Source organism: Erythrolamprus reginae, chromosome 2, assembly GCF_031021105.1.
Source record: "Erythrolamprus reginae isolate rEryReg1 chromosome 2, rEryReg1.hap1, whole genome shotgun sequence".
Lineage (NCBI taxonomy): Eukaryota > Metazoa > Chordata > Lepidosauria > Squamata > Dipsadidae > Erythrolamprus > Erythrolamprus reginae.
In genome coordinates, this window is record NC_091951.1 from 315,329,302 (window position 1) to 315,617,659 (window position 288,358).

The 288,358-nt window shown below is 40.0% G+C and overlaps 7 protein-coding genes across 8 annotated transcripts; 6 read left to right on the plus strand and 1 right to left on the minus strand.

Moving 5' to 3' along the window:
- Positions 1–19,645: 19,645 nt before the first annotated feature.
- Positions 19,646–208,353, plus strand: IQGAP2 (IQ motif containing GTPase activating protein 2). Of its 2 annotated transcripts, XM_070743205.1 has the most exons (38): positions 19,646–20,268; positions 60,773–60,872; positions 124,316–124,472; positions 125,469–125,546; positions 128,385–128,461; positions 133,691–133,758; positions 134,077–134,190; positions 135,974–136,152; positions 137,927–138,014; positions 138,523–138,686; positions 139,095–139,182; positions 140,593–140,756; positions 142,479–142,639; positions 142,818–142,942; positions 143,739–143,902; positions 155,865–155,955; positions 162,151–162,312; positions 164,230–164,372; positions 165,124–165,294; positions 167,065–167,148; positions 167,762–167,833; positions 168,059–168,128; positions 171,387–171,595; positions 173,651–173,800; positions 175,938–176,101; positions 176,479–176,703; positions 179,439–179,579; positions 179,895–179,979; positions 188,945–189,177; positions 190,413–190,545; positions 193,926–194,028; positions 195,911–196,052; positions 198,413–198,500; positions 201,275–201,487; positions 202,617–202,777; positions 205,813–205,956; positions 206,110–206,218; positions 207,521–208,353. In XM_070743205.1, exons 1-38 carry the CDS (start codon positions 20,217–20,219, stop codon positions 207,632–207,634), a joined length of 4,986 nt encoding a protein of 1,661 aa, XP_070599306.1. In that variant the 5' UTR covers positions 19,646–20,216; the 3' UTR covers positions 207,635–208,353. The 2 variants fall into 2 exon arrangements, with proteins under 2 accessions (XP_070599306.1, XP_070599307.1); XM_070743206.1 differs by lacking the exons at positions 138,523–138,686; positions 139,095–139,182.
- On the minus strand, positions 145,101–150,289 carry F2RL2 (coagulation factor II thrombin receptor like 2). Its single transcript, XM_070743210.1, has 2 exons — positions 150,081–150,289; positions 145,101–147,318 (listed from the first exon to the last, which is right to left on the minus strand). Exons 1-2 carry the CDS (start codon positions 150,142–150,144, stop codon positions 146,219–146,221), a joined length of 1,164 nt encoding a protein of 387 aa, XP_070599311.1. The 5' UTR covers positions 150,145–150,289; the 3' UTR covers positions 145,101–146,218.
- Positions 208,354–214,435: 6,082 nt separating the features above from the next.
- On the plus strand, positions 214,436–221,225 carry LOC139162621 (proteinase-activated receptor 1-like). The gene is made up of 2 exons (XM_070743209.1): positions 214,436–214,957; positions 219,094–221,225. Exons 1-2 carry the CDS (start codon positions 214,882–214,884, stop codon positions 220,287–220,289), a joined length of 1,272 nt encoding a protein of 423 aa, XP_070599310.1. The 5' UTR covers positions 214,436–214,881; the 3' UTR covers positions 220,290–221,225.
- Positions 221,226–229,233: 8,008 nt separating this feature from the next.
- On the plus strand, positions 229,234–232,404 carry LOC139159599 (proteinase-activated receptor 1-like). The gene is made up of 3 exons (XM_070736901.1): positions 229,234–229,243; positions 229,906–230,034; positions 231,506–232,404. Exons 1-3 carry the CDS (start codon positions 229,234–229,236, stop codon positions 232,402–232,404), a joined length of 1,038 nt encoding a protein of 345 aa, XP_070593002.1.
- A 4,072-nt stretch (positions 232,405–236,476) lies between these two features.
- LOC139159600 (proteinase-activated receptor 1-like) lies at positions 236,477–242,054 on the plus strand. Its single transcript, XM_070736902.1, has 3 exons — positions 236,477–236,504; positions 239,516–240,537; positions 241,800–242,054. Exons 1-3 carry the CDS (start codon positions 236,477–236,479, stop codon positions 242,052–242,054), a joined length of 1,305 nt encoding a protein of 434 aa, XP_070593003.1.
- Positions 242,055–249,841: 7,787 nt separating this feature from the next.
- On the plus strand, positions 249,842–251,352 carry LOC139159601 (proteinase-activated receptor 1-like). Its single transcript, XM_070736903.1, has 2 exons — positions 249,842–249,980; positions 250,247–251,352. The coding sequence occupies exons 1-2, from the start codon at positions 249,842–249,844 to the stop codon at positions 251,350–251,352; spliced, it is 1,245 nt and encodes a 414-aa protein (XP_070593004.1).
- A 1,267-nt stretch (positions 251,353–252,619) lies between these two features.
- LOC139159603 (proteinase-activated receptor 1-like) lies at positions 252,620–256,544 on the plus strand. The gene is made up of 2 exons (XM_070736904.1): positions 252,620–252,683; positions 255,439–256,544. Exons 1-2 carry the CDS (start codon positions 252,620–252,622, stop codon positions 256,542–256,544), a joined length of 1,170 nt encoding a protein of 389 aa, XP_070593005.1.
- The last annotated feature ends 31,814 nt before the right edge of the window (positions 256,545–288,358 follow it).

Genomic DNA, 288,358 nt, shown 5'->3' on the forward strand with positions numbered 1-288,358 from the left:
GATCGTTTATGTAGAGTATAAAGAGAGTAGGTCCTAAACAGTGGGACACCACTGTTAACTGGAGCAGGATTAGATATGGCATTACCTATTTTGACTACTTGTTGTCTGTTGGACAGGAACACTGAAATCCAATCATGCAGAGGTCCAGAGATGCCGTAGGATTTTAGTTTCAGAAGAAGTTTGTCATGAACTACTGAGTCAAAGGCTTTGCAAAAGTCTATATAGATTGCATCTATTGATCTACCCTGATCAAGTTGAGTAGTCCATATGTTTTTACAGTGTAAGAGTTGCAGATTGCAGGATAATTTTTTCCTGAAACCGAATTGTTTGTTGGAAAGTAGGTTATTAGTAGGTTTCTCCCCTTGAAAGTTTCAAGTGTTGCAGCATTCACAACCTCTGCAGGCAAGCTATTCCACTAGTTATACACACACACACACACACACACACACAGACAAACACACACACACAAATCAATGACCTCTTCTTGGCATTCAAAGCTACCAGCCATATGGGATGTAATGTATATCTTGGACTGTGTTTATAATAGTTATTTTAAACTTAGAACAGGAATGAATAATATTGTTTCCCAGATGTTGGTAAAGACGCTAACCCTAATTAGCATAATCAATGTTGGTTACAACCCAACATTTGGAGGGGTCCAAATCCTGTCTCCAGGAATTTACAGAAAAAGTAAATTAGTTCAAGCTGTTCGTGGAGTATATACTTCCTTCTTTATATATATAGTTCAATCACATTTTCCAAATTTCTCTTGCAAACACTTGCTCTGAGCTTACTGAACTTATAGATAGCAAACATTTGCTTGCTTGACTGCCACATCTACAAGTCCTGCCTCTCACCCAAACATTACTGATTCCAATCATAATGTCAGATTAGCTAATTCTTGGCCTGACTTTAAATGCAAACTATTGCACAACAGATTCGGGTTTTGTACATGAACTTGACATGGGTGGGAGGGAATTTGGAATGTTAATTACGGTAGATTTCTCTGTCTGCTAGGTGACCCAGTTCAGTTTCTTTGAGAGATATTCAACTTTTAATTCTTGGAGGATAATTCTGCAGGCAATGGGCCTGGGAATAAGATCTCCTTCCCCTCCTGCCCCCAAGAACAAAACTTCCTATCAGACTGTGTAATAAAAGTGAAATTGTTTTGTCGTGGGAGCTGTGTATAAATATAAGTTAGTTAGAATATATTAGGTTCAAAGGCCGGCAGCATGTTTGAAGCCTCATAACTTATGTACATATATAAATGTCACATGGTTTTTTTTGCTGAATTTGAAAATTAAGGGAGACTAGGATAGATCTATTTCGGCCTTATTTTGGCCTCCTCAGCTAGCCATACCCTCACTGGAACTTGAACCTGCAACCTTTGCCTTGTAAGGCAGAGAATTAACCTCTAGGCTACAGTATCCAATCCCTTCAGCTCTGCACCAGGGAGGGGTTACATATTTTTGTGTCGAATCACAATATATATATATATATATATATATATATATATATATATATATATATATTGCAGTTTTCCTTACCTTACAAAAATGATGGGGGCATCCTGATTGACAGGTAAGAATGGAAGGGCAGGAAATTGCATCAGACGATGGATTCAAACAGATGAGCATTTCCCTTTCTGCTTAGTAACATTTATACTTGCTTTTAAAAAAAGGACTAAATTATACTGGTTCCTTTCCATTGCCAAGGCTGGAATTCCAATTAAAATCAAAGAATACTTGATTTTAATTGGAATTATTTTGAAGATAAATGTTTTGGATTACATTTTTTAGGGGGAAAAAATATATAGACTTGACTTTTGGACCAAGATTTGAATTCTTGATCCTGAATCCAAATATGCAATGTATCATTTTTGTGTCCAGAAAACCATACATCAAAATGGATCCCTGCTTCCTCAGTCCTTCTGCTGGAAATCATTACACACGGAAAGCTGGAGAGAGAAAATAATTAACTCAGATCCATTGTGCACTTTCTCTCCAGTGCTTCTTGCCCTCCTCCTTTCTGGTTTAAACAGTAACTGCAAAGAAAGAGGTTTTCCAAGTTGGCTCCGTAAAGCTCTTTCCCTCTATTTCCCTCTCTGCAATTATGTCATCAATGGCATTTATTAAAAGTGTGCATTGTATGCAGGAGAATTTCTATTCCTACAGCCAAGGTGAAATCATCACCAAAACAGATCTATGTCCTCAGAAAAAAATTAAGAAAATTGAAGACACAATTATACAGAAAGGCACTCCCAGGACAGTAGAAGGGAAAGGAGAGGGTGTTATTTCCATGGACAGCTGTAACTTCCTAATGGGAGTAACATAACCAAGTCTTTCCTTTCTAGTTTTAGTCAAAGGAGGGATATATCAGGAACTTGTTTTCCATTCCATATTTAATAATAACAACAACAACAACAACAATAGAGTTGGGAGGGATCTTGGAGGTCTTCTAGTCCAACCCCCTGCTTAGGCAGGAAACCCTACACTAGTTCAGACAGATGGTTATCCAACATCTGCTTAAAAACCTCCAGTGTTGGAGCATTCACAACTTCAAGTCCTTAGAGAGGGGGGACACACAAATCTAATAAATTATTATTATTATTATTATTATTATGTCAATACAACACAGCAAACGAGATCACTATGCTGGATTTCGTATTTCATCACCAGCTGGGCGCTTCCCAAGCACCTAGGACTGTGTGATGTAGCGGCAAATTACGGTATGTTTGCATTATTACTATTATTATTATTATTAGTAGTAGTAGTAGTAGTAGTAGTATTGTTATTTTATTAGTATTATTAGTATTATTAGTACTATTAGTATTATTAGTATTATTAATATTATTAGTATTATTAGTACTATTAGTATTATTAGTATTCTTGAGGCAAGCTGTTCCACTGATTAATTGTTCTAACTGTCGGGAAATTTCTCCTTAGTTCTAAGTTACTTCTCTCCTTATTTAGTTTCATTGTTTAGTTTTATGATAACATCACATAACCATTCCACCAGAGGTGGTATTCAGACCGGTTTGGGCAAACCGGTAGTAGCAATCTGTGGGTGGCTATGCCAGTGATGGCGAACCTTTTTTTCCCTTGGGTGCCAAAAGAGTGTATGTGCGCACTATCGCGCATGGGCGAGTGCCCATGCCCAAATTCAATACCTGCGGAGGACAAAAATAGTTTCCCCCACTCTCTGGAGTCTGGAAATGACCTGTTTCCCAACTTCAGAAGGCTTGTGTTTCACCCTCCCCAGTCTCCAAAGGCTTCCCTGGAGCCGGGGGGAGGGTAAAAACGTCCTCCCCCATCCCTCCCGAGGCTCTCTGGAAAACAAAAACACCCTCCCAGAGCCTCTGTGGGCGCCAAAAATCAGCTGGCCAGCACACACATGTACCTTGAAGCTGAACTAGGGCAACAGCTTGCGTGCCAACTGCTTGTGTGCCAGCTCCCCCCAGAGATTAGAATTGCCCTCACCCTCCTTGTCTTTCGTAAACTCCTTAAAACCCACCTCTGGGGGAATTGAGACATCTCCCCTGGGCCTATACAGTTTATGCATGGTATGTTTGTGTGTATGTTTTTGCTTTTTAATAAGAGGGTTTTTAGTGACTTTTAAATTATTAGATTTGTTATACATTGTTTTATTGTTGTTGTGAGCCACCCCGAGTCTACGGAGAGGCATACAAATCTAAATAATAATAATAATAATAATAATAATAATAATAATAATAATAATAATAATAATAATAATAATAATAGGGCTCTGTATGTCACCCGTGGCATCCATGCCATAGGTTCACCATCACTGCACTATGCCATCCTATTTAGGCATGTTTTTAAGCTGTGCGCATGCATGCAAGCTGCACACATGAGCAAAGCTCATGTTTGGAAGATACACATGATCAAAGCAAGAGTGCACACATGTGCCCTTGCATTTGCAAACCACTAGGGAAAGTAAGTGAATGCCACCTATGCATTTCACTATTGTGTTGCTTTTCCTGTCCCCGACTTCTTTCTCTGTCCTCCTCTGTCTCTCTCACACACATACTCACACACACTGCAGAAAACATGAAATGGTTATTTGCCCGAGGCAAGTTTATTTCTACATCTCTTCCCCTTCGTGTAGTCCCCTCCACTCCCCGTCAGCCCAATTGGCCGTCAGCCATGCAGTTCCCAAGGGCACAAGATTGAGAAGGCTGACTAATCAGCTCCGCTGCGTTGCATAATAACAGCAACTCCCCATGGAAGTAGTAATGCCAGTTTTTCACGGCAGAAGGAAGAATTGTCGTACAGCAATACCTCACTGTGGAGTATGAGAACTTGAAAGTAGGAGCAATCGAGGAAAGGTGTGAGCAGAAAAATGCATGGAGGACTGAATTGTTTCTATCCAAGACAATGCTAGTCGGTGCTTGTTCCAGAACTTCCTTAACATAAATGAAGAGGCGGAAAGTGTTCAGAAGTGTAGTCTGCAGTGTGGTCACCAGATGGAGCTTCCAAGAAACGTAGAAACATAGAAGATTGACGGCAGAAAAAGACCTCATGGCCCATCTAGTCTGCCTTTATAGTACTTCCTGTATTTTATCTTAGGATGGATATGGCATAGGACCAGATTATCTCCAACATCGCCTTCTGTCACATGAATCCCAGCGACCAGTGAGGTCCCACAGAGTTGGCCTCCTTAGGGTCCCGTCAACCAAACAATGTTGGCTGGTGGGACCTAGGGGAAGAGCCTTCTCTGTGGGAGCCCCAACCCTCTGGAATCAGCTCCCCCCAGAGATTTGCACTGCCCCCACCCTCCTTGCCTTCCGAAAGAGCTTAAAAACTCACCTTTGCCGCCAGGCTTGGGACTTTTAAATCTTCCCCTGACCAATGATTGTTTTAGGTATGAGTGCTGGATGATTGGTTTGATTGGTTTGACCTTTTAAAAAAAATAAATTTAATGGTTGTTTTAATGTAGTATCTCGGAGATAGTCTGGTCCTATGCCATGTAGTGCATAGACATAATTGAAGGAAGGAATCAGACAATTGAAGGAAGGAGAAAAGAAACCTTCCTTTTAATCATTCACCGTTCCTTCATTTTCTTTATGATTCAAATTTCATTCATTCTCTATAAAGTCTATATAACTACAGCAATCTTTGGGGACATGAAAGTTGTATGGTGTAGATCTGATCCTCATATGTGCCATATCTGCTACCACACAAACTGTTGCCCTACATCAGCTCCAACATGCATGTGTGTGCCAGCCAGCTGATTTTTGGCTCAGACAGAGGCTCCAGGAGGGTGTTTTTGGCTTCCAGAGAACCTCCAGAGGGATGGGGGAGGGCGTTTTTAATCTCCCCCGGCACCAGGGAAGCCTTTGGAGCCTGGGGAGGGAGAAACATGAGCCTACTAGGCCCACCAGAAGTTGGGAAGGAGGCTGTTTCCACCCTCCAGAGGGTCTCCGGGGGGCGGGGGAAGTTGTTTTAGCCTCCCCAGGCATTTAAGAACATAAGAGCCATGCTGAATTAGGCCAAAGCCCATTGAGTCCAGCATTCTGTGTCACACAGTGGCCCACCAATTGTCCATGGGGATCTTGAGCAGAAAGAGAAGGCAGAACCCTCCCTTTCCCTTGATCCCCAACAAATGGTACTCAAGGGAATCCAGCCTGCCTCAACCAACATAGAGGCAGCACATGGACCTCAGTTTCAATAATTATTATTTCATAATAATTATTATTTGATAATTATTATTTGATAATTATATTCATAATTATAATTATTATTATAATTATGAAATTAATTATGGGTGTGGGCACTCGCACAAGCATGATAGCACACATACACACTCTTTTGGCACCCAAGGAAAAAAAGGTTCGCCTTCACTGTCATATACTATTCATACCCTATGAACACTTCTGCATATACCTTCTCACAAATATTTTCCTTTTGCAGTTATTTTAATGCGGCAGAACCGTCGGAAGGCAAAAGCTGAGTTACTGCTACAGGCTATGTTCTTCAGGTCCTTTGTCTTCCTATGGCCCTGTTTTTCTGTAAAGGAAGTAATTCATTTTTTCAGTTACATGATGAAACTCCCTGCATATTAAGAATGGATGAAATGGAGAATACACAGTTGAAACATTTATTCAGCCAAATATATTTTTGTTTCCCTCTGAAACAAACTATAGCTTCTCGTGAAAGCATTCCGCCCTCCCCCTGGTGGGTCGCCCTCTAGGGAGGCACAGCATGCCATAGTTGCCACATCAGAATGAAATGACAGAGAGAATGTTTTCTCGATGGGAGGACGACCTTGAATGGATCCAGGTCTCTCCTATTTATTGTGTTTTCACAGTTCTGACATGTGGTACAGAATAACCAATTGCGAACGCCACATACATTAAACCATTCTCCAGCAACTATTTACTTTTGTACCTTATAAGGCAAGCTTCTCAGAAGCTACATTCCTTGCCTTTTCCCTAGATTTCGTGTTAGCAAAGGAATGTCAGTAATGCATACCTTATATGGAAGTTCTATAGGTTTAATTGCTTTGTGGTCATGGATTCTGCAGAATGCTTGCTCAGCCTGGGCTGCCTTTCCATAGAGGAAGAATTAAGATTTTATTCAGCACATAATTTAGACTTAAAACATCACTCTCCAGCAATATCTTATTTCCAAATTCCAGTGCTTAAAAACCTATGATTACAACATTCTCGCACATGGGCTGAATGAATTTTCCCTGATCATAAAGTGACTCAAAAACATCTCCAGGGCAGCCAATTCAAAAGAGGAGTGTGGGTCTATCATTTTTCCAACATGGTTTTGCTCTCAGCTTTAATTGACTCTATGCTGTGTGTTGTGGTTAGCTCTGGCCCAGCTCCTACCCCAGGGAATGTGGAGGTGGATGCAGGGGAAACTTCAACATTTCACAGGCCTGTGTTATTGCCGACAGAGTCAGTTCAGAGTTTAGTTTCCTCGGACAAAGAAGAAGGTGGGAGTGACTTGGAAGAGGGGGGCTTGGCACACAGCCCAGGCAGTCAATCTCCATTATCTTCCATTGATTCGGATGAAGACATCTTGGACCCACGCAAGCGCAGAATTATGCTTAGAAGAGACCATGTAAGGACATATTACAGGACATAAGAGAGGCCACCTGTGTTTGGGTGGGGCTCCAGTAATTAGGGCTGTTGCTATAAATAGCAGCGTGTGGGTTTGGCCATTGTGGAAGAGTACCTGATCGCTGTTCATCAGGAATCGTGTGTTGCTGTTTTCTGGACTTTGTTGATTTTTCACGTCTTTGGAAACCAAAGCAGAGCAACGTGTGTGTGTGTGTGTGTGTGTGTGTGTGTGTCTCACTTCGTTGGAAGAAGAAAGGGTGTGAAGTTTCTTCACAGCTGCTAGCTAAGTACTTAATGGCTGCTTAAGGGAAATTGTACAGACTACCCGGTTGTTTTGGGACGAGTGCTCTTGGCAATACAAAAAGAGTGCTTAGTTTATTTTGAATTTTGTGATAAAGAACATTGTTTTGAATTTTCAAACGTGTGTGTGTCTGAAATTTGTACCCTTGAATTTTAAGGAGGCTCCTACCAGAGAGCCCGGCAGAACACTGTGGCTTGACAAACAACCTTGAATGGCTCAGAAATCTGCATATTTTTACCCACACTTCCATTATTCTTTCCTTTACACCCTTTCCTTTCACTCTAGGTTTTATTGCCCCCTGCACCAAAGAACAGAAATGCATTATTTATTTATACAATACTTACATATCTTCAATGAACAAAGTCTTAATGTATTGATAATTCCTTCAAACATTAGATTAGATTAGATTAGATTTATTGGATTTATATGCCGCCCCTCTCCGCAAACTCGGGGCAGCTCACAACAATAATAAAAAACAGTACATAATAAAAATCCAATGCCCACCAATCTAATTACAATTTAAAATTAGTAATTTCCTAAAACAATCCCAATATATATAAAAAACAGGCACACAGTCAATCAACAACACAACATGGGCAAGGGGGAGATGTTTAGTCGACGGGACCCGAAGAAGGCCGACTCTGTGGGACCTAACCGGTCGCTGGGATTCGTGCGGCAGGAGGCGGTCCCAAAGATATTCTGGTCTGGTGCCATGAAGGGCTTTATAGGTCATAACCAACACTTTGAATTGTGACGGGAAACTGATCGGCAACCAATGCAGACTGCGGAGTGTTGGAGTAATATGGGCATACTTAGAGAAGCCCATAATTGCTCTCGCAGCTGCATTCTGCACGATCTGAAGTTTCCAAACACTTTTCAAAGGTAGCCCCATGTAGAGAGCGTTACAGTAGTCGAGCCTCGAGGTGATGAGGGCATGAGTGACTGTGAGCAATGACTCCTGGTCCAAATAGGGCCGCAACTGGCGCACCAGGCGAACCTGGGCAAACGCCCCCCTCGCCACAGCTGAAAGGTGTTTCTCTAATGTGAGCTGTGGATCGAGGAGGATGCCCAAGTTGCGGACCCTCTCTGAGGGGGTCAATAATTCCCCCCCCCCCCCAGGGTAATGGACGGACAGATAGAATTGTCCTTGGGAGGCAAAACCCACAGCCACTCTGTCTTGTCTGGGTTGAGTTTGAGTTTGTTGACACCCATCCAGGCCCCAACAGCCTCCAGGCACCGGCACATCACTTCCACTGCTTCGTTGACTGGACATGGGGTGGAGACAATGCTTTAAGAAAGTGATGGCGAACCTTGTTTTCTCAGGTGCTGGAAGAGCATGCACACACACTATTACGTGCGAGTGAGTGCCTACACCCATAATTCAATGCCTGGGGAGGGTGAAAACAGCTTTCCCCCAGAAGTCCTCTGGAGGCTGGAAATGGCCTGTTTCCCAACTTCTGGTGGGCCCAGTAGGCTTGTGTTTCACTTTCCCCAGGCTCCAAAGGCTTCCCTGGAACTGAGGGAGGGTAAAATGCCCTCCCCACTCCCCCCAGAGGCTCTCTGGAAGCCAAAAGCACCCCCACAGAACCTCAGTGTGAGCCAAAAATCAGGTGGCTGACACACACATGTACATTGGAGTTGAACTTAGGGTAACAGCTCATGTGCCAGCAGATATACTTGCGTGTGCCACCTGTGGCACCCATGCCATAGGATCGCCATCACTGTTTTAATACATTTGTGGCCATCCAGAAGATTGTAATCCATCTCTCTTTTTAAAAAAGTTTTATTTATGATTTTCAATTACACTTAAAAAGAAAGAAGCATCTCAATAATTATATTATATCTTACAGTGAAGTAAAGATAATTTATAAAATGTATTTAAAATGGGAAATGATCCGTAAAAGATTATTGAGATTTAATCCATATCTCAATAGCCTTACTCTTCATAGCATAATCAACTTGTATCCAATCACTTGTGTAGGTTATGCATTGTCTGATTCTATAATGAGGGTTATTTGAATTTATAAAGCATTGTGTGCCAAATCCATGATACAAGACATGAAGTAATGTGAACTGAAGCATTAAATCAAAGATTATAACAAACCATGGTTTGAAGCTACATCCCAACTTTTATTATACAATAGGTGGGAGCCAGAACTTATGAGAACTTTGGGAACTTTGATTTGATTAGTTGACACTGAGTACTTTTCCAGTATGAATTAGTGATAACCAAATACAGTGATACCTTGTCTTACGAACTTAATTGGTTCCGGGAGGAGGTTCGTAAGGCAAAAAGTTCGTAAGACGAAACAATGTTTCCCATAGGAAACAATGTAAAAGGGATTAATGCATGCAAGGAAAAAAAATCGCAAAAACGGCGTTCTCCTGGGCGCCGGCGCCCGGCTGTCACCTTTTGAAACAGCCAGGGAGATTCTTGTCGTTCTCTCGAACCCGAACCGTTCGGCAAAAGTTCAGGTTCGGGAGGCCGCTGAGAAGTGCTGCCGCCCGGCTGTCAACTTTTGAAACAGGCGGGGGGCTTCTCAGCATTCTCCTGAACGCCGAATCCGGACGTTCGGCAAAAGTTCAGGATCGGGAGGCCGCTGAGAAGTGCTGCCGCCCGGCTGTCAACTTTTGAAACAGGCGGGGGGCTTCTCAGCGTTCTCCTGAACGCCGAATCCGGACGATCGGCAAAAGTTTGGGTTCGGGTTCAGGAGGCCGCCGAGAAGTGCCGCCGCTCGGCTGTCAGCTTTGTAGAAGAGCTGCGGAGCTGTCGGCCAGTCAGGAGGCTCAAATGGAGGTGGGGAATCCAAATAGGGAATTCCATGGGTGGAGCTTTGACGTCACAAAGACGTCCTTCCTGGAGTCCACGTTTCGGATGGCCAGGAAGGACATCTCCGTGACGTCAACTTCCGGGTTCGGCGTTCGCGGCGGTGGATTCATTAGGCAAAAATAGTTCAAAAGAAGAGGCAGAAAAATCCTGAACCCCAGGTTCGTATCTCAAAAAGTTCGTGAGACGAGGGGTTTGTATCACGAGGTACTACTATACATTAATTGGGGTAGAAAAGATTTGAAGGCATTAATGGGACAAAATTAATTAGTGGAAAATATGCAGGAATCAAAGAGTTGGAGGCATATACTATTGAAGTTTGTTGCAAAAATCAAAAACAGAAACACACACAAATGACTGATTCAGCTGGATTCATAAACTTCTTTATAAACATAGTAACGGGTGAATTTACAATACCATTAGCAGAGTTCTTCTTCAAGCAATTACAGACAGCAGAGAACAGTTAGCTTCATTTCAGCAAAGAGTGCAGAGTATGGACTTGGAACCACGCCCAGCCTTAAACTGAAGTTTCAATTTCAATTCTCTGCACAGACTCAGAAGTGTTTATTTCCCATTGGCTGACTTAGTTGTTATGCCTCTTCATTGCCTAAACTTGTTAACATGGCTCTCTCGGTTCATGAATATATTAACAGATACACATTGGGCTTGTGGTGGTATTACAAAGTAATTCATTCAGTATGAAGAATAGGAGGTGAATAAAACATAATTGAATTAATGTGAAATAAATTGGGGAACATATTAGAAAAGGGTTTTAAATTTTACAGTGAATTTGAATTTTTTTTTAAAAAAACCCTGTCTGATAATCTGATAGAGCTGGAATAGCTGGAATAGTTCATTAATTTTATTTCCAGTTTTAAATATGCAAGAGATGTTTAACAGTCTTTGTTGTTTCAAAGATTCATACACTACTGACATCAATATTCAAAAACGAAAGTTTTAGTTGAAAGATCAACTGGGTTGGTGGAAGCGGAGCAGCAGTAGCTAAGTCTAATGAGGTCAGTGTGCAAAATTGTGTAATATGTTGAGTACATGCCATAGAATTCCATGCTTGATTTATAAAGCATTGTCTAAGAATATTAAGATTTTTTTCCTTTGGGTGTTTCTAAAGTCAAGCCAGATTATTTTTATTCAGAAAGTTTTGATACTATATTTTAAAGCCAAATATCCATAAGGCAGCTTCCAAAATATAAAACAGGACACATTTTGTTTATTTTCGGCTTAGTGTTATATATATACCTATAAATCCTGACTCTTACTGAATATACAGTACATACCACTAACTATAATCCATGGCTTATTGATTCTTCCTGCCTAGTGAGTTGCAGAAACAAATTAATTTCCTTCTCTATAATGCATCAAAACTATTATCTCTTGTTCTAAGTTATGCTTGAAGACACCAGATAAGTATGCAATAATTCAGAATAAAAGGTTTTGGGGAGTAAAAAGTTATTTGAATTGTACTTCAGACTATGGAAAAATGTTAACATTTTCTTTTTTTTGCCTGATATTGTTGTTTAATGTAAGAGAAAATAAAGAGAAAACTTAATTCCTAAACTTTCAGGCACTATTAATTTCCTAAAATTTAAGAGCCAGTTTAGTAGAGTCTTCCATCAGCCATGGCAGGTCACTGGGTGACTCTCTCTTAACTCAACCTGGGATAGGGATGAAGAAGAAGAAGAAGAAGAAGAAGAAGGTGGTCATGAAGCTGCCTTTAACTCCTAAATGTTGGGTATAAACAGGGGTGGACTTCAAAAATTTCAGCAACGGGTTCTCTGTCCGATTGCTGGGTGGATGTGACCATGGTGAGCATGGCCTAGTTGGTCTCCTGCACCATGATGGGGAGGCATTTTCAGCTTCCCCAGGCTCTGGAGACTTTCCTCAAGCCTCCGGGAAGGTGAAAACTGCCTCCCAGAGGCCCTCTAGAACTTCCGGGAGGCCTGTTTCCCCCCCCCCTCTGAGCCTCTGTGCAAACCCTGCACTTATCTTGCATCCAAAATGGGCCACATAGAGACTCCTGGGAGGGGTGTGGTCAGGCAAGGTGGGAGGGGCCATCCAGGGGTGGGATTTGGAGGTTCTCCGAACCGGCCATAACTTTATCTATGGGTTCTCCTGAACCTGGGCGAACCTGTAGCAGCCCACCTCTGGGTATAAATCAAATTGGTTAATTACTTATTCTAAAGATTATTTAGAATAAGAAGAGAGATAGTAGCAAGGCTTAAAACTGTTGCTCACTAACCTGCCTCCCAAGGAGATCAGGGAATAGAAGCAGACCTCTCTCCATTCTAACCCAGACAGTTGTATACACTTCAATTAGAGCAATGTAACATAACAATTTTAATGTAAGAAAATGAGTCTGATGAAATAATGCCATTTTTCAATGTGCATGTCCATTTCTTATACCCTTAAAAGCCTTTTTACTGAATATGCATCATGTAGAGACCATGCATCATGTAGAGACCATATTTGGAGATGAAATGATCAAATTCCTAAATTTGATCATCTCAGAGAAGACAACCAGGAGCAAACAAATATCAAGTAAATGTTGCAATACAACAGTTGCAATTAGGCCAACTATGGTTTTATATAAGGGTTTTAATTTGCTTTTTGTTTTATTTCATGAGTAAGGAAAAAAAAACCAGCATTATAGATATTGACTTTTAGTTATAAATATAGTGTTTTGACTAAACCACTATCTATCCTAGTAAGTATACATAACTGTGCCCTTTAGCAATAAATACATTTGAAAACACAATTTGTATAAATATTTGTGTAGCAAAACAATTCCAGTCTCCTCTTTTGAAACATAGATTTAACCAACTGCTTCAGAAAAGCACCAGAACATTCTTTTTGATATCTGAAGGTCATCATTAAGTAAATTTTCACACTGTATCATGGGATAAAAGAACTGTTTCCAAAAAATAACTGACTCCTTTGCAAACAAATGATTTTTCACTTTCAAGCCACCGCTTTATACCTACGGAAAAAAAACAAAGCAATAATTGGAAGGCATTTATTTGATGTAATTGGAAGGCATTTATTTTTAAAAGGTAAAAATTTCAAAAATGCGAATGCACCTAATTTTAGCACAATAAAACAAGTATGTTGTAATAGCAACAGTAACCTACCGATATGGCAGCGACAAACTATGCTATTAACTTTCATCATTAGTTTCATTTTTATTTAAAATACTTAAGGGTTTCAACCAGGAGTAATCTCTAAATGCAAAATCTCTGGGCCCTTAGATTTTTAAATTCTGTTTAAATAATATCTGTTTTGGGTTATATATTTTTTCAAATATACTGTATTTCAGTTCCTCTTTTGGTGTTTCATAATTGTTCTGAAAAAAACATGAGAGGAAGCATGACCATTCTACTTTGAAAATTTTCTTCAGTAGTGACATACAAATCTATGTATAAACATTTTAAAAAATACAGATGGGAGAGGGGCAGAGATTACATACAATATATGCATGATTTTAATAAAACGTGCATACAGAAAAATTCTTAGGGAAATAATCCAGTAGACTGGCAGTAGAAAGTCTATTGGATTCAAAATTACACTACCATTGGATGCTTATATTTGGAACTTATTGAGACCTTCTTCCAAATGTAGAATAGAATAGAATAGAATTTTATTGGCCAAGTGTGATTGGACACACAAGGAATTTGTCTTTTTTTACAGATTTGTTTATTTGAATCAAGAGGATTCAGAACAAATAATTAACTACATATTGATCTATCTAGAAAATTTAAATTTCCACTCAAAGAATTTTAAGGACTGCAGAGAATTCTAGAAATTACAGTGTTAACACACATGGAAGGTGTAAGACTGGCAACCCCTACCTAAAGCAATATTGAATGATCTTCATCTCTTCTGTATGGGATAGCTTCTATCGTAACAGTGAATTATACCATAAAATTGTCATGTTTATCATATATACTAATGTTATACTGTTTAGATTCAACCATTTATATATGTAGGCATGCAATTAGTTCAATCCATTGCAGGATAGACCGAAGTTCAAAAATCTTACCTATCAAAGGCCTACATGAGTGGGTATGATTAAAGATCATTTTATGATCTATGCTCTTTTGCAATAAATATTCGATATTTTGCTGAAATCCATCTGTTGCTGACCTGCAAAAGTATATAACGGTACATTGCCTCCATATGCATATTCCATTCAAAAAAAATTGGGGGTACACTAAAATATGTGGAAAAGCTATACTGAAGATCCTCTGTCCAAGCAGCAAACACCCAAACTGTGGTTTGTTTAAAATTGAGATTGTGGTTCCAGTCTATAGAAATTAGTCAAGTCTTGTTACAAATACAGTGATACCTCATCTTACAAACTTAATTGGTTCCAGGATGAGGTTCTTAAGGTGAAAAGTTTGTAAGACGAAACAATGTTTCCCATAGGAATCAATGGAAAAGCGATTAATGTGTGCAAGCCCAAAATTTACCCCTTTTGCCAGCCGAAGTGCCCGTTTTTGCACTGCTGGGATTCCCCTGTGGCTCCCCTCCATGGGAAACCCCACCTCCGGACTTCTGTGTTTTTGCAATGCTGCAGGGTAATCCCAGCATCACAAAAATGAGCGCTTCACTGGCAACGGAAGTCCGGAGGTGGGGTTTCTCAGCGAGGGGAGCCTCAGTGAAATCGCAGCATCGCAAAAACACCGAAGTCCTCAAAACCCCACCCCTGGACCTCTGTGTTTTTGCGATGCTGCGATTTCACTGAGGCTCCCCTTGCAGGGAAACCCCACCTCCAGACTTCCATTGCCAGCGAAGTGCCCATTTAAACGGGTGCTTTGCTGGCAATGGAAGTCCGGAGGCGGGGCATTCCAGTGGCGGCAGTGGGTTTGTAAGGTGAAAATAGTTTGTAAAAAGAGGCAAAAAAATCTTAAACCCCAGGTTTGTATGTCGAAAAGTTTGTATGATGAGGCGTTTGTAAGACGAGGTATCACTGTACTTTCAACTTGTGTCTTGTGTTCAGATTTTATCTAAGTTCTGAAGTCAGTGGGTATAATCACACTAAAAATAAATCTCTTTGAATGTAGAAATGATGTGAATGTCATGTCCATTTTTTCCTTCTCCTGTTTTTTTTAAAAAATTGTTTCCAAAATATATATTTCTTATCATTCTATTCTTGGATTGATGAGTCAACTCCTCCCACCCAAATATGTCTTGAGTAATCATTTTCAAAACTTATTGAAAGATTTACTTGGAGAGGGCAGATGTCAATAACTATTGACAGAGTGATAAAATATTCTATTCCGATGAGCGGCAAAGCTCATTTGTCTGGTTAACAAGAATGTGTGTTCCTTGATGTTATCTCTGTAAACGGTTATTTCTAACAAGGCAGTCTAAAGCTGCAATCCTACAACAACCATCATTACTGATTGTGCAGTATCACCAGTGTGTTCAGTATAACAACAAAGCACTATTGTATGAACTTCAGCTGCTCCCCTATGGATACAAGATAATTTCATTTTATTTTGATTATTCACTATAATTAATTAGATAGTTATTCTGCAAACTAGTACCTGTTTCTTGTTTGACTTTAAGGTTCTATGAGGGCCAAATTATGCCAATCAATAATATGATCTTTATTTTTCCTAATTTTTTAAATAGAATCAGCCAATTGTTAATAATAATAATAATAATAATAATAATAATAATAATAATAATAATAATTTATTCAATTTGTATGCCGCTCTTCTCCGAAGACTCAGGGCGGCATACAAATAGTAATAGTAAATAAATAGTAATTCAAGCTTTCAATGTAAAAGTTAAAAGAAACAGTTTTTAATCAAAAGCAAACTCACAAAATACACATTGCCTTTCTGGTTCAACACCAAAGTAACTATGCAATGTAAAAGGTTCCTTTCCTAACAATAAAAACATTCTAAACAAGTGGGCACATAATGCACCAACATCAGTGGTGGGCAGCAGCTGGTGGTGCAGTCAGGTGCTCTGTCCCAGTAGGAAATTCTGGGACACATGCACAGCTGCCTGCCTCTGATGTGCCCCCGCGTGAGATTTGGCTTCTGCGCATGCACAGCAAGCAAAATATCATGTGTGAGTGAGATTTCGGCTATTTTCACCAATTGTTTGCTTTTGTGCATGCGCAGAAGTAAAAATATTGCAGAAAATTACCAAAATCTTGCTCTTGTGCATGTCTTCACGCAAGATTTCACTTGCTGTGCATGCACAGAAGCCAAATCTCATGCTGATGGGCGCGCACACAGCCGCAAAGGCAGGGGTGGGCAGCAGGCAGGATGGGGTGGAATGCAGTTCCACTGGCGGAAATGAAGATGCGTATGCAGCTCCAGCTGATCTGCGGCTGTCACTTCCTGGATTACTGGTCTCGGCTCAAATCTCTTTTTTCCCCCTGCTGCTGCATCTGTACTCCTTGCTTTTTTCCTCTTTCCTCCTTGCCTTTCGCAAACTTCTTAAAACCCACCTCTGCCATCAGGCATGGGGGAACTGAAACATCTCCCCCTTGCCCATGTTGTTTTGGTATTAGATTGATTGTATGCGTGTTTTGTTTATTTGTTTTAATACTCTGGGGTTGTTTTTTATGAATTTTAGCTTAAAATTGTCATTGGATTGGTGGGTATTGGATTGTCATTATGTATTGTTTTTGTCTTGCTGTGAGCCGCCCTGAGTTTTCGGAGAGGGGCGGCATATAAATCCAATAAATCTAATCTAATCTTTCCTCCTTCCTGCCTCGGACGAGCTTCCCTCTCTCCTGCCCAGCTCCCCTCCAATCTCACGTGGCCACCTCCCACCTGAGGTGCCAGCAGAAGGTGTGGGTGGAAGCGGCGCTGGCAACATTTATGCTTCTGGCAGCACCCGTTCGCCTAGCTACCCAGCTTGAGGCAGGGGATGACCCAGGAAGGAGAACACGGGAAACATGAAGCAAATTGTCACCCCAGCGAGCGACACTGGTAAGGTCGAGGACTTAACAGTTCACTAGAACAATGATGATAATTCAAGCCACTCCCACCTGGTCACATGGCTGGCAAGCCACTCCTACACAGTCACATGACCACTAAACCACACCCACAAAATAAGCCACACCTATAGTGTGGCAGTTAAAAGTTTGGCTGCCCATTAGTGCGCAAAGGCCTCAGAAGCGCACCAGTAGGAGGCAAGACGAGCGACCCTTAACTAACCATCGCATGTGTGCGGTAAGAAAGAGAGGGGAAAAACAACAAAGTGAAACAGCAAACCAAACTTAAATACAGTAATCACAGGTGAGAGGGATTTTTGCTGAGACAGAACGGGAACACAAAAAAGGTAACCATTTAAACAAACCTTTTCCCAAAATCCAGACCTTACAGAGGTGACTATTTCAACACCCATTACAATTTATTTTTTAATCTATGCTTAGGAAACTAAAGATGACTAGCATGATGTCCAAGCTGGATTATAATGCCAAACAAAAGCATAATAAACAAAAAGAACAGCTAATTAATCTGATATATCATTCTAATTAATGATGAATTGTTCCGCAGGCAGGACCATGCATTCTTATGTTCTCAAAACTAAATTCACGCTTGATTTCTAAAAACAATTAATATAATTATATTACATGACAGACAGGTTGGGAAAAACATACCTTCCTATTTCTGAATAATTATATTTTTGTACACTGCAGTCTACATCAAATGTGTCTATCTGAAAAAAAAAGAAACAGTATTGTAGACTTTAGTAATCCTTACTCTGCTGTCATATCCTCCAGATGTATTGGGTTTTAATTTTCCATTATTTCTAAATACTTGGCTAATGGTCAAATTAGCCAGTAGCTATGGAAATTGGTATCACATATGGCCTGAGTGGGTGGATGAATCTATGATGCACTAGAATAGGTAATGATGTAGCTAAGGAAAGCAGAAGAAAGCGGGGGAGAAAAATCACAGATTAGGTGGTTGTTATCAAACACATCCACTGGTACATTCTTACTAAGCTGTGATTGCCATCGGAGGGGCATGTCAACATCGGTGAGCATTTGTTTTACCCAGTGAAGGGCTACTAAAATTTTCACTACCATAATGTGGGCGTGGCCTATGCAGGAAGCCCTGCGTTTTCTTTCAATATCTTTCAGTGCAAATTGGGTGCTCTGGGGGTGGAGCTCCATTTTCGCTACCCCACTGTGTCCCCCCCCATCCGGGCAGTAGTCCAGCCCTGGTTTTACCCCAAATCAATAGTGAAATGTCTTCCTCCAAGGGAGAAAAAAACCAAAAACAGTTAAGTTGCCTTTTGAAAAAATAAAAAATAAAAATAAAGCACCTTTGGGACAATGGCACCCAACGCATTTAAAGGGCGCCAGGTTAGAGCCTCACTTTTTCAGTTGCGGGATAAACTGACAAATGAAGGTTTAATCTAGGCATCTTTTAGAAACCCTTAAGGCATCCCGGAACTGAACCGTGGTGAATTTATGTCTGCCACAATGCAAATTATGTGAACACTATTGTTTTTATTCATTTTTTATTTAATTTTGTTTATTTATTTGGTCAATCAAGTATAGGGCAATAGTTTATATAAATATAACATAGAAAGTAATGATAAAAAAAGACAACAGGACAGGGATGGTAGGAACAATGGTACACTTATGCAGGCCCCTTACAGACCTCTTAGAAAAGGAGAGAGGTCAATTGTAGACAATCTAAGGTTGAAGAATTTGGAGTTGGGGGAAGAAAAACAGAGTCACGTAGTGCATTCCAGGCGTTGATCCCTCTATTGCTGAAGTCGTATTTTCCGCAGTCAAGTTTGGAGCAGTTTAAATTTAGTTTGAATCTGTTATGTGCTCTTGTGTTGTTGCAGTTGAAGGTGAAGTAGTCATTAACAGGAAGGCCAGTTTAGTATATGATTTTGTGAAAAGGTGTCCCACTGGTGAAATGGTTAGGACGAAAGGAGTCCTGTGTAAGTGAGCAACTGCCTGGGACAGAAATGGGGTGAAAAGACCCTCATGATTTGCTTTCCTTGCCTCCTTGTTGTCGCTCAGCACCTGAACCTCCAGAAGCCAGGCTGCTGAGCTGAGGGGAGGGGAGTCAGATAGTCAAGAGCTCCCCCTGACCCCCAGCAAAATCACCTATATCAGGGGTAGGCAAAGTTGGCTCTTCTGACATGTGGACTTCAACTCCCAGAATTCCTGAGCTAGCACGATTGGCTCAGGAATTCTGGGAGTTGAAGTCCACAAGTCATAGAAGAGCCAACTTTGCCTACTCCTGGCCTATATGCCTTTTAAGAAGCCGAGGAGAGAGGAAGGGGCTCGAGCCCACCCTTTCTCCTCGCCTGTTGCGGGCAGCAGGGGTCGCTGTGGAACGGCCTCAGCCGCTGCTCCCCCCCCCCTTTTTCCCCGGCGATGAAATAACGGGGCTGGGGGAGTGAAGGCGCCGAGCTGGGGGTGGAGGAAGAGTTCACTTTGTTGTGGGGGGGGGGAGAGACCTCAACAAAAGAGCTGAGCGCACGCGAGAGGCGGTTACACATACACACACAAACTCACACAAAGACACAAACGCACACCCCGGCGTTGCCTGGCCTGGGGAGGCGCAAGCTTGTAAGGAGGGACAGGTAAAAAAAAAAAAAAAAGCGGGCGGGAGCGAATCCAGAGGCCGCGGGGGAGGCTACCCTGAACTTCTTCGGCGAGAAGCTCGCGCGCCCGTGCGCGCGCGCCTCCCGTCGGCCGGGCTTGCGAGAGAGAGCGGGCTGAGGCGAAGCGAGACCGCCTCGGGGCTCGTTGCGGAAGACGCCTGGAACGGGCAACTCCCCCTCGCTGCGCCGTGTGTGTGTGTGTGTGTGGTGTGTGTGTGTGTGTTCCCGCATTTGGAAGAGCAGCGACGCGGCGACGGCTACGGGACGGTTGAAAAGATTTGCCCGGGGAAGGAGGATTTTTTACGGGGGCGGCGTTGGATTCCGCGAAGTTTGTTCCGGAGCTTCGGACAGAACTCCCAGCCGCGCCGGACAGAATGCATCATGAGCCGCCCGCTTCGCCGGCCTTGCAGAGACCCCGCTATGGCTGTGAGTAAGAACTCTGGGTTTGCGTTTGCCGCCAAAATGGAGCGCCCGACCTCGCCTCTGTTGTTTTTCTCCCTCCCTTCCTCCGGCGAGGCTTCCGAGGCGCCCAGGTGAAGGGTGCGCGCGGGCCCCTAAACCACACATACAAGGGGGACGAGGACATATATGCGCGAGGGACGGGTGGTATCCCGGCGGGGCGCTGTTCTCGGTTAGGAAGGACGGCGGAAACACCTGTCGCAGCTCCTGCTTGAGTTACCTGAGTGGGTTTGGAGGATGGGCTTTCTCCCTCAGCCCTTCCAGCTGGAAGCTGCCAGCAGCGGGCCGGCAAAGAACTTGTACAAAAGGGTCCCATTTAACTTGTTGCTTGTATAATTAAAGATTTTTATTAATAGTGATTGTTTCTTCATGGCTTATTTGACCCCCATGACAATCATTAAGTGTTGCATCTCGTGTTTCTTGACAAATGTATCTTTTTCTTTCATGAATGATTTTTAATGTTTCAAGGGTTTTTTAAAGAATTTATTTATTTATTTATTAGTTTTGTATGCCGCCTAGACTTGGGGCAGCTCACAACAATAACAAAAAACAATGTATCACAAATCTAATATTAAAAAGTCTCTAAAAACCCCTTATTTAAAAAACAAGACACACACACAAACATATCATTCAGAATGGTTTTTACATTAGTTATTTATATTCATTAGATTTCAGCTGTTTCATTGTATATTGGTTTTTGATATGTTGTGAGCCGCCCCAGTCCTCAGAGGGGAGGACAAACAAACAAACAAACAAACAAACAAACAAACAAACAAACAAACATACATACATACATGCATACTGCTCAAAAAAATAAAGGGAACACTTAAACAACAGAATATAACTCCCAAGTAAATCAAACTTCTGTGAAATCAAACTGTCCACTTAGGAGTCAACACTGATTGACAATAAATTTCACATTTTGTCAGCACATTCAACTTTGTAAAGAACAAAGTATTCAATGATAATATTTCATTCATTCAGATCTAGGATGTGTTCTTTGAGTGTTCCCTTTATTTTTGGAGCAGTGTATGTGTATACATACACCGAGAGCATATGCACCAAAGACAAATTCCTTGTGTGTCCAACCACACTTCACCAATTAAAGAATTGTATTCTATTCTATTCATTGTTACTTGGGATCCCTGCAAGAGAGACCCGGAAAGATTTTCTTCTACCTTGTTTATTTTGGAAGGAAGTTTATCCTTCGAAAGGGGATGTGAAAAAGTCACCCACAACCAGATGCCTCTAGTAGTATTGAGAAGGGGGGAGGGGGTGGCAGAGAGAGTAATAGTTCCTCTGTATGGTCTTGGGTTTCTTAGGTAGGGTTTCCCTTAGGTATTCATTCAGAGGTAAATGCCATCTACAATCAGGATCTCTGACGTAGCTTTTTGAACCTTGGAGAAGATTGACAGTTGATAGGAGGTACAACTCATTGAATTGAAGTTCAAGGACACTTGTGTCCAAGTATATTTATTTATTTAGTAAAGTTTATATGCCGCCCAATTCCAATGAACTCTGGGTGGCTCACAATAATAGGATTTTAGATCCAAGGTACTCAAGTTAGCATCCTTTAAACGGTGTTAAATAAAAAACATGTCACCAATTCAGTACAACATCCCAATTTGCGAATGCTTTGCAATAAGCATACATTTTTTTAAAAATGTAACAGTACAATATTTGAAACCATTATTCAAAAAGACACAGTCTGAGCTCAGCAATCCTTGTTCTTCCTCTCAGAATTTTGTGTCTCACTGTTTTTGAGGTGGAAACTTACAGGTTTTTTTTCTTAAAAGCTTTTATTGTCCCTTCTGACATTTTCGGCCTGAAACACCCCCATCCCCCTTTTTGGACTTGGGATAAATGAAAAATAGTTTTTTTTGAAGATTCCGAGGTTGTGTTTTAGCTGGTTTTCAGAGTAACTTAGCAGAAATGAGTCATAACTTGATTACTTTGAGGCTTTAAAGGCATGCCTATTGTTGTAGATATTTACCCAACTACACTTGTATGTGCTATTAAGTTTGTGATACAGATAAGCAAGTACTGTGTACTTTGACCACTCCCATTACTTGTACTGTACTGTTCCATATACCTCTCTGGGTAAGGTTTGAAAGGGCAGTTAAAATTCCAAGACGCCGACATTATTTTAATAGCTAGGCCTATGTAAATCCTGAGTATCCACATGAAATAGAAATTGGATGGTAGAGCCTACAAGAAGCTGGTTTGCCTTGTACACAAATTCTGAATGAACAGACCCTGTTGAAAGTGGGGTTCCTGAGTGGGAAAGAAACCTTTCTTTTGCTTCTTTGAAATGATAAGCTCTATCTCAGGGGTCCCCAAACTTTGCAACTTTAAGACTTGTGGACTTCAACTCCCAGAATTCTCCAGCCAGCCATGCTGGCTGGAGAATTCTGGGAGTTGAAGTCCACAAGTTTTAAAGTTGCCATGTTTGAAGACCTCTGCTCTATCTTGTGAACTCTGCTCTGGTGCTTTGAAGGCCTTCTGTGAACTTGCTCCTTGTTGTAAACTGGTGGAGTGTTGTTTGAGTTACTATAGAAAAATGATACATTGGTTTTGTGGCCCTTCTTCCTCCTGCAGTATACCACCATTTTCCACTGCTCTCGTGTCCCCAAAAGGTCTAAAAATTCCAACTGAAAAATGTTCTGTTTTCCCTCTGACAATCATTGCTTACACAAAGGGCAACCATGTGATTATTTCTGTAGGAGAAGTTCAGAGTCCTTCAGACTGAGCAGGAAGTGGTTTGGAAAAAGATACACCTTTCCAAGAGTGACAGTAATGCAAGGCAGAGAAAACAGTTCTTGTTTGGCAAGGCACGGATTGGGAACAGTTTCAAGAGTAGAGTGTTGAATCCTATGTAAATAGTTGGTTCCATGAGAAACGCTGTCTGAGCTGGAAACAGGAAGTCGCGCCTGATTGGCTCAGACGCTGGCTGCTCTCTTTTGGCGGGAACCGCAAATGTATAAAAGAGCGGCTTCTCTCCAGGTTAAGCCAGACGTGTTCCCGCTGATTGTCACTTCCCTTTTAAGAGCTGAATAAAGGAACCATCTTTACTTAAGCCTGTCTCTGGACTTTTCACTGGCGACGACGGACGGAAGAACCACGCGTGCAAGATGAACAACCTTCAAATCGGCCGGGCTCCTGAGTTCTTCGATCCGGAGAAATCCTCCTGGGCATGGCCAAGTTCGAGATCTTCCTCAAAGCTGCCGGAATAAGGGATGCCGACACCGAACGAAAGCGGGCAATCTTCCTGAATTACTGCGGCCCAGAAATATTCGATCTCGCCCAGACTCTCACCGATCCGTTTCCAGCCAAATCCGTCGCTTGGGACGTCCTGCAAACCAAGCTCGCGAGCCATTTCAAGCCTACGAAACCAGCCGTCGTTTTCCGGCACCAGTTTTCAAGAATGGCCCAGCTCGAATCCGAATCCATTAATCAGTTCGCTACGCGTCTTCGAACGGTGCTTTCAAAATGTAAGTTTGATAGCCCGGAAGCTCGCCTCACTGACGCCCTAATCTTCGGCATGAGAAATGCCATGGTCCGAAACAAGCTCCTCACCGAAGACGAGCCGTCTCTCCAGGCAGTAATCAAGCTGGCACAAACCGCGGAGGTCGCCGACGCTGCTGCCAAGGAGCTGAAGGAGCACAACAAGCGGGAAGTCATCGCCAAAATCGACTCCACGTTTTCCCGCGCAGAGGCCCCAGACGACCTCAGCCCACCAGCCCTCAACGAGGACAGCTGTTTTCTGCTGCAACAGGACCAGCCGAGACAACCCAGATACCCTCGCCCCGTCGCCCCCTGCGCCGGCTGCCGAGGAAACCATCCGCGCCAACGCTGCCCTTTCCGGGACGCCATTTGTCGCCGCTGCAACCGACGCGGCCATATCGCCGAAGCCTGCAGAGCACCCTTGCCTGAGGAATCTTTCTCCACTCCTCGTCCTCCTCGTTTCCAGACCCAAACACCTCAACCGCGCGAAAACAGGTTTCCCCGGTTTTCCGGCCGCAAGAACTACTCAACCGCTAACCGCGACTACTCAAGAGGTAACAATCAATTTTCTGTAAATAGCACGGCAACAAAAAATGGGGGCAAGATTGTAATCTCACTGCTCCTAAACAACAAGCCATGCTCTATGGAACTTGATACGGGGTCTATACACCATTATGCCGTGGGAAAAGCTTATAATGTACATGCCTAGCCTCTCAAAGTCTGACCTTTTACAAACCTCATTGGTAATTAGAGATTTTCAAGGGGGAATAATACCTGTTCTAGGCCAAGTGAATGTACCTATTATTTTTAAGACTGTTAAATGTACCCTTCCTATGATTGTTGTTGCAGGGGCTAGACACTCTCTTCTGGGTTTGGCTTGGATGGAACCATTGGGAATTGAAATTTCTGGTATCTGTACTATTAACTCTGATAGCATGCCTAACTTCTTACAGGAATTCCCAGAAGTGTTTAGCCCCACCTTGGGATCGTATAAAGGGCCCCCTATCTCCTTTTCTATTGACCCCAAGGTCCCTCCTGTCCGGCTCAAACCACGCAGGGTACCCCTCCCGCTCCTTCCCAAGCTTGACCTACAGCTAGATAAGCTCATAAGCCAGGGCATTTTAGTTCCTGTAGAGCAGGGGCCATGGGAAACACCCATAGTCACGCCTCTTAAACCGGATGGCTCTTTGAGGGTTTGCGCTGACTATAAGTCAACGCTCAACAAAGCCCTCCAACATCACCCTTACCCCATTCCAGTGGTACAACAGCTCCTTCACTCCCTGGGGGAAGGGAAAGTGTTCGCAAAAATCGATTTAGCCCAAGCTTACCAGCAACTCCCTGTCGATGAACTGACAGCACTCGCACAGACAATTGTCACCCACAGGGGTGCGTTTAAATGTACCAGATTACAATTTGGAGTAAGCATAGCTCCCGGGATTTTTCAAAGCATAATGGAACGTTTGTTGTCAGGAATTAAAGGGACCATTCCCTATTTTGATGACATTTTAATTTCAGGAGAAAACCAAAATCAACTCAACAAAAGAATAAGAGAAGTATTACATAGACTACAAGATAAAGGGTTAAGGATCAAACCTGACAAATGTGTGTGGGGAACCAGCAGTGTAGAATTCTTAGGATATAGAATCGATGGGGAAGGCATCCACCCCATTACTGAAACATTAAAAGCCATCAGGGAAGCCCCAGAGCCACAGAATAAAACAGAATTGCAGGCATTCTTAGGCCTTCTAAACTTTTACTCTGTCTTTTTAAAACAGAAGGCAACAGCAGCAGAGCCTCTACTGACCAATACTGAGAGAAATTACAGCCAACTAGATAAGGAGGCTCTAGCGTTAGTGGCTGGGGTGAAGAAGTTTCATAATTATCTCTTTGGCAGGAGTTTTGAATTGGTTACCGACCACAAGCCTTTACTAGGCCTCTTAGCCCCCAACAAACCAACTCCCCCATTTATGTCTCCAAGATTAATTAGGTGGGCCTTGTTTCTCTCAGGATACCAGTACGAGCTCATTCACAAAGGGGGTAAAACCATCAACCACGCAGATGGTCTTAGTAGGTGCCCAATGGCAGAGTTAGTAGAGGACCCTGCCCCATCTGCTGATGTTTTAATGATGCACATGCTGCACACGCAGCAAGACCCAATTTTGAAAAAGGTGGTAAACTGTGTACTTAAGGGGTGGCAGAATGACTCTGTAGAAACTAACTTAAGTGATTTTAAAACCAAAAGATTGGAATTGTCATATGTTAAAGGTTGCCTGTTGTGGGGTGATAGAGTAATCATTCCTGAAAGTCTAAAGACCAAAGTACTCACAATGTTACATGTGGGCCACCCTGGTATTGTCAGGATGAAGGGTCTAGCTAGGGGGCACTTATGGTGGCCAGGTCTGGATACTGATATTGAAAAGTGGGTAGCCAAGTGTGATCCATGCCAAGAGTCTCGGCCAAACCCCCCCAAAACAACTCCAGCAGAGTGGGAACAACCTGCAGGGCCTTGGTCCAGGGTCCATATTGATTTTGCAGGGCCAGTGGGGTCACAATATTTCTTAATAGTGGTAGATGCATTTTCCAAGTGGGTGGAAATCATTGCAATGAATAATATAACCACTAGTGCCACAATTAAGGTTCTGCGCCATTTGTTTGCCACCCATGGCTGTCCTGACATCTTAGTGTCAGACAACGGACCCCAATTGACAGCCAGGCAATTTGAATTATTTTTAGATAACTTGGGGGTCAGACATGCTCTCATCTCGCCTTACTCGCCCTGGGCTAACGGGTTGGCAGAACGATACGTTCGGGTTGCAAAAGAAGCATTGCGCAGGTCAGGCCCTGGAGATGTACAACAGCATCTGGACCAATTTTTATTAACACAACATATTACACCAAATTCCCACACACACATAAGCCCTGCTGAAATACTAATGGGAAGGAAACTTAGATCCCCACTGGATAGATTACACCCAAGGTATTGTACTCCTAATCCTATGTATGTAAATCCTGAAAGACAATTGTATTTGGGTCAAAGTGTCTTTGCAAAGAATTTTGATGGGGGTTTGAATTGGATGAAGGGAACAATTGTACAACAAACTGCTCCTAAAACATATATTGTAAAATTGGAAGATGGTCGAATGTGGAAGCGGCACATTGACCATGTACGAAAGCGCATTGAAACCTCCCCTGAGCAAACCGCTAAAACAGCCTCTCCCACTCTAATAGACTGTAACGCGCAACCCGCCTTAATGGACATTCAAATGGACTTATCGAGCCAGGAAGGGTCCTCCAGCGACGCCGAGCCATCTTCGTCCTCAGAGGTCGGTGTTGTGCCTGCCCAATCGACTCAGCGGGCCGGAGCCGAAACTAGGCCTCAGCCGCACTGGGGAAGTACAGGCGAACCGACCTCCACCATTGGAAGCGAGGACTCAAATGAACTGCGCAGGTCGGAGCGAGCCCTGCGTAGACCGAGCAGATTGGAGGATTTCGTCACGTGGCTTACTTGATTGATGTATTCTGACTAAGGAGGGAGGGGTGTTGAATCCTATGTAAATAGTTGGTTCCATGAGAAACGCTGTCTGAGCTGGAAACAGGAAGTCGCGCCTGATTGGCTCAGACGCTGGCTGCTCTCTTTTGGCGGGAGCCGCAAATGTATAAAAGAGCGGCTTCTCTCCAGGTTAAGCCAGACGTGTTCCCGCTGATTATCACTTCCCTTTTAAGAGCTGAATAAAGGAACCGTCTTTACTTAAGCCTGTCTCTGGACTTTTCATAGAGTGTGGCAATATTTGGTTAAATTTAGATCTTTTAGATAGCGTTAAAATGATTTTCTCATGCAAATAAAAATCCTATACAGTATTCCAGATATTAAAAATGAAGGATTTTCTTTTTAATGTTACAGGCAGTCGTTATAACAAGATATGCTCAAATAATTTCCTGTTGGGTTTATACCTTTCTGTAATTTATTATCTTCCTCCTAATTGTTTGAGAAATATGTGCTGATGCAATCAGGTTACAGACACTCAGACTGGACTCTCACACTAAGTCAAACTGTAACAAATCACTTTTTAGTTTATCTTGTGATACTAATTTAGCTGTTGTGGTTTGTAATTCAAGTAGATTGGGCTTTATTCACTAGCCCAGCGGTCCCCAAACTACGGCCCGCGGGCCGGATGCGGCCCGCTGAGGTCTTTTAACCGGCCCGCGGCAGCACACGAGATTTTACTGATCGATATAATAAGAGAGAGGGAGAAATAGAGTGGGAGAGAGAAATGAAGAGGAGAAATAGAAAGGGAGAGAGAGAAAGGGAGAAATAGAGAGAGGGGGAGAGAGAAAGTGTGAGAGATACAAAGAGGGAGAGTTAGAAAGAGAGTGAATGAGAGAAAGAAAGAAGAGAGAGATAAAGAAAGAAAGAGAGATGGACAGAGAAAAAAAGAAAGATAAAGAGGTAGAGATAGAGATAGAGAGGGAGAGAGAAAGGAAGAGGGAGAGATGGAAAGAGAGAGAGAAAGAAAGAGAAAAATGAGAAAATGATGGAGGGAAAGAACGAGGGAGAGGAAAATGAAACAAATGAGAGAAAAGGAAGAGGGAAGAGAGAAGTGGAGAGGAAGGAGGGAAGGAAGGAAGGAGAAATGGAGGGAGTTTGTTGATTTAAGTTTAAATTTACTAGTTAATAAAGAAGTATAAATTACTTTATTACTTAATTATTAATTACTTATTACTTCTTTATTTTAAATATTGTATTTGTTCCCATTTTGTTTTTTACTTTAAATAAGGTATGTGCAGTGTGCATAGGGATTTGTTCATAAGGTTTTTTTATAGTCCGGCCCTCCAACAGTCCGAGTGAACTGGCCCCTGTGTAAAAAGTTTGGGGACTCCTGCACTAGCCCAAAGTTACTTATTTTTATCTTTTTTTGAAATAAGTCAAAAAATGAATGTTTCGTTTTAGCTACATTTGTTTGACTACATTTGGATGCTGTGACCAAATTTCCCCTTAGGCGCCTCCTATTCTGCCAAATAATGGACTGATCAATTGTATCTGAAGCTGTCTACATGATACAGTTAATTTTACATTGAATTTACTTTTATTGATTTTATTTCATATCATTATTATACCTTAATTTTGTAATGTCTATAGTCATTTCATTGCCTCAGTTGTGTCATTAATATGATGCAGTGGCATACTTTTGTATTTATTGGAGGTTAGGGAATAACGGGTAATCTCCACAAGTGTTTATTGAAATGATGTTTTACTGTGTTTTTTTTCTTATATTGCATGTTCATGTTATAATACTTAAGTATTAACCTCAGGTGCAAACTCACTTATCCAAAGACTTAATAGCTCAACAGAGATCAAACAGCTGTTTCCTTAAATCTGCATTCCCTCATTAGAACAATATCAATTGAATTTTTCACATTTACCTCTAATTTATATTTTCTAAACTCAGGTTTTGCTTTTCTGTGCTACATGGCTTGAGGCAATCTTATTAGCTACCTTTGTTAATTGAAATGGAGTTAATAAATGAAAGAAGGTTATAGGATTGTTAGACTTGTTCTGCTTAACCCCTATTTAGTTCAGAGAGTATTAAGTAACAATTCCACTTAATATAATTATTCTGACATGCACTTTATATTTGTACTGCATTTTAAAAATTCTTTGAAACATGAAGTCAGATGATAAGTCAAGTCTCCTTCCAGTTGAATTCTGTTCCTGGTGACTTTGTAGACATGCAGGTAGTCCTTGCTTAACAGCCTGGTGCTTAATAACTGGTCAAAGTTTTGAAAACCTTAGAAATGGTGCTTAACAGCCTGTAAAGCAGTGTTTTTCAAATAGTGGGGCATCCCCCCACGGGGGGGGGGGCACGGAGCAATGCCAGGGGAGGCGCAAGACCCCGGGGAAAATGCTTTTTTTGCCACAGCGGTTTTTTGCGCCAGACAGTAGCACACAGCACATAGCAAGAGATATGAAGTGTATATAACAGTAATGGCAAACCTTTTTTTCCTCAGGTGCCAAAAGAGCGTGGGTGCGTGCTATCACACACGTACAAGTGCCCATACCCATAATTCAATGCTTGGGGAGGGTGAAAACAGCTTCCCTCGCCTACCAGATGCCCTCCGGAGGCCAGAAATGGCCTCTTTCCCAACTTCTGGTGGGTCCAGTAGGTTCATGTTTCTCCCTCCCCAGACTCCAAAGTCTTCCCTAGAGCTGGGGGAGGGTAAAAATGCCCTCCCCATCCCCCAGAGGCTCCCGGAAAGCCAAAAACACCCTCCCAGAGAGCCTCCGTGTGAGCCAAAAATCAGCTCGCCGGCACATACATTCATGTTGGAGCTGAGCTAGGGCAAAGGCTCGCATTCCAGCAGATATGGCTCTGCGTGCCACCTGTGGCATCTGTGCCATAGTTTCGCCATCACTTAGAGACACCTTAAGAGACACCATGGAAAAATATTTAACAGGGATGAAAAGAAAGGAGGAGAGAGACGGAGATAATGAGACAAATGTAAGTCTCCCGAAAGCTAAGACAAGGAAATATGATGAGGTGTATGTAGCGCTTGGCTTCACTGTGACTAAAGTGGGAGATGAGGAAAGACCGCTATGTTTATTGTGTCTAAAAACATTGGCAGCGGACAGCATGAAGCCAAATAAATTAAGGCATCACTCAAACACATTACACCCCAGTCACACTGATAGGTCACTTGAGGTTTTTTTCAGCGAAAATGTGCTGAATGTGCTGAATATTGCAAACAATTGTCCCGACGGAGAGTTGTGGGGGGGATGAAATATTTACTTCTTTTTTTGGGGGGGGGGTGTAACAGAAAATAATTGAGAAACACTGCTGTAAAGTATGTTTAGTCATCAGAAAATATTGTGCATGCCCCAGTCATATTCTCATATTTTGGGCACTTGGTAACTGGCTTACATTTATAACTACATGCAACATCCTATGGTCAAATGATCATGATTTGCACCTTTTTTTGTTTTCCAGCAGAAAATGGCAAAGCCGCTTCTTGGATATGCTGCACTCACTTAACAATCATGACCATGGTGACTCATAATTGTAAAATCAGATCATGGGGTGACTCACTTAATGATCATACTTACTTATAGCCATTGTCATAAATAGAGGACTATGCCTGTCTAATTTTTTTAGTAACAGTATGGAAATAGTTTGCTATTGACTTCTTCTGGAATTCTGGTCTACAGCTGTGATGAATGATCCAGGCCTGATTCTATTTGCCTCTAAGCTCAGACAATGTTGGGTAAGGGTTGCCACTTCCTGAGACTTGAAATTAAATTTATGAGAGTTAAAAAACCACTTGGGTGACTGGTCTATTTTATGAACTTTCATAAGAGCTTACTTCATCATACTGAGTTACTGCTGAAGTGTCATCTTTTCTTAGACTGCATTTTAAACGGGCATTTCAGTACACTTGGCTGTTCATAACTGGTTGCATGCATGAAGTTTTGAATCTAAAAGTTTAACATGAATTATATGTCACATGATTGAATTTCTTCTTGTAGAATGTACACACCCTTCCTGTGTAGAGCAATTGCAGAGATTATAAGTAAAATGGTTATGACTTTCCATAATGAGTAAGTTAATGTTTGTATAATTGTAATGGTCTTAACAAGGAACTGCAGTTAAATTGAAATGCCTCTTTAAAAACAAACCATGTTTGCTAGTTATGTACATTTTAGGTATATCTATAACATTATTGTGTAGTTTTAGCTACATATAAATAGTGATTGCAGTAATTTTGGTAGCTAGATTTAATACTAATATTCATCATTTTTATACATAATATATTTGCTTGATATAAAGTTCATCATCAGGATGGCCTGATTTTGTGGAGAGAAAACCACTTGGGTGTCACAGTTAACTGTAAACTTACATCAAGCAAATAAATCATATTTATTTATTTATTACATTTACAGTATATCCAGCTTTTCTCTCTGGAGCTTAGGGTGGCCATATTGATGCAAACTTTAGAAGGACCAAAGTCAGACCACCTTTTTACAGCCAAAACTTGAAAAAAATGGTGAAGGTAACAATGACACAGGACTTAATTTTCCATTTTTTCATAGTTCCTCCTTTTTTTTTTTTTCCATAGTTCCTCCTTTTTTTTAAAAAAAAAGCAAAATAAATATACTAAACCCATGGCCAGCATAATACATCTTGATTTATATTATTGTTAAAAAAACCTTTAAAAAGGCATGCTGCAGAATTTTTATGTCTAGTTGTAGAATTTTTACTGATACATTTTTACTGTTTTGTGATTGTAAAGAAAGAAAAAGAATGGGGGGATGGGAGACTATATGCAAATTTTCCCTTGCTTGAAACCAACTAGATGTTTCAGATTGGGATCAAACTCTTAATATTTTTATCTCATTGGCTTGATGAAGAACTTAACATTGCTCATTGTTTTTTTTCTTCTTTTGGTCAAATAATCACTGGAATTTCTTTTTGAGATTACATTTGTCTTTTTAGATTTAGTTACATGGAGATTAAAATTGATGAATGGTTTTTTTGATTCTAAAGTCAATATTTTTTTAATATACAGGGTGCGTTCCAAAAGTAATGCAATTATTTTTTTAAAAATAATTCATTGAGCAGATTTGCACAAACACTTAAAATTCTTCAAAGTACTGTCCTTGGGCCTCTACACTTTTTTCCAGTGACTCTGCCATGACCGGTATGCAACCTGGAAGGGGTCTTTAGGGACCTCTCACAAGGTCTTTGTCACGGCTGATTGGATCTCTTCTATGGATGAAAAATGTACCTTGCTACAATGCGCTACGAGTCCGCAAGTTCCTGGCCAAACACCAAGTGCCAACGCTGTCTCACCCCCCCCTATAGTCCTGACGTTGCTCCAGCAGACTTCTTTTTGTTCCCAGCCCTGAAAGGAGCCCGGTTTTTGTCCATAGAAGAGATCCAATCAGCTGTGACAAAGACCTTGCAAGAGGTCCCCGAAGATGTCTTCCAGGGCACATACCGGTCATGGCAGAGTCGCTGGAAAAAATGTGTAGAGGCCCAAGGACAGTACTTTGAAGAATTTTAAGTGTTTGTGCAAATCTGTTCAATAAATTTTTAAAAAATGCATTACATTTGGAACGAACCTATTCTTTAGCAAGGTAATCTACACCTTTTGGCTTTTAACACTCTTTTTATTTGGTACTCCATTTCACAGGTACAGTACTAAACTTTTGTTTACTTATGCATTTTCAATCCTGGGCCTAGAAAGTTTAGAACTAAGACGCCTTAAACAAGATCTAAGTATTGCCCACAAGATCATATGCTGCAATGTCCTGCCTGTCGGCGACTACTTCAGCTTCAACCACAACAACACAAGAGCACACAACAGATTTAAACTTAATATTAACCGCTCCAAACTTGACAGTAAAAAATATGACTTCAGTAACCGAGTTGTCGAAGCGTGGAACTCATTACCGGACTCCATAGTGTCATCCCCAAACCCCCAACACTTTACTCTTAGATTATCTACGGTTGACCTATCCAGATTCCTAAGAGGTCAGTAAGGGGCGAGTACAAGTGCACTAGAGTGCCTTCCGTCCCCTGTCCTATTGCTCTCCTATATCTCCTATATACCTTTCCTCTATTCCTATATCTCTTCTTCTATTCTTTCATTGATATATTCTATTCCTATATCTTCTTTTCTATTATTTCATAGATATATTTTACTATGAGTATCTCCTCTATTACCTTCATCATGTATTTTACTATGTGTATATTGATATACAGTATACCCACTAAAACCCTCATTGTGTATTGGACTTTTATATCCTTTCTTTATATATAATAACTCATGTCTATCCTCTTCAATATGTATTGTGCATTGGACAAAATAAATAAATAAATAAAAATAAATAAATAAATTTTACTTAGTGAAGATACTTTTTTTTAACTAGGTCTGGAGACAAATGTGAATAAATGCTGTTTTGAAATTTTCAGGATGCATAAAGCAGCATCTCTCCTTCTCTAGCAATCCTGGGTATAGGTTGAAGTCAGCATAAAATCTATGCAACCCATTCAATTAAAATTGGGCTCATTGAAATCAGTGTCTGTATTTACATTTCGTGTTGAACAAGTTTCGATGTGTGTTGTAGGAAGTTCTAGTAAGGCTGTTGTTGTCTCTGAACTGCAGATACCATGACAACCACTAAATATGTTCTACTTTTACTTCTTGTACCATATATTAGACCTGAACTGAAATCAGTGAAATGTATAGTACATATTTTATTTTCAGTTTAGAGTTACTATAGCATGGTCTAATATAGTTAATAACTATTAATTTACATCAGGCAACAAAGAGTAACAGAATATCAGTGGGTGATATCAATATAGGTAGACCACAGTTAATGTCCATCCTATTTTATCAACCATTCAAATTACAAAGACAGTGAAAAAGTAGTTTTACAACTGGTGCTCAAATTTACAAACTGTCCATGTGTTCACATGATTGCAACTTGTGACTTTTGCATCCAAATTTGATGAGTAAAGTCAATGGAGAAGCTGGGAGTAAGTTGCAAATCACAGCCACTCTTAACCATGGGCAATTCATTTAATAACCTCCAGCAGAACTGATACAGGTTTGGCATGGTCATGTGATGTTTCTGTTGGAGTTCCATCATTTAGCAAGGGAGTCACTGGGCCCAATTGTGATCAGTAAATGAGCACTACAGCAATGTAGAACTACAGTTTCTAATAACAATCTGAAGTCTGTCTTCTAGATATAAACAGCTTTATATCAGCATTTAAAATGTGTGTTGAGTGAACATGGAAAAGTAGGAATAATTGCAATGCGTAAAAACCTGCGTGGGTTTAATAGCAGATAGATAGCCTTTGAAAGTTAAAGAATTCTGAAAGCTTGATTTATCTTTTTTTAATTTCAGCAATAGACCAGCATGCCCAATATTTCTCAGTGGAATTATATAATAGAACTTGTTTCTGTAGAACATAATTCTAATTTAAACAGACATTAGTACTTCTGTAATGAATATGCTAGATGACTCTTGTATCTTTTCTGCTTAGCCAATCCAATTGTTCTCAGACATAAGGCAAAGTTGATGAATGGTAAGTTTTTACTTAACCTTAATCCTTAGAATCTAAATTAGCAATTAATTCTGATGACTGTCATTAGAAACTGTTGCAATATTGGGAGTACAGTACTCCAAAGTGGACCCAGGGCAAGTCCATTGTTGAGCTGCAGCTTTTTTTATGTGCCTCTGAGTTGATAACTGAAGAGACAAGATTACATTGTCAGAAAATCCAGATTTAACCTTAATTTTGTATTATACATTTGTGTACATAAAGTGCTGAAAAGAATTCTAAATTAAGGAAAGCCAATCAGAAATTAATTTTAAAATATGCTCTGTGCCTTGCAATAGTTTCCTCTATGTTCATAATCTCTGTGTTTCTTTGAATATAAAAGTTTTCACCATTGCTTTCTGATACAAGCTTTGATAATTTCAGGGATTTTTCACACACAGGATCAAAATAAAATGATACATTACAAAATTCTAGAAAAAATAGAACACATTAAAGTTCTGTGATAGATTAATTATCACATTTTTATGCCATAAACCTTTACAAAAAGCCTTATTATGAAAACAATATCTAGTGAAGTGGTCTCTAGCCATGAAAAAAAGTCTTGAGCAAGCCTGTACAAAGGAAAGGACCATGTTGAATTTAAATTTTTTAAAAAAAAATTAATGAAATGAAGCCCAAGGTTTCTATTTCCTCTTATCACTCCAAATGGAAAGTTGATTTTGGGCCAGTTTTTCTTTTTTCTTTTGCTGTCATCATAGGAGAGTGGACTCGGAGTAGTGATTTTGCTGTGTTTGCAAAATGCAATTGAGAAATAATGCATACTTATGAACTGAGCAAAGATCTGTTTAAGTTCTTGATTAGGTAAGTAATTTTTAGGATGTGCTAATCTTAGGATGTGCTTATTCTAGCAGCACAGTCAAGAATAGGTTGGTAAAAGGTATGCTTGTTTGTTAGGCCTTTGTTAGACCAGGAAGCTAAAATTATCAGCAAATTAAAGATCTCTGGCACATATTCTGTTAAAGGTTTCTAGTGTTTTCTGAGAACTATTTTAAATTACTTTAATGACAAGTACTGTGAATCTGATGTCATTGTAGCTTAATATAGCTTAATATAGTGTGCAATGCATAGTTTGACTGGTATTGCCTTTTTTTCTTTCTCCCGGTAGTTGAAAAAATTATAGAAATACAGAATGATATTTTAGCAGTTCCCTCCTCTGTTTTAAACACATATCACTGTTCTAAAGATGGTTTTTGATAGGATGGCCAAATTTATAGCAGTAAAAGCTAAGCACCATTAATCTGTATGCATTTACAGGTTATTGTTACTCCAAAACTTCAAGAATGCTTGCAGGCTTAGTTTACTACTATATCTAAATTCCAAAATCTGGTTGGCCATAAAATGGCAGCAAAGATCTAGGAAACTCTAATTCCCTGCTGTGGTGTAGTGGTCCTCTGGATTTTTCCAATACTAGGCTGAGTAAGCAGCAAGTGCCGATATTTATTCTGACACTGATATGCCCTTCCCTCTGCTGTCTTTTTTGCCACTGACCAGAGGGAAAGCTTCTAATTTCCCCCCAGTTTGAAGTGTACATCAAGTCTCCAAAACATCTTCCTTTAAAAAAAAATTAAATTATTATTATTATTATTCTAGGTCTTCCAAAACCTAGAACTCACCTGGTAAAATTGGAAAGTATGGCCAGTTTGTATTTGACTTGAAAAATATCCTCCACTGATACTAATAAATAATAGATTGCTTATTTTTAAGTGGTAATCTGCCTCCTATAGATCTTTTTTCAAATGAATATAATACTAACTTGGGAAGTGCTGGTGCAGACCAACTTTGAGATGGCTGTAAGAGGCAATGGTTTAATTTTGTATCTCGTTCTGCTAAGCACATCTAGTTGTTCTCAAACATAAAGCAAAGTTGAATGAATAGTAATATATTCATTGTCCTGTCACATACCTCCCGGAGACCCATTAGAACGCACAGAATCGACCTTCTCCGAGTCCCGTCGATTAAACAATGTAGGTTGGCGGGACCCTGGGGAAGGATCTTTTCTATTGCTGCCCCGGCTCTATGGAACCAACTCTCCCCCCACCCCCAATGTTCGCACTTCTCCCACTCTACTGACCTTCCAAAAAGACCTGGCTATGCCAACAGGCCTGGGGCTCATAAACCTTAACATCTGACATGCCCCAATTATGCTTGACTGGTATATATGTTGTTGTTTGATTGGATTTAGGGTTTTTTATATGGGGTTATTTTAATTGGGTTTATTATTGGGGTCTCATAAGTATTGTTATATTTGACTTCTTTTTATTATTGTACTACTGTATTGTTTCATATTGTTGTAAACCGCCCTGAGTCCTACGGGATTGGGCGGCATAGAAGTCTAATAAATTAAATTAAATTAAATTAAATTAAATTAAATTAAATTAAATTAAATTAAATTAAATTAAATTAAATTAAATTAAATTAAATTAAATTAAATTAAATTAAATTAAATTAAATTATGGTAGTGACATTGTACCTCAGGGTTATGAAAAAAATAACTGCCCTAATCCATATTGCCTATTTTTTTCCAATTCCTTAACCAAGCCTTTATTTTAAGAACTGTCTTTAACATGAAAAGCTTTTATTACTTGAGACCACCTAAACTGAACATTTTCTGAAAGCTAGCATCAGTGGGGGATGAACTTGTCCATACAGTTTTCTTTAAAGCAATATTAGAAGTGGTTGCTGATTTTTCTCAGAATATTTGTTTTACTTCCTAATCTGTTTTATCCAAGTGCTAAAAAGATTACACGCATATTTGAATCTTAAGATCCTTTTTTGTATTCTTTTGTCAAGTGTGATTACATTTGACATCTTATTGATGATTTTTTGCCATCATTTTAGGCCTTAGGCAGAAAAATCTTATGGAGTTTTCCAAGCTATTGGTAAGAGGCAGCCTGATGGATACGGAAAGACTTTTGCATTCCTCTTTTTCTGTTTTTTACTTTTAAATTTTTTATTCATTTACGACATTGTAATTATTTTCGTTGGAGGCATGGAATAGGTTTTCCAATTATAAGCCTATTTTTACTTTTGAAAGTCAAGGCATCTCAACTTGAGTTCATGTAAAAATTTTGGGAAAGCAACTGGTGGATTGATTTCTTTTTTCAAGATAAATGGGAAAACCAAAAAAGTACATAGCCTATAAAACACTGTTGGAATCATCAGAGTTCATGACTTTCTACTAAATCTGCACTTCTATTCTACTAGTTTTTCTCATCATTCCTATCACCCATTTCCTCCCATGTTGACTGTATGACTGTAACTTGTTGCGTATATCCTAAGATTTTTATTAATATTGCTTCTTCATTGCTTATTTGACCCCTATGACAATCATTAAGTGTTGTATCACATGATTCTTGACAAATGTATATTTTATTTTATGTACGTTGAGAGCATATGCACCAAGACAAATTCCTTGTGTGTCCAATCACACTTGGCCAATAAAAATTCTATTCTATTCTATTATTATTATTATTATTATTATTATTATTATTATTTATTAGACTTTTTTGCTGCCCCTCTCCGAGGACCTGGAGTGGCTCACAACATGAATTCAAACAATATGTATACAAATCTAATAGTTAAAAACAGTAAATTAAAATCTCATTACTGTATATAAAAAACAGTCAGTCTACTTAATCACATCCACACATAACATTTAACGGTCAGATAAGTAGGGGGCATAATCCAGCTGCCCCAAGTCTGGCGACATAGATAGGTTTAAGTGTCTTGTGGAAAGCAAGGAGGGTGGGGGCAGTACGAATCTCCGGAGGAGCTGATTCCACAGGGACAGAGCCGCCACAGAGAAGGCTTTTCCCCTAGGCCCCACCAAATGACATTGTCTGGTCGACGGGACCTGGAGAAGGCTTACTCTGTGGGACCTTATCGGCCGCTGGGATTTGTGCGGCAGAAGGCAGTTCTGTAAATAATCTGGTCTGATTACTTTAAATTATTTAAGTTGTTACATTAAATTATTAAGACTTCAATATTCTGGTGAAATATTTCTTATTAAAAAACCTTATTGTGAAATAGAGGAATTAAGCTTTTACACTATTTTGCTTAATTCTTAAATTCAGTAGAAGTATTTTCTACTCTTAGCTGTTCATTAGATGTATTTTTAAAAATCCATAGCCATTTTAATATTTTATGCTGTACATATTAATTTTCTTTATGTTTACAAATATATTTATATGCAATCTATACAAATCAATAATATAAGTGGAATTTTTGGTATAGAGACGCATATAGTGAAACAATTCCTTGCAAACAGAAGAGATTCATAAATTGTCATGTGTAGACTGAACAATGTTCAGTAAGAAACATTCAGGTCTTTCTGAATATTTCATTAGAGTTGTTAGTGCAGAATACTGATGTCAAGTGTTTTGCAAATTTCAGAATCAGAACAGGTGGTCCTTGCTGAAGAACTGTCCTGTTTAATAACAGTCCAACAGGGCTGAAAAAAACAGCTTTACCACTGTAGCTTGCAATCAATACTTATAGCTTCCCTGGTCACATGATAAATTCAGTGCTTTACAACCAATGGGCATCGATGGTTGCAACATTCCACAGTCACATGATTACCATTTAAATGCTTCAGAGGTGGATTCCAACTAGCAGTATCAATGGAGAAGCTGCCAGTAAAAACATATGTTGCAGTAATTGATGTATTGCTTTAATAAATAAATTGTTCAGTGATGAGTTGCCTATCCTAATTGAACTTATTAAGCAAGGATTATCTATATATAACAAAATAGTTAACGGTTGCAGAATTGTTATTTATTTAGCGACCACATTTATATAGCCCCTTATCTCATGAGAAGTGTTTCTGGGCAGTGTTCAATAATTACAATTACTTTAAATATAATTGCCTTTAAATTATACTAAAATGAGTGCTTTCCAGTCTCACTGGATTGAAATAAGGATTCAAATTATACTAATGTGATTCAGATAACAGATTATAGAAATTTGTATTTTTGTTTTTTTGGGGGAAGCAGTTATTTAGTGATTTTTATGCCTCACTTTATTCCTTGTTTTTAATCTTACCTCCTTCCTTTAAATAATTGTAAAGGTCACAAAGTAAATACCAGATTTTTGTAATTCATCAGAACTTCTAATTGTCTACTGTTGGGCATACAAACAATTCACTCTCCCTCTCATACCCAGCAATGTGGGAGGGACAGAAGAAAACACTGTTGGAAAAGCCTTTGCTGGCAGTTAATGATAGCTTTAAAATTAAATGGGTAAAATTACATAGATTTGATTAGGCTAGATGGAGCATATTTTGTTAAATAATATTGGTGTCTGCAGTAAAGGCTACAAGAATAGAAAGAATGCTTAGTTTCTATTGAAAATACAAAATGCAATAGATATTTCATTCTGTCTGTAGGTTAAATAAAAAAGAACAGAAAGCAAAATGAAGGAAAAGGTCAAGTTTTTATTGTAAAAAATGGATCAGTTTTAGAAAAAATGAATTATCTCAAAAATCAAGTATATGTGGTTATAGATATTACTGTCAAGTACAGTAGTTAATATTAATACTTTTGCAAAAGGTTTTATCAAAAGGCCAAATTTATCAAATTATTTTATCAAAGAGATTTGTTTTCCTTCCTAAGACTTTTGGATACATTGGATGGATAGATAAAAGAATATTATAGCCTACATGAAGTGGATATGAAGCTACTGCATAGCAGAGTTGGAGTTTCAAGTCTGTTCTACTCCTTTTGGCTTTGCTTGAAAGTTGATAAATACTTTGTGACTACTGAAGACTTATTGTATTTTTCACACCGGAGTATAAGATGCACCTTAGAGGAAAATAGGGAAAAGAATCTGCTTACCGGGTATTCATCTGGCTAGCATCCTTAGTCTGATCAGTTTCAGCACATTATTTTATCCCCTGGTTAGGGCTTTAAAAAAACATAATTCAGACAGAGTAACCATGAAAGAGCATGCAAGCCAGTAAGAGCTGGGAACATTATTAACACGTGGAAAGAAACATTCGGAGCAAGCAGAGAATGAAAAAACCCCTACAAAGAGAGGGTTTGGAAAACATTATTCTTTGCAGAGAGTAACAATGAAAGAGCTTGCAAGCCGGTAAAAGCTGGGAACATTGTTAGCACCTGGTTAGGGCTGGAAAGAAACTTATTCGGAGCAAGTTAGAGCAATGGAAAAAACCCTGAAAAGACTTAGGGCTTGGAAAACATTATTCGCAGAGAGAAACAAAGGAAGAATCTGCAAGGTAAGAGCTGGGAACATTGTTAGCAGCTAATTAGAGCTGGGGAAAAGAAAAAAGAAAAAGCTACATTCAGAGTATAAAACGCACATAAATTATCAGCCTCTTTTAGGGAGGAAAAAGGTGTGTCTTATACTCTGAAAAATACAGTAATCCACCTATTTCTCTCCCATAACTATGAAAACACTCTACAAATGATGTTCAGTGATTTGTTGTATTTTGATAGCTTATTCATGTGGGCCTCTGGATTGGGAAACAGAATGAAAGTTTTGGAGGGCCTAGCCACTTTAGCACCTAATCCCTGGAATTCGTACAAACGTTTTACTTTTGAGTTTGAAATTTTATGGACAATAATCATACTAATAATAGAAACTTGTTTTTATGAGATTTTGGAACCAAAAGAAAAAAAGAAGGGAAAATAGAGTGTAAGCTGTACAAATACAATTAAAACTAGGGACAGAAAATTCAGTGGGCAGATGCATGTGGTAAACCATTAAACTATGGTTGCAGTAGAGGTTTAGGACATCCTAAAAGTAATCCTTAACACATTCGTGAGAGCACAAATTTCATTGTTAAGTGACATAGTTATAAGGCAGGGGTCTCCAAACATTGCCCCTTTAAGACTGGTGGACTTCAACTCCCAGAATTCTCCAGCCAGCTATGGGAGTTGAAGTCCACTAGTCTTCAAGGGGCCAAGTTTGAAGACCTCTGTTATAAGGCATTGCATCACATGAGGTGCCAACTTACCATAGCAGTTCCAGTAGCCCAGTTGCTGTTGTTAGGTTCTGCATGGTCATATAATCCCTTGGTCATGTGATCACCATTTGTGACTTGCCCAATTTCCCCAGTGACTTTAATTGTCAGAAGGTAGCAATGAAGAGGACAAATGATGATCATATGTCTAAAGATATCACTCCCCCCTCTCTTTATCTCTCTGCCTCTGTCTCTGTACCTCTGGAGACCAGCCAGCAGCCTACCCCACATCTTCTGAGCTTATCTTCAAGCAGAACTGCACGGCTTCCTGGTTTTACAGCCGGCTGAGCAAGATCAACTCCCTCCTGCGCTCAGCGCTCCGATTCTCTCTGGCCAGGCTCCGCCCCTGTGGCTCCAGTTTCAGCCGCTGCTACTGGGACTCCCAAAATGTGCCGAGGGGATGCCCTGCCCGGTTCCCCGCAGCTCCAAGCGGGGAATCCTCCTTGCGAGGGGCTCCCGGAGGCACTGCTCCGCACCAGATTAAGCCCCAGCAGCAACCTGTGATGCACTGAGTCCACGAAAGGTGAACCACGAATTGGCGAGGGATCACTGTACTTAGATAAATTCTATTTTTGTAAAAGACATACCAAAAAAGAGTGTTTTTTATTAAATTAAAAAAACCTATTTTGGCTCATTTTTTGTTAACTACCAAAGCAATGTCTGTGAACTCCACCTTGCATCTCACCTAGCATTATGGTGTCTTCCTAAACTAAGTGTTTCAATGTGTTTTCATTCTACAGTAAAATTGAGAATAATTTTTCTCATGGTGTTTTTTGATTGGGAAAAACTTTCTCCCTTGACTTTCTTTATTAAGAAAAGGTTGTAATACACTGCTATAAAACTTAGATTTAATTTAGCCTGTCTACTTAGCTTTACTTCAGAACTTTTCATTATGAGCCAACTTCTTTATAGAAGTACGATTGGGTTTTTAATAGCTGGCTGGCCTCTCTCCAATGGCAAATAACTTTGGAACTGCATAGGCTATTAATTTCATGTGATCATAAACTAAATACAAATTAGTTGAAGGCAAGAGGTGAAAGTTCGGTTGGTTATTTTACCAAGATAATGGTATATTATCAAAAGGGGATACAGTGGTTGAAGAAATTAAGTACCATTTGTTTTAGGTCACAGTTACCCTTAGAAAATATATGACTATGGCATACAGTTGTCTTTAGAATCTGTCTGTCTGTCTGTCTATAGATTGAGTAATCTTATTTTATTTCAATCTTCAGTTTTTCACTTATATTCATGTTTTCACTTCCATAAATCACTACAGAATTATGTTAATAAGAATGACATTAAAAGCAATCCAGCTGTATGTAAACAATCCAGAATCACAGCTATTGGGGAGATGGATGATATATAAATTTAATAAATTAATCAAGAAAACACTACATGGATACATAAGTATGGTACAGTATATGCTTTTTTTCTTAAGATAAATTTGCTTTGTCAATGCTACAATTTTAGAACGTGATAGAATCTACCATCTCATTGCTTATAAATAATAATAAATTATCTGAAAACTATTAATATACAGTACATCCATGTCTCGCTAAGACATTCAAGCCAAAATGTGGGTTGGTTTATTCACTGTCTTTGTTTGTTAAAGTTCTTGTAGCCCAGTGCCTTCTGACATTTATGTAAACTCATTGGTAATGTCATTCAGAATTTTGCTGACAACAACTGTATATCTTTTCAGTTGATGCCAAAAAGGATATGGAAATCCTGAATTTTTTAAAAAAATAGATGAATTTATATTTAGGGGCTGTGATGGGAGGGGATGTGTCGGAAGGGCTGGGATGAAGAGCTAGGGTCCTTTCAATGAAGGAAAAAAGACCGTGCCTAATTGTTGGAGTCGGAAGCCTGGAGACCAAACAGGCGCGGCCAACCAGAGGAGGCGACCAGTCATAGACCATAGGCTGGGTGACTTTAGATCAATCACTTTCTCTCAGTCCAACTCACCTCATAAGTGGTGGTGGTTGTGGGAAAAATAGAAGGAAGTAGTATTAGGCGTGTTTACTGCTTTTACAGACTAACAGACTTGGAAAGGACTTTGAAGGTCTTCAACCACCAAATCAAGCAGTAAACCATGGTTGTCTCCACAACTTCTGGAGGCAAGTCGTCCCGCTAATTAATTGGCCTGTCAGGAAATTTCTCCTTAATTCTGGATTGGTTCTCTCCTTGATTTGTTTCCATCCATTGCTTCTTGTCCTGCCTTCAGGTGTTTTGGAGAATAAGTTAATTGGGACAACCTCTTAGATATTGGAACACCCAGTCCTTCTTTTAATTAAAGTAGACATACCCAATTCCTGCTGTTGCGTGGCGTCAGTATTTAACAGTTGCAACCATTCTTCATATGTTTTAGCCTCCAGTCCCCAAATCATCTTTGTTCTTCACTCTTTCTAGAGTCTCAATATCTTTTTATACGGTGACAACCAAAATTGGATGCAATATTGCAAGTGTGACCTCTTACCAAGACATTATAAAATAGTATTAACCATATGATCTTGATCCTATCCCTCTGTTAATGCAGCCTAGGACTGTGTTAGCTTTTCTTGCAGCTGCAGCAGTGATATTTATGTGATTGTCCTCTAGGACTCCAAGCTCCCTCTCACTGTTACTGCTATTGAGCCAAGTACCACCCAGTCTGTACCTATGCATTTGATTTTTCTTGCCTAAATATAGAACCTTAATTTCTCATCAATGTTGAGTTACTTATAAAAATAATAATGGCAAATAGCAAGAAAAGGTAGGCAATACTTCCATAGATGGTCATCAGACAGTGTGGTCAAGAATGCCTTGGGTCAAGGGAAGGGAGGGTCTTGCCTTCTCTTTCTGCTCAAGATCCCCATGGACAATTGGTGGGCCACTGTGTGACACAGAATGCTGGACTCGGTGGGCTTTGGCCTGATTCAGCATGGCTCTTCTTATGTTCTTATGTTCTTAATTCCCTTTAAACTGCTGGTTTTCCTGATGCCAAAATACCACCTGGCCTGCCTCTCCACTTTTCACCTGAACCTTGCCAAAAATTCTTTCATCTTCCTTCTATGCATCCTGTCTCCTAGAGATGAAACTAGTGTAATACTACACTGAATTTAGAACTGCCACTCAGATTAGATAATTTGGCTCCTTGATGTTGGCCTTTAAATTAATGCTAAAATGTTGCATCACACTCTCAGTAATTAAGACTGCTTCTTGATTAAATCTCCCACTTTGTTTCATCCTTTTTATCTGACTTTAAAAAAAAAACTTTTTGGCATTTTCTCATGGTTTTACTAAAGTTTCTTTCAGAATAATACATTGTGGAATATACAGTATTAAATAAATTGTTCAAAAATATATCATTAGAAACTGGGACAATCACAATAATGTGGTTAACCTACAACAATTTATTATGTGATAGGTTTGTTTTGACATAGTATGGTTTGTTACCTTACTAAGTTATAATTTAGCATTATCTGTGGATCAGGCAATTGTCTTTCCTTATTGGTTTGTTTGAACTTTCCTACTGCAATATAGAAGTACATTGTCAGCATTATTGCAGGCATCTGATTTTAGGGTTATACTTGTAACTGTGCTTGAGTGCAATGACTTTGTACATCATGCATAATCATAGTGTGGTTTATTTAATACTGGCATAGCATCTTCTGTGAACCAAGCTATTCTAAGTTAAACCATACTTAACAAATGAACCCACCCAGTGTTGACTATGAGGCCACCCTTTTGGTAAGGATAATGTGGGATGTGTTAATTTTCATATTTTACTGACAGCTTTGGTCCATCCCAAACTGGAAATCCTCCAGTTGTGTTTTTGTCTATGGTACTATTGGTTAAATTCACTTGGGATTATGATTATTTTAGTTCAATGGACCTTCAAAGTCCAACTGATTATGGAAAGCTGGAATAACAAATGTTTATTGAGTCAAAATCCACTTACATACTTATCTTCCTCTGGGTACTGATAGTTATATATAGGTTGGCTTTTTTTCAGCCACTTCTATAAGTCTGCTTACCTTAAACCTTGTATTCATCGGTGCCCATTCAACTAATTGATGGTTTCAGTCTTTTGTAAAATGTATAGATACATTTTGTAACATAGCAACATTTCTCATAAAGCTGCCTTTTTAATGGAATCCTAACCCTTTATTGACCTGTTCTTCAAACCGCTTTTTAAAATATGATTTTTGGTATGCCTTTATTTTTCTCCCAAGATGATTATATACCGAGAGTAGACAAGTTAAAGATTTGCCATTTTGCTGTTTTGAATGTTCTATGAGGCACAAGATTTTTTTAAACAAAAAGCTCAATTTGATGTTTAGTCCACTTGCCTACCATTTAGTCTAGTTGCCATAGCAATGTTGGGAGACTCATGTTTCTATGTTCTATTTATCTATGTAATCTGGGATTTTTTTTTCAAAAAGGAAGAGGCTTCTCTCTTTATGAAGCAATTTATAAAAGTGCCAGTAAGAGAGATAAGGCAATACTATATCTCTCTTAAGCATTAATTTGTGCAAGTGGAAATCTGAAATTGGTCCCAACAAACAGTTTATTAAATATAGTGTATCTATAACATCCCAAAGGTGCTTTTTCAACAAGCAGCCAGACTTTCTGGTTTTTCTTTGAAGACTTTTTGCTTTTCATCTAAGAAGCTTCTTTATCTCTGACTGGATGGTGGGGAAATTGAAGGATTTATTCTTCTTGCAGACAACTGGTCATTTGCATCCTTTTAGAGAGTTGTTAAGGTCACCTGGAAGTTTATCTGTGTCATCAGGATCACCTGAGTGGTGCCAGCGGGGGTGGACCCTCCTTGGAACTGTTAAAAGGGTGCATGCGCGGAAGCAAAAAAACACATTGGAACACGGGTGCACCTGCGCGTCCGCATACGATTTTGCTACCTGCCCAGGTGCAGTAGCATAATTGCGCTGGACTCCGCTGGCACTCAGAGCCACGGGGGTGAGCACATGTCACTGTTCCACCTTAGCAGCCCACTTCTGGTCATATCCCCCACCCCGCTCTGTTGAGAGAGGGCTATTCAGATTTGACATAGATGGCCTCTTTGACCACTCTTTCAAACCAGCGATCCTCTGTGTCCAAAATGTGGATTTGCTGTTTTTAAAATAGTAGCCTTTGCCTTTTAAATGCAGATGGACATCTGAATCTTGTCCCGATCAGTTTGTTCTCCTATGCACTCCAAATCGTGCAGAATGCAGCCGCGTGGGCGGTCATGGGTCTACCCAGATATACCCATTTCTCTCCAACACTCCACAGGCCGCACTGGTTGCCGATGGGTTTCCGGACACAATTCAAAGTGTTGGTGATGAGCTACAAAGCCCTACATGGCATCGGACCAGATTGCTTATGGGACTGTCTTCTTCCACATAAATCCCTGCGGCCAGTTAGGTCCCACAGAGTTGGCCTTCTCCAGGTCCCATCAACCAGACAATGTCGTTTGGCGGGGCCTAGGGGAAGAGCCTTCTCTATGGGGGTGCCGGCTCTCTGGAATCAGCTCCCCCCGGAGATTCATACAGCCCCCACCCTCTTCGCCTTCCGCAAGAGCCTTAAGACCCACCTATGTCGCCACGCTTGGGGCAATTAGACCTTGCCCTCTGACCAATAAATGTGATGTATGGTGTGATTGGACTGTATGATGGCGTATTACACTAGGGCTTTTAGTTGTATTTTTAATTATTAGATTGCTACATGCTTATGTTTGTAACTATTCTGTGAGCTGCCCCGGGTCTTCGGAGAAGGGTGGCACACAAATCTAATAAATAATAATTATTATTATTATTATTTATGAAGTGTTTGTTTTATTTCCCCAATGTACAGATCTGCACATGCATTGTACTGCATATACCATGTTGCTCAGTTCATGTCTGGGTGTTTTATCCTTGGGATGGGCAAGCTTCTGTTTTAGTGTACTGTATTCCTACAGTACGTTTAAAGGGTGCACGTATGCTGTGTTGACTGAAGATACTCCTGAGCTTTTCCGATATTTCTGCACTGTATGCTTCATTGATTGTCCTCTTCTTCATCTGTTATGGAGGAGCTCCAGTAGGGCCTTTCTTTGAGATTCTATCCATAACCTTTCCTGACTTCATTGTAGGGAGGGTATTGAGCATTGCATTTTTTCTGTTCCGTGGTGGAAAATGCATGATTATTGTAATGTAACCTCTAAAATAGATGTAATGTAGGGGGGGAAACAGTGATTTAAATCACCCTCAATGCACAGCAGCTTTACTTTCTTTACATCTCCACCCCATGCCCAGTCAACGAAGCGGCGGAAGTGATGTGCCGGTGCCTGGAGGCTGTTGGGGCCTGGATGGGTGTCAACAGACTCAGGCTCAACCCGGATAAGACGGAGTGGCTGTGGGTTTTGCCTCCCAAGGACAATCCCATCTGTCCGTCCATTACCCTGGGGGGGAATCATTGACCCCCTCAGAGAGGGTCCGCAACTTGGGCGTCCTCCTCGATCCACAGCTCACATTAGAGAACCACCTTTCAGCTGTGGCGAGGGGGGCGTTTGCCGAGGTTCGCCTGGTGCACCAGTTGCGGCCCTATCTGGACCGGGACTCATTACTCACAGTCACTCATGCCCTCATCACCTCGAGGTTCGACTACTGTAATGCTCTCTACATGGGGCTACCTTTGAAAAGTGTTCGGAAACTTCAGATCATGCAGAATGCAGCTGCGAGAGCAGTCATGGGCTTACCCAGGCATGCCCATGTTTCACCATCACTCCGCAGTCTGCATTGGCTGCCGATCAGTTTCCGGTCACAATTCAAAGTGTTGGTTATGACCTTTAAAGCCCTTCATGGCACTGGACCAGAATATCTCCGAGACCGCCTTCTGCCGCACGAATCCCAGCGACCGATTAGGTCCCACAGAGTGGGCCTCCTCCGGGTCCCGTCAACTAAACAATGCCGGTTGGCGGGCCCCAGGGGGAGAGCCTTCTCTGTGGCGGCACCGGCCCTCTGGAACCAACTCCCCCCGGAGATCAGGACTGCCCCTACTCTTCCTGCCTTCCGTAAACTCCTCAAAACCCACCTTTGCCGTCAGGCATGGGGAAACTAAACATCTCCCCCTGGGCACGTTGAAGTTGTATATGGTATGCTTGTATGTGTGTATGTTAGTATAGGGAATTTTCTTAAATTTATAATATTTTAATTAATTGGATTGTATTGGATTGTTTTTCACTTGTTGTGAGCCGCCCCGAGTCTTCGGAGAGGGGCGGCATACAAATCCAAATAATAAATAAATAAATAAAAACAGAAGTCTTCCAAGTTGGCAATTTTAAGAATTGTGGACTTCAACTCCCAGAATTCTCCATCCATCCATCCTAGCTTGGGAATTCTGGGAGTTGAAGTCCACAAGTCTTAAAGTTGCCAGGTTTGGGGGACCCCTGCTTTAGAACCTTATTTTTCAAAACTGTTTGTGGACAACCTTTGGAGGAGCTGAGGGCTGACTTAATCTTTTATTAGGAAGGAAGGGATTACAAACGTTAGGACAGAAGCTGCCAACAGAAATGGCTGAATCATGCAAGTGGTACCAGAAATTCAACACCCTCCCCCCTAAAATAGTTGGAGCTTATTTTCTCAACTTTGGCAACTTGAAGATGTGTGGGATTCAAGTCTCAGAATTCCCAGCCAACACACTGGGCTGAGGAATTCTGGGAACTGATGTTCACACTTCTTCAAATTGCCTCGATTAATAAACATTGACTTAAATTATATAGACAAGGAAGATGGTGTGAAATGTGTCAAATGTTGTCCTTCACCTTGAAGCTGTTGTGAATACAGTTCTGTGGAAACCAGCAGATGGCTATCTATATTTATATTCTGGTTGAAACTGTTGTTTTTTCTGTGGTCTGAGGTTGTTTGATCCTCACTGATACCTTTAAACTGAAGGTTTCATTATCTTTAGATTGGAAATTATATAAGCTGCAGACTCTGGGATTTTCACATGATGTGAAATTACTGATATCCTGTTGTCACCAAAATATGACATCCCCGCATAATAAGCCCAATCAGGCTTTTGAGTGCATGGCAATAAGGCCAAACACTTATTTCAGGGTTCAAAAAATATAACGACAAGTATTGGGAGGCTATAAATATGTGGTGTCAAACCTTAATTGTTATGGTTGTAGAAATTAGATTTATCATCCCTCCCTAAAGAGTTTTTTTTTTACATACTGTATTTTTTGGACTATAAGACACACACACACACAATCTCAGACATTAACACCCTTGAAAATGTCCAAGAGCCCTTCACTCCTCCACTCGAAATAGAATACCCTGCGAGACTAGACTTTCAATCCTGGGCCTAGAAAGTTTAGAACTAAGACGCCTTAAACAAGATCTAAGTATTGCCCACAAGATCATATGCTGCAACGTCCTGCCTGTCGGCGACTACTTCAGCTTCAACCACAAAAACACAAGAGCACACAACAGATTTAAACTTAATATTAACCGCTCCAAACTTGACTGTAAAAAATATGACTTCAGTAACCGAGTTGTCGAAGCGTGGAACTCATTACTGGACTCCATAGTGTCATCCCCAAACCCCCAACACTTTACCCTTAGATTATCTACAGTTGACCTATCCAGATTCCTAAGAAGTCACTAAGGGGCGAGTACAAGTGCACTAGAGTGCCTTCCGTCCTCTGTCCTATTGCTCTCCTATATCTCCTATACTTTTCTTCTATTCCTATATCTCTTCTTCTATTCTTTCATTGATATGTTCTATTACTATAACTTTGTTTTTATTCTTTCTTAGATATATTTTACTATGAGTATCTCCTCTATAACCTTCATCATGTATTTTACTATGTGTATATAGATATATACCCACTAAAAACCCTCATTGTGTATTGGACAAAATAAATAAATAAAATAAAATAAAATAAATAAAACAATAAGAGGGTGAAAATGTTGGTGTGTCTTATACACTGAATACAGCCATTTTGGACCAAAACCCCACCCCACACATCCCATTTTTGCCAAAAAAACCCAGGCCTGATGCACAGAGAGTTTGGGAAGCCTGTAGAGGATTCCTGGTGGCTGGGGAGGGCAAAAACGTGATGTGTGGAGGGCTTGGGAGATGAAAAATGGGCCTGTCTATGGAGAGGGGTGGCATACAAATCTAATAAATAAGTAAGTAAGTAAGTAAGTAAGTAAGTAAGTAAGTAAGTAAGTAAGTAAGTAAGTAAGTAAGTAAGTAAGTAAATAAATATAAAATAATAAAATAAAATAAAATAAATTGGGGGGGGGTTTCTGCCCTCCCCAGCCCCCAGGAGCACTCTGCAGGCCTCCCAAACTCTCTGCACATCCCAGTTTTGGACCCATTTTCGCTAAGAGTTTGGGAAGCCTGGAGAGTGCTCATGGGGGCTGGGTGGGGGGAGGCAAACACTTTTTTTTCTTGTTTACCTCTTTGAAATATGGCACATCTTATAGTCCGAAAATATGGTGGTTGTTCTCCTTTTTAAAGTACTGTACTTGAACGAAATATCCATCTCTAAAGTTAGGAGATCACTAACCTTAGCACTTTTAACAGCTTTCGTTCAAAGAAAATTCTACAAATATTCTAGAATTTTCTTTGAATGGAAGCTGTTGAAAGTGCATTAAAACATGCTAAGGTTAGTGATCTCCTAACTTTAGGGATGGATATTTGGTTCAAGTACTTTAAAATGATAACAACCACCATATTTTCGAACTATAAGATGCGCCATATTTCAAAGAGGTACAGTATTCTTATTCTGTAAGAACTTGTGCTGAAGTGGTGGTTGAAAATGCAATCCATGTTAGTGGTGCCCATTTTATAAAAATGTAAAGTTGGGTTTTGTATCTTCCTTGCTCTTCCGTAACTAAGTATCTAGGGTATTCATATTTATTTCATGCACAGTATTTATTAGTGATATACAATACAATTTCTTTGAAGCCTTTTTTGCCATTGTTTCTAATCATATGATTTGGTTATTGTAGTTTGTTTTTAAACATTTAATTTATAAATTTTAATTTCTGTCTATGAGAAGTGAAATTCTAATTTTTGCCCGTAATAAAGACTGATTAACTAGACCAGGGAGATGCGTGACTAGCTATGGATTATCTCTGTCTGTTTGACAGATTGCATAGAATTAGACTGAAGGGACCTTAAGAGATCATGTCCTGAATAATGAGTCAGCTCAGTGGATGATTTCCACCATAGCATTTAATTGCCTAACTCCTGTCTTTTGCAAGTGGAAAATGGATTATAAAGTGGTTCTTAAATTCTGAGATAGTAGAGAAAAATAGTTTCAGCTATAGAAACACATTTTGCCCAAATAACTGTTCTTAGTGATAGAATCTTTGCATGGAGGAAGTGATTGGTTCAGATTTAATTATTGTTAATTAAAATATTTCAGGCAGTAGAGTTAAGAAAGAGAACTGTCATCATTTAGAATAAACTAAATGGTAATTAGATAGAAGTCTGATGTCTCCCTATCACATGTATTAGGCTATAACTGACACTATTTTCAGCAAGATGTTGAAGATATTAGTGTTTAAGAATTATAGTCATTTAACACTTCAGATATCCATCAGGATGGAAATAATTAGAGGAGACAATATGAATAGATGTACTAGAACAGTGATGGTAAACTTTTTTTGGTTCATGTGCCAAAAAGGGGCGTGTGCGTGCATGCCCACACGCATAATTCCATGCCCCCTATGCATATATGCGTGATAAAACCACCACCACCCCACTCCTGGCACTCGATGGCATGCCCGGTTTTCGCTCTTCCCATGTTTCATTAATCCATTAATATTATAGAATGTAGTCATACATGCACACATATACAGTGGTACCTCTACTTAAGAACTTAGTTCGTTCCGTGACCAGGTTCTTAAGTAGAAAAGTTTGTAAGAAGAAGCAACTTTTCCCATAGCAAATAATGCATGCAAACCCAGTAGGAAAGAAATAAAAGCTAGGAATTCGGGTGGGAGGAAGAGGAGGAAGAAGAAAAGGAGGACAGTTGCTGCCAAAGGAAGAAGGTGAGGTGAGCGCCCCCTTCTGCCTTTCTGCGCCCAGACGCTCTGGCAGGCAACCTCACGCCAGGTGTATGGGAGGCAGTGCAAGGGAGTCACCACAGCGAAGTGGTTTATTCCCTCTCCAAGCATCCAGAGAAAGGAAAATGCTTTGTTTGCTCTAGACCAGGGGTCCCCAACCACCGGGCCGCGGACCAGTACCGGGCCGCGGGGCATGTTGCACCGGTCCGTGGAGTCAGCAGCTGCCGGCCCTCATGCCGCCACCCCCTCCCTCCAGCGCTTCGCCTCCCGCCGGGCAAGAGGCCTCGGGAGGCAGGTTCTGCCGGCCACAGGACGATGGACGGGACAGAGGGGCGGGAAGGACCGAGAGGCTCAAGCCTCTTTTGGCTTCTGCCGTGGGGCGCTTTTGCGTTTTTGGCTGGGGGGAGGCAGGAGGGCCAGCCTGACCCCCTGTCTCCAGCGTTTAGCCCCCGCTGGGCAAGAGGGCTTGGGAGGCAGGTTCTGCCGGCCACAGGGCGATGGCGGGAAAGAGGGGCGGGGAGGACCAGCACCCCCATGCTTAATCCCGCCCCCAACCACACCCCTTTCCGCCCCCACCGGGCCATAGAAAAATTGTCTTGCTGAAACTGGTCCCTGGTGGAAAAAACGTTGGGGACCACTGCTCTAGACTGCCAAAGCCTCCTTAAGTACCTCCGAAAGGCTCCTCTGGCAGCCCAGAAAAGCCCAAGATGGCCGGGATTAAAGGGGGAATGACAGGAAACTGGCCGGGCCTTTGTGCCGCTCTCAAATTTTCTGAGAAAATTTTCCGGGCTCAGGTTCTTAAGTAGAAAATGGTTCTTAAGTAGAGGCAAAAATCTTGAGCACCTGGTTCTTATCTAGAAGAGTTCTTAAGTAGAGGCGTTCTTAAGTAGAGGTACCACTGTATATTGAAAATGTGTAGTAATTTTGCATCAGCACAGAGTCAGCCTTTTCATGTAAATAACCTTTGTAGAGATTAGTTTGTAATCTGGGTTTGCATACAAGGCACAAGAAGCATGAAAATAATTTTATTAAAAGAACTCCAAATGATTTAAATTGTTCCAGAAGCCAATTTATTAGATAAGGGAGAGCAGTTCATTTCCAAAATGTTAAAGTAATTTTGCCAGAGATAATAATTTTGACTGAAAACATCCTTAAATCAAAATTCAAATCCTGCATTTGGAACCAATTTATTTAATTGCTGTATTGCTTAGCTTTTTCCAATTTTACATTGACCTTATTTATAAAAACATTTATTAGAGATGCCCTTCATTCTTGTAGGTTCTGGGTTGATGTGCAAATGCAATTTAAACTGGAAATAAAGATCACTTTTAAAAAATCCGAACCATTCTGGCAACAAATTTACCAAATGTGAATAAATAAAATAGGAATAGAAAGCTTCTACCTATTTTGCTTATAGTCCAGAAGAACCTTTGCATATATTCAGTGATAAATAATGCTGGAATTATTTGGAGACTCATTGCAGAAATTCACATAGTTCAGAGATTTAAAAAGCTCTGATATACAGACTATACAGTAGGTAGTCGTAGATTTACAAGCATTTGTTAAGTGAGTATACAACAGCACTGAAAAAGTTACTTAGGACCATTGTTTACACTTAATGTGGGTTGCAGCTGAAAAGAGATTCAGTTGTGAATCAGTTGTGCTGAATAGAGATTGACTAGGCTGTTACCTGATTTACATACAGATGGTCCTTAATTAACAACATTCACATATTCAATATGAATTTTTAAAGAGTGAAATTTTAAATAACTTTCTTAACTTTTTTGAAAGTAAAAAATATGCACTAACAAGCTATAACATTTGGAGATTTGGAAAATACTGTTTCAAATCTCTGTTTGATCCTGGAGCCCAGTCAATTATTTCCATTTTTCACTGTTTCTCCACACCTCTCAGATAATGTCTCTTTGAAAGAGTTTCTAGGAAAAAACCTGACTGTTTTTGTAACATTGAATAAATGAAATGATCTGATAAACTATACAGTGGTACCTCTACCTACAAACGCCTCTACTTACGAACTTTTCTAGATAAGAACCGGGTGTTCAAGATTTTTTTTGCCTCTTCTCAAGAACCATTTTCCACTTACAAACCCAAGCCTCTGAAACTGTAACCGGAAAAGGCAGGGAGAACCCTCCGTGGGGCCTCTCTAGGAATCTCCTGGAAGGAAACAGGGCTGGAAAAGGCAGGGAGAAGCCTCTGTGAGGCCTCTAGGAATGCATGTGATTGGGGAAACTACAGGGAGGGTGGAGGCCCTGTTTCCTTCCAGGAGATTCTTAGAGAGGCCCCACCAAGGCTTCTCTCCACCTTTTCTGGCCCTGTTTCCTCCTAGGAGATTCTTAGAGAGGCCCCACAGAGGCTTATCCCTGCCTTTTCTGGTTACAGTTTTGGAGGCTCGGGTTTGTAAGTGGAAACTGGTTCAGAGTGCTGCATTGATAGGAACCCATTGATGCAATGTCACACGGGTCGAGGGTGCCAGTGGTGGCCTGAGTTCTCTGCCAGAGAAAACGGACTCCTTAAGGCCTCCTGTAACTTTCCTGTGAAAACAGAGCTCGGGAGAGCTTCTGTTTTCGGCTGTGACAACCTCCTACAACTATCTGCCAGTGAAAATGGAGCTTGTGGTGCTCCAGAGCTCGGTTTCACTGGTAGAGGCACTGCGGGACGTTCTTTTGTTGTTTCCAAGGCAACCCCACGGGCCAGGTCTAACAACCCCACGGGCTGGGGCCAGCCTCTTGACCTTGAGTTTGACACTCCTCTCTTAGGAAGTTCAAATAAACTAGAATAAAGTGACATCTATCTACAGTATACTTATTTAGTATTGTTTAAAAGTTAGACACAATTATACTAACCATTCATTCATTCATTCATTCAATTTTTATGCCACCCTTCTCCTTAGACTCAGGGCAGCTTACAACATGTTAGCAATAGCACTTTTTAACAGAGCCGGCATATTGCCCCCACAATCCGGGTCCTCATACAATACTGAGGGATGGGCATCAATTAGTTTGAATCTTGTCTTACTAGCAGCATAACAGAATTTAGCTATATCTAGAGAGGTAGAAAATATCATAACAACTTAGATATTTTTCCATAGAAACAGAAATAAAATGGATTATTAAATCTGTTTAACTGCTGCATTACAGTAAAATGTGGGTAACAGATTTTATGGTGCCTGTAACACATGGTCATAATCAAGCAGCATATAGTATTGCATTTTTTTTTGTATCTGCCTTTTAAAAATGATTGTCAGTGTTAAAGCCCTTCTCATCTTGGATGTATAATAATGTTTAAGTATCTTGCCAATTTAAACATACAGTATAAGATTGGCAGCTCAGGAAAGCATTCCTTAGCGGTAGAGCTTGGTTTTGTATTGCAGAATGGCTTGTTAATGTCCCAAAGAAAGTAAAACCTCTTGTGAAAACCCATAAAATTGCAATTTAGCAAGGAGATATCACCTCCATCTAAGCACTAAAACTTGTCTTGGAATGTCAGGGAGGTCAAATCTATGGGGGGGAAATTAACTCCAGGCATTATGTGAAGAAAATGAACCGGTTTTTTGTCTCAGTCTTAATTGATCCCATTTTGTAGTAGAGCATAACATTAAAGACAGTGTGGTACTTGGAGGATATTTCTTAAGAATTTGGATTGTCCAGTTTCTAATTCTGAGTTATTGTCATAAGGGCCTAGCTGTGTCCATACAAGAACTAGGCACATACCTGGCTGTAAATAGCTGTAGGGAAAAAAAACGAGACTGACACCAAAAAAGGCACCTCTTGTTCTGTAACAAGTTTTAATTGCTGAAGCTGACCTGTTGGGTAACAAGTTATACCATCTAGATCAGTGATTTTCAACCTTTTTTTACCCACGGCACATTTTTTACATTTACAAAATCCTGGAGCACACCACCAACCAAAATGACACAAAATGACACCCTAAGACACTCTCCTCTCTTTTTCCAACCCTGTCTCCTCCCCCCTTGTGTGTGTGTATATATACACACTCTTGAACCATTTCCATAAACAGGTGAGGGCTGGGGTTTTTTTCTCTCTTATTCTTTGGGTGCTTTTTATCATATGCTTTAAATCAAGAGTCACTTCTCTCTCTCTCTCTTTTGTTTCTCTCTTTTTCCTCTCATTCTCTGTCTCAATCATTTTCTCATTTCTCTTTTTTCCTCCCTTTTGCTCATTTCTCTCTCTCTCCCTTCCTCTCCTTTTTTCTCTCTTTCTTTCTCTCTTGTTTTCTTTCTCACCCTTTCTCTGTCTCTCTTGCTTTCTTTCTCTCTCACTCTTGTTTTCTCTCTCTTTCTCTCTCTTTTCTTTCTCTTTCTTGCTTTCTCTCTCTCTCTCTCACTCTTTCTCTCTCTCTTGCTTTCTTGCTCTCTCTCTCTCTTGCTTTCTTTCTCTCTCTCTCTCTCAGCAAAAAGTTGTGAGACCGGAACCTGAGCTTCCTTTTTCACGGCACACCTGACCATGTCTCGCGGCACACTAGTGTGCCATGGCACACTGGTTGAAAAACACTGATCTAGATGCTGTTCTGACCTAAAGCCTGGAGGACGATTCCAAGACACCTAAAAACTTTATTCAATGTTGTGTCCATTTAGTTGTTACATGTGGATTCAAGGGTGCTTAGCAAATACTCATATTTTGTCTTTTCATATTTCATTATTAATTCATCATCTGCGGAATAAGTGGCAAATGATCTTAGTGCACCTTTTAAGCTAATTGGAGTCTAGAAAAAAGGACCTGCATCATCCATATAAAGTAGGATAGGGATGTATCTGTGTGCCAACTCCGGTAGAAAAAAAATCAGGAGTGTTCTGACAAATCACTAGGGAATTTAAATAAAAATTCAATAATGGTGAGTATCAAAATGCAGCCCCAACTCCTCAGTAAAGGAACTGTTTTTTTGAGATGGCCTTGTGAAGTAAACCAACTTTTGACACAATTTATATACGGGTAAGTAATAGCCATTTATAGCCCCATAGTTGACTCTAGATTTTTATTGTAGAAAACTTTAATCTCAATTTAGGTCAAGGCCTAGGACAAAAATTACAGTTCTTATTCTGGTGGAGGATATTTCTCATAACCTGGATGACAGAAGGATACTCTTCTGCTCTTGCGAATTGCTCAGCAGTATTTAGTACTATTGACCATGATATTTTTGGGACCTTCTTGTAATGTTCCGGGGGGCCACTAGGGGACCCAAAAAGGAGCAGGAACTATGGAAGCTCTGGTTGGTTTACAGTTGTACTATACGTAGTATAAAAGGAAGCTGTCAATTAGGACAGCAGAGTTCTAGTTAGTTTTGTTATGAATTGTAACTGTTATCATTAATAAAGAAGTTAGAGTGCCTCAAATTTCCTTGGTGTCTTATTTAACTACATAATACAGTGATACCTCGTCTTACAAACTTAATTGGTTCCGGGACGAGGTTCTTAAGGTGAAAAGTTTGTAAGACGAAACAATGTTTCCCATAGGAATCAATGGAAAGGCGATTAATGTGTGCAAGCCCAAAATTCACCCCTTTTGCCAGCCAAAGCGCCCATTTTTGTGCTGCTGGGATTCCCCTGAGGCTCCCCTCCATGGGAAACCGCACCTCCGGACTTCCGTTGCCAGCAAAGCGCCCGTTTTGCTCTGCTGGGATTCACCTGCTGGGATTCCCCTGCAGCATCACAAAAACACAGAAGTCTGGAGGTGGAGTTTCCCATGGAGGGTAGCCTCAGGGGAATCCCAGCAGCACAAAAACGGGTGCTTCGCTGGCAACGGAAGTCTGAAGGCAGGGCATCCAAGCGGCAGCGGTGGGTTTGTAAGGTGAAAATAGTTTGTAAGAAGAGGCAAAAAAATCTTAAACCCCGGGTTTGTATCTCGAAAAGTTTGTATGATGAGGCGTTTGTAAGACGAGGTATCACTGTACTGGCGATGAAAGGTGGGATCCTTCCCTGAAAAAATAAGAATTATTGCAAGATAGTGAGGATTGGAAACTGTGTGAGAGAATATCCTGTAAGAATTCCATGAGGCCCCAGCACACTATCGCTCTCTTCAACCCACTGGGTGAGTCCTGGGAGTGGTGCATAGCCCGTTTTGAAGTGCCTTGCTGAAATGGACCTGAGTGTGAATCCTCCACCTATCTCTCCTGCTAATGCTATTGGCCTGAAGAGTTGGTGTGTGAACTGGTGTTAGAAGAAGAGGTCTGTTGTTTGGCTGAAAGCCAGAAGGGCTCTGCTGCTAAGAGCCCTTTTGCCACCATGCTCGCCACGCTTGGGTTGTGGGGGTGATCAACTCAGAATCCAGTGCTCTTTCATAGATGCAATCTGCAGGCAATGTGATTAGTTGCGCTTCCGTAAGGGGTAGCAGCTCACTGTTTGCCCACAAACTGGGGTTCCAGAGGCTCCTTCTGCAGTGGGAATAAGAGGCTCGACTCCCGAATCAACATAGCAACCAGTAACCAAACCCTGCCCTGAGTGTTTTCTGAGTTAGAGGTGGAGGAGGCAGGGGAAACCGCTTCATCAGGGGATGGGAACATGAGCCAGGATTCTGAACGAAACGGGAATGGCTCAGTTGCAGAAAGCCATCTTTCATTATCTTTCAGTGCAAATTGGGTGCTCTGAGGTGGAGCTCCATTTTCACTACCCCTCTGCGTTCCCCCCCCCATCCGGGCAGCAGCCCACTTTTGAAGAAAAGCCACAACTGGTGCGCAACCTGAAGTTGGCCCAAGCTGCCCTTGCTGCGACAGCTACCTGCTTCTTGAATAGGAGTTGTGAATTCAGGAGGATCTCCAAGTTGCAGAACAGATCTGCCTGGGGCAGTGCTACCTATACAGAACTAAAGATGCCAAAGGCCCAGATCTTAGGACTATTATTTATGTAATACAGTGTTCCCTCAATTTTCGCGGGTTCGAACTTCGCGGAACGTCTATACCACGGTTTTTCAAAAATATTTATTAAAAAATACTTCGTGGTTTTTTCCCCTATACCACGGTTTTACCCACCCGATGACATCATATGTCATTGCTAAACTTTCATCTGCCTTTAAAAAACATTTTTAAAAAATAAACTTTAATAAATAAACATGGTGAGTAATAATCTAAACGGTTGCTAAAGGAATGGGAAATTGTAATTTAGGGGTTTCAAGTGTTAAGGGAAGGCTTGGGATACTGTTCATAGCCAAAAATAGTGTATTTACTTCCGCATCTCTACTTCGCGGAAATCCGACTTTCGCGGGCGGTCTCGGAACGCATCCCCTGCGAAAATCGAGGGAACCCTGTATTACTTATTTTATTTTAGGTGATATTTTGTATGAATATTTAGGGTTTTTTTGCCATGAATAAAACTTAAGGAAGAAAAAACTTTTCCATAGTTTGGGAAGGCTTCATCTGTGCTATCTTACTCTGTTGAGGTGTCTGGTTTTAATATCGCTTCATTGTTTTTGTTGTTGTAAACTGCTGAAATAGCTATCTTGTAGCTGTGATTAAACTAATCTGGAATAAAATAAGTCAATATTGTTCTCTTTTGCTTTATTTGTTATTTATTTATGTTCAAGTCTTCATTTCAGAATTTGTGGTCTTGTATTTTGGTAATTAACATGAATAGAAGCTTTTTGTTATTTGCATTTAACTTTTAATAGAAATGCAAAATGTTGATAAAAAATATAGAATATAAAACATGGGATCTTAAATCTATCTTTTAAATAATCAGTTCACTTCATAATGAGCAATTGCTAATTTGTAGTATTGGCTGTCCTGCTAAAATTAATGTCATAATAGTTTCTCTTTACATTTTATTTGACATGATTTTCTAATTGCAGCTATTGTGGATGATGAACGGCTTTCAGCGGAGGAGATGGATGAAAGGAGACGTCAGAATATTGCTTATGAATACTTATGCCATCTAGAAGAAGCCAAAAGGTAATCATTTAAATGATATTGAGAAAGTTCTATTGTAGAGCTTTAAGAAAATGTTGCATATTGGCAGTATGTCTCATTTTGCAGAAATGTTAAAACAGCTAATATTAAGTAAAACATTTTGACTGGGAAGCCAACATAAATAGATGCATTTCTGTGAAAATACCTAAACATGTCAGCTTTTGGTTTGGTTTATCCCAGAGGGAGGATAGATGTCACCATATAAAGAAAGGAGCAATAAAGATCTGATTACTTTGGGTAATGGGAGAATGACAGCAGCTTTAGGATAATCTAGTTTAAGATGGTCACTGTTGTTCCTCTTGTTTCCCTAAGATGCCAGAAATTAATTAGAAGCAAATGGTTTTTTCCCCACCCTCCTTCTACCGTGTTTCCCCGAAAATAAGACAGCGTCTTATATTAATTTTTGCTCCCAAAGATGTGCTATGTCTTATTTTCAGGGGATGTCTTTATTTTTCCCCAATGAATCGTATCCTACATCCTGCTGCAGCAAAAATGCATCCATGCGTGTTGGATGTGTTTTAAATCTGTTTTAGCGTTTTGGGATACACTTTATGGACAGCAGTATGTTCTGTTCTGGAATGTTGCGAAATGAAACGTCTCCTACGTCTTACTTTTGGGGGATGCCTTATATTAGGCAATTCTACAAAACCTCTCCTATGTCTTACTTTCGGGGTGACTTATTTTCGGGGAAACGGTAGATAAGGAAATCAAATTATTTTATAGGAGATTAAGATGGAAAGAAACTAAGTCTTTTAATTAAACAGTTCTTAATTTAATTTTTGAGGTATACTTCAGTGATTCTATTCCTGCCTCTTCCCCCTTTTAAAGTAGAGTATATATTTCAGAACACTATTCAAACACTAATGTGACAATCCAAAGAAAGTTCTACATCTTAACCTCATATTGTGTATTGCTTTTAATGTAATATTGTTGGTTTTCTGATTTTTTTCAATTTTGGTCAAGATTTTAATGCCCTAGTTATTTGAGATTTTGGGCTCTATCTCTGAGTTTAAATCAATTACAGTGTGCTGGTGATTTATTTACATACTTATAATACAGCTGTGGTAAATCATTCAGATGGGTGTTATTATTTGTGGTGACTCTGTAAGTGAAATGCTGTTATTTGAAACTGATTGTGTTATTCACTTGAGAGTTTGATCTGACCTTCCCAAGTTATGTGTGGGTGGGCCTTCCCAAGTTATATGTGTGTGGGCAAAGAAGTGGGCAGTGTGGGCAATGAAGACACTTTAATCAGGATTGCCACTGAATAAATGGTGCTGCTATAAATAAAACGTTCTTGTGAATTATTTTCCCTGCTTTGTTATTTGCCCATAGATCTATGGTAGGCACAAAATTTTAAATGATAATTAGGGCTGTATTCTGGCTTATAAAACCTGGACCTGTAGCATGATGTAAAAATTCAAAATTGTTTTAGATTTCCTTGAAGTGGGCTGATGTCTCTATAACTTGCTCTATTTTCAATTCAACTTTTTTTGTTAAGTTTTTCCCCTAACATGTATTTTTGGTGGATTTATGTGAGATTGTGCTCCTTTTGTGAATGATTAAGTGATTTATTTTTGATCCTCCTCCTTTTAGTTTGCTTATAAAACAATCTATGCTGCTTTTTATATTGTTCTCTTTGCAACATGCAAATATTCTAATATTTAATATTTTATAGGCAATATATTCAGTTTTAGTAATGTTTACATAGTTTCCTTTTTCAAATTTCCCTCTTCTAAATAATTTCTTGATCAATTTGTTTTGCTCAAAGTTGTAAAAATATTTGCTATCTATATTTCTGTCCTTGGCTTTATCAGAATATTTCTTTTTTTCCCCATTTCATTTTGACCTTCCTGATAAATGTGTATGTTTGATGGTGTAACCATGGTGATTAAGAATAGGAAGCCTCTGTTAGATTCCAGTTGGAAAGGATTATTGCAAGTTTGAGGCGGCTGTGAAAGTGATCTAAGCAAATTATTAGGGTCAGAACTCAGAAGACAGCCTTCCATATTTCTATATGGAATTTCGACACTCTTCCTTTCTTCATAATGCTACATCTTCCCTATACAGTGGTACCTCGAGATACGAGTTTAATTCGTTCCGGACCTGGGCTCTTAAGTCGAGCAGCTCTTATCTCGAACGACTTTTCCCCATAGGAATTAATGTAAATAATTTTAATTGGTTCCAGCCCTCAAAAAACTCACAAAGTTAGTCTAAATTATGCAGAAAGACATGTTTTTAATGAAGAAATGTACATGTACATATAAATGAATAATGAAGTTTCTTTCACTTAACTTGTAAACTTTCTTAAACTTTTAAATTTACATATGTTCAACTTCTCTGCCACCCAATCCTGTAGGACAGAGGTCCCCAACCCTTTTTGCACCAGGGACCGGCTTTAAGCGATCAAGAGAGGAATGGGTGACTGAATGGACGGAGGGTGGGAAGGAAGGAAGGAAAGAGGGAAGGGACAGGAACAGAGGAAGGAAGCAAGGAAACTTATGAAAGGGGAGAGTAAGAGAGGAATGAGGGAAGGGAGGGAGGGAGGGAAGAAGGTGGGAAGGAGAAAGAAAAGAAGAAATAGAGGAAGGGAAGGTAAAAGAGAGAAAGAAAAAGAGCAAGAAAGAAAGTGCAAGCACTCCCCCGAGCCCCCCAGGCCGGCTGCAACCTTTTAAAGCACGCGCGCCGCTTCGCAGCTGTCTCCTGAAGCCGAACGCGGAAGTTAGCGTTTGGCTTCAGGAGACAGCTCCTTGGCGCTTGTATCTCGAATTTGGGCTTGTAAGTAGAACAAAAATATCTCTCCCCTCCCAGCTCTTATCTCGAGTTGCTCTTAAGTAGAGCAGCTCTTATGTCGGGGTTCCACTGTAGTGTATTTATTCTGATTATTAAAACAAATTAAAGGTACCCTTAGGCATATTCTTCTCATGCATAGGTATTAGAACTCAGTTTTTTCTCAGTTTATGTTACAGAATTGAAAATGAGTCAGAACATGCTATCCTAAATCTGATGGGGGGACTGGATATTGCCAGAGCTATAAATTTGGTAATTATATAGGTTGGATAGTCCTTTCATACTGTAGCTTCTCTGATAATTTATCAACTATTTTTTTCAAGTTCAGGACGTTCTGTTCTTAAAAGATCCATTTATAAATGTTTTTCAAAATTTCTTTCAAATAATAATGGAGATATCATAGCTTCCCTTGGTGATTCATTCTAGGACCAAGCTGCTCTTAAACCAGAGTTCTTTATAGCTTTACCTTACCATGTGGTAGGTCATTTACCATTCCACTCAGAATTTGTTTTGAAGGCCTTTTGGAACAGAGGCAGCAGATCTCAAACCAGTATTCATCTAACATCTTATTAGAGAGATACTGCTGCAGATTGTCATACTTGTTTTTTTTAAAAGCTGACATGACTATATAATTCAAAATGCCATGGTTAATAAGTTGAAGTGGGTGTACCGTATATTGAGTGCTGTCTAAAATTACTGTTTGCATACTTCCTGAGTTGTAGGTTTAGTAAGCTAAAATATGTGCTATAAACTTGAAAGAGTTGTTTCAGTTAATTATGTTTCTGTAAACAATGGTTTCTGCTCAAAGTGATATTCATTAAAGGAATGGAACTACATTTAAGTATGGCAAGCAGTTTAGTTCCAAGTGGAAAAGTATCGGATTGTACCTTAAAACACATTTGTATTTGTTTACCTTGAAAAAATGTGGGCAGAAGGCATAACTTACATCACGAATTGGTCTTTCTATAAAAGGTAAAAGTAAAGGTTCCCATCGCATGTATGTGCTAGCCGTTTCCGACTCTAGGGGGTGGTGCTAATCTCCGTTTCAAAGCTGAAGAGACAACGCTGTCCGAAGACGTCTCTGCGGTTGTGTGGCTGACATGACTCAACAATGAAGGCGCACTGAATGTTGTTACCTTTCCACCAAAGGTGGCCCTTATTTTTCTACTTGCATTTTTATATTCTTTTGAATTGCTAGGTTGGCAGAAGCTGGGACAAGTAGTGGGAGCTCACTCCATTACGCAGCTCTAGGTATTCGAACCGCTGAACTGCTGACTTTTCTGATCCATAAGATCAGTGCCTTAGCCACTGAGTCACTGCATCCCCCTGGTCTTTCTACACTGTTCTTAATTTATTCTTGAAACTTAGTTTCAGAAGCTAGTGCATGAAAATTGTAAAGATATCTTTAAAATAATAAGAAAAATTAAATGTTCATGTATCTTTGGAGAGGGGCGGCATACAAATCTAATAAATAATAATAATAATAATAACAACAACAACAACAACAATAATAATTATTATTATTACTAAGTCAGTACAACACACCAAACGAGATCACTATGCTGGATTTCGTATTTCATCACCAGTCGGGCGCTTCCCAAGCACCTCACACTGCGTGATGTAGCGGCGAATTATGTTTGCCGATCCCAGTAAAGCAGCCTTTTGCAATTGACAGATGGAGATTTTGTCAATTCCAATGGTTTTCAAATGTCCGCTGAGATCCTTTGGTACTGCGCCCAGCGTGCCAAGTACCACTGGGACCACTTTCATTGGCTTATGCCAGAGTCATTGCAGCTCGATTTTTAGATCTTCGTATTTCTCTAGCTGCTTCTCCTCAATTCTGCTGTCTCCTGGGATTGCGATGTCGATGATCCATACTTTCTTTTTCTCCACGATCACAATGTCTGGTGTGTTATGCTTCAGAATTCGGTCAGTCTGAAGTCGGAAGTCCCACAGTAGTTTTGCTTGCTCATTTTCGACCACTTTTTCAGGCTTATGATCCCACCAATTCTTTGCCACTGCTAAATGGTAGTTCCGGCACAAGTTCCAGTGGATCATCTGTGCCACAGCATCATGTCTATGCTTGTAGTCAGTCTGTGTGATCTTTTTGCAGCAGCTGAGTATGTTGTTGTTGTTGTTGTTGTTGTTGTTGTTATTATTATTATTATTATTATTATTATTATTATTATTATGCGAACTTCTTAGAATGCAGTATTGCGGGCTGCCCACAGCCAGGAGTTCAATCCTGAGTGACTCAATGTTGATTCAACCTTCTATCCTTCCAAGGTTGTTGAGGGCAATATGCTGACATTGTAAACTCCTCAGAGAGTGCTGTAATGCGCTATGGAGTGATATATAACTCTATTCCTATCTCATTAGGTATCATTATCTAGCTTAGTTTTACAAGCATTAAAGAGTTAACATTTTCTTTAAATTTAAAAGCATGGAATAAAATGTGCAATTTATTAGTTAAGAAAGTGTATCTTGTGCTCTTGCTGTATTACAGACTTGTTTTTAATTTGCTTTAAATTAAAATTAATTGCACAGCTTGCACTATAGTTACGTTTCTACTACGTTCCATGTGGACCATTATTTTGGATGATGATATGAGATACAATGAAAACCTGCTTTTCATTAATGCAGCCCTCTTCTTCTGCTTTCTCACAGTTAATCAACTTGGAAAAAATGACTTTCAGTTTGTGATTTTTGTACAAATGTTGTCAACCAATTGATTCTCAAACTTCTTAACATTGTGATTAGTTTCAGAATGATATATTTCTATTTTGGAAGCTAAGAAGCTATAGCTAGTGAAGAGGCTTCATTTGTTTTTTAATTATATTGCCCCTTATTTATTAACTTATTGAATACAGATATTTTTAAACTGCATGTCAGTTTCACAAGAAGCTTAATGAACTGTACTGCACTTTTATATTTAAGATGGTATGTGCACACTAATAGTTCTTTAAATTGATATGTATTTGTCTTATATCTAACAACAACAACAGAGTTGGAAGGGACCTTGGAGATCTTCTAGTCCAACCCCTGCTTGGGCAGGAGACCCTACACCACTTCAGACAAATGGTTATCCAACATCTTCCTAAAAACTTCCACTGTTGGAATATTCACAACTTCTGGAAGCAAGCAGTTCCAATGATTAATTGTTCTAACTGTCAAGAAATTTCTCCTTAGTTCTAAGTTGCTTCTCTTGTTACATCATATTATGTTATGGGAGTTTTTACTTGATCAGGACAACAAGGATAAATACAAAAAATTGGGTTGGAGAATAAATCAAAGATACAAGATAGTGTAGAACCTTGTAAGCATAAAATGATTTGTGTGACTAGTTGCTGTGCGCCGCCCCGAGTCTACGGAGAGGGGCGGCATACAAATCTAATAAATAATAATAATAAATAATAGTACCTAACTTTGTGGATAAAGTGTAAGTTAGTCATATGAATTTTAATAACTTACTATGAATGATAGTCTTTCTGTAAGAACCCAATTGATATAGTGTGTCTTACAAGTCCTGCCTCAGCCATAAAAGCCAGCTGGGTGACTTTGGCCAATCTCTCAGACCCACCCACCTTATGAGGTTGTGGTGGTGGGGGGCAGAGGTGGGTTCCACTTACCTTCTCTACCGGTTCACGTCGCGATGGAAGTGTTTGTTTTGTACACTCATGCACACGCCCCTGTCATTATCGTGCAAAACACCCAGAAATAACCCTTTGCAAATGCACAGATGGGTTTTTTTTGGTAAGCTGTGGGGACCGGAGGACCGGTTCGAGAGTATGGACCGCTAGTCATTGCTTCCAGTTTGGCGAGCAGTGGTAAATTTCCACTACCAGTTCTAAAGAACCGGTCCAAACCAGCAGCAACCCACCATTGGTGTGGGGGAATAAGAGGAGGAAGATGTGCTGGATGTGTTAACTGCTTTGAGGTATTTGTAGAAATAATAATGGCAGGATACAAATAAATATATTTTAAAAATTCCCAAAGACTTCAGGTCAGGCAAGATGAACGTCATCAATGATGTCATTAATTTCATGGGTATTAATGTAAAGTATATCATCTTAGCTTGCATTGTTCTTACATAGATCGTATAAAAGCCAGTGTTCTGGTGTTCAGAAAAGGAAGTATTTTCTAAATAACATTTTATTAGATAATAGGTAGAAAATTCTGATTAAATCCAGCATTTGAGGGAGAGGTAAAATAAGGATCGGTTCTAATGTAGTGCATTTGAAAAATAAAGGTGTATAATTCTGGTTTATTTTCTGTTTATTCCTTTGTTTCCAAAAAGCAGTTATTAGTTGGTTGCTTAAGATAAGTTAAATAACTTACTGTAACTTACTTACTGATCTTGGCAACATATCATTTCTACTTCTACAGTTCAAGTTATTAAAACATGGAACATCCATCCATCCATTCAACTTGTATGCCTCCCAATTCTGTAGGGTCTCTGGGGAACTCACAACCAAAAAAATAATAAAACATACAGTGTAATTAAAACGTCTAACTAAACAATTTAAAAACAATTTAAAACCAGTAGTAGCCGCCCCGAGTCTTCGGAGAGGGGCGGCATACAAATCTAATAAACTATAAAAACCATGCATGCCATTTATGGTTGGATCCCGATGGTACACCATCAGATCAACGGCCATAGGCCTGCCAGAAAAGCCAGGTCTTTACAGCTTTCTGGAAGGCCAGTAGGGTGGGGGTAGTCCAGGTCTCAGGAGGGAGCTGGTTCCAGAGAGTCAGCTACCACAGAGAGCAGCCACAGAGAAGGCCCTCCCCCACGGACCCGCCAGCCGACACTCTAGCTGATGGGACCTGGAGAAGACCAGCTCTGTGGGCCCTTATCGATATAACTCTTAATTTAAAGATTGACTTGGTGTTAACTTAAAACCAGCTCACACTAAATGCTGATAAACAATTTTAATTTTAACAATAGAGTTCAACAATCTAAATTTTATTGCAGACTTAACATCACAAACACAAATAATTAAGAAGAGTCACCCTATGAATCAGATCAAAGAGCATATAACCTAGCACATCCTGTTTCCCACAGTGGCCAAATGTATTTTTCAGGAAGCTTAGAAGCAGAGCATGAAAGCAACTTCCAAGGTTCCCAAAGAATTAGTATTCACTTATATTCTGCTTCTGAAATAGATGTTTTGTGAAGTTGTAATGTTCAAGCCTTGATTGAAAAATAATGGGACCTTTTCAATATATAACTGAATAATTCAGCAAGCATGGGGCGTCTGTTTGTACAAATGATGTTTATGCAATATAGCTCTTATTAAGTGAATAGCAATTATGGATAAATATTCAGTGCAGAAAATCTGTAAAATTCATAAACTTCTTCATGGCTAGATTTATAATTTATCCTGAAATAACTGAAATGGATATGAGGGACATTGCTTGGGACAACTTGAAGATCTCAGGCTTTCCATGGCTAGGACTTCTGGCAATTATGTACTCAAAAATCTGATTGGGGAAAGCTTCATTGCCATGTCAGATTATACTGGGAGTGTGCTTCTGGTTTATGGATTATGGTACTTCTAACACAACATTTTACGTTGAAAGCTAGTTATAGAAGAAATAGGATAATATTATCAATGTGTTCAGTTGTCGGTAGTATACAACGCATCTTGTTTAAAATGCCAAATGAGAAAAATACCGCACTTCAAATTAACCCATAAATAGTTTATATGAACATTAACAATTACAGTGGTACCTCATCATAAGAACTTAATTGGTTCCAGGAGGAGGTTCGTAAGGTGAAAAGTTCGTAAGATGAAACAATGTTTCCCATAGGAATCAATGTAAAAGCAAATAATGCTTGCAAATCCTTCAGGAAAATCCCAAACTTTAGACGGAGGCGAACAGAGGGCAGGGAGGAGCAGCTAAAGGGGGCGGGTGGAAGAAGCAAGGCTAGGCTAAAGGGTGAGTGGGAAGGAAGAAAGGCAAGGGGGGTGCCCCTCCCTTTTCTTTCTTCAAAAGACACCGTTTCAGTGCCTCTGTAAGCAAGCTGTTCTCTGCAAAATCTTTCCTCCTCCAAGCCGCCCCTCCCTTTTCTTTCTTCAAAGGACACCGTTTCAGTGCCTTTGCAAGCACCTTGTTCTCTGCAAAATCTTTCCTCCTCCAAGCCGCCCCTCCCTTTTCTTTCTTCAAAAAAGGGTAAAAAAAGAAACCCCTTCATCCCAGCAGCAGCTGCTTGGGTTCGTAAGGTGAAAATAGTTCGGAAGAAGAGGCAAAAAAATCTTAAACACCGGGTTCGTATCTTGAAAAGTTCGTTAGAAGAGGCGTTCGTAAGATGAGGTACCACTGTATTTGGAAAATAAATAGAAATAAAAGCAAACGTGAAGAGAAATAGACTTAACAAGACCTAGCAACTAGTCAGTGAGAATATACTGCAGCATATTGTTATATGCAGTACAGGTAATCCTCGACATACAACAAATCATTTAGTGACTGTTCAAAGTTTCAACAGACTGAAAAAAGGACTTAAGACCATTTTGCATACTTACAACTGTTGCAGCATCTCCATGATCATGTGATCAAATTTCAGATGCTTGGTAAGTGACTTACATATATGACCAGTGCAATGTCCAGGGGGTCACATGATCCCCTTTTGCAATCTTCTGACAAGCAAAGTTAAGGGAGAAGGCAGATACATTTAACAATTGTGTTACTAACTTAAAAACTACAGTGATTCACTTAACAACTGTGGCAAGGAAGGTCATAAAATGGGGCAAAATTCTCTCAACAAATATTTATAGTTTATAGTTTATTAGATTTGTATGCCGCCCCTCTCCGAAGACTCACTTAACAACAGAAATTTTGGGCTCAATTATTGTTGTAAATTGAGGACTACCTGTATCCCTCTGTTAAAATTTAATGTGCCTTGCCTCACTAAAAGCAGTTTGCTACTGTGGACCTAATTGCTGAGAAGTTGAGAAAAGGCTTTTGAGCTTCTGGTGGGGTTGTTTTTAAATGATCCCTTTAAAAACAAAACCCCCCCATTTTTTTCTATATTAGTTGAAGAAAACAATTGCAGAGACCTCTTAGAGCTCACCAAAATAACCAAGCACAATATTTTTGGTCCCAATTCTTTCAGACTGCATATGAGGAGATTGTTTTGTTGAATATTTTGTTTATAAAAGAATCAAGAATGTTAGGAAGAGCACCCAGTTTCCTTGGCTACCAGTTTTCTTTGTGTATAGAGATTCCCTTGACTTGAAATATCGGTTAAAGAAAAATGGTATGAAGTACTGTAGGCCTGAGCCATCTTCTTTAAAAAATATTGCGTCGTATCTTACTAATCTGTGCCCCACGTGATTTAGAGAAGTGATCATTAACAAAGATCTCAGGTTCTTTGCTCGAAATATAATTTTTATTTTAAATAAATAAAGCATCTATACATTCTTTTTTCAAAAGGAAATCTTAAATTGTGAAAAGCATCTACAGTGTTCCCTCGATTTTCGCGGGTTCGAACTTCGCGAAAAGTCTATACCACGGTTCTTCAAAAATATTAATTAAAAAATACTTTCTGGATTTTTTTCCTATACCACGGTTTTTCCCACCCAATGACGTCATATGTCATCGCCAAACTTTCGTCTGCTTTTAATAAATTTTTTTTTAATAAACTTTAATAAATAAACATGGTGAGTAATAATCTAAATGGTTGCTAAGGGGATGGAAAATTGCAATTTAGGGGTTTAAAGTGTTAAGGGAAAGTTTGTGATACTGTTCATAGCCCAAAAGAGTGTATTTACTTACGCATCTCTACTTCGCGGAAATTCAACTTTCGCGGGCGGTCTCGGAACGCATCCCCTGCGAAAAGCGAGGGAACTGTGTACTTCTAATTTCTTTTTTATGAGATGGTCTTCAGTCTCACATTGAATTCATCTTTATAGCCTAACAATGACATGAACAGCTTCATTAGCCATTTTTAAATGACGGTCTCCTCTGTCTTAACCCAAAGGAAATGTGGCTTAAAGTCGTTAATTGTTTCCATTTTGAAATAGTGCTTTCCTGCTTGTCTCAATATATATTTTTTTTCTGTGGACACGATTTGGCACATTTTGTGGTTGGGACCTGTCAAGCTCCCTCTGGGATACAGCATTGTGACATACCCCTTCCCTTGTTGTTGCTAAGCGCTCTTCTCGCTGGACATTTTGTCTTGGCTTCTAGGAGAAAGTGGACAGGTTGCTTCCGTAGAGGCAGAATATACTTCTTAAGTCGTATTCGAGATCCATATACAAAAGATAAATGTGAGTTTGACACTCTTTTGAAAGAGCAGTTTGACAGCTAATTAAGTCTGTTCAGAACATCTGCCTGCTCTCATTCCATTCTTCCACATCACACAGAGTGATTTGGGTTAGACTTTTGACCAGTAGAAGATACTTCATGGGAAGGAGGAAAAAGCAATCTCCATCTCCCTCCCTCCCTCCCTGTCTCTCTCTCTCTCTATATCACACTCTCTCATTCTCTCTGTTTGTCTGTCTGTTATCCAACCATCCATGACTTTCATTGTTCTTATCCTGTTTTAGCACTGCAAGGACAACTCCACTTGCTGGTTTTGTTATTGCGATTTAATAGAACCTGGCAATAAGAGCAGCATAATGTTGCTATGTTTTTTGTCTGGTCACAAAATAGAGGAAAGACTCATAGACCCCATAGGCATTCCTGGATGGGTGGTTGCTGCCTTGTGCTTTTCTTAGAAATGTGAACAACAGAAAATGGGTGTGGTAAGAGAGAAAATTAGTCACAATTAGTTAATTTCTGTTTTAAGCGCATTTCCTGAAAAGCTTAGGTCACTGTGATAGTCAGCCTTTGAATAGGCAATTTCTCCCATGACAGCTACCTTTGGGAAGATATATTGTTAAAATTTCAAATATAATGATTGCCCTAATGACATCTATGCATCAGTGGCTTGCAAAGATTGATAAAAATTTCTAAAGCTATATTTTATTTGTGATACATTTGTTTCTTAGTACAATAAGAGAGTTTTGAGTATCCATGTAATTAATTTTAATTTAAGTTTTAATTTTTAATTATTTTCTCCTTTAACTCTAGGTTGAGAAAATAACTAGTATTCCTTCCTTCTTCTATTTTCCCCACAACAACCCTGGAAGGTCAATTCGGCCATTGGCCTATTGTTGAACTCAACCATTGTGGAGTTTTCATTTTACCTGCATACAATTAATTAATTAATTAATTAATTAATGAAAACATCTTAAAAGATTAAGAAAAACAGTTTAAAAAAAATCACATAGATACATATCATTCAAGGCCAGAGCTTGTAAAATTGCAAGATCAATGGCCCAAACCTGCCGGAAAAGCCAGGTCTTCAATGCTTTCTGGAAGGTCAGTAGAGTGGGGGTAGTCCAGATCTCAGGGATTAGTTGGTGCCAGAGAGCCAGGGTGCCACAGAGAAGGCCCTTTCCCATGGGCCTGTCAGCCAACACTTTTTAGCTGATGGGGCATGGAGGAGACCAGCTCTGGGGATGTTACTGGTCTCTGGGAACTATGAGATAGAAGATGGTCTTGGAGATAACCTGGCCCTGAGCCATGTAGAACTTTAAAGGTAATAACTAATTGGATTGGTGTAATGTGAGTGTATCTAGGTGCACCCACAACCACTGGCGGAGCTGCATTCTGGGCCAATTGTAGTCTCTGAATCCTTTTCAGAGTTAGCCCCAAGTAGAGTGTGTTGCAATAATCCAAGTGTGAGGTGATAAGGGCATGAGTAACTGTGTGGAGAGCCTCCTGATCCAAGTAGGGTTGCAATTGGTGCACCAACGAACCTGTGCAAAGATCCCCCTAGCCCAGCTGTTAGGTATTGGTCTAATTTTAGCCTCTTTTGGCGGGACAGCCCCGCTTTTAAACAATTTATCCTATGTCCCACAGCATTTTTTAAAAGTCCTGATTTTTTTTACAAACAGGACGTCTGGTCACATTAGTCTAGGAGGACACCCAAATTGTGAACCCATTCTGCGGGGGACAATTTCTCTCCTCCCCCCAAGCCCAGGATGGACAGTCAGATACAGTCTTTAGGAGGCAGTACCCACAGCCACTTGGTCTTTTCTGGGTTAAATTTGAGCCTGTTTACACCCATCCAAACTCTCACAGCTTCCAGGCACCGTCACATCACATCCACTGCTTCACTGAGGTGATATGGAGTGGAGATATACAACTGGGTATCATCAGCATATTGCTGATACCTCATCCCAAAACATCAGATGACCTCACCCCCTGGTTCATAGAAATAGAAGGGGAGAGCAGACTGAGCCCTGAGGCAGCCCACAAACAAGGGGTCTAGGGGTCGACCTCTATCCTCCTAACACTGACTGTGAATGACTAGAGAGAGAGGAGAAAAACCACTGCAGCACGGTGCCTCCCAAACCTATCTCCCTTAGTCGTTCCAGAAGGATACCATGGTCAATGGTATCAAAATCCACTGAGAGGTCAAATAGCACCAAGTTAGAGGAATGACTCCCATCTTGGGGTCGCCAAAATCATCCATCAGCCATGACCAAAGCAGTTTCCATGCTATAGCCAGGTCTGAAGCCAGATTGAGAAGGGTCTAGATAATCTGTTTCATCCAATGACCATAGGAGTTGAAGTGCCACCACTTTCTCTACAACATTTCCCACAAGGAAAGGTTGAAGACCGGATGGAAGTTCTTTAATTTTGCTGGATCCAGGGAAGGCTTCTTGAAGAGAGGTCTCACCACCTCTTCCTTTAAAGGTTGCTGGAAGGACCCCTCACTCAAGGATGTGTTAAAATTAAAGCCTGAAACCAGCCTTGTGTCATCTCCCTGCCAGCCATAACTAGCCAGGAGGAGCACGGGTCCAATAAACAAGTGGAGGAACTCATCACTCCCACAGCCTTGCCTACTGTCCTCAAGAGGACAGACTCACACCCAACTGTCTCCGGGGCAGAGATCCTACATTGACAAAGACTTTTCCGGACAATGTCTGCCATTCCACCACCCCTTCCCTGGAGTCGTGGCTGATGTAAAACCCAAACCCCGGGCAGATCTCTGAGAGGAGAACACCTCCCTCTTGGCTCAGGCAGGTCTCAGTTATGCATGCCAGGTCAGCTCTGAGAATTAAATCCTGAATAATGGGGGCTTTGTTGACAACAGACCTGGCATTAAGCAATAGCAGTCTGAGCCCAGGGCCCTGACATCCCAAGTCACCAGCTACATGAGAGGGTTGGAACAAGTAATTGCTTTGAAACAGCGAGTCCTATTTCCCCGAGAGCGGCCTATCCCTTGCTTTAATATTTATCCCAGTACCGACCGTAATACTCCAGCTCTCAAACACCCTAGGCATCTCCTCCCTCCACATCTACGGCCCTCCTTCCTGGCAGGTCGGGCTCCCCACTCATACGAAGCGGAGGGTTATGTCGGGGTCCCCATCTGCTTCTGTTTACACACTCAACAGAAAGGGCTCCATTCTTTGCCTCCAGTTCACTCATTCTCCCCAAAACTCAATCACTCCCAATCCATCCCAACTTTCTTTATTTATTTATTTTGTCCAATACATAATACACATTGAAGAGAAGGATATGTAATAATATAAGTAAAGAAAAGAATAGAAGAAAAGATATAAAAGTATAGGTGAACATATTTGAAAGGAAGAAAAGATAAATGAGATAAGGAGAGACAATTGGACAAGGGACGGAAGGTACACTGGTGCACATATGCATGCCCCTTACTGACCTCTAAGGAACCTGGAGAGGTCAATCGTGGATAGTCTAAGGGGAAAATGTTTGGGGTTAGGGGTTGACACTACTGAGTCAGGTAATGAGTTCCACGCTTTGACAACTCGGTTGCTGAAGTCATATTTTTTACAGTCAAGTTTGGAGCGGTTAATATTAAGTTTGAATCTGTTGCATGCTCTTGTGTTGTTGCGATTGAAGCTGAAATAGTCATTGACAGGTAGAATGTTGCAGCATATGATCTTGTGGGCAATACTTAGATCGTGTTTTAGGCGACGTAGTTCTAAGCTTTCTAGACCTAGGATTGATAGTCTATTTTCGTAGGGTATTCTGTTTCGAGTGGAGGAGTGAAGGGCTCTTCTGGTGAAGTACCTTTGGACATTTTCAAGGATGTTGATGTCCGAGATGTGGTATGAGTTCCAGACAGATGAACTGTATTCAAGGATGGGTCTGGCAAAAGTTTTGTAGGCTCTGGTGAGTAGCGTGAGATTGCCAGAGCAGAAGCTGCGTAGGATCAGGTTTACAACTCTAGAAGTCTTTTTGGTGATATTGTTGCAGTGGGCTTTGCCACTTAGATCCACACATACATATGCACGCACCCCCCCCCTAAAAAATAGAACCAATCTGTAAATTAAAACAAGATAATAAAGCAGGATAATTAAGACAAGATGATAAAATTCATATTATAACTGCAACCTTTGGTGCCTTGAGAGGGTAGTCTATCGGGGAAGTGAATTATCAGAAAAAAGAGACCACCCTGAAATGGACTACCTTTAGGACCCATAATTGTGGCTTGCCAGTGAAATATGTCTTTTCCAACAGGGCCTTCAGAATCTTGAATTGGTTTCCTCCAATGGAGGGAGAACAGGCAGGCTAAGACGGGGAAAACAAACAGACTCCGCAGCAGGCAAATGTTTCTTTTTGTGTTTCTTCTTCTTTAATTCTTCCACAAGCCTCCTCATAGAGTTCCTGGAGTCCGCCAAAATCCTCAAGCTGCCCCTGGGCTACTCCAAAGTTACTCACAGAGGGGGGTTACAATTGCACTGAACTCTTCTTAATCAAGAGAAGTTATTTGAAGTTTTAAAGAAATGCTCTTGGCAGAGATTGCAGTCTGGTTTACTTTTGATCTTTGGGTTGATTTCCCTTTCCAATTTTTAAAGAGGAGAGAAAACAATGCCAATTTTGCAGACATGACAGGGAAATTTATTTATTAAATTTATATGCCACCATCTCAGTATCAGGAGACTTGGGTAACTTACAATAACACCCCATATGGTGAAAGCATTTATTTTTTTATTTATATTTATTTATTTATTTTGTGCAATACATAATACACATTGAAGAGAAAGATATTTAATAATATAAGTAAAGGAAAGAATAGAAGAAAAGATATAAAAGTATAGGTGAACATATTTGAAAGGAAGAAAAGATAAATGAGATAAGGAGAGACAATTGGACAGGGGACGAAAGGCAGGCTAGTGCACTTATGTACGCCCCTTACTGACCTCTAAGGAACTTGGAGAGGTCAATCGTGGATAGTCTAAGGGAAAAATGTTGGGGGTTAGGGGTTGACACTACTGAGTCAGGTAATCAGTTCCACGCTTCGACAACTCGGTTGCTGAAGTCATATTTTTTACAGTCAAGTTTGGAGCGGTTAATATTAAGTTTGAATCTGTTGCATGCTCTTGTGTTGTTGCGATTGAAGCTGAAATAGTCATTGACAGGTAGAATGTTGCAGCATATGATCTTGTGGGCAATACGTAGATCGTGTTTTAGGCGATGTAGTTCTAAGCTTTCTTTACCGCACAGAGTTAATTTAAAATAGTTGTTCTTACTCTGGTGTCACGCAGTTGTCTCTGAGCTAAAGCTTTGTATCTAGCACAGCAGTAACTGATTAAGAATTTTGAATCTGTAATCCTAATAGATCTGGAGGACCCCAGGTCAGGCAAGAAAGCGTTTAAGAGGGAAACAGGAGGCTGTAACACGGATTGGAAAAAAATCAGGGCATGTGCGTGTGAATGAAGTGCCACATCATTTCCTTACCAGCTGTTTGAGCTCATGCTGTACTAAATACTTTCTTACTGTTTTGTTCAACTGTTCTCACTATTTCTTGGAAAGGAAATTGTTCTGAACTCTTAGATAAATTCTGATCCAGGCAGCAGAGCTTTTGCAGGTTACGCGAGCAAACTGATTACCAATCCTCTAACTGTTCATACTTCAGCTAAATTTCCATATTTCCAGTGAGTCTTTTCAGATTTGAAAAACTGATCATCCAACAAAATTACATAAAAATGAAGAGATAGGTAAAAAAAAAAGCAGATGAAAGATCTTTTGAAATAAAAACCTAGAGTCAAAAACATCTATTGTCCAAGGACACAAACAGAATCGTAGGTAAAGCAGAAACAAGGTGGAGAAGTGACTAAAATAAGTAAATTCATCCTATAACTAACTTTGTTTTAATTTGACCTGCTTAATTGGGTCACAGATGGAGCTAGTATTGTACAGTCACTGTAATCCAGTTAGCAAAAGGAAGAGAAGTAGAAAAACCGAAGCCTCTTTTCCAAGGAAAGATAATACAGTGGTACCTTGGTACTCGAACGCTTTGGTTCTCGTACATTTGAGATAACGAACAAAATTTTCGGCAAAAATTTGCTTCGGTATCTGAACAAAAATTCGGATACCGAACAGCCACAGAAAATTTTGTTCATTATCCGAAATGTTACCGCCGGGGGCTGCTGCAATCCCAGCAGCTTCAGGGGGCTGAGGAGCTCTATAAGAGCTCCAAGCTGCAGGAAGGGTGGGGGCGGTTGCAATCCCGGCAGCTTTGGGGGACTCCTTTCCTCATTGCTTCCTCTTATTACCTGTAAGCAGCTGCAAAAACTTTCTCCTTCCCGGCAACGGCGGCGGCTTCCCTTCGAGTAGCAACAGTGCCGGGAATGTCACGTGATGAAGGGAAGCCGCCGGAGCCATCTCAGCAGTTGCCCCTCCAGCAGCTTTCCTTCATTACGTGACGTTCCCGGCGCTGTTGCTCCTCGAAGGGAAGCCGCCGCCGTTGCCGCCGCCAGGAAGGAGAAAGTTTTTGCAGCTGCTTACAGGTAATAATACGAAGCATTGAGGAAAAGAGCCCCCCAAAGCTGCCGGGATTGCAGCCGCCCCCACCCTTCCTGCAGCTTGGAGTACCAAATTTATTTATCCCATAGGAAATAAAGAAAATAGATTTAATTGGTTCCCAGCGAGTTTACAGGGGCTGGGAACCAATTAAATCCATTTCCATTATTTTCTATGGGATAAATAAATTCGGTACTTGACCAAATCAGTTCTCGACCACACTTCTGGAACGAATTGTGGTCGAGTACCGAGGTACCACTGTATATGGGAAGCTGTAAGATAAATTTTGATACAGTATTAGAATACAGGAAAGGATTGTAGTGGGTTGTTGTTTTTTTGCACAGTTATGAATGCAAGTTGGAAAATTGACGAAAGATGAAGGGCTTTAAAGATGACTGCAAGAGAAGGTTTAAAAACTCTTTAGCTTCTTGTTGCTTTCTATTTTTAAAAAAAACTGGAAGTTGCTTTGCGTTATCTAATATTGGATGCATAGATTTGTTGCCTAGGCTATAATCTTACAAATAAAATCATACATGTGGCAGCAGTATACTTATGTAGTTTTGAGTAGTTTTCCTCCTATATATTATATGCTAACCTTCTTTTATAAAACCTACACTAACAATGTGGAACTGTTGGGTCTTAATTCTTTACTGTGACTATTTTAGAACTTCAACTGAAAGGCATAGTACAATAAGCCTGTAGCATTTTATTCCCTGACTATTATGTTGGAAAATTGTCTGTTTTGGGGATAAGGCTAGATAATATAAATATTATTTATTTTTAGTGGAGTCCCTTAGGCTGTGATCAACGTGACTGGGGTCTGTTTTGAGCTAAAATGATCGTCTCATCCCCTTGCTGACTGGATTACAGGGTTTGTATGACACTAACTCCATCTGTGACCCAGTTAAGCAGGTCATATTATTATAGAATTAGTTGTAGGATGAATTACTTATTTTAGTTACTTCTCCGCCTTGCTTCTGTTTTGCCTACCGTTCTGTTTGTGTCCTTGGACAATAGACTTTGATCTATTACTGTTAAATAAATATAGTTCTGCATGTGATTTTTCAGTGACAGAGTTCTGATTTCAACATTTACTCCTGGTTCCTTAAGTTCAAAGTGGAATCGCATGATTTATTAGTTAGCCAAGTAATTCACTGGGTAAGAGGTAAGAATATTGAAAACACAAATACAGTTAAACACATATAAATGCTTGCTTAATTTGTGATAGAGCCAGGGGTAGGTTTTTGTAGTTCACATGAGTGTGCACACAAAGTCACGTGCACCAATAAGGCACAGGAGGAAGTGAACCGGCAGCAAGGTAAGTAAGTTGGAACCTACCCCTGGATACAGCTAAATAAATCAACATGACAAATACACATTATCTCTCTCTGTCTCGCTCTCACTTTCTCTCTCCCTCCCTCCCTCCCTCCCTCTCTCTCTCTCATATACACCTCCCTCCCTCTCACATGAATACTTTTTCTGTGCCAGAATTGACCCCTTGTAATTAAATGGCTGTTTGGATGCAGAGTATACATCGATGCAGTTCATTGATTGCTAGTAGCAACTTTTTATTGTGTAGTTCACCTCTTAATTCTATATAATAATTTAATAATCTTGCATTTTATCTTATCTTATCCACAATGCTTTGCATGTGTGGTAAAAAGATAAAGTCTGCATCTTTGATGTCTACATTTGTCAACTTTTAAGATAAAAAGGAAGGAAAAAATTATGATTCATACATTGGCAGAAATGTGCCGTTTTAAAAAATGACATGGCAAACCTCTAAAGCAATATATCTCAAAAAGTGGTATATACTACGTTTCCCTGAAAATAAGACGCTGTTTTATATTTTTTGAACCCTGAAATAAACGCTTGACCTTATTGCCATCCACTTAAAGGCCCGGTTAGGTTTATTATCAGAGGTTGTCTTATTTTGGGAGAAACAGGATACTAGACAAGACACAAGTCCCCTACCCAAATTGAGAAATAGCTCTTGAAAGAGGAAGGATAGCAGAGCAGATAGTCTTCAATTAATTGTATAAAGGAATGGGAATTGAGAATCTCAGCAATGTACCCTTTGAGTCGAGGATTGGAATAGTCATACTAAATAGTTAAAGTTTATTTGTGCTAAAGTACATCTGAAATAGATCTCTCTCATTAAATGGAACTATAGAACTGTAGAATTGTGGAGTTGGAATGGACCAAAAGGCTCATCTAAGTTCAATTATGCAGTGTGCAAGAAAATTAATTAAAATATCCTTGACAAGTGGCAAACCAACTTCTTAAAATCTTCAGAATCCTCACCCTCCAACCTGCAACAGCAGACGGTTGAAGAGAACTTATCACCATAAATATTTTACTTAAGTAAAATCAAGGTAGCTACAATTTCCTGCCATCATTTATGATTCTAGTTTCTGTATCCATAGAAAATTGTTCTCAGCCACCTTTTGGATGGCACCCTTTTATTTTTCTTTGCAGTGATGTCACTCCTTGGCTTCTTTTCTCCAGATTGAACCTTCCAGGTTCCTTCAGAATCATCCTTTGGAGATATTGTAGGCAGGCTAAGGACTGGAAAGTAAACATAAACAGTCAAGAGACAGAGGGTGAGTCAGTTGTTAACTTATCTCATAAATGACAACTTATCCTAAGAGGGAAGAAACCTGGGTGTCAGCTTCTTGAAACAGGCAGAGCAAGGATTCTTGGAATGCTTTGTATTGTTACAAGATAGAAAACCAGAATTCTGAAAATCTTCAGAGTTTCTCTCCAGTCTGTCTTCATTTCTTTCTGCTACTTTCCTCTTTCTGAGAACTAAGTACAGTACAGTGGTACCTCGACATACGAGTTTAATTCGTGCCAGAGCCGACCTCGTATGTCAATCAATTCGTATCTCGAACCAATGCATTTAGATTTGGCTTTTCGCACGGAAATAACTGGAAAAAATGGAATTCTTGCGCCACCTAGTGGACGCTCTGCTCGTTTCCCGAATTTAAGCTCGTATGTAAAACAGAAATTTTGCTTGCCTCGCTGCTCGTAACTTGGAATACTCGCATGTGGAGCAGCTCGTATCTAGAGGTACTACTGTAATTGTTTCTGAAATTCTCCTGCCCAATTTGCTCTTTGCTTTCCCATTCCCAAGGCCTGATCTACATTATTTTCCCATATAGGAAAGGAAGGTTTCAAATTATTCAAAAATATCTCACCTTATTTAATTCACTATAAATGTAGGTAGTGTTTCCTTGATCTTGTCTTTGTTGTGTGAGACTTGACACCTTTATAGGCATATCTTCAAGTAGCTTGATCATTTTTGTTGCTTGCTTCTGAAGCTATTCTAATATGCTAATATCCTTTTGGAAATTATACTAATTTCTCTTCAAGTGATCTAATAAGTACACAGTACAGAGGACTACAGATTTCGTTTGTCTATGATAATGCTTCTAATGCACTTCAGAAAAGCACTAGTCATTTTAGGAGCTATTTCACACTAGCTTAAGCAGCTTATTATTAATAACCACAATCAACTCTTTCACCAACATTATGCTTCTTCCCCCATCCTACAAATGGGCTTCATATTTTTCCTCCCTTATATTTCTTTCTAAAGAACTGTTAGCCCTCATTATTTTCAACCATTCTCCAACTTGTCTAGATAAGATTGCAATCTTGTTTTGTCGTCCTGTGTATTGGCTGCACCTCTGAATTTTACATTATCTGCAAATTTAATAAGCAGCCAATCAGTCCCATTATCCAGTTCATTAATAAAAATATTGAGAAATCCTGGCTCCAAGACAGATCTCTGTGGGATCTTACTATTAAATAGTCTCTACCTTGAGAACACACTCAGCGTTTTGACTCCGTAAGAGTATCAAGTCTTCTGTCTCAACTATAGGAAAACTCAAACAGCACTTCTACTACAATAATGCCATACACTTGTTGAAATATATGTAAATTATATTAAAGCAATTGCTGGACAAATGCATGTATGTACAGATAGGTGCACCCAGACATTGAATATAAATATAGTTTAAAAATGAAGCAAAATGTAATTTTTCAGAGTTTAATTAGATCACTGGAGAAAAACAGTGCCTCCCTGTCCTGCTGGCTGTAATTTTGCTCTTCTTTGGATAGCATCTTTGAGAAATAGGCAACTGGGACTTTCTGTCCATTAGGTAACTGATAGCTGAGAACAGCACCTATGCCCAATTGGGACTCATCACACACAAGGACCATGGGCAGGGTGCCATCTTTTGACAGCTTCTAATGGAGCCGCTTCAGTATGCACTCAGACCCAAGGAGCCTTCTTGGCAAGCACTCTATGTAGAGACTTGACAACAGTCATTTTGTTCTTCAGAACAGGCTGTAGAGGTTTAACAAGTCCAGGAAAGCTTGCAGCTTGGTTTGGGGGGGGGGGGGTTTCCTCTATAGCCCTGACTTTATGTCTGGTGGGGTGAATACCCACCCCAGTAGCCCAGGAATTGTACCTCTGCGGCCCCAATGTGATATTTCCTGCTTTTCACTCAGAGCCTGGCAGCCCTAAAACAACTAAGAACTTCCCGTAGCCTGGATTTTATTTTTTTTTTGAAAAATAATTTTTATTGATTTACAAAAGAGATTATGTACAAAGGGAGAAAGATACATCGATTAACAACATTGTGATAACCTGACATACTTGCAGTTATGCCATAATCACTCCATTCAATTATTTACATATCATAACTTATTGTGGTTGACATAATATCTCTCTATAGTTTGTTATCTTTTGGATCTTTGGATCTTCCTCCCAACCCCTCCCCCCGTTGAACTGTAATAGTTCTAAAAGGTCTAGATTGTTTATTTGGGCGGCATATGGAAGCCGCGGTTTCGTTAGTGTAGTATTTATATCAATATGTATTTACATTTGAGAAGAAATCGTGCTGGATTGATCAAAATATTCTTAGTAGTCCGATATTATCCTTCAGAATTCTAGAGTTTTTCTACAGTCATTTCTACACTTTCCACTTATATTTTAATATTTTAGCATTTTAATATATCTACTTTTTGTAGTATTTCGTTATATTTTCCCCTTTTCTTCATTTATTTCTTTTCTTACTTTTTACCCAATTGTAAAATTTTTCCCAATTTTTGTAAAATTTCGAATCTTCTTTATTTTTGAGTTTTTGCGTAAGCCTATCCATTTCTGCACAGTCATAGATTTTTTTGATGATTTCTCTTTCAGTTGGTATAGTATCTCTTTTCCAGTTTTGTGCTATTGTTATTCTAGTAGCTGTAATTATATGGTGTATCAGGTACGTGTCTTCTTTCTTGTTTTTCAAATCAATTATGCTCAAGAGGAATATCTCTGGTGTGAGTTTTAAGGAAACTGTTGTGATTTGTTGTATCCATGTTTGGATTTTTTTCCATAGCTTTTTGATAAGGGGGCAAGTCCACCATAAGTGAAAAAATGTTCCAATTTTGCTATTGCACCTCCAACAATTTGGTTTTATGGTGGGATAGATCTTGGCTAGTCTGGTTGGTGATAGATGCCATCTATAAAACATTTTTTGTAGGTTCTCTTTGTATGGAATTGATTTAGTAATTTTCAGGTTTCTCCACATTTGTTCCCATTGTTCAATGTAAATGGAATGCCCTATGTTTTTAGCCCAAGTAATCATATTCTCTTTTACTAATTCAGTTTCCATAGAGTACCCCATTATATAATTATACATTTTGGTTATAAATTTTTTCGGATATCCTAATAGTATTTTATCAATTATGCTTTCTTTTTCTTGGATCCCTTCTTTTTTTTTGTCTCTATTCCATTTCGTCAAAATTTGCGCGTAGGACCACCAATCAATATCGATATTTTGGTTTCTTAGTTGCTGTCTGGATTTTATATCTCCTTTCTCATCTAATATGTGGTTGTAGTTCAATATTTTTGGTGATTGAAATAAGTTTGGGTGTCTGAGCGCTTCAAGACTGGAGTACCATTTTGGAATTTTGTAGTAATGTTCTTTTTTAGTTTTTAACCACACATTTATTAAGGAGTCCCTGATCATGTGACATCTAAAGTATACTGGCGTTTTCCCTTTTTCGCTCCATAGGAAACTGTGCCATCCTTGGAGGATGTTATGGCCCTCCAAGGCCAAAAGTCTTTGATCTTGGAGAGTTATCCACTCTTTAAGCCATAGAAGGACCGATGCCTCGTAATAGGCTTGGAAGTTTGGTAATCCAAATCCGCCTTGTGTTACTCTGTCTTGTAAAGCTTTAAATCTCACCCTTGGTTTTTTCCCCGCCCAGATAAATTTTGAAATGGTTGTATTTATTTTGTTGAAAAATTTTTGGTTTAATTTTATTGGGATCGTCTGGAATAGATATAAAAATTTCGGTAGTATAGACATTTTAATTGTGGCTATCCTCCCTGATAATGAGATATGAATTTTGTTCCACCTAATTAACTGTTGTTCTGTTTTTTTAATGAGGGATTCGTAATTATCTTTTTGTATTGTACCACATCTGTTCGTTAGTGTTATGCCCAGGTATTTAACTTTTTTAACAGTTTGGATTCCTAATAATGTCTCTAATTCATGTTCTTGTTTAGTGTCCATATTTTTAGTTATAATTTTAGTTTTTTGTTTATTGATTTTTAGGCCGGCCACTTCTCCATACCGTTGTATCTCTCTCAGCAGGTGTTCCCCTGTTTCTATTGGATCCTCCAAAATGAATGCTAGGTCATCTGCATAGGCCTGAACTTTAAATTCGTGTTTTTTTGTTCTAAGACCTATAATTTCCATGTTGGATCTTATTTGATTAAGAAGTGTTTCTACTGCCAGGATGTATAGAAGTGGGGATAGAGGACATCCTTGTCTAACACCTTTTGCAATTTGAAAAGATCTTGTTAGTTCCCCATTAAATATAATTTGAGCCGATTGCGTATTATATATAGATTGGAACATGTTTATTATTTTTGGGCCGAATTGCATTTTTTAAATTAATTCAAGAATAAACTCCCACCTTAAATTGTCGAAAGCTTTTTGGGCGTCCAAGAATATTAATGCTAATTGTTTTCCGGAGTGTGTCTCATAGTATTCTAGAGTGTTAAGAATTATTCTTGTATTATTCCTTATGTATCTGCCTGGGAGAAAACCATTTTGATCTTCCTTTATTGTTTTGTTTAAAATTGGTTTAAATCTTTCCGCTATTATTGTCATGAATATTTTATAATCCACATTGAGGAGGGATATGGGCCGATAGTTTTGTATATGTTTTTTTTTTTTCCGGGTCTTTCGGGATTAGACTTATCAAGGCTTGTGTCCAGGATATTGGTAGCAAGCCTTTTTCCAATACTTCATTAAATATTATTACTAGGATTTCTAATAAATAGTCTTTTAGTTCTTTGTAGAATTCGGCCGGTATCCCGTCTGTACCTGGGGTTTTACTGTTCTTTTGTTTGGTTATTGCGTATTCCACTTCTAATTTGGTTATTTCTTTGTTTAGTATGATTTCATCTGATTCTGATATCTTTTGTATTTCCGCTTCCTCAAGATATTTATTTAATTGGGATTGGTTTGTTTCTTCCTTTTGGTATAAATGAGCATAATATTCAGTTACTATATTCTTTTTTTCCCCCAGTGTATGTTGTAATTCCCCATTTTTATCTTCTAATGTTTGTATGTATCGTTCTTCTTCTTGCTTTTTTAATTTATAAGCAAGCCATCTGCCTATTTTATTCGCATTTTCAAATTGATATTGATTGGTCTTCCTTAGTTTTGTAACAATTTCATCTTGTATCATTAAATTGATATTGTGCTTTATTACATCTATCTCTTCTCTTATTTTTCCGTTTTGGAGATCTTTTTGGGCTTCTAATTCTGCGTGTTTTAATTTAATTTAATTTAAAGTTCGTTTAGTTTCCTATCTTTCTGTTTCTTTTTTTTTGCTAAATAAGCTATTGTTATGCCTCTCATAAATGCTTTTGTTGTGTCCCAAATATTCTGAATAGTGGTATCAGTATTCCAATTATCTCTTAAAAATAATTTTAATTCTTGTTTGATATGTTTGATATAATCCTGATCTTGAAATAACAGTTGATTTATGGACCACCGGTGTTGACCTGGGGTCGGTGTTTTAATTTTCATCAATATTGGTTGGTGGTCTGCCCAAATATTTGGACCTATTTCAATTTCATAGATTAACTTCCCAAAATTTTGGTCTGCCCAAATCATATCAATTCGTGACCATGACTTTTGCGGTGATGAGTAGAAGGTGTATTCCCGTGCAGATGGGTGCCTTTCTCTCCAGATATCTGCCAGTCTATATTCCCTTGCTATTTCCTGGAATTCTGGTGGTAGTATTTTCCTGTCTTTTAGTTTTTTCTTTGCAGATTTAAAATCTTTTTTGGGATCGCTCACTGCATTATAGTCTCCAATAATACAGATGTCCCCTTTTTGTACCTGTGCTAATTGTTCAGCTAGTTTTTGATAGAATTGTTTCTGTTTTGTGTTTGTGGCGTAGATCGCCACTATCGCTATTTCTCTATAACCTATTTTAATTTTTACAATTAGAATTCTGCCATCTTCATCTGAGTAAATTTTTTCCGGTTGATAAAAGTCCTTAATGTACAAAGCAATCCCTCTCTTTTTTGAGTCTGATAGGGCTGTGAATAATTTACCTAATTTTTTATTTTCTAAAAGTTTACAATCTTGCTTCCTAATATGTACTTCCTGAAGACATGATATATCTGAATTTTGTTTTAATAATTTTGTCATTATCTGTTTTCTTTTTATCGGAGAATTCAATCCGTTGATGTTTACAGAGATCAACTCAAGTATTTTTCGCGTCATTTTCCTCCCTCTCCTCTCCGGTTACTTTCTCTTCCTTTATTGACGTTTAGCCGCCGCTCTTGTTGTTACCCTTTGTTCTTTTTGTTGTCTTTCCTCACCCTGTTCTTCCTCTCCTCCATCCTCCCTCCGTCTCTCCTCCTGTGATAGTTCCTCTATAGTCTGGCGAATCTCTGTGTCTTGCTCTAAATTGTTTTGAATAAAGTAGTCCGCTTTCTCGAACGAGTCTATTTTAATTTTTTTTCCGTTCCATGTTACTAGAAGACCGTCCGGAATTAGCCATCGGTATGGGATTCCCCTTCTCAGTAGTTTTGCCGTAAGAAAGTGGAATTCTCTTCTTTTCTCCCTTATTCTTTTCGGAATTTGTTTGAGTATTATAATTTCTTTTTCTTGGTACATAATTTTCCCGCTTCTTGTTGATTTATATATTTCATCCCTGATGGACTTTTTCGTAAATTTTACGTGGACCTCTCTGGGTAATCTATGGTTCTTGGCATAGTTTGTTTGTATTCTATAGATTTCGTCAATGTGGTCCTTGACCTCCTCTAGTTCAATCTGTGTGTTGTCAGTAATCAGCTGGGATAATTTATTAAATAAATCTTCGTCTGTATTTTCCGGAATGTTTTGGAAGCGAAGAAAATAAGCTGCTTTTTCCATCTCCAGGATTGCTATTGAATTTCCGAGCTCATTATTGGCCGCAATTAATCTTCTTTCTGATTCAATTCTTCTTTCATCGATTCTTTTGGTGTTTGTTTCAATATTTTGTATCCTCTGCTCATGGTTAGCTATGATTTCTTGTATACCTTCGAGTTGATTTTCCAGGCCTTCCATCTTTCCAGACATCTTTTCAAAGTTTTGTTTTGTTTCCTCGTGGTTTTGCCTAATGGTTTCTTGGGTAACTGTAGCTACCTCTTGGCTGCGGACCATAAACTCTTGAATCAAACTTAGTGAAGCCTGAATTGATTGCAGAGAAGTTTTGTCGGTGGTTGCCATTTCTGTGTTTGGTTTTACAGTTTGCATCGTCGGAGTTCCTGGTGTAGCTTTTTTTTGGTATTTAGAGAAATTAGTTGTCATACTCCCTAACCAGACGAAGATAGTTGACAGATTGTCCAAATTATCCCAAAGTAGTGACCTTTCCACGTGTTCAATTGAGTCGTAAAGATAGGGATGTTATTTAAGTCACAGTTCAAGAATAGTCTTGTTTGGGAGATTGAAATAGTTAGGCTCGTTCTAACACAACTGAATTCTCCAATATTAGTAAAAAGAAGTTAAATACAGAGTGCAAAATTTCTGATTTCTACTTTCTAATTAATTATATCTATGTCTGTCACTTGATTGTTCACCTATTGGCAGTTAGTCAATTACAACAGTGTTCAATCTGAATATGAGTAGAATTTAGATAGAAATAAGGTTTAAATACAGTTTAAGATAAATAGTTAATCCTTCATAAAAAACTATACTCTAATATTAATGTTAATAGTAATCAAGATTGTGTAAATTGATTTAGTAATAAAAGATAATAAATAGTATAGATATTATAAATATAAATATTATAAATATTATAAATAGTATAGGTCTACCTTAAGTTAATTCAAGCTTAGTCTTAAAAAACCTTACAACGTTCTATAAGTACTGTTATAAACACTACATATAATAATTATTAATTAATCCTTCGTAGTATTGTTTAATATCAACTATCAACTATCAAGTATCAATTAATTTAAGGTTCTTGGTATAACCCATAAGCCAATAATCAGTTAATCAGAATTAATCACAGTTAATCATTTTGGACTGTTAAACCGAGGGAAATCAAGACAGAAATAAGATTTCTTAATCTTAGTTAGAGGAGGATGAGGGGAGGAGGGGGAGAGATTAAATCAGGGAAAGCACGTGGGCATAAGGAAGGACAAGAAAAGAAATGTAAAAAGAGAGGGAAGACAGGCAAAAATGAGTCAGCAAAAAGGAAAGAAAAAAAAAACGAAAGAAAGAAAGAGTGGGAAAAAAAAACAACAACACAAAACTAACAGTTACAATGGTCAATATTGATAATAGTAAGAGTGGTAGTAATAATGTTAATAAAATATACTAATGTATTAAGAAAATAAGTGACTAATATGAGTAGCTAACATAAGTAACATAAGTGATTATAAATACGACACGTTTCACTCGGCTCCAAATTTGCAGCGTTGGTTTCAATTAGGCGTCAGCAGTTCAGTCAGTAACTTTCACCAGCACACGACAGCGATTTCAATTCTCCCACTAGGCATGCAGAAGAGAGGGACGTCTTCTCTTCTCTCTGTTCTTCTTCTTCTTTCAGACAGCTTGAATTTTACAACCCCCCACAGACCATACCGAAGCAACAAGCTTTTAGCTTTTAGCCCTCCTTCACCCTCTTCCGCCTCTTCTCTGTTGCCTCCCAGCCGAGTTTCTTTAATGGTGGCTGATTCTCTGGACTCGCTGGAGGGGAGGAGGGGCAAATAGCGCAAACGGCGGTTGTCTCAGCTCTCAAACCTCTTGCAACTCACGCAACTCCTCTCGCCGTTCTTGCTTGTCTCTTGCTTGTCTCTTGCTTGTTTCTTTCGGGGTGATAGATGGCTGTAGAGGAGTCTTCTTAATCCAGCAGCACAGCGTCCCCCAACACTCCAAGTCTCCCTTCTCGTTAACCGTTCCCGAATCTCACTCCAACTCGTTGCAGCGCTTTCCCGCCACGCCGGCCTTACAGCTCCGGTCCTTCTAGGCTCTCCGTCCCGTTCTCCGCTCCCGGGCCTTCAATATAAGCTCTCCAGCCAGCTGCAACCACTTCCGCCCACCATCAACGACTTACTTTCCCCTCAAACAATAACGCGCTCCACTCTCTTCAATCGCCGCTTCTTGATTATAGGAGGCTATATCGTTGTTTTCCACCTCTGAATCTTCCTGGGTAGGTATTATTAATGTTGTTGTAGATATATATAAAAAGAAATTTTTTTTTTTTCAAACCGCTGGTGCCGCCGCCACTCAGTTTTTTTGCTTCCTGATGACAGTTTAGCAAGCCAGGCCTTCGGGCTGGGGACAAAACCCCGGCTTTTTTCCCCGCCAAAACACGGGGGTTTCCCACCCGCTAGGGGGGGGGAGTTGCGGACCCCCCAATAGCTGGATGCTTCCCCTCACTGTAATTCTTCCCACCAAGAAGAATTAACACCACTAATTGGTTTTTTAACGGGAAATCTCGAGTACAAACCAGGAGCTTCTGACTTGCACGTCGCTTCAGCCTGGCTCCACCCCCGGAAGTAATTGTGATAGAGCCAGGGGTAGGTTTTTGTAGTTCACATGAGTGTGCACACAAAGTCACGTGCACCAATAAGGCACAGGAGGAAGTGAACCGGCAGCAAGGTAAGTAAGTTGGAACCTACCCCTGGATACAGCTAAATAAATCAACATGACAAATACACATTATCTCTCTCTGTCTCGCTCTCACTTTCTCTCTCCCTCCCTCCCTCTCTCTCTCTCATATACACCTCCCTCCCTCTCACATGAATACTTTTTCTGTGCCAGAATTGACCCCTTGTAATTAAATGGCTGTTTGGATGCAGAGTATAAATCGATGCAGTTCATTGATTGCTAGTAGCAACTTTTTATTGTGTAGTTCACCTCTTAATTCTATATAATAATTTAATAATCTTGCATTTTATCTTATCTTATCCACAATGCTTTGCATGTGCGGTAAAAAGATAAAGTCTGCATCTTTGATGTCTACATTTGTCAACTTTTAAGATAAAAAGGAAGGAAAAAATTATGATTCATACATTGGCAGAAATGTGCCGTTTTAAAAAATGACATGGCAAACCTCTAAAGCAATATATCTCAAAAAGTGGTATATACTACGTTTCCCTGAAAATAAGACGCTGTTTTATATTTTTTGAACCCTGAAATAAACGCTTGACCTTATTGCCATCCACTTAAAGGCCCGGTTAGGTTTATTATCAGAGGTTGTCTTATTTTGGGAGAAACAGGATACTAGACAAGACACAAGTCCCCTACCCAAATTGAGAAATAGCTCTTGAAAGAGGAAGGATAGCGGAGCAGGTAGTCTTCAATTAATTGTATAAAGGAATGGGAATTGAGAATCTCAGCAATGTACCCTTTGAGTCGAGGATTGGAATAGTCATACTAAATAGTTAAAGTTTATTTGTGCTAAAGTACATCTGAAATAGATCTCTCTCATTAAATGGAACTATAGAACTGTAGAATTGTGGAGTTGGAATGGACCAAAAGGCTCATCTAAGTTCAATTATGCAGTGTGCAAGAAAATTAATTAAAATATCCTTGACAAGTGGCAAACCAACTTCTTAAAATCTTCAGAATCCTCACCCTCCAACCTGCAACAGCAGACGGTTGAAGAGATCTTATCACCATAAATATTTTACTTAAGTAAAATCAAGGTAGCTACAATTTCCTGCCATCATTTATGATTCTAGTTTCTGTATCCATAGAAAATTGTTCTCAGCCACCTTTTGGATGGCACCCTTTTATTTTTCTTTGCAGTGATATCATATCACTCCTTGGCTTCTTTTCTCCAGATTGAACCTTCCAGGTTCCTTCAGAATCATCCTTTGGAGATATTGTAGGCAGGCTAAGGACTGGAAAGTAAACATAAACAGTCAAGAGACAGAGGGTGAGTCAGTTGTTAACTTATCTCATAAATGACAACTTATCCTAAGAGGGAAGAAACCTGGGTGTCAGCTTCTTGAAACAGGCAGAGCAAGGATTCTTGGAATGCTTTGTATTGTTACAAGATAGAAAACCAGAATTCTGAAAATCTTCAGAGTTTCTCTCCAGTCTGTCTTCATTTCTTTCTGCTACTTTCCTCTTTCTGAGAACTAAGTACAGTACAGTGGTACCTCGACATACGAGTTTAATTCGTGCCAGAGCCGACCTCGTATGTCAATCAATTCGTATCTCGAACCAATGCATTTAGATTTGGCTTTTCGCACGGAAATAACTGGAAAAAATGGAATTCTTGCGCCACCTAGTGGACGCTCTGCTCGTTTCCCGAATTTAAGCTCGTATGTAAAACAGAAATTTTGCTTGCCTCGCTGCTCGTAACTTGGAATACTCGCATGTGGAGCAGCTCGTATCTAGAGGTACTACTGTAATTGTTTCTGAAATTCTCCTGCCCAATTTGCTCTTTGCTTTCCCATTCCCAAGGCCTGATCTACATTATTTTCTCATATAGGAAAGGAAGGTTTCAAATTATTCAAAAATATCTCACCTTATTTAATTCACTATAAATGTAGGTAGTGTTTCCTTGATCTTGTCTTTGTTGTGTGAGACTTGACACCTTTATAGGCATATCTTCAAGTAGCTTGATCATTTTTGTTGCTTGCTTCTGAAGCTATTCTAATATGCTAATATCCTTTTTGAAATTATACTAATTTCTCTTCAAGTGATCTAATAAGTACACAGTACAGAGGACTACAGATTTCGTTTGTCTATGATAATGCTTCTAATGCACTTCAGAAAAGCACTAGTCATTTTAGGAGCTATTTCACACTAGCTTAAGCAGCTTATTATTAATAACCACAATCAACTCTTTCACCAACATTATGCTTCTTCCCCCATCCTACAAATGGGCTTCATATTTTTCCTCCCTTATATTTCTTTCTAAAGAACTGTTAGCCCTCATTATTTTCAACCATTCTCCAACTCGTCTAGATAAGATTGCAATCTTGTTTTGTCGTCCTGTGTATTGGCTGCACCTCTGAATTTTACATTATCTGCAAATTTAATAAGCAGCCAATCAGTCCCATTATCCAGTTCATTAATAAAAATATTGAGAAATCCTGGCTCCAAGACAGATCTCTGTGGGATCTTACTATTAAATAGTCTCTACCTTGAGAACACACTCAGCGTTTTGACTCCGTAAGAGTATCAAGTCTTCTGTCTCAACTATAGGAAAACTCAAACAGCACTTCTACTACAATAATGCCATACACTTGTTGAAATATATGTAAATTATATTAAAGCAATTGCTGGACAAATGCATGTATGTACAGATAGGTGCACCCAGACATTGAATATAAATATAGTTTAAAAATGAAGCAAAATGTAATTTTTCAGAGTTTAATTAGATCACTGGAGAAAAACAGTGCCTCCCTGTCCTGCTGGCTGTAATTTTGCTCTTCTTTGGATAGCATCTTTGAGAAATAGGCAACTGGGACTTTCTGTCCATTAGGTAACTGATAGCTGAGAACAGCACCTATGCCCAATTGGGACTCATCACACACAAGGACCATGGGCAGGGTGCCATCTTTTGACAGCTTCTAATGGAGCCGCTTCAGTATGCACTCAGACCCAAGGAGCCTTCTTGGCAAGCACTCTATGTAGAGACTTGACAACAGTCATTTTGTTCTTCAGAACAGGCTGTAGAGGTTTAACAAGTCCAGGAAAGCTTGCAGCTTGGTTTGGGGGGGGGGTTTCCTCTATAGCCCTGACTTTATGTCTGGTGGGGTGAATACCCACCCCAGTAGCCCAGGAATTGTACCTCTGCGGCCCCAATGTGATATTTCCTGCTTTTCACTCGGAGCCTGGCAGCCCTAAAACAACTAAGAACTTCCCGTAGCCTGGATTTTAATTGCAGTTTGCTACTGGCCGTGATTAACACATTATCAAATAGGGCACAATTCCAGGAATTTTGTGTAATAGGTATTCCATTATGCTTTGAAAAATTTCTGGGCCTACAGTAACACCAAATTGTAAACAGTGGCATTTGAACGCCCCCCTATTTATGATGATGGTTTGCACCTCAGCCATAGTGCCATCTACTGGCAGTTGCTGGTACGCCTGTTCAAGGTCTAATTTTGCAAAGATAGCACCAAGGCCTAATGTATGGTGCAACCTGGACTACATTGGCTGCCGATAGCCTTCTGAACACAATTCAAAGTGTTGGTTATGACCTATAAAGCTGTATATGGCATCAGACCAGATTACTTCAGGACCGCCTCCCGTTGCATTAGTTCCAGTGACGAGTTAGGTCCCACAGAGTAGGCCTTCCACAGGTCCCCATCAACTAGACCAGTGTTTTTCAACCAGTGTGCCGTGAGACATGGTCAGGTATGCCGTGGGGAAATTAAACATGGGTCCCCAAACTACCATTCCTGCCAGGATATCCCTTTTGTGTTCATTGAAACATGCCCAGGTTTCACACTAAGTGAGTATAAATACATTTAGAAACTATATTATTAACTATATGTATAATATGTACTGCGTTAGAGTGTCATTTTGTGTAATTTCGGTTGGTGGTGTGCCCCAGGATTTTGTAAATGTAAAAAATGTGCCGCAGCTCAAAAAAGCTTGAAAATCATTGAACTAGACAATGTCTCTTGGCGGGGCCTAGGGGAAGAGCCTTCTCTGTGGAGGCTCTGGCCCTCTGGAATCAGCTCCCCCCAGAGATTTGTACTGTCCCCACGCTCCCTGCCTTCCATAAGAGTCTGAAGACAGGCCTGGGTACATCAGACATCAACTCCTGCCAATGAATGAATGTATGTTTTGTTTGATAGAATGAGAGTGACTGCCTTAGATTGTTACTTTTAGTTTAAATTGGATTTAGGATATTTTGCATTGTTTTTTTATATATTGTAAGCCGCCCTGAGTCCCTGGAGAGGGGCTACATATAAATATCAATCAATCAATCAATCAACCAATCAATCAATCAATCAATCAATGCAATGTATAGGCACTTTGCTGAAGTGTTTTGTTAATTGTACATTTATAGTCAGTGCAGATGTGCACAGACCCATCACTTTTGACGGGCATCATCATAGGGATCTCTCATTTCGCATGATCGAACAGCTCTAGAATGCCTTGGCTGATTAGCTTATGGAGTTCTTGGTCAATCTTTGGCTTAGGTGTGAATGGGACTCTACGGGGCTTAATGCTAATAGGCACAATGTTGGGGTCTAAATTAAAAGAAATGGGGGCACCCACATACTTGCTGTGCTCAGAGCCAAAGACATCTCAGAATTCCCGAAGCAGGTCGTCTGTACAGCCACCAGAGACTATGTTGATTCCAGTAACTCCCATGCCCTGGGCAACAAACCAATCCAGGCTCAGTAGGCTAGGCAGGCAGCCATGGACCATCTCAGAGACAGATTTCCATTGAACTTGCCGAATTTTATGCTGAAAGTCGCCCAGCCCAGTACAGGAATGAGATTCTCTTGGTAATAGCTGCACTTGAGGTGTTGGAGCTTCAGATACCCTCTTTATAGCATAGGGGTTGCTTGTTTGATCACTGCCCAGGAAATGATGGTTATCGACAAACCAGTGTCAATTTCCATCTTGCAGGGAGACCCCTCAATTAGTACTGTTAGGTGCTCGCCTGCCCAATTCTTGTCTCGTTTGTCTCTGGACCGTTGTCAAAACAACGCCTCAGTTTCCATGCTTCTCATTTTGACGACTGCCCAGCTTGGTTTGATTGGCCATGGCAGGGGGAGCTAGGCTGTTTGTCGGCTGGCTGGCCTGGCAAACTCTCGCTAGGTGCCCAGGGTACTTGCAATGCTGGCAAATAGTGTCTCAATACTTGCAGGTTATTCTTGGGTGCTGAACCCCACAACTGGAGCACTGTTGTAGTTTTGGAGCCTCTGCTCCTCTCTGTCATTCTGTTCGGATGACTTCTTCCTCACTGTCATCTGAGGCATCATCCTGGCATTGGTTCTTGTGCACAGACAGTGTTGACTTTTGTGTGGCAGGTGTCATGGCATGCCTCTGGAGAGATTCTGCTGCCTTGTTTGATGACTTGGTGGCTCTTGCCTCATCTAGGGTCATCTGTAGTGTTAGGATCATTTTTGACCGCAATCGCTGCTGCAAGCGGAGATCCTGCACCCCACAGATTAATTGGTCTAGCGGAATATTGTTTAAGTTTCTAAATTTGCAGTGCATGGCAGCTTTTTGTAGCACCACCATATATTGATTAATGATGATAATGATAATAATAACAGCAACAACAACAACAGAGTTGGAAGGGGTCTTGGAGGTCTTCTAGTCCAACCCCCTGCTTAGACAAGAAACCCTACACTACTTCAGACAGATGGTTATCCAACATCTGCTTAAAAACTTCCAGTGTTGGGGCATTCACAACTTCTTGAGGCAAGCTGTTCCACTGATCAACCATTCTGACTGTCAGGAAATTTCTCCTTAGTTCTAAGTTACTTCTCTCCTTGTTTAGTTTCCATCCATTGCTTCTTGTTCTACCCTCAGGTGCTTTCGATAATAAGTTGACTCCTTCTTTGTGGCAACCCCTGAGATACTGGAAGACTGCTATAATGTCTTCCCTGGTCCTTCTATTCATTAAACTAGCCATGCCCAGTTCCTGCAACCGTTCTTCATATGTTTTAGCCTCCAGTCCCCTAATCATCTTTGTTGCTCTTCTCTGCACTTTTTCTAGAGTCTCAATATCTTTTTTGCATCGTGGCAACCAAAACTGAATGCAGTATTCCAAGTGTGACCTTACCAAGGCCTTATAAAGTGGTTAATTAATTAACTCTCTCATTGCATCCATTGACAGAATTCGTGATGCTGTACTACTTTAGAAGGGACTGGAGCATAATGAGTTTTCAGCGTATTCTGGAGTACTTGCAAAGGCACCATGTGCACCAGTGTTGGTTCTTACAGGGATGTCGTCGTGTCAAACACCTTATGGCCTCAGTGGCTGAGAAAGAGCGCCCTTTTCTGATTGTCCAATAACCCAATGAGGTAGCTTGCCTCCATATAACACTCAAATTGGGTCAGATAGGACCCCCAGTTCTCTTTCGCTGTGTTAAAAGGTGTAGGTGGGTGGAACGCTTTGTGTCGTTTGAATTTGCTGCGCAAAATGGCCACCGCTTTTGATTGCCATCTGGCTGAATATAATTGTTCTGTCAGCTCTGTTTGCTTTAGTCCACACCAAGACAACTAGACACAAGAACAGTTTTTCCCCGAACGCCATCACTCTATTAAACAAATAATTCCCTCAACACTGTCAGACTTTCTACTAAATCTGCACTTCTATTCTACTAGTTTTTCTCATCATTCCTATCACCCATTTCCTCCCATGTTGACTGTATGACTGTAACTTGTTGCGTATATCCTAAGATTTTTATTAATATTGCTTCTTCATTGCTTATTTGACCCCTATGACAATCATTAAGTGTTGTACCACATGATTCTTGACAAATGTATATTTTATTTTATGTACGTTGAGAGCATATGCACCAAGACAAATTCCTTGTGTGTCCAATCACACTTGGCCAATAAAAATTCTATTCTATTCTATTCTATTCTTCACATCCCATCCTCATCGCCAGTTGTTAAGTCGGGTGAGTGAAGAGACTGAAGGCAGGCTTCATACAACAGCTCTTTATTCCAACTATGCACAAGAGCCAGCAGAGAGCCAGTTTGACAGCTTGCCCTTATATCGGGAGCTGTCAGATGGCTCAGCCAATCAGCAGTTCCCAGTTTTCTGCTTAAACAGAGGACCTGGTTGTAAAAAAGTACAATTACTATATTTGCTATGCTTGCTTTGTTATTTGTTTTGAGCCTTCCTGATGTAAATTAGAAATTAGAGATATTCTTAGTAGTTTTCATCATGACACTTATTCTATGTATTTCTTCTTTCCTGACACAACAGAAATAAAATCAATACTGGATCACCTTTTTTCCTTGCAGCATTATACTGGAATTTTCTTCTGTAGAATTCCTATGATCCGTTTATGTAGTCTTCCGATTAAATAGATCAATTTAAATGATGGGTTTCATATCTTCCCTGTCTGTCAGAATTATTATTGAAATTCTTCAATGAAGTTCTTCATAATGGTAGATAGCTTTGATAAAAGAATACTGTCTTCTCATATGAACATACTTTGTTTATTAGACACTACATTTTGGAGAGTACTGGAAAACGTTGTTTGTAAAAAGCAGTTAAAGCAAATTAAAAATCATTCCAAAGGAAAAAAAACTTACTTTGAATTTACTTTGGGAGGGCCAAAGCAGCTAACATGTTCATTTGAGAGGTAGGAATTATGTCATTCTAATACTTTGTCCTCAGAATTATTTCAGGCTCACTAATTCTTTGAGCATGTCCATATAATAATTATAATTATTACATTATATGCAGTAATAGAAGAATTAATAGATAAAACTTGAATCAGAAATACTCCTATTATTATTATCTGTAATAAATGTAGTATTCCTTCACATTTCCCCCAATTCTGCCATAATTGCACAGTTTATTAGAAAGTTATAGTTATTAAAACCATATAGAAACTTGTCTACTCTGGTATTTCTATTATGGGATCAAATTTGATCTCAAAACCTACTATTACTCTTTAAAATATAAGATGAAAATATCTATTTTGGCTTTCTGAATACAGATTGAATGTTTGCCTAGCAACTAGAATAAAAATATTTAATTACAAGCTTTGTACATCTAATATAGAAAGCAGGTGTGCAAATATAAGGCTCCTAATTCTCCCCTTTAAAAAAAAATTAGTTGACATGTTAGCTTGGCAAAAGAATTAAAGATTTTGTGCCTTAAGAGTGATGTAACTATTCAGTTGCGTGCAGTGCTCTCGATTTAGATACACAGGTAGTCCTCGACTTACAATAGTACTTTTATTAACCGTTTGAAGTTACGACAACACTGAAAAGAGTGACTTTTTACCATTTTTCACACAGATAACCATTACAGCATTCCCATGATCTCATGAGCAAAATCCAGACCCTTGGCAACTGACTCATATTTATGACGGTTGCAGTGTCCTGGGAAAACTTGATCACCTTTTGTGACCTTCTGACAAGCAAAATCAATGAGGAAGCCAGGCAAAACTCACTTAAGAAATATCTCACTTAAAAGACGCATACCAAAAAGATAAAAAGGAATATGGTTTTCTGGTGGGGAGGGATGAATTGGACAGGACACTATTAAAAAATGATGAAAAATTAATCGGTAAAATATATAAATTTTTGATCCGTTATGAGACAGAAGTGGAAATTGTAAAAGGGAATATGATAAGCTGGGGAATGAATTTTGGCTACACAGTTGAACTAGAAAAATGGGAAAAATTATGGATTAACAATTGGCAGATGACAAGATCGACCGCATTCAAGGAAAACCAATTAAAAATGTTCTACAGGTGGCACCTATCGCCAGAAAGACTTGCAAAAATGTTCCCAAAAACCTCTCCAATATGTTGGAAGTGTAAAAAAGAAAGAGGCACGTTCTACCACCAATGGTGGATATGCACACAGGCAAAAAAGTTTTGGAATAAAATAACAAATTGGTTAAAAGAAATAGCAAATGAAGAAATCGGAAAAAAACCAGAATTATATTTATTGGGTATTTTTAATAAAAAAATAGAAAAAGAAGTAAGATACCTAGTTATACATATACTAACAGCTGCCAGAATAGTATATGCCCATCAGTGGAAAACAGATAAAATACTGGAAGAAAACATAATAATTAAAAAAATACTAGACTGTGCGGAGATGGACAGGCTATCCAAAAGATTAGAGGGAAAAGAAGAATCAGACTACTATAAAACATGGGCAAAATTTTATGATTGGCTAAAAGAAATAAATAAACAAAAATTTATGCAAAGCAACACGTCAAATAAAAGAATTCAAAAATTAATATTATGTAAAAGAAGTGTAATTCTCTGATCAAATATCAAAAAAAAAAAAAAACAGTGGGGAAACTTTCATTTCCCAAATGTTGTATATATATGTTTTTATGTATGTTTTTTTCCTTTGTCTTGTATGTCACATTTGTAAAATAAAAAGAAAAAAGAAAAGAAATATCTCACTTAGCAACATCAATTTGAGTCTCAATTTTGGTCGTAAGTCGAGGAAGCCTATAGACAAGGAAATGAAAGTTGTGAGCTGAAATTTCATCAGTGGCTAGAACATCAATTAACATTAAAAGAAATGTCAGAGAAGTGATGAAATGTTAGTCAGTTTTGTTACAATCCTATTTTTCAGCTAATCTTTTAGCACAGATATATGATGAAAAGGATCCACATTTCTAAGGATGAAATAAACAATTTTCAGCTGCGGCCAACATGAGCTAACTCATTCTGGGTTGTTTTTTTTACAGAATAGTTCAAAATATTGAAAATAAATAAACTAATAATTAAAGTTCATAATAATTTGATTATAATTAAAAATAGCTAATAAAGTCCAATCAAAAAGCTGTTAGATTTTCAGATATATACTCAGTTTCACTTACAAGCTGATTTACAGTACATTCCCTACACTTTAGGAAAAATTAATTTCTGATCCTGAGGAGCAAGCCTAAAATTCATTTTTCCAATTATTGTTTTAATAGCTAACATCCCATCGTTTATTCATTTTAGTATGTTTCTTTAGAATAGAGAGTTGGAGTAAATGTTGTTTAACTGATAATCATATAATAAACATTTTGGGGTTTGTTGGGATTAAAAAACTTTTTCATAAACTTTTATTTTCGAATATGTAATTTGTTGTATTCATAAGTAGAATTACTCTGTTTTTAAATAGTTGAATCACCAAAAGTTGCAACGTGAAATGGTTTCTATAGTACTCTAAGAGCTACCTGACATTCTACTGTACCTACAATAAAATCAGACTAAGGTTATTTAATTTTAGAAATGTTGGCTTCCTTAGAGGAGTTGCTAATATTTTGTAGACCACGTTGCTATGGAATTGATTACAGCAAATAAGAAATATATTAAAAGGCTATAATACTATATTTGTTCTGATTTCATTTCTAAATATGTATTGCCATATTGTACTTCTAAAAAAACCCTGAAATACTGTGGAAATTGCAAAATTGTTTGGGTCAGAGACAGGTACCGTATTTTTAGTGTATAAGACGCATCGGTGTGTAGGATGCACCTAGATTTTAGAGGAGGAAAACAAGGAAAAAAGTATTCTAAACCAAATGGTGTAATATTAAATAGTAATAAGAGAATAGGATAGGATAGGATAGAATTCTTTATTGGCCAAGTGTGATTGGACGCACAAGGAATTTGTCTTTGGTGCAGATGCTCTCAGTGGACATAAAAGAAAATATAGATTTGTCAAGAATCATGAGGTATAACACTTAATGATTGTCATAGGGGTCAAATGAGCAATGAAGAAACAATCAATATCAATAAAAATCTTAGGATAGAAGCAACAAGTTACAGTCATAGAGTCATAAGTGGGAGGAAATGGGTGATAGGAATGATGAGAAAAAAACTAGTAGTAATAGTAGTGCAGACTTAGTAAAAGTTTGACAGTGTTGAGGAAGTTATTTGTTTGGTAGAGTGATGGCTGGGGAAAAACTGTTCTTGTGTCTAGTTGTCTTGGTTTGCAGTGTAATAATAACCTCTCCAGCCACAAAGGGGTGGGTTTGTGGCTCCTGGTGTTTTCTGTGGGAAATGTCTCCCTCCCTCCCTCCCTCTCTCTTTCCCTTTTCTTTCTTTCCATTTCTCTCATTTCTTTCCCTCTTCTCCCTCTCTCATTCTCTCTTTCTCAATCTTTCCTTCATTTCTCTCTCACTCTCTCCTTTTCATTTCTGTTTTTTTCTTCCCTCTCCCTCTTTTTCCTTCTCATCCTTTCTCTCTTTCATTTGTTTGTTCTTCCTCTCCCCCATCTTTCCCTCCAACAGTTTTTCATTTTTCTCATTCTCCTTTTCTCTCACATTCCCTCCCCCCTCTTTCCCTCCATCTCTGTCTCTCCAGGGATGAGCCAGCAGCCTATCCCACTTCTTCTTAGCTTGTCCTCCGGAGATGAGTGGGGCACGTGGCATCCAGCCGGCGGAGGAGCCCGTGTGGCAGCTTCGATGATCCGGTGGACAGGGCTCGGCTCCATCAGTGGCCACCCTAATTTCCCATTGGGGTACGCCTGCCCGCTTCTTGGAAGCTGCTGCCATGCGCCCTGCCTCAACTGCCCAGCGACAGGCGTTCTGGGCATTCCTCCCAGGGTCCCTGCCAGCCCTGCCCCAGCAGCAGTAGCGGCTGTCCCCAAGGCTGCCTGGTGGGACGGGACTGAGCATCAGCCCCCACCCCAATCTCCCACTTTTGGGAGGGCGCAGCGGTTGGCGAAGGCGCTCTGAGCAGAGGGCGTCAGCTGCAGAATTCCCGAGCTGTGACAGCTTTTTTCAGAGCGCCTTCGCCGTCACCTCAATGCATCCAGCCAGCAGAGGAGCCCATGGAGCGGCTTCCATCATCTGATGGGATGGGGTTCGGCTCTATCAGCCCCCACCCCAATCTCCCACCTTCGGAGGCACCTTTGGAAGGGTGCAACGGTTGGCGAAGGCGCTCCAAGCAAAACTGCCTCAGCTCGGGAATTATGCAGCTGGTGCCCTCTGCTCCAAAAGGCACTTCTGAAGGCGGGAAATTGGGGTGGGAGCTGATGAGCTGAGTCCCGTCCCACCGAATAATCAAAGCTGCCCCGCAGGCTCCTCCACTGTCTGAATGCCACGTGCCCCACTCTTCCCCGGGACCAAGCCGCCGGCCTCCAGCCGACAACTGCCAGGCAGCCTTGGGGATAGCCACCACCGGTGCTGGGGCAGTGCAAGCAGGGACCCTGGGAGGAACGCCCACTGCCGGGCAGTTGAGGCGGGGTGCATGGCAGCAGCTTCCAAGAAGCAGGCGGGCGTCCCCTCAACGTATCCAACCAGCGGAGGAGCCCACGGGGCAGCTTTGATCATCCGGCAGGACCGGGCTCAGTTCCATCAGCCCCTGAAAGCAGGAGATTGGGGTGGGGGCTGATGGAGTTGAGCCCCGTCCGGTCGGATGATCGAAGCCACCCCACGGGCTCCTCCACTGGCTGGATGCATTGAGGTGATGCCCACCCACTTCTCTAAAGCTGCTGCCATGTGCCCCACTCATCCCTGGGGCCGAGCCACCGGCCTCCAGCTGACGACTGCCGGGCGGCCTTGGGGATAGCTGACACGGCTGCTGACCCCCACCCACATCCGATGCATAAGACACACCCATTTTTGACACACCTTTTTGAGGTAAAAAGGTGCGTCTTATACACCAAAAATGCGGTATTTTCTACCATAGTTTTAAATTTACTTCAACAAGCTTTATAATAAGAAAATAGAGAATGTATGTATATATGCTAGTATAAGCTCATAGCAGTAAGATTTTATAGCTTCACATGTTCTTCTTTTTTAGAGAAATGAATCCTGTTCATAAGTAAACCACTTTTATGTTCAGAAGCTGTGATAAGAGCTAACAACATAGCAGATTGTTTTTCAAAATCTGTACAAAGACATTGATTCAGTTCTCAAATTCTGCATTAGGGAGATCACATTTTCTGGAAAAAATAATGCTTTGTCATTTTGATATCTGTGCTTATTTGAACACTCAATTATGTGGTAACATGACGGAACCAAAATATGAGATGAGCATTAATAATGAACAACATTTTCCAAGCCTAGATACAATGAATTCCTTTTTTCTTTCTTTGAATGCTGTTGCAATACAGTTGGCATTTCTGCTTCATATTTAAACCAAGACCAATGAGTAATGCATCTAGATTAAAATAAGTGTACTTTGTATTTAAGTGTTTCAGATGATGGACTCTTTCCAGATCTTGAAAAGCACGAGAGTAATAAAGAATTTGCAGCTATATACATTTTTGGGAGGGGCCGTTGTCTTGAAAATCTGAAAAACTAAACATTTGGTTTTTTTCCTGTGACCTGTATTATCAACCTACTTTTACTTTACATAGTCCAGAAATTTGTTTAAATTAAACATTTTGAAATCAAAGTTTAATATCCTGATTATATTCAATATTGAAAGCATATTTTTCATAACTCAGTTCTAATAAAGTTTAACTGTAATAATGCTGAAAAATAGTTGTTTTGTAATAATAAACTCTAGTGAACACTTCCTATAAAATATGTGAAATACTTTTGCAATGGATTCTTGAAACAAATATACAAAATTGCAGGAGGAAATTTTGTACTATTTTTATAATGCTTTGAAGTTTTTGCTGTGCTGTAAATTGTGAAACAATTTACCTTGATTCAAGCACCTTAATTTATTCAGCTCCTGGAGAAGTAATATGGTTTAGCTTGAACCATCAGGCAAATAAAACTGATAAATTAGTCCAAGAACAACTATTACTATCATGTATTGTTATAGAATGCTCAGTCAAGAATGCTGCAAAAGGATTAATTGTACATCCTATTTTTCTCATGATGCTAAAATTCTTATTCTGTAGAAACACAGTTGTTGTGATGTCATCATCTATGTAATCCAATGATCTGTATTTTACCTAAAATGAGGTATCTTTCTTGTCCAATTTCTTAAACAACCACGAACTGGTTGGGAGTTTGCTTAATTGTTTCTTTTTCACCTATCATCCTTGTTATCCGTACCAGTAGCTAGGAAATCGAATAGTTATTAATTAATAGTTATTAATTAATTAATTCTCTTAATTAATTATTAAATTATTATAAATTATTTTTGCACTATTTAACTTAGTATGGATCATTATATTTTTAATTATTAAAAAAATATTTTGTCAATAACAGACTTGATTTTATCTACTTTCGAGACTGAAGACCACTTGGAAATGTTGGGAAATCACTGAGATAATTTTCATCAGCTTCTATTCATGTGTACAGATTCCTATTCTTTATGTGCTTAGTCATGTCAAAATTTTGTTTTATATCCATTGAATTTTTACACTTGAGCTAATATTAAAATATAGTTGCATTCAAAAGGGTTTTGGGTGGGTTCTAACTTACCTCGCTGCTTGGTTGGCTTCCTCCCGCACCATGTGGGTGCGTCTCATGGTCCTGCGCATGCGCAATGCCCAAAAATCTGGAAAATTTTTGAAAAGTGGGAAAACGTCAAAAATCAAGATGGCAATTTTATGCATAGTGCCAGAAACTCGTCTTCTGTACATGCTCAGAAAAAGAAAAGAAAAGGGGGGACATGATCGAAACATTTAAATATGTCAAAGGGTTAAATAAGGTTCAGGAGGGAAGTGTTTTTAATAGGAAGGTGAACACAAGAACAAGGGGGCACAATCTGAAGTTAGTTGAGGGGAAGATCAAAAGCAACATGAGAAAATATTATTTTACTGAAAGAGTAGTAGATCCTTGGAACAAACTTCCAGCAGACGTGGTTGGTAAATCCACAATAACTGAATTTAAACATGCCTGGGATAAACATATATCCATCCTAAGATAAAACACAGGAAATAGTATAAGGGCAGACTAGATGGACCATGAGGTCTTTTTCTGCTGTCAGTCTTCTATGTTTCTATGTTTCTAAAATGCAAAAAGAAAAAAGCCAGAAACAAGACAGTGACCGCATGCATAGAGCCGGAAGCTCGGCTTCTGCACATGCTCAGAAGAAAAAACTAATAATAAAATAAATTCAAAAAAAATATGGTGGCATCCATAGACCAGCACTTACCAAACTGGTTCTGTAACATCATCATGACATCACCAGCAGGTTGCTACTGGTTTGAGTGAACCGTCTTAACTGGGAGGAATCCATCTCTGGTTCCAGCCATAAGAAGATTTCCAAGTAATATTGTATAGCCAGTGGATTTGCAATCATGTTTGATATAAACATATAGTTATAATTAAACCCAGACATATAAAAACTGACCTTGCGAAATCCATACCAGAGACTGTAATCTCTGTTTCAGTTTTTATGATCTGTGCTTTAAATGTGCTGTTATTTCCCAGCATGATTGACTCATCTGATTTGCCATTCTGATCCATGTGTATGGTAGACCAGAACATTATGAAGATGAGAAAGAAATTTTAAATTAGCTTTGCTCCTTTGAAGCTGACCTTCCAGATAAATCCGTTTGACTATATTCGAGAATCTGGCCCCAATACTTCAGAACGAATAAATTCTAACCTTTTACTGTATACATGTGCATGGGAGATTTTGTTTTTGGAAAAAATCCCAAAACTGTATGGCAAAGGGCCAAAACAGATTATATTAATGTTGTACTGTGCTCTGGAACTGATGGACTAGAAAGTCAGGTTGTAGGTTTTTGATTGCTTGCTTCTACCAAGTAACAGAAGAACAACAATAAAATAAAAATGTATAAAGTTTAGCATTATACTATGTAACTTAACTAGTCAGGTCTAGAGAATTTTATTTATTATTGTAGATAATTCGTTTTAGCCCTAGGAATAGGATGGCTAAATTTAGTATGAACTAGTTCTTTACATTGAGGCATTTTTCAGGAAAACTGAATTTTCTTTGGGCTGTGACGTGGTTTTAAAGCCAGTCAGAGTGGTTGGTTCACGCTGGATGTGTTTGTACTTCAGGCATAAGTCAGTTGAACAATAGCTCAATACAGAAAAAGGTTATGGAGGTTCTGGCACTACTCCCAACCAGTTTTTTCAAGGAAGCACCTGGTATCCCATGAACTCTTGAACCAGGATAGTGCTGGCTAGGCTTTATGGCCTCATTAACTGCTGTCCTGTTGATTGGTAGGCAGCTATGAGATGGAAAGAAAACTAGGTCAAACAAACAGGTATTCTAAATCTGATTCATTAAAAAAAAAAGCAGAACTCTTGTTTGCACTATCATCCTGATTGGCATTCTTTCCAGAAATCCACCATCCCCTAATCCCACTGGACAATATTCTCTCTGGCCGCCCACCTCCCAACATGATGTAGAAGACATAAATTTGTTGTTAGAGTAAGTGCTTCTTCCTCAGAACTCTACCTGGCTGTTCATTTCCCCCAGGAGAAGAAAAAGTCTCTTGAATCGTGTAAAGGAAACAAAGCCATTAGTAAGCGGTAGGAAAGGCAAGTAGGATGCTTGGCTGCATAGCTAGAGGTATAACAAGCAGGAAGAGGGAGATTGTGATCCCCTTATATAGAGCGCTGGTGAGACCACATTTGGAGTACTGTGTTCAGTTCTGGAGACCTCACCTACAAAAAGATATTGACAAAATTGAACGGGTCCAAAGACGGGCTACAAGAATGGTGGAAGGTCTTAAGCATAAAACGTATCAGGAAAGACTTAATGAACTCAATCTGTATAGTCTGGAAGACAAGGAAAAGGGGGGACATGATCGAAACATTTAAATATGTTAAAGGGTTAAATAGGGTTCAGGAGGGAAGTGTTTTTAACAGGAAAGTGAACACAAGAACAAGGGGACACAATCTGAAGTTAGTTGGGGGAAAGATCAAAGGCAACATGAGAAAGTATTATTTTACTGAAAGAGTAGTAGATCCTTGGAACAAACTTCCAGCAGACGTGGTTGGTAAATCCACAGTAACCGAATTTAAACATGCCTGGGATAAACATATATCCATTGTAAGATAAAATACAGGAAATAGTAAAAGGGCAGACTAGATGGACCATGGGGTCTTTTTCTGCCGTCAGTCTTCTATGTTTCTATGTTTCTAAGATAGAAAAGCAATAGCACAGTAGACTGCTGTTCCCAGCCATAACAAACCCCAAGGGGAGCATAAATAATTGGGAAAGAGGAGCAAGTGGAAATGCACCCATACAGTAAATCAGTAATTCACATGGCATTCAGGGTGCAAAGCCTGCAATAGAAAACTCTGGAAAACAACACTGCCGACATGAAATCCTTCCTTCGCCAACTGTGCTGGGGTTCGCAAGACTATTATTCATTTGCTCACATTTGGTTTCTTTTCATTTGAAAGAGTAAATAATTTTAGGGTTCAACGACCCTGATGACTCCCCCCCAATTCAGAATCATTCTTGCAGGATGACTCAAGAAGATTGATCAGGAGGTGAATAAGGCAGCATTGGTTGCCTCTTGTGGTTGGTATTAAAGAGAGATGTTCAATAACTATGATGAGTCGGCATATTTTGAAATAGAGAGTAGGGTTTTCTGCAGCCTAAACTTCTTTTCCTTTAAAAAAAGAAGAAGATTGAGCTCCAGAATACCGTAATCTACCTTTGACTGGATTGTATGAGCAGAACAAGACTGAGTCAAATAGGATTGTTAGTAGTTAACGTTCTTCTTGATACACAGCTGTCTGTGTATCAAGCTACCTACACATGATCTAGTTAAGCCTGGAACAACATTGTCTATATGGAAAACTGCTTTGATTGTGGAAATGATGGGCAGCTTGCTCACATTGGATTTCAATATTAGCTGAAGCTGATGGGAAGTTAGAAATGCTGTAAACCTACATGATCTGCATATCTAAATAACAGAAAGCCAGGCTATGTATTTTTTAAATAAGAAACCAGTGGATTTTCTTTTCCTTTCAGAAACACTCCAGATTTCTGAAATTACTTGTTTGTCATGGGACAAGTTCACACTTGAAAATGTGTGTCAGTGTTAGTTCTTTCTCTAATGTTTGCTACGTTCCTTTAAACTTTGGAGGAATTTTATATATTCATTCAATTTGTACAACCTTTGTGATTCAGGTTGGTTCACAGCAATTAAGAATAAGAACAATATAAATATAAATAAAAACAATAAACATGCAACTCATCTTAAAACCAACATTAAAACTCAATTCAACGTAAACACACATAGTATAGAGATGTCAAAACTCACCACTATTGCCAGACCCTCAAACCTGGTGGTACAGCCATTTTTCAAGCCATGGTTAAAACCAGAAGGTTAGGGGCCAATATAGGTTCCATGGGAGTGATGTTCCAAAATGTGGGCACCACACTAGAAAAGGCTCTCTTTTCTAGTGGCATCCAGTGCACCTGGTGAAGCAGAGGTGTAATATGTACTGTTTGAAGAGTACTTGTTCTGGAACATTTTGCCCCAGCTATAGCCTCCAGAATGCTCTTCAAGTCCAAACCCATGTAGCATACATTACAGTAATCCATTCATGAGATAACCAGGGCATAAATGACTTAATTATTTATTATTATTTATTTTTATTATTTATTAGATTTGTATGCTGCCCCTCTCCGAAGATTCGGGGTGGCTAACAACAATATAAAAAGACAATGTAAACAAATCTAATATTAAAAACAATCTAAAAAAACCCCAATTTAAAAACCCACTCATACATACAAGCATACCATGTATAAATTCTATAAGCCTAGGGGGAAGAGAAATTTTAATTCCCCCATGCCTGATGACAGAGGTGGGTTTTAAGGAGCTTGCAAAAGGCAAGGAGGGTGGGGGCAACTCTGATATCTGGGGGGAGCTGGTTCCAGAGGGTCGGGGCCGCCACAGAGAAGGCTCTTCTCCTGGGTCCCGCCAAATGACATTGCTTAGTCGACGGGACCTGGAGAAGGCCAACTCTGTGGGACCTAACCGGTCGCTGGGATTCGTGTGGCAGAAGGCGGTCCCGGAGATATTCTGGTCCGATGCCATGAAGGGCTTTATAGGTCATAACCAACACTTTGAATTGTGACCGGAAATTGATCGGCAACCAATGCAGACTGCGGAGTGTTGGTGTAACATGGGCATACCTTGGGAAGCCCATGATTGCTCTCACAGCTGCATTCTGCACGAATTGAGTTTTATACTTTGTCATAATGAAAACAATTAAGATTTGAGTTTATATGAGTAATAATAATTAACTGGATTGACAGTGGCAAATATTGAAATAGAATGATTTCACATGAAAATGTAATACAGGTCTCTTATTATATTTGATGCCAATAATTTTAGAATTTGGGCTTAGCTCTTCATAGGCTTTGACACTGTCTGCTGGGACATTGGTTTTCTTGCCTTCTTTCTTTACATTTTTCTATCCCCTGGTGTTCCTTGATAAGATCAACATGATGTGATGTTAAGATAAAATAGTTATAAGCTATGTATGCTTACCTACAATAAACCCTCAAATCAGCAGGTAGGAATTTAACAGAGTTCAAATGTAGTGGACATGGATTTTTTGTATAATATATGCCTCTATACACATAACATTCTGCTTGTATGAAATTGTGTGCGTATATAAAAGGCTATTCCCATTTAATGTGTGTAAAGAACCTGCAAAATATATATGTATTAAAAAAATTGGATTCAATGTATATTTTGTTTTAATAGGCAGGTCACCCTTTTCCCCATTAGTCCATTAAATCAATGGTTTACTGCATAGAGACATTTCTGTGAAGTAACACGGATTCTGCTGTCAGGTAAATTGTGGAAATAGGAAAGGAATGAGTAGGCAAGAGATCAAAGCTGAAGGTTAAATCCTCATGCCTTTGTTGATATAACAAGGAGTAAAATGAGGCCCAGAATAGATGTAAAAGTATACTTTTTTCCAATTTCATTGTAACCTGCCAGAAATTAATTTTACGTAAGCCCAGTCAGATCATGGGGGACTGGTTAGTCACAGACGTTAGCCTGTGTATTTAATGTGTGATAATCAAAATGTTCTTTCTATGCCTCTCAGTTGGTGAAATTAGTTACCTATTAGTGGAAGTGGAAAAAAAATCAAATGATGGCTAGCTGCAACATTGTTCTGTGCAATAAGGTCTGTCTATGACTAAGCCTTTTCTGTTAACCTTTTCTGTTCTTTCATACAGAGGATATAACACTTAAATGAAAACAGCACATTTTCTTTCGAGGCACACTAAATCTTGAATTAGCACATTATTTAATATAATTTCTCTCTAAACACTATTAGGAGGTGCCAGGAAAAAAATATCTAAATTGTAGTCCTTGTTAGTCTTTAATGGACAAAAAACAGGAGTTGGTTAGGATGTTTTTCTGACTATTTTTTTCTTATTTTTTTTTTAAAAAAAAACAAATTTGGTTATAATAGAAATAGCACTTAAGACTTACATTCCACTTGACAGTGCTTTACAGCCCTGTGGAAAGATGGAAGGCTGAGTCAACCTTCAGATGGGGAGACCCGAACTGCCACACTGCTGACATCTGGTGATCAGCAGAAGTAGCCTGTAGTACTACATTCTAATCACAGAAACACAGAAGACTGATGGCAGAAGAAGACCTCATGATCCATCTAGTCTGCCCTTATACTATTTTTTGCATTTTATCTTAGGATGGATATATGTTTATCCCAGGCATGTTTAAATTCAGTCTTTGGACCCGTTCAATTTTGTCAATATCTTTTTGTAGGTGAGGTCTCCAGAACTGAGCACAGTATTCCAAATGTGGTCTCACCAGAGATCTATATAGCAGGATCACAATCTCCCTCTTCCTGCTTGTTATACCTCTAGTTATGCAGCCAAGCATGCTACTTGCTTTTCCTACCGCCCGACCACACTGCTCACCCATTTTGAGACTGTCAGAAATCACTACCCCTAAATCCTTCTCTTCTGAAGTTTTTGATAACACAGAACTGCCAATACAATACTCAGATTGAGGATTCCTTTTCCCCAAGTGCATTATTTTACATCTGGAAACATTAAACTGCAGTTTCCATTGCTTTGACCATTTATCTAGTAAAGCTAAATCATTTACCATATTACAGACGCCTCCAGGAATATCAACCCTATTGCACACTTTAGAGTCATCGGCAAATAGGCAAACCTTCCCTACCAAACCTTCCCCTATGTCACTCACAAACATATTGAAAAGAATAGAATAGGACCCAGAACAGACCCTTGTGGCACACCGCTTGTAACCTGTCTCTGCTCAGAATACTCGCCATTAACAATAACTCTCTGATGTCTATGCTTCAGCCAGCTGCAAATCCACTGAACTATCCAGGGATTAAGTCCAATCTTCACTAATTTATCTATCAGCTCTTTATGTGGAACCGTATCAAAGGCTTTGCTGAAGTCCAGATAGGCAATATCCACGGCACCACCTTGATCCAATACCTTTGTGACATAGTCAAAGAAATCAATGAGATTAGTCTGACATGATTTGCCTTCAGTAAAGTCATGCTGATTTGGGTCCAATAAGTTATTGTTTTTTAGTTGCTGATTTATCCTCTTTTTGAGTAGAGTCTCCATAATTTTAACTATAACTGATGTCAAGCTAACTGGCCTATAGTTAGCAGCTTCTTCTCTACTGCCCTTCTTGTGGATAGGCACAACACTGGCCATTCTCCAATCCTCAGGAACATCCCCTATTAACAGGAATTGGTTAAACAAATCAGTCAGGGGGGTAGCAATGATCTGGGACTCTTAGTCTGAAAAACTATATATTCCATTTTTTTTGTTTCAAATACGTACTAATCAACCCTCATTAGTTCCTCATTAATCAAGGAAACATATATCAGCAAGAAAGGTTCAAGACAGCACCACTACGATATACAGGTAGTCTTTGATTTACGACCACAGTTGAGCCCAAAATTTATGTTGCTAAGTGAGACATTTCTTAGGTTTTGCCCCATTTTATGACTTTTCTTGCCACATTTGTTAAGTGCATCACTGCAGTTGTTAAATTAGTAACACAGTTGTTAAGTGAATCTGACTTCTCCATTGACTTCGCAAAAGATAACCACATGATCCCAGACACTGCAATTGTAAAAAATATGAGCCAGTTGTCAAACATCCGATTGACTGTGGGGATGTTGCAATGGTCATAAGTGTGAAAAATGGTCATAAGTTACTTTTTTCAGTGATGTTGCAACTTTGAAGAGACTGTAAGTCGAGGACTACTTTGAGCTGCTCTCTTACTTTCCACTTTGGCTCAGTCTTAATGTCAAATCACTGAAATTAATGTCAGTTATAACATACTTATACCACATATTAGCCATCTGTTCCACACCTTCTCAAATTCCAAAGCCTGGGACCAATTATGAGTAGCTTCTGCAATTGTTCTCTTATCTTCAGAATTGTTGATTCTTTAAGATACTCGTTTGAGTCAGCTCATATATCTGAGGTTCAGATGGCCTCTTGCTCAAACATGATTGTCTTCTCCCAATTAAGCTTGAAGATAATGAGGCCACTGGGCTTCAGAATTTATCCAGTTTCACTGAGCCACACTTACCTGAATGGAATTCAAACTGATATCTCCAAACCTGATGATTATTGATGCCTCCTTACTCTGAATGTCATCTCCTTCAACCTCTCCTGGTACTATCGTTAAAAATAAAACACCCAGTTTCTCTTCTGAAAACTTTAATTCGCACAGCAAATGACTGAGATACTATATTCTCTCTTGGTCCTGAAGATCAGTCATTTTCTCAAGCAGTAGAATCAGTGTTTCAGTTAGTTCAAGATGCTACCACATTATCGTTTTTATTCTAATGTTTCTAGTGCCATTGAGGATGGCAGGAAAATCCTGGGTGAAGATAACTTTGGTGCCCAGTCTTTTCTTTAATTCTCTATTGAAGCATTTCATCAATGATGTAGTGCAGCTTTAGTGTTCCTGCTTCTTCACTTCTTCTGGTCTGGATCCTCTCGCTTGTTCTCTCAATGTTACAATCTGTCTCTTAAAAATAGACAAAGAATAGAATTTTTAGAATAGAATTTTTTATTGGCCAAGTGTGATTGGACCCACAAGGAATTTGTCTTGGTGCATATGCTCTCAGTGTACATAAAAGAAAAGATAAGTTCATCAAGAATCATAAGGTACAACACTTTATGATAGTTCAGGTACAAATAAGCAGTCAAATCATATTAGGAACCAGTCGATATTTATTTATTTATTTATTTGTTTATTGGATTTGTATGCCGCCCCTCTCCGCAGACTCGAGGCGGCTAACAACAGTAATAAAAAACAGCATGTAACAATCCAATACTAAACAACTAAGAAAACCCTTATTATAAAACCAAACATACATACAACCATACCATGCGTAAATTGTAAGGCCTAGGGGGAAAGAATATCTCAGTTCCCCCATGCCTGATGGCAGAGGTGGGTTTTAAGAAGCTTATGAAAGGCAAGGAGGGTGGGGGCAATTCTAATCTCTGGGAGGAGTTGGTTCCAAAGGGCCGGGGCCGCCACAGAGAAGGCTCTTCCCCTGGGTCCCGCCAAACGACATTGTTTAGTTGATGGGACCCGGAGAAGGCCCGCTCTGTGGGACCTAACTGGTCGCTGGGATTCGTGCAGTAGAAGTCGGTCCCTGAGATAATCTGGTCCGGTGCCATAAATCGTAAGGATAGAAGCAACAAAGTTAACAGTCATACAGTCATACAAGATATAGGTGATAGGAACAATGAGAAGATTAATAGTAGTGCAGACTTAGTAAATAGTTTGGCAGTGTTGAGGAAATTATTTGTTTAGCAGAGTGTTGGTGTTTGGGGGGAAAATGTTCTTTTGTCTAGTTGTTCTGGTGTGCAGGGCTCTATAGCATCGTTTTGAGGGTAGAGTTGAAATAGTTTGTGTCCAGGATATGAGGGATCTGTACATGTTTTCGTGGCTCTCTTTTTGACTCGCGTATACAGATCCTCAGTGGAAGGCAGGTTGCTAGTAATTATTTTTACTGAAGTTCTAATTATCCTTTGAAGTCTGTGTCTGTCTTGTTGGGTTGCAGAGCCAAACCAGACAGTTATAGAGATACATATGACAGAATCATTAATTTTCCTGTAGAACTGTATCAGCAGCTCCTTGGGCATTTTGAGCTTTCTGAGTTGGCACAGAAAGAACATTGCTAGACAACACAGTATCAACAGTAGAGACTTTCAAATGTCTAGGTTTAACCATATTGCAAGATCTAAAATGGACACCTAACATCAAAAACGTAATCAAAAAAGCACAACAAAGAATGTTCTTTCTTTCTTCTCTTCTTTGTAAGAGTTGGAAATATGGGAGGGTTTCTCCTAAAGTCTACCACCATTTCTATGGTTTTGAGTATGTTCCGTTCCAGATTGTGCTGGTCACACTACAAGTTGAATTGTTCAAGCTCCCATCTGTATGCGGATTCATCATTGTCTCGAATGAGACTGATCACTGTTGTGTAATCTGTGAACTTCAGTAGTTTAACAAATGGATAGTTGGTATATAGAGAGAAGTTGAGAGAGCATACAGCCTTGGGAAACTCCTGTGTTATTTGTACAGGTATCTGATGTGACTCTGCTTAGCTTCACCTGCTGCTTTCTGTTTGTTAGTAAGCTTATGATCCACTTACAAGTATGTTCGGGTACCACTAGCTTAGTAGAAGAGCGGCTGGAATGATGGTATTGAATACTGAACTAAAGTCTATAAAGAAGACCCGTGCGTAGGTCTTTGGAGATTCAAGATGTTATAGGATGTAGTTCAGAGTCATATTAACAGCATCATCTGTTGATTTGTTTGCTCGATATGCAAATTGCAGTGGGTCTAACAGTGGATCCAAGATGGTTTTCAAGTGGGACAGAATTAACCTTTCAAATATTTTCATAACTACAGATGTTAGAGCAACTGGTCTGTAGTCATTCAGTTCCTTGATGGAGGGCTTCTTTGGCACTAGGATGATAGTAGAGCGTTTGAAACAAGAAGGAACATAGCACATCTCTAGCGATTTATTGACAATTCAGGTGAAGATTGGGGCCAATTGGTCAGCACAGACGTTTAAGCAATAATGAGTTATCTTATCTGGACCTGGAGATTTTCCTGTTTTTTTCTGTGATCACTAGGAGTTGTGAACCCAATTGTATAGGGTCAGTTGTAGGAGGCTTGTCTGTCACTGGTGTGTCTGAGATTGGGGTTGTGGAGATAGGAGGCTGTAGTTGTTTCCTTTCAAACCTGCAGTAAAACATGTTAAGGTCATTGCCAATTGTTGATTTCCTTCCCAAGGCACATATTTCCCATTTTGGCATAGATTAAAAGCACAAAAATATTTGTAAATAAGATGTACAAATTTACACGATCATAAGGAAATTTAAGTAGAAGTTAGCCTAAGCACTTTTCTCAGATGTTTATATTTAAATTGAAAAGCAAGCTTTGAAAAATGTACAGGTCACCATCAATAACTTGAGCCAATGAATAAATAAATTGATGCTTACATTTTTCACTTAATTTTAGATTGAATAAAAATGAGTAAATGGTTTTGCATTATGAACATATTGTGGACTTTATATTTCTCCGTACTGAAGGAGCGGGTCCAGCAGTCACATGGGTTGCTCATGTCCAATCCGGTGGAACTGAGCCTAGTGTTAAAAAAGCTTGCTGGATCCGCCCCTTCCCCAGAATTCGCTCAGTTCGCATATCCTGCGGTTGTATTGTGATAGCTCGTTCAACATTCTAACACCTTCCCTTCGATCTTTCACTTCAAAAGTAGTAAGAATTGTTTATCCTTATTTGTTTACTTGCACTAATAGCGCCAGCCGTGTGTGGCTCGGCTTTTTTTCCTTGGGAGAAGTTGCGGTTTCGTTTCCCCCCGGCTGTTTTGCCGTTTACGATCCCCGCTGCCGCTTGTGGATTCCTTTAATCCTTTGGCCTGGAGGTCTTGGTGCAAGTATTGCTTCATTGATTTATTATAGTATTGTTGTTAAAGGGCTTAAGAAATTCCTCCTGCGGAGTGAGACGCTTGTTTCTAGTCTCCTGGACTTAGTCGATCGCTTCCCCTTTAAGAATTCTTTTACGGAGCGATTTTTCGGCGCGAAGGCCTTCGCGCCCTTTTTAAATTTAGGCCTCTCGTGTTGGCCTCCTGCCAGCCGCGTAGGCCTCAGTCCACCGCTTGGATCCCGGAGTGGGCTTTGGGACGCTCAGGCTTAATTCTCCACCGGCTAAGCCTCCAACCAGAGTGCCTTGGTTACTTTAATTAAAGTTTAGGGAGGCTGGCCACGCTGTATTTGGGGACACGAACTCTGGGTTTGCCCAGATTGCCCTCAAGTCTCAGCAGCTCCGAGGCCTCGGAGCAGGATCCTTTCCTCTTGGGAAGTCTTTGAAATTCTTCTCCCTAATTATCCAGTTTATTTGGCTCAGCCTTGTCTTCTGTTAATTGTCAGACTATGGCTACTTTTCCCAAGAGAGGCACCAAGCAAGGTCCCAGAGAGGCCAGGCCTACAGGCGATGAGATTACCAGTATCCCCCAGGCCTCGACCTCCTCTTCTTCAGGGGCCCGCCCCTTGACCAAAGTCACCAGGGCTGAGAAGAGAAGGGACCAAGCCCCACAAAAACTTCATGACAAATCAGCAAAGCGTTTGAAAGTACAGGCCCAAGTACTCAGTAGTCATGACCCCCCAGAGGCTCCTAATTTGCCTTCTTCTGGGGTCACTGTGTTATCTCTGGATGAGCCAAACCTAGACAGACCCCAACCTAACCTATGGGGATTAGGTCCAGAGGAACCAGATATTATTGAAGATTCCCCCCAGCCAGGATCCTCCCAGGCTTTCAGGGATTCCTCTGCCATTCCTGCTGATATTTCCAGTTTACCTCCTGAATTTCAATCTATTTTTTCTGTGTTATCCAAGGCCATTGATGCCAAACTCTCTACCATCAATGTGCCCTCCTTACCTTCTCCACCTCCTCGTTCCTCCCGCCCCTTGGGTTCTTCCCCAATGGTTAGAGTTCCTATTCAGGATGAATCAGATTCCTCTCAGGACGAATATGAGGATATGGAAGAGGATGAGGATCCCTTTCAAGGTCTCTCAGATGATGAGGAATCCCAAATAAAGGTTCCTTCTCCAATTACTATTTTTCCCTCTCAATTGTTCAAATCTCTCCTCCTCAAAGCTAGAATTTCTACGGGATTGGCGGCCCAGGAGAAACAGGCCTCCACATCCACTGATCCCCCGGAGGAGAACTTACCTTACTTCACAGAGGAACAGGAGGATAACGAGGTAATTCCTATGCCTAAATTGTTTAAAGATGCCTTACTTAAGCAGTGGGATTTCCCAGCCTCTGGGCTTAATCCCACAACCAAGGACAAAAAGTTGTACAAACTTTCCTCTTCCTAAGAGGAGCTCCTATCTTTTCCTAAACCGGATGAACCTATCAAGATCCTTCACTCGGCGGCTGCCGTGCCAGGCGAAGCAGAGGAGGTTCTCCGCCCAGAGGACAAGCGGATTGAACAGATGCTCAAAAGAGGATTCACCGCAGATTCCTGGGCCATTAAAAGTTCTGCAGCAGCTTCCTTTTTCTCCAGAGCCATGCTTCTGTGGCTTCGCCAACTTCAACAGCATATTCCTCCCGATGACTTGAGAGGTCAACAAGACTTCAACAAGGTCTTTGCAGCTGCTCAGTACGTGGCTGATGCCACTTTACAATCTACTAGATTTTCTGCTAAGTCTATTGCAGCTTCTACAACGGCAAGAAGACTCCTATGGCTTCGCCCTTGGCAAGCAGGAGTACGTCAGAAGTGGCAGTTATCTCTGGGACCCTTAAAGCGCGACCTGCTTTTCGGGGATCTTCTGGATCCACTCCTCACGGAAACCACGGACAAGAAGAAAGTATTGGGCCCAACCACCAAAAAGGCTACCAAAACGCAGTCCTTTCGTCGCCCAGGGCGTCAGCAAGATCAGGCGGCTTCCTATCAGAGATCTCCAGGTCAGTATTCCCCCCGCTTTCGTTCCCAAGGTAGGAACTCCAGGGGCAGAGGTTTTCGCTTCCAAAGGGGAGGTCCTCTAACAGGGCTTCAAAAAAACCTAGATGGTAGTGTTTCCTTGATTCCCATAGGTGGTCGCCTAGCCCATTTCGCCTCTAATTGGCGTCTCACCTCCAAGGACCCCTGGGTCATTGACACTGTTCAAACAGGCCTTCTTTTGGAATTTACCTCCCCCCCCCGAAACGTTTTATTTCCTGCCCTTCTCCCAGGTCCTCCTCAGATTGTAACCGTATGGAGGAGGCCATTTCCCACTTATTGTCCATCAGAGCCATTCAACCGGTCCCCCCCGATCAGAAGGGTCTAGGTTTTTATTCCATCCTATTTATGGTTCCAAAATCCTCCGTAGGTTGGAGAGCTATTTTGGATTTAAAGAAGCTGAACCTATTCATCAAATATAGAAAGTTTAAGATGCACTCCTTATCATCCATTTTGGCCGCCATCCACCCGGGAGATTTCATGGTCTCTTTAGACCTCACCGAGGCCTACCTCCATATTCCTATAGCCAAATGCCACAGAAAATTTTTACGTTTCTCCTTTCAGGGCAGGCATTTCCAGTATAGGGCGATGCCATTTGGCCTTTCCTCGGCCCCTCGGGTCTTTACAAAGCTCTTGGGGTCCCTGGCGGCCTATATCCGGGCGTCTCCCATTCACATTTTATGTTACCTTGATGATATTTTGGTTCATGGGAACTCCCTAGAGAAAGTGAAAACAGACCTTTCTGTCACCATGTCAGTTCTTCAGGACCATGGATTTTCCATCAACTTTGACAAAAGTCATCTCCAACCTTCCACATCCATTTTACACCTGGGATCCGTTATTAATTCAGAATCCTCCCAGGTCTTTCTCTCTCCTGAGAGAAAAATCAGTATAGGGGAGTTAATTTCTTGCATTTTATCTCAACCTTCAGTTTCCATAGTAACCCTGTCTTCCCTTTTGGGGAAGATGGTGTCATGTATAGGCATCATTCCCTGGGCTCGCCTTCATGCTAGGGAACTACAGTGGCTCCTATTACCCTTTCAGAGATCGGGGCACAGCAACTCAAGGCGTCGCATTGTCATCCCACCAATTGTTCGCAGATCATTCAAGTGGTGGAAGTCTCCGGCCATGGACAAAGGATCCCCGTTCAGGTGCCCGGATCAATTTGTCATCACCACAGATGCCAGTCTATCGGGATGGGGCGCCCACGCCCAGGGGATGATAGCCCAGGGCACGTGGTCCCCGGAGGAAGCTTCCAAGCCAATCAATTGGCTAGAGTTAAGAGCCGTATCCCTGGCTCTGAAGCATTTCTTTCCTCGCATTCCCAACCGGCACGTTCTCATTCTCACCGACAACATTGCCACAAAAAGCCATATCTGCAGACAGGGGGGCACGAGATCCAAGGCCCTCATGAGGGAGGCCCTCAAGTTGGGCCTTTGGGCGGAAAAACATCTTCGGTCGCTCCTAGCCGACCACATCTCGGGGAGCCTCAACGTCCAGGCGGATTGGCTATCTCGAGCAACGATAGACCCAGGAGAGTGGAATCTCCATCAAGACCTGTTCCATCAAATCAGCCTCAGATTCGGCCTACCAGTTCTGGATCTCTTCGCGACCAATGCAAACGCCCAGCTCCCCCACTTTTTTTCCAGATTTCCATCCCCGGGAGCGGAAGCAATCAATGCCCTCCGGAGCCCATGGCCTCCAGGCCTACTTTACGCATTCCCTCCAATTCCAATTCTCCCGGACGTGATTCACAAGGTCCTCACCGAGAGGGCCCGAGTAATCCTAATCGCCCCTCATTGGCCCCGCCGGCCCTGGTTCGCGGATCTCCAACAGTTGTCCGTCCAGGACCCTTGGCGACTCCCCGTTTCGGGGGATATGCTGCGGCAGGGGGCCTCATTCCATCCAGACCCGGAGTGGTTCCACCTCACCGCCTGGCTGTTATCAGGAGAGACTTAGAACTGCGTGGCCACGACCCCGATACAGTGGAGGTCATTTTAAAGGCCAGAAGGGGTTCGACCAATCGAATCTACGACCATACGTGGTCCAAGTTTCACCAGTGGTGTCTACAGGAAGGCCTCTCTCCCCTGTGCATTCCCATACACAGAATCATTTCCTTCCTTATGCAAGGTTTCCATCAGGGACTTTCCACCAGCACCCTCCGGCGTCATCTGGCGGCCATTTCCTCTGTCCTAGCGGGGCCCCGCAGACAGCCTCTCCGTTCCTTTCCAGAAGTTCAGGAATTCCTCAAGGGCATAGCCAACCTCAGACCTTCCAAGGTCCACAGGTATCCATCCTGGGATTTGCCACGGGTTCTCCACTCCCTCACGCAGGCACCATACGAACCCCTAAAATCGGCGTCCCTCAGGTACCTATCCTTTAAAGTAGCATTCCTGGTGGCTATTACCTCTGCCCGACGCATTTCGGAGCTGGCTGCCCTCTCAATCAGGCAGGACCTCTGTCAATTTCATCAGGACAAGGTAGTCTTGCGACTGGACCCCACCTTCTTACCCAAGGTCAGTTCCATGTTCCACAGAACTCAGGATATTGTCCTACCTTCCTTCTGCCTCCAACGAGACCATCCCTTGGCAATTAGATGGCACACCCTGGATCTCATTAGAGCGCTGAGAATCTATATCCAACGCACAGGACCCTTTCGGAGGTCAGAAGCACTTTTTATAGCCTATCACCCCAGAGTCATGGGTGCCAAAGTGTCTTCAACAGTAATAGGCCGTTGGATCAGAGGGACTATATGTAAGGCCTACGAGTCGGCCTCCCTTTCAGTTCCAAGGAACATCACAGCGCATTCCACCAGGAGCGCAGCCACCTCGGCCGCTTGGGCGACTCAAGCCCCGTTGGAGGAGGTCTGCAAAGCAGCCACTTGGGCCTCGCCAAATTCCTTCATCAGGCACTACAAGATTGACTCTTACGCTTCAGCGGACGCTGCCTTCGGCAGAAGGGTACTCCAATCCGTTATCTCTCACGATAGCAATCTAACCCCTCCCTAGGGACCATCTATTGGGTATGTCCCATGTGACTGCTGGACCCGCTCCTTCAGTACGGAGAATAGGCGTTGATTGCTTACCTGAACGCCTCTTCTCGTACGGTGAGCGGGTACAGCAGTCACTTCCCGCCCTTGTATGTGTCTTCTTTTCCTTCCTATAACCTTTCTTCCTCTAACAATGAGAGTTGAACACTACAGAGCTTCACAGCTGAGCCTAGTCTATGGATTCGCGAATTCTGGGGAAGGGGCGGATCCAGCAAGCTTTTTTAACACTAGGCTCAGTTCCACCGGATTGGACATGAGCAACCCATGTGACTGCTGTACCCGCTCACCGTACGAGAAGAGGCGTTCAGGTAAGCAATCAACGCCTATTTCCTGAGTTTTTACCTGATTATCCCACCAGCTTAGAGTAGTATATTCTAGTGGCCTGAGTATGTTTCAATTTTAATTTTTATTTAGTAAGGAACACAGAGAATAGCTAAAATTATAAGTTGTTGGGAAACAGATTTGGAATAATTACTGTTTATAGCTACAGAAGAATTTACTTCAAAAGAAATGGTTGTGCTAACTACTTTCAGAGTGTGTTGTTTTCAAAGGTTTGTTCTTTCCATCATACATTTTCAGTCTCCATTATCGTCCAAATGCAAGTTAATGTTGCACTACCTTGAAAATGTTATTTTACTAAAATGAGGAAACAAAACAAAACACTGAAAACAAATGGCGATGCATGCGCAGTGCCAGAAACTTTTATTCTGTGCATGTGCAGAAGAATTTTTTTTCAAAAAAAGATGGCGGTGACCACAGATTGGTACTGACTGATCCAGTTCGGTGACATCATTGTGACATCAACAGCGTGTTGATACTGGTTCAAGCGAACTGGTTTGAACCGAGAGGATCCCATCCCTGGGTATGAAGCACCTCAGAATTTTGAGTTAAGAAAAAGAAAAGTGTTCCACAGAATGATTTGTGAATTTTTCTAAGAGTGAAGACATATTAACCTCTCTATTTAATTTCTTCAGCATCAGAAATTTGATATCTACTACATGAGTATTTCTTACATATTAATAAAATATTTTATGATTTAAACATATACTAAAGTGTCAGGCTGAAGCCATTTTAGTTGGGGTCTTTGGCCTGCCACATTTTATATTATTTTAATATGTATTCTTTACTGTAGGAAATTGGGAGGGGGAATTGCATGAGGGCTTTCTATATGTAGCCATAACAAATTCTTTCTAGATAGTCAAGGTCATCTTTTATCTCCTGGACCTGCAAAGAAGGAGATGGGAGTATTCTGCCACCCTGGCAGTTGAAGATTGGTCAGCGTAAGGGACTTGGAGGTGTGGGTGCAAATATTATGAATTTTCAATTGGATGGTGAAACTTGAGGAACTTCAGATTCGGGTTCCATCCAGATGTATCAACATGGCTCTGTTAATAAATTGGAACTCTTTGCCTTGGACTCTGATGTGGATTTGATGCTATTTGGAACCTGACACTAAAGTATATACAGTAATACCTCATCTTACAAACGCCTCGTCATACAAACTTTTCAAGATACAAACTGCCTCTTCTTACAAACTTTTTTCACCTTACAAACCCACCACCACGGCTGGGATGCCCCGCCTCCGGACTTCCGTTGCCAGCAAAGCACCTGTTTATGCGCTACTGGGATTCCCCTGAGGCTCCCCTCCATAGGAAACCCCACCTCTGGACTTGTTTTTGTGATGCTGCAGGGGAATCCCTGCAGCGCAAAAAATGGGCGCTTCGCTGGCAACGGAAGTCCGGAGGTGGGGTTTCCCAGCGAGGGCAGCCTCAGTGAAATCGCAGCATCGCAAAAACACAGATGTCCGGAGGTGGGAGGGGAGCCTCAGGGGAATCCCAGCAGCGCAAAAACGGGTGCTTCGGCTGGCAAAAGGGGTGAGTTTTGGGCTTGCACACATTAATCGCTTTTCCATTGATTCCTATGGGAAACATTGTTTCATCTTACAAACTTTTCACCTTAAGAACCTCGTCCCGGAACCAATTAAGTTTGTAAGACAAGGTATCACTGTATTTTATATATAAACATATATATTCTATTTTAGAATAATATTTTTTCTTAGTAGAGCATACTTCCTATTTATAGGTAGTAATCAATGTACCGGTAGTTCTATTCTTTGTGGAAACTTTCCAGAAAACTGGGATTCAGGAAAGGAGAAAAAAATTGAAATATTATGAAAAAACTGCATTGCCAACTTTCTAAACAGAATTGTGTAACTCTCAAAAGGAAACTGAGTGCTACAAGAGGCTGTAATATTTTGAATGTACCCCTGGCTCTTTTCCTGCTAAATCAAGTAGAGGGTAGGGGTTTTTTTAGGAAGTGGTCCACATTTGTTTTTGAGGGATATGTCAAGTCAAAGAAATACTCAGAGCTAAAATAAAATTCAAGCTTAAATTTAGTTGGATTAGTTCACTTAAACGAAATACCATAATTATAAATATCCTCAATGAGTTCAGTAAATTTCTTCTTGTGGTTTATTAAAAATTATTTGGAGAAAGCCTGAACACTGTATCCATGGTTTTGAACTAGGTCACAAGCTAAAAGGCTCTTCTCTGAATCATGACTAGCTGGTTGAATGATAAAAAGGGAATCTAAAGCATCATGTTACAATAAAATTACAACTATTATGTGGGAATATTTGTTTTCACAGGTGGATGGAAGTCTGCCTAGATGAAGAGTTACCGCCTACCACTGAGCTGGAAGAAGGTTTAAGGAATGGCGTTTACCTTGCCAAATTAGCTAAGTTTTTTGCACCAAAGCTGGTCTCCGATAGGAAGATCTATGATGTGGAACAGACACGTTACAAGGTAAACATTACATACAGGTTGTCCTTGTATGAAATGACCACAGTTGAAACCAGAATTTCCATTGTTAAGCAAGGCCATTGTTAAATGAGTTATGAGCTTTTTTGCCAGAGTTGCTAAATGAGTCATTTCAATTGGTAAGTGAATCATATAATTAAGCAAATCTGTTTTTCTCATTGATTTTGCTTATTGGAAGCCGGCTGGGCAGATACAAATGGAGATCACGTGATACCGAAATGCAGCAACTATCATAATAAATACATTCCAAGTGCCAAATTTTGATCATATGATATGACAGTTGTAAGTTCAAAGATTGATTCTAAGACACTGTTTTCAGTGCTGTTGTAACTTCAAACTGTCGCTAAACACATGATTATAAATTGAGGACTACCTGCATAAGATTTGAATACTACTGAGAAAAATTTCTAGTAGCTAATGTTTGATATTTTTACCATAATAGTAAGTATCATAATTAAGATTATAATAAGTTCTTCTTTTTATGTCCCAGGATTAGGTTTGGAACCAAAAGCAATTGTCAGGATTAAAACCCTGCTAACTTTGATATTTTTGCTACTTGTTCCTTTAGAAACATAAAGCCTTAAATTTTTAAGAAAAACATACTTCATACTTTAGGAAGATATGTTGAAATATAGAATGTATTCAAAATATACATGCAATCTCATCTTTTAAAAAAACTACATGCAAATTTCCATTATAAAATGTAAAAGGAAAAGGAAACTTACTATTCCATTCAGCAAAAAAATTATAAGTTGTTGATTTTTCATATTAATGTCTATGTAGCAGATTTTTTTAATCTTATATTTTTGAAATCTACAGTATCACCAGCTTGTTTTTTTAAAAAAATTGTTTAAATGCAATTTAAATTTTAATTACAAGATATAATTAGGTATTTAACTACAGTATGTTAATTTTGTGTGCTCATTTAAAACAAGTACTGTAAACCATTTTTTCTGTCTCTTTTTTCCTTTCTTGTATTAGCGTTCAGGTCTACATTTCCGACACACTGATAATACAGTACAATGGTTACGGGCAATGGAATCCATTGGCTTACCAAAGGTAAGCATTTGAAAACTGAATACTATGTAGCCACATACAAATTTAATAAATAAATAAATATATAATGGTGCCATCCTAGTCTCCGTTAATTTTAAAATTTCAGCAAAAAACATGTGATACATATATTGTGACATGTGACTCTGAGCGGCTAACAATCGGAATAAATAAAACAAAAATAAAAACAGTTAAAAATCTAATAATAAAAATCAATAACAATAATATAAAAAATACACATACTTGCAATCAGCTTTATTCCAGGCCTGCCGGCAAAGCCAGGTCTTAACGGCTTTCCGGAAGACCGGTAGGGTGGAGATAATCTGGATCTCTGGAGGCAGTTGCTTCCAAAGAGTTGGAGACGCCACAGAGAAGGCTCTTCCCCGAGGTCCCGCCAACCAATAGTTTGACGGATGGGACCTAGAGAAGGCCAGCTCTGTGGGCTCTTACTGGCTGCAGCAAGATATGAGGGAGGAGGCGGTCCCGTAAATGGTCTGGTCCTGAGCCATTTAGGGCTTTTAAAAGTGATCGCCCACATCTTGAAGCTGTATGTAAATGTGCTAAGGATTAAATTCATTTTGCACATGAAACATTCCCATTCCACTTAACTATAGTTTTCCACTAAAGAGTTACTGAATAAGCAGCATAAAGGAAGGAAGGACTCAGTGAAAAAATTAACAAATCACTGCCCATTTTGTCCAGTACTTTTATAACCTAGGGGGGAAAAAACAACCTAGACAGTTCATCTCTCATGCCTAATTTCAAAAATTATGCAAAATGCAAAAAGCATATTGAGACTGTAGAAAAAGTGCAGATAACGAGGCTAAAATATATGAAGAACAGTTGCAGGAACTGGGCATGGCTAGTTTAATGAAAAGAATGACCAGGGGAGACATCATAGCAGTCTTCCAGCATCTCAGGGGTTGCCACAAAGAAGAAGGAACCAACTTATTCTCCAAAGCACCTGAGGGTAGAACAAGAAGCAATGGGTGGAAACTAAACAAGGAGAGAAGTAACTTATAACTAAGGAGAAATTTCCTGACAGTCAGAACGATTGATCAGTGGATCAGCTTGCCTCCAGAAGTTGTGAACACTGGAGGTTTTTAAGCAGATGTTGGATAACCATTTGTCTGAAGTAGTGTAGGGTTTCCTGCCTATGCAGGGGGTTGGACTAGAAGACCTCCAAGGCCCTTTCCAACTCTGTATTATCATTATTATCATTATTATTATGTTATTGTTATTAGCAAATGTATTACAGAGTTGTCATTTTTTGAAAAAAGATAATACGCACAAAATGACTTAAAATTCTACTTAGAATTATAGTTGGACTTAGAACAAGTCTTCGAACGAGTCTTTGGAGAGGGGCGGCATACAAATCTAAATAAACTAAACTAGAACAAACTCTTAGCAATGTCTGACTCCAATGATTAATTCCCTCATTAACTGTTGGTACAATTGCTTGCAATCCATTTGTATATGAAGTACAAAAGCTAGCCATTTAAATTTGGTTAAGACCAGCAGTGAAATCTACTTACCTTCCCTATCAGTTTGGAAGTGTGCACCACCACTGCCCTGTGTCCTTTTTCACCCTCTGCACGTGCACCGCTACTGTCTGGGCAGGTGGGTGGAGCCTCATGCTGCCGCCGCTACCGGTTCTCCAAACCACCAACGGCCCCCACTACACCCGAACAATTTTAAATTCAGAACTATTCAAACACAGTGAAATATCATTAAAATACATAAAATATATTATATTTAGTCATATTTTGTTGAATATATGACAGTTAAATTTATATATTATGCTAAGCCAATGGCCCAGTGTACATATCTTTCTAAAAAGAAGAAATTATTCTCTGTGTACTTTAGTGTGAAAACTAAAACCAGTATCAGTGTATGTTGACTTGTTAATAATCCATATATTTCAGGGTTTTTTTGAAAGAGCTTTTTTGAGGATGGCATATTGTTTTGAAATGTAGGCGGAAATTATTCATCTAGGCCCAGAACCTATTACAGTATTCCCTCGATTTTCACGGGGGATGCGTTCCGAGACCGCCCGCGAAAGTCGAATTTCCGCGAAGTAGAGATGCAGAAATAAATACACTATTTTTGGCTATGAACAGTATCCCAATCCTTCCCTTAACACTTTAAACCCCTAAATTACAATTTCCCATTCCCTTAGCAACCATTTAGATTATTACTCACCATGTTTATTTATTAAAGTTTATTAAAAAAAATATTTTTTTAAGGCAGACGAAGGTTTGGCAATGACATATGACGTTATCGGGTGGGAAAAACCGTGGTATAGGGGAAAAAAACGCAAAGTATTTTTTAATTAATATTTTTGAAAAACCGTGGTATAGACGTTCCGCGAATTTTGAACCCGCAAAAATCGAGGGAACACTGTACTGTCATATTTATCTGTGGAATTTGGTGATACTACTTTGAGTGCAATGGTTAATGAAATTAATAATTATATTTTATAGAACAAATACTTTACGTTATTAAATACAAAGATACAATATATATCTAATACAATATAATATTGTATAGTGATTATATGAATAATCACACACAACATAAAGTACAAATATAATAAGTTGGATCTTAGAAAATTCAGACTGGTGCTTTGTCTCGAAATTAATCCTTCATTTATTTCTGAGCAGTAGTGTATTTGAAAAAGTTTCAAATTATACATTTGACACCAATTCTCCACTGAGCAAGAATTTGTTTCCTATGTCAAAATGTACCATTGGTCCTCTGCTTCAACACATTAGTAGATAAAATCTGAGTAATATTAAATATTTGTTAAGAGAAGTGATACTTGTTTGCCTTTTTCATCTTTAGATTTTCTACCCAGAGACTACAGATGTTTATGATAGGAAAAACATACCTCGAATGATCTATTGCGTTCATGCATTAAGGTAAAATAGATCTGTGCTAAATTTCTAAGATTTTTTTCATTTCCTCCTTTTAAAAGGTTTGCAGCAAAACCTAATAACTTCATAGTTATGAACCAAATTAGTCAGTTTAACTCAGTTAAACTGTTAAGGATAAAGTTTTGTTCATATTCAATTCTGCAGTATTACTTCATAATATTAATTTCAAAAAATAAAAATGGGATCAGTTTGAGAATGAAAAGAATCCAACTTTTCCCTTTCTCTACTGTCTATAGTTAAACTATGTTCTAATTATGAAAACCTGTAAAACTGGTTGTTGTCATCTTTGATTAATTATTCACTCAAGTCCTATTTCAAGGTTATACTATTGTGTACATAACGATTCTTAGCAACATGCTCAGAGAATATTCTTAAAAATGTGGATGTCATAAATGGAATCCTGTTGTTTCTATATAATTTACTATAATTCAGAAAATATTGTATAAGTACTATGCAAATATATATATATATTCTCCATACTCAAGTTAATATTTATTTAAACATTATTGTTCAGGAAACTACAGGTAGTGCTCACCGACTGCACTTGAGACCAGGAACTCAATCAGTAGGCAACATGATTGTAAAGTAAAACATTACATGACTGTGCCTGACTTAAAATGTCAGTTTGTTAGTTACAACTATGATCATTAAGCAAACCACCATTATTTGTTAAGCATGACATCACATGACCACTGCTTGTGACTTTCTGCCGACTTCCCCTGTAACTTAATTTTTCATAAGCTATATGCAAAGATTGCAAATGGTGGTCACATGAGGATGCTGCAATTGACATAAATGTATTACCAAGCATCCAAATCGCAATCATGTGATTGTGGAAAAACTACACAGGTCATAACTTTGAGGAATAGTTATAAAATATTTTAGTGCCATCAAAACTTTGGTGTGTAAGTGCTGCTCAGTAAGCTGCAATTGAGAGTGGCAGATTGCATGTTATTGACTTGTATATATGTAACGCAATGCCCATATGAAAACGAAGTGCATTTCTCCTCTGACAGCATGTAGTGTTTTGGTTTGGATATCTGCATCCTATGCAACCTTCCATCTGAGCATGGAAGAGCAATAAAGCTTAAGGTCTTACCCGTACAGATATTATTTTGTATAGTCAATGTCTTCTTGGAATTTTAAAGAAGATTCTTGGGAGGGAGCGGAAGCGCGAGGGGATGCCTTATATAGATAGCATCCTCTCGCTCCACCCTCCTGGTGCCGGCCGCGCATGCACAGCCGGCCCAATGCATTCTGGGGGCCTCACAACTCCTCTCGAGGCTCCCCCCTCCACAGCTCGAAGATGGCGGCCCCCCATGTGTTGTGGCTTCACCGCAACTGGCGCCGGCGGTAAAAACCGCCAGCGGGCATTTCTGGGCCATCATTTTTATTATCTTTAAATAGGATTTTTTTAAAATTGGAATTCTAGGAGAAGGAAATTTACTGAGCTTAGAATGATGTGTGAGACAAATTGTATGGGCATGTCATGTATCTTATTGGGCCAAATTCCACTGGTTTTTAATGGCTGGACCATGACACTCATTCAGTTTTGGATGTTTAAATTTGTGTTTGTTTTCTTGCTAAATCATGTCATTAATATAACTATGCAAATCTGCATGTTGAGGTTATTTAAATATTTGTAAAAAAAAAATCCTGAAGTAAACATGTGGGACTCAAAATATTAAGCATTTTTAGCATTAAACAATTAGTCCATAGCAAAATGATGCAAAATTCCACCCTAGTGATATCATAATCCATGGTCACAAACTCTATAGAATGTTGAATACTGGGAGGCTTTCAGATATTTATATCTCTTAGAATACTAAAGATGGCTTAAGTGATTTCCAGACTTATAAAAACATAGATATGGAGATCTTCACAGGTCAGCTTTCCCAGGTAGACATCTCCTTTACAGGCCTGAAAATCTAGGAAAGGTCCCTTCTGGTCTTTCTTTGCCCATGAGACAAGTTGATGCCATGTCCTCTGTTACCTGACAGTTCCTTCAGCTTTGTCTATTTCTCAAGGTCTTTCCCACATTCCATTACATCACATTTAACTATACATAATTTCAAAGAAAACTATTTTTCCATATGTTTTAACTTTACTCTTTCTTTCAAGACAATGTCCCATTTATTGGATATTATTTGGAATAGATCAGTCTGAGCCATCAAATTAATGATGGAATACCGGTAATTTAATCTCTTGCTGCATTCTAAGCTCTACTATTAGGAAACTCAAATATTTAATTTTAAAGGAACCTAGTATCGGGTACTGTATTTTGATTTGTTTATTGTCTTATGCATTCATACGTATTGTTAACTTGAATATAAAAATTACCTTCTTTGAAAATTGTGTTTTTAGCTGGTATAAAAACTGTTTGGAATTTTAAACAATTCAAATTATCATTTGTTATTTTGATTTTGGGAAATGGCCGCCCACAATAGAAATTCCACAAAAAAGTGCTTAGAATTGTTCAGTGGTAGAAAGTACACAGCAACAAAACTATGTGTGGTGGTTCCACTCCTAACACAAGGCCAGTACTGTATCTTGAGCTGAAAAATCAACACTAAGATTTGCTCGATTGCTTCAGATTCTGGACCTGGTAACACTAGTTAAATGGGAAATATGGAATCATTAATTGAAAAGCTTATTCCTGAGTAAGGGGATTTCCTATTCTGCACCATCCAGAAGAGTGTAGCAGAATAAACATGTGCCCAGGTAGTACACCTTCTCCTGAGGGAAATAGATTCAACCCACACACTTCAGAACTCAAGTGGCCAAGAATGTACGGGTAGAAAATTCAGGAGTCCTCAGGAAGAACTGGTACATGTATTGATGAGAGATATCCTCACCTCGTCTCTGCTGTACTGTCAAAGTGGTGTGTGTGTGTGTGAGAGAGAGTGTGAGTGTTTGTGAATAGAAGTACTGTATCTTCCAAATCTGTTTTCCTTGCCTACTAGAGCATATGTAAAGCATATGTGAATGCAGAATAATCCTACTCTTTGAGGAATGACTTTATTTTGATATTTGAACATCAGTTCCTTGTTTTTAGATTTTTTAAATGTACAATTGCTATTTTAGATTTTAAATTATTAGATTTGTCAATACATATTGTTCTTTGTCACTGTTGTGAGCCGCCCCGAGTCTGCGGAGAGGGGCGGCATACAAATCTAATAAATAATAATAATAATAAAGATGCAACAAATTACATCATTACAATGTTTAACAATAACATTATTATTAAACCCAAGCATAAGTAATGTTCTTTGTTTTTGAATAGTTTGCCTATATTTTATGGTTAAATTATATGCAGATTATACAATTACAACTTCAAAACCTGAATAATTTCAAATACATATTGGGCCATGTTGTTGATTTGCAGCTTTGTTTAATATGAATCCTTTCTAAGGCTTCAAAATACAGTGGTACCTCTACCTAAGAACGCCTCTACTTACAAACTTTTCTAGATAACAACCGGGTGTTCAAGATTTTTTTGCCTCTTCTCAAGAACCATTTTCCATTAAAAAACCTGAGCCTCCGAAACTGTAACCGGAAAAGGCAGGGAGAAGCCTCCGTGGGGCCTCTCTAGGAATCTCCTGGGAGGAAACAGGGCCGGAAAAGGCGGGGAGAAGCCTGTGTGGGGCCTCTCTAGGAATCTCCTGGGAGGAAACAGGGCCCCCACCCTCCCTATGGTTTCCCAAATCACACGCATTATTTGCTTTTACATTGATTCCTATGGGAAAAATTGCTGCTTCTTACAAACTTTTCTACTTAAGAACCTGGTCACAGAACGAATTAAGTTCGTAAGTAGAGGTAGCACTGTACTTGTTTTAAAAGACAGTTCATATTAGTAGTGTGTGACTTTTAACATTCCTAACACTATCGCAAACGCCAAAAATAGCAATTAATTAATTATCAATAAAAATGAAAAAGAAATAAATTTCATAAGAATGATTTTATTTTATTAATAAAATAATTATTATTTCTAAATGTGCTAAGATGAATATTTCTTATTAATAAAAATAAAATTCCATTGCCCTCTAGTGGTCCACAATATTTCTCTCCTCACTTTTCTTTTTCTTTCTAGCTATTAAATATTATGCTATACCCATAATCATAGCAGTTGTTAAAATGTCAAAATTGAATATATTAATGGCTAATTAAGGAATTCAATTGTGCCAATTAAAATATTTTCCGAATACTAGATAGGTATGGAATGATTCACTGGCATTTTATTAATAGTCATTGGATCTAAATGTACTACAAAGCTGTTTTTAAAAACTCAGATGACAAGTAGAAAATAGTTTGGGTAATTACAATGTGACAAATTTAGGTTCATATTTAACTTATTTATTAGATATTAAATATTTATTCTTGGAACTCATTCCTAGAAAATTCTAAATTACTGGAAACCTAATTTTGCTGACATTTCCATGTGTTCTAACAGTTCGGCAAATCCACAATTTCATTTACTCAGAGTTATTACAGTATATAACTTCATATTTGTCATCTCTCTGTTTTCATTCAGGTTCAACTTTTAAAATGATAAGCTTCTCCAAATATTTTTTAAATATTCCTTTTATATCTAAAATACGGCCACTTTTGAACCAATTTGATCCGCTCTTTTATAGCAATTTTGATAGTCCCTTGTGTAAACTTAATAAATTTCCCAAATCCTTAACAGTTGTTAACTTCACATGGCAGGAAGACATGAATAAAGATTTGAATGTGTTCAGCTGTTGTCCAGATGGTTCCACTATAAACATTTTGGAATGGTGATTATGTAGATTTTCAAGTACTCTGAAAGGAAATAGGATTTCTTGGAATAATTTCAGTAGTTTTAAGTTTGTGGCAGATACCGGTACTCCAAAACATTTAAGAACTGAAATATAGTCAAAGGTTTATGTATGTGAGAGAAATATTACTTTCACTACTTTCACTGTTGAGGCATCTTTTTATATATATTACAGTACTTTGAACTGTCTTAAAGGAAGAAGATACAGAAGTCTTGCAAATTCAATTTTAAAATATTTTGAAAGGAATATAGTTGTAAATATTTTAAGAAAGGAATAATTTCTAATACAACTTGCAGCATTGTATAAAAATCAACAAATGCATTGTAGAATAAACACTAATAGTCAATACTTAACTTTAATTAATCACTCCTATTGTTTTTATGCAATTCATCTACTTTTTCTTTCTCTTCCTCAGTTTATATTTGTTTAAACTAGGAATAGCTCCACAAATCCAGGATTTGCTTGGAAAAGTAGACTTTACAGGTACTTTAAACCTTTGTAATTATTTTCTATTGAGAAAACTTTACTTTTTGAAGCTTCTACTAATTCCTTAATTGATTAACAGTTCCATTCATTTCCATTCATTCTTTGGGTTTTTGTGCTGAAGTGGGTGTAAAGTAGCTATGTAAAAAATGTGCTGTATTTTACAAAGAGCTATCCGGTAACAAACACTACAGCTATGTATGCTACCATTTATGTTAGATTATGCTTGATTTTGACACTTTGTAACCTGGACAGTTTTTCCCCCCTTGTATTATAATCTTTTTCCCCTTTTTCTTTCCTCTTATCATCAATAATTAGAGGAAGAAATAAGTAACATGCGGAAAGAACTGGAAAAATATGGTATACAGATGCCATCATTTAGTAAAATTGGAGGCATCTTGGCCAATGAGCTTTCAGTGGATGAAGCTGCATGTAAGTTCCCCAAAATGCTATTCTAACCTGTTTCCTAATGTTCTTGAAAACTGCTTTAACTTTAAATATGAAATGACAAATCAGATTTACCGAGTACCTATAGCAGTGATACCCTGTTTTCCTGAAAATAAGACGTACCCCGAAAGTAAGGCATGTCAGAGGTTTTGCAGAATTTGCTAATATAAGGCACCCCCCGAAAATAAGGCATAGTCAAGTTTACATACGGTACGGTGGAAAAACATACAGTACCATTCAAAGCTGTTCATAGCGGTACCGTAATAATGTGGCGTCCCCTGCTGGCCCCTTCCATCGCTTTGTACCGTCCAGTACAGCAGACACAGTCTGCTGCTGTCTCACCGCCATTACAGTCTCCACTACAGTGCGTAGACTATAGTTCCTCTGGTGGCCGGAAGCTGCAGTAGCGGGAGTATACTGTTGTACCATATAAGTGCCGTCGTTGTGTGTGTGGGTGCCATACTGACAGGTACCGTACCATAATCAGTGTACCGTACGGTACACTTTCTTTGGGGGTGTCAGCTTTTCTGCCTGTGAATTTGTCTTATTTGAGAAATATAAGGCACCCCCCCGAAAATAAGACGTAGCACAACTTTTGGAGCAAAAATTAATATAAGACAGCGTCTTATTTTCGGGGAAACACGGTAGTAGCACCGAGTGGCAAAAAGGTTGTGCAGAAGCATCGTGCTCGTACACACTTATCAGGGCTGCACTCTGAAAAGCATTTTTATTTAGATCAGGAGTCCCCAGCCCACAAAACATGGGCCACTACTGGCTGCAGAAGCAGTGAGAAAGCATGCATGCAGGCACATCCCCACTTGCATGTGCAGTGGTCAACCACGTGTGCACATGCTTCATTTATGCAAGCATTAGGCATACATGTCCGCCACTCCCACAAATGGAGCTGAACCTAGAACCTCGTCCCCCTCCCCCTGCTGGTCCGTAAAGCCAGAAAGGTAGGGGAACTCTTATTTAATATCAGAGTTGCCCCCACCCTCCTTGCCTTTCGTAAGCTCCTTAAAACCCACCTCTGTCGTCAGGCATGGGGGAATTGAGACTTTCCCTTCCCCCTAGGCTTATAAAATGTATGCATGGTATGTCAGTATGTATGATTTTTTTCTTAAATTGGGGTCTTTTAAATTAACTTAAATATTAGATTTGTTTACATTGTATTATTATTGTTGTTAGCCGCCCCGAGTCTACGGAGAGGGGCGGCATACAAATCTGATTAATAAATAAATAAAATTAATAATAATAATAATAATAATAATAATAATAATAATAATAATTTATTAGATTTGTATGCCGCCCCTCTCCACAGACTCGGGGTGGCTCACAACAATAATAATAACAATGTGACAATGTAACAAATCTAATATTTTAAAGAAAGCATCTAAAAACCCATCATTTAAAAACCATACAGCACAAGCATATCATACATAAAACTATATAAGCCTGGGGGAGATGTCTGAATTCTCCCATGCCTGGCGATATAGGTGGGTCTTAAGCAATTTACGAAGGACAAGGAGGGTGGAGGCAGTTCTAATAGACTGTTCTGTTCGGATTTTAATGCTTGTGAGCATGTCTTTGCATTCTCTTTTTGCTCGCTTTCTGTAGTGATGGAAACCATTCTGGTTAAATAGAAATTTTGCAGAAACCAAATTGTAAAAGTATGATAGTTAGTAACAAAGATTTTGGAAATTTTAATTCACTGAGGCTTTTATCTTTAAATATTGAATTATTATTCTGGTTTATTCTTCTTCTTTAGTGCATGCTGCAGTCATTGCAATTAATGAAGCTATTGAGAAAGGAATTGCAGATCAAACCATCAAAACGTTGCAAAATCCTAATGCCATGTTAGTAAATGTGGGTGATAATTTTGCTCAGGAATATCAGAAGGAACTTTCTGGAGCAAAAAAGAAAAAAGAAGAGAATGCAAGACTTAAGGTGAAGAAATAAATTATTATTATGATTGGACACACAAGGAATTTGCCTTTGATGCATATGTTCTCAGTGTACATAAAAGAAAATATTAACTATATGATGTGAAAGTGAGTTGTCACATAACACCAGTTTTAATTTATATATGGTTGTTTTAAATATTCATGCTTGTAAAACTTAAAATGTCAAATTTATCAATGCTAGCCCATATAGTTTTGCATATAAACCAAGTTTGTTTTATTTGTATGCCATGCAATCACCCAAAAGATCAATCTTATCATGTATTAATATATCAATAAAAAGGGGGAAATATATAAATATACAAACATATATACACAAATATATTAAAAACAATCAAAATGAAAAATATAAATTTAAATTTAAATCAACATTTCCCAAAATCAGGAAGCAGACCTGCTGATAGGTCCATTCCTGGGGTGAGGTGAGATGAAAAGAAATAATGGCGTGGCCTCAAAAAGTGATTGGAAGGAGAAAAGCATCAGCTAATTTAGTTTGGTTCCTTTTTTCCTCTCTAGGAACACATAATTTTAATGCAAATGGGGGAGGGTGTTACAAAAATGTCTTAGATCAGTGGTTCTCAACTTGGGTGTCGGGACCCTCTGGGAGTCGAACAATCATTCCACAGGGGTTGCCTAAGCCCATGGGAAAAGACAAATTTCCCATAGTGTTAGGAATTAAAGCTTCTATTCTGGTGCCTTGGAATATATTTTTACAATCTGACCAATCAAGCGTTTACAGTGGCGGGGAGTCCCCTCTGTCCTTCCTGTTAATCAGCTTAAAGCTCTGTTGGGAAAATTGACGCTAGACTTATGGTTGGGGGTGGTCACAACATGGGGAATTAAATTGATTTAAATTTAAATGGGGTTGCGGCATTAGAAAGGTTGAGAACCACTGACTTAGATAGAAGTTTTATGTCTTTCCTATTTACATGATTATAAAAGAGAGGAGGGGAATCAAAATCAGGCTTATAAGATTTTATTACTGTATAGCCAATCTAAATGAAGTTACAATTCGGAAGGTCTATTTCTTATTCTGATTCCCAGGTAGACCTGGTAGAGCTGATACCTATTAAGATGAGATTAAGTAACCAACTTTATTTTTCCAGACTTGGAAAATTTACCAATTCTACTATGCCAAAAGTGTAATGAGAATTAAGAAATACAATATAGACAGTTCAATTTATATTTCAATTTGGTTCAACATAGAAAATTTAAAATATTAGAATTGCATTACAAAGATAATATTAGTTTAAAGACCTGAATATATCTTTAGATCAGTGTTTCCCAACCATGGCAACTTGAAGATATCTGGACTTCAACTCCCAGAATTCTGGGAGTTGAAGTCCAAATATCTTCAAGTTGCCAAGGTTGGGAAACCCTGTTTTTGATGATATAGTATTCTTTGAATGCATCACTAATCGCTATGTAAAGAATTACTTTATTCTACATGGGGAAGAAATAGCCAAAAAAAAAAAATATTCATGGAGGAAAGATAGTTACCTTAGATTTGTTTTGGTTTTTTTGAATCATAGATACATGTTCACTTTCTGTTTATAAAGTGACTATGGATATAGCGAAAAGACTCAGAAATATTATGACTTGTGTTTGAGAAGTAATTATTTGTTTCTAAATTCAGTTGAAAGATACATTTTGTGTGTTACATGCTTTTGTATGTGGGTTTTCCTCCTGTATATGTGCAAACCCCTTTTTAAAATCAGGAATACCTCTATCCTTTCTGTAATTGTAATTGTTCCTTCTAGAGTGACTCAATTTTGGAAGAGGAAAGAGATGTATATGAAGAATTGCTTACGCAAGCTGAAATCCAGGGAAACATCAATAAGGTCAACCGTGAGTATTCTTCCCTCTTATGAAAACATTGATTCCTGGCATACCCAGAAAAAGTGGTTGGAAAAAGTGGAAAATACCAGTGTGTATTATCTTCTCATAGTTCATTGAAATCTAAAACTGGCATAGATTATGATTTCATCAGTAATGTGTCATTCTTTCAGAGATACTTTGCTGTTATATACTAGTACTAATCCTGGATAAGGACGTTCTTCTTTGCCCTTTTGCATTCTCAATAACAGTAGAAACATTATGATTCTAGCCTGCTTTAACCTCTAATTCTCTCCTCTTCTGCCAGCTGCAAAGTTCTGTAAATTTTGACCCCTCTTACATGTTGCATTTTAGTGCTGGATTTAAGAAATGTCTATTCAGAAGTGTCCTTGCATGCTTGTCCAAAAGGATTTGATGCAAGTTCTCTTAAATAACTGCATGTATCAAAAGGCTAAAAGAGAGAGAGAGAGAAAAAACCTTTATAATATTTTGCTTTCTGTAAGCATTGTTTTCCTTTCAGTTCACATAGCTTTAGCCCAAGTGAATGAGGCTATTGACATGCAAGATGAAGTGGCACTAATGGCAGGCTTGAACAACCCAGCTCTGAGCCTGCTTGAAGTTCTGCTGCAAAATTCCTCCTGGTACCTAGCACGGTTATTTGATACTAAAGAGCAGAGAACACAGGTAACTGATTATAACGTGCTAGAGTGACACCGAAATCGCTTAACTTTAAAGTGTGATTTCAGTCTTGATCCTTTGGCCTTCTTACAAATAGAAGAGAGAGGTTTTCAAAATATTTTCTATATAACATTGCATAATTTACTCTTAATTTAACTTGGAAACATAATACTGTATATAAATGTTGTATATAAACAGAAAAAAAATTAATTTGAAAAATGTGGAAATTATCTGTTCTAAGGAATATTTCTGACTATTTGCTTTATGAAAAGACACCATATTTTTAAAAAACAGCCTATTATTGATGTCCCTAAAATTGATATACACCTAGTAGTTTTGAATATTATTGTATTGATTACTTATTTGCCTTTTAATTAAAATACAGTAAGAAATGTTTCCCCCCTAATCTGTTAGATAGCAGGGGTTCCAATTATCCTCGACAAAAATGAGATACAGAATGAAGTTAGTGTTGCCAATGAGGAATCACACTCTCACAAATTTAGTGAGTAACTTGTTAATTTTCACTTACAACTTCACCTCATGGTAAAAATAAGATTTAGCAGTTCTAATGATAAAATACGAGTCCAGTTATATTTTATCTAAGCTAGTTCCATAGTGCTTTTTGTCATTTTTGCTTTGTTGCCGCATTGCTTTCCTTATTTGGTTCAGTAGTTTATCCCCCCCCCCCAAACTATTGTGTTCTTAATCCAGTTCAATTACTGGGTTAATTACACTTTCTCACATATTAGATAGAATTTACTTACTCAGTCTCAGTTACTTTGCATTTATTAAGTTGGTGTTGCAACAAATAGAATTTTGAAAGTATGGCATGCTTCTATGACATATTACTTAAAAGTGAATATGTGTAATTTATTGTTGAAGTTCTTTTCCTTGGAACACTATTTTTAATAAGAGGGTTCTAAATTTGCTGTTGCCTTTCTGTCAATTGCTCTTTGCTTCTTGAGATATTAGAGCTTTTCTTTTGGTTTGAGCTCACTTTTCATTTCATGCTTTCTTTGGTTTAATTTAAGAGCAATTATATTCTCCATAACATTTGAGTTGAATTCATGAATATAATCATTTTTGGTTGTTGATATGCATCAGTTGATTTATCGATCCAAATTAGATAGAGTTTTTATTAGCATATCTATATTTTGTTCCATTATTTGAAACACTAAATGAAAATATTAGTTATATAAAAGAAACCATTAATTTTATTAAGTGTTGTCCTTCAGTTTAAGTAGGTAATTATTTTACATGTAGTGGGTTATCCAGTAGGGCCTTATATATTTTGAGTAGTCAAAGCACATGTCCAGGTGCACTTGCTGGATATAATTTCCCATTTACTTCAGCATCTACCTGTCTGTGAACCTATCAGAAAATTAATTGTATTTGCTGATTTTAATATAATATGTGAAGCAAAGTGTTTTAAAGGCTACCATTTTATTTTGAAGAGAAAACAAATTTCTACTCTTTATAGTAATTCAGCCCTTGCATACAAATTAATATTGAGTCAGTCACTTGTCTTATTTCCTCAATCTTTGATTATGTTAAATTTAAAAAGAAGTACTAGATTATACTTCTTACATTTAAAATAACCAATGGTCAAGGAAATAAAATTATTTTAATTAAATTACCGTAGTTGATTAAAAACCTATCAAATTAAATTGCCAAATATAAAGTAGTATAAGCTTGCATGATTATGAGCACCTTTTGTTGAAATATTTTTTAGTTGGTTTTTTCCCCCTTTTGGTAGTTTTCAGCAGATTTCTATGGCATAATTAGCTTTTTTAAAAAGGCAACAATTTTCTTCTTTTATATCATTAGAAATACCACATTTACAATCTGTATAGCAGTATGTAATGGAATAGGGTTAACTGGATTTTTGGATATTTCTTTTTTTTGACACTAGAACTTATTGCAGTTGACAATATTAACAATGCAATTCGTAACTGTGACTCAAACATGACAATTGTTGCTTTAATGAAACCTGAAGCCCAGTTACCTGAAGTTTATCGTTCTGCTGCCTCTGTCTATCAGACCGAACTCTTTAATCTTCAGCAACAGAATGCTATGGTAAGATGAAATCTATTTGAATGTGTCTCCAAAGCCAGCTAATTGGAAAATAGATATACTAAAATATCTATAATTTCTTCTATGACTTTTAAACATGCATGGAAAGACCTTTATCAATTCTTGGTTGTCAATGTGTTTGCACAAATGCATATTCAATATTGTAGAAGTAAGAGATAAGAAAAAAAATACTAGATTTTTAAAATGTGTACATTTGATTTTAAAGTCATATGTAGTGCTAATTTAATAATTTTGTTCTTGAACTAGGCTTTATCTTTGAACTAGTTTTATCTTTGATCAAAACTAGCAAGCTAATTTTGCTGCTAGTTTTAACATACCAAAATTTTCTTCCATTTAGGATGGACTTAGCATCCCTGATAGTTTAGTTCTTGGTCATCCTGACCCACTTCAGAAAATCCTTTCTTTGCTATTAATAATTGGTTAGCAATGTTTTCCAAATGGCGAGATTTTGTCTGGCCTGTTTCTATTTTAGATTTTGCTCCTTGAGTTTATTAGTGAGTCAGCAGTTGTTCTGTATTTGAACAATTTAGTTATTGCGACTAGGAGCCAATATGTGCTTTTGAAGCGGTTATTGCAACAAGATCAATTTTCCTAATTTTACTGTCAAAATTAGAACAGAGAAGAAGAAAAGAAAAAACAATTTTTAAAAAATGATGAGATTTATTTATTTATTAGATTTCTATGTTGCCCTTCTCGAGCATTATACAGCATTATAAATGTAACAATATGTAAGAAATCTAAATTACTATTAAAGGATTATACAAATTACTTTAAAAAATATTAAAAACCCCATATACAGTTATATGCATTCATCCAATTCAATCATACATAGAATTGGCCAGAGACAATCTCATCACTCACGGTCGCCATGCCCACCGGCAGAGATAGATCTTCAGGGCTTTACGAAAAACCAGGAGGGAGGGGCCAGTACGTATCTCCGGAGGGCTGAGGCCGCCACAGAGAAGACTCTTCCCCTGGGCCCCGCCGGCCGACATTGTCTGGCCGACAGGACCTGGAGAAGGCTGACTCTGTGGGACCTAACTGACCGCTGGGATACATGAGGCAGAAGATGGTCCTGAAGATAATCTGGATGAAGATGGAGCAGGAGTCTCCAACCTTGGCAACTTTATGACTTGTGGACTTCAAGCTTGCTGAAGGATTCTGGGAGTTGAAGTCCACAAGTCTTAAAGTTGCCAAGGTTGGAGACCCTTAATATGGAATGTTGAAAAAAAGACAGCATGGAGAGAAGCAAAGAAAGAGAGTAAAATGCCTATAAAAGCATTTGCTTTGTTCATTCCTGTGTTGTTAATAAAATCAAAAATGAAATAACATTAAAATTAAAATATGTCATTCAGAAAAATATGCAAGCTAATAATTGTATTTTCAGATAGTTAAGGTTGGGCTTTCTTAATTTTTTAAAAGAATATCAATTTTGAGTAAGCAAAACTTGTTATCTACTGTGTGCTGTGAATGAAAATAATTCTTAAATTCTTTATTTACATCAGTTAAAACGTTTGTAAAATTATATGTGTTTACATTTCTAAGATGAAATTGAAAGCTTGCACATTATTTTGTAAAAATGCAGTTGGCTTAATAGAAGTATTACTTTAATATTGGTATTGGATTTTTCACGGTTAAACCATAACTCATTTTTTACATACTGAAAGCTTTATTTTTCTTGCTGATCTGAATATATTTCTACAGAAATACTTAGCTCATGATGAACTGTCTATTGCTGTTGAAATGCTCTCAGCTGTTGTGCTGTTAAATCAGGCTTTGGAAAATAAGAATATAGAGACAATAAAAGTACATCTCAGCAACCCATCCATTGGCTTTAACAATGTCGAGGAAGAGAACTTGCAACGGTAAAAATATTAATCACAGATGTATTTCTGTGACTTATTTGTCACTAATATTTTAAGAGTATATCTATAATTATACAAATGGTGCTTTACTGTGTGGAATTGTTCATTAAACTATGATAATCTTTCAGCTAATCTAACTCTAGGTTACAGTACAATAAAACAAATTGTTTCTTTACAGTTATGCTGACGCCTTACAGTCTATTAAATTAGAGGCTTTGTCTCAAGGACAACAGTATTTAAGTTGGAATGACATCCAAAACTGCATTGATATGGTTAATACACAAATTCAAGAAGAAAATGATAGTAAGTATTCTGGTCCATTTAACTCTTTGTTCATACATTTTAATAATAAAACACCGATCAGTATATAATATATGTTATATAGCATTAATTTATTTACAATATCCAGTTCATTTAAAAAACTATCCAGAATTGTGAGATTGCAAACGATAACAAAAACTGGTCAATCAGAAACTATATGTTAAATGTTTTGTGTGTGTTGGCTGAAAAAAATATCCTCCCTTTGTTTATTGAATATAGGAAAGATCACTTCCACTTCAAACCCATGTAAAAACAGTTTGGAGATAATTCAACTATAGTGGCAAACTGTTGAATTAATGGTAGACTTCCTATGCTTCAAATAGATTTAAACAGATCTTTATATATCTGTAAAAACAAGAAGCCTTGAGCATCTTTGTTCCAAAAATAGCATGAAGTTAATATATTGAAGACAGCCATGCAAGTGTTAATCTAGTTTTTATTATTAGAATCAAGCAGATAATTTATAACTTTTCTGTAGATATTTGGAGAGTTAGATCAAAATAAATGAGTTTCAAAATGATCTTCCTCCAGTTATAGTTTACTCATTTATATTTTCATATTGCTGTCCAATTAAGTACTAAGTAATTTTGATATGCTTCTTTCAACCAGTCATTCTTAAATAAAAGTATATTTTTGTGTATTTTAAAAATATAATAATTAAAAGCTGAAACATAAATTTGGAATTACAGTATTAGTTTAAACCACTTTGAATATTGATACATAACTACAGTTACATTTCTTTAATCTAATAGTATATTAACTATACACCTTTTTTCAGAAATTTTGGCAGTAGGTCTTATTAATGAAGCTATTGGTCGAGGAGATCCAATAAGAACAGTAGAAACTCTGCTGTTACCCACAGCAAAATTACAGAATATAAAAGAAGTAAATGCCTGTCATTATCAAGCAGTTTTGAATGATGCAAAAACACGCAAATGTCAGGTATAATTTTCAGTACTTTCCCCCCATTTTGTCACACGTTTTGGTAATTCCTATATATATGCATTTCAATAATTTATTACAATATGCTGATGACATCTCTGGAAAATATAAATCCCCTAAAACCCTTCTCTCTCAAAATGTAGACAAATCATTTTGTTTCTGCATGTTCTGTGGAGTTTTGGGATGCTAGGAAATTATGATTTGTCCACCGCTTGACATTTTCATTAATCTAATTGTCTTCTCTGCTATACATTGTTTAAATACTATAATACCAGTAACATACTTTTAATGAAATTCTTAGGATTGGATTTTTAACAATCTGCACAATGGATTTTGGGTTACTAACAAATTCCTTGCATCTTTGTGGATGTTACATTGTATAACAGAAAAATGCTTAGATTAAGGTTGTAATGCGAGATTGGGCAGTTTGTAATCTCAACCCATGCCTATCTAGATAATCAGAAAATAATCAAATACTATTGTGAAATCATGAAACCTGTTGCACACTTATGAAAGGTAGCTATCCTATCTGCAGTCTGATGATGCCAAAGTATAGTCACTATCATTTTTAAAAGTTTCTTAACTACAGGGATGTGCTACTGTAGGACCAGAGCAAAAACTAATTTTTATTTCATTACATTTAAATTTAACTAAAATATAGTTAATATGTTACATGCACAATAGTTTTTTCCCCCTCATTTCTCATTAAGATTATAATTTGATTTCACCTATGGAGAGTGTCAGTCAAATCATGATTGTCACATAACAGATAGATTAGTCTGAACTAATTCTTCCATTTCCTCACCCCCACCCCAACATCTATCCAGAACTTATAAAACCTCTTGGATGAGAAGTGAAACATCTTTTTCTTTCTCAAGGGGAAAAAACATAGTCCAGTTGCCTTCTTTAAAAGCACCTATGAGACAATTTGGTATCTACAGTATTTCAGCTAATATTTGGGGGTATACAGTGTTCCCTCGATTTTTGCGGGGGATACGTTCCGAGACCGCCCGCGAAAGTCGCATTTCCGCGAAGTAGAGATGCGGAAGTAAATACACCATTTTTAGCTATGAACGGTATCACAAGCCATCCCTTAACACTTTAAACCCCTAAATTACCATTTCCCATTCCCTTAACAACCATTTACTCACCATTATTACTGGTACTCACCATTGAATAAGACACTTAGTGATCCTGATATTTATAAACATAATTATTTATTAACAATAATAATTTTTTTTGCGATAACAACGCTGATTGCCCGAGATTTCGGCCAATCTGCAATGTCAGACTAAAGTTTGGCGATGATGTATGATGTCATCGGGCGGGAAAAACCATAGTATAGGGAAAAAAAGCGAAGTATTTTTTAATTAATATTTTTTGAACAACTGTGGTATAGGCTATTTGCGAAGTTCGAAGCCGTGAAAATTGAGGGAACACTGTATTCAAAACATTTAAAAGCCACACCCCATTCTAGGGCTTAGATTATGCACAACCCTGGTTTATTATGTTTGTCATTGTCTAGCTGCTATTATGTCAAGCAGTACATGCAATCTTCCAGTTTAGCAATGCAATTTGGGAAATGCCCATAAACCAGGAACAGGCTTACTTGAAGGCTGTACAAATCATTTAGAAGTCTGATTTTCTTGTGACAGGCTGCCTCAAACTTACCACTTCTGAAAGAATTTGGGGACTTGGTCCTATATCCTTCAGGGCTTAGTGCAACTGGACTAAAAGAATAACAGAGTTGAAGAGATGTTGAAGGTCATCTAGTCTAACCCCCTGTGATATATAAAGGCCTTCCACTGGGACTCAGAACATGAAAGGCTCTTAAAGCTTTCACCTTCCAAATGTTTGTGCTTAAATGAAGTATGTGTGAGGGTGTGTATTACTACCTTCTTGATTTTTTTAAGGATTAAATATTAAGTTGGTCAACAAGTTGAAGATTTGTTAATTAATCTGATAATAGCATTCGAATTTAGCTAAGTAATCATTAAAACTAAACATTAAAGTAATTTTTTGAGATTTCTTAGAAATAGAACATTGCTTAAATTTAAAGAATCACTCATTGCTGTAGAAAAAGTCCAGGCTTATTTATTTTTTGTTGTTAATTATTAAGATATGCTACAACCAAAGCATGATCAAACCAAACTAAAAGTGTAACTTTTAACCCTGTGAATGATTTTTTCCCCAATGTTATAAATATGAAAAGCTTTAAATATTTACATTTAATTTGATGTTTGACATTATAAAAACATTTAACATTGTAAAGAACATAGCATCTGTAACTTTTTCAACTATCACAGGAGAGACGTGTCATGTTTTTTCTTCCTGAGCTATTTTAACCATAGTGAGATAGGTCTTGGTGTTGTCATTGACTTTGGACATCAGGAAATAAAGGAAAGGATCAAGACAGCTATTCAAGCTGCTTAGACATAAAGTCATCAGATAAAAAAAATATAAATTATCTTTAGAACTGTAGTAATAATTCAGATGATGAGCAATCAATATAACATTGCTGGGAGTATAACAAATAGCAAAAATGCTGAGGATAAGAAGACTGACTTTGATGTACCAGAACCACTTTTGTTCATAAGCCTTGAGTGTTTGAATAATGGAAATGTAACAAAAAATAACAATGCAAAGTGGAAGCATAAATCCAAATACTGCAAGGATGATAAAGTAGTAGCGTTGGAAAGGGAGCATAGTTTCACAAACATTAAAAACATCATGGCAGGTAATGATATTTAGCTGGTCCAGATGATAGCTTTGTTTCATAATTATCAAAGGCAACATGTATAAAAAAACAACCGTCCAAATCACACCACAAGTTAAAGTAGCTAAGAACTTTTTGGGTAGAGTCCTGAAGGTAAATGGGTGAACAATGGCCATGTAACGGCTGATGCTGATACCAGTGAGCAGCAGGGTGGAGCAGTACGTATTTCCATAGAAGACCGCAGTCATGATTCGACACATTGCTTCTCCGAATATCCAGTTATTGCCATTTAGATGGTATGCAATTCTGAATGGCAGCATTATACAGAAAAGGAAATCTGAAATAGCCAAATTTGTGTAGAATATGGCAGTACGGACTGATCTGATTCTGAAAAACAGCATCCACAGTGTTACGACATTGGCTGGTACTCCTATTAAGACAACAGCTATGTAAATAGCTGGTAACATCTTCCTACTCAGTGAGCTATTAAGGTACTCCTTGGTGATGTTGTTTACTTTCAATGATGTGATGTTGGATATTTCCCTAGGACACTTCTCCTTTTTGTGATTGGCCTTTGTCGGTCCATCTTGGGGGGAAATAGGTATTGGTTCATACATGCCTTGCGGAGTGCCGTAGAAAGTCTTAATGGGGAGTGATTTATCATGTTGGAAGTTCAGGCTGCTGTTGCCACGCTTGTTTTCTAAAAATTGGAGGAGAAATGAAAATGTAAACTCTACAACAGAAATAAGCAGTGATATTTCAAAATTTCTTCCTCATGAAGCAGATTTATTCCACAAGTATTAACAAGAGAGGGACATTTTAAAGTTAGTTTAACAAAGAGAATAGAGGAGTGGAAAATAACTTTATAAAATAAGCTTTGTTTATTCTGCATTATTGGTGTTATATAGCTAAAACAAAAAGCTTTATTTGTAGTTATAGAATAGAATAGAATAGAATTTTTATTGGCCAAGTGTGATTGGACACACAAGGAATTTGTCTTGGTGCATATGCTCTCAACGTACATAAAATAAAATATACATTTGTCAAGAATCATGTGGTACAACACTTAATGATTGTCATAAGGGTCAAATAAGCAATGAAGAAGCAATATTAATAAAAATCTTAGGATATGCGCAACAAGTTACAGTCATACAGTCAACATAGGAGGAAATGGGTGAAAGGAATGATGAGAAAAACTAGTAGAATAGAAGTGCAGATTTAGTAGAAAGTCTGACAGTGTTGAGGGAATTATTTGTTTAGTAGAGTGATGGCGTTCGGGGAAAAACTGTTCTTGTGTCTAGTTGTCTTGGTGTGCAGTGCTCTGTAGCGACGTTTTGAGGGTAGGAGTGGAAACAATTTGTGTCCAGGATGTGAGGGGTCAGTAAATATAAGCAACAAATTAAAAATAAATAGTGATTGGTACTGTCTTTAAAGTGGATTTTACAGCAACAGTCTGCTAATATAAGTAACAGGTTGGGACACCCAGGAAAGGTACTAAAGGGGTGAAGAGGAAGTAGAAATGAAGGGAGAGGAGTGAGAGGTAGAGAGAGAAAGAGACAAAGAAGAAAGAGAGAGAGAGAGGTTTAGGAGGAGTGGGAAAGGAAGTAGGAGGAGGAAAGGAGGAAGGGGTGTGTGCAAGAAAGAGTAATTAAAGAGGCAGGCTGCTGTTTAACAATTTTTTAAAAAATTAAATAGGGGTCTATGAATAAAGAGCAAAAATGTACAATTATGAACTTTGTGTGATGTATGTAATACTGGAAGGTATATGCATGTTGAATCTATTTGTGAAGGTGGAGAAAAAAAACTTTTGAAAAAAATTAGTTTTGTTTAGGATTACAACATTAGATTATTCAAGTGATGTTTAAGATGATCGGAAATTTTACTCTTTACATCAGGTCATGATTTATACTAATCAACTGTAATACAGCAAGTATAAGTAACCTGCTGCAGTTCAGAAAGCTTATGCCTTTTTGTAAAATCTGTTAATTTGAAATTGATGGGACCATTGGACAGTCTGTCTATCTACCTACCTATTATGTATAGCAAAAAAGAGCAACCTACAGCTCTCAGCCAGGTTTCAAAAGTTCTTGTCAAGACCTTGCAGCCACAGATAAAAGTTATTTGCCCGTTGTTTACGTCTGCTAGTCTTGAATGGGAGGAGTAAATAACTCATAATGGAAAAGAAAGACATTGAAAGGTGGGGGAGAGTGGAGAATGAGAATGGGCTCCCTAAAGGTCCTGCAGTTGTCAGTGGATTAAAGATAGTCCTCGATTTACGGCCACAATTGAGCCCAAAATTTCTGTTGCTAAGTAAGATAGTTGTTAAGAGAATTTTACCCCATTATAGGATTTGGAACATTCGTTAGGTGAAGCTATTAAGTTAGTAACATGGTTGTTAAGTGAATCTGGCTTTCTCATTGACTTTGCTTGTTAGGCGTTTGCCCAAAAAATGATCACATGTCTTCAGGACACTGCAAACATCATAACCAGGGGTGGGCTACTGCCCGGACGAGGGGGAACGCAATAGGGTAGTAAAAATGGAGCTCCACCCCAAAGCGCACCCAATTTGCACTGAAAGATGTTGAAATAAAATGCAAGGCGTCCTCCATAAGCAATGCCCACAGTGTGGTAGTAAAAAATTTGGTAACCCTTCCCTGATCATAACTATGATTCAATTGCCAAACATCTGAATTTCGATCATATGATCATGATGCTGCTGCAATGGTTGTAAGTGTGAAAAACAGTCATAAGTCACTTCTTTCAGTGCTGTTGTAACTTTGAACAGTCACTGAATGAACTATTGTAAGTTGAGGACTATCTGTATTTCTTTATAAGAAAGAAAGATTATCCACCCCTGGGTAATAAGAGTTCTTCTCGAACGGATGTAAGTATTTTATAAAAAAATCCCATTTAGAACTAGAATAGCTGAATAAATAGCTTAAAAACAAATTGTATGTTTTTCTTTCTTTCTGAGAATATTTTCTTTTAAGTGATTGCTAACCCATGTGTAATGGGGCATATCACTAAATGATAATGCAATATTTTCTACACTGCTAAAAAAAAATAAAGGGAACACTTAAAGAACACAATATAACTCCAAGTAAATCAAACTTCTGTGAAATCAAACTGTCTACTTAGGAAGCAATACTGACTGACAATCAATTTCACATGCTGTTGTGCACATTCAACTTTCTACAGAACAAAGTATTCAATGAGAATATTTCATTCATTCAGATCTAGGATGTGTTCTTTGAGTGTTCCCTTTATTTTTTTGAGCAGTACATTGTAGTTCCATTAATGAAAAAAAAAGCCATTAATTTAAAAGGGAAATCCGTCTGATTTGAGATCTTATTTAATAAACTGTTTGAGCCTGAGTAACTTGTTTTCTCTCAGTAGCACATTTAACTAGTAACAAAATAAAAAGGGACAAACTACTGACACACAAAAACATAGATATCCTACCTTTCTGGCACAAACAGGAGGATAGATAGAACAATCCGGTTGTCAATAGGAGCCAAGTTTTCATTGTAGCAGTGATCAATTCTTAATTTTCTACAATAGGCATTTTAACTTGTAGAGTCTTGCTTAATCCCCATTTTAGTGAAAACAGCTCAGGGCATTAGATCTATTTACTGAACCCATCCTCTGTAGTAATTTGGCAGAAAATAGCTGATTTGTCTGTTTTCTTGTAGTGAGAAGGGTATGATGCATCAGAATGCGGAAGTAGGTGTGACTGCTTAAACTTCCAATCAACACAGAACAAGAATTAACTCTTGAAGTGCTCTTAGTAAAGAGTGAAATAATTATTTTGTACAAATAATGACTGAATTTAAAAACATTTGTTTACATGTTACACAGTGTCTCCTTTTCATTGGAACATAGAATTACCAGACATGAAGGGCAAAAACATACAAAACCTTCTGTTCTCTTTTAGTAGAGAAGGTTTGGTAGGGAAGGTTTGCCTATTTGCCGATGACTCTAAAGTGTGCAATAGGGTTGATATTCCTGGAGGCATCTGTAATATGGTAAATGATTTAGCTTTACTAGATAAATGGACAAAGCAATGGAAACTGCAGTTTAATGTTTCCAAATGTAAAATAATGCACTTGGGGGGAAAGGAATCCTCAATCTGAGTATTGTATTGGCAGTTCTGTGTTAGCAAATACTTCAAAAGAAAAGGATTTAGGGGTAGTGATTTCTGACAGTCTCAAAATGGGTGAACAGTGAAGTCAGGCGGTAGAGAAAGCAAGTAGGATGCTTGGCTGCATAGCTAGAGGTATAACAAGCAGGAAGAGGGAGATTATGATCCCGCTATATAGAATGCTGGTGAGACCACATTTGGAATACTGTGTTCAGTTCTGGAGACCTCACCTACAAAAAGATATTGACAAAATTGAACGGGTCCAAAGACGGGCTACAAGAATGGTGGAAGGTCTTAAGCATAAAACGTATCAGGAAAGACTTAATGAACTCAATCTGTATAGTCTGGAGCAGTGATTTTCAACCTTTTTTGAGCCGCGGCACACTTTTTACATTTACAAAATCCTGGGGCACACCACCAACCAAAATGACACAAATCTAATAAATAAATAAATAAATACATACATACATACATACATACATACATACATACATACATACATACATACATAAATAACCCCCTCATATATATAATCCCATGTAACATCCCCTTATAAATACAGTCAATCATCAACCATCCCTCCTGAAATTTATACCGCTGTCTCATTTATGGGTACTTCTCCTGTCTTTCCCCCTTTTCTCTCTCATGTTTCTCATTTCTCTCTCTTCCTCCCTTTTTCCCTCATTCCTTCTCCCTTTCACTTCTCCTCTTTTTCCATCCCTGTCTCTCTCCCCCCCTTATGTGTGTGTATGTATACACACTCCAACCATTTCCAAAACCAGGTGAGGGCTGGGGTTTAATTCTCTTTTATTCTTTTCAAAAACAGGTGAGGGCTGGGGTTTTTTTCTTATTATTTGGGTGCTTTTTACCATATGCTTCAAGAATCACCCCTCTCTCTCTCTTTTGTTTCTCTCTCCTCTCATTCTCTGCCTCAATCATTTTCTCATTTCTCCTCCCCTTTTTGTTCTCATTTCTCTCTCTCTCTCCTTTCCTCTTCCTGTCTCTCTTGCTATCTTTTTTTCTCTCTCTCTCTTGCTTTCTTTCAGTATCTCTTGCTATCTCTTTTTCTCTCTTGCTTTTCTTCTCTCGTGCTTTTTGTTCTTTCTCTCTCTCTGTTGCTCTCTCTCATTCTCTTATTTTCTCTCTCTCTCTCTTTTCTTTCTCTCTCTCTTAGTCTCTCTCTCTCTTGTTCTCTCTTATTTTCTTTCTCTCTCTTTCATGCTTTCTCTCTCTTGTTCTTTCTCACTCTCTGTCTCTCTGTTGCTCTCTCTCGTTCTCTCTCTTCCTTTCTTCTCTGTGGAGGCCAGCGAAGGTTTCCCTTAGTTTGAATGTTCCGAGCAAGCAGCCCCTTTACTGACAGCCCGGGACGGGACTGTGAGAGGGGTGGGTGTTCCCACAGCGCTTGGAGTGGCTAGCGGCCGGATCGCCAGCGGCGCTGCAGCCACCGCTGTGGAAGAAGCCGCACCCCAAAAAAGCCGGAGGGAAGGATCGGGCGGGCGGGGACAGCCACAAGTGGAAGCCTCAGCCCTGGAGCCCCCTCGCGCCCATGGCTTCTCGTCGATGCCTCTGCCTGCCCGATCCGCTGGAGTGCTAATAGCAGCAGCGGGCAGGAGCCCCCCCCCTATTCCCGCCGCCGCCACCGCTATTAGCACTCCCGCGGATCGGGCAGGCAGAGGCATCGATGAGAAGCCATGGGTGCGAGGGGGCTCCAGGGCTGAGGCTTCCACTTGCAGGCCCCCCCCCTATTCCCGCCGCCACCGCTATTAGCACTCCCGATGCCATTGCCACCGTGGGGAGGCAGGGGCAGCCGCGGCTCCCTTTACTCCTACTGCCGCACCTCCCTGCCCCTGCCTCCCCACGGTGCCTCCGGCCAAACGCGCCTCTGGCTTCTCCGCCCTGCCCCATTGCCCGCCCACTCTCCTCCACCGCCGCCTCCTGCCTTGGGGCGAGGAGTCCGGGACTGTGTGACTTTGCGCCATGAAGAGAAAACGGCAGCAGGGAAAAGTCGGCCGTTTTCTCTTCATGGCGCAAAGCCACAGTCCCGGACTCCCGGCCAAACGCGCCCCTGGCTTCTCCCCCCTGCCCCATTGCCCGCCCGATCCGCCCACTCTCCTCCGCCGCCTCTCGCCGCGGCACACCTGACGGTGTGTCGCGGCACACCAGTGTGCCGCGGCACACCGGTTGGGAAACGCTGGTCTGGAGGACAGAAGGAAAAGGGGGGACATGATCGAAACATTTAAATATATTAAAGGGTTAAATAAGGTCCAGGAGGGAAGTGTTTTTAATAGGAAAGTGAACACAAGAACAAGGGGACACAATCTGAAGTTAGTTGGGGGAAAGATCAAAAGCAACATGAGAAAATATTATTTTACTGAAAGAGTAGTAGATCCTTGGAACAAACTTCCAGCAGACGTGGTAGATAAATCCACAGTAACTGAATTTAAACATGCCTGGGATAAACATATATCCATCCTAAGATAAAATACAGAAAATAGTATAAGGGCAGACTAGATGGACCATGAGGTCTTTTTCTGCCGTCAGTCTTCTATGTTTCTATGTTTCTAGTAGTTGACTGGATTTTTACAGTCCAGATTTGGTAACCCTATTTGGTAACCCTAACTTACAACTGGAAAGAGAAGTCACAGCTAGAGTCACGTAACAATATCTAGCAAGCAGACAATACATTTAAACAAAATTTTATAGTCTGGGAGAATGAATTCAAATGGATTGTATACATAATCCATAATTTCATAGCATTTTAAACTTGTTCTTGGCCCAAGGGAGGAACAGACTATTAAAAGAGGATGCCTGCTTCTTTGAACTCTAGATGAATCCATTGGTCACATCCTTAGCCATGGAGTTGTACTCCAGTCTAGGAGCTGGTATATATAAAATATTCTCTGAATCATCCCTAGGAAGCTAAAATATGAAAATAACTGTAAAAGAAAGAGATATAACTGGTCTACTTCTGTCTTTGTAAACTGTAAAATAAAGAGATATAATTGGAGACTTCTGTCTTTGGACCAAATTTGCCTTAATTTTGGAGTCGTTACCTCAATTTTCTGTGGGCTTGTTCTGCCTTTCATTTTCATACTCCTTGCTTAATTCCTTGTGCTGTTTTTATCAGGGCTGAATGTAGCTACTTTACTTTACTTCAAAAATGGGGGATCCTTAGTGCTTTCTGAGCTTGGTGGGTTTTTTTGCAGATGTTTCATTACCTAATTCGTAGCACCAATGATTTTATCTAGTTTGGGTAATGAAACCCCTTTAAGGAACCAAGATTTATTTATTGTTAGAGTTGAAAGGGACCATGGAGGCCAACCCTATAGCACACCAGTCAAGTGGCAGTTCAATCTTATCTTAAAAATGTCCAGAGTGTTGGAATTCACAACGTCCGCTGGTAGGTTGTTCCATTGGTTGATCGTTCTGACCGTCAGGAAGTTCCTCCTTATCTCCATGATGAATCTCTCCTTAGTCAGCTTCCAGCCGTTGTTCCTCGTCCGGCCCTCTGGTGCCCTGGAGAATAAAGTGATCCCCTCCTCTCTGTGACATCCCCTCGTATACTTGTAGACTGCTATCATGTCCGCTCTGGCCCTCCTTTTCTCTAGGCTATCCATGCCCAGTTCCCTCAGTCTCTCTTTGTAAGTCTTGGTTTCCAGTCTCTTAATCATCTTGGTTGCTCAGAGACTACCAAGATCAGAGATTACCAAGGACCCCTTGTTTCAACCCTGGGCTACAAATATTATTTATTGGTCCTTTCAAGAATCCTGAAGCTACAAACTAACTTTTCTTCTGGTACTTGATTCAGCTTAATGTATATGTCCTTCTGATGTTTTTCGCTAAATACATTTTAAATACGCGTGCCTGCTGTTTTAATTAATATAGCAGCAAACAATCCATGTTTTATGTAAGTTCAAATATGTAAGTAGAAAATTAGAATGATAAAAACTGAATATAACTCTCAATTATGGTTTTAAGAACAAAGTATTAACACATCAGACTAATGCATCTTATCTGATACGGTAATGATAGTGTGACTTACTTGAACTGAAAGCATAGACATTGTTCTTGAAATTCTGTACAGTAAAGATAATTCAAAGTAAGCTGTGTTGCAAATAAATAGGTATTCTGGGAAAGAAAGGGAGAGAAGGACTCCCTTTTCAATTAGTCCTTATCAGGCCTTTAATTTATTGAAGGTTTTTTAAAAAGCTGCTGCTTATGATGTATACAAAAAAAGAAAACAATACATACAAAACAAAAAGAACAACAAAAAGAAAACACACACACACACACACACATAAATAACTACAGCATCTTACAACTCTGCATACTTAAACCAGAAAGAGAAAAAACATCACAGTTCTATTATATCTTCCTTTCATACATCAATACTCATTGTTTAACTTATGCAGTTATACGTATCATTTTCTTTGTGTACTTCAAAAATTTAACGTCTCATTCATCATAGTAATAATAATAGTGGTAGTAATATATCCCCAAAACAATGCCGATTATCTCCTTCCTTCACTTCTTATTGCTCAATCTTTTCTCCAATATATTACCATTGTCTATAAATTCTCATTTAATAATAATAATAATAGTAATAATAATTTATTGGATTCGTATGCCGCCCCTCTCCACAGACTCGGGGCGGCTAACAACAATAATAAACACAACATGTACAATCCAATAATAAAAACAACTAAAAACCCCTATTATAAAACCAAACATACACACAAACATACCATGCATAACTTGTAATGGCCTAGGGGGAACAGCTATCTCAACTCCCCCATGCCTGGCGGTATAAATGAGTCTTGAGTAGTTTACAAAAGACAGGGAGGGTGGGGGCAGTTCTAATCTCCAGGGGGAGTTGGTTCCAGAGGGCCGGGGCCACCACAGAGAAGGCTCTTCCCCTGGGGCCTGCCAAACGACATTGTTTAGTCGACGGGACCCGGAGAAGGCCAACTCTGTGGGACCTTAGATAAGATAAATTCATATTAGTAGCCCATTTTTAGAACAGCTTAATAATCATGGTATATTTTGATTGACCAAGTTAAGTTTTCACACATTGTAATGTTTAATTTTATCTTTGTTTTAACCAGGAATCTCATGATAATTCATCCATGCTTTGGCTAGATGAAATACAGAAAGGAATTGATGATGCTAACAGAAACTTGGAAGAGGCATCAAAATGTGAGAACTCATTTGAATCATTATATTTAGCCCTACTTCTTTTGCAGTCACTACTAGATTTATAATTGACTCCAGCATGCATTCTCATGTTAATCTTCTGTCTTGGAACATGTTGTATATGCATATTGACTATATGAAAGAATAGTACTTAATGTGCAACATCTTGCAACAGATGTGAGCTTCTAAAATTATTTCACAATTTCACTTCAATGACCTCCTGAATTTCAGAATGGTGCAATCAGTGACTTAGTCAGTCATTGTGGTTATATACGCCCTATAAGCTATATGTGGTTTTCAGAACGTATGTGGAAAGATCATTTTTCATTTTAAACTTAAGGACTTCTCATAGACATCAATTTGGCCACTTTAGGAACAGGAGTCTGGATCAACTGAGTGATTATTATTTCAAGGCTGTAAAAATCCAGATAAATATCAGATAGATGAGAACAAAAAGATACAGAAAACTTTTCTTTTTTGCTGCTATGTAGTTGGTCTTCAGGATTTTGAAGTCCAGATTTGATAACCCTGAGCAAATGGATCTTTAGAAAACAGAATTAAATAGATAAAAGGGAACTAAAATTGGTCTTTAAGGTTGGTATATTGCTGATCAATTGAGAGCTGAACAAAATCAAAGGTTTTGCTGGGAACCTGCTGAGTATGTAAAGATGTATATCAGAGTTCTCTATTAAACAGGCAGATGCCTGTCATGGATCTTGCTCAACGTTAATTAAAATGCTTATTACACTTTGCATTGATATCACTCAGTTCATTACAATACTGCGTATATTGCAGGAAACTACCATTTATTTGTAAGTGATTAATTGATTATCTGATAAAAACATTTGGTATGATAATTCCAAGAAGCTTCATAAAATGGCTTTAAATCATTTGACAACATGAGAAATGCAAACTGTTCAGTGGTCTGCATCTGGGCTGCAAAAATCCAAATGATAATTTGATGGTGGCCAAAAGGTACAATTCTCTTATCTCTGCCTTGTCCCGGTGCTCGTCTAGATTGTTACAATCTAGATATTGAAGGCCTAGTATTGGGTACATTATGCATAGTTGGGAGAAAAAGACTAAGTAATTTGTATTTTTAAAATGTGGTGGTGGCAGATCCATGTTCCATGTCAGGGATGTTGGGGGATTGACCTCATTCATTCATTCATTCATTCATTAGATTTGTATGCCGCCCCTCTCCGAAGACTCGGGGCGGCTAACAACAATAAAGAAGACAATGTAACAAATCTAATATTAAAAACAATCTAAAAAACTCCAATTTAAGAGACCAATCATACAAACAAGCATACCATGTATAAATTCTATAAGCCTAGGGAGAAGGGAAAAATTTCAATTCCCCCATGCCTGACGACAGAGGTGGGTTTTAAGGAGCTTGCGAAAGGCAAGGAGGGTGGGGGCAATTCTGATATCTGGGGGGAGCTGGTTCCAGAGGGTCGGGGCCGCCACAGAGAAGGCTCTTCTCCTGGGACCTTGGGTGAGCATAGCCAGGATGGGCATGGGCATGGAGGGGAATCCATTGCCTCCTACAGAGGAAGGTGAGACCAGGGAAAGGGTCAAATCCTCGTCCTCTAGTGGAGCCTCGCCGTCCCTCTCAGGCCACGCTGAAGACCCTCAAATTGCAGCATAAGCTTTCCAGAGCCGTAAGCAGCAGAGGGCAAGCACACAGCTTGGCCCTTAAATTCCCAGAGCATTGGGACCACACAGCCCAGCCCAGCCCCACTTCCCCAATGGAGTGCTGGGCTGGGCTTACTTTCTCCTCGAGGATGCTATTGCAGTTCTTGCTCTCCTTGGCCAGGTTGCATGGGAGGGCAACATGGAGGGCAAAGAGTGTGGATCATAGGAAGGCCAACTCCCTTTCTATGCAAAGAGACCCAACCAAAGCATCCTCAGTGATAGAATGGGAGACCACCAGGAAAGGTCAGTAGGAGGAGACAAGGGAATGGCTAAAGAGCAGCAGGGCTGCTGGTGGCCAAGTGTTAAGGCAGGACTTTCCACAGACCCTCCCTCCCTCTCATTATAATCTTCCTTCCTTCTTTCCTTCTTTTTCCTTCCTTGCTCTCTTCCCATCTTCCCATCTTCTTCTTTGTCTTTCCCCTTTTCCTTCCTCCTTTCCTGCCCCTTCCTGGATGCTCAAATATAAAAAGGGAAACGTTTCTCAATGCCTCCTTGCCTTGTGATCAGATGCCAATTTTGCTAGTAGTTTGTTTTGCTAACACTGTGCCAGTGAAAATAGAGCTCTGTTTTTGGCCACAACAGCCTCCTGCAACCCTCTGCCAGTGAAAACAGAGCTTGGGGGGAAGACTGCACGGCCCCCATGAGCTCTGTTTTTGGTCACAACAGCCTCCCGCAGTCCTTTGCCAATGAAAATTGAGCCGGGGTGGTGGTGCGCATTCCCCCCGAGGTCCATTTTTAGTGGCAGAGGCATCACGGTTTGGACCTTTGCTGTTTCCAGGGCAGCCCCGCAGGCGAGATCTAAGCACCCCGTGTTCCGAATGTGGTCCTTGAGTTTAACCCCCCTGTTCTATTTATAAAAAGATGAAAGAGTGACATAATGGTAAGCAATAATGGTACAAATACTGTTTGTAATACCTCAAGGCAGCAAATTCCTCTGATTTTTGCTGAAAAATGAAGCGATGGACTTTGAAAGTAAATATTTATACTCTTTGGGAGCTTTGTTCCCAATGTTCCAAACCAAATACACTCTTAAGGTGTTACATTCCAGAATGTAAACAACCTGTAAATACTTTGTATCTCAACCTTTATGCAATCATATAAAATGGTTATCCGAAATTAATAGGATTTCTTGAGTTGGGGAGGAAAAAGAACCAATACCAAATGCAGCATTAAAAAATTTGAGTCTCTCAAGAGAAGCTCTTGATCTGAAGCAAGCAGTAGAGCCTTCTCAGTATCTCATACAAGCTCAGAACACAAGAATAAGGAATTTCAAGGTTCCAACTGCCCTCCCTCCCTCCTCTTGACAATTATTGCTTCACCGAGAAAACCAGCACATCTGGGAGGAATCTGGAGAGAATCCCTTATCTTGATTAATTCTCTTTCCAGTGTGTGTATTGGAATAATAAATACTGCTTTGTTACCTACATTCTGAAGGGAGTTCAAGAGAGGCTGTATACCATATGGTGCTTCTAAATGTGTAGATCAGAAATGTGAAACTTAAGGGCACAGGATTGCATGCAGCCACTTGAAAATCTTGGGTGTATTCCTCAGAACCTTTTCAATAGTTACCCTGAATTGTAATGTGTTACCTTGACAGAAGGGCAGAACAATTAAATACTTGGAAAGTAATTGCATTAATTGTATTTCATTATAATGTATATAAATGTAGCTTTTGTCACAGCTCATGTCTTTTCTTTGCATATCCCTAGTTTATACTATAAATTTGGCCAAAAAACATGTTTCTTTAGGGGTCAGTATTATCTACGGGTTCTTCCATGGTAATTTATCACCCAGATTTTTAGAGTGTTTAATAAATTTCTTTATTTATTTATTGGATTTGTATGCCGCCCCTCTCCATGGACTCGGGGCGGCTAACAACAGTGACAAAAAACAGAATGTAAAAAATCCAATACTACAAAAGCTAAAAACCCTTGTTATAAAACCAATCATACATACAAACATACCATGCATAAATTGTAGAAGCCTAGGGGGAAAGATTATCTTAATTCCCCCATGCCTGACGGCAGAGGTGGGTTTTGACGAGCTTACGAAAGGCAAGGAGGGTGGGGGCTATTCTAATCTCTGGGGGGAGTTGGTTCCAGAGGGCCGGGGCTGCCACAGAGAAGGCTCTTCCCCTGGGCCCCGCCAACCGACATTGTTTAGTTGACAGGACCCGGAGAAGGCCCACTCTGTGGGACCTAACTGGTCACTGGGATTCGTGCAGCAGAAGGCGGTCCCTGAGATAATCTGGCCCGGTGCCATGAAGGGCTTTATAGGTCATAACCAACACTTTGAATTGTGACCGGAAACTGATCGGCAACCAATGCAGACTGCGGAGTGTTGGTGTGACATGGGCATATTTAGAGAAGCCCATGATTGCTCTCGCAGTTGCATTCTGCACGATCTGAAGTTTCCAAACACTTTTCAAAGGTAGCCCCATGTAGAGAGCGTTACAGTAGTCGAGCCTCGAGGTGATGAGGGCGTGAGTGACTGTGAGCAGTGACTCCCGGTCCAAATAGGGCTGCAACTGGTGCACCAGGCGAACCTGGGCGAATGCCCCCCTTGCCACAGCTGAAAGATGTTTCTCTAAATGCTTCAATACATTCATATACATTTGTACATATTCATGCACAAAACTTGCTTCCATTTAATTTTATATGTTCAAATTAGATTTGTAATAAAATCAGTCTTGGAAACTAATGTCCAAATTTAAATTTTCTCATTGGTTGTCATGATTTGGACTAAAAAGTCACACCATCCTATATTAAATACTATATGCTATAATGTGGGGTTTGTGTATCTTTTTCAATCATTGCCATGCCAGGTGCCCCCTTCCCTTCTTGACCCTCCCCACACTCTATCCACTCCCTTGCTCCCTCTTTCCCCAGGCAGCAGACACTTACCGTATTTTTTGGAGTGGAAAACACATCTTTTTACCCCGCAAAAACAGAGTGAAAACTTGGGCACATCTTATACACTAAATGTAACCCCATCCAGCCACCCCCACCCTTTGGTCTCTGCCTCGCAGCAATTTACTTCCTTGCAGCAAACAGCCCAGAGCCTGATTAGCATAAGCAATTGAGTATCAGCCTCCTGACACACAACTGATTCAGTACAGCAAGGCACTGTACTGTGAAACTAGCTGCAAAGAGTCAAATTGCTGGGAGTTACGCTGCTGGCAATGTTGGATGGCTGAAACTGCAAGGAGGTAACTCAATAATTATAGCAATGAGCCGAGGTGGTGCAGTGGGTAATGTGCAGTAGTGCAGGCCACTAAAGCCGACTGCTAGATCTGCAGATCAGCGGTTCAAATCTCATCACTGGCTCAAGGTTGACTCGGCCTTCCATCCTTCCGAGGTGGGTAAAATGAGGACCTGGATTGTAGGGGCAATATGCCGGCTCTGTTAAAAAGTGCTATTGCTAACATGCTGTAAGCCGCCCTGAGTCTAAGGAGAAGGGCGGCATTTTAAAAAATCTAAGTAAGTAAGTAAGGTAAATAAGTAAGTAAGTAAGTAAGTAAGTAAGTAAGTAAGTAAGTAAGTAAGTAAGTAAGGAAGGAAGGAAGGAAGGAAGGAAGGAAGGAAGGAAGGAAGGAAGGAAGGAAGGAAGGAAGGAAGGAATGTCTATAGAATGTTCAAATTATTAGACCAATTTTTTTTAAAAAACTGCTTTATTATTGTTCTAGACAACTTAACAAAATGAAGACGCTTTTTAAAATAAATGCTTGATCTGAAGAGGCCCAGTGCTTTTGTATCTTCTTTTAAATAGCAGAGAATAACTATACTTCCAGAAAGCCACATCAGATTTAAAGATCTGTAAAAGTATTATCTGAAATGTAACCTCCTGTTTAGTATTAAGATAAGGGAGCTGAGTTAAACCCTGAGTTACTCATGTTTGGAGTAGATCTATTTAAATCATTGGGAGGAGTGAGTGTGGCTACCGTTAAGAAAACTTTCTGGCATTAATATGCTGCCATAATGAACATTTCTCCAATTCTATGGATAAGACTCATATTCATAGAAATACACAGCAAGCAGTCTATATCATCTGTGCTGTTTTCACTTTGCTGTTTGGCAAATTGCTGAGGAACAGAGGCCTTTTTTCTTTGTTTTCCTCCCCCAAAACTAAGGTGCGCTTCATACTCCAAAAAATACGGTACGTGTCTGTGACCTTGGGACTTTCTACCAGTTTCCCTACTGACTTTGGTTGTGGGAAATCAGCAGGAAATTGCCTCTCCCAATACCCGTAGGATTCATTTAACAGTGACAGCTGTGACTGCAGGAATTGCATTGCTTAACAATGGAATTTTGATCCCAATTACCACCGTAAACCGAGGACCACCTATAACTTAGTAGTATTGATAAAAATTAAAAATTAAAGAAAATTCTCTTTAAAAAGGCAGATAATCTTTAATATGGGGATGGGGCAGAGTGCCTGTTCTTCGTGTAAGATATTGTGGGAAATGTACAATACTAATACTTCATTGATTCTACTCTTTAGTGGCTGTTGGCATATGTATGATGAACCAGTGTTTAGAAAAAGAGGATTCTGCATCGATCGTCACAATTTTACAGTCACCTAATTTCAATCTCAAAGCTGCTCCAGAATGTGCTGAAATCTACTATGAACATTTGCAGGAAGCTAAGAATTTAAAAACCAAAGGTATTGTCGTTTGTGCCATTTTACACAGCATAGGAAATGTATAATGCTCCTGAAGTACTCCAGCACTCTACTTCTTCAAATATTTCATTAAACATTTGTTGAAGATAGATCATGTATTTGCTGGCCTTGAAACAAGTTGAAGCCAGGAGAATGACTCAAAATATTTATTGAAGTTTTTCAGGATGCTTTGATTTAATTCCAAATGGTAATTTGGAATTAATCTGAGTATTGCATTGGCAGTTCTGTGTTAGCAAAAACTTCAGAAGAGAAGGATTTAGGGGTAGTGATTTCTGACAGTCTCAAAATGGGTGAGCAGTGTGGTCGGGCAGTAGGAAAAGCAAGTAGGATGCTTGGCTGCATAGCTAGAGGTATAACAAGCAGGAAGAGGGAGATTGTGATCCCCTAATATAGAGTGCTGGTGAGACCACATTTGGAGTACTGTGTTCAGTTCTGGAGACCTCACCTACAAAAAGATATTGACAAAATTGAACGGGTCCAAAGACGGGCTACAAGAATGGTGGAAGGTCTTAAGCATAAAATGTATCAGGAAAGACTTAATGAACTCAATCTGTATAGTCTGGAGGACAGAAGGAAAAGGGGGGACATGATCGAAACATTTAAATATGTTAAAGGGTTAAATAAGGTTCAGGAGGGAAGTGTTTTTAATCGGAAAGTGAACACAAGAACAAGGAGACACGAAGTTAGTTGGGGGAAAGATCAAAAGCAACGTGAGAAAATATTATTTCACTGAAAGAGTAGTAGATCCTTGGAACAAACTTCCAGCAGACGTGGTTGGTAAATCCACAGTAACTGAATTTAAACATGCCTGGGATAAACATAGATCCATTGTAAGATAAAATACAGGAAATAGTATAAGGGCAGACTAGATGGACCATGAGGTCTTTTTCTGCCATCAGTCTTCTATGTTTCTATGTAATTCAGCATAATTTGTTCCTTTAAAGTCCTGGTTTAACTGAAAATTAAAGAGATTTTTTTTACATGCCTCCGAAGCTGCTGCATCTGAACTACCTTTCAGAAAGGCTGGCTCTGGCTTTATATTCTATCATATGTTTGTTCCTAACATTTTCATTTCTGTGTTATTGCCCACAAGTTGCATATGTTTGCAATGCTTTCTGTGCAAGGTATTTGAACAATAATCCTATGGTGGAGAAACTTTGCTGTTTAAACAGGAACTCTGTATAGGATCAATCAGTGAGTCACCAATCCTAACATCCGGTGTTTTATGTGACTGGTTTACTTCCCCTGAAACAACAGGGTTACAGGGACAAGTAGTAGAAAGCAATTATACAAACCAGCTCTTATTTTCAAATCAAATCAACTTTCAAAGTATGTGAAATGCGTTTAGCAACTTTGAGGTCACTTATTTTTGCACTTGCAGAAAGAATTACAGAAAGAATATGCATGTATCCATGCAAATTCATATACAGAGATGCTGTATTAGTTTTGTTTCTTGGTGATAATGATTGAATTAATTGACTGATTTTTAATATAATAGGATTTTAGCTTATTGTTTTTAGATTTGTACACATATTGTTTTTGTATTGTATTGTATTCTGTGAGCTGCCCCGAGTGTTCAGAGAAGGACGGCATACAAGTCTAATTAATAATAACAATAACAACAACAATAATAATTTTTTAAAGCCCCTATCAATGCTTTATACATTTATCTCTTCTCACAAAAGTCATTTGTGGAAGCTTTGTAACAAATCATTGGTCAACAGAGACCCTACTCCCAATTTTGCCTTATCAATTTGTAGAGTGGATCAAGTTTTTATGCCAAGAAAAATATTTTATATGTTATGTTTTTTTTTCTTAAGGTATAAGATAGAGACTTAAAATACATTTATGTGTTTCAGAAACATATAACCAATAAAATATTTCTTTCAACATCTTTAGAACCTGATGAAGGCCCATGGATTAAATTTTTAATTCAAGGTACTTATGATTATTATTTCAATGAAGAAAGTGGAGAGGGTACATGTACTCCTCCTGAAGGAATTACTCCCAAAACATCCTGGCTCACTGGGGAAGAGATTCAGGTAAGATGTTGTAGAAGCAATAGTTACTAGGGATAAGGGAAGGGGTGTTGGTGAATACAGGAGTGATTAAAGGATGAAATGCAGTAGAAATAGAATGATGTATTGGTATATTCCTTGTTTGCAGTTTCCACTGCATTTGAAGTAAGATTTCTATTTTATGTTATTAGATTTAATCTTATTAGTGCATGTTATATTTTGTGAATAATTATCAAATAATAAGAAATTTTGTTATTGCCATGGGCATCCTCAGGGGGCAAAAAGAATACCAGTGTGATGCAGTGGTTGTTGGTATAAGAGTGGGGTGACTCAAGTTCTAATCCTTCCCCAGCTTCAGAAACTCATTTGATTATTGTGGTTCAGGTTGATGATTCAGTGTCAGAACACCCAACAATAGAATTTTTGGTATAGTTTGGAAAAAGTGGAGGAAGGCATGCAAAATGTACATCACCTTGAGTGTCTGAATGACAAACAGAATATAAATACAATCAGTCAGTCGGTTACTCTAGGTTACAAAGATAAAATAAAAATAATTATGGCCTGATGTTTAACAGTTTCCATTTAATATTCACAAATGCTTATTTTGAAAAAATACTCCAAAGAAGAAACTAAAAATAGACTAAAATATAGTCTATACTGTATAAATTGGGTCAATTTGACTGGAAAGTGTAGTGCAGTTAATTGCTGAAACTATTTGGATTTTGCTGAGTTTCTAATGTTGTGGCTGTCTCCTTAACATTTATTTTTCTTGTAGAAAATTGCCAGTGAGATCACATCAAATTATAATAGAGAACAACTATGGTTTGCAAATGAGGATCTGATCATTCAGCTGCAAGCTAAAGCAAGGGGATTTTTAGTCAGAAAAAAATATAAAGAAAGAAAAGCATACCTCCAAGCCCAGGAGCCATCAGTGATAAAAATACAGGTAGTATGCATCTAGTATTGGATGACTAATAAGCTAACGAAGAGTATTAACAAATACGGCACCTATGTCCTCTCTTTGTGTTTTCCAACACTGCAACATCTCAGTACAGATAAGGTTTTCTTGTAAATGTGCTATTAATGGCTGCAATTAACTCAGGGATGGAATTTAGCCTGTGACCGTTATTTATTTATTTATTTATTTATTCATTCATTCATTCATTCATTCATTTATTAGATTTGTATGCCGCCCTTCTCCGTAGACTTGGGGCGGCTCACACCACAATAAAACAGTTCATAACAAATCTAATGATTTACAATTTAAAATATTTTTAAAAACCCATTATTAAGCAGACATACATACAAACATACCATACATAAATTGTATAAGCCCAGGGGAGATATCTCAATTCCCCCATGCCTGACGACAAAGGTGGGTTTTGAGGAGGGCAGGGGCACTTCTAATCTCTGGGGGGAGCTGGTTCCAGAAAGTTGGGGCCGTCACAGAGAAGGCTCTTCCCCTGGGGCCCACCAACTGACATTGTTTAGTTGACGGGATCCGGAGAAGGCCCACTCTGTGTGACCTAATCGGTCGCTGGGATTCGTGCAGCAGAAGGCGGTCTCGAAGATATTCTGGTCCGATGCCATGAAGGGCTTTATAGGTCATAACCAACACTTGATGGTGAATCTATGGCACGCATGCTACAAATGCCATATGGGAGCCATATCGGAGAGCATGTGAGGTGTTGCCCTAGGTCAGCACCGTGCATGTGTGAACTGGCCTTTTTTCCCCGCCCGTTTTCGCTGTCCTCAGGTTTCAGGGAAGACTCGTGAAGTTTGGGGACAGCGAAAAATAGCCCAACGGGCCAGCCGGAAGTTTGTTTCCAAACTTCTGGTTGGCTCATTTGAGGTTTTTTTCACCATCCCCAGGCTTCAGGGATCTTGCCAGACCTGGGCGCATACGCAGGAGGCAGCGCAGGCCCCCCACATATATGGGGGCAGCGGAGGGGGGTTGTGCTCATGCAAGGGGGCATGTGTGTGGGCATGTCCATGCACGCTACTGCACATGCACCCATCTATTTGGCACAAGAACAAAAAAAATGTATTCTATGCTGTACATTATGTAGCAAGTGAAAAGCAATAATTATAACATGTATTTTAATGGACAATATTCTCAGATTTATTCCATTTGGAATAACAAAATAGAAAGCTAAAATAAAGCTTACTATAAACGATGTTTGCTCTCACAATTTAATAGAGGCACACTTTGGTATCCCTTGTACAGCACAATATAGATTTTTATCTGAAAAAGAAAAAAAAATGTCCATTCTGAAATTTGCAAGTAAAAGAACAGAAAGTATGACCACTTCTATGCTTAAAGACGGTTTGGAATTAATTTAGTATTAGCCATATTATTTTATTTTATTTATTTTATTTATTGGATTTGTATGCCACCCCTCTCCGTAGACTCGGGGCGGCTAACAACAATGATAAAAACAGCATGTAACAATCCAATCCAATACTAAAATAACTAAAAAAAACCTTATAAAAACCAAACATACATGCAGACATACCATGCGTAAATTGTAAAGGCCTAGGGGGAAAGAATATCTCAGTTCCCCCATGCCTGATGGCAGAGGTGGGTTTTAAGAAGTTTACGAAAGGCAAGGAGGGTGGGGGCAATTCTAATCTCTGGGGGGAGTTGGTTCCAAAGGGCCGGGGCCGCCACAGAGAAGGCTCTTCCCCTAATACATTTTGTGTTTTAAATAAACAGGCATTGTGGAAAGGGTATCAACAAAAGAAAAATTATTCGGAAAGACTTCAGATGTTGCAGAGAAATGCTGCCTCTATTATCAAGGTAAATATATCTTGTATGTAGTGAATTACATAGCTAACCAGGATTATGTATTCTTGTTATTGTCCAGTGGCTATGACCTAATCATCTCTCTGATTTCCTACATTTTAATTGTATATATCTGAATTGTTTCAACTACTTTTTAAAAATCTATTGTAAATGTGACAAGTATTCTACAGCTTGTAATACCTTTGCAGTTGCCCAGTGAAGCATATGAGATGAAGTCGCTAATGAAATGTCAAAGATTGGACAAATTGGGCAAGAGCAAGTTTAATTATGCCTGTTGGTTACTTTAAAAAAGTAGATACCAGTCACTTGACTGCTTCTCATTGAGAATTTGTATAATTGTGCAAATGGAACTATGGAAATCTCATTTGAGATTTTAAGCTAGATGTGATGCATTGGTCTTGGAGGCTGAATGAAGAAAATTTGCACTGGTTTAGGGGCAATGAAGCTATTTCGTGTTCACGTCTTAATGAGAGATGTGACACATAGGCCTATAACATTATATTCCCACTAATAAAAATAAGATGCTTAAAAAAACCTAACAATATGCTAAAAACAAAAATATTTAAATATTGATCATGTAAACATTTGTTAATTTTTTAACTTTTAGATTCAGTCCTGGATCAAAATGTGGTTAGCAAGAAGAGCATATAAAGAACGAATACAATATTTCAAAGATCATGTAAGATTTTTCTCTTTTTTTGTTCTGTTTAATTAATTGCTTACAACAAATGTCATATTATCCAATGTCATAGGGCAGAAAGAAGAGAAAATAAGACTATTACGAACAATATCTGTAATATACCATGACAATACAAACTACAAAAGAGATTTGCAGCCAATTTATTTCCTAGGTAACAATAGTAAATATACTTTATATATTATGGGTTGGATTTTTTTTCCCCAGGATAAAGAAATTGTGAAAATTCAAGCATTCCTTAAAGCGAATAAAGCTAGGGAAGATTACAGAATATTGAGTAAGTACTGAATAATATTTTCTGAATATTCGATTGGAATTTGATGCCAAACATATAACAAAATAAATGTTTCCAGCTCTACTTCTCCTTTTTATCTAATACCAATAAATATGTTGAGTTTTCTAAAAGCTGCATGATCAGGACAATAAACTGCCTAAGAGCCAGTAAACTTTGATTCAGACAAGATATGGATGGTGTATTTCTCTAGCACAGTGTTTTTCAACCAGTGTGCCATGGCACACTAGTGTGCCGCGAGACATGGTCAGGTGTGCCGCGAAGCTCAGAGAGAGAAAGAAAGCGAGAGAGAGAGAAAGAAAGCCAGAGAGAGAAAGAGCGAGCGAGAGAGAAAGAGAACGAGAGAGAGAGAAAGAGAACAAGAAAAAGAAAAAGAGAACAAGAAAAAGAGAGAAAGAGAACAAGAGAAAGAAAGCAAGAGAGAGAAAGAGAAAGAGAGGGAGGGAAGGAGAGAGAAAGACATAGAGGGAGGTAGGGAGGGAGAAAGAGAGCAAAAGAGAGAGGAAGGAAGAGAAAGAAAGAGAGATGGAGAGAGAAAGAAAGAGGAAGGGAGAGAAAGAGGAAGGGAGAGAGAAATAGAGCGAAAGGGAGGAAGAGAGGGAGGGAAATTTTTTTGTCCAGACCCCCCCCCCCCGCTCAATGTGCCCCAGGGTTTCGTAAATGTAAAAAATGTGCCGCGGCTCAAAAAAGGTTGAAAATCACTGCTCTAGCAGAATGTGCCTTGCAGGGATGGGTTCTAACTTACCACACTGCCAGTTCGCTTCCTCTCGCACTGCGTGGCCACACACATGTATGTGCAGTGTCTATGCATTTTCAGTGTGTGTGCAGGTGCGGTGTGCACACAGGTGCAGTGCTGAAAAATGCAGGGGAGCGGGGGACGCGAAAACAAGATTGCAACCACATGCACAGGGCCCAAAAAATCCGGAATAAAAACCACCCCCAAAACAACAACTGCATGCACAGTGCCGGAAATGTAGCTTCTGTGCATGCTCAGAAGAAACATTTTTAAAGAAAATTAAAAAAAAAATCCCCCTAAAAATGGCAGCGCCCATGGACTGGCACCGAACAATCCAGACCCATGATGTCACTAGTGGGTTGCTACCGGTTCAAGCGAACCGGTCCGAACCCACCTCTGCATTGTCTATCCTGGAGGATCTATACATGAAGAAGCCCTAAAGATTCATAGTTTGGGAGTGGTCCTAGAGCCATTACTGTCACTAGAGGGTCATGGAGCACCTTTTATTCATTCATTTATTTATTTTATTTATTTATTCAATTTTTATGCTGCCCTTCTCCTTAGACTCAGGGCGGCTTACAACATGTTAGCAATAACACTTTTTTAACAGAGCTAGGCTATTGCCCCCACAATCCGGGTCCTCATTTTACCCACCTCGGAAGGATGGAAGGCTGAGTCAACCTTGAGCCGGTGATGAGATTTGAACCGCTGACCTTCAGATCTACAAGTCAGCTTCAGTGGCCTGCAGTACAGCACTCTACCTGCTGCGCCACCCCGGCTCCTGATTTCCCAACTGCAAATCTACCTGAGACTACCTTGCAAAATGAACACTCAGTTATTCAGGGTGTTTTTAATCTTTAAAGCCCTAACTGGCCTAAGGATCAAGTTACCTGAAGGAATGTCTTCTCCCATGGGTACCCACCCAGACTTAAGATTACCTAATGAGGCCTTCTCTCAAGTCTCATAAACAAAGGAGAAGAGGTGGACCTCTGCAATGACAAGGGCTTTTTCATCCTATTTATGGATTCCTTCCCCACAGAGGCTTGAGTTAGGAGCACCCACATTAGTATCATTTCGGTGCCCGGTCAAAACTTTTTAAAAACTTTCCCAGGGTTTTAAATTGTATTTCAGTTCATAGTCTTTTAGTTTTTGAATATTCCCTATGCCAGTGATGGTGAACCTTTTTTCCCTCAAGTGCCGAAAGAGCATGTGCGCGCGCTATTGCACACGTGCAAGTGCCAAACCCATAATTCAATGCCTGAGGAGGGCAAAACAGCTTTCCCCACCCTCTGGAGGCCCTCTGGAGGCTGGAAATGGCCTGTTTCCCAACTTCTGGTGGGCCCAGTAAACTCGTGTTTTGCCTTTCCAGGGCTCCAAAGGCTTTCCTGGAGCTGGGAGAAAGTAAAAACAGCCTCCCAATCCCTCAGAGGCTCTCTGGAAGCCAAAAACACTCTCCCAGATCCTCTGTGTTGTTCTGTCGGGCTCTCTGGTAAACGTCTCCCAAAAATTCACAGGTACAAATTTCAGACACACACAGGTTTGAAAATTCAAAACAATGTTCTTTATCATGAAAAGTCACTTAAACTAAGCCCTCTTTTGGTATAGCAAAGAGCACTTGTCTCCAAACAAACTGGTAATTTATACAAATCCCTTATCAGTTCTGTGATACTTAGCTTGCAGCTGTGAGGCAATTCACAGTCCTTCCTCTTTCACAAAGTGAAACACACTTTGCTCTGGTTTAGTTTCAAAGCGGGGAAAAATCAGCACACAAAAGGTCAAAGTCAGTAAAGCAGTCATGAAACACAACGATCAGATAATCCTCCACAATGGCCAAACCCACAGGCTGCTATTTATAGCAGCCTCACTAATTACCACAGCCCCACCCAACCACAGGTGGCCTCATTTTCTTTGATAATAATCTCTCAGTTGTTGTTGCCTATGCATCGCTCTCCGCATGTGTGGCTGTATCATTAACTCTTGTTCTGAATCCAAGGAGGAGCTAGATAATTGATCTTCTGAGCTGTCTGCCACACTCTCATCTTCCCTGTCACTCATGTCTTCTTGGTCAGAGGAGCCTTCATCAGCAGATTCCACCGGGGGCAAAACAGGCCTGCAGCATGTGGATGTCTCCCCCACATCCACAGTCCTTGGGGCAGGAACTGGGCCAGAGCTAACCACAACATGTGTGAGCAAAAAATCAGCTGGCCAGCACACACATGCATGTTGGAGTTGAGCTATGGCAACAGCTCCCGTGCCAGCAGATACGGCTCCATGTGCCATAGGTTTGTCATCACTGCCCTATGTTGTTGCCTAGATTACTGTGTTTTTTATCTGATTATATATTCTTAGTATGTTTTATTATAAACCTCCCAGAGAGCTTCAGCTTTTGGCAGCTTAACTTTTTAAAAATAATAAAGTCATGTTTTAAATAAAAGTCTTTTGACTGCCAGGTGCCATTTGTTTAGAACTGAATTCTGTAAATTTTAATTTGTTTACTTCGTTTATAGCTAGTTCTGCAAATCCTCCTTTGAATGTCTTGCGCAAATTTGCTTATCTCATGGATCAGAGTGATTTAGATTTCCAAGAAGAGCTAGAGGTTACAAGGCTAAGGGAAGAGGTTGTCACCAATATTCGATCTAGTCAACAGTTGGAAAAAGATTTGAACTTAATGGATATTAAAATAGGATTGCTGGTTAAAAACAGAATAACATTGCAGGTTAGTGAACATAATGTTTTCAGAACTATAGTAATTAAAATCAGGTGGGGTTTTTTCTTTTTATTATATGTTTTTATTTGCCCTTTAACCTGTAAAATTGGGGCCTGGGACTTGATTTAATGCAAGTAATCTCTGATTGAATATTAAAATTGTCTGAAATAATATTGTTTATTATATATTGTTGTTATACTTCGGAGAGGGGCGGCATACAAATCCAAATAATAAATAAATAAATAAATAAATAAATAAATAAATAAATACTTATTAATATTGGTTAATAATTTCCTGATAAGGGTAATTGTGAGATGTCTCTGGTTTTCCAGAGAATACCAAAAATAAATACATCTTTAAGTAAGAAAGACTGTAAATATTTCTACCTCTGCCTTTGGGTTCTTTGTTAAAAGATGCAGGACCACCAATTGATCGGCTATTCCTCTTGACCAATCACAAAGGCAGAGATGTTATTTGAGCTTAAATAAGTATCTAGAATATTTACCCATTAAACCTTATTGCATGCAACTATCAGTGGACTTCAAATGCAACAGACAAAATTTTGGTCTGGACTTCACTCCAAATAGTCAGTTTCAACTTTTCAGTCAATTTCTGAAGCAATCCAGATAACTGACATAATTTAGTTGTATCAATTACGTCACTAGCATAATGGCAGAAATATAAATTGACATGGTAGACATAATTTCTTAAACTGCATATCTACTCTGTTTACATAATTAATGCACATTATGTAAATTACACCAATTTACTTGGTAGGCGGTAGGGAAAGCAAGTAGGATGCTTGGCTGCATAGCTAGAGGTATAACAAGCAGGAAGAGGGAGATTATGATCCCGCTATATAGAATGCTGGTGAGACCACATTTGGAATACTGTGTTCAGTTCTGGAGACCTCACCTACAAAAAGATATTGACAAAATTGAACGGGTCCAAAGACGGGCTACAAGAATGGTGGAAGGTCTTAAGCATAAAACGTATCAGGAAAGACAATGAACTCAATCTGTATAGTCTGGAGGACAGAAGGAAAAGGGGGGACATGATTGAAACATTTAAATATATTAAAGGGTTAAATAAGGTCCAGGAGGGAAGTGTTTTTAATAGGAAAGTGAACACAAGAACAAGGGGACACAATCTGAAGTTAGTTGGGGGAAAGATCAAAAGCAACATGAGAAAATATTATTTTACTGAAAGAGTAGTAGAGCCTTGGAACAAACTTCCAGCAGACGTGGTAGATAAATCCACAGTAACTGAATTTAAACATGCCTGGGATAAACACATATCCATCCTAAGATAGAATACAGAAAATAGTATAAGGGCAGACTAGATGGACCATGAGGTCTTTTTCTGCCGTCAGACTTCTATGTTTCTATGTTTCTACTTCCATTTGAATTTAATAGACATTCAGCTTCACTAGGCTGCCTGAGAACACCTGTCTTAGTTCCTGACATATTTGCTGCCATGAGGTTTTACATTTTTTAACATTTTTTTCTAACTGAAAATATTGTTGGGAGCAGTTGGGAGCTGGCATGCTGCACCTTCCACCATTCATGTTTTTTCACAAGGCCTCAAATATGTCTTGTAAACTTTCTTAAATAAGCGCACTAAAACCAGACGTTAATTGAAAAATATGCTAACCTATCAGGAAAGAAACGGCAAAATGTATTGATAAGGGACAGTAACATTTTGTTAAATTGGCTATTTGATATGTTAACATTACAAATGGTCTCATCAAGCTTAGAAACCGAAGGTTTATTCTCTCTCTTCCTCTTCTCAATTGCCAGGTGTTATTTAAACACTCTCTCTCATAAGAAATTGTATTTCTATTGTTGAGGCTTAGACCAAGCCATGTTCTAAGCACCATCTCTCTTCCTTTTCAGGGGGTTGCTTGGTACATTTTTGTCGTGGTGGTTTCATTTTTGTAATTGATTAGTTACTTGCTATGAATTCTCTCAAAGTGCTAAATTGAAATGAATTTGACTTTAATAGCAAACTTTATTTTCTACCAAATATCAGATTTGAAGTGTTGGCATGACTTTCATTTTTCAGGATGTTGTGTCACATAGCAAGAAGCTGAACAAAAAAACCAAAAACCAGCTGCAAGAGATGGTAACTGGGGAAAAGCAAGGCATCAAAGGCTTGAGCAAAGAGAGGAGGAAAAAACTAGAAGCGTATCAACACTTGTTTTACCTTCTTCAGGTAAGCAATCTGATGTATAATACAGAGACTCCTAGATATCCTTTTTATTGGCTTTGGTAGTAGCAGTTTTTGAAACCGAACCAATTCAAATCAATTTGAACAAACCTCATAATCCAGCTCTTCAGTTCTCTAAACACACACACACACACACACACGGAGTACAAATCAAACTTCATTTTAATAGAACTAAATACTACATGGTTCATCTTCCCTTTTTCCTTTTGCTGAAGACTGTTCATTCTTGTACTTTCAAATACAAGTGGACATACATTCACTTTCACTCAAGTATGGATAGATATAGTTTTCTTTTATTTGCAACTCTTAGAACCAATCCAGAATTTAAACAGGACCTATTATAAACATATTGTGAAGGCTGCATTCTTCTTTCCTTAGTGTTAAATCTGAATCATATGCATTTAAGAAGCGCATAAACTCAGGCTTGGTAGCTACTTGCAATCCTTTCATAAATCTGACAGATGAGAGAATGATAATATAATTATAATTAGCTTTTGACCTAGCCCCTCCCTCATTTCTTTGTCGTGCTGCTGCCCACTGATAGCATATCATTGAAGGGCCAAGGGATCATCACCCACCCACCCCAATGGTTACTCAGATATTTAATCTAGTAAGAATGGTGGGTCTTTCAATGACTGAGAAAAGGTCTAAAAGTAATACAGTGATACCTTGTCTTACAAACTTAATTGGTTCCGGGACGAAGTTCTTAAGGTGAAAAGTTTGTAAGACGAAACAATGTTTCCCATAGGAATCAATGGAAAAGCGATTAATGCGTGCAAGCCCAAAATTCACCCCTTTTGCCAGCCGAAGCGCCCGTTTTTGTACTGCTGGGATTCCCCTGAGGCTCCCCTCCATGGGAAACTCCACCTCCCGACTTCTGTGTTTTTGCGATGTTGCAGGGGAATCCCAGCAGTGCAAAAATGAGCACTTCGCTGGCAACAGAAGTCCGGAGGTGGGGTTTCCCAGCGAAGGGAGCATCAGTGAAATCGCAGCATCGCAAAAACACCAAAGTCCTCGAAAACCCACCTCCGGACCTCTGTGTTTTTGCGATGCTGTGATTTCACTGAGGCTCCCCTTGCTGGGAAACCCCACCTCCGTACTTCCGTTGCCAGCGAAGCGCCCATTTTTGCCCTGCTGGGATTCCCCTGCTGGGATTCCCCTGCAGCATCACAAAAACACGGAAGTCCGGAGGTGGGGTTTCCCATGGAGGGGAGCCTCAGGGGAATCTCAGCAGCACAAAAACGGGCGGTGGTGGGTTTGTAAGGTGAAAATAGTTTGTAAGAAGAGGCAAAAAAATCTTAAACCCCGGGTTTGTATCTCAAAAAGTTTGTATGACAAGGCGTTTGTAAGACGAGGTATCACTGTATTTGAGAAAAGAGATTGAATTACTTATGCTGTGAGAGAAAATTTGACTATCTACACTGAATCTAAGCTAATAAATGTTATGTATCTAAAAGAGTTTTGCTGTTATTGAAATGCATGTAACTATCTAGGTGTTGTTATATTTGGTTCTGGCAAGGATATACAGGTAGTCATCAATGTACAACTTATAATTGGGACTGGAATTTCTATCACTAAGTGATGCAGTTGTAAAATGTGGCATCTGACTGCATTGATTAATGACAGCAATCCCATAACTCACCATTGCTGCTGTTAAGTGACTTAAGTGACCAATCCTTAGGCAAGGATACACCCCAATTCAAGGGATTGCAGGTTCGATCCAGTGGTGGGGTCCTACTGGTATGGCTAATTGTGCGCAGCTTCGCAGCTCTGACACACGAGTGTGGGATTAAGCACAATTTTGCTTCCCACCCCTGTGCAGATAGCAAAATCTAGCATGGGGACACTCATGCGCGCACGTTTCAGTGAGGTTTTTGGCTTCCCTGCATGTGGGGAAGCAAAAAATGTCACCGAAACACATGTCCTCATGCTAGATTTTGCATCCTGCACAGGTGTCTGCTAGAATGCTGCATTATGTTAATACAAAATTTTTTATGTCAATAAGGTAATTACTGTAATTTTGATTTCTAGCATAATGGTAACCTTTTTACAAGATAATTTTCAATCATTGAAAAATACATGTGGATATTTCATTCTATTAACTCTAATATTCTTTACACAGACTAACCCAACTTATTTGGCAAAGCTCATCTTCCAGATGCCCCAGAACAAATCCACTAAATTTATGGATACAGTTATCTTCACACTATACAATTATGCTTCTAATCCACGAGAAGAATACTTGCTTCTGAAGTTGTTTAAAACTGCTCTAGAAGAAGAAATAAAGTATGCATATAAGTTCCCTTCACACGTATTTGTTTGAGTAGACACAATAGAGAAAAAAAGTGCATTAAACTTACATTTTGTTTAAACTTGTGTAAGTAATATAATGGGTTTTTCATATAATGGGAAAGTAGGAAGTTGTTTCTTGTTGCTCAACGGAGGATGCTTGCATCACACTAAAGCAGGCTGTAAACTTTTAGCGGAAATGATGTGGGTTAATTGAGTAGATGTACATTTATATTTCAGAATGTTCCTTCATCTAATTCTTGTATTAAATAGTTTTGCAAAAACGTGATTCATGGAAAAAAATACAGCAGCAGAAATACAGTTTTGATGTTTGAGAGTCAAAATATAAATGTTGCTAATTTTTTTAATTGCAGTTCTAAAGTAGATCAGATTCAGGACATTGTCACAGGAAATCCTACTGTGATAAAGATGGTGGTTAGCTTCAACCGAGGTGCACGAGGGCAGAATACGTTGCGTCAGTTATTGTCATCAGTGGTAAAGGACATAATGGATGACAAATCCCTAGTCATCAATACAAGTCCCGTGGAAGTGTACAAAGCATGGGTAAACCAGCTGGAAATGCAAACTGGAGAGGCCAGGTCAGTAGGCAACAAATGAATAAAACTGATTTCGATTTTTCAGTATCCGTACGTGCTGTTGCGAAATTTGGGATGAAAGAGGAGGATTGTGACAGAATAGATGACAAAACAGCAAAGGAAAAAATGCTGGTTACTCATAACAACTGAAATTATGTGCGCTGAATTCCAATATATTTGAAGAACCTTAGAGTGAAGAAGATTATATTAAAACATAGTAGTGTTTCTCAACCTCAGCAGCTTGAAGATGGGTGGACTTCATCTCCCAGAATTCCCCTGCCAGCTAGGCTGGGAGTTGAAGTCAACCCTTCAAGCTGCCGAAGTTGAGAAACATTGCAGTAAATGTCTAGAGATTTTCAGTCATCCAGGTCATAGTTGTCCCAAAGGAGCTTTTGAAGGAGGCAACTGGGCTTTTTTCTATTTTTCTTTTGAAGACGTTTCACTTCTCTGCAGTAAATAGGAAGTCTATTTCAGTTTTTCAACTTAGTTTTTTTTAGACTCCGAAAATGACATTAAATTAACCACAGTGCTTCTCAAATAGTGGGGTGGGCCCCCCTGGGGGAGTACAAAGTGATGCCGAGGGGAGGGGCACATGACCCCAAAGAATGTGCTTTTTTTGCCGCAGGGATTAGGGCCTTTTTGCACCTAACAATAGCACACAGCACAGAGTAGGAGGTATGAAGTACATATAACAAATCCTTAAAAGACACCATGGAAAAATATTTAACAGGGATGAAAAGAAAGGAGGAGAGAGACGGTGATAATGAGACAAACGTAAGTCTTCCGAAAGTTAAGATGAGGAACTATGCCAAGGTGTACGTATGTAGCACTTGGCTTCACTGTGACTATGGTGGGAGACGAGGAAAGATCAGTAAGTTTACTGTGTCTAAAAATGTTGGCACTGGACAGCATGAAGCCAAATACATTAAGGCATCTCTTAAACACATAATGCCCCAATCATGCTGATAAGCCTCTTGAGTTTTTTCAGCGAAAACATGCTGAATATTGCAAACAACAGTCCCAGAGAGTTGGAGGAAGGGCGTGAAATGTTTACTTCTTCCTAGGGTGTGGCATAACAGAAAATAATTGAGAAACACTGAATTAATATGATGATTTAAAATAGATTGTATTTATTTAATCTAAAAAATGGGGTGAATGATAGTTACGCAACACATTCAGAAATATAATGGCCATGCAAGTAATCTTTGATTTGATGCATTGTAAGTACAAAATCTCTGGATATTTAAAAAACTTGTTATTTGAATGAAATGTGTAAAGGCAGCAGTACTTTTACATACATTATGTATTTAATATTATTTCCAAATGTGGAACTTCATATTTGCTATATATACTTGAAGGTTTCTGTTTCTGCTGAATGAGGCCCTTCTGTCTCTAGAGAGACTTTAAAAATACAATAATTTTATTTTAAAAAGCATTATTGGTTTGATACATAAAAATGTAATATATCTGAGTAGACTGATTCACAGCTCTTATAAGGATATTATGCTTAATACTCATTCTATAAAAACGTATTACAGATCTTATTATACATAAACTTTAGATTCAACCCAGTTGTGTCCTTTATTGCATAAATAATATTTCTGTTGTGTTTTAGAATACTTTGGGGTCTCAATATTTCTCAATATTCCTCAATATCCTCTTATTGTGCTGTGTTTCTTGGATGGGTCATTACAATTTTGGGCCTCATTAAAAATATTACATAAGATAACTTCTTTAAAATTTTGCATATAGGTGCATACGTATCTTGAAATTCATGGGTGATGTGAGAATGTGTTTCCATCTAAATTGTTATTTTCCTATCAAAATAGTTATCAACATGTAAAATCCCCATGTTTTAAATAATTAGAAGTATTGGCAGTTTTCATTTAGTGATAATCAGCCCAAATATAGGTTATTTCAGTATTTTGGATATACTGTACCTTGTACACTTTGATATATTGGGCTGTTGCCATTAAAAATGATGGAAGACAAATTGCATTGAAAATAAGTTTTAGTCAAAGAAAATTGGGTTGGTGGTGGAATCAGATGCATCAAAAACATGGCAATCTGTAAGATTATTGGAGATAAGTTCACAGAAAAATAACATTTTAGTATTTTTAAAATAAGCTATGATACAAATGATTATAATCAATCCAGCAAATTCAGTAACATATAAAATAGCTGAAGTATAATTTTTTTAAACATTCAATAAAACAATTATTCTTCTGTGCTCTAAAGATCAGGGGTCTCCAACCTTGACAACTTTAAGACTTGTGGTCTTCAACTCCCAGAATTCCTCACTCAATCTGTATAGTCTGGAGGACAGAAGGAAAAGGGGGGACATGATCGAAACATTTAAATATGTTAAAGGGTTAAATAAGGTTCAGGAGGGAAGTGTTTTTAATAGGAAAGTGAACACAAGAACAAGGGAACACAATCTGAAGTTAGTTGGGGGAAAGATCAAAAGCAACGTGAGGAAATATTATTTTACTGAAAGAGTAGTAGATCCTTGGAAGAAACTTCCAGCAGACATGGTTGGTAAATCCACAGTAACTGAATTTAAACATGCCTGGGATAAACATATATCCATCCTAAGATAAAACACTAGATGGACTAGATGGACCACGAGGTCTTTTTCTGCCGTCAGTCTTCTATGTTTCTTTGTTTCTATAAGTCTTAAAGTTTCCAAGTTGGAGACCCTGATATGTAGATTACACTTTTCTTCTCTCTTTTTGTAGCAAATTACCATATGATGTAACAACAGAACAAGCCTTGGCACACCCTGAAGTAATGAATCGACTGGAATCCTCAATTCAGAGTCTCAGAGCAGTAACCGATAAAGTCCTTTCGTCCATATTCTCATCTCTGAACTTAATGCCGTAAGTACAGGAACCTCTGAGAATGTTGGTGGAACTCTTAAACTTATTTTGTAATTTCTTAGTCGTCTTAATTTATAATGATATTTTACCAGCAGAGGGAAGTATTTACATATCTATTACCAATCCCATTCCTTAGATTTGAAAAAAAAATTCATAATGTATTTTCTTTTTTAATTTTTGGATATATCATCCAATTTTGTTTATTTCTAAAATATTTAAATGCAATGTTTTTTTTTCTTTTTTGGTTGACTTAAATATATTGTTTTTCATCCCAAGTTTCCACTTGTTTCTTTTTTCATCTGTTTTTGCATGTAGTTATGGATTGAGATATATAGCCAAAGTTCTGAAGAACTCACTTCATGAGAAATTCCCAGATGCAACAGAAGATGAGCTGTTAAAGGTAGATTTGCGAGGATGATTCAACAGCTTCATTTTACTTTCTAAATATATGAGAGGGAATTTATGTATTTATTTGTATTGGGGTACAATGTAACTTAGGAGAATACAACATGATGTTTCTATCTGAAAACCAATTTCTTAGATAAAGATCAGTGATACTTAACCTTTTTTGATAGCAGTCCATATCATTCATGTGAATTGGGTGTTTTAGTAATTGTTTTTATTTATATGCATTATTATATATTAGGTGATTCTCCGTACTGAAGGAGCGGGTCCAGCAGTCACACGGGTTGCTCATGTCCAATCCGGTGGAACTGAGCCTAGTGTTAAAAAAGCTTGCCGGATCCGCACCTTCCCCAGAATTCGCTCAGTTCGCATATCCTGCGGTTGTATTGTGATAGCTCGTTCAACATTCTAACACCTTCCCTTCGATCTTTTCCTTCAAAAGTAGTAAGAATTATTTTACCATTATTATTTACTTGCACTATAGCGCCAGCCGTTTGTGGCTCGGCTTTTTTCCTTTGGAGAAGTTGCGGTTTCGTTTTCCCCCGGCGGTTTTGCCGTGTACGATCCCCGCTGCCGCTTGTGGATTCCTCTAATCCTTTGGCCTGGAGGTCTTGGTGCAAGTATTGATTTATTGATTTATTGATTCATTATTGTATATTATTAAAGGGCTTAAGAAATACCTCCTGCGGAGTGAGACGTCTTGCTAGTCTCCTGGACTTAGTCGATCGCTTCCCCTTTAAGAAATATTACGGAGCGATTTTTCGGCGCGAAGGCCTTCGCGCCCTTTTTAAATTTAGGCCTCTCGTGTTGGCCTCCTGCCAGCCGCGTAGGCCTCAGTCCACCGCGTGGATCCCGGAGCGGGCCTTGGGACGCCCAGGCTTAATTCTCCACCGGCTAAGCCTCCAACCAGAGTGCCTTGGTTTACTTAATTATAAAGTTTAGGGAGGCTGGCCCCGCTGGATTTGGGGACACGAACTCTGGGTTTGCCCAGATTGCCCTCAAGTCTCAGCAGCTTCGAGGCCTCGAAGCAGGATCCATTCCTCTTGGGAAGTCCTTGAAATTCTTCTCCTTAATTATTCAGTTATTGGCTCAGCCTTGTCTTCTGTTAATTGTCAGACTATGGCTACTTTTCCCAAGAGAGGCACAACTAAAGGTCCCAGAGAGGCCAGGCCTACAGGCGATGAGATTACTAGTATCCCCCAGGCCTCTTCCTCCTCTTCTCCAGGGGCCCGCCCCTCGACCAAGGTCACCAGGGCCGAGAAGAGAAGGGACCTAGCCCTACAAAGAATTCATGACAAATCAGCAAAACGTTTGAAAGTACAGGCCCAAGTACTCAGTAGTCAAGACCCCCCAGAGGCTTCTAGTCTACCTCCTTCTGGGGTCCCTGTGTTATCTCTGGATGAGCCTAACCTAGACAGACCCCAACCTAACCTATGGGGCATAGGTCCAGAGGAACCAGATATTATTGAAGATTCCCCCCAGCCAGGATCCTCCCAGGCCTTTAGGGATTCTTCTGCCATTCCTGCTGATATTTCTACTTTACCTCCTGAGTTCCAATCTATTTTTGCTGTGTTGTCCAAGGCCATTGATGCCAAACTCTCCACCATCAATGAGCTTCCCTTACCTCCTCCTCCCCTTCGTCCCTCCCGCCCCTTGGGTTCTTCCCCAGCGGTTAGAGCTCCTATTCAGGATGATTCAGATTCCTCTCAGGACGAATATGAGGATATGGAGGATGATGAGGATCCCTTTCAAGGCCTCTCAGATGATGAGGAATCCCAAATAAAGGTTCCTTCTCCAATTACTATTTTTCCTTCTCAATTATTCAAATCTCTTCTCCTCAAAGCTAGAATTTCTACGGGATTAGTGGCCCAGGAGAAACAAGCCTCCACTTCCACTGATCCCCCGGAGGAGAATTTACCTTACTTCACAGAGGAACAGGAGGATAACGAGGTAATTCCTATGCCTAAATTGTTTAAAGATGCTTTACTCAAACAGTGGGATTTCCCAGCCTCTGGCCTTAATCCCTCCACCAAGGACAGAAAGTTGTATAAACTTTCCTCTTCCTATGAAGAGCTTCTATCTTTTCCCAAACCGGATGAACCTGTCAAGATCCTTCACTCGGCAGCGGCTGTGCCAGGCGAAGCGGAGGAAGTCCTCCGCCCAGAGGACAAGCGGATTGAACAAATGCTCAAAAGAGGATTCACCGCAGATTCCTGGGCCATTAAAAGTTCTGCAGCAGCTTCCTTTTTCTCCAGAGCCATGCTTCTGTGGCTTCGTCAACTTCAACAGCATATTCCTCCCGATGACTTGAGAGGTCAACAAGACTTCAACAAGGTCTTTGCAGCTGCCCAGTACGTGGCTGATGCCACCTTGCAATCTACTAGATTTTCTGCTAAGTCTATTGCAGCTTCTACAACGGCAAGAAGACTCCTATGGATTCGCCCTTGGCAAGCGGGAGTACGCCAGAAGTGGCAGTTATCCCAGGGACCCTTAAAGCGCGACCTTCTTTTCGGTGATCTTCTGGATCCACTCCTCACGGAAACCACGGACAAGAAGAAAGTTTTGGGTCCAACCACAAAAAAGGCTACCAAAACGCAGTCCTTTCGTCGCCCAGGGCGCCAGCAAGATCAAGCGGCTTCCTATCAGAGATCTCCAGGTCAGTATTCCCCCCGCTTTCGTTCCCAAGGTAGGAACTCCAGGGGCAGAGGTTTTCGCTTCCAAAGGGGAGCGTCCTCTAACAGGGCTTCAAAAAAACCTAGATGGTAATCTTTCCTCAATTCCCATAGGGGGTCGCCTAGCCCATTTCGCCTCTAATTGGCGTCTCACCTTCAAGGACCCCTGGGTCATTGACACTGTTCAAACAGGCCTTCTTTTAGAATTTATTTCTCCTCCCCCGAAACGTTTTATTTCCTGCCCTTCTCCCAGGTCCTCCTCAGATTGTAACCGTATGGAGGAGGCCATTTCTCATTTATTGTCCATCAGAGCCATTCAACCGGTTCCTTCCGGTCAGAAGGGCCTAGGTTTTTACTCCATCCTATTTATGGTTCCAAAGTCCTCCGGAGGTTGGAGAGCTATTTTGGATTTAAAGAAGCTAAACCTATTCATCAAATATAGGAAGTTTAAGATGCACTCCTTATCTTCTATTTTGGCCGCCATCCACACGGGAGATTTCATGGTCTCCTTAGACCTCACTGAGGCCTACCTCCACATTCCTATAGCCAAATGCCACAGAAAATTTTTACGTTTTTCCTTTCAAGGCAGGCATTTCCAGTATAGGGCGATGCCATTTGGCCTTTCCTCGGCCCCTCGGGTCTTTACAAAGCTCTTGGGGTCCCTGGCGGCCTATATCCGGGCGTCTCCCATCCACATTTTATGTTATCTTGATGATATTTTGATTCATGGGAACTCCCTAGAGAAAGTGAAAACAGACCTTTCTGTCACCACGTCAGTCCTTCAGGACCATGGATTTTCCATCAACTTTGATAAAAGTCACCTCCAACCTTCCACATCCATCTTACACCTGGGATCCATTATTAATTCAGAATCCTCCCAGGTTTTTCTCTCTCCCGAGAGAAAACTCAGTATAGGGGAGTTAATTTCTAACATTTTATCTAATTCTTCAGTATCCATAGTAACTCTGTCATCCCTTTTGGGGAAGATGGTGTCATGCATAGGCATCATTCCCTGGGCTCGCCTTCATGCTAGGGAACTCCAGTGGCTCCTATTACCCTTTCAGAGATCGGGGCACAGCAACTCAAATCGTCGCATTGTCATCCCACCAAGTGTTCGCAGATCCTTCAAGTGGTGGAAGTCTCCGGCCATGGACAAAGGATCCCCGTTCAGGTGCCCGGATCAATTTGTCATCACCACAGATGCCAGTCTATCGGGATGGGGCGCCCACGCCCAGGGGATGATAGCCCAGGGCACGTGGTCCCCGGAGGAAGCTTCCAGGCCAATCAATTGGCTAGAGTTAAGAGCCGTTTCCCTGGCTCTGAAGCATTTCTCTCCTCGCATTCCCAACCGGCACGTTCTCATTCTCACCGACAACATTGCCACAAAAAGCCATATCTGCAGACAGGGGGGCACGAGATCCAAGGCCCTCATGAGGGAGGCCCTCAAGTTAGGCCTTTGGGCGGAAAAACATCTTCGGTCGCTCCTAGCCGACCACATCTCGGGGAGCCTCAACGTCCAGGCGGATTGGCTATCTCGAGCAACGATAGACCCAGGAGAGTGGAACCTCCATCAAGACCTGTTCCATCAGATCAGCCTCAGATTCGGCCTACCAATCCTGGATCTCTTCGCGACCAATGCGAACGCCCAACTCCCTCGCTTCTTTTCCAGATTTCCAACCCCGGGAGCGGAAGCAATCAATGCCCTCCGGAGTCCATGGCCTCCAGGCCTACTCTACGCATTTCCTCCAATTCCAATTCTCCCGGACGTGATTCACAAGGTCCTCACCGAGAGGGCCCGAGTAATCTTAATCGCCCCTCATTGGCCCCGCCGGCCCTGGTTCGCGGATCTCCAACAGCTGTCCGTCCAGGACCCTTGGCGACTCCCCGTTTCGGGGGATATGCTGCGGCAGGGGGCCTCATTCCATCCAGACCCGGAGTGGTTCCACCTCACCGCCTGGCTGTTATCAGGAGAGACTTAGAACTGCGTGGTCATGACCCCGATTCAGTGGAGGTCATTTTAAAGGCCAGAAGGGGTTCGACCAATCGAATCTACGACCACACGTGGTCCAAGTTTCACCAGTGGTGTCTACAGGAAGGTCTCTCTCCTCTGTGCATCCCCATACACAGAATCATTTCCTTCCTTATGCAAGGCTTCCATAAAGGGCTTTCCACCAGCACCCTCCGGCGTCATCTGGCAGCCATTTCATCTGTCCTAGGGGGTCCCCGCAGACAGCCTCTCCGATCCTTCCCTGAAGTTCAGGAATTCCTCAAGGGCATAGCCAACCTCAGACCTTCCAAGGTCCACAGGTATCCATCCTGGGATTTGCCACGGGTTCTCCATTCCCTCACGCAGGCACCATACGAACCCCTAAAATCGGCGTCCCTCAGGTACCTATCCTTTAAGGTAGCATTCCTGGTGGCTATTACCTCTGCACGACGCATTTCGGAGTTGGCTGCCCTCTCAATCAGGCAGGACCTTTGTCAATTTCATCAGGACAAGGTAGTCTTGCGACTGGACCCCACCTTCTTACCCAAGGTCAGTTCCATGTTCCACAGAACTCAGGATATTGTCCTACCATCCTTCTGCCTCCAACGAGACCATCCCTTGGCAATTAGATGGCACACCCTGGATCTTATTAGAGCGCTGAGAATCTATATCCAACGCACTGGACCCTTTCGGAGGTCAGAAGCACTGTTTATAGCCTATCACCCCAGAGTCATGGGGGCCAAAGTGTCTTCAACAGTAATAGGCCGTTGGATCAGAGGGACTATATCTAAGGCCTATGAATCGGCCTCCCTCTCAGTCCCAAGGAACATCACAGCGCATTCCACCAGGAGCGCAGCCACCTCGGCCGCTTGGGCGACTCAAGCCCCGTTGGAGGAGGTCTGCAAAGCAGCCACTTGGGCCTCGCCAAATTCCTTCATCAGGCACTACAAGATTGATGCTTACGCTTCAGCGGACGCTGCCTTCGGCAGAAGGGTACTCCAATCCGTTATCTCACACGATAGCAATCTAATCCCTCCCTAGGGACCATCTATTGGGTATGTCCCATGTGACTGCTGGACCCGCTCCTTCAGTACGGAGAATAGGCGTTGATTGCTTACCTGAACGCCTCTTCTCGTACGGTGAGCGGGTACAGCAGTCACTTCCCGCCCTTGTATGTGTCTTCTTTACCTTCTATAATCCTTTTCCTCTAACAATAAGAGTTGAACACTACAGAGCTTCACAGCTGAGCCTAGTCTATGGATTCGCGAATTCTGGGGAAGGGGCGGATCCGGCAAGCTTTTTTAACACTAGGCTCAGTTCCACCGGATTGGACATGAGCAACCCGTGTGACTGCTGTACCCGCTCACCGTACGAGAAGAGGCGTTCAGGTAAGCAATCAACGCCTATTTTGTAAAGTATATTTCCTAGATCACAGAATATAAGTAAATGTAACCAGTTACAAATAATAATTGCAATTTTCTGCATTGGGGTATTTATTGTCCTTTTATCAAACAACATTAAAACTGCTTTAGGTCTACAGTACTGGGCATATGTCTATCCTCCCTCAAAATGGCAGGAAATGCCTGCCAATTTGTATCAAGTTGTGACTAAAGGGAGACTTGGTACAGGATTTAGTAGTCTTTAAATAAAAGCCATAACATATTTTTAACTTTGTTTCTATATCGTTGTTTAGCTATAAATCTTTAAAAACAATTCATTACTCTAGTTACAGTAATGCTGGAACAAATCCATTTCTTGCATTTGTCTTGGTTTGAAAATGCTTCAGTAAAGTGTGTGATATTTTATCCAGGCTAGAAAGCTGAAGCAATAGGCCATGCAAAATACCGAAGGGTTTATTTATTTATTTTATTTATTTATTTATTTATTTAGTCCAATACATAATACACATTGAAGAGAATAGATATGTAGTAATATAACTAAAGAAACGAATAGAAGAAAAGATATAAAAATATAGGTGAACCAATTTGAAAGGAAGAAAAGATAAATGAGATAAGGAGAGACAATTGGATAGGGGACGGAAGGCACACTGGTGCACTTATGCACGCCCCTTACTGACCTCTAAGGAACCTGGAGAGGTCAATCATGGATAGTCTAAGGGGAAAATGTTGGGGGTTAGGGGTTGACACTACTGAGTCAGGTAATGAGTTCCATGCTTCGACAACTCGGTTGCTGAAGTCATATTTTTTACAGTCAAGTTTGGAGCGGTTAATATTAAGTTTGAATCTGTTGCGTGCTCTTGTGGTGTTGCAATTGCTGAAGTAGTCATTGACAGGTAGAATGTTGCAAGCCGTGGTTCAAAGAGAAGAGAGTTGAACTTGTAGTTCCCTCAGCTTTATAGTTTCTATGAGTTCTGGAGAGAGGATAACTTGAATGCAACTCTAGCTTTCCATATGATTCCAGATCCAGTCTCTGATCATTCAAGTGTAGCTTTTGTTACTTCAGTAACTCTTTTTTGTTTGTTTTTTATCTTCGGTGCCTTTGAGGCAGTGTTGACTAGCCCCTGCTGTTTGCTTGGCAAAGTTTTTTGAGCGGAAGGTGTTTGCCATGGCCTCCCAGTCTCCGGTTTCTAGTCTGATACGTTAATCACTACGCCAAGCTGGGTCTTGCTCTCTTCTCTAGGCAGTCTCTCAGAGGTGGGCTGCTAAGGTGGAACGGGTGACATGTGCTCGCCCCGTGGCTCTGAGTGCTAGCGGAGTCCAGCGCAATTATGCTACTGCACCTGGGCAGGTAGCGAAATTGCACGCGGACATGCAGGTGTGCCATGGGCACACCTGCGTGTCCACGTGCAATTTCACTACCTGCCCAGGTGCAGTAGCATAATTGCGCTGGACTTTACTAACACGCAGAGCCATGGGAGCGAGCACACGTCACCGTTCCACTTTAGCAGCCCATCTCTGTGGTCTCTAACATTATATTATTAAAGAGGTAAAAAGTTCGTTTCAGCTCTTGATTTTTTATCATAGTGAAGATATTCCTTGGTGTCAAGTTGTTTTTTGTTTCCAAAACCTTCTATACCCAGCATATGGTCATTTAAGGCAATGGAGAAGGGAAGAAAAGAAAAAGAGGAAAATGGAATGGAATGTTTTTACTTAGACATCTCCCTGCTCTCCAAACCTGCATGCTGTTAGACTGTTCTGCCAAAGAAAGCTATCTTATTTTTTAGTATGAAATGAGCCGGGGTGGGGGAGAATGAGTGTCATTGAGTGTGCATTCATTACTAAACTTTTACAGTCCATTTTTATAACCGTTTGGAAAGGAAAGGCTTTTACATAAAATCAAAAAGACTGATCACACCTCCATTAATTTGGGGGGGGGAAAGATTTTATTTACATGTGACTGTTTTGACAAAATGTAACAATCAATGCATCTATTTGAAATACTTCTTTATTTATCATTATCAAACAATTTTGGTATTGAAAAGGATGATGGCACTGAATTTAAAACAGTCTCCTCTGCTCACCCCATCATAAAGACATAAAAAATCCTCAGGCCTAGTTTTTCATCTTATTAGTCTTCATTGCCAACTCCAGCTGCAGCCAATCCTGGAGATTCATCCCCCATAAACGTTTGAGTGGTAGATAAGCATCTTTGTACATGGGTAGATATATCTGCCAGGATTTGAGAAGGAAAGAAACAACAGGATTAAGAAAAGAGGAAATGGAATAAATTGCTGTACCAACAAAGGAAGTGAACTGGATGCAAAAAAGGAGAAGGAAGTGGGATAAATTAAGGGGAAAAGAAGAAAAGACAGAAAAATGCTTTTGGCATTACAAAAAGTTAAAATTCACCAAATGGTTCTTGTCATGCAACTGATGTTCAAAGGATCTACGATTTTCAGCAGGTTATCTGCATCCATTAGCACCTCCTACCTATTAACATGCAATGTCTTATACACAAAATGTTTGTATAATATTTATAACTCTTCCTTCTATGTAATTATTGGGGAGAAAAGCACATTTTATTATTTATGAACATTTTAATTCTTATAAATACCTATAAATAAATGTTGAGAATGTTTATTTTCTCTAAGTAGCATGATAAGTATACTATGCTGAGTATTATAATAACTCATACTAAGTGTTATATTAGATATAAGTATCAGTTATATCTTCAGATAAGTGATGTAGTGATGTGCATCATAAGTTTGATTCAAACCTATTGGATTTTATCCCTGATTTTCCATCTCCGGCTTGTAGTATATAATGTTTAAAAAGTAGGGTAAAATTTGTGAATAAATATGCCAAGTAGAAGGGTGTCTAAAAGTGTCTTTCCCCCAATAGATTGTTGGAAATCTCCTATACTATCGGTTCATGAATCCAGCTATTGTTGCACCTGATGGTTTTGACATCATTGACATGACAGCTGGAGGGCAGATACATTCTGATCAGAGGAGAAATTTAGGTTGTGTAGCCAAAGTCCTTCAACATGCTGCATCAAATAACCTCTTTGAAGGGGAAAATGCTCATCTCTCGTCAATGAATAGTTATCTCTCCGAAATATATGAGAAATTCAGGTTTGCACTCATCTAATGTATTATAAAGCATGAGTTGAAAGGATCTCTTCTACACATCACTCACTTTATATGTTTTTCTAAACTTAAACATAAACTACATAAACATGATTAAATAAATAAATAAAAATTATGCATATACCTACATGTATTTTATGACACAGAGAAACAAAACAGTCTAGTTTGGACATACACGTGTACATGGCGAGAAAAATGAATCTTGCGAGTTTACTAAACGGATGGCATAGGGAACAAAGCTGTTACAGAATCTGGTAGCCCTGCTAGAGATATTTTGAAACCTCCTCCCAGAGTGTAACAGAATAAAGAAAAACAAACTGACGAATAGGATTTGAAAATAGGTACATAAAAGGACATTGACTTTTGGCTGAATAAAAATGTATAAATATGTATTTATACACCTGTGGGTAGAACAAGAAGCAATGGGTGGAAGCTGAACAAGAAGAGAAGCAACTTAGAACTAAGGAGAAATTTCCTGACAGTTATAACAATTAATCAGTGGAACAAGTTGCCTCCGGAAGGAGTGAATGTTCCTACACTGGAAATTTTAAAGAAGATGTTAGTTAACTATCTGTCTGAAGTAGTGTAGGGTTTCCTGCTTAAGCAAGAGGTTGGACTAGAAGACCTCCAAGATCCCTTCCAACTCTTTTGTTATTATTGTTATTGTATGTTATTGATAAATTGTGGGTATGTGCATTGATATGTAAATGTAAATTGTGGAGAAAAAAATTAAAAATTGCCAAAAAAGAAAGAAAAAAGGAAACCTCCTTTTTTTGTTAAAATGCTCTCAATCATGCCTCTCTAAAAAGGCCAGAACAGAAGGAGAAAAATGCTCTCCTCATCCAACATAAGAAATGGTTTTAACTTCATTTCTTTTCATAACATTTCAATTTCTTAACACTCAACATTCATCTTGTTAAGACTGAGCCTATACACTGTATTAGAATTTTCTCAGGTATGATTCAGATCTTGTGAACACCACTGCTATTCATTGAAGCAGCCCATCATTTTTCTGATTTTTTAATTATGAGTCTGATAGTAGATACAGTTAATTAAACTACTATTGGCTCTTAAGTTAACGCTAAGGAGAAGTTGTGTTTTAAAATGCTTTTTCTTCATATAGAGTTAGAAAACCATCTTATCCTATCCTAGTTTTAAGCATTGCTTAAGTGGTGGCATATATATGCAGTATTCTGAAATGTATTTTTTTTCCACCTTAGGAATTTTTTTCAAGCAGCATGTGTGGTTCCTGAACCTGAAGAAAAATTCAATATTGATGAATATTCTGATATGGTGACTCTTAGTAAGCCAGTAATATATATATCTATTGAAGAAATTATCAACACACATTCAGTAAGTGCATACAAAAGAAAGTTGTAAGTTTGGGCACACTGCAGCTAAAATGTAAGATGTATAATTTATTTATTTATTTATTTTATTTATTTATTGGATTTGTATGCCGCCCCTCTCCAGAGACTCGGGCGGCTAACAGCAACAATAAAACAGTGTACAATAGTAATTTGGTATTGATGATTAAAAATCAATTAATATAAAAACCAAACATACATACATACATACCATGCATAGAATTGTAAAGGCCTAGGGGGAAAGAGGATCTCAATTCCCCCATGCCTGGCGGCAGAGGTGGGTTTTAAGTTGTTTACGAAAGGCAAGGAGGGTGGGGGCAGTTCTAATCTCTGGGGGGAGTTGGTTCCAGAGGGCCAGGGCCGCCACAGAGAAGGCTCTTCCCCTGGGTCCCGCCAGGCGACACTGCTTAGTTGACGGGACCCGGAGAACATCCACTCTGTGGGACCTAACTGGTCGCTGGGATTCGTGCAGCAGAAGGCGGTCTCTGAGGTAATCTGGTCCGGTGCCATGAAGGGCTTTATAGGGCATAACCAACACTTTGAATTGTGACTGGAAACTGATCGGCAACCAATGCAGACTGCGGAGTGTTGGTGTAACATGGGCATATTTGGGAAAGCCCATGATTGCTCTCGCAGCTGCATTCTGCACGATCTGAAGTTTCCAAACATTTTTCAAAGGTAGCCCCATGTAGAGAGCGTTACAGTAGTCAAGCCTCGAGGTGATGAGGGCATGAGTGACCGTGAGCAGTGACTCCCGGTCCAAGTAGGGTCGCAACTGGTGCACAAGGCGAACCTGGGCAAACGTCCCCCTCGCCACAGCTGAAAGATGTTTCTCTAATGTGAGCTGTGGATCGAGGAGGACGCCCAAGTTGCAAACCTTCTCTGAGGGGGCCAGTGATTCTCCCCCCAGGGTAATGGACGGACAGATGGAGTTGTCCTTGGGAGGTAAGATCCACAGCCACTCCGCCTTGTCTGGGTTGAGTCTGAGCTTGTTGACACTCATCCAGGCCCTAACATCCTCCAGGCACCGGCCCATCACTTCCACTGCTTCGTTGGCTGGACATGGGGTGGAGATGTATAACTGGGTATATAATTTAATAATAGAGACCAAATGTTTTCTTCCTATTGGAATTAAATTCCTGTGATAACCTGAAGATTTGCGCAAATACTTGGAAGACATTAATAAGAAATCATTTCTGTAGGGTTCTCTAAGTTAGGAAATGTTCAAAAGTATTCCGTACATTTTCAAAGAGAAGATGTATTAGGTTACTTTCTTTTTTTCTTAGTGTTAACGAAGACAGCCACTGCATACACAACAATTGTTAGAAGAAAGGGCAGGAATTCTTAGTAAAAATTTTGGGAAAGACAGATTATATTTTGAATAAGACATTTTTATATAATCCATTTCATACAGATTGGAAAGGAATTACAGTTGGATAGCAGACTTTTAATCTCCTTTTTTAAATACTTATTCAGAATGTTAGTTTTAAACAAGAGCTGTTACATATTTATTTTTATTTATTTATTTATTGGATTTGTATGCCGCCGCTCTCCATAGACTCGGAGCGGCTAACAACAATGATAAAAACAGCTTGTAACAATCCAATACTAAAACAACTAAAAAACCCTTATTATAAAACCAAACATGCACGCAAACATACCATGCATAAATTGTAAATGTATATGTATAAATAATTATTTAAAAAGGACACAAAGGATAATCGGATTCCATACATAACCATTATAACCACGCCTTATTTAAATATTCCAAGAAAAATATCCATTATATTTTTCTTGGAATATTTAAATAACCCAAATAGGAGAAAATTGAAAGTGCAGCAGTGCAATGGAACATCTAAAATCTAATTTCAGATTTCCCTTTTACTCCTCTATAAAATATTTCTAGTTCTTAGTTTTTCCTATTTGCAACATAAAAATGTGATATAATTTAATGACTGATTATTTAACCTGAAAGTTTAGAATTATTCAGATTTGATCTTCAGAGTTCTGAGTTTAATACATAAGCAGATAATTTAAGTTTAGGACTAGATTTTGTAAAATTATAATGGTATAATATTCAGAGTGTGGCCATGTTTAAATAACAATTTGAGAAAAATTAAATAATGGTGATTATTTAATGAAAGTTATTTATTATCATAGTCTTCTTTATTTCTTATACCACAAGTAAAATTACTGATTGTAGGCAAGCTAATTAGAGAAATAATTTGGATGAACTTTCTGCTTATATTTATAAATTAACATTTTTTTCAAGGTTGATAATTTGGACAGTTGAAGAAACATAGCTGCGGCTGTCATAATAATTTATGGTTGTAGATAAAGTTCCTCTGATAGTGTTAATATTTTCTGACTGTAGGAAAAGCATAGTTGAAAAGTTAATGCAGCATGCTTTCCTAAAAACATTTGGTTGAGATTATTGCTTAAATATTTAATAAGTATAATAATTTTAACTGCTTTTTGACCTTTAACCTTTTTAAAAATATTCTTCAGTTTTAAATCATGTTAATTAGTTTCCTGAAACCAAAATGTGTAATACTTTTGTAGGAATACATTTGGAACTTTACAGAAATCCAGAGAACATTTTGTTTATTTACCAGAACAATGATTTTTAAAGATATTATTGTGAAAAATAAGCAAAAACAATTCCATAATAGCAAGGATGAAATGTTGCAAATCATATTGAACAAAATCCTCCTCCACTGAAGAGAGGAAGTGAATAATTTCCTGCTTCCTCATGTTTTGTATTTCTTCCTATGGGTTCCTCAGTTCTGGGGACAATAACAAATTTCATTGACTAATAATTTATATTATTTTTATGCCAAATGTCTTTAGGATTGTGACAGTTCTTTATTAATCAAATCCAATTAATATGAAAGTGAAAAACAGTATTAATTTTTAAAAGTCTATATTATTTTCAGATGAAGAATATACTTTTGCATATACAATAGCAGTTTTGAATAACAAATCAGTGGAATAAATTATAATTCCAAAAATTAAGAATCTATTTTAGGACTGCATCTTCTTTCTTGTACATAAATTCTTCCTGTTGTTTGATTCCTAAAATGGCATTGAAGTGACATTTCAGAATGAGGTGATTTATCTCTTGTTCATGTGAAATAATTTTTTCCACGTGAATATGAGTTTTGCATTTTTCTATATGAATACATATTGCATTTACTTCTACCATGTTTCCTGAAATGCTTTTTTATTATCCCTTTTGTTTTTGTGATTATTTCCATTTATATTATTATCATCATTCTGGTTCTGTTATGTATTTCAATATTTATTAGCATAGGGAAACATCAGGTTTGGTCCAGTAGTTTTAATAAGTATAATTCTCATTTACAGCTATTGTTAGAACATCAGGATGCCATTGCTCCAGACCAAAATGATGTCTTAAATGAAATGTTAGAAGGTTTGGGAAAGGTTCCAGATGTAGAGACTTTTCTTGGTAAGAAAATACTACAAAAACCACAAATAGGCAACTAAAGGATTGGATATAACCTGTGCATAGATTTAAAACAATCTGTTAAACTAGAGCAATAGCTTTATTGAAATAATGCAAGTTCTCAGGATTTTTTTTTGTTTCAAAATTTTATTTTTATTTTATTTATTAGATTTGTATGCTGCCCCTCTCCGCAGACTGTATTTCCTTCCATTACCATGGAAGTTGTATAACTATACACACACAAATACACATATTGCATAGAGTTCTGGATAAAAATAATATTATCTCAATCAGAGGATTACCATATCAAAGTGGACTGGATGCTTATATTTTCTTAACAGTGTAACTAAGGTATTGCCCAAGTGAATATATGGCCATGGAAATGGTACATTTGATGAAATGAAGTTCAGAATGAATAGAAAAGATTGTATGGTGGTCCACTTTCTACTTAAGGTTTGGTCATTCTCCTCGATATCTGCACATCTGCTAGGAAAGCTGATAGTAAGATACGCTCATAAGGACATAAGAAGAGCCATGATGAATGGGACCAAAGCCCATAGAGTCCAGCATTCTGTGTCACACAGTGGCCCACCAATTGTCCATGGGGATCTTGAGCAGAAAGAGAAGGCAAAACCCTCCCTTTCCCTTGACCCCCAATAAATGGTACCCAAGGGAATCCTGCCTGCCTCAGCCAAAATAGAGGCAGCGCTTGGACATCTGCTGTAAAGACTTATGACTCAACAGTCTTATTCTTATATTTGTTAATATTGATTGTTTCTTCATTGCTTATTTGACCCTTATAACAATCATTAAGTGTTGTAGCACATGATTCTTGACAAATGTATCTTTTTCTTTTATGTACTCTAAGAGCATATGCACCAAGACAAATTCCTTGTGTGTCCAATCACACTTGGCCAATAAAGAATTCTATTCTATCCTATTCTATTCTATACTATACTGTAATTCAGATTCTTTAGTTTATAAAAATGAAAATGGTATGTTTTCACAGATCTCCAATAATATCAGATCATATGTATGAGAACCATCAGGAAAACTCCAGCGTCTTGTGTTTTATTCTAGTCAAACAGCAATTCCCAGAATGACTCATTTTAACTAGAATGGCATATAGCTATAACTAACCATAATAGAATAATATGTTTAAGTAATTGAACTACAAATACAGTGATCCCTCGAGTTTCGCGATCTCGATCTTCGCAAAACACTATATCGCGATTTTTAAAAAAATATTAATTAAAAAAAACCCACTTCCGCGTTTGGCTTCGGGAGTCAGCTGGGAAGCGGCGCGGCTGTTTTAAAAGGTCGCAGCTGGCCTGGGGGGCTTCCCAGCACCCCCCCGAACCCCCAACCTGGGTCTTCCCGGCCGCCCACGCAAAGGGGAAACCCCGGCTCCTCGCTGATGCCCGCCGCTCGCCCGCCAGCAAGAGGGGGAAGACCCAGGGAAGGTTCCTTCGGCCGCCCAGCAGCTGATCTGCTCGGTAGCGCAGCAGCAGCGAGGAGCCGAATCGGGGTTTCCCCTTTGCGTGGGCGGCGGGGAACGCAAACTCCACCATCTACGCATGCGCGGCCATAGAAAAAAAGGGTGCGCATGCACATATGGTGTTTTTACTTCCGCAACCCTACATCCCGAAAAATCGATTATCGCGAGGGGTCTTGGAACGGAACCCTCGCGATAATAGAGGGATCACTGTATACTTTATATAGTTCATACGCAAAATCTTCCTGAATTTTTGCTGTCATTGAAAAGTTTTTTAAAGTAAACATTATCTGCATAGTGTTGTCTTTCCCTGTTTTTGTTCTGACTTCGCATTTTAAAAAAATATTTCATAAACAAAAATATGGAAGCACTAACTTTTTTTCTCTGCAGGAGAAGGAGCTATTGATCCCAATGATCCTAACAAGGAAAATACTTTAAATCAACTTGTTAAAACAGAAATTTCTCTTTCACTGACCAGGAAATACGATTTACGGGAAGGGGAAGAACAAGACATTAAGGGCCTAATGATAAAGTATGTTTTTAAAATATGTGGTATTGAATAGGCTTTTGTCAGTGAATCGTAGTAATTACTAATGATCACATTGTTTAGCGACTGAAAATCTTCATGTAAACGTTCACTACATGATGAAAAGTAGTATTGGACTGTAATAAATATATTTGTCTGTATGTATATGAAAATGTTATTTAAGCCCAATAGATAGTAGGTTTAATACTGAATTTTATAATCATTCTTAAAATCACAAATGCACAGTAATAGTTATTTAGAAATTTCCTTAATTCCTGTCTTGCTATTGTGCAATGTTGAATTTGGAGATGGTATTTGGCTGTGTCTCTAAATTAAAATGCTGCTGGAAAGTTCATAGAAAGAACATTGAAGTGGTTTTATGATAAGGATACATGAAAAAGACACTAAGCAGCAGGACATAGATTAGACTTTCAGGAAACCAGAGGAAACATCTGCCTTGGATTTTGTACAGTTGGAAATATTTAAAGAACCCTTTTTTAAAAACGCACAGAGGCAATCTGTGGGAATATGATGAAAATTAACTTCTGCTGCTATTTATTTTTTAGTAGGCTTTGCTATTTATTTCTTAGTAGAGAAGGCGTTTCAGATCATTTCTATGAGTTGTGATTGATCTGTCTGTCAATGTTCTATCTATGTATGGTGTATTTTATGGTGTGTTGGAGCATGAATACAGCACCTGTTTGCAATTACTTACTGCTTTAATTTTTCCTGGGATCTCACATCTGCCCTTTGCAGCACCTGCAAATCCTGGGAAAAGATACAGTGGCCTTAAGGAATTGCAGACAGACACCGCACACCACACACAGAGAGGGAAGAGAGAGACTCCACACTCCTCTTCCCATCCTGCCACACACACACACACAGAAGGTGAGGGGAGACAGAGGAGGGGACCCCCTTCCATTCCTTCTCCTAAAAAGGCTGCTTCCAAACGCACACACAGGCCGAGTGGAAGGGAATGGAAAGGAAAGGAAGAAATAAAGAAGGGGCTGGGATTCTTGCTTCTCCGATTGGCTGGCAGCAAAGTGTCCCCTGCATCCAAAAGTTATTAGCCAGATATAACAAGTATAAAAGGCAGAAATATACCCTTACTCTTAATCTAAGGTATTTCATTAAAACAACAGTGAACAAATTATGCCGTTCTTAAAAAGCATGACAAGTGCAGTTCACAAACAGCAATACAGATAGTCCTCAATTTACAACTACAATTGACCCAAACATTTTTGTTGCTAAAAATACCCCCGGGTGTGTCCAGGCAGTTCCAGGAGTCCATGTTGAATTGAAGACTCATACATACATTTCCAGAGAGCATGCTACTGAAATCAATCAACATAAAGCCACAATTAAACAAGAATGGATTGGCTTATGGTAGTCTGAAAATTCATCCATGTTTAAAGTATTTGCTGTTGCTTCTAGATTGCATTTATTTATTTTTCTTTATTTATTTATTTATTGGATTTGGATGCCGCCCCTCTCCGCAGACTCGGGGCGGCTAACAACAATGATAAAAAACAACATGCAACAATCCAATTTAATAAAACAACTAAAAACCCTTATTATAAAAACCAAACATACACACAAGCATACCATGCATAACTTGTAATGGCCTAGGGGAAGGAATATCTTAACTCCCCCATGCCTGGTGACAAAGGTGGGTCTTGAGTAATTTGCGAAAGACGAGGGTGGGAGCAATGACTCCCTGTCCAAATAGGGCTGCAACTGGTGCATCAGGCGAACCTGGGCAAACATCCTCCTTGTCACAGCCAAAAGATGATGTTCCAATGTCAGCTGTGGATCGAGGAGGACGCCCAAGTTGCAGACCCTCTCTGAGGGGCGTCAATAGTCCCCCCCACCAAGGTAATGGACGGACAGATGGAATTGTCCTTGGGAGGCAAGACCCACAGCCACTCCGTCTTGTCTAGGTTGAGTTTGAGTTTGTTGACACCCATCCATGCCCCAACAGCCTCCAGGCACCGGCACATCACTTCTACTACTTCGTTGCCTGGACATAGGGTGGAGATGTATAGTTGGGTATCATCGGCGTATTGATGATACCTCACCCCATGCCATTGGATGATCTCACTCATTCTTTGCCTGGATAAGTTGCATTCCTTCATGCCTTCAGATACCTATATTTCCTTTTTTGATTATATATTCATATTTTTCATTAAACTTAGTGGGCTCTCCCATTAAGTCTTATATAGTAATTCTCAGGGAGGATCCATATTTACATGGGAGGACTATTGATATAGTGAGAATTATTTCTGAATAGATATCTATATGTAAAATAATTTAACAGTCTTCAATAACTATCCATTAATCACAATTTCTCTGATTGTTTCATTAAGAACAAAAAGGCTAATTATGGATGTAATACAAGCTCAGCCTGGGGAGTCACTTGCCAAAATTCTGGAAATACCAGCTTCCGAACTTCAGGTAACCATTCCATTTAGTATGAATCTGAACATTTCAATTCCAAAATAATATTGTAAAACCCAAATAAGTGAATATATTCTAAAGTAAAATAGTCATCTGTGGAGAATGATTGGATAACAAGTACATTATATGTTGATTCTGCCCTGTTTCCAATGACTTAGATTAGCATTCTTGAATCTTTCTTCTTCCTTCATTTAGAAGCTAGGATAATGTGATTAGTGCAGGATGATTCCCTAGACCCAGTAGCTCAGAGATCTTCAAATCTGGCAACTTTAAGACTTGTGGACTTCAACTCCCAGAATTCTCCAGCCAGGATATCTGGCTGAAGAATTTGGGAGTTGAAGTCCACAAGTCTTAAAAGTTGCCAGGTTTGGAGACCCCTGCAATAGCTTATCCTTCCCTAACCTGATGACTTCCAGACAGGGTGAACTACAGAACCCAGTCAGCAGAATTTCAGACCATGCTGTCTAGAGTCTCCCTGATCTCAGAAAAGTGGGGTGTCACTATTTGTTTCTCTGGTGAGAGGTTTCTCCTTCAACATGGTATGTGTGATTGGATAGAAAGATCAAAAATATTCTGAGAAAATGTCAGGAGCTGTATCCTAGTACAGTATTTATGTTTACAGGTTTTTACATATTGCTCTACCTAATCTACAAATCCCACTGTAAGAAAACAGGTGTCAAAATGCTGTAATCATTAAGCTTTTGGATGAGGACTTAAGAAGACTCTTAATAATGGAAACCTAACCATAGAAACTCACTGGATGACTTATTTTCGCTCAAGCCAAATAACCCCCCCCCCTCCTGCATAATTATTGTAGAGATAAAATCAAGAAAAGTTCATATGCAAGTTGCTTTCCACTCTTTAAAGAAATATTTACAGAGATGTATTGCTGGAATATTATCCAAATATGAAAATACAGTAATACCTCATCTTACGAACTTAATTGGTTCCGGAAGTAGGTTCATAAGGCGAAAAGTTCGTAAGACAAAACATTGTTTCCCATAGGAAACAATGTAAAAGCGATTAATGCGTGCAAAAAGAAAAAAAATCGCAAAATGGCGCTCCACTGGGTGCTGCCGCCCAGCTGTCACCTTTTAAAACAGCCGGGGGGCTTCTTCGTGATGTCAAAGCTCCACCCATGGAATTCCCTATTGGGATTCCCCACCTCCTTTCCAGCCTCCAGATCGGCTGAAAATCACAAAAACGGTGCTCCGCCGAGCGGCGGCGCCCGGCTGCAACCTTCTGAAACAGCCGGGCGCTTCTCGGCGGCCTCCGGAACCTGAACCCGAAAAGTTTGGTTTCGGGAGAACACCAAGAAGCCCCCCGGCTGTTTTAGAAGGTAACAGCCGGGCGGCGCCGCTTCTCAGCGGCTTCCCGAACCCGAAACGTTTGGGTTCAGGTTCGGGAGAACGCTGAGAAGCCCCCCAGCTGTTTTAAAAGGTGACAGCCAGGCGGCGGCGCCCATCAGAGTGCCATTTTGCGATCTGCGGTGGGTTCATAAGCCGAAAAAAGTTCATAAGAAGAGGCAACAAATTTCTGAACCCCGGGTTCGTATCACGAGGGGTTCGTATCACGAGGGGTTCGTATCACGAGGGGTTTGTATCACGAGGGGTTCGTATCACGAGGGGTTCGTATCACGAGGGGTTCGTATCATGAGGTACCACTGTATTTGGAGAAGAAAGTATCTACAACAGTCATGGCAAACCTTTTTTCCCTCGAGTGCCGAAAGAGTATGTGCACATGTTGTCATACATGCACGAGTGCCCAAACCCATAATTCAATGCCTGGGAAGGGCGAAAACCGCTTCCCCTACCCCACGGAGGCCCTCTGGAGGCTGAAAACAGCCTGTTTCCCAACTTCTGGTAGGCCCAGTAGGCTCGTGTTTCGCCCTCCCCAGGCTCCAAAGGCTTCCCTGGTGCCGGGGGAGGGTAAAGAACTTTCCACCATCCCCCTGGAGGCTCTGTGGAAGCCAAAAATACCCTTCCAGAGCTTCTGTGTAAGCCAAAAATCAGCTGGCCGGCACACATATGCACGTTGGAGCTGAGCTCGGGCAACAGCTTGTGTGCCAGCAGATATGGCTCCACGTGCCACCCGTGCCATAGGTTCACCATCACTGATCTAGAAGAATGGTTATAAAGGAAATATTGAAGAGATTGAGGAGTATAAATAAATTATTAACCACTACATTGGTTTCCTTACATGTTATATTTGTCTGTTAGGAAATATTTGTGTTGTAATAACAAAACTAAAAATATCTCTTGCCTTAGGCTTGTTTTTTAATCTGCTTTTAAAAAGGGTTATTCCTGGTAAGGAAACCAGTGTAGAGGTAAGAACTAAGAACTAAAGCTAGGCATTCCGGATTCAATGGGTGATTTTTGTTTAGTCATTCACAGCCCAACAAGCACAAAGATTGCTGTAGGATAAAATGAAGAAAGAGCTCTTCTTCTGGATGGCAAGGAAGCCACCTTAACCTCCAGAAGAAAAGGCAGGAAATGAATCTAAGAAGAAATATGAATAGAGCCATCCATCCAAAAATGCTACAGCTCTCTGCTGGCAAAATCTGGGGTTTTTTGTTTTTTTTTTTTGCTAAATCTTCTTTGAGGCCTGCCCAATGTTCTCGTTAGATGTTTTGGTTTTGAAAAGACAGAATATGCAATTCTTAATTCTGATATGAACATACAAGCTTGCTTATATAAAAGGTGGTAATCTTTCTCTGCCTATCAATATAGTATATACCTGTAATCTTACTTGTCTTGCTATTTTTTCCTTAGGAAACGGAACACATGAAAATAATAGAGAAACGCGCAATTTTGGATTCTAAAACACCAGAGAAAATGAAACATAGTCGGTCTATTCTTGAAGAAGGGCAGTTACCACTAGAACAAAAGAAAAGAAAAATCCAGAGAAACTTGCGAACATTGGAACAAGCTGGGCTGGTTTCATCTGAAAACAAATATCAAGAAATCATCAATGAACTAGCCAAGGTTGTAGCAATGTTATTATATTTTTCCAATCATTTTCTGCTTTTCATCTTCAATAGGTTCATTTTGAATAAAATAGTAAGTTTTAAAGTGAAATATAAGCATTGATGAAATATTCCTAGTAAACTAAATTAAAGAAATGATAGGCTTGTATATATGAATATGGTACTTGTTCTTGAATTTTAAATGTATAATTCTTTAATTATAAACTTATTTTGACTTCAAGTTCACGCTGCAGTGACTCTTAGTGGGTTATTCTCTGAACTATACTTAAAAAACAGTTGTGGTAATGAATTACACGGTGCAGCTTCAATATGTTTAATTCAGTTGCCTGAATTGTAAAGATCCATACAAAGATACAAAGAAGTACAAGGATGGTTTTGCAATTACCGTGTAGAAAATATAGTGAATTCAGCTTCTCCATAATGGCAAAATGTCCCAGTTACTCGCTTTCTAAATACCAATATTGAATCTCAGTACTGAATACTGATTATGTCTAGATGAAATTAAACATTATGTAGCATCACAATGAGCACTTTGTTTGAATAAGATTATTTTTTATATTGCTTATAAGCTGCCTAGAGTCATTATGAGTGAGCAAGTGGCTATATAAATTTCCTAAATAAATAAATCAACAACTGCTTTGCCAATATAGATTGTCCTTGATGTACAACCAGTTGTTTAGTAACTGTTTGAAGTTACAATGGCACTGAAAATGTGGTTTATGACTATTGCGAACACTTATCCCCATTGTAGCATCCCCATGGTCATGTAATCAAAATTTGTACACTTGGCAACTAGCTTGTACCTATGACAATTGCAATGTTCATAGGACATGTGATCACCTTTTGTGATCTTCTGACAAGCAAAGTCAATAGGGAAACTAGATTCAATTAGCAACCATGTTGCTAAGTTAACAACTGCAGTGATTCACTTAGTGACAAGATTGTAAAATGGAGCAAAACTCACTTTAACAACTGGCTTGTTTAGCGACATGAATTTCCCTTCAGATTTTTATCATTCCTTTCCTAAAATCTTACTTTATTCTTGCAGCTTCCTAAGGTAGGGTTTGTTTGCAGATTTTTAAAAATCCAGTATGGAAATAAGTTATCCTCTTTTGATGATTTTTTAGGATATCAGAAATCAAAGAAGATACAGACAACATCGAAAAGCAGAGTTGGTAAAACTTCAGCAGACACTGAATGCACTCAATTCCAAGAAAGCCTTTTATGAAGATCAAACCAATTATTACAATACCTACATTAAAACATGTTTAGATAATTTGACAAGAAAGTGAGTAAAATATTTTTATACGCAAAGAAAATACTTTCTATAACAAATGTTTGAATTATTGTTGTTTGTTACACCTTATTAAAAATCAACATGATGCTCTTTTATGTTAGAAAATAAATTATTGAATCTTTTAAATATTTAAACAAATCTTAAGGACACTGGCTTTACAAATGCCACTAAGATGAGCCTCTCCTCTTAGATGATGCTGAGACTATTTTTCATAATTATATACATGACTATATATTTTAATACAAAACAGCTTCGTGCTCTGGAAAAAATATTGAGACACTGTGAGTGTAATGAATCAAAAAGGTTTGGGAACCTCTGGTGTAATGTCATTCTATATGCTTTCAAATAAGCAACTTCATATGTAAAGCAAGTGATCTTTTCTAGAACCTGGTATAATGCAGAGATCGTCAGTTTATGTCCTCTACATCAGGGGTCCCTAACCTCTGCATTGCAGACCAGCACAGGTCTACAGTCCTCCAGAACAAGCAAACAAAGCCCCATCTGTGCATGCAGCTCACAAAACTATGCTTTCCATTTGTGGGGGAAAACGCCCTCCACAGAACTAGTCTCTGGTTCTAGATTGGGGGCCACTGCTTTAGATGCAAACTCCAGGGCATGTTGCATTCATATTTAAGAAATTCAGTACCAAAATGGTTGATCACTGATTGTGCCATTTTAAATAAAGCAAATAAGAAGGTATGAGAATAAAGGTATGAGAATGAAGGTATTATGCCCTGCAAGTTGAACCAAATAAGATTTCTAGACCTTAAAACTAAACATTTCTCTAGTAACTGCACTATTATGGGACACAATGTTTTGCCCATAGTCCTACTGTGTTTCTCCAAAAATAATACATGTTCCCATAATAAGGCCTCCAATCAGGCTTTTCAGCACATACGCTGAAATAAGCCCTCCTACAAAATAAGTCCCCACCCCCAACTACTTTCCGGGGCGGCTCCAGAGCATCGATCCTTGCCTCGCCCTGCTTCCTCCTCCTCGCAAACAGGAGCCAAAGGCAGAGCCCAGAGGAGCTGAGGAACATGATGGAGCTACAAGTGTCAGGCAGGACATGCTCTCATGCCCTGCCATCCCCAAATTGAGTCCCACCACGAGTCACATGTCCTACCTGGGACTTGTAGCTCCATCACATTCCTCGGCGTTGTGTCCATGGAAGCCCATTGTAAAAGAAAATGTCTCGCGAGTTCAATCAAACTTCTCGAATTTGTGAGAAATTTTCTTTTACAATGGGCTGCAAGTCCCAGGTAGAATACACATCTTGCGGCCCAACACGTCTCACCTGCAGAAATGAGTTTGTGAAACTCGTCACACCACCGCTGCTGCCTCATGGAGCAGGACTCTGCAAGGCTTGTTGTGCCATTGCATGCACGAATGGCAGCGCTACCACGAGGTTCAACATACTGGCACACAGCCACGAGCAGGAGGGTGTCAGCTGTGCTGATATGATGAAGCTCACAGCAGTCCTGTAGTTCAGTTTTTTTCAACCAGTGTGCCACACTAGTGTGCCGTGAGACATGGTCAGGTGTGCCGTGGGGAAATTAAACATGGGTCCCCAAACTACCATTCCTGCCAGGATATCCCTTTTGTGTTCATCGAAACAGGCCCAGGTTTCACACTAAGCGAGTATAAATACATTTAGAAACTATATGTATAATATGTACTGTGTTAGTGTGTCATTTTGTGTCATTTTGGTTGGTGGCATGTCCCAGGATTTTGTAAATGTAAAAAATGTGCCGCGGCTCAAAAAAGTTTGAAAATCACTGCTGTAGTTCATACATGCAATGGCACAACAAGCTTGAAGAGTCCTGCTCCACAAGAGGTGGTGGCGCGCCAGCTGCTCAGCCGCTACCAAGAACAGGGAGTGGCAGGGTGGCAATGGGACATCCAGTCCCACGCTTGCTGCCTACTGTACCCCCCAAAATAAGAAGATCCCCTGATAATAAGGCCAAGACTCTGTCTTATTTTCGGGGAAACACAGTAGATGGACAAAATATTACTAATGAATATATTCCCTTCCACAGACAAAATAATCCCTGCTCCTTACACTCCTGAAGCAAACACTTAAGGGTCTGTGACAATTTGCCACGGCCAACTCACTGCAGGATAACTCACCATGGCCATTGTGCCACAGGAAAATTCACTGCTGCACAAGTTACACTAGTATTAAAGAAATGGTGGAATACAATCTTTAAAGAAAGTATGCATAAGGAGGGACAGAATGAAATGTGAACGGCAAAAATTAAAATATTTTTTATTTATTTGAATAATTAAATAGAATTGTTAAATTGTCCCATAGCGAGTTATCCTGTGACAAGTTGGCCAAGGCCAGTTGGCTGCGGTGAGTTGACCGTGGCATGCTGGCCAGATCAGGTTGGCTGTGGCATGTTTTCCCATTCCCCTTGATTATCTTTATTATTGCATACCGCCGAAAGTCCAGAAACAAGGTCAGATCTTTGCATATCCAATGCCAACTTAGTCTAGTGGTTAAAGCTTCCAGGCTAGAAACCAGAAGACTATGAGCTCAGGTCCCAACTTAGCAATCGAAGCCAGCTGGATGACTTTGGATCAGTCACTCTCTTTCAGCGCAACCCACCTCACATGGTTATTATAGGGAAAATAGGAGGAAGAAAGAGCATTAGATTTGCTTGCCACTTTGAATTGTTTATTTAAAAAAATTAAGGCAGCATATAAATTAAATAAATATTTTTCATTCACACATTGAGACATTGGGAAGATCCTGGCTCATAAAATGAGGGTGGAGGTAACAGTCATCAACTTTCTTATTTTCATTTCATTAATTTATTAACACAGATTCCCCTTTTAATAACAACTTATTGCTCCTAAAAAAAAGAGAATGCCACTATAGAAGTTGATATTGGCTTGATAAATTATTTTAAATTTGAATTTTAAAACATTTGTATTTATTTTATCTTTGTCTTTATTAGCAAAAGGAAAACATGTTTCTTCTGTGATTGGCCTAGCATTTATTTATCTGATTCAATTTACAGAAATTCACGAAGATCTATTAAATTAAATGGAAAGCAAGAGGAGAAAAGTGGAAACAAACTGAAGAATACTTCATTGAAATACACGGCAGCAAGACTATATGAAAAGGGAGTTATTCTAGAAATTGATGAACTTCAGCCTAATCAGTAGGTGTTGTGTAGCTGATTTATCTATTAAAATGGATTTTTCATTTTAGAATTTAAAATGAGTCATTTTTCACAAGTGTTTTGGTTTTAACTCCGTAGCATTTTAATGTGAATATATTTCTACTTCCAAATGATTATTTCTTTTCTTCATAGGTTTAAGAATGTGATGTTTGAAATTTCACCCGGTGAAGAAGTGGGTGATTTTGATATTAAAGCTAAATTTTTAGGTGTGGAGATGGAAAAAGTACAGCTCCATTTTCAGGTAAATTGTTTTTTTTTAATGATATGTGCTTCATTAGAGGCTTTTCTAGACTATTGTGGGAGTAGAAAGAAGAAAATAACTTGCAGCATGCACTTGGGTAGCATTTGAGGACTTATTTTCAAATAGAGGGTTTTACAAAGTAGTTTACTCTTATTAAAGAAATCTTTATTTCAAATAGTAAAAAAGCAAAATTCCATCAGTTATGCCCAGATCAGTTCTTGAATTTTTGCCAAGTTTATTATTGATAAACTTTGAGATAAAACATACACTGCCACAAATTAGGGGAACTGATTAGAGCAGTGCTTTTTAACCACAGCAACCTTAAGATGTGTTGATATCAACTGTCAAAATTCCTATCCATCATAGGGAATTCTGGCAGTTGGAGTCCACACATCTCCAGGTTGCCATGGTTGAGAAACACTGGATTAGATAATTACTCTGACATAACTATTGATAATTTGCATAAATCTGTGTGCAGTTTTCTTAGAGATACTTATGCTTTCGTGTAATGTAGGATTATAATCCTTTTTAAAGTAGTTACAAGTCAGCAATACTTTGCAACTATTTTTGGATCTTACTGGATTTGCATTTGTCATTGGGTGGGGTCTGTTCTGCAGGAACACAAATCTTCCCCGAAAATAAAGGAAAAACAACAACATCTATTATAGCAAAAGCAAATAGTGGCTGACTCATTAAACTGCTTTCATATCTATCTCTTTTCTCTCTTGCCTTTTCTTTTTCTTTTCTTTACTCAAACTTGTGTGTATACAGTGTATCGTATGTATTGTTATTGTGTGATTTTAATGTAAATAAATTAATAAACTTTTTTCAAAAAAAAATAAACTGCTTGCCTTCAGGTTAAATTTTATATAAATGTGCATTATAATTACTGGCTAGCATCTCGACTTCTAGAGGGTCTCATCAAATTGTCTAAATAAAATACCGATATGTTTCCCTAGTGGACAGTTCTCTGTTTGCCTTAATTGTATCAATGGTATAAATGGTTTTAAGTCTTCTTGATTTTAATTTTCAAGATTGAATTTAGGTGTCAAACTCGCTTCGTCACGGTGGCATCATGTGACATATCAGGACTGTTTTCCCCTTCGCTAAACCTGGTATGGGCATGGTCTGCCCTTGATGCATCCGGCCCAGGGTGCAGGAGTTTGACAGCCCTGATCTAGTATTAGGAAAAATGCTGGGGAGGGCTGTTTTCACATTTTGCTCGTCTTCATGTTTAACTTATAAACATTGCTCATTCTGATTTCAATTTGAAAATACTTTCACTTTTCTTCCTTGCTACAGGACTTGCTTCAAATGCAATATGAAGGCGTTTCTGTAATGAAAATGTTTGAGAAAGCTAAAGTGAATGTAAACCTCCTGATTTTTCTGCTAAACAAAAAATTCTACGGAAAATGATTCACTACATTTTGTTTCAATCAAGTCCCAGTTCTGGCTGTAGCTTAAATATTTAAATCTATTATACAACAGATCTTTCTTCGAGGCAGCCCAGAAGAAATTACTTGTGTGCCTTTTTCATCCTTTGATAATATAATAATAAAATAAGAAACTACGAATCAGCTTAAAACACTTCCTGATTTCTGTGGTGTTGGTACTTAATTTAAAAAGATAAGATCAAGTGACATCCACACACTGTATGTCTGATTTTAAAAATAGGACATTTGAATAGTATATATATAGAAATCTTACCTCAGTAAAATTATATATGTGTAAATCAGTATCAAGTACAGTTTTCCTTATTATTCATAGGAAAAATAATTTCTAATATGAGTCTCTAAAGAATAGCTTTGGCAAATATTTCTTAAGTGCTATTTTTCCAGAAGCCTATCAATTGTAAAATGAATTATTGTAAAATTCAAAGTTTTATAAGTAATAATAAATTTAACATTTACTGTATAAAATATATATTTTGCAATTCATTCCTATTAAAAATGCACTACTGCCTCAATAAAATCTATACACAGCTTTTTAATTTAAGTGTAAAGAAGTAATTGGAATAGTGATCTGTTTTTTGCAGTGTATTTGAGGTATTTTAAATAAATTGTGCCTGTCTTTTTTGTAAGAAAGCAAAAAAATCACAAATAAAATGCAATAAATCGTAATCTAGTTAATTTTAATTTTATTTCAATAAGTGTAATTCTTTTATATCAAGTTGGGAAGACTCAATAACTATGAAGTAATACTGCTGGGCCTGCTTATGCAAGTACTGTACATCAAAGAGTTTCTCACTCCAACAACAGACTATTCCTTTTAAATTTTGCAGTAGCTTTAATAGAACATGGGTTGAGTACAAAATCAAGGTAGCAACCCAGATTTTCCATAACTTTAACTATTTTTTTAAAGATGCCAAGTTAAAAGGTAAATAGTGATAGAAAATTAGAAAAGAAAAATGCTCAAAAATAATAAAAATAAATGTGTTGAAAAGAAAAAAAGGAAAAGAATGAGTTTCAACTTTGATTCAGATATAGTTATGGATTATATATACAGTGATCCCCCGATTATTGCGAGGGTTCCGTTCCAGGACCCCTCGCAATGATCGGTTTTTCGCAAAGTAGCACTGCGGAAGTAAAAACACCATCTGCGCATGCGCAGATGGTGTTTTTACTTCCGCCGCAGCAGCGAGGAGCCGAAGATTGGGGTTTCCCCACCGCCCACGCAAACTCCTCGCTGCCGCTCGCCCGCCCTTCGCCCGCCCACGCCGTTCGCTCGCGCCGCTTCCCAGCTGAGTCCTGAAGCCAATTCGCTTCAGGACTCAGCTGGGAAGCGGCGCGAGCGAACGGCGTGGGCGGGTGAAGGGCGGGCGGGCGGGGCGCGCGGGCAGGCAGGCGGCGGACAAGCCGCTCGCTCGCACCGCTCGCTCGCACTGTTTCCCAGCTGAGTCCTGAAGCCAATTCGCTTCAGGACTCAGCTGGCAAGCAGCGCGAGCGAACGGCGTGGGTGGGCGCACGGCCGGCGCGCGGGCAGGCAGGCGGTGGACAAGCCGTTCGCTCGCGCCGCTCGCTCGCGCCGCTTCCCAGCTGAGTCCTGAAGCCAATTCGCTTCAGGACTCAGCTGGGAAGCGCCGCGAGTGAACGGCGGGCGAAGGGCGGGCGAGCGGCAGCGAGGAGTTTGCGTGGGCGGTGGGGAAACTCCTCGCTGATGCCCGCCGCTCACCCTCCCGCCAGCAAGAGGGGGAAGACCCAGGGAAGCCACCCAGCAGCTGATCTGCCCGGCGCCATCTACGCATGCGTGCCCATAGAAAAAAAGGGCGCGCATGCGCAGATGGTGTTTTGACTTCCGGGTTGAAAAATCGCAATTTAGCCCGTTCGCAATGATCGGGATCGCGATACCCGGGGGATCACTGTATATAGATTTACATTATATAGAACCTCATACTTCTGCCTCATGTAATCTGTCTCTGCCTCAGTTCCACTTACTCACCCATTTTCCCATCGTCTCTGGCTTTTGGCCACTCTGAACTGCAGGGCTGCGGTATTCTGCCTTCACCCCCCTCCATCATTGCCACTACCTCCAGCTGATTTCATTCCTTGTCTCATCTCCCCTCTGCTGGGCTCGCCTCTGCCTTCCCAGCCACCAGGCTCTTGGCAAGCCTGCCCCATTGCAACAGTCTCAGCTTGCCCCCAGCAATGGGTCATGCATGTATGATCACCAACAACCCTCATAACCACCCTCTCACTGCTGGTGAGAGACAGCAGCAGGTAAATAGGTGAAGAAAATGAAGATCAGCTGGAGACAGCAGCAGGTAGATAGCGGTGGAATATCGCTACCTCATCTTGACTATGCTGTGCAAGGCAACCAAAAGGTAGGAGATGGAGGGGGAGATAGGCGGTGGCAGGAAGTGTACTGGAGGCAGTTTGCACAGCGCAGGAAAGCATGTCTTAAGAACGCTGCAGTGATCATAAAATAGAGGCCAATCACCAAGTGCCTGAATTTTAATCAGGTAACCCAGGGATACTTCAGTGGTCAAAAATGTGATGATTGGTCATAAGTCCATTTTTGCAGTCCTATAATGACTTTAAGCAGTCATTGAACAAATGGTGACAGCCTGAGGACTAGCTGTATGATTACTTGGTGGTTTTATTTTGGATCCAGTAAAGGAAAACCCCAGAGTTCAGAGGCCATATGCATTAACTCAGTTTTGGAGAATAAGAAAGAGATGAGGCAATAAGCCTTTTGTTCTGACAGGATTTGTAAGTTTTCAGAGATAACAAATTGACCACTGGAAACCAGAGTTTAATTACACATTACCGTAAAATGTAAACACTACTTTACATTCATAATTAACAGTCCATGGGAATGTTGCAGATCTATAGCAAATCCGTTGAAATGTTGCTGGAATTTAGGAATAAAAGAGCTACATTTTTATTATATACTGTACATTTATATTTATTTATTTATTTATGTTTGTTTGTTTGTTTGTTTGTTTAGCTATCCATCTCCCATAAAAGAGACTGGGTGGTGTAGAACACTAAACTAAAAAATAATACTATTCTTTAACAACCACAATTTAAAAAATAATTTTATATATTAGCACACAAACAGGAGAGGATACAAACCCCATTAATGGAACCATTGCAAAATCTCCCCAGTTTCTTCAATAGATAGACTAAAAGGCAACTTGTAGTACCAGTCTTAAATATCTGTTTGTGTTAGCTTAAACACAGATTCTATTCAGTGTTGCAATTGGCGTAATAGCTGTCTAGACCAGGTATCCTCAAACTATGACCCATGGGGGGCCACAAGGATGCCCCACTCACATCACCCCATGCACCCACTCACTGGCCCCCACCAGTGATGGCCTGCTACCGGCACGGTCAGGTACTACACTCCAGTAGTGATTTTTGGGATGTTCACGCAGCTGTGCATCCCTGATGCACACACGCGTGCCCCCATGTGAGATTTGGCTTCTGCGCATGCACAGCAAGCAAAATCTTGTGAAGACATCCAAGCGAGATTTGGGTGATTTTTGCCAATTTTTTGCTCCTGCGTATGTGCGGAATCCAAATTTTGCGCTGATGAAAGCATACACGCGCGCCGGACGCACCTGTACCCGTGACGGCCTGGGAGGGCGCACCAGTAGTGCCAAAGACAGCAGTCCTTCGCTGGCCCCCGCACTTCGGCAGAGTGCAGGACTTACTTTTGTGAGTCCTGCAGGCTAGAACTTACCCTGTAGGGTAGGCCAAAAATGGGCTGTGCCTTTTTCCAGTTGAGGAAAGAAATCAAAGATTAGCCAGGGACTCCAGTCCACCTGTTGTGGCCAACCAGCAGCTGACAGCAGATCCTTTCAAGAAGAAACCGACTAGGTGATGCACCAGCAGCCTGTGCAGCTGGCACCCAAGTCAAACTGAGGAGGCTGGCGAGGACTCGATGCCAGAGGCAGAGGTTCCGCTAGGACCATCAGAACCTCCAGCACTGCATAGTAGTAATGAGGAAGAAGAGACTTCTCCTTAATGCACATAGAGCTGCTGAAAGGCAGAAGTGGTTACTCCAGAGGAGGTCTCCTCGGGAGTAAGACTTGGGGCTAATTGGCCACTCCCCTAATCTACTTAAGGAAAGCAAAGGAGTTGAATCTGTGCAAGAAACAATGTTTAGAATCTATGTGGTTTGTTGTGTCTGGAAAATCTCTACCCTGCTTATCTGCTTCAGTTTCTTTATTGAAAACAACTAGACATTTTGCCAAATTTCGTGAGCTATCAAAGGCTAATTGCTATTCTGTGATTTAAGACATTCTGAACTTATGCCAATGACTAATTAGCAGTTGGGCTTTGGCAAGAAAATACTGCTTTGAGATTCATGTGTGTGTGACCTCTACTAAGACAGCTATTAGTAGTCGGTTATTGATTAAAAATAAATTCGAACAAACTGTGTGTTTGCTATGTTCTTAGCTGGGGCAGAACACGACTGTCACTCTGCTGGGGGAGGGAAACCGAAGGGTCCCAACAAGAGAGGCTGTGCCTGCCGCGTAATTATACAACGCTTCCAAAAACCGCACTTAGTACCAGGTACCTGCATGCTTTCCATTCATCCTGTCCAAAGGAGAACAGAAGCAGAGAGAGGGAGGCTTGAGAGTATGCTGTGCCCCAGTATGGCGCTATCCCATGCTGGATAGACTAGCCCAGAAGTAGCAGATCCTTCGATCATGAGCTAGATGCAGGGTCTGAGGTGGGGGGAGGGCGAGCAGGCAGCTCAGTGGAGACCGCCACTCTGGCATTAAGCACAACTCTTGGAAGCAATGATTGATTACACAGCAGGCGCAGCCTTTCCTGGTGGGACCCTTCAACTTCCCCACCGCCTGGCAGAGTGATGGTGGCAAATCTTTGAGCTCTTTTCTTGGCTAGTGAAAGGTGCCACCCATCACTTGCAATGAGAGCTTGGCGGCCCTTGGCGGGGCTGGCAAGACACAAGCAAGCGAGCACCACAACAGTTGTCCCACCACAACAGCTGCCTAACTACCCTTGTCCCACTCGGCAGCTCCAGGGCGGTGGCCTATGAGGCTGCCTGCCCCTGAAAGAGGACAGATATCTCTGCCCCTGCAGAGGGAGGCAGGAAGGGAATCCAAGCAGTGGATTGGGAGGGAGAAGGTGGCTGGGCGGCTCTTGCAGCACCAACTCCCTAGCTCACTCACATCTTGGCAGCCACTGAGCCTCCACCTTTGGGCTTCTTTGCCAAATCTGTTCCAAGTGATGCTTGCACAGTCCAATCCTGCCTGCCAAGTGTGCGGAACCCTTGTTTAAGTCTGTTCTGTGCATTTGAGACATGCAGAGGAAGCTCCAGGTCAGCCAGGAAGATTCCAAAAGCGGATTGAGACTGCAGTGATGTGATGTGAATAGAATGGGAAGGAGACAATAGAATGAGAGTGGGAATGAGAATAGGATGGGATGGAATAGCAATAGCAATAGGATGGAGTGAGAGTGGGAATGGAAATGGGATGGAATTGAATGGAAATTGAAAGGAATGTAATTCAATGAGGGCACTGCGGAGATTAAAGAGGATCCTGCAGAAGATGCCCCAGGAGAGAGGGAGGGTGGGAGAGAGAGAGAGAAAGAGAGATCATTCATTGGCAACCTTCAGTCTTGAAAGAGTTCTTAGAGCAGCATCTAGTGTGGGTTGCGCACATGCGTGAGATTATTTGCTTCTGTGCCTGTGCGGAAGCAAAAAAAATCGCTGAAATCTCACATGCACGTGCATCCCCTTGTGAGATTTTGCTTCCTGCGTATGCGTAGAAGCAAACTCTCCCTCGGCCGCGCTCACGTCAGAGAGGCAGAGCTGCCCGTAATTATCCGTACCGGTAAGGACATGCCTAAGTGCACCAGCGTGCCTACCGTCCCTGTCCTAATGTTTCTCTATTACTAGTACCAATATGTATAGAAACATTGTTATATCATTGTACACTGAGAGCATATGCACCAAGACAAATTCCTTGTGAAAAATTGTATTCTATTTTTAAAAAAAGTATATCTAACCCACTACTGCCCTGGTCTAGACCAGGGTAGTGGGCTCTTCTATGACTAGTGGACTTCAACTCCCAGAACTCCTGAGCCAATCATACTAGCTCAGGAATTCTGGGAGTTGAAGTCTACATATCTCCGAGACCGCCTTTTGCCGCACGAATCCCAGCGACCGATTAGGTCCCACAGAGTGGGCCTTCTCTGAGTCCCGTCAACTAAACAATGTCGGTTGGCGGGCCCCAGGGGAAAAGCCTTCTCTGTGGCGGCCCCGACTCTCTGGAACCAACTCCCCCCAGAGATTAGGACTGCCCCTACTCTCCCTGCCTTCCGTAAACTCCTTAAAACCCACCTTTGCCGTCAGGCATGGGGGAACTGAAACACCTCCCCCGGGCATGTTTAATTTATACATGGTATGTTTGGGTGTGTGTTTGCTAGTAAATGGGGTTCCTTTAAAATATTTCTAAATGTTTTTAAAGCTATTTGGATTTGCTATGATGCGCTGTATTTTGTTGTGAGCCGCCCCGAGTCTGCGGAGAGGGGCGGCATACAAATCTAAATAATAAATAAATAAATAAAATATCATAGAAGAGCCCACTTTGCCTTCCCCTGGTCTAGATCAATTGTAAGAGGAATCCCCACATTGACATAAACATTACAAATAAAGAATTTTTTTTTTTGCTTTACACAAAGTGTACTTGTTGGCCTTTGTCATCCAGTGAATTAACATGTTGAGAGGAGTCACGGATAACACGGGGGGAGGGGAGAGACTAATTGTAGTTTTCCTATTGCGAAATATCCCCTCCCAAACCTTAGCAGGTCTGTTTATTCCATTTTATATTCCTGTGGGAAACACAGGCACGTCAAACTTTTTAGATGCGAGAATTGCCCTGCCAAAAACCTGTGGTTTAAAGCAGAAAACATGTTAGCACATTACGTCTTCATGGCTTGGCTTGCCAAAAGAAGCAGTGCTCTATTTTCTTCCCTCATGAACTCTCCTCGAGAGAGGGAACACACTCGGGGCGAGGAAAAGAGGAGCACCGTCTCTCCGGCCTCCCCTCCCGACTTTGGGGCGGGGGTTTTAGGGCGACCTCCCTCAGCCTCGCGAGGCGGCGCGTTTCCTTTCCTTTCCCCACAAGGCAGAAGACGCCTCTCTCTGCGCGCGGCCGGTTCCCTCGGTCCTCGCCGGCTAAGGCGGCCATGGGGCTGCCGCTCGTCCTGGTCGCCCTCGCGGTGCTGGCGGTTCCCTCGCACGGCTTCTCATCACGGCGAAATGGTAAAAGCTGAGGCGCGCGGGCTGGGGATGGGGGTAGGGGTATTCCTCGCCAGACGGAAAGCACGGGATTTAGGGTGGTCGCGGGGGCAGGGGACGGGGGGGGGGGGCAGTTCAGCCATCTTTTCGAGCACGAACGGGGCCACCCTGTGCTGGAGTTCTTGCTTGTCTCGCCCCCAAAGAGCAATTCTGGATGTCTGAGGAGAAATATCCCCATCCACCCACCCCCTTCCTTAAAAAATGAACGCCCTTTGAAATGAAAAACGCCTCAGGCGGGGATTGATAAAAGGCGAAGCCGTCCGGGCTTCTGCCTCACCTGAGGCTTTTTTTGAACTTCGCCTGGCAAGCCAAAAAAGCTGGATTTTCTACCGCCTTCGCTCGCTTCTGTGACTTCAGAAACTCGTGAAGCACTTAGGGTGTACGTTGGCTGGCTTAGAAATACCACTGACATTTCGATTTAGGGTTTTTATTTTTAAAATTATTCCACTGCGGCTGCATTCGACTAAAAACTTTGAAGTCTGCTTTGAAAGAGCGGTGTTTTCAGTTGTGGTTTTGTTGTGGCTTCCTCTCACTTCTTCTGAATTGTCTTTTTTGCGGCTCCTCATGTCTTTCGGCTCGATTTTTTTCTCAGCAGGCTTTCCTTCCCCAACGCTTCCTGGATGCATTGGACTACAACTCCCATTTTCTTTGGGGCAGGACAAACTTTTGGGAAAGAAGGGAGTTTGCAGGCCAATTCGTTAGCAGAATTGAGAGTTTAGAGCAAAGCTGCTTGAGAGGGTGATTCTGGATGGATCGCCTGCAAAGCAAAGCATTTATCGAATTTTATCCTTACCGTGAATCATTGTGACTTCAGTTCTATAGATCCATAAAATCAGTTTTAGTGTTTGGTAACAAGTTAGAACTTGAGGTCAACAAATCAGTTTGGGTATTTGGTAACATTGGAACGGGAGGTCAACAAAAAGGAAGTTGATCTAAACATTAAACTGGAATTAACAAAGAGTAGTAATATTAATTGACTTAAACAATTTAAAAAAGATTTATTCATATTGTTGGGGTATATGGTTATCGATAACTAATAATCATGGAAATGTATTACAGTAGTCCCTCACCTATCGCTGGTGTTAAGTTCCAGACCTGGCCGCGATAGGTGAAATCCGCGATGGGGAATTTATCGACTGATAGTACTTATTTATTTATATTGTAATTGTTTGGTAAATTTTCATTGTTTTAAGTGTTTATAAACCCTTCCCACACAGTATTTATTTTAGATACAGTATTTAAATACAGTATTTACAATTTTAGATTTTTTTTTTTTAAACCTGCCGATCGAGTTCGGCGGGCTGTTTAAATCTGCCGATCGACTTCCTCAGAAACCTGCGATGAAGTGAAGCCGCAGTAGGTGAAGCGCGGTATAGCGAGGGACTACTGTACAGTATTTCAGTTTTCAGTTGTATTACTAGTATTGGGGGTGTGACTTTAGTTTTCAGTTGTATTTCTAGTACTGTATAGGGGATGTGACTAAAGGAATGCTTGAAACAGGCATGTGGTTTATTTATTTATAATATTTAAAAATTGTCTCAATTGTTATTTAGGCAAGTTATACTCCCCCAGAAATACCAAATCCAAAAGCTTAATCATCAAACAGTAGTTTATGTTCACCGAAAACCATCCTGCTTAAAAGCACATCAGAATGGGATGGTCTTCATAGGCTTACAAAATGCAAATGTTGGGCAATTCAGCCTTCAGAGGAGTTATATTCTGAAGAATGAGGATTACTATTGAAAAGGAATCTGGAATCCATCCAATAACTCCTGTCACGATAGGGCATTCATTGGACATGCTGTAGATCAGTGGTTCTCAACTTTCCTAATGCCGCGACCTTTAATACAGTTCCTCGTGTGGTGACCCCTAACTATAAAATGATAAATTATTACAAAATTCAGGGTGGGTTCTAACTTACCTCACTGCCAGTTCACTTCCTCCTGCGCTGCGTGACCATATCTTGTGGGCTCGTGTGCACTTGGTGCATGCACATATGCGCAGTGCTGAATTATTTGGAAAAAAAAGGCAAAAAATAAGATGGCAACACATGCACAGTGCCTGAAATTCAGCTTCTGCGCATGCTCAGAAGTTCCATGGTACAGATAATTTTTTTGCAGTATTTTGCATGTGGGTGGACCTGCCTGGAGACGGATAGAGGAGCAGTGTCTCGGTTCCTAAGATCATTGGAAATATGTGTTTTCTGATGGTCAGGCAACCCTTGTGAAAGGGTCATTCGACCCCCCTAAAGGGGTCTCGGCCCACACGTAGAGAATCGCTGCTCTAGATGTTCAAGTCACATAGGCAGAGTCATCAATTTGATTCATTATTAACAGTAGATATTGAGCAAAAGCTAGATTGGATATTTGATATTATCCAACATGACCTTTCTTATATTTTGAGTTTTGTTTCAAAGCTATTGAATTATCAAGTGGTGAAATACTATGTGTTCTGCCGGCGTGTTTCAACTGCCCGTAATTACAGGGTAACTAGTCCAGGAAGACACACACCACACGATAAAAGGAAAACCCAAAAGTTTTTATAAACAGAAAAACAGAAACAGCTCCCTTTTTAAATGTCAAAGGGATTTTCTGGTACACACAGGGCACAGGTTAAATGCAATCCAATTGCTCACCCAATAACTGGGAAATTGAGTCCAATTCTAAAGTCCAAAGAGTCCACACACAATCTTGAACAGCACAAAAACCACGATCTTGACAAAACAATGAATCACATAAACTGCCATGAGGCTAAAACACCAAGCTGCACTTTTATCTGTAGCACTAATTACAGCAGCCCCACCCAACTACAGGTGGCCTCATTTTCTCTTGTAATAATCCTTCAGTTGTTGTCTCCCATGCATCACTCTACGCATGTGTGGATGTGTCATTAATTCTTGTTCAGAATCCAGGGATGATACAGATGATTGATCTCCTCCTGGGCTGTCTGCCAAACTCCCCTCTTCCCTGTCACTCACGCTTCCTTGGTCAGAAGAGGCTTCGTTGGCAGATTCCATCGGGAGCAAAACAGGCCTGCGGCATGTGGATGTTTCCCCCACATCCACCTGTACATTCCTTCGGGAACAAAACAGGCCTGCGGCATGTGGATGTTTCCCCCACATCCACCTGTACATTCCTTGGGGCAGGAGCTGGGCCAGAGCTAACCACAACACTATGGAAGTTTTAGATTTTTGAATCTCATTAAATTGATGGGAATAAGCAGACATAAAGCAAAATAATATATGCCACTTTTAAATATTAGATGAATTAGGGTTATTTTAAGCAGAAAAAGGAGCTATTTAGCTTTTAACAAGTATTATTTTTGTTTTGTTTAAAAGCATATGATTTTTTAAAGAAAATATTTTTTTATATTTATGCTGCCATGTGTATAATCTGCTGTAATAAATTATTTGAAACTAGGATTTAAAGAAGACAAGTGAATAGTTTCCTCCTGTACCCAGTCAATTGACTTCAGTGGACTGGAAAATTTATTGTATAAGAGAGACTGAAAGAATGGGATATATTTAATCATGGTAGGGGTGGGAAACTGAACAATGTCTATAGAAGTTCAAGATTTATACTCCTTAAAGTCAGATTGCTGAGTATAGAATAACAATCTCAGGAAGACTCCAGTTAAGCAAACTTCATAACTCTCCTCCCTCAGTTCCTTTAAATAGAATTCTTTAGAATTCTTCATTGGCCAAGGAACTTGTCTATAAATAAACAAAAGTTAATGTGCTATGCCACTAAGAGGTTATCTATTTCTGAATAGAAAAATAGACTAGAAAATGTTTTCAATTATAACAAACCTAACCCCCTCCTCAAAAATTTTACAAAATGTTACCCATTGAGAGATAATTTGACCACAATAAAAAATTAAGGAGCAATGAACATTACATAAAAAGAATAATATGTATTATAATATATTTATGCTGACATTTGAAAGAATGCTCTGGAATTATAAAAAGGTAAGCACACCTACCATCTAAGATTTGTACAACATATGAGAAAATCTAATGCTAGCAAAATTAAATACATTGTTAAACTCTAAAATATTAATATATAATTGCCTAATACCATAATATTTTTAATTTTTTTTAGGCTCTTCTTCCATGAATGAAACTTGGGCAGGTCCAAGATCCTTTCCCTGGAGGGAAGAGAAAGATGAATATGAACCAATTCCGTTGTCGGATAACGATGCTGAAAACGATATGGACATTGGGTCAGGATCTAGCAGTCAAAGCAGAGCACGGAACTTTCCAAAATATGCTCTAGTGAAAGATGTGGAAGACTTCCTACTGAGTGGATGGCTGACCAGTTTCGTTCCAGGAGTCTATACTCTCGTTGTGTCCTTCAGTCTTCCTCTAAACATCACAGCAATTTTTCTGTTTTTGCTCAAAATGAAAGTGAAGAAGCCAGCTGTAATATACATGCTCAATTTAGCTTTTGCAGACGTGCTTTTTGCGAGTGTGCTTCCGTTTAGGATTGTCTACCATTTTTCTGGAAACCACTGGCCTTTTGGACCTGCCATGTGCCGCTTTGTCACTGCAACGTTTTACTGCAACATGTACTGCTCCATTCTGCTGATGACTGTGATCAGCATCGATCGTTTCTTGGCAGTGGTGTATCCCATGCAATCTCTGTCCTGGCGCACCCTAAGGCGTGCCTCCGTGGTTTGTGTTGCCATCTGGCTCGTATCTCTTGCTGGAGTGGTTCCCTTGTTTATCACTGAGCAAACAAGGAACATACTTCCTCTAAACATAACAACTTGTCACGATGTCCTGAATGAAAGTGACCTCCAAGGATATTACCGTATTTTTTTCACTGTTTTCTTTTCTTTTTTCTTTTTTGTGCCACTCATTGTTTGTACCTTTTGCTACGTCCGTATCATCTGGTGCCTTAGCTCTTCAAACATCGCTGTGAAATCGGGTAAAAGGAGACGAGCTTTATTGTTGTCTGTGGCTGTTTTATCCATTTTTATTATATGTTTTGGCCCAACAAATCTTCTCTTGCTAGTTCATTATGCACATTTTGCTTACAGCAACTACTCGGGTAGTATATATTTTGCTTATCTCCTCTGTGTCTGCATTAGCAGTGTAAGTTGCTGTATTGACCCTTTGATCTATTACTACGCCTCCTCTGAATGTCAGCGTCAGCTTAGAAATTTATTATGTTGCAGAAAGGACTCTGAACTCTGCAGCCTTACTTCCGATAATCCCCTGGGCAGCAGAACAAGCCAAAGGGTTACTGGCACCAGTACAATTGATAACAGTCTCTATCGAAAATTACTAGCATAGAAACATTTTTGGGTGTTTCTGGTATATATATGCCTCCATTTTATAAAATACTGCAGTGAAGACATGAGTACCCTTTCACAGTCTGTTTTATTAACGTAAAATCTCACTATAAGAATTGCAGTAAATGGAAAAAACTTTGGGGGACTGTAAGTATGTCTGTACATACATCTTTATTTAAGGCAAAAATGGAACACAAATTTGTAAAAAGCTGTTAAACTTTAATGAGACCTTGTCTTTTCGAAGACCTACCGTATTTGTAGGATCATGTTGCTATATTTTTACACACAGGTTGGCTGCCTGGAAAAGTACGGCAACACACCATTCCTTTTTATGTCCAAATCACTTTGTAAGATGTGAGTCAGAACCATCCAGGCAATCACTCATCAAGTATGGTTTTTCTCCTACCACCTTAACATTAAATTATATTAAGAATCAGAAACAAGAATCTTGTGCTGCCAAAAATTGCTCAGGAATATAACATTATTTTTAAAAATGGAGTTGCTGTTTAAAACTACACATATTATAAAATTTTGTCTATGTTCATGAAAAAAAAAGAATCAGAAACAATTTGGGAGGCATACAGATTAATGAAAAAAAATGTACCAATGGGAGCCATGGAACAATTCTTTCTTGTGATTTCACATAATTTCAAAAAGGCCGAGCTGCTGTTTGCATAGCCCTCGCACGTAGATTTTAGGACACAATAAAGTCAAAAGCTAATAAACCTTAGATCTATCCCTGTTGAGTAAGTCAAATACTATTGTCCTATATTATTTTTATATGAATGTGTATGCATATATGCATGTATGTTAAATAGACATACATATTCCACCTATTACTTTGTAATTTTTTGCTCTATTAAAGCTGTACAAATGTTGATGGGCAGAGCTATTTTACATTTTATTTTTGAAAATTAAATTACACTCAATTAATAAATGTGCAAATGGTCTTTGTGTTTGTGATTTCCTGTTAATTCGTAATTTAGAAATTAGCTCCCAAAACAGTATTGAAAATATGCCACAAGCTAAATTTAAAAAAGATCATTCATTTATTCTGTCCATAAATGTACTTTGAGGTAATGCTACATTGAGATAATAGAAACATAGAAGACTGACGGCAGAAAAGACCTCATGATCCATCTAGTCTGCCCTTAACTATTTCCTGTATTTTTATCTTAGGATGGATATATGTTTATCCCAGGCAGGTTTAAATTCAATTACTGTGGATTTGCCAACCACGTCTGCTGGAAGTTTGTTCTAAGGATCTACTACTCTTTCAGTAAAATAATAATTTTCTCATAATGCTTTTCCAATGGCCAAACCATATTCTAAAATTTTCTAATTCAGGCAGTTCTTGATTTGCAATCATTCGTTTAGTGATTGTTGGAAGTTATGACCACACAAGTGACATGACTGTTTCTCACACGACCTTTGCAGCATTCCCCCAGTCAAAATTCAGGTGCTTGGCAACTGACTCATATCTATGACGATTGCAGTAATCCAGGTTCACCTTTTGTGACCTACTGACAAGCAAAATCAATAGGGAAGCCAGATTCACTTAACCATATTACTACTTAACAACTTGTGATTCACATAACAACTGTGGCAAGAAAGGTCATAAAATGGGGAGCATTCACTTAACAAATGTCTCTCTTAACAGCATAAATTTGGGGCTCAAATGTGATTTGAGGACTATTTGTAAGTTTTTTGAGAAAAAGCAAAAGATATTGTGGAGATTTCTTCAAACCTAAGCATAGAATGCTATGAGGTTGTATCAGTGTAGTGCAGTGTTGCCCCATGCTGTCTGGGGAATTCTGGGAGTTGAAATCCTCACATCTTAAAGGCTCTGAGATTGAGAAATTCTACTTCCTTAAACATCTATGGAGATTCCCAGTCTTCCATGTCATGGTTGTCCCAAAAATACTTTTTCAAACGGCAACTGGACGTTTTTTGTTTTTGAAGATGTTTCATTTTTCATCCAAGAAGCTTCTTTATCAGAACTGAAGAAGCTGCTTGGATGAGAAGCAAAATGTCTTAAAGAAAAGACAAAGTCCAGTTGCCTTTTGAAAAAGCTCCTGTAGGACACTGCTGCAGTATTTGAATGGACATTTCACATCTATATATTTATTTATTAGAGTTGGAAGGGACCTTGTAGATCATCTAGTCCAACCCCACCCTCCCACTCCCACTCTGTCAGGAGTCCCTATACCAGTGATGGCTAACCTTTTTTTTCTCTCGGGTGCCGAAAGAGCTTGCTCGCACGCTATCACTCTGAGCCCACACTCGTAATTCAATGTGATTGCTGAATGAATGAAAATGAATGTTTTTAAAGTTAGAATTTTAAGAACTTTTTAGTATATTAATTGGATAACTGTACTGTTGTGTTTCGCTACATGTTGTGAGCCGCCCCGAGTTCACGGAGAGGGGCAACATACAAGTCCAATTAATAAATCAATAATAAATAAATGCCCAGGGAAGGCAAAAACAGCTCCCCCCACCCCCTGGAGGACCTCTGGAGGTCAGAAACGGCCTGTTTCTCAACTTCTGGTAGGCTCATGTTTCAGGCTTCAAAGTCTTCGCTGGAGCTGGGGAAGGGTAAAAACACCCTTCTCAACCCCCCTGGATGCTCTCTGGAAGTCAAAAATGCCCTCCCAGAGCCTCTGTGTGAGCCAAAAATCAGGTGGCTGGCCCACACACGCATGTTGGAGCTGAGCTAGGGCAACGGCTCACATGCCAACAGACATAGCTCTGCGTGCCACCTGTGGCACCTGTGCCATAGGTTCGCCATCACTGCCCTACACCAATTCGGACATATGGCAGTCCAGTCTCTCTGAAAGTCCCAAATGCTCACAACCTCCGCAGGCAAGCTGTTCCACTGATTAATCGCTCTCACTGTCAGAAAGTTCTTCCTTATTTTCAGATCCCACATATTACCTTCAAATAATGTATACTATATATTTGTTCATAAGCAGATTCAGATGTTCTGATGACAACATATGAGAGTTGTATGCTTGTGAGAGACACACTCCTGTTTATCTACTGTACACTTGGAAGCATTAAAAAAAATGTTCAATTGCTTGTTTGGCCACTAGAGGCCACCATAACTACAGTAAAATTAGTCAACAATCTTACAAGAACCAGGAAGAATAATGTTGAGGAGGAAATAATAATTAAAATGAGAGGGAGCACTAGTGCACTCCTGCATTATAGTTGTATGATTTATGTTTTGCTTTCTCACAGCCATACTGTATAAGACTTATTGAGAAAGTACCATGAATAGACACAGCCACATCAACAAATAACAATGATTCAATAAGCGTGAAGGAAGAAGACCCCCAACTTTATTCTGTATTAACATTATTTTTTTTTACAATGGTGTGCTGCCCTCCATTGCCCATGCTGTTGCAGGACAATTTTATAACCTAAAAGTCACACCCACGAATGATTACTTCAGTTTGGCTGAACAGACGTCTATAACCAGCGACTGAATGTTTCAGTCACTTTGCCGGTCTCTTCTGAGTCTCTTTTGAGGTGAGACAATATATCTTAACCCATTGAAGGGCTACCAAAATTTTTACTACCATACTGTGGGTGTGACTTATGCAGGACGCTCTGCAGTTTCTTTCAACATCTTTCAGTGCAAATTGGGTGCTCTGGGGTGGAGCTCCATTTTCGCTACCCCACTGCCGTTCCCCACCTTCTGGGCAGCAGCCCACCCCTGCCTTAACCAAAGGTGAGTTCCTGCTGGTTCAGACCGGTTCTGTAGAACCAGTAGCAGGAATAAACCTCCACTTGCCAAACCGGAAGCGATGGCTGGCTGGACACGCCCCTGAAACGGCTCTCCTGGCGGTGCCTTTGGTGCCGCCATCTTGAATTTCACTTCTGCGCACATGCAGAAGCTGTTTTTTTAGCACTGCATGTGTGCGCAGCATGCAACATGCGTGTGTACACGTGGCACTCGAGGAAGTGAACCGGCAGCAAGGTAAGTCAGAACCCACCCCTGAATTTAACAGATAGACCTTTTCAGATGGCGGTTGCCGCTGCCACCGCTACTCATGCACTGCATGTGCAGCTCTGTGTCTCCAGAATGCGCGGGTATGTGTCAGAGCAAGATTTTGCTTGTGCGCAAGCACAGGAAGCAACATCTTGTGAGCAGGATGCACACACGCATGAAATTTTGGTGATTTTTTTTGCTTCTATTTTTTTAAAAAAATATATCTATTATTTGCATATAAAAAACACAAAAAAGAAATACTCAAACACAATTACAAAAGCAAGCAAAAAACAAAAAGAAAGAAGAGAAGAAGAAAGAAGAGAGAGAAAAGGTGAAGAAAAGAAGAGAAAGAGAAAAGAAAGAGACAGGGTCAACTAATATGTTGACTATCATTATTTACACAGCTTTTAAGTTACTATTTTGAGTAGCTCTTTTTATGTTTTATACACAGGGTTTTATGTTTTATACACAGGGTTCTAGATTGTTCTTTTGGGTAGGATTGTAAGATTACATATCATGCGCAGAAGCAAAAAATGGCTGAAATCTCGCTCGTGGGTCCCGTCACGAGATTTTATTTATTTGTTTGTTTGTTTGTTTGTTTACTTTTTATGGTGCCCTTCTCCTTAGACTCAGGGCGGCTTAAAATATGTTAGCAATAGCACTTTTTAACAAAGCCAGCATATTACCCCCACAATCCGGATCCTCATTTTACCCACCTCGGAAGGAAGGCTGAGTCAACCTTGAGTCGGTGCGGAGATTTGAACCCCTGACCTACAGATCTACAGTCAGCTTCAGTGGCCTGCAGTACTGCACTTTACCTGCTGCGCCACCCCGCTTCCTGTGCATGTGCAGAAGCAAAATCTCGACGTACATGCGTGTATGCCAGAGATGCGGAGTTGCTTGCACAGTTCCATTTTTGCTACTGGTACGATGGCATTGACCGCACTGGTAGGAACCCGCTACTGCATCTTTTCTCAAAATCCACAATGCAAGTGTCAGCGTTTCAAGTAGAACGCTGTCCCTTCTTCCTTGTGGCCACTCTGAAGCCTCCAAGATGGCCTCAGTCAGGCTCGCTTCAGAGTTGATTATTGCAGCTGGACTAGAAAGGTCAAGTTTTTGTACAGAAACAGCTGCCTTTTGCGGTAATTATTCACTCCCGAGTACATTTGCATCATTCTTGTTGCTGAACAAGATAATTTTCAAGTTCATTGACTGAAAATCTGTTATCTTCCTAGGGTTCCTGATCCTTCTCCATGTATTTCACAGCTGGGATTGAGACTTTCCAAAATGCTGACCTCCTGATAACTATGAGCCTCTATCATCCAATTTAATTTAATTTAATTTATTGTATTTCTATGCTGCCCAACTCCTGAAGGACATCCAAATGTAATTCACTGATTAAAAGATGGGAAATTTCACTCCAAAATGTGCATGTGTTATGTTGATATTCTTTCACAACACATATTGTCCCCAAGATACGTTCTTCACTGGATACTTATTTGCAGGGGTGGGCTACCAATTTCAGCACTACCAGAACGTGCCAAGAGCACCGCAAAGTGAATATTCCAGCGCGCCCCTGGCCCACGCCCGTTCCTGGTGCATGACTCGGCTTCTGCGCATGCACAGAAGCCAAATCTCATGCGAAGACTTGCGCATGTGATTCCCAGGGGTTTTCTTTGCTTCTGTGCATGCACAAAAGCAAAACCCCCTGGAAATTGGAGACAAGAGCTGTCGGTTGCGAGCGACCGGCAAAATAAGGTAAGAGCTGTGCTGCCAGCCCCTGCCGCGACGCCCCCCAGCCTACTCCCATCTGCCCGCCACGCTGCTGGCCGCCACGCTGCTGCCCCCCACTCCCTGACGCTGGTACGAGCGATGGGAGCTGCCAGCTCCCATCCAACCGCTACATTGCCAGCCACAACCACGCCCCCACACCCCCTGACGCTGGCATGAGCGTCCTGCCCGCTCCACTGTGCCACGGCTCTTACCTTCGATCTCCTGGTGGATGGGCCATGGTGTGGGGAGCAGGCAGGGTGGCTCTGAGCTCTGTGCTCTCCTAGGTGCGCTGAGAGATGCCTGCTGTGCGGGAAACCAGAGAACAGGCCACCGTCCGGAGTTCAGGCAGGCGGCTGTTATTTGATGACCCCAGCTGCTGCTCTAGGCGCCGCAGCGAGATCCTTGCGGCAGTTTTGAATGAACTGATTTCTATGGTATATTTAGTTGGAAACTCTTTTCTTCATGTGCAGAATAGTGATCTGATCTTGTTTTTCAGCTCTATCTATCCTGCTGCTGTTATAAACAAATAGAGTTAAGGTTGGTTTTATCAAAGGATTTCTCCCTTTGGGATCATCCGTATAAATTACTCACAGTATTATTTCCACTAGCACTGGAATGTTCTGTGCCTTTCGATGCATAAATATAGAAATGCACAATTAATATAAATTTATTTATTTATTTATTTATTTTATTGGATTTTTATGCCGCCCCTCTGCAAGGACTCGGGGCGACTCACAACATACATAAAAAACCATGTCAATACATCTAATCCAATCAATATAATTAAAAACCTTAAAAATACTAAAACACTTTAAGACATTCATTATCATTCACTCGATCAAACACAACAAAAACACTCACTGGTCAGGGGAAAAGATCTAATGACCCCAGGCTTGGCGGCAAAGATGAGTCTTTAAACTTTTTCGGAAGGCAAGGACGGTGAGGGCAGTGTGAATCTCAGGGGGGAGCTGATTCCAGAGGGTGGGCTGGCTGGTGGGACCTAGGGGAAGAGCCAGAGGGTCGGGGCCCCCACAGAGACGGCTCTTCCCCTAGGTCCCGCCAGCCAGCATTGTCCGGCTGATGGGACCTGAGGAGACCAACTCTGTGGAACCTGACCAGACGCTGGGATTCATGCAGCAAAAGGAGGTCTATGCCATGTAGGGCTCTATAGGTCATAACCAACACTTTGAATTGTGTCCGGAAACCAATCGGCAGCCAATGCAGTCTGCAGAGTGATGGTGAAATATGGGCATGTCTTGGAAGGCCCATAACCGCTCACGTGGCTGCATTTTGGATGATTTGAACTTTCCGAACACTCTTCAAAGGTAGCCCCATGTAGAGAGCATTGCAGTAGTCGAACCTCGAAGTGATAAGGACATGAGTGGCCGTGAGCAAAGACTCCCTGTCAAAATAGGGCCGCAACTGGTGCACCAGGCGGACCTGGGCAAACGCCCTCCTCGCCACAGTTGAAAGATGGTGTTCTCAAGTCAGCTGTGGGTCGAGGAGGACACCCAAGTTGTGGACCCTGAGGGGGTCAATAATTCCCCCCCCAGGGTAATGGACAGACAGATGGAATTGTCCTTGGGAGGCAGTACCCACAGCCACTCTGTCTTGTCTGGATTGAGCTTGAGCCTGAAATTGTCACCTCTTGTTTATGTCTTTGTCTCCCTCTGCTTTGGCCTGTCATAGAACCTATATTCTAGGGTTAATGGCTTTTAAGAAAGCAACATCAAGCTAGTATTTCACTAGTTAAACTGACATTTGCTCTTACTCGGGGCTGGAGGAAGGATTTATATACCAGAGTACAAACAAAACTAGAAATTATCCATGGCAATTTTCCAACTATGAACTTTAATAAACACAGAGACAAATGAAGTCATAAAATTAACGGTCTGGTTTCCAAGTCATTATCAGAGTCCATATGCAGAAGTGAATTTTCAACATTATATACAGTAGTATCTGTAACAACTCTTAGACACAGCAGAAAAATCTGAGAAATCCTAAGGTTACTTATTTCAATTTAGACGCAGTTTTGAGTTATAAAGCTGCTCGAAAAAGTTTAGAAATTGAAGAACGTTTTGAAGAATTGCACAGTCTTTGGAGATGAACACCGTCATGATTAAGATGCAATGAACATGTTATTGCACATTGATTATATTTAGAATGAAAAATACTTCATTAAGAAAACTATTGGCAGATTATAGACATAAATCTTCCAATTTCAAATTACAGTGATGAGAAATAAAACAGATAATTTAGTCTACTGAGCAGATTATAAGTTGATTAAAAAAGTTAATGGGTACTTTCTTTTCCTTTTTTTTTTCTTGGACATTCTTCATTTACAACCACAGTAAATGCATCCGTACCCAAAACATCTACCCTAATGTGTTTTTCAGAAACAATTTGCTGTGAGGACAAAAATCAAAGAGCAAGGGATAAAATCATCGGAGCTTTCCCATTAATATAATTCATTATTCTTCTGAAAAATAATTTAAAGGAAGAAAAGAAATGAGCTATATTGCCTGAGATTGCCCATAAGATGCTTTTTGGACCAGCCCGAGAGAAATTATCTCACTGTTACTTCTTTCTTATGCCGCCCTCTGACTTCATGGATTGAAATGGTTTCAGGTTTAAGTAAACCTTCAGATCCCAACAGAACGAAAAAGTAAAGAGGCAAATCACATTTCCATTTAAACCTAGATCAGAGAAAAGGAAGGTGGTTTTTGTAATTTATACAAAATTACAAACTTTATCGTTTGCACCGAGAAACCTACGGTAGTAGGCTAGCAGCTGTTCCAAAGAAGAAATGGATTCTTCTACGAAGATGTGGTTTTCTCTTCTCTTCATACTCTGCATGTTATTTGCTACTGTGAAAACAAATAGTGAGTACAGTACATGTCACTGTGATTAGTAACTTTTAATAGAGCTGTTTTTATACAAGGCAAAGGGGGTGGGAATTGCAAAATATTATTCATTACAATGTTTCAGTTTTATGGGTGTTCTTTTTATCTTTAATATTGGATTTCAAAGAAGAGGCAATGACTGTGCTTCTGAGAATTTTCTTGTAGGGGGGGCATCCTATTTGCATTGAATCTCTTTGGGGGGGGGAAGGTTATCAAATTATTGTGGCTGCTGTTGTGTTTGTCATTGTTATTGTTGCTGAACCGTGTAACTCGTAATGCTCCCTGGTAAGAGTTGTTAGGGAGTTGAACGGCATGCAAATGGAACGAACTAATGAACTAACAAACTAACAAACATACTAACAAACTAACAAACTAGCTAGCTAACAAACTAACAAACTAGCTAGCTAGCTAGCTAGCTAGCTAGCTAACTAACTAACTAACTAACTAACTAGATGAACAAACAAACAAATAAATAAATAAACAATGAGTTTAATTTACATTTGTTACTGGTTTGGAGATGTGCGCGTGCTAGCGATCCACCTCTGCACATACGCAGAGTGCCCGTGATGATGTCCAGGAGGAAGAGTGGAACCTACCACCACCACTACTGATACGCCTGAACTGGGGTGAACCAGTGGAGACCCACCACTGATGCTCCCCCAGTTCAATTCTATACCTCCTCTAGAACCTGAAGATTTTAACCTGAAGTGTCCCAATTATAGTACTCAAAAACAAAAGTTTTTTTAAAAAAGGCATAGCAACATTAATTGTCTCAGAATGGATGTTTAAGAATCTAAATCGGTATGTTGTGATCTAGACATTGTAGGAAAAGATCCATGTTAGTCTATGGTAACAAAACCCAGCAGGGACCTTGTGGCACATTTTCAGATGCAGATATTTTATTAAAAGGCAAAGACTTTTCTGACGCCCAACTTTTCCCATTATAGAATTGCAGAAGGCAGCCCTGACTCCCATCATTTACTCCCACTTGAATTTTGGTAGACAAGGTCCTTTCACCGTCCGGTCACACTATGCATTTGAGGTAGAATGCTGTGATTCATCAGAGCTTCATCTTAGTAAGATGTGATAGTTGGATGCAGCGCGACCCAATTTCTGATTATATTTTACTCTGAAACTTATTGTATGCCAGTGGTCCTCATTAACAACCATAATTTGGACTAGCAACTCCACTGCTAAGAGGTACAAAGGTTAAGCAAGCCAACACGTGACCATGATGAATGTACAAGCTCATTTCTGCCACAGTTGTTAAGCAAATCACTGGTCACTCAATTGGACCGTGTGTTGTGATTTTATTTTTGGCTTCTCCATTGACTCTGCTTGGCTGTACAGTGCACTAATGGTGATTACGTGACTGTAGAACGCTGCAATGGTTGTAAAGTCCCACTAGTTGCAATCATGAGGATGCTGTGATGATTGTAAATGTGAGGACCAGTCGCAAAGTTCTTTTTTCAGTGCTTGCATAATTTCAAAAGGACACTAAACAGGGCGATTGCTAATCAAGTACAGTGGTGCCTCTACTTAAGAACGCCTCTACTTAAGAACCTTTCTAGATAAGAACCGGGTGTTCAAGATTTTTTTGCCTCTATTTAAGAGCCATTTTCTACTTAAGAACCTGAGCCCAGAAAAATTTCCGAGGAGATTTGAGAGCGGCATGAAGGCCCGGCCAGTTTCCTGCAATTCCCCCTTTAATCCCAGCCATCTGGGCTGCCAGAGGAGCCTTTTAGCTTTGGCAGTACAGAGCAAATGAAGCATTTTCCTTTCTCTGGATGGTTAGACAGGGAATAAACCTCTACCATCACCCAGAGAAAAGAAACGCCTGCTTCGCTCTGGGCAGCCAAGGAGTCACCACAATGAAGGAAAGGCTCCGGCTACAAAGCAAGTGAATGAGAGGAGAGGGGAGCCCTTCAGCATGGGAAGGAAGAGGCAGCAGGTAGCAGCAACAGCAGCCAGTGTATGGGAGGCAGTGTATGGGAGGCAGCCTCGCGCCGGGTGTATGGGAGGCGCGTGCTCCTCCTTGCGGACTCAGAGTCCCTCTTTTTTTAAAGCCTTAAAGTTTTAGATGATTTTGATTCCCCTCACCTCACCTTCTTCCTTCAGCAGCGACTGTCCTCCTCCCCCTCTTCCTCCTCCTCCTCCCACCCAAATTCCTAGCTTTTATTTCTTTCCTAATGGGTTTGCATGCATTATTTGCTTTTATATTGATTCCTATTGGAAAAATTGCTTAAGTAGTCCAAGCTACTTAGGAACCTGGTCACAGACCGAATTAAGTTCTTAAGCAGAAATACCATTGTGTTTCCTATAATGTATTTTGATAAAAAGAGTTACATGAAACGAAACCAGGCAATTCATTCAGTGTTCATATATTTCATTTGTATATTGCTTTTTATTTCCCACCACCACCAGATTCATCAGATCAAATTATTATTTCATCTAAGCCTAGGAAACATTTGCCAGCTTTAATCAATTCTACAAATGGGAATCTGTCAGACATCCACCATAAAGAAGAAAGTCCCATTCTCTTTTTAGGTGATGTTGAAACATATTTCACCAATCAATGGCTGACTCGGTTTCTCCCTGCGTTTGAGGCTCTTGTGTTTGTTCTGGGTTTCCCCTTAAACACTTTGGCGATTCATATTTTTGTGACGAAGACGAAGCTTTGGAAACCAGCCATGGTGTATATGCTCAATCTGGCTTTTGCAGATCTGCTTATGCTGAGCATGCTGCCTCTCAAAATCACATACCTCTTTAGCGGACACAACTGGGTTTTTGGGACTACGATGTGCCAGTTGGCCTCTTCTGCTTTCGTCTGCAACACAAATTGCTCCGTTCTGCTGATGACAGGGATCAGTGTGGATCGTTTCTTGGCTTTCGTTTGCCCCATGAAGTCTCTGTCGTGGCGCACAGCAAGGCGGGCCTCTGTGGTCTGTATCGCCATCTGGCTGCTCTGCCTAATGGGGGCGAGTCCACTGCTGGCCTTTGATATCACTCAGTGGGTACCTCAGATGAACATTACCACTTGCTTCGAAGTGCAAAATAACCTTCCTTCGCAGGAATTCATCAACTATTACTTATTGGCCTTATCTATTTTCTTCTTTTTCATCCCATTACTAATCTCTACCGCTTGTTATATATGCATTATAAGGCAACTTTTAATGGCACAGCCAACGAGGAAGAGACGTGCCATCTTCTTGTCCGGCATTGTCTTGTGCACCTTCTTTCTTTGTTTTGGTCCAGCCAATATCTTGATATTAGTGCAATTATTTTTTCCGTCTGAACACCTTCAGAGCATCTTTTTTGCCCACATGCTCTGCCTTTCCCTGGGTTTCCTCAATGCTTGCCTTGACCCCTTAATCTACTATTATGCCTCCTCAGAATGCCAGAGGCAGATCTGGAGGGTTTTGTGCTGCAGAAAGCTGCTTCTTTAGTTGCATTAATATCAAGATATTGGTTGGTCAAACAGCAGCAACATAGCACCCTCTCCCAAAGGTTTAGGTCCATCATCCCCCCCTTAGTGCTTAATTGCTGTATCTACATAATGCATGGATTGATAATATCACAAGTATAAATCTAAATGTTCAATGTTCTATTGGAGCTTTTTTCCTATTCTGGAAGTTCTCAATTTATTGAGCCTAACATTTCTGTTACTAAGCCAGACAGTTGTTAAGCGGGTTTTGTCTAAAGTGACCAGATTTGAATATTGGTAAAGCCGGATACCATTGACGGGTGGGGAGGTGGAGATCCTTGATTAAAAATTTGGTCTAGTCTCCCTGGGAGCTGCGCCCATCCCCGGAGCCATCGCTGCTTTAATCCCTCCTCCCCTTTTCTAACTGGGAAGAAGTTGGGGGGGGCTCTCCATCCCAAGATAGGAATGCAATCTTGTAACCTGTGTTATTATTATTCCAGTGTGGTATTTATAGCCACTATTTCCTGTTCAGCCGGCTCCTGGCACGAGCCTTCAATTAAATGTAAAAGTAGCAAAAACAGACACACACACTGGAAAAGGCAACAATAGTTTCTTTATCCAAAGAAAAATAGAAGAAAAACCCTCTTTTGAATTCAAAGGGCTCACTTATAAAAACAAACAAACTTGAATACAGTGAAATAACCAAAACAACAAACTCAAGTCCATTAACAAGTAGCTGTGAATTCATCACAGCTACTCCTCTTCAGACGTTGTAAACTCACTATGATTTATGGTCAGAGTCCTGAAATCCAAACACAAGGTCCTGGGAAAATCCAGAACGGCAATGCAGACTCCACAAGCATGATCAGATAATCTTCCACACTGCGAGGCCGGCACGCTGCCCATTTGACAGCAGCCCTAATTACTTGATCCCCACCCAACCACAGGTGGACTCTATTATCTCCTGTAATACTTCTGAAGCTGTTCTCTTCTATGCATAGCTCTACGCGTGCGTGGGTCTATCACAGCTTCCTCATCAGAGCCTATCAAAGATAAGGAAGATGATGACTGGCTTCTTCCTGGGCTGCCTGCCAGGCCCCCCTCTGAAGGTCCCATCTCACAGTCACTCCCCTCTTCAGAGGATAATTCACTGCCCAAAGCTGCCGGCAGCAAAACAGGCCTGTGACATTTGGATGTTTCACCCACATCCACCCCCACAGTCGTTGGGGCAGGCGCTGGGCCAGAGCTAACTACAACAATTTCCTATGCAATCACCCTTCACATGATCCATGAAATGGACCCATGCAGACAGATCCACGCAGACTTAAAACACAATAATGAGAAACATTCAAAACATACTAACTTAAAAGAATTTTCAAAAATTAAAGCAAAAAGAAGAGGTTCCTGTTTAAGATCAATCTGGTACCGCTTTCTTTTTGGCTTAAGATTTGGATTTAGAAACAGCTTTTATACAAGATATCTGTATGTGCCTTTTTAAAATAATCTCATTGTAACAATAATAGAGTTGGAAGGGACCTTGGAGATCTTCTAGTCCAACCCTCTGCTTAAGCAGGAATCATATTAACTGCATCATATTAATACCTGAGAGGCAAAATAACCTGGCCACTGGGAGTTTATTCCCTCTCCCAGCGCCCAGAGAAAGGAAAACGCTTTGTTCGCTCTGGACTGCCCAGAGTGAATAAAGGGTTTCTTTTCTCTGGCCGTTGGAAAAAGTTTATTCCCCTTCCAAGTGCCCAGAGAAAGAAAAATGCTTCATTTGCTCTGGACTGCTCAGAACGAATAAAGCGTTTCTTTTCTCTGGATGCTGGGAGAAGTTTATTCCCTCTCCCAGCACCCAGAGAAAGAAAATGCTTCATTTGCTCTGGACTGCCCAGAGCGAATGAAGCATTTCCTTTCTCTGTGTGGTGGGAAAAGCTTCCTCCTCCCAGCGCCAAGAGAAAAGAAATGTTTTATTCGCTGTGGGCAATCCAGAGAAAGGAAAAGTAGGACTTTTAAAAAACCCCGCGGGACAAATTATTGAAAAGCGGGACTGTCCCGCTAAAAGCGGGACATTTGGTCACCTTAGTTTTGTCCCATTTTTATGACCTTTCTAGTCAAAGTTGCTAAGTGAATCACTGCAGTTGTTAACTTAGTAACATGATGGCTAAATGAATCTGGCTGCCCCCATTAACTTTGCTTATCAGAAGGTCACAAAAGATTATCACATTTCCCTGGGACAATGCAACTGTCGTAAATACATGCCAGTTGCCAAGTATCCCAATTTTAGTCATGTGACTACAGGGATACTGCAATGGTTGAAAGTGTGAAAAGTGATCATGTTGCTTTTTCAAGTGCTGTTGTAATTTCGAATTACTGGTTGCAAGCCGAGGGCTATCTGTACAACAGGGATATCCTCAGCATGATCAAAAAAGCTAAGGTGGTGACCATGACTGCATAATTGAAGCTCTGCCTCTTTTTTATAATGTTGTTTGTGCAATTGTGAAGATGAGTTCAGTTATTTCAAATACCCATCCAATTTAATAGCAAATTTAGCTTACCTAGCCAGAGGTGTTTATACACATCTTTATAAAAACACACTAGACTTTTCGGGGTCAATAACAATATACAGAGCACAAAAATGAGTAAGACATAGTAAGCAAAAATAAAATACTGCAAAAGAAGAAAATAACAGAAATTTAGTTTAATGCAATATCATTTACACAAAGCTACTTTGCAAGCTATTCTTGCTTGCGTTACATCCATATATGGCTTCATTCAATACCTTTTGATGGTTTTACCTCTGTCTCTTTGAGCATCTTTAACCAAAATAGATCATGACGAGACCTTGGAGATCTTCTAATCCAACCCCTGTTCAAGCAGGAGACCCTATACCATTTCAGACAAGTGGCTGTCCAGTCTCTTCTTAAAAACCTCCAATATGAAGCACCCACAACTTCTGAAGGCAAGTGGTTTCGTTGGTTAATTGTTCTCACTGTTAGGAAGTTTTTCTTCATTCTAGGTTGCTTCTCTCCTTGATTAGTTTCCATCCATCGTTTCTGGTCTTCCCTTGTGCTATTAAATTGATGAGATATTAAATATACCTCATCAATATGCTCTCATCAATTCCATCCTACCAGGGCTTTTTCAGATTTCCCTTTCTTCTCAGTAAATCAATTCACATATCTGCTTAGTGATTTGCTCCTATTACTCCAATTATGTGACCAAGCAATCTGAACCTACTTTTGTAGCAGAAACTCTTTGTTTCACTCAAATTGAATTAGATAGTATGAAATTCTAAGTCTAAAACTGAAGCTGTTGAGGTTCAGTCTTGACCCTTCATCTCTGAGACAACTGTATAAATCGATTGATTATGTGCCATCAATTCAGTGTTGACTCTTAGTAATCATGTAGATTTCCTCCATGATATATGTGTAAATATTTGTATATAAAGACAAAGGCAATGTGCTACAACACATTACTTGGCCTGCTATTTTATATGCCAAACAAACTGAAATGTATTTTTAAAAAATGAATAACATTCTGTATTGTAGGGCAGTTATCTTTCTTTAATGCATTCTCCCTAGCTAAATTGGGCATGTTCCAAAATTTGAGAAACACATCAAAAACTATTTAAAAAAGACAATTTGTGCAGGAAACTGAGAATAGTAGAGAACTCACCTTTCGTAACCAAATCCCAAATAATATCAGCTTCAAATACCAAGCAGCTTGCATTTTCACAAACATATCCAGGCTCTTCTCTTCACATACGAAATTTACACAACACTTCCCCTCCACTGCTTTGAATAATATTATAATTGCCAAGTCTTAGTTTCATCCCACCATCATCCCTGAACTACATGTAGCTATCAACTTACAACAGTATGTTTGGTCAGTTTTTAAAGTTACAATGGCACTGAAAAAAAGCAATTTATGACAACACAAGAGCACACAACAGATTCAAACTTAATATTAACCACTCCAAACTTGACTGTAAAAAATACGACTTTAGTAATCTAGTTGTCGAAGCGTGGAACTCATTACAGGACTCTGTAGTGTAATCCCCTAAGCTCCAACATTTTACCCTTAGACTATCCATGGTTGACCTCACCAGATTACTAAGAGGTCAGTAAGGGGCGTGCATAAGTGCACTAGTGTGCCTTCCACCCCCTGTCCTATTGCCTCTTCTATATCTCATATATATTTTTTTCTATTCCCATATCCTTTCTCTATGCTTTCATTGATATACAGTATTTTATTCCTATAACTTATTCCTATATCCTATATCTTTATTCCTATATTTTATTCCTATATCTCTTCTATTCTTTCTCTGATATATTTTACTACAAGTATATCCTCTATAACCTTCATTGTGTATTGGACAAAATAAAATTAATTAATTAAATAAATAAATAAATAAATAAATTGCAACCTTTGCATAATCTCCATGATCATGTGATCAAAATTCATATTTATGACGGTTACAATGTCCTAGGGTCATGTAATCACCTTTTGCAACCTTCTGACAAGCAAAGTCAAGGGGAAAGCCAGATTCATTGACTTAACAACGGGGGAAGAACACTCTTAAAACCGGGCAAAATTCACTAAACAAATGTCTCACTGAACAATAGAAATGTTGGGCTCAGTTGTGGTCAAAGACTACCTGTACTTAGTACCATATTGTCCTCATTGTTCGTTGTGTGTTGTAAAGGGTTTGGGAATTCTAAGAAGTCAAAAACTAACTTAATTCTCCAGTCTTAAAAAGTCCTTACGATTCAAGAAGGCACAGAGGTCTTTTAAGTGAAAAAAGAACAAGGAGGAATGATACTTAGAAGATGGAACTTTACCCAAAATTCCATAGTGCGGTGCATTAAAGGAGGTATTTGAGGACATTGGTGAATGGACAGAAAACACGTGTGGACAGACATCGTGAGTGGACAGATATCGTGCTGGAAACTCTTCTATCAGAATAATATCACAACTACTTATTTATTTATTTATTTATTTATTTATTAGATTTGTATGCCGCCCCTCTCCGTAGACTCGGGGCGGCTACGTCCTTAGATTATAAATCAGCGGAAGAAGTAATGACTAGGTTTTGCATTTCAAGAAACCTATAATTTATTGGAAAGTTCCAACTTATCTCCCTTGCTCTGATCAACACCTTTTATTCACATTATTCACCTCGCCAATGCAAGGATGTTTGTGTTAACGGTCAGCATGTGAATGTAATACATAATATCATTTTAAATATCTGATTTAAGGTCTGCATTTCCTTGCCTTTCGTAAGCTACTTAAAACCCATCTCTGCCGCCAGGCATGGGGGAATTGAGATACTCTTTCCCCCTAGGCCTTTACGATTTTATGCATGGTATGTCTGTATGTATGTTTGGTTTTTATATTAATGTGTTTTTTAATTGTTTTTAGTATTGGATTATTATTGTACGCTGTCTTATTATTGCTTCTGTGATAATAAATGTTACAATGCCAAAAGCGTTGCCAGAGTTTTTGTCTCCTTATAATATTTTATTAAAATGATAAACACTCAAGAGCAAATGTTTTTGAAACTGTGGACCTAAGCTTCATAGAGTAAACATCAGTTCAACATTTACACGGTCTTTATCTTTGCCTTTCTACAGGTAATCCTGAACTTACAACCAGTTGTTTAGTGAAAATTTGAAATTACAATGGCATTGAAAAAAATGACTTATTACTGTTTTTCACACTTATGACCATTGCAGTATTCTCATAGTCACATGATCAAAATGTGGACACTTGCAATTGGCACGCATTTATGACAGTTGTTCTGTCCTAGAATCATGTAATCAGCATTTGTAACTTTTCAAGCCAGCTTCCGACAAGCAAAGTCAATGGGGCAAGCCAGATTTGTTAAATGATGATTCACTTAGCAACTGCAATGATTCACCAAACAACTATAACAAACAGAAAAGTCATAAAATGGATCAAAACTCACTTAGGGACAAAACTCACTTACCTAGCAACAGAAATTTTGGGTTCAGTTATGATCATAAGTCGAGGAGAATTTTATGTCCTCAATCTGCATTATTAAATTTATTTTAAAGTACGATGGTACCTCATCTTACGAACGCCTCTTCTAACGAACTTTTCAAGATACGAACCCGGTGTTTAAGATTTTTTTGCCTCTTCTTCTGAACTATTTTCACCTTAAGAACCCAAGCAGCTGCTGCTGGGATGAAGGGGTTTCTTTTTCCCCCCTTTTTTGAAGAAAGAAAAGGGAGGGGCAGCTTGGAGGGGGAAAGACTTTGCATTAGCAAAAGTAGGAGAACAGCATGCTTGCAGGCACTGAAAGGGTGTCTTTTGAAGAAAGAAAAGAGAGGGGCGCCCCCTTGCCTTTCTTCTTTCCCACTCACCCTTTAGCCTAGCCTTGCTTCTTCCACCCGCCCCCTTTAGCTGCTCCTCCCTGCCCTCTGTTCGCCTCCCTTCTAAAGTTTGGGATTTTCCTGAAGGATTTGCACGCATTATTTGCTTTTACATTGATTCCTATGGGAAACATTGTTTCGTCTTACGAACTTTTCACCTTACGAACCTCCTCCTGGAACCAATTAAGTTCTTATGATGAGGTACCACTGTTTTAAAGATACCAATCTCTTCCCTTAGACTTGATATTCTACACAACATTTGATTATTTGTTTCCTTATTTGTAAAGATAGGTGATTCGATAATATTTTACTATTATTAGAAAATTAACTGAAGAGTCTTCCGCTAAAAAGGACTGGAGAAACTACAGTGTGATTTTACTGATGTGCCTTAGGGATGGTACAAAAGAAAGAGGCAAAAGTAACAATGATGTCAAGATTTAAGTTGTTTGTTTGTTTTTGTGTTTGTGCATTTGTTTGTTTGTTTGTTTGTTTATACAATTTCTATGCCGCCCAACTCCCTAGGGACTCTAGGCGACTCACAGCAAAAATAAAAAACATCAAAACCCTAGTAAATAATAGCACAAAAACCTCTTTATCTTCCCCAGAAAGAGGTGCCATGTGATTTATCTAACTGTTTTGCTCTAGGAATACAAAGACTTACATGAATGATGCCAGGTAATTCATTTGGTGTTGATATATTTCATTTGTATATTGCTTTTTACTTTTTCCTCCCAGATTCATCAGATCAAACTATTGTTTCATCTAAACGTTGGCCAACTTTAATCAATTCTACAAATGGGAATCTGTCAGACAACAACCCTAAAGAAAGAAGTCCCATTTTCTTTTTAGGTGATTTGGAGAAGTATTTCACTAATCAGTGGCTGACTCAGTTTCTCCCTGCGTTTGAGGCTCTTGCGTTTGTTCTGGGTCTTCCCTTAAACGGTTTGGCGATTCATATTTTTGTGACGAAGACGAAGCTTTGGAAGCCGGCCATGGTGTATATGGTCAATCTGGCTTTTTCAGATCTGCTTATGCTGAGCGTCCTGCCTCTTAGAATCGCATACTTTTTTAGTGGACACAACTGGGTCTTTGGGACTATGATGTGCCATCTGGTCGCATTTATTATCTTCTGCAACATGTATTGCTCCGTTCTGCTGATGACAGGGATCAGCGTGGATCGTTTCTTGGCTTTTGTTTGCCCCATGAAGTCTCTGCCATGGCGCACAGTACGGCGGGCCTCTGTGGCCTGTTTTGCCATCTGGCTGCTCGCCATAGTGGGGGCGAGCCCTTTGCTGGTCTATGATATCACTCTGTGGATACCTCAGATGAACATTACCTCTTGCTTCGATGCACAAACTTTCTCTGTTTCTGTGGAATTCTACAGCTATTACTTATTTGCCTTATCTATTTTCTTCTTTTTCATCCCGTTACTAGTCACTACTGCTTGTTATATATGCATTATAAGGCAACTTTTAATGTCCAGGTTTATGGTGCAGCCAGGAAGGAAGAGACGTGCAATCTTCTTGACCGGCGTTGTCTTGTGCACCTTCTTTTTTTGTTTTGGTCCAGCCAATATCTTGCTACTAATGCAACTCTTTTTTCCGTCTCAACAGCTTCAGAGTATCATTTTTGTCTACATGCTTAGCCTTTCCCTGAGTGCCTTCAACTGTTGTCTTGACCCCTTAATCTACTATTATGCCTCCTCAGAATGCCAGAAGCAGATCTGGAGTGTTTTGTGCCCCGGAAAGCTGCTTTTGGTTGGTAAAACACGCAACAACATAGCACTCTCTCCCAAAGGTTCAGACCCATCATTCCCCTTTTAGTGCTTTAGTGCTTTATCTATATAATGCATGGATTGATAATATCAGAAGTGTGAATCTAAATGTTCAATGTCCTATCGTAGTTTTTTCCTATTCAGGGAGTCTCAACTTATGATCACAATTGAGCCTAAAATTTCTGTTACCCAAGCCAGATAGATGTTAAGATGGTTTTCTCCCAATTTTATGACCTTTTTGGTCACAGTTGCTTAGTGAATCACTGCAGTTGTTAGTAACATGATTGTTAAGTGAATCTGGATTCCCCATCAACTCTGCTTATCAGAAGTTCATAACAGGTGATCTGATTTCCCTGAGACAATACAACCATCATAAATACAAGTGGCTGTGCAGTCTCTTGTTAAAAACCTCCAATGATGAAGCACCCACAACTTCTGGAGGCAAGTGGTTCCATTGGATAATAGTTCTCACTGATAGGATGTTTTCCCTAATTTCAAGTTGCTTCTCTCCTTGATTAGTTTCCATCCATCCATCCATCCATTCCATTCCATTCCATGCTATCCACCAGAGCTTTTTCAGAATCCCCCTTCTTTTCTATTTATTAATTCACATAGCTGCTTATTGATTTGCTCCTGTTATTCCAATTATGTGCGCAAGTATGTTAGGACTCAGTCCAGATAGTTGGGTTGGCAATATAAAAACAAGACAACTATGTATGTTTGTATGCATTAAGGGAATATAGCTTTAAATGTATTAATGAGTTCCAATTGGCTGTGATGTTGCAGGTTACCATTAGAGGGCGATAGAGATCGTAATTCTCTCTCTTTACTGATTCATTCCTTATTGACACTTTGACTGATATAGTCAGCTCTGAATTATTCTATGGTAATTTGATGTATTTGTAAGCTGTGATGTACTGTATGTCTGATATGTAAAACAAAGCTTGTAAAATTATTGTATTGAGAGATATCAAGTGATTTGAATGTGTATAACCTAAACTATTTAACTTCACTTTGTTATTTCTAAAAATTAAATACTAATTGCACTTTAATGAATTCGTGTGTATGACTGGATACTCACTCATATCTCCTCGATATCTACTGCAATCCTATGTTTTCACTGTGCACTGTCCTTGATAACTCAACAGTCTTTCTGCATACTCCTCAACACTGGTTATGGGCCCAGAGAGAGGTAAAGCCAATGAGGTATTTCCACTGAGACATTGCTTATCCCTGATAACCCAGTTGAATGGAACAAAATATGCTTCCTGTTCTATGAAATGTAACCTGTTTTTGCGTTGTAAAAAACTATGGCCTGTGGTAACTAACCCACTGGATATAACAGCCTGGGATGCTACAGATGATGAAGATGCAAAGAAAATAGCTGACTTAAAATGGGATGATGAAAAGGCTATTAGCATTATTGGACTGACACTGAATGACCAACAGCTGATTCATATTTGTGGAGAAGAATTTGCTGCTAGGTGTTGGGACATATGAAAAGAATTTATGTTCGTGATACTGTGGCTGCACACATACACCTTACACCCAATGAAGGGGTACCAAATTTTTTACTACCGCACTGTGGGCGTAGCTTATGCAGGACGCACAGCATTTTTTTTCAACATCTTTCAGTGCAAATTGTGTGCTCTGGGGTGAGGCTCCATTTTTGCTGCCCCCCAGCAGCCCACCCCTGCTTACACTTAAATTGTTTAGAGTCTGATGAAAGGTAGTGGTATGTTAGCTCATTTAGAGTTTATGAAGAAGATTTTGCAAGAGCTACACAACAAAGAACTGAGTTGCATCAATTCTTTCTTCATTGGATGAGAGTTATGATGATCGTGTGTTTTTACTGACCAGAGATGAACTGACATTGATTGGCATAACTGGAAGATTGATAGAGGAATCAAGAAGAAGGCAAGATAGAAAACAGATGAGAGAGAAACAACCACAACAAGAAGAGAAAATATCTTCAAATGTACATTTTGTTAGGAAACGTTATTCTTGTGGGTCTAAGGGTCATATAGCTAGATTGTATTGGATGTGGAAAGAACCAAACGAACAAAAGAGCTGGGTATTAATGGGTCATAGACCTGAAATAGACCTGCAGAGGTAAAACCTAAAAGGGGTGAAAATGCATAACATTTCTAAGCAGCTATGGGTGAAAACTCCTTGCTAAGCAAGGGGAGGATACCATGTCCCTTCCCTTGCTCTCCGCCACACCACATAGTATGTGGGCAGGCTCATTCCCCAGACCCCCATCAGAAGACCTGAGTAAATGAGCCCCAAGAGCACCCCTCTCTACATGCCTGGAGCTTCTGGGGAGGGGCAGCCCATCACCTTCCAAAAAGTGCCCTAAAGGAGAACATGCAGCTGCTGCTAACACCCCTTTCCGCCCCTACCTACCACCCCAGTGACCAAAGGGGTTTTAAACCAAATTGCAGCCAAATGAAGCTAAGATAGGTGGCAAAACCTGCCAACCTGCCTTCCATTGAGGACCTGTATACTGCATGAGTCAAAAAGAGGGCGGGGAAAATATTTACTGACCCCTCACATCCTGGACACAAATTATTTCAACTCCTACCCTCAAAACGTCGCTACAGAGCACTGCACACCAAGACAACTAGACACAAGAACAGTTTTTTTCCGAACGCCATCACTCTACTAAACAAATAATTCCCTCAACACTGTCAGACTTTCTACTAAATCTGCACTTCTATTCTACTAGTTTTTCTCATCATTCCTATCAACCATTTCCTCCCATGTTGACTGTATGACTGTAACTTGTTGCTTATATCCTAAGATTTTTATTAATATTGCTTCTTCATTGCTTATTTGACCCCTATGACAATCATTAAGTGTTGTACCACATGATTCTTGACAAATGTATATTTTATTTTATGTACGCTGAGAGCATATGCACCAAGACAAATTCCTTGTATGTCCAATCACACTTGGCCAATAAAAAGTATATTCTATTCTATTCTAAAACAGCCCCCTAAACCATCCTGTCCCCATTTTCAGTGTGGAGTAGACAAAAAAACCATCTGTGCCTTAGACTGCTGCAGCTGCGAAAAATTCCTACCTGGCTCCAACCGGAAATCAGCAGTCACACTGTCATAAGGGGAGGTGCAGGCAGGTGCCAGCAAAGGGGAATCAGAAAAGGACTGTGCCAGGGGGATGCAGGTCCTTTTATCCAGGCCAGTGCGCTCCCCCCAGGGCCTATTGGGCCAGTGCAGAAGCCACACTGCATGCTGGAAGATCCCATGAGCCCCTGGGATTGCCCGGCCACGTGACCCAACCTCACGGTGTTCCCTGCATGCCCGGTAGCTGCGCGGCATGCTGGGTGATCCCATCAGGCCCTTGGGTCGCCCAGCCACAAGGAATACTGGGATGGCTGCTATGAGCCAGGGAAGCCTACCGGACGATCCCTTTGATTCTCGGGATAACTTGGTATCGGAAGAAGATGGGCCGCTCCTTCTGGCCCCAATGCAACAGCCAGCTGGCGTTTAAACCACTGACCGGTATTTGCATTGGACACGGAAAGAACCACACAACAAAAGAGCTGGGTATTAATGGGTCACTTTATGGTTACACAAATGAAATAGACCTGCAAAGGTAAAACCTAAAAGGGACAGAAGTGCCTAACACATAACATTTCTAAGCAGCTATGGGCGAAAACTCCTTGCTAAGCAAGGGGAGGGTGCCATGGCCCTTCACTAACTCTCCACCACAGATCCCCACCTCCCAGGTCCCCATTAGAAGACCTGGGTAAATGAGCCCCAAGGGCGCCCCCTCTCCATCACTCAGGCCCTACATGCCCAGAGCTTCTGGGGAGGGGCAGCCCATCACCTTCTAAAAGGTGCCCCGAAGGAAAGCACACAACTGCTGCTAATGCCCCTTTCTGTCCCTAACTGTCACAGCAGAGGGTCAAATTCCAATTTAGACCCCCCTGCTGCCCACTGCCTGCACCAGCTCTTGCAGGCACCTCTGCAGGTCTTCAATAAATATGACATTACCTGCACTTGACAAATGCACACCATCATCTCTCTAGAAGACTCCTGAGCAAGATGCAGATCTCTGGAAAGTGGACCACTCAGTCCCCTAAACTCTGGGCCACTCTTCCCACTTCCTTGTTCACAAATTTCCTAGCCCTATTTATTCCCCTGGGGTCCTCAGTGCAGCGCCATACTTGACACGGCATCACACCAAACCACACCAGTTGTGTGTCTGGCCAACGCTCCTTGAGCACTCTGAGATCAATCACTGCTTGCCACATCCAAGCCAAGCTCTTCATCGCTCCAATATCATTGCCACCAAGGTGGATCACAAGCCATCTCGGCTCCACAACACAGACTTGCTGTAAAAAGAGCCACAGGATGGCCGGATCCTCACGACTTCCCCTACGGCTCGGCCACAGCACTATGGCCCAATGGTCCAGCTTCAGCTGTATTCCACAATGTGATTTTCCTGCTCCTCTGCCAGCCCAAAATGGCTTGCTGAGCATTTTTGTCCAAGTCACTCCACCGTAACCCCACATCTCAGCTTGAGCTGCATTCTGAATTCAGCTTACTCCGCTCTCCTTAAGGGCCAAAACCGCTGTGCTGGGGCCACCAATCAGGACAAGGGCTTCTCCCCCATATGCACTCTGGGGAGAGGAAAAAACAAAGTAGCATTAGCTCTGATCTCCGCCTAGCCCCAATTCTGATGTGTGGACCTAGGCTTGAAAGCTTCAACTTCCCCCTGTCCAACTTGAATCTGCCCCGCACTGAAAACCCAAAGCCACTGCCCTTGTGGCAGCCCAGATCCTATATAGGTGCGTGTTGAAACTGCCAGGGTCTGACTTTGACTGCATAGTGCCCCACAAACCCATGTCTCAATTGATTTTCGGCTAATGTGGTGCTGTCCTAATGGACAGATCAGAAACCCGTGCCTGTTTTCCAACTTCTAGTGCACCCAATAGGCTCATGTTTTGCCCTCCCCAGGCTCCAAAGGCTTCCCTGGAGCAGGGGAGGGTAAAAATTTCCTCCCTCATCTCCTCCAGAGGCTCTCTGGAAGCCAAAAACGCCCTCCCAGAGCCTCTGTCTAAGCCAAAAAATAGCTGTCTGGCACACACATGCACATTGGAACTGAGCTAGGGCAACGGCTCGTGTGCCAGCAGATATGACTCCACATGCCACATAGGTTTGCCATCACTCTTCTAGGAAGTGAAAATTCTAAATTACATAAAAGCATATTTTTCTGTTCCTGCTGTTAGCAGAGAAGAGCTGATTTCCTATCCAAAATTGTACTGCACCTTCTGCTTAGCTGTATTCATACAGTAAAATATTACATTAATGTACAGCATATTTCCTAGAAAACCAATTTGGTAATCAAGGCCTCAGGGTTGAAACCAGGAGACCACGCATTCCATTCCTATCTCAGGCCCAAAGTCATATGACTGAATTTGATCCAATCACCATTGCCTCAGCTTCAGCCAAGAGGCAGTGACAAACTTTTTCCAAAAAACCTTGCTAAGGAAGCTAAAAGGATGTTTCCATCCGATCCGAGAGAATCAAGCACAATGCACAGCAGGGGAGGGAAAACCCTTATGCACTAAACCATATTTATCTACAGTAGAACCCCGACTTACTAGATTAATTGGTGCCGGAAGGAGGCTCGTACGTCGAAAAGCTTGTATGATGAAACATTGTTTCCCATAGGAAACAATGGAAAAGCGATTAATGGGTGCAAGCCCGAGGGCGGAGGCGGCAGTAGCGGCGGCGGTGGCTGCGGGGAGTCCAGCGCTGCCTGAGCTGTGAAGGTAAGGGCCAGGGAAAAGGGAGCCAGGCTGCTTTTTCTTTCCCGGGGGAGTGGGTGGGAAGGGCGAAGCCTCTAGGCTGATCTTTGCGGGTGGAAAGTGTGGGATCAGGCAGGGCGTAAGGCGGAAAGCCTCATTTTTTTGAGGGGAAAAGACGTCGGCTGAGGGGTGCCCGGTGCTTCCCGGCGAGGAGGAGGAGGAGCTGGGCTCCGGAGGGGCGCACGGGGAAGGGCTTGAGCCGCTGCCTTCTCCTTTCCCCTCCCAGCTTCCAAGCCGCATTCGCCTTCCTCCGCCGCCGCCAGCATCCAGCTCTTCCTCCGCTTCTCGCTTCTCTACAGAATGACAGCCAGGCAGAGGCTGGCGGCGGCGGAGGAAGGCGGATGCGGCTTAGAAGCTGGGAGGGGGGCGGAATATGGGAGGAGAGAGGCAGCCTCCACGCTTTCCTTTCGGAGGAAGAGCTAAGTGGCCAAAGACGTTCCGCCCCCCTCCCAGCTTCCAAGCCGCATTCGCCTTCCTCCGCCGCCGCCAGCATCCAGCTCTTCCTCCGCTTCTCGCTTCTCTACAGAATGACAGCCGGGAGGAGCCTGGCGGCGGCTGGCGGCAGCAGAAGGAACGCTCATACCCCGAATTTGGGCTCGTAAGTAGAATCAAAATATCTCTCCCCTCCTAGCTCGCATCTCGAAATGCTCGTATATAGAGCAGCTCGTATGTTGAGGTTCTACTGTATTAACCTAAGGAGCTACATGACAATGTCCCAAGCAAAGTTTTAGCAAGAACAATTTTACTCCATAAACATAACTGATTGCCTGGAGTATTCATTTTCTTTAACTAACCACCAAGTGCTCTAGGTTCCTTAGAGGTCTATGATAAACTCTTGCTGTAAACAGAATTTATTGTTTTCAACTGTGCAATAAGTTGCCTTTATTACCCCACTACTGTACCTTCACCAAGTTACAGTATCAGGGGTGGGCTACCATTCCCAGCTGTACAGGAACGGGTTGGGAGTGCATGCGGGTCCCCCCTGTGCGCCCCCACGCCCTGCCGATGTGCGCCCCATGAGGGATTCAGCTTCTGCGCATGTGCAGAAGCTAAATCTCGCACGAGGATGAGATTTCCGGGTTTTTCCACTTCTGCGCATGCATAGAAGTGAAAAACCCAGAAACAGGCTAAAAAAAGGTAAGTGGTCACTTAACCCAATTATCTACCCAAAATTCCATAGTGGTGATGCATTAAAGGAAGTATTTGAGGACATTGGTGAGTGGACAGATTATGAGTGGACAGAATTATGAGTGGACAGACAACATGAGTGGACAGACATCGATTCGTGAGTGGACAGATATCGTGCTGGAAACTCTTCTATCAGAATAATATCACAACTACTTTCCTAGATTATAAGTCAGCGGAAGAGATAATGACTAAGTTTTGCATTTCAAGAATTCTATAATTTATTGGAAAGTTCCAACTTATCTCCCTTGCGCTGACCAAGAGATTTTATTCACATTAATCAGCTCACCAATGCAAGGATGTTTGTGTTAGCAGTCAGCATGAGAATGTAAATATCTGATCATTTTAAATATCTGATTTATGATCTGAATTTGCAAATGCTGCTGCAATAATAAATGTTATGATGATGAAAGCGCTGCCAGAGTTTTCGTCTCCTTATAATATTTTATTAAAATGATAAACGCTAAAGAGCAAATATTTTTGAAACTGTGGACCTAAGCTTCATAGAGTAAACATCAGTTCAACATTTACGCGGTCCTTAACATTGTCTTTCTACAGGTAATCCTGAACTTACAACCAGTTGTTTAATGAATATTTGAAATTACAATGGCACTGAAAAAAGTGACTTATTACTGTTTTTCACATTTATGACCTTTGCAGTCACATGATCAAAATGTGGACACGTATTTATGACAGTTGCTCTGTCCCAGGTTCATGTAACCAGCATTTGTAACTTTCCAAGCCAGTTTCCGACAAACAAAATCAACTGGGGAAGCTAGATTTTTTAACGATGATTCACTTAGCAACTGCAATGATTCACCGTACAACTATAACAAACAAAAAAGTCATAAAATGGGACAAAACTCACTTAACAACTGCCTTACCTAGCAACAGAAATTTTGGGTTCAATTGTGATTATAACTCGAAGATTATTTATAGTTTATGTCCTCAACCTGCATTATTAAATTTCTTTTAAAGTATTAAAAACTTCAATATCTTCCCCCATTCTATTTTACATCCAATCTTGATATTTTACATGACATTTGATCATTTGTTTTCTTATTTGTAAAGATAGGCGTAAATAAGTGCACTGGAGTGCCTTTCGTCCCCTGTCCAATTATCTTTCCTTTCCTTCACCTATCTTATATATTCTCTTCCTTTCATATATCCTCTCCTCTAAGTTCACTTTCACCCTCTTTTATATTATCACATGTCTATTTTTCTTCCTATGTATTTGTATATTGGACAAATGAATAAGTAAATAAATAAATAATATTTTACTATTACAGTAGAGTCTCAATTATCCGGCATAAACGGGCGGGCTGATAGTCAGAAAGCTGAAAATGTCAGATAATCCAGAGGGTCTAAGAAAAGCCTTGAAATCACTATGAATCGCAAACGTATTGAAGTTTTATTGCAGTAATGTTACAGTAACAACATCGTAGTGTATAAGCAGTTCAGCCGTCTCAAAATTTAAAGAAATCAGTGATCCTATTCTGCTTTCCTGACAATTGCCCAGCTAAGTCTTGCCATTTTTGCAAAATCATAATGTCGACCCTGTAGTTTCTTCTTGTTGCTCAGTGTACTTTGTTGCAATTTCTAGAGCCCTAACCCCATCGCCACGCGAGATTGGGAGAGGTTCAACAGATGATGCTTGCTCATCAATTTATATTTTGTCGCCATTGCTATTGACAAGAACGACAATTTCTTCATCAGTACTTTCATACTGATCTTCTTTGCTCATCCAGCTGCCAATCCAGCTGCCAAACAATGTCATCTGGCAGGCCCTAGGAGAAGAGCCTTCTTTGTGGCGGCCCCAGCCCTCTGGAATCAACTCCCCCCGGGGATTAGGACTGCCCCCACCCTCCTTGCCTTTTGCAAATTACTGAAAACCCACCTATGCAAATTCCTGAAAACCCACCTTAGCTGTTTCATTTTATGTATGGTTTAATTGGATGGTATGACTGTTCTTTATAATGGGTTTTTATAATTGTTTTTAATATTAGATTTATGCTTTGTATTTTGTTGTGAGCTGCTCCGAGTCTTCGGAGAGGGGCGGCATACAAGTCTAATAAATTATTATTATTATTATTATTATTATTATTATTATTATTATTAATATCTTGCGAAGACACATCCTCATACCCAGCAATACTGTGCACTAAGGATAGAACGCCTTCCTCATCGCGACTGCTATGTTTGGTGGCGTGTCTGGAGGGTGTGTGTGCAGAAGTGCCTATTGCCATGCTACCAAGCAGCTGCAATGTCAGATAATCCAGAATGTCGGATGACCGAAGGACGGATAAAATTAACTGAAGAGTCTTCTGCTAAAAAGGACTGGAGAAACTATTCTGTGTTTTCACTGCTTGGCCTTAGGGATGGAACAAAAGAAAAAGCCAAAAGTAACAAATGATATCAAGTGTTAAGTGGTTTGTTTGTTTGTTCAATTTCTATGCTGCCCAACTCCCTAGGGACTCTAGGCAGCTCACAGCAAAAATATAAAACATCAATAATACTACAAAAACTTCTTTCTCTGGAAGAGGTTTCATGTGATTTATCTAACTGTTGCGCTCTAGAGATAAAAAGAGTTACATGATATGATGTCAGGCAATTCATTCAGTGTTTCTATATTTCATTTGTATATTGCTTTTTATTTTTCCTCCCCCAGATTCATCAGATCAAATTACTCTTTCATCTAAGCCTAGGAAACGTTTGCCAGCTTTAATCAATTCTACAATTGGGAATCTGTCAGACATCCACCGTAAAGAAGGAAGTCCCATTCTCCTTTTAGGTGACGTTGAAACATATTTCACTAATCAATGGCTGACTCAGTTTCTCCCTGCGTTTGAGGCTCTTGTGTTTGTTCTGGGTTTTCCCTTAAACTCTTTGGCGATTCATATTTTTGTGACGAAGACGAAGATCTGGAAGCCGGCCATGGTGTATATGCTCAATCTGGCTTTTGCAGATCTGCTTATGCTGAGCATGCTGCCTCTCAAAATCACATACCTCTTTAGTGGACACAACTGGGTCTTTGGGACTACGATGTGCCAGATAGTCACATCTACTCTCATCTGCAATACGTATTGCTCCGTTCTGCTGATGACAGGGATCAGCGTGGATCGTTTCTTGGCTTTGGTTTATCCCATGAAGTCTCTGCCATGGCGCACAGCAAGGCGGGCCTCTGTGGCCTGTTTTGCCATCTGGCTGCTCGCCATAGTGGGGGCGAGCCCTGTGCTGGCCTTTGATATCACTCTGCGGATACCTCAGATGAACATTACCACTTGCTTCGAGGCTCAAACTATCTCTGCTTCGGTGGAATTCATCAACTATTACTTATTTGCCTTATCTATTTTCTTCTTTTTCATCCCGTTACTAATCTCTACTGCTTGTTATATATGCATTATAAGGCAACTTTTAATGTCCAGGTTTATGGTGCAACAAAGGAGGAAGAGACGTGCCATCTTTTTATCCGGCATTGTCTTGTGCACCTTCTTTCTTTGTTTTGGTCCAGCCAATATCTTGCTATTAATGCAACTCCTTTTTCCGTATGAACAGCTTCAGAGTATCATTTTTGTCTACATGCTTAGCCTTTCCCTGAGTGCCTTCAACTGTTGCCTTGACCCCTTAATCTACTATTATGCCTCCTCAGAATGCCAGAGGCAGGTCTGGAGTGTTTTGTGCCCCGGAAAGCTGCTTCTGGTTGGAAAAGATAGTCAAACAAGTAGCAAAATAGCACCTTATCCCAAAGCTTCAGACCCATCCTTTCCCATTTAGTGCTTTATTGAAGTATCTACATAATGCATGGATTGAATCTAAATGTTCAATGTCCTATCGGAGCTTTTTTTCTATTCAGGGAGTCCTCAGCTTATGATCACAATTGAGCCTAAAAGTTCTGTTACTAAGCCAGAGGTGGTTTTGTCCCAACAACTTTCTGGTCACAGTTGCTTAGGAAATCACTGATGTTGTTGACTTAGTAACATGATTGTTAAGGGAATCTGGCCTCCCCCATTGACTCTGCATATCAGAAAGTCACAAAAGGTGATCACATTTCTCTGGGACCATGTAACTGTCATAAAGACAAGTGGCTGCCCAGTCTCTTCTTAAAAACCTCCAGTGATGAAGCAACTACAACTTTTGAAGGCAAGTTGTTCCATTAGTTAATTGTTCTCACTGTTAGGAAGTTTCACTTAATTCCAAGTTTCTTCCCTCCTTGATTAGTTTTCATCCGTCAGAATTCCCCTTCTTTTTAATATATTAATTCACATATCTGCTTAGTGATTTGCTCCTGCTTTCCAAATTATGTGACCAAGCATGTTAGGACTCTGTCCAAATGGTTGGGTTGGCAATATATAAGCAAGTCAACGATGTATGTATGCATGTATTAAGGTAATATAGCTTTAAATGTATTACTGAGTTTCAATTGGTTGTGGTGTTGCAAGTTACCATTAGGGGGCGATAGAGATCATGATTTTCTCTCTCTCTACTGATTCATTCCTTATTGATACTTTGACTGATATAGTCACGTGTGCAATAGGTTTGCCATTACAGTCATAGGGCATTTAGATTTGTGGAGAAAGGTACTAAAAACATATATAGTAGTGCAACTGCTAAGTTTATGGAGCATGTTGGATGGAATAGGCTAGAACAGGAAGATAACAGAATGAAGGATAGTGTTGTTGTTGAGACTCCATTGTTTCAGGATAGTACTCTTACTCATAGATATTATTTTATTTATTTATTTATTACTTAGATTTGTATGCCGCCCCTCTCCGCAGATATGTTGAAAATAATAACGAAGAGGAATTGGTGGGAGAATCCGCTATAAATGGTGAAAGGGATTTGATAGGGGAGGTAAAGTTAGAAGTAAAAGAAGAGGAAATTCCTAGTATAAGTATTGATTTGCCTAAGAGAGGTACTAGAGAAAGACGGCCACCTGATAGATTTTAAGCCAGTATTGTTGGTTAAGTGAATTCAGAACCTTCTAATTTTAATGAAATTAAGGTTGTATCCCGAAAAGGATCAGAAAGCTTGGCAGGAAGCCATGGATAGAGAGTTAAAATCATTAAAGGATTTAGAAGTCTATGAAGAGGAAGTATTACCATCAGGTGAACATGCTATAGGTTGTTGATGGGCATATAAAATAAAAACAGGCAGTGATGGAACTGTTACTGATAAGGCAAGGCTTGTTGCTCAGGGTTTTGCACAGACTAATAAAGATTATGATGAAGCTTTTGCTCCAAGTCTGAAAGCAAGTACTTAGAGAGCAACTTTAGTGTGAGCAGCCAAGAATGAGTATACAATGTTCCCTCACTTTTCGCGGGGGATGCGTTCCGAGACCACCCACGAAAGTCAAATTTCCGCGAAGTAGAGATGCGGAAGTAAATACACTATTTTTGGTTATGAACAGTATCACAAGCCTTCCCTTAATACTTTAAACCCCTAAATTGCGATTTCCCATTCCCTTAGCAACCATTTAGATTATTACTCACCATGTTTATTTATTAAAGTTTATTAAAAAATATTTATTAAAGGTGGATGAATGTTTGGCGATGACATATGACGTCATTGGGCAGGAAAAACCATGGTATAGGGGGGAAAACCGCAAAGTATTTTTTAATTAATATTTTTGAAAAAACATGGTATAGACTTTTCACGAAGTTCGAACCCGCGAAAATCAAGGGAACACTGTATTGTCAATCATATAGATATGGAAACAGTGTATTTGCATGCACCATTGCAACATACTATTTACATGAGGAAATCATTAGAGCTGAAAGATAATGGTAAAACGGTTATTGGAAATTGATGAAAAGTCTGTATGGTTTGAAACAAGCAGGATATGAATGGAACAAATGTACAGTTAATGAATTAGTTGATATGGGTTTCAAAGCAAAGGATTAGCTGATCCTTGTTTGTTCAAAAGAGGGAGAGATAGTTTAGTTTCTTTATTATTATTATTTACAGATGATATTGCCATTATCACAAAAATGGAAAAAGAAGCAAATGATATTGTTGCTAGATTGGAGAAAAAGTTCAGAATAAGAAAATTAGGGGAGATCAAACATTATCTAGGTTTAGATATAATTAAAACAAATCCAGGGTTTAAGGTATCACCCAAAAAAAATAAGCCAATTACTGAAGCGTTATAATATGGAAAACTGTAAAACAGCTGACATCTATGAATACTGAGTTTCTACATAACTATGTTAAAGGCCATATGTTTGACAAAGAAATATATCAAGCATTAATTGGAAGCTTATCATATTTAGGAAATTGGTCAACATCAGATATCTCATATAGTGTCAATCAATTGGCTAGATATAACATGGATCCTAATGAAAGGCATTGGCAGGCAGTGAAGCAAATACTTAGGTATTTGAAATATACAATGCATTCTTCATTGTATCTGGAACCAAGGTCTGAACAGGTATTAACCACATATGCAGATGTGAGCTTTGCTACTGATATTAGAACACAAAGATCAACTTCAGGAATAGTGATACTGTTAGGTATTGTATTAGTTGGATGGAGATCTATTAGACAACAACATATCAGTTTATCAACAATGGAAGCTGAACTTTCATGTTTGTCTGTAATGTGTACAGAATTAATATACTATAAGCAATTGTTAATTTATTTATTTATTTATTATATTTGTATGCCGCCCCTTTCCTAATAGATATGGGAATAGAGGTATATGATCAGTTTACTGTATATGAGGATAATCAATCAGCAAATAGTATGACAACTAATTTGTATATAAAAACAAGATCAAAGCATACTGACTTAAAGTATCTAGATGTTAGCAGTGTGTACAAAGTAAAATGATTAAGTTGGAATATTGTATGACTGTATATTACAGATCAGTTTACAAAAGCTCAAGGTGCTATTAAGCATAAAGAATGTTGTGAACGTTATAATATGAGAATGTAAAGTGTTTTATATTGACTACCCAAAGGGGGGAGTGTTAGGACTCTGTCCAAACAGTTGGGTTGGCAATATATAAACAAGCCAACTACATATGTTTGTATGTATTAAGGTAATATAGCTTTAAATGTACAGTAGTCCCTCGCTATACCTCGCTTCACCTACTGCGGCTTCACTTCATCGCGGGTTTCTGAGGAAGTCGATCGGCAGATTTAAACAGCCCGCCGAACTCGATCGGCAGGTTTTTTTTAAAAAAAATATCTAAAATTGTAAATACTGTATTTAAATACTGTATCTAAAATAAATACTGTGTGGGAAGGGTTCATAAACACTTAAAACAATGAAAACTTACCAAACAATTACAATATAAATACTTAAATAAGTACTATCAGTCGATAAATTCCCCATCGCGGATTTCACCTATCGCGGCCAGGTCTGGAACGTAACACCAGCGATAGGTGAGGGACTACTGTATTACTGAGTTCCAAATGGCTGCGGTGTTGCAAGTTACCATAAGAGGGTGATAGAGATCATGATTCTCTCTTTGCTAATTCATTTCTTATTGACACTGTGTTGTTTTATGATAGTCTGATGCCTTTGTAAGCTGTCATGTATGTCTGATATGTAAGACTAAGCTTGTAAGAAGATTATTGTACTGTATTGCGATATATTGATTGATTTAAATGTATATGACAATCAAATACTACTGTGTGTTTTCACTGCTCTGCTTTAGGGATGGGACAATGGAAAAAGCGTAAGGTAATGGTGATGTCAAGAGTTAAGTGGTTTATCTTTCTTAGGAAGAGGTTTCATGCGATTTATCTAATTGCTTTGCTCTAGGGATAAAAAGAGTTACATGAAATGATGGCAGGTATTTCATTCAGTGTTTATATATTTCATTTGTATATTGCTTTTTATTTTTTCCCCTACCAGATTCATCAGATCAAATTATTCTTTCATCTAAGACTAGGAAACGTTTGCCAGCTTTAATCAATTCTACAAATGGGAATCTGTCAGACATCCACCGTAAAGAAGAAAGTCCCATTCTCTTTTTAAGTGATGTTGAAGCATATTTCACTAATCAATGGCCGACTCGGTTTCTCCCTGTGTTCGAGGTTCTTGTGTTTGTTCTGGGTTTTCCCTTAAATGCTTTGGCAATTCATATTTTTGTGACGAAGACGAAGATCTGGAAGCCGGCCATGGTGTATATGCTCAATCTGGCTTTTTCAGATCTGCTTATGCTGAGCGTGCTGCCTCTCAAAATCACATACCTCTTTAGCGGACACAACTGGGTCTTTGGGACTACGATGTGCCAGTTGGCCTCTTCTGCTTTCGTCTGCAACATGTATTGCTCCGTTCTGCTGATGACAGGGATCAGCGTCGATCGTTTCTTGGCTTTGGTTTGCCCCATGAAGTCTCTGCCGTGGCGCACAGCAAAGCGGGCCTCGGTGGTCTGTTTCGCCATCTGGGTGCTCGCAATAATGGGGGCGAGCCCTGTGCTGGCCTTTGATATCACTCTGCGGATACCTCAGATGAACATTACCACTTGCTTCGAGGTACTAAGTCACTCTAAGTCTACGGAATTCTTCAGCTATTACGTATTTGCCTTTTCTATTTTTTTCTTTTTCATCCCGTTACTAATCTCTACCGCCTGTTATATATGCATTATAAGGCAACTTTTAATATCCAGGTTTATGGTGCAGCAAAGGAGGAAGAGACGTGCCATCTTCTTGTCCGGTGTTGTCTTGTGCACCTTCTTGCTCTGTTTTGGTCCAGCTAATATCTTGCTATTAATGCCACTCTTTTTTCCATCTGAAGAGCTTGAGAACATCTTTTTTGCCCACATGCTCTGCCTTTCCCTGGGTTTCCTCAATGCTTGCCTCGACCCCTTAATCTACTATTATGCCTCCTCAGAATGCCAGAGGCAGATCTGGAGGGTTTTGTGCCCCAGAAAGCTGCTTCTGGCTGGAAAAGAGAGTCAAACACACAGCAACATAGCACCCTCTCCCAAAGGTTCAGACCCATCATTTCCCATTTAATGCTTTATTGCTGTATCTACATAATGCATGGATTGATAATATCACAAGTGTGAATCTAAATGTTCAATGTCTTATCAGAACTTTTTTCCTATTCAGGGGGTTCTCAACTTATGATCCCAATTGAGCCTGGTTTTGTTCCATTTTTATGACCTTTCTGGTCAGTTGCAAAATGAATCACTGCAGTTGTTAGTAACATGATTGTTAAGTGAATCTGGCTTCTCCATTGACTTTGCTTATCAGAAGGTCACAAAAGATGATCACACTTCCTTGGGGCAATACAACTGTCATAAATACATGCCAGTTGCCAAGTGTCCCAGTTTTGATCATGTGACTACGGAGATACTGCAATGGTCGAAAGTATGAAAAATGATCCAGTTACTTTTTCAAGCGCTGTTGTAACTTTGAAAGTTGTAACTTTTCAAGCGCTGTTGTAACTTTGTGCTGTTGTGAACTTTGAATGAATGGTTGTAAGCTATCTGTGCAAGAGGGATACTCTCAACATGATCAAAAAAGTCAAGATGGTGACCATGACTGAATAATTGAAGCTCTGCCTTTTTTATATTTTTGTTTGTGCAGTTGTGAAGATGAGTTCAGTTATTTCAAATACCCATCCAATTTAATAGCAAAATCACAAAGCAGATTAAAGGTGTACAGTTATTTCAAATACCCATGCAATTTAAAAGCTGGTCAAAGGTGTTTTCACACGTCCATAAAAACACACTAGACCAGTGATGGCAAACCTATGGCACGGGTGCTACAGGTGGCACATGGAGCCATATCTGGTGGCACACAAGCTACTGCCCTAGTTCAGCTCCAACATGCATGTGCATGCTGGCCATTTGATTTTCAGCTCACGTGGAGGCCATAGGAGGGCATTTTCAGCTTACAGAAGGCCTCTGGAGGAATGGAGAAGGGCATTTTTGCCCCTTCCAGGCTCCAGGAAAGCCTTGGGAGGGCGAAGTTGGGAAATGGGCCTACTCGACACACCAGAAGTTGGGAAGTGTGCCATTTCTGGCCTCCGGGGGGAGGGGGTGGCTGTTTTCCTCCTCTGCGGGCATTGAATTATGGGTGTGGGCACTTGCACATGTGCGATAACACGCACATGAACACTTTCATCCCCCATGGAAAAAACAGTGCGCAGAAAATGACTAAGACATAGTAAAAAAACTATTGTAAATGAAGAAAAGAAGAGAAATTTAGTTTAATGCAATACCATTCACTCAAAGGTAACTTGCAAGCTGTTCTTGCTTGCATCACATCCATACACAGCTTCATTCAATATCTTTTGATGCTTTCACATCAAATATAGTCCGTATTACAACTGGGGTCCCACAAGGTTCTGTGTTGGGACCTCTCCTTTTTCTGCTATACACATTTCCCTTGGGAGCACTTGTTTGGGGTTTTCAGCATCGCTCTTATGCTGATGACAGTTAAATCTTTAGTGATGGTATTTAAGGCCCTGCACTCAAACACACCAAATTACTTGGTGACCTATCTATCTTGGAATACACCATTGAGGGACTTATGTTCGGCAGGGAAGGATCAGTTGACTATCGTACAGACACGAACAACAACATCAAAATTGCGGACGTTTCAAGATTTGGCCCCATGTCTTTGGAAGAGTCTTCCCTTAGAGCTTCGGGTAGAGGAGAATTTTCTCCGCTTCCGCAAGGCACTAAAGACATTCCTCTTTGATTCAGCAGATTGAAACATCCTTGTTCTGGGGATCAGCAAGAGGGGAGGACACTGGAGAGATTGGGAATGGTTTTAACAAGGTTTGTGGTTTTATTAGTTGTGTTTTAGCCAAGTGTGTGTCTGCCTACTGTTGTATATGGCTTGCTGTCATGTCCTTTGTTAAAATGGCATATAAATAATAATAATAATAATAATAATAACAACAACAACAACTTATTATTATGATTATTATGATTATTATTACTATGATGATGATGATGATGATTATTATTATTATTATTATTATTATTATTTTTATTATTTCACCTCTGTCTCTTTGAGCATCTTTAATCCAAAAGATCAGGAAGGGACCTTGGAGGTCTTCTAGTCCAACCCCCTGTTCAAGCAGGAGACCCTACACCAGTGATGGCGAACCTATGGCACGGGTGCCACAGTTGGCATGTGGAGCCATATCTTCTGGCACGCGAGCTGTTACCCTAGCTCAGCTCCAATATGCATGTGCATGCCAACCAGCTGATTTTCAACACACCTGGAGGCTCTGGGAGGGCATTTTCAGCTTCCAGAGTGTCTCCAGGGGATAGGGGAGGGCATTTTTGCCTCTGGAATCTGGGAAGGGCGAAAAGCTGGCCTTCCGGACCCACCAGTTTGGGAAATGGGCTGTTTCAGGCCTCCAAGGAAGGCCATTTTCACCCTCCCCAGGCATTGAATTACGGGTGTGGGCATTCGTGCCTGTGCGATAGCACACACACACACACACACAATTTTGGCACCCAAGGAAAAAAAAGGTTCGCCATCACTGCCCTATACCATTTCAGACAAGTGGCTGTACAGTCTCTTTTTAAAATTCTCCAGTGGTGAACCCCCCCAACTTCCGAAGGCAAGTGGTTCCATTGGTTAATTGTTCTCATTGTTAGGAAGTTTTCTTTCATTCCAGGTTGCTTCTCTCCTTGATTAGTTTCCACCCATCAATCCCACCAGAGCTTTGCTGAGTACTGCTGGGGTCATGTAATCACCTTTTGCAACCTTCTGACAAGCAAAGTCAAGGGGAAAGCCAGATTCATTGACTTAATTAGTCAATGAATCTGTTAATTCTTAAAATCAGGCAAAATTCACTAAACAAATATCTCACTTAACAATATAAATGTTGGGCTCTGTTGTGGTTATAAGTCAAGGAATACCTGTATTTATCCAGAGCATGATACCATGGTCTTTCGAGACTGAAGGATGCCAATGCAATGCAACCTGTACTTAGTACAATAACTCATTGTCTTTCTTTTTGGTGTGTGTGTTGTAAAGGCTTTGGGAATTCTAAGAAGTCAAAAACTAATCTTAATTCTCCAGCCTTAAAAAGTCCCTATGATCCAAGAAGGCACAGAGGTCTTTTAAGTGAAAAAAGAAGAAGGATGAATGATGTTTACAAACATATCTACCCAAAATTCCATAGTGGCGGTGCCTTAAAAGAGGTATTTGAGGACATTGGTGAGTGGACAGATTGTGAGTGGACAGACGTTGTGAGTGGACAGTCAACACGAGTGGACAGACATCATGAGTGGACAGACATCGTGAGTAGACAGACATCATGCTGGAAACTCTTCCATCAGAATAATATCACAACTATTTTCCTAGATTATAAATCAGTGGAAGAAATAATGGCTAGGTTTTGCATTTTAAGAAACCTATAATTCATTGGAAAGTTCCAACTTATCTCCTTTGCTCTGACCAACAGCTCTTATTCATATTAATCAGCTCACCAATGCAAGGATGCACTTGTTAACGGTATGCATGTGAATGTAGCACACAATATCATTTTAAATATCTGATTTATGGTCTGAATTTATAAATGCTGCTGTAATAATAAATGTTATAATGCTGAAAGCACTGCCAGAGTTTTTGTCTCCTTATAATATTTTATTAAAACGATAAACGCTAAAGAGCAAATGCTCTTGAAACTGTGGACCTAAGCTTCATAGAGTAAAAAATACATGCATTGATGGGAATAAGGAGATCGCTGACCATTTCAATAGCTACTTCTGTCAAGTTTTCTCAAAAGACACCTTACAAAATAATACTATAGAGGGATATAGCATTGCTTCCAGCTGTACGGATTCAGCTCCAGTGATCTTAGAAGCCGATGTCTTAGAAGAACTTGAAAAATTAAAGATAAATAAGGCAATGGGTCCAGATGGCATCCACCCCAGAGTTCTTAAAGAACTCAGATCTGTCATTGCTACCCCCCTGACTGATTTGTTTAACCAATCCCTGTTAACAGGAGATGTTCCTGAGGATTGGAGAATGGCCAGTGTTGTGCCTATCCACAAGAAGGGCAGTAGAGAAGAAGCTGGTAACTACAGGCCAGTTAGCTTGACATCAGTTGTAGTTAAAATGATGGAGACTCTACTCAAAAAGAGGATAAATCAGCATCTAAAAAACAATAACTTATTGGACCCAAATCAGCATGGCTTTACTGAAGGCAAATCGTGTCAGACTAATCTCATTGAGTTCTTTGACTATGTCACAAAGGTGTTGGATCAAGGTGGTGCCGTGGATATTGCCTATCTGGACTTCAGCAAAGCCTTTGATACGGTTCCACATAAAGAGCTGATATATAAATTAGTGAAGATTGGACTTAATCCCTGGATAGTTCAGTGGATTTCAAACTGGCTGAAGCATAGACATCAGAGAGTTATTGTTAATGGCAAGTATTCTGAGCAGAGACAGGTTACAAGCGGTGTGCCACAAGGGTCTGTTCTGGGTCCTATTCTTTTTAATATGTTTGTGAGTGACATAGGGGAAGGTTTGGTAGGGAAGGTTTGCCTATTTGCCGATGACTCTAAAGTGTGCAATAGGGTTGATATTCCTGGAGGGGTCTGTAATATGGTAAATGATTTAGCGTTACTACGGTAGATAAATGGTCAAAGCAATGGAAACTGCAGTTTAATGTTTCCAAATGTAAAATAATGCACTTGGAGAAAAGGAATCCTCAATCTGAGTATTGCATTGGCAGTTCTGTGTTAGCAAAAACTTCAGAAGAGAAGGATTTAGGGGTAGTGATTTCTGACAGTCTCAAAATGGGTGAGCAGTGTGGTCGGGCGGTAGGAAAGGCAAGTAGGATGCTTGGCTGCATAGCTAGAGGTATAACAAGCAGGAAGAGGGAGATTGTGATCCCCTTATATAGAGCGCTGGTGAGACCACATTTGGAGTACTGTGTTCAGTTCTGGAGACCTCACCTACAAAAAGATATTGACAAAATTGAACGGGTCCAAAGACGGGCTACAAGAATGGTGGAAGGTCTTAAGTATAAAACGTATCAGGAAAGACTTAATGAACTCAATCTGTATAGTCTGGAAGACAGAAGGAAAAGGGGGGACATGATCGAAACATTTACATATGTTAAAGGGTTAAATAGGGTTCAGGAGGGAAGTGTTTTTAACAGGAAAGTGAACACAAGAACAAGGGGACACAATCTGAAGTTAGTTGGGGGAAAGATCAAAGGCAACATGAGAAAATATTATTTTACTGAAAGAGTAGTAGATCCTTGGAACAAACTTCCAGCAGATGTGGTTGGTAAATCCACAGTAACCGAATTTAAACATGCCTGGGATAAACATATATCCATTGTAAGATAAAATACAGGAAATAGTATAAGGGCAGACTAGATGGACCATGAGGTCTTTTTCTGCCGTCAGTCTTCTATGTTTCTATGTTTCTAAACATCGGTTCAATATTTGCGCGGTCTTTAACATTGACTTTCTACAGGTATTCCTGAACTTACAACCAGTTGCTTAGTGAACATTTGAAATTACAATGGCACTGAAAAAAGTGACTTATTACTGTTTTTCACACTTACGACCATTGCAGTATTCTCATAGTCACGTGATCAAAATTTGGGCGCTTGCAATTGGCACGTGTTTATGATAGTTGCTCAGTCCCAGGATCATGTAACCACCATTTGTAACTTTCCAAGCCAGCTTCTGACAAGCAAAGTCAACGGGGGAAGCCAGATTTGTTTAACAATGATTCATTTAGCAACTACAATGATTCACCAAACAACTATAGCAAACAAAAAAGTCATAAAATAGGACAAAACTCACTTAACAACTGCCTTACCTAGCAACAGAAATTTTGGGTTCAGTTGTGATCATAAGTCGAGGACGACCTATAGTTTATGTCCTCAACCTGCATTATTAAATTTCTTTTAAAGTATTAAAAAGTTCAATATCTTCCCCCATTCTATTTTACATCCAATCTTGATATTCTACACAACATTTTATCATTTGTTTTCTTACTTGTAAAGATAGGTGATTCAATAATATTATTAGAAAATTAACTGAAGAGTCTTCCGCTAAAAAGGACTGAAGAAACTACAGTGTGTTTTCACTGCTCTGCCTTAGGGATGGTACAAAGAAAAAGCTGAAAGCAAAAATGTCAAGTGTTAAGTGGTTTATCTTTCTCAGGAAGAGGTTTCATGTGATTTATCTAATTGTTTTGCTCCAGATCTTGAGAAGCCTTCTTTAGTGATGCTCAGCTCTGCAGCAGTATTTCAAACAAAGCCATTCTAAATATTTATGTTACAATATTATTGCTCTTCTGGCTGGTTAATTTTAAAGCATTTTCAGCAAATGCTGAAACATGCAGTGATTATCTACTGAGGTCTACAGCTGGAACAGCTGGATTTTCTAATCCTTACCATTAAGATTTATCTCTCTTTGGTGACAAATGTACATGCACGGAGATATTTTTCTCAAAATATGAAAGGGAAATCTACTGCTGATTAGATAAATTTACAGAACAAAAAAAAAATCACATATCATGCAGATTTTCAAGTATATATCTATGCTAGATTATATATTAACTTTTACAATTATTATTATTTCTTATTTTTACTAGAAAATTAAGTTCCAAACACCTTGAGAGCATTCTCTTGTACAAATAAGGAAAATAGCTGGAAGAGAGAAGTTAAAAAGCCGTTCAAGAAAAATCAGATGATTTGAAACAAAGTTTTCAATGAGAAATTTGTAAGCCTGACCTTGGGAAGAAAATACTTCAAATGATGACACACTGAAGGTCCCTAAAAGTTGCACCTCATGGAATCCTTTTTATAGCTTTCTAATATTCCATACTGACTAGGTATAATCTGTTCTGTTTGACTTCACGACCAGCCAGCAATTAGATCCCAATTAATACTCAGAAACTGAGTTGGGAAGTATAATATTCTATTGTACAAACCAACTTGTTGAAAACCACAAATTAAGGCCAAAAAATGTCCTTGACTGCCAAAATTCAAAGCAAGTGGCAAAACTGATAAGGAATGTTCCAAAACAGAGTTGTAACTTAAAACCTTTAAGCTTGGCTGAAGCAGAAATACTCACAGACTTCTCAAAACTATATTTTTTTTTCAAGACTGCAGCAATATTTGAGAGAGGGGAAAATTCTGAACTTGCTCTTTCCCTCTTGTAGGTATAGAGTAGACCTTGATTTCTTGCAAAGGGAACCTTCCAATCTCCTCCCCTTTTAAATACTCTGTGATTACACACTACGCACAGCAGTATTCAAGGCCTCCATGTCTGTGTAATTGCTCTTGTCTCCCACGCATTCTTCTCACTCGTGCATCTAAAATAGGATCCACTATCTCCCCCTCCTCATCAGACCCAGACAAGGCCCTAGCTGGGTGTTCTATGTTCTCTGAAGGACCCTCAATCTCCATCCTTCCCTCACCCTCACTATCAGACTCCTCTGACAGCTACACAGGCCTATGATACTCAGAGGGACCTAGTTCCTCCTCTTCAGAGTCTATGATCAAAGGAGATGGCTGTGATCCAACCACAACATAATCATTATGATAAGTAATGGTAACACTATTGGTAATTCTATCACAAGACTTCTATGTTTCTAAGTTGATAGATACAGGAGATAGATACTGGAGGCCAATAAATCTAGAGACTATTATTATTGTATAATTATATAATTTGCGAACTATTATGCTGGAGAAGACTGCAAGGCGATCAAACCAGTCAGTTATAGAGGAGATAAACCTTGACTGTTTTTTAGAAGGCAGATCCTGAAGATGAAACTCAAATACTGTGGCCATCTCGTGAGAAGAAAGGACTCACTGGAGAAGAGTCTAATGCTGGGAAAGATTGAGGGTAAAAGAAGAAGGGGATGACAGATAATGAGGTGGATGGAGTCACTGAAGCAGTTGGCGTGAGCATAAATGGACTCCAGAGGATGGTGGAAAACAGGAAGGCCCAGAGGAATGTTGTCCATAGGGTCATGATGGGTCAGACATGACTTCTCAACTAACAACAACAAATACAATTTGGGAGGGGATTGGTTACCTTTGAATTTATGATTCAAAGATCATCATCAGCCATAATGATATATGTTGGTATGGCAGAATTACTATGCATCTGGTTGCCCTTTCACTGTGATCTTTAGTCAGAGATGACCTTCTCACATTTTCACTTGAGACCAACAATGCAGGTGCAAACGCATGCAAGACAAAACATCTTTATTAAGAGTATTCACAAAACCAAATTTCAGGTAGTGCTTGGGTGATGTAAGCAAGTTCATTATTGCTTTGCTGGTCTTGGAGTATGAACGAGATGAAGTTCACATACCAACAATTCATTTCAAGAGCAATCCTCTAACTTGGCCCTCAGATCAAAAGAGATAAACCATTTCAAAGTTCGTAACTTGAATACTAGCATGACTATCTCAGAACTCCATAAAACAGTTAAAAGCTTGAGTAATAGAAAATCCTATAAAATGATACTTGTGTGGGATAGGTTTGTCAGATGCATGATAGCATACCAATTGTCCACATAAGTCAAGTTTAACAAAGAAAATGGCAAAAATATGTGAACAGTTAAAATATAAAACCAATACAATGCACTGTATGCAATAACTGGACACTAGTGGGACAAACAAATAACTAAAATATTAGTCAACAGCAGTGATGACCTGCTATGTTCCGATAACAATTTCTGGGATGCGTGCACAGCTGCACGAGATTTGGCTCCTGCGCATGCACAGCAAGCCAAATTTTGTGTGAAGATGCCCGTGCAAGCGAGATTTTGGTTATTTTCGCTGGTTTCTTGCTTCTGTGCATGCAGAAGCAAGATAATTGTTCTGCCGGGCTCTCTGGTATGAGCCTCCCAAAAATGCAAGGGTACAAATTTCAGACACACACACGTTCAGACACAAACAATGTTCTTTATCACAAAATTCAAAAGAAACAAAGCACCGTTTTTGTATTGCAAAGAGCAATCATCTCAAAACAATCTTGTAGGCTGTTCAATTCCCTTAATCAGTCCTTAAGTACTTAGCTAGCAGCTGTGAAGAAACGTCCACAGCCCTCCTTCTTCCAACCAAGTGAGACACACACAGTTTGCTCTGCTTTGGTTTCAAAGGCGTGAAAAATCAACAAAGTCCAGAAAACAGCAAAACACAGTCCTGAAGAACTGCGATCAGATAATCTTCCGCAACGACCAAACCAACACGCTGCTATTTGTATCAGCAGCTCTAATTACTAGACAAACACAGGTGGCCTCTCTTATCTCCTGTAATATGTCCTCAATTGGTCTCTTCTACGCATAACTCCGCGCCTGCGTGGGTCCAAGACTTCCGCATCCGAATCGACCAAAGATCATGGAGATTGGCTTCCTGGGCTGTGTGTCAAGCCCCCGTCTTCCAAGTCACCCCCACCTTCTTCTTCGCCCGAGGAAACTACACTACCTGCCTCTGTCAGCAATAAAACAGGCCTGTGACATGTTGATGTTTCCCCTGCATCCACCTCCACATTCCTTGGGGCAGGAGCTGGGCCAGAGCCAACCACAAATAATAATAATAATAATAATAATGACTGACCGAATTCTGAAGCATATAACACACCAGATATTGTGATAGTGGAGAAAAAGAAAGTATGGATCATCGACATCACAATCCCAGGAGACAGCAGAATTGAGGAGAAGCAGCTAGAGAAATTAGTGAAATACAAAGATCTAAAAATTGAGCTGCAACGACTCTGGCATAAGCCAGTGAAAGTGGTCTCAGTGGTTCTTGGCACGCTGGGCGCAGTGCCAAAGGATCTCAGCGGACATTTGAAAAACATCAGAATTGACAAAATCTCCATCTGTCAATTGCAAAAGGCTGCTTTACTGGGATCGGCAAACATAATTCACCGCTACATCACACAAGTCCTAGGTGCTTGGGAAGCGCCCGACTGGTGATGAAATACGAAATCCAGCATAGTGATCTCATTTGCTGTGTTGTACTGACATAATAATAATAATAATGATGATGATTATGATGATGATGATGATGCCTGGAGTCTCTGGCTAACAGCTATTGTTGCTGAATGTCAGGCCTGCCTTTAATAAAGCTTCTCTTGGCAGCCCTGACATTACTGAACTTTGGTCAGAGGGAAAGCTTCTCTCTCTCTCTCTCAGATAGGGAAATGGGAAATTAGCATTCATGACTTTAGTTCAGACCTCCAGTTACTTAGGAATACTTTTACCCGTTGTATTGCTTCATTCAATGCTTTCATCCCAATTATGCAGTAGGGTGTGGTGTGCCATTCAAGGTCAGCAGACTGGAGCAGCGTCTAAGCCCTACCTGTCGCTGCAATTCTTTCCTAACAGCTTTCATAGCTGTTGTAACAAATTATTGTTTTTGTGTGTTTTTTTTAAAATCTGCACATGTAAAAGAAACAAAAGCCTGGTTCATTTCCTTACCGGTGCATTTTAATGCCTTCCAGTATTCTGCCAACAAATTATTTCTGTGCCAAAGTAACAGTAATACAGACAGATGTATATATAGTGATCCCTTGTTTATCGCAGGTGTTACGTTCCAGGAACATACATGATAAAGGAAAATCCGCGAAGTAGGCATGCTATATTTATTTAAGTATTTATACACTATTTTAAGGCTTTTTAAACCCTCCCCCACACTTTTACGCTACATAAACCTTTCCCATTCCCTTAGTAACCATTCCCACACTGTTCTGTGCATGTATTGTACCTTTACATTTATTGTAAAATGTTTTGAATTCCTAAACCTACGCGATAAAACGATGCTCCACGTGAAATGACCGAGTGTAGGAACAGACTCAGAGATGGGGAAGCAGTGCACAGATGAAAAGTAAACAACATGGTACTGTACTGAGCCAATCAGGCTCTGGGATTTATTTATTAGATTTGTATGCCACCCCTCTCCATAGACAAATACAAAGCAGCCCTTTCTGGTTGGTCAGAAAACCCGCGAAGTAGCGAAAATCCGCAATACAGTGATCCCCCGATCGTTGCGAGGGTTCCGTTCCAGGACCCCCCGCAACGAGCGGGTTTTCGCGAAGTAGCGCTGCGGAAGTAAAAACACCATCTGCGCATGCGCAGATGGTGTTTTTACTTCCCAGCAGCGAGGAGCCGAAGATTGGGGTTTCCCCGCCGCCCACGCAAACTCCTCGCTGCTGCCGCGCCCGCCGCTCGCCCGCCCTGAAAGGGAAAGCCCCCCCAGGCCGGCTCCGATCCTCCCAGGCCGGCTCCGATCCCCCAGGCCGGCTCCGATCGTTTTAAAACAGGCGCGCCGCTTCTCCGCTGACTCCTGGTGAACTTCCCTGCTTTAGGAGTCAGCGGAGAAGCGGCGCGCCTGTTTTAAAAGATCGGAGCCGGCCTGGGGGGGCTTTCCAGCAACCCACGAGCCCCCAACCCGGGCTCGTGGGTTGCTGGAAAGCCCCCCCCAGGCCAGCTCCGATCCCCCAGGCTGGCTCCGATCGTTTTAAAACAGCCGCGCGGCTTTCCAATGAGTCCCGAAGACAAACGCGGAAGTTTGACGTTTGTCTTCGGGACTCATTGGAAAGCCGCGCGGCTGTTTTAAAACGTCGCCGCCGGCATGGGCGGCTTGCCAGCACCCCTCTGGACCCCCAACCCAGGTTTGGGGGGCTGCTAGGAAGCCGCCCATGCTGGCGGCGACGTTTTAAAACAGCCGCGCGGCTTTCCAATGAGTCCCGAAGACAAACGTCAAACTTCCGCGTTTGTCTTCGGGACTCATTGGAAAGCCGCGCGGCTTCTCGCCCTCCCGCCAGCAAGAGGGGGAGCGAACGGCGTGGGCAGGCTGCGGACAAGCCGTTCGCTCGGGCTGCTTCCCAGCTGGGAAGCGGCCCGAGCGAACGGCGTGGGCGGGAGAAGGGCGCGCGAGCCGCGGGCGCGCGGGCAGGCAGGCTGCGGACAAGCCGTTCGCTCGGCCGCTTCCCAGCTGAGTACTCATCTGGGAAGCGGCCCGAGCGAACGGCGTGAGCGGGAGAAGGGCGTGCGAGCCGCGGGCGCGCGGGCAGGCAGGCTGCGGACAAGCCGTTCGCTCGGGCCGCTTCCCAGCTGAGTACTCAGCTGGGAAGCGGCCCGAGCGAAGCGGCAGCAGCGAGGAGTTTGCGTGGGCGGTGGGGAAACTCCTCGCTGATGCCCGCCAAGAGGGGGAAGACCTAGGGAAGCCGCCCAGCAGCTGATCTGCCCGGCGCCATCTACGCATGCGTGCCCATAGAAAAAAAGGGCACGCATGCGCAGATGGTGTTTTGACTTCCGGGTTCAAAAATCGCAAATTAGCCTGTTCGCAATGGTCGGGAACACAATAACCGGGGGATCACTGTATATTTTTTCCATTAATATTTTATAAAAACCCGTGATGCACCAAGTTGGTGAAAGGTGAACCGCGAAGTGGGGAGGGATCACTGTATTTCACTTCAGTAATGGCTGGGGGCAGGGGGGAAGTGTTCTGTGCAGGCGCAGAAGAAGGTAAAACAATCCAAATGGCAACATCTGGGTGGGTGGGCGGAGCCTCGCACTCCCTTCGCGACCGATCTCTGATGACTGACAGGCATGAGCGAACCAGAAGCATATTACTCCTGGCTGAGGGATGCTATACAGGCGTAATAAAGTCACTTGTGTGAAAAAGACCTTCAGTCTGGCCAAACCATTGAGCAGTGGTGCAATCTACTTACTTTCCCTACCAGTTCAGAAGTGATCACTTCCCATGTATGTGCTTTCTTGGCTTACGTGCACACCCCCGTCAAGTGCATTTTTTTCACCATCTGCGCATGCGCAGAAGGTTTTGTGCATACACAGAGGATAAAACAAGAAGAGAAAATGGCAACGTTTGGGTGGGTAGGCAGAGCCCAGCACTGCTGCCACAACTGGTTTGCCAAATCACTGGTAACTGCTGCCACCAGTACTGCCAAAATGGTCCGAACCAGTAGCATTTCACCCCTGCCACTGAGACAGCCTGCTCAATCAGTGCCTACTTTTCTGACACAAATCAAACCAGAACAGGGCAAGATGATGCTGGTTTACCTGTCTACCACTAGATGGCAATAATACAGATGCATATTACAGAAAGATTTACAGTAATACTATAATTCTACTGTAACAGTGTAGATAACAACTGAATGCAAATTTAAAGTAATACGCACAGTTAGATGATGTAATTCTCTAATTTATATTGGGATTTCTTTTCATATCAGAGGAGAAATTCAAAAATACACATATATTTTTCATGATATGGTGACTGGGAAGGCGATAGAGCAAAAAGTCAATTCTCATTAAAAAAGCTTCTACCTATGGAGGTTCTACTTAGCTGGTCACCTATTTTGCTTAAACGCTTAAAGTATGGGAAATGCTAGAACCAAGTTATATTAGTGTAGTAAAAACATGCTTTGGAAAAAGGAAAAGATCTTGAACTAGATAAGTCCATGCACGTGTACAATGAGGAAGGCAGAAATAACTAAACGTTCTTTTCCATTTAGGACATCTCTGGTACAGTGCTACCTCTACCTAAAAACGCCTCTACTTACGAACTTTTCTAGATAAGAACCGGGTGTTCGAGGGTTTTTTTGCCTCTTCTCAAGAACCATTTTCCACTTACAAACCTGAGCCTCTGAAACTGTTACTGTAAAAAGGCAGGGAGAAGCCTCCGTGGGGCCTCTCTAGGAATCTCCTGGGAGGAAACATGGCCAGAAAAGGTGGGGAGAAGCCTCCGTGGGGCCTCTCTAGGAATCTCTTGGGAGGAAACCGGGCCGGAAAAGGCAGGGAGAAGCCTCCGTGGGGCCTCTCTAGGAATCTCCTGGGAGGAAACAGGGCCTCCACCCTCCCTGTGGTTTCCCCAATCGCACGCATTATCTGTTTTTACATTGATTCCTGTGGGAAAAATTGCTTCTTCTTACAAACTTTTCTACTTAAGAACCTGGTCACGGAACGAATTAAGTTCGTAAGTAGAGGTACCACTGTATTTGTTTTATTTTTGTAAGCTGGATATTTATACACACCTCTTATTTATGAAGGAAGGTCTCTATTTTCTGGTGTTTCCCCCTGATCAAACATTAGCCTGCCTGCAAAGATCTCCTGACCTTTAGAGACTCAGACTACTGGCAAAGCTGGCTAGCAACAATTAAAGCCAGAGAATCAAGAACATCTGGAAGTGATTGTCTTCCCAGAAGTTAATTTGTTCTGGGAGGAAAGAGTGGGATGGAACTACGTAACTCAGGGGTGATCAAACTGACGGCCCATGGGCTGGGTGTGTCACTCGCAGGCCAAGCCCACCTTAGCTCCACCAAGGGGGAAAATGTTGGCAACGTTTGACACTGCAAATTTGACCCCTTTTTTTCCTTCCAAGGCTGCAGTCCTAAATACATTTACTTTTAAACAAATATGCTTAAAACTAGGCTGCCATGTAATAATCCCTTAAGTCATTTTTTAAAAATGTGCTCCTTATCTGTCTGTAAGATTCATAGGTAAACTCCCACACATACTTGCCATTGTTGAATATTTGCTAATCGTTTGCTATAAAACATCTGTTTAGCATGCTTGGGGTTTTATTGTAAATCTCATTTTGATCTATTTCTTAAGATGTTCTGCTTTCAAAGCCAATATAAATCTGACTCTTACAGAGACAGCAAACGAAGCATTGTTTCATCCTTCCCCAGTTTGGTGTCTTTCAAATGCTTTGAACTACACTTCCAACACCAGATACAGGTTTAGGGAGAATGGTGATAGTTGTAATCCATGTCTACACAAGATATACATATAGATTGTTTTATAGGAGACAAGACTTCAGCACTATGCATGATGAATTTCAGACTCAATGTGAGGCTAAGCATTCTGAGTAGTGCTCTGCTTTTCATCACTTAACAAAGAAGGAAGGTTGGCAGTTCAAACCCTTCAAGGTCATTGAAGCATTTATTTATTGCTATTCCAAACATGTCTGGCTCTCGGTTACTTCCAAAGACAAATAAAATTAAAAATAATATATAACAAACCTATCTCCCTTCCTTCCTTCCTTCCTTCCTTCCTTCCTTCCTTCCTTCCTTCCTTCCTTCCTTCCTTCCGCTAAAGAACTAAAATATGGACAAACCATTTCTAATTAATGGCAATCCTTAAAAAATTGCAGCAATTATATGTGTGTGTGTGTGTGCATGCGTGTTTGTGTCTAATATTTTATATGTTTATATTTGGAGAAGTTAATGGGTAGGCAAAGCTAGCATTTAAATAAATACATATTTAATTATCCTGCAAAAACTTCTAGAAGATTGTAGGAAACAATGGTCACCAATAAATAATTCCTTAAAATTATCTGGTCCTTAGTTATTTAAAGCCTAATACATCCTAAACTTAATTTGGCAAGAGAGTGGCAATTTGTGCAGTAGCTTTACCCATAAGCTCAACATCACCTCTCAGCTGTGGCTAGGGGGATTTTCATACAAGTGTGCTTGTTGCACCAGTTGTGGCCCTATTTGGTTAGGGAGTCCCTGCTCAGTCTCTCATGCCTTTATCACCTCGAGGCTCAATTACTACAGTGTGCTCTACATGGATTCCCCACGAGAGTTTGAAGACTCATTTATGCCACCAGGCTTGGGGCCATTAGATTCTACCCGCCTGGCCGATGAATGAGATGTATGTTTGCTTGTTTGAATGGGAATGGTTGATTTTTTAGGAAACGTGGATTTTAGATTAGCTAGTTTTAAATTTAATTGGATTTAGGGTATTTTGTTTTGTTTTTATATGTTGTAAGCTGCCCCGAGTCTTCGGAGAGGGGCAGGATGTAAATCCAATAAATAAATAAATGGGGCTACCCTTGAAGAATGTTTGGATACTTCAACTTATCCAGAAAATAGCTGTGCGAGCAATCATGGATGATCCTAGATACATCCATGTATCTCAATCACTCCGTGAGCTGCACTGGCTTCTGATTGGTCTCCGAACGTTGGTTATCACCTATAAAGCCCTACATGGCTTAGGACCAGATTACTTGTGGAACCATCTTCTGTCTCATACATCCCAGTGGCCAATAAGAGCCCACAGAGTCGGCCTCCTCCATGGTCCATCAGCCAAGCAATGTCCCATAGCAAGGCCGCCGGGAAGGGCCTTCTCTGTGGCTGCTCAGGTTCTATGGAACCAATTTCCTCAGAGATTTGCATGGTCCTCACCCTCATGGCCTTTCAAAAGGCCCTTAAAACACAGCTCTATCAACAGACTTGGGGCCACTGAGCATTATACAGTGGTACTTCTACTTAAGAAGCCTCTACTTAAGAACTTTTCTAGATAAGAACTGGGTGTTCAAGATTTTTTTGCCTCTTCTTAAGAACCATTTTCTATTTAAGAATCTGAGCCTGAAAAAATTTCCCAGGCACAAAGAGCAGCACAAAGGCCCGGCAGTTTCCTGCCATTCTCTCTTTAATCCTGGCCATCTCGGGCTTTTCTGGGCTGCCAGAGGAGCCTTCCGGTGGCGCTTAAGGAGGCTTTGGCAGTCCAGAGCGAACAAAGTATTTTCCTTTCTCTGGGCTCTTGGAGAGGGAATAAACCTCTGCCAGTGCCCAGAAAAAAGAAACACTCCCTTTGCTCTGGGCAGTGACTCTCCTCCTCCTCCTCCTCTTCCTCCTCCTCCTCCCACTCAAATTCCGAGCTTTTATTTCTTTCCTAATGGGTTTGCACACATTATTTGCTTTTACATTGATTCCTATGGGGAAAATTGCTTCTACTTATAAACATTTCTACTTAAGAACCTGGTCAAAGAACGAATTAAGCTCTTAAATAGAGGTACCACCGTACTCTACTCCGGTCAGCTGCTATTAATGTTTTGTTGAGGTTTTAGATTGTATTTTATCATTACATTTTATTGTTGTGATTTTTATCCTTTTAAGCTGCCCTGAGTCCACTTGGAAAAGGGCGGCATATAAATCTAATAAACAAACAAATAAACAAACAACCAACAACCATAGAATTATAATAAAAGAGACACTTTTGTATTTCCCATTGCACAGAAAATAAATATATTCAATCTCTACATTTTGGATAACATCAGTCTCCTTCACCTTTGCTGTCAGGAACTCCACAGCAAATGAATTTAAATTTATCAGAAAGGGAATTTCCCAAATGCATTACTGAATGGCATCTTATCAATATGACATCAGAGGTCTGATTCCTATTAACATTTAACAGCTGTTGCATTCAGCCAGGTCCCCACCCTAGAAATAAACAAACTGGGGTGATGATATAAATAGATCCTCCTAATTGATTAGAATGCATTTCTGTTAGATGAGATGACACAATATAATGACTGTTGACCTTCTTGGCTTAAACCCATCTTCCTTCTCTGCAAGTGCTTTATCTTTGATAAGCAGTCTAATTTCCAATAAAAGTGCTTGGAACAGAGTTTACCAATTTTGCTTATAAGCCAAATTAAAAGAATAGAAAATTGACGGTAGAAAAAGACCTCATGGTCCATCTAGTCTGCCCTTATACTATTTCCTGTATTTTATCTTAGGGTAGATATATGTTTATCCCAGGCATGTTTAAATTCAGTTACCATGTCTGCTGGAAGTTTGTTCCAAGGATCTACTACTCTTTCAGTAAAATAATATTTTCTCATGTTGCTTCTGATCTTTCCCCCAACTAACCTCAGATTGTGCCCCTTTGTTCTTGTGTTCACTTTCCTATAAAAAACACTTCCCTCCTGAACCTTATTTAACCCTTTAACATAGCTGCTGTACATGTGCAGACGCAAAAATTATCTTCTGCACATGCGCAGAAGCGAAATCCAAGATGGCAGTACCCATGGAGACACTGACAGAACTGGCTCCATGACATCATCACTGAGCTACTAATGGTTCTAAAGAACCAGTTAGAGCCAGGAGGAACCTATCTCGGTGGCACATTTAAAAACCAAACAACATTGAAATATCTAAGAATTATTTGAAATTTCCATGTTGTGCGGGAAACAAATAAAAATTGTTATTGACTATGCCTATAAAATAATTAGTAGAACTAGGACAGCTATTTCCTGTGAGTTTAGACTTTAGAGCGCTGAGAGACAAGGGAATGCCATTTTCAACCCCAAGCCATGCTCAGTGCCTTTCCAAAGGACACTCAGTTTGCATACTGCCTTCTCTGATCACTTTTAGAAATGATTTTTTTTAATGCTTTTCAGTTATTAGGGACCTTTGCATTGATAAGCTTTATAGCACCATGTGAATTATGTTACAAGATTTGTTTTTAAATACAAGTTCAATTACTTTTTTTCTGGAATAAAGAGTAAAAGGGTAATTAAAGCTTTGATTTTAGAAAGCTACAAACAAATTAGGGATCCGCTTGGATTTGAAATAAGATATGAAATTAATTATAAGAATCCTCCCTATAGGAAAATGTTGTTGTTTTGAATTCTTTAAGAAAAATAATGATAGGATGAATGTTGGAAACTAGGAGGAACCAGAAAGAAATAAAGATTACAATTAAAGAAGAAAAACACTTAAATTAAATTTATTAATATAAAATAATTTAGATAAGCAAACTACTTTAAAATTAGACTTATTAAAAGGGTATTTGTGAACAATAGACTTACAAGTTAATTTTAAGAGTGCTGCCATTAAGCATAGGCTGTGTTTTAAAAGATATAATGGGAAAGAAACTGGTTTTGCCAGACAAGACTGAGACTGGTCTGAAAGTAGATTTAAAAATGACAGGCTACAAATATGGAAAAGGCTGTTACATTCAATATTATGTCATAATAATTAAAAGGTAAACACAAATCAAAAACCAAAAGGGTGACCTAGATAGCTTTCCTATACTGGATTTACAAAAGTGACTTGCTAAAAAGTTTTGTGAGAAGGAGCAATGAAAAAAATGAAAAGAAATTGAGTTCTACAACATTATTTGAAGGATTTAAAGAGCAAGATTGTGAAAAGTAAAAGGAAACAATATAAAGTTTATTTAATTGATCAACATTAAAATGATATATTGTTATCTCTAATAATCCTTAATGGATTTTATTAACTAGAACTGAATGATGAAGCTTTAAAAATGTGCTTGTGAGATACGGAAACAATAGATAACTTGCTGTATTTTAAAAGAAATTAAACAAGTTATTTAAATAGTTTATACTTACGATAATGAGGAAGGTATTCTATTAATGTATTTTTCTTGATTGTTTATTCTGTATTCTTTTCTTGTTTTTTCTTCTATTCTGTACTTTTTATTTTCTCTGTTTTGTAGTTTTCATTAGTTTTTCATTAATTGCACTGTTTAATGAAAATTACTATAAGAATTAATGGTCATGGCAACTCATTCAGCTCAATTTGAATGGACAAAAAAAATTACACATTTAAAAAAAAAATAGGGTTAATTTTGTATTATAGCAGCTGTTTTTATTTAGTGAGCAAGGAAAATTGCTTAACTCTAAGCTGACCAGAGAAATCAAGCAGACAGCTTTGTTGTCTACTCATAGTTTAAACATTTAAACAGAATGATAGCAGAATTAGTCATGCTGAAGAAGGAATAATCAGCTAAACTCTAACTAAACAATGCTGTGAACCCCTGAGGATTTTAAAGCCAAATTTAGAATATTTAGATTAGAGTCACCACAAGCAGGTGTCGGAGTTGTGCATGATGGAAAGGGTCACCAGATCATATTTTTAAAAATTATTTTTTCATTCCAAACCCTACTGTGTCTGCTTACCTACATCAGATTTCCTCCTTCCAAAAGGAATACTGTACAGGTATATCAATTGCGCTCCAAACTTGACTGTAAAAAATATGACTTCAGTGAAGTAGACCCAGAGACAGGGTTTTGAGCAATCGGTACTTTTATTCAGCTCAGAGAACAAGTGACAGCTCAGCAAGGTAAAGTGACAATTCAGCGAGTACCGACTGACTCTGCCTGGAGAAACCGCTCCTTTTATATATTTGCGGTTCCCGCCAAAGCTAGAGCCGGCCGCGTCTGAGCCAATCAGGAGCGACTTCCTGCTTGGGCTCAGACAGCGCTGAAAGAGGAACAAACTATTTACAGAGTTACAAGGTAGCCATTACAGGATACAACACCCCTCCCCTCATAGTTGGACACATCCATCAAGAAAGCCATGTGACAAAGTCGTCCAATCGGTGGGGCCTCTGAGGAGCTCGCGCTGACCTGCGCAGTTCAATTTCTCCTTCGCCACTGACTGTGGAGGATGGCTCGCCGCTGTTCTCCCGGTGCGGCGGACTTGGCCTGGCGGGCCCAACGAAGGCTTCGGAGGACGAGGATGGTTCGGCGTCGCTGGATGGTTCCCCCTGGCCCGATAAGTCTCTTTGCGTGTCTCTTATTTCGGGCAATGTACTAAAGTCTGTTGAAGGGGGAGAGTCCATGTCAGCGGTTTGTGGCAATTGATTTTCTGTTCGCTTCCGAATGTGGTCTATGTGTCGTTTCCACAAACGACCATCCTCTAGTTTAACAACATAGGTCTTAGGTGCATTTTGCTTAACAATAATTCCCTTCATCCAGTTTACATTTCCATCAAAACTTTTTACATATACATTTTGTCCCAAATACATTTCTCTTTCAGGTTTTGTACACATTTGGTTATTATTAACACAGAACCTTGGGTTTAACCTGTCTAGTGGTGACCTCAACTTCCTTCCCATCAATAACTCTGCAGGGCTTACATGTGTGTGCGAGTTAGGGGTAATGTGTTGGGTGAGTAAGAATTGGTCCAAGTTCTGTTGCACATCCCCAGGGCCTGACCTGCGCAATGCCTCCTTTGCCACCCGTACGTAACGTTCTGCCAATCCGTTAGCCCAGGGCGAATAAGGCGAGATGAGGGCATGCCTGACCCCTAGGCCATCAAGGAACAATTCGAATTGTCTGGCTGTTAGCTGTGGCCCATTGTCAGACACTAAGAGATCTGGGCAACCATGGGATGCAAACAGTCTGCTCAATACTTTGATAGTGGCACTTGTGGTTATGTTGTTCATTGCTATTATTTCCAACCATTTGGAGAAGGCATCAACCACTATTAAAAAATACTGAGACCCCACTGGGCCAGCAAAATCGATGTGGATTCTAGACCAAGGACCAGCAGGCTGTTCCCACTCAGCCGGAGTTGTTTTGGGGGGACTGGGCCGTGACTCTTGGCACGGTTCACACTTTGAAACCCAACTTTCAATATCAGCATCCAGCCCTGGCCACCATAAGTGTCCCCTTGCCAGGCTCTTCATCCTGACAATCCCAGGATGACCCACATGTAACATTTTGAGTACCTTTCCCCTTAGGCTTTTGGGGATGATCACTCTATCCCCCCACAGCAAACAACCTTTTACATACGATAACTCAAGTCTTTTGTTTTTAAAATCACACAATTCAGGTTTCACAACATCATTTTGCCATCCCTTTAGAACACAGTTCACCACTTGTTTCAGGATTTGATCTTGCTGCGTGTGTGCAGCTACCTCTTTTGCTGTGGTTAGTGGGTTTTCCTCGAGTTCTATCATTAACACATCTGTGGAAGGAACAGGGTCTTCCACTAAGTCTGTTATGGGGCATCTGCTGAGACCGTCTGCATGATTGATTTCCTTCCCCCCCTTGTGGGTGAGCTCATACTGATACCCTGATAGGAAAAGAGCCCATCTGATTAGTCTTGGAGACATAAAAGGTGGAGTGGGCTTGTTGGGGGCTAGCAGGCCTAGTAGGGGTTTGTGGTCAGTGACTAGCTCAAAGCTTCTTCCAAAAATGTAATTGTGAAACTTCTTTACCCCTGCCACTAATGCTAGAGCCTCCTTGTCTAACTGGCTATAATTCCTTTCTGTGCTGGTCATGGTTCTTGAAAAAAATGCTATTGGGGCCTCTGTCTTATTAGGTAGAACGTGAGCTAGGACTCCTCCTATGCCGTACGGCGAAGCGTCGCACGTGAGCCTAATGGGTAGTGAAGCACTATATTGGACTACTACACTTTTAGAAGTTAATAAATTTTTTATTTGAGAAAAAGCTTCACGTTCAGTTTTCCCCCATGTCCAGCGGGCTTCCTTCTGGAGTAAACGATGGAGAGGCTCTGCTACTGTTGCCTTCTGCTTTAAAAAAACGGAATAAAAATTAAGGAGGCCCAAAAATGCCTGCAACTCATTCTTATCTCGTGGCTCTGGGGCTTCTCTAATTGCTCTCAGCTTCTCTGTTGTGGGGTGGATACCTTCCTTATCTATTTTATATCCTAGGAATTCTATACTGTTGGTTCCCCAGACACATTTATCAGGCTTGATTCTTAAACCTTTGTCCTGTAACCTCTTAAGTACTTCCCTTATTCTTTTGTTTACTTGTTCCTGGTTTTCCCCTGCAATTAAGATGTCATCAAAGTATGGAATGGCCCCATTTACCCCTGACAATAGGCGTTCCATAATGCTCTGGAATATTCCTGGGGCTATGCTTACCCCAAACTGTAACCTCGTGCATTTGAAAGCCCCCCTGTGCGTTACAATTGTTTGAGCGTTTGCTGTTTGTTCATCGACCGGAAGTTGCTGGTAAGCTTGCGCCAGGTCGATCTTTGCGAACCTTTTTCCCTCCCCCAGGGAGTGTAGTAGTTGTTGCACAACCGGGATGGGGTAGGGGTGGTGTTGGAGTGCCCTGTTTAGGGTCGATTTGTAATCAGCGCAAACTCTTAAAGAGCCATCTGGCTTCAGAGGGGTAACTATGGGAGTTTCCCATGGCCCCTGTTCCACAGGGACCAAAATACCTTGGCTAATGAGTTTGTCCAGCTGTATGTCTAGTTTGGGGAGGAGCGGCAGGGGGACCCTGCGAGGTTTTAGTCTGATCGGTGGGACCTTGGGGTCAATAGAGAAAGATATAGGGGGCCCCTTATACAATCCCAGTGTGGGGCTGAACACTTCAGGGAACTCTTTCACAAAGTTAGGCATATCATAACAGTTTACATTACACACACCCGAAATCTCGATCCCCAGTGGTTCCATCCATGCTAAACCCAGAAGAGAGTGCTTGGCCCCTGTTACAATAAGCATGGGAAGGGTACATTTAACATTCTTGAATGCGATAGGTACATTTGCTGTTCCCAAGACCGAGATTACTCCCCCCTGAAAGTCTCTAATCACCAAAGAGGTTTGATTTAGGTCAGCCTTAGATACATTAGGCATATACAGTTTAAATTTTTCCCAGGGCATGATGGTATATCTAGAGCCCGTATCCAGCTCCATTGAGCAAGGTTGGTTATTGAGTAACAGTGATATAACAATTTTAGCCCCTTTTTTGGTTGCCGTGTTATTCACGGAAAATTGAGAGTTACCTCTATAGTAGTCGCGGTTAGCGGTTGAGTAGTTCCTTTGACCCGCGTTGCGGAATGGTCTCCTTTCTCGCGCTTGGGGGGTCTGGTTTTGAGGTCGCTGGTATTGTGGTGTGGCAAATGTTTCCTCTGGCGCTGTTGCTCTGCATGCGATGGCGATGTGGCCTCTCCGGTTGCAACGGCGGCATGTAGCGTCTCGGAAGGGGCATCGATGGCGCTGGTGATTTCCCCGGCAGCCCGCGCAGGGGGCTGGGTGAGTAGCTCTCAGGTGTCTCGGCTGGTCTTGCACCAGGAGGCAGTTGTCTCCGCTGGGAATTTGTTGGCTGTTGTCTGTTTCCACGGCGCTGGGAGACGCGGAGTCGATTTTTGCAATGAGTTCTCGCCTACCGTGCTCTTTCAATTCTCTCGCCGCTGCGTCGGCTGCTTCTGCGGTTTGCGCCAGTTTAATCACGGTTTGTAGGCTCGGCTCTTCTTCGATGAGGAGTTTATTTCTCACCGTGCTGCTTTTCATGCCGAAAACCAAGGCGTCGGTGAGGCGAGCTTCCGGGTCTTTAAACTTGCATTGAGCAAGTACCGTTCGAAGCCGCATTGTAAACTGGCTGATCGACTCGGTTTCCCTCTGAGCCATCATGTGGAATTGATGCCGAAAGACCATGGCTGGTTTGGTCGGCTTGAAATGGCTCGCCAGTTTTTGTTGTAGGACGTCCCACGCTGTGGCTCTTGCTTGTTCCGGTTCGGTGAGAGTTTGGGCAAGTCTACGGATTTCTGCGCCGCAGTAGTTAAGGAAAATAGCCCGTCTGCGATCGGCTTCGGCGTCCTGCATTCCCGCCGCCTCGAGGAAGATCTCGAAGGTGGCCATGTACTCGTCCCATGTCGATTTCTCGGGATCGAAGAGTTCCGGAGCCTGGCCGATCTGGATTTTGTCCATGTTGCACGCGAAGTTTCTTCCGTCCGTTCGTCGCCAGTGAAGTAGACCCAGAGACAGGGTTTTGAGCAATCGGTACTTTTATTCAGCTCAGAGAACAAGTGACAGCTCAGCAAGGTAAAGTGACAATTCAGCGAGTACCGACTGACTCTGCCTGGAGAAACCGCTCCTTTTATATATTTGCGGTTCCCGCCAAAGCTAGAGCCGGCCGCGTCTGAGCCAATCAGGAGCGACTTCCTGCTTGGGCTCAGACAGCGCTGAAAGAGGAACAAACTATTTACAGAGTTACAAGGTAGCCATTACAGGATACAACATTCAGTAACCGAGTTGTCAAAGCGTGGAACTAATTACCGGACTCCATAGTGTCATCCCCAAACCCCCAACACTTTACCCTTAGATTATCTACGGTTGACCTATCAAGATTCCTAAGAGGTCAGTAAGGGGCGAGTACAAGTGCACTAGAGTGCCTTCTGTCCCCTGTCCTATTGCTCTCCTATATCTCCTATTCCTTTCTTCTATTCCTATATCTCTTCTTCTATTCTTTCATTGATATGTTCTATTACTATATCTTCTTTTCTATTCTTTCTTAGATATATTTTACTATGAGTATCTCCTCTATAACCTTCATCATGTATTTTACTATGTGTATATAGATATATACCCACTAAAACCCTCATTGTGTATTGGACAAAATAAATAAATAAATAAAATTCAGACGCATTTCACAGTCTGGGACTATCAACTCTGCTAACAACATCTTCTGGTGCAAATATTGGGGTGGTTTTGGGAAGTTCAGCCTAACAAATATGAGCTGCGCTGAGTCTTTTAATTTTCTTTTTCTTTTTTACCTGGGGCACAAAAGAGTCTTACAAATCTATTGTGAGCTGGATGTTAATTTCCTATTTTTTGTCACTTCATTTGGCATATCAGGGGTGGGAAACTCTGGTTCTTTTATGACTTGTGAACAACAACTCCCAGAACCCCTGAGCTAGCCATGCTGCCTCAGGAATTCTGGGAGTTGAAGTCCACAAGTCATAAAAGGCCAGAGTTCCCCACCTCTGTGGTAAAAATGGTCATCTATTTTGATCTATCAGGAGCAGAAAGAACTGCTTTACCAGAAAGGAAAAGATTCAAAATTTAAAGCAGGAAGCGCTTCAGTTATTCATATAACTGCTGTGTTAGCAAAAACTTCAGAAGAGAAGGATTTAGGGGTAGTGATTTCTGACAGTCTCAAAATGGGTGAACAGTGTAGTCAGGCAGTAGGGAAAGCAAGTAGGATGTTTGGCTGCATAGCTAGAGGTATGACAAGCAGGAAGAGGGAGATTGTGATCCCGCTACACAGAGCGCTGGTGAGACCACATTTGGAATACTGTGTTCAGTTCTGGAGACCTCGCCTACAAAAAGATATTGACAAAATTGAATGGGTCCAAAGACGGGCTGCAAGAATGGTGGAAGGTCTTAAGCATAAAACGTATCAGGAAAGACTTAATGAACTCGATCTGTATAGTCTGGAGGACAGAAAGAAAAGGGGGGACATGATCGAAACATTTAAATATGTTAAAGGGTTAAATAAGGTGCAGGAGGGAAGTGTTTTCAATAGGAAAGTGAACACAAGAACAAGGAGACACAATCTGAAGTTAGTTGGGGGAAAGATCAAAAGCAACATGAGAAAATATTATTTTACTGAAAGAGTAGTAGATCCTTGGAACAAACTTCCAGCAGACGTGGTTGGTAAATCCACAGTAACTGAATTTAAACATGCCTGGGATAAACATAGATCCATTGTAAGATAAAATACAAAAAATAGTATAAGGGCAGACTAGATGGATCATGAGGTCTTTTTCTGCCGTCAGTCTTCTATGTTTCTATGTTTCCATGCTGCCCCTACCAGTGCCTGCTCTGCCCCTTTCTTAGCAATAGCTAAGAAAGTCCTCAAAACAATCCAAGGGATAAGCAAGTCAGAAGAGCCCCATCACATAGACCCAATGAAATGTTTGCTCTGAATTGGGAAGCAGAAGGGGATGGGGATGGTGACAATGAACTCTCTATCTCGGTGGGACATCTGTTCACTGGTGGAGTCAAACTCATATTAGAATATCCAAGGTTGCTTTTTGCTTTATGAATCTGACACCCAACATGGCAGTTTTGAAAATCAGAAAATAACTATTAATACATACAGTGCATTATAACATACCAAGATATCCGACCTTGGCAACTTTAAGAGTTGTGATGTTCAGTTCCCCCAAATTCCTCAGCCAGCCCCACTAGTTGGAGAATTGTGAGGATTAAAGTCCCCAAATCTTTAACTTGTCAAAATTGGACTCCCATATATATACCATTTCTCAGTATAAAAATTTTCCCGATGCAGATACTACATCTTTTGTGAAGTTTACATTTTTATCATGGCAAAAAAATCCCCCCAAAACAGGAATAAAGTCAGAATTTAAAACACTTCTGTAGGCAAATACATAACTTGTCTTAATATAGGCAGCAAACTTCCTCAGACTTGCTTTGAAAATGGTGATCTGCTGAAATTGTTAGAAGATAAATGAATGATCGTAAATCACACATCACATAGAAAATATTCCTTTGTTCTTGTTCTACATGGAAGGAACAGTTCAGATCTGGAATTCAAGATAGCATGACTTGCTATTTTAAAAAAAATCATAATCTGGAAACATATTAGAAGAATCTTAAAATGCTCTAATAAACATTAAGAAAACTGATTTTCCCCCCAGCCCAATAATACTTCCATTTTAGCAAATGTTTTAAAAAATTAAAACAAGTTTTCTTGTTTAATAACTTAATAAATCAGGAGAAAATAACTAGCATCTGTATTTAAAACATACACACACACACACAAGGTTAGATGCCAGTATGTTTCCATTTTGCAACATTCCTTAACAAAAATGTTTTTTGTATGATGAAAGAGTAAACTGTTATCAAACAAATAAACAAATGAATGATAAATTTGTTTCTCCCTTTGGTAAATCCATGGATATAAACATTTTACATGTGAGGAATGTACATCTACTTGAACATTTGGAAAGAGCATCGGGATTATTACAAAGAACAGAAGTATATTTTTTGAATTTTGATATCTTGTGGTGGGATATATAAATTAGGGCAGACAGTGTAGTCATGAGTTCTATCTTTAAAATCTCTCTCTGGATAGAACCACAGACTGAATGCATTAGTGATTCATGATATTGTAGAAATAAGATTACACCAACCATTCAAGGCTAAAGTAATTATTGTTCCTTCCCAATTCTGATGACATAATTGATACAATCTTGTTTCCTAGAGGGATTAGATCAACCGGATCTAAAAATGAAAGAACAGATTTTTAAATTCAGTTTTCTTTACAATTTAAATATTATTACTAGCTTTTATTTGCATTATTTGCTCTGGATTTTTGCCGCATGCTAACTTTTAAGATTAACTGTCTTATTTTTGGAACTTTTTCTTCACCCTAAATGAATCAGGAATTAGAAACTGTAATCTACATTTGATGGAAGAAAAGGAACAAATGGTTTGAGGTGAAAATAGCAATTTTCAAATGTTAGCTTTTATCCAAAACAAATTTGAGAGCAGATACGTTTTTAAAAATCCATTACAGTTAACCTGAAAAAAAAAACAAGTAACAAACTGGACAATCAGTAAAATAATCATGTCCATTCAAATAAAGTCACTATGAAATGAGATCATTTAAAACATTAACAATTTATATTTCTTCAGTTGTTTGTTCCACCATCTTCTGCAGAATTATATGCACTTGAGAATAGTTGCCCTAGCCATTCTAACCTTCTTTGCAAAATGAAGGGGAAAGAAGGGGAATATTTTATAAATAACATTTTAGATTGCTACTTTTCCCTACATTCTAGCGAAATTGTCTGAATTGGGGTCATGTAATTTCATGGGCACTTCCAGAAAATGTTGCTGGGAATATTATTTTTCTGGATGTTGTATCATTCTCAAGTTCCATGTTAATAGAATAGAAGAGAACAGAACAGAATTCTTTATTGGCCAAGTGTGATTGGACACATCTTATATCCCCCCCCCTAAAATATCTCCATGAAACTATTGAGCAAGACAATGTAGAGTTTTAGAGTTGTGTTCATCATAGGCTTGTTAAACTAGTACTAGTCTACAGTAAATAAATTGTATAAAAACCAACAAATAAAAATTTAATCCAGATAAGAGTAACAGTTGTGTGGTACTGTGTGGATTCCGAAAAAATAAAGTCCAAAGTTAAAACATATAGATCCATTGTTGTTAACTTCAAATGACCTCTCTTAAATTCCTTTTAGAAACATAGAAACATAGAAGTCTGACGGCAGAAAAAGACCTCATGGTCCATCTAGTCTGCCCTTATACTATTTTCTGTAGTTTATCTTAGGATGGATATGTTTATCCCAGGCATGTTTAAATTCAGTTACTGTGGATTTATCTACCACGTCTGCTGGAAATTTGTTCCAAGGATCTACTACTCTTTCAGTAAAATAATATTTTCCCATGTTGCTTTTGATCTTTCCCCCAACTAACTTCAGATTGTGTCCCCTTGTTCTTGTGTTCACTTTCCTATTAAAAACACTTCCCTCCTGGACCTTATTTAACCCTTTAATATATTTAAATGTTTCGATCATGTCCCCCCTTTTCCTTCTGTCCTCCAGACTATACAGATTGAGTTCATTAAGTCTTTCCTGATACGTTTTATGCTTAAGACCTTCCACCATTCTTGTAGCCCGTCTTTGGACCCGTTCAATTTTGTCAATATCTTTTTGTAGGTGAGGTCTCCAGAACTGAACACAGTATTCCAAATGGGGTCTCACCAGCGCTCTATACAGCGGGATCACAATCTCTTTCTTCCTGCTTGTTATACCTCTAGCTATGAAGCTAAGCATCCTACTTGCTTTCCCTACCGCCTGACTGCACTGTTCACCCATTTTGAGACTGTCAGAAATCAGTCTCAAAATTAAACTTTTACTAGTTTAATCTGGTAATCCCGGTTTAGAAATGTATAATTTAACTCATACTCTGATTACTCTCTTGTTTTTACTACTGTAATGGCTTATACATGGACAAAATGTAAAATGTAAATGGCAAAGTTTTAATTAGAATTACATTTTTGAATTTAGAATTAAATATTTGTTCTGAAGTCTTTCACCAGCTCTTACTTTCATATGTCAAATTCAAAATACAGTATTGGTTTTAAGTTATATAGATGTTTATGTGAGGACCTGCAGAACATTTCTTCCCTGTGTATCAAAACATGGCTTAAATTAATTAAAGTCCTGCTCCAAGGGTGAATGTTAGTGCCAAAGTCTTCTTGATCTAAGTGTCTCAAATACAGATTTATTCTCCACAATGAAATTTGATCAGTAACAATCTTAGCTATTGTAAAGTGACTTATTACTTCTCCCCTCCAAAGGAATTCACTTGCTTTCGTGTCTGCCTACCTCTTTGCCTTCCAACATATGTAAGTGCCACTCTACTAACGTTGCTTTTTTTTCAAAGGTGCATCAGGTTGGTGTATTCAGAAATATTTTATTTTACCAAAGAGAAGGGGAAGCCTTTAGTTAAAGTAACTACGGGTAGATTCTTGCTCCCAATACCTTTGTTTAACAAAGGAAGTGAAGAGATAAGTGAAGATAATGGAAAGAAAGCCGGCCAGCTTAAGATACCTGTGTGATTACATCACACTCAGAGGATGAATGGGTCAATATTATCTGGGTTGGGGAAGAAGCTTTTGTGATTGGGGATAATATAATTTGGGATAGGGAGGGTTTCAACACACAGGTTTTCCCATTCTCATTTCCTGAATATTTTCATAGCCCTCTTTTTGAATCATGCGGTACATAGGTCCTCAGTGGAAGGCATTGTTTCCCCGTTTAAAATCAATCACCAGCATAAATGACTGGTAGGGACTGGTAAGGGAGAGCAAGGGAGAAAATGTGTTTTGAGCACTGAGATGCAAATTTTGATGCTTAATTGCATGTAATGAGATGCACAAGAATAAAAGGCTGAAATTTGTGTTCCTATGAAGATGTTTTGTCATGCTGATGTCATCATGATTAAGAAGAGTTGCCAATGATCAACAATATTGTAGATATCAATATTGTTATTTAATAAAAAGAAGTCTAGAGATGAAGAAATTGTAAAACTGGGGAGGAATAAAACTTATTCCTATTTTGTGGTCTCGTCTATGATTTTGACCCATTTTGGTTGGTATCTACAGGAATGTTCATATGGTGCTATAAAGATAAGTACTGGTAGTTTAAAATGCAAATGTATTTGGAGTTTTTACAAATGCCCAAAGTTGCAATTTATCAGTTATGGATTTATCTAGCATGGAGGAGAGAAAACAAAAAACAAAAACCACTCAACGTTGTAGACAGACCTTCTCCAGATTATCACCTATTTTTGATTATGGATAAATCAGTGGCACCCAAACTAGGCAATTTTAAAACTTGTGAAAATTCCCAGCCAGCTGGTTGGAGAAGTCTGGGATTTGAAGTCCTACAAGTCTTAAGATTACCAAAGTTGGGCATCTCTGAGATAAATGCTTTCTGTTCATGAGCTTGCTTTTTATCAATGCAGTGGACAATCATTACTTTGTTTAAAATTGAAGGTTTTCTTCTATGCAAATTAGAAAGCTTGTTTCATTTTGCTCTTGAGGGCTTTTTAATATTAAAATGAAAATTTATAGAGACAGATGGAAGACAAGGAGGCTCAGTACAAAACAGTAAAAATGTATCTACAGTACCCTGTTTTAACTTGGCAATTTAAAACGTATAGACCAGTGATGGCGAAACTATGGCACACGTGCCACAGGTGGCACACAGACCCATATCTGCCGGCACGCGAGCTGTTGCCCTAGCTCAGGGGTAGGCAAAATTGGCTCTTCTATGACTTATGGACTTTAACTCCCAGAATTCCTGAGCCAAGTGTACTAGCTCAGGAATTCTGGGAGTTGAAGTCCACGTCATAGAAGAGACAACTTTGCCTACCCCTGCCTTAGCTTAGCTTTAGTGCGCATGTGCATGCTGGTCAGCTATTTTTCAGCTCATGTGGATGTTCTGGGAGGGCGTTTTCAGCTTCCTGTGCATGCGCAGAAGCTGAACCTCATGCCACATGCCCGTACACCCGCACTCACCAGTAGCACGCCAGTAACATCAGGGAGTCCTTCAATGGTGTGCACACGCACTTTTGGTACCTGAGGAAAAAATGGTTCGCCATCACTGATATCGACCAGGGGTAGGCAAAGTTGGTTCTTCTATGACTTTTGGACTTCAACTCCCAGAATTCCTGAGCCAATCATGCTAGCTCAGGAATTCTGGGAGTTGTAGTCCACATGTCATAGAAGAGCCAACTTTGCCCATGCTTGGTATAGACTATAATTCTCAGAATATCCCAATCAACATATTGGCTGGGAAACAGTCTGAGACTTAAAATCCACACATATTAAAAGTTATTGGGATTGACAAACGGACCAATCGTGCTGTCAATGTTATCGGGAGTAAAAATTGTGCCATAGGCTGCAATGCATTTGAAGAGATCCAACAGAAAGAAAAAAAATAAGAAACTTCCTTATAGTTTACAGTACGCACCATTCTGAGTAAAGCC

Bases quoted from the DNA above. Each gene is read 5' to 3' on its own strand.
- IQGAP2 (XM_070743205.1), top strand. From the start codon at position 20,217: ATGCATCATGAGCCGCCCGCTTCGCCGGCCTTGCAGAGACCCCGCTAT. The intron at 60,873-124,315 runs GTAATCATTTAA...TTGTTTTCACAG, and splicing joins CATCTAGAAGAAGCCAAAAG to GTGGATGGAAGTCTGCCTAG. The intron at 190,546-193,925 runs GTAAGTGCATAC...TCTCATTTACAG, and splicing joins AAATTATCAACACACATTCA to CTATTGTTAGAACATCAGGA.
- F2RL2 (XM_070743210.1), bottom strand. From the start codon at position 150,144: ATGAAAACTTGGCTCCTATTGACAACCGGATTGTTCTATCTATCCTCC. The intron at 147,319-150,080 runs GTAGGATATCTA...TCCAATTTTTAG, and splicing joins CTCCTGTTTGTGCCAGAAAG to AAAACAAGCGTGGCAACAGC.
- LOC139162621 (XM_070743209.1), top strand. From the start codon at position 214,882: ATGGGGCTGCCGCTCGTCCTGGTCGCCCTCGCGGTGCTGGCGGTTCCC. The intron at 214,958-219,093 runs GTAAAAGCTGAG...AATTTTTTTTAG, and splicing joins CTTCTCATCACGGCGAAATG to GCTCTTCTTCCATGAATGAA.
- LOC139159599 (XM_070736901.1), top strand. The intron at 230,035-231,505 runs GTAAGATGTGAT...TTCTCTTTTTAG, and splicing joins TTCATCAGAGCTTCATCTTA to GTGATGTTGAAACATATTTC.
- LOC139159600 (XM_070736902.1), top strand. From the start codon at position 236,477: ATGGTTGACCTCACCAGATTACTAAGAG. The intron at 236,505-239,515 runs GTCAGTAAGGGG...TTTTCCTCCCAG, and splicing joins CCTCACCAGATTACTAAGAG to ATTCATCAGATCAAACTATT. The intron at 240,538-241,799 runs GTTGGTAAAACA...CTGATAACCCAG, and splicing joins GCCCCGGAAAGCTGCTTTTG to TTGAATGGAACAAAATATGC.
- LOC139159601 (XM_070736903.1), top strand. From the start codon at position 249,842: ATGTCAGATAATCCAGAATGTCGGATGACCGAAGGACGGATAAAATTA. The intron at 249,981-250,246 runs GTAACAAATGAT...TTCCTCCCCCAG, and splicing joins AACAAAAGAAAAAGCCAAAA to ATTCATCAGATCAAATTACT.
- LOC139159603 (XM_070736904.1), top strand. From the start codon at position 252,620: ATGGATAGAGAGTTAAAATCATTAAAGGATTTAGAAGTCTATGAAGAG. The intron at 252,684-255,438 runs GTGAACATGCTA...TTCCCCTACCAG, and splicing joins AGAGGAAGTATTACCATCAG to ATTCATCAGATCAAATTATT.